The sequence below is a fragment of the Muntiacus reevesi genome, chromosome 18 (genome assembly GCF_963930625.1).
Source record: "Muntiacus reevesi chromosome 18, mMunRee1.1, whole genome shotgun sequence".
Lineage (NCBI taxonomy): Eukaryota > Metazoa > Chordata > Mammalia > Artiodactyla > Cervidae > Muntiacus > Muntiacus reevesi.
The window spans coordinates 41,563,183-41,836,155 of NC_089266.1; the positions used below are offsets into that span (position 1 = coordinate 41,563,183).

Below are 272,973 nucleotides of genomic sequence, written 5' to 3' on the forward strand. Positions count from 1 at the left end.
GCTTGGTGACCTACCCCATGATTCTTGCCTAGAGAATCCCATGAACAGAGGAGCCTGGCAGGCTACAGTCCATGGAGTCGCAAAGAGTCAGACACAACTGAAGTGATTTAGCACAGGGGATGCTTCCCAGAGGAGCAGAGCAAGAGAGAGTGGTAACAGAAAAGAGGGAAAGAGGAGTGGAGTTAAGAGAGGATTTACTTTTTAAGATGGGAGGTTTTTGTTTGCTTATGGTAGCGACCTAGTAAAGAGGAAGAAATTGATGATATAGGACAGAGAGGGGAGAATTGTTGGAGGATGGTAAGAACCAACTGGCCAGACTGCTGTTGTGGGAATGAAGGCTGAGTGTTCGATAAGCTCTAAGTGACACAGGCTGACAGAGCCTTGGGCAGCCAAATGCACTGATGATTTGCAAATGGTGTCAGGCTCCAGCTTTCAGGCTGCCTTTTCTGTTTGTAGAAGAAATGAACTTTTTAGAACATGATATTCCGGATGTTCTTTGGGCATATGGGTGTCCAAAAAACAAGATGCTACTAAATACGAGACAGCCAACAGCCAGAAAAATAGAAATAGTCTTTCATGAACAGTTAGGTGAAATACCATTTCAACTAATTTAACTGCAATTGAAATGAAGGGGAATTTCAGGTTAAACAGTAGTTGAAGAACTTAGCTACGTAAATGTAAAATCACCCAAGGAACACATACTAAGTACCACAGTGATGGCAACAGATAACACTGGAAGAATCTCAGGAATAACATAAAAAGTTAGGGGAAATGATTAAAAAAAAAACAAAACACCACATTTCCTGACCCTCCAAGTCCTTTTCTAATAGGTGTCATTTTATCCTTCTCACTAAAATAGTGCAGTGAAGATGGTGGAGAGAAGCAGATGGATTCCAGAGATCTGAGGAGATAGAATTTGAAGGAGATGGAGCTTAAAACCTTCTAAGGGATTCCAGTTACATCCAGATAAGTCCAAATCCTTGCATGCATCTAGCTCTGCTTACTTCTACTCCCAAGGCATCAGGCAAACTAACTTTCTTTCCATCTGTTGATACTACCAAGCTCATTTCTGCCGCAGGGCCTTTATACCTGCTGATCCTGCCTCCTATGTTTTAGATTTGGCTTCTGCTCCCCACTCAGGTCTCAGCTAAAATGTCACTTTCTCAGACAGGCTTTTCTTCACAGCATTTACCACTCCTGCAATGATTCTGTTGCAATGTCTGGAATGCTATAAGAGACTGCTCAGGGCTCTTCAGGGTCTTACCTATCTCCTGATGGCCCCAATCTAACCAAATAACTTCCTTGCTTCATTGCCTTCATGATAAAAGTGTAAACCAGTTAATGTGGCTCCAGTTTACTTTGCCAGTCTCATCTCTTTTACTCTTCTTTTTGAGCATAACTGAATTTTTTTTTAGTCCCCCAATTGCATGGTATTCTCTCTCACTTCCAGGTCTTTCCATAGGCTGTTCCTTCCATGACAGTTTACATTTTCTTATAGGATCCTTTATCCTCCTATGACAAAGCCGTTAACAATACACTGATTGAGCACACAGATAATTGAGCCAGACAGCCTGGGTCTGGTTCTCAACCCCATTATTTACTGTGTGGCCCAGGGCAAGTAACTTCTCTTTACTGCAGTTTCCTCATCTATAAAACAGGCATAATGATTACTGTTATGTTATAAAAGAGGGTTGTTACAATTAAGAGTACTTATATGTATAAAGTGGACTTTTCTGGTGCCTCAGATGGTAAAGAATCTGCCTGCAATGCAAACAACCCGAGTTTGATCCCTAGGTCAGGAAGATCTCCTGGACCAGGGAATGGCTACCCACTCCAGTATTCTTGCCTGAAGAATTCTATGGACAGAGGAGCCTGGACGGGCTACAGTCCATGGGGTCGCAAAGAGTCAGACACAACTGAGCAACTTTCACACACACATTTGTGTAAAGTGTTTACTTAGAACAGTGCTAGGCACATTGTAAATGCTGTGTGCCTGCTCCTATTATTATATGTCCTCTACTAGACTATAAGTTCTATGAGAACAAAGAATATATATAATTTGTGTATATATATATATGTCACTACTTTGTCTCCTGCACCTGGAACAGTGTCTGGCACATTGTTCAGTGAGTGAATAAATTATATCTTTCTTTGGATTGGTGGTCCCTTGGTGGTGTCAACACAGTTGCAGCAGTATCAAATATTATTATACATCTTCTTATATCCAGTGTTAGTGGGAAAGGGCAACAGACTTTCCCAGAAGGAACTGTGCATATTTTACTCTGACTGGATTACCTGCCCATCCATGAAACAACCATTCTAACTTAAGGAATGTTATGAGCTGAATGACTTGGGATCTAGCTTATGTGCTCATCCACATGGTCTGAAAATGGAGTAGGGGTGATTCTTTGAATGATTATCATGAGATATAGTGAGTGAATGCTTGGCAGACAAAAAACAAATCACAATTCTGCTCTGAACAAGAAATTTAAATAGGGAAATGGTTCCAGAGATCCTTACGGTTCAAATATAAGAAGATATGCCATCTCCATATAGACTGCAGCAGGCCTTCCCTGGGACTGCATGTGGTGGGGGAGTTAAGAGGGCACAGTTCCCAGAAGTTTCAGTGTCAGCTATGGCTTTCTTTTTAGTCATCCATTCATCAGGACATAGTGTCGATATTAATTCTTCTTCCTTTTTGGCTCTGCAATTCCCCTCTGGTGCCAAATGTGCTCTCATTCCAAAGGATAATACTTTTGGAAGTAATAACTCTTGGTCTTATCCCTTCAGACTCTGAATTGTAGAGAGGAGACCGGGCTAGAGGAGGAAGGAAGAGTCATGGTGATAAGGAGAGTTTAGTCCTGTATCTCCTCTTCCCTCTGACTGCAGCGCATTGGCTGCAGCTTTCAAGTTTGTATTGTTGAGGGGAATTCCCTGGATGCCCAGTGGTTAGGACTCCCCACTTTCACTGCCCAGGATCCGGGTGCCATCCCTGATTGGGGAAGTAAGATCCCACAAGCCCTGAGATATGGCAACAACAACAACAAAAAAGTTTGCATTGTTGAATTCCTGGGACTGAATTGAGCCAAGTCTCTTGTTGGGTTATGCTAAGGCAAGGGCCTAGGTGGTGGTCAAGGGGCTGATAGCTGATTTTCCCTGGGCTAAAGGCCTAGTTCTTACTAATTTGCAAGAGTCAGGCTCCATAATAAGAGTTGGAAAGTAGGGAACTATTAACCTGATAAGCCCCTTCATGGCACATATGAGATGCCCGGAGCGTTTTCATCCCATAAACTGTGTGTGCTTGATAAACAGACAGAACTTAGCCGTGTCCCTGTGCATTCGAGGTGTAGTCAGCTCCCTGACAAAGTCCGCAGGGCTTCTGAGCACTTGAGTATTCAGGGATGTCAAAGTTACCTCTTACACAGTTACCCCTCAATGCATTTTAGATGTGATCGTATTCTTGAAAGAAACCTAAACTTATTATCAGCGGTCATCTCACAGCATTCAATCCTTTAAGTGCAAGCGGGATCCAGAATCCTGGAAGTACGATTAAGTCTACGGCCCCTATGGGCACCGCGTTTAGTAACCCACGCTACCTTCCAGAAGCCTGAGACCCTGGGGCAGCCACCAGAGCCTCTAAGCTTACTAAGTCCTCGAAGCCAGCGGCCATATCCACCTGAGACCCAGGGGTCCAGGGCGTCAGGCACTGAGGCAGACGCCCCCGGTGCGGGCTGCGCAGGCGCGGACGGCCCGAGAGGGCCCCGGCGCTCCAGGCTGCGCAGGCGCAGGAGCGGCTCCCGGCGAGTCCCGACGGCGGCGGCGGTGACTGAGGGGCCGGGGCGTGTAGCAGCGGTGGCGGCGGCGGGCGGCAACGGAGCAGCCATGAGGGCCGGGCCCAGTCACCGACAGTGAGTGGTGGTGGGAGCAGGGTGGGCGACAGGAGGGAGAGGGCAACCTAGTGGAGGGATACTCCGACTTGGGGGGGTGGGGTGGGCTCTGCCTCTCGGAGGCGAAGGGGCGTGGGGGAGGGACAGTTTGAGGTAATGATGGGAGGATTCGGGGCACGGTGGTCAGCTCGCCAGCGCCAGGGCTGGACGACTTCGGGGAGGTCAGGGGGTGCGCGCTGCGGAGTGGAGGAGCCCACCGCAGGGGCAGTGTCCCGCTCTCCCCCGTGTGTCATCGTCCCTTCCCCCAGGAGCCTTCGGTCGCCTCTCCCTTTCCGCTTCTTTCAGAGAATGATCTCGGGCGGGGAGGGTAGTGGAGGATGAAAGCCCTCCTGGAGCTGAAGAAGACAACTCTGGTCCAGGCGGGGAAGAGCCGGTCGCCCGGAGTGGGTAGAGGATGGGGGTCATTTAAAGCTGGGAGGGGTCTAGGGAAAAGAGCTAGGAGCTTAGCGTCCGACTGGTTCGAATCCACGTCCATCGCTGGTTAAAGCTGATGGATAACCTTGGGCAGGTCCCACTTAACCTTTCTGAACCTCCGGAAGATGTAATGTGTTTCAACGGGCTCTTGCAAGCATCACGTATGAGGTTGAGTTCGTTTATAAAAACTGTAAATTGTGAGTACTGTGTCGAGGATGCTGTATCATCGGCAGTATCACTGGATTTTAGATTTTACCGTTATTAATGGAATGACTGATTTCTTTGTCAAGGCGAAGCATGTTGTTTGTAAAAGCGATCGGCACAGACGTATTTTCTTTATCGGCTCAGCAGATCCTGTGCAGAAATACCAGTTTGTTCTGTGATGTGACACATTAGCCATCAGACAGACTTGTGTAGGAAAAATGCCATACTCTCAGGCATTTTTTTTTTTTTTTTTTTAAAAAACAAATGGTATGTAGCTCCTCACCCAAGAGGGAGGCAATAGAGACTGGAAGACCAATCTGTTTAATGCTTTAACACAGCCTGTTCGGTTCCCTTGTAGCATAGTTGGTACTAACCTGCTTTATTATAAGTTGAAAAAAAAACTAGTTTGAGACAAACTGGGAGGAGTGCACAGTGAGGAATGTGCAAATACAGTTTTGTTTTGCTTTCCCAGTTTGTTATTTTTTTAATTGTAAAAAAGTTTTTCTTTGCAAGAGTCTCAGGTTGCCCCAAGGCCCTGTGTCTATTTTGGAGGTCAGATAGCATATAGCTGCTTTTAGGCTCCACTTTTTGTTACCCTGCTTGTGGAAACCTCCAGGGTGGAGTGTCTCTCAGAGAAAGACAGAAGCAGCTGTGCAAAAGCCTGAGAGGTGGTGGTTTGTTTCTAAGGGGCCGAAGGAGCACTCCTGAGGCTTTGTCGTTGTTCTTGTTGTTTAGGGTGGACAAAGCAGAAGACAGAGTTAAACTGTGTACTTGGAGAGAGAGAGAGAGAATGGCCTTCTAGTCACAGCTTTTGAAAGAGAGGTGAAACTCCTTTCAAAAGGACAGAAAGAGATGACGCTTCAGCTCTGCCAGCTCTGAGGATGGAGAGCTTGAAGTGGCTTGGTCTTTTGGAAATTAGTGAGTGATTTATCTTTCATCTGACCAAAGGTAGGGAGTAGCTGTATTAGATGCTTGAAGGTTCACAGATAAGGAGAATGAATTATTTTATAGGAATGGGGCAATGAACCCTCATTGCCTTTAACTTCTCTGTCTGGTCAAATGTGTTTTACTTCTCTTTCCTGGATATACACAGTAATAGATCATTTTAAACTTTTTGCTCTAGTTGCTTGTCTTTTCCAATAAATTCTCCATCCATGACAGAGGATAGTTTCTTTTTCTTATTTAGAGGATAGTTTAAAAAAGAAAAGTGTTTGTTACTGTTGTCATAGGTCATTTACAGGATTCAGATTTATTCTGTCTTTGTCTACCACATGGAAGATGAAGTAGAGGTGTAAAAATGTTAGAACTAACCAAACCATCTTATTTCTAATAGTTGGATGTTTTATTTTTAATTTTGATGATGCATTTTCCCCTCTTTTGGAAATTTCCATCAGTTCAGACAAGTCCATAAATGCCATCCCTATTACGTTAAAATGATAGAGGTTTGTTCAGCTGTGATGAGAATTTCCTGTCCTCCTCCTTTTCTCTTTCCTGTTTGTGGTTCCTTTTATGTAGTAGATTACTGTTACAGAACAGGGAGTCTTCCCCTGAGGGAGAGAAAGGGGATGGTCAGTGCCTTGATTGCCTGTTGTAAGAGCTAAAATAAAAGGAATAAGGTTTACCAGCTCATGTTCATTCTGATAAAATGAATCATTTTTCTTAAAAAAAAAAAAAAAAGCAAGCATTTCATGCCTCGGGGGAACCCTTTTTAAAGCAGTCTATTTAAAAACAAAATTATGGTGTTTTTACCTCCCTCTCTTTTTCTTTTACTGAGAATATTTGCTTGCAAACATAACCTTTGTTTCTTCAGATCCTTTCTGATCTTGCCACCCATTCCTTAGCTGAAGTCTCTTTTGTGATATTTTTATAACCACTAATTAATAATAAGAGCAGAAGGATTTTTTTTTTGTCATTTGTTTTGGTTCTTGATAGAGTGCTAGCAACTTTAAAGGAATACTATATGAGAAAATGTTTAAAAGGGAAAGCAAAGAGGAGAGTGGATTTGTTTATTTTTTATTTACTCAGTTTTTAAATTGAAGTAGAGTTGATTTACAATGTTGTGAGAAGAGGGGGTTTAACTTGGTGAATCTGTAAGTTGATTGTGATGTTTGGAGGGTAAAGGATTCAGGAATGGACCTGTGGTTCAGAGGGCCCTTTTGAAGAGCAGGGTTTGCTCACCAGTGTTTATTTATTTAGCACAGCTGTTGGCTTAGAGTACCTGCTTGTTAATATTTGCCGAAGGGAGAGTAACAACAGTATGTAATCAGCAAACTTGGGTTCAAATCTTCTGCAACTTTGTGTATCTTTGAATAAGCTTACTCACATATCTTTGCCTGTTTCCTCATCTATAAACCAAAGGTGATAATTGTACTTACTTCATGAGGTTGTTGTGAAGGTTAAATGTGTTAATACATGTAAAGTGTTTAGAATGGTACCGACACTTAGTAAATGCTAAATGAATGCTAATTAATTATTACTAGTGTTCATTGGATACTCACTCTCTTTGTGCCCAAATCACAGGTCAGAGTTGATGATGACTTAGCCCCTGCCCTCTGCTAGTTCACAGTCTAGTGAAGGAAACAGAACTATACAAAGTAATTATAATGGAATTCAATACCTTATTCCATCAAATTTATGATGCCAGTGATTGTAAGTCTCACCGTTATTTTGCATACCACTAAGGAAGAAGAAATACTACTAATGAGACTGGCAGGCCGTCAGTTGCATCCTGTTTTTTGGAGAAATGTGGTAGAAAAAAGCCTGTCTTAAAATTGATGGAAGGACTTCCCCGGTGGTCCAGTAGTTAAGACTGTGAACTTCCACTGCAGAGGCTGCTGGTATGATTCCTGATCAGGGAACTAAGATCTCGCATGCTGCATGCACCCCCCCCCACCCCCCCCAAAAAATGATGGAGTAAGAGCTGATGGAAGGACTGGATTCAGGTATTGTCAGTAAAGGCCTCTACTGCATCGAACCTGTTTGATAGGCTCTCACAGATGGACATGGAAGACAGGACATTCCAAGCAGACAGTGAGGTCTGAAGATGGGAAAGGGGAGGGCATTATTGATGTGTACCACCATATCAGGACAAGCAGCAGGAGGAAATGAGCTCAGATTTTGGCAGAGCAACATTGTCTAATGCAGCAGAGCAGGACAGGAAGCTTGGAACATTTTCAGAAGCGTCATGAGCCTAATTCTTGGATTTAAACTCCTAAAATATTATTACAACTCTAAATAGATGGTTCTGATACAATAAACTGAGAAGTGAGAGTATGTGTGAGAAGTGAAATGGCCAGGGGAAGGGCTGAAGCTTTACAGGTGACCAGAGAGGGGATAAGTGTGAAGTCGCTGTACTCTTGGTGTGAGGTGAATGCTTTCTCGGCAGAGAAGTGTTTAATATCTATTTCTGTCTTTTCACTGCCTGTCAAGGTCTTGGTTGTGTCCCTTTTAGAGCTTTACAGCTCAAGAGTGAAAAGAGTGAATACAACTTGAGAGGAGAAATGCTAAATTTTATTAAAGATAGATTTAATACAAGGAAAATAATAAAGTACTAGATTTGCTAGCTCAGTTACAAAATGATGATATGGTTCAGCACTGGAGTGACTGTTTCATGGGAAAATATAGGTCATTTAAGGAGTGATTTAATACTTATTCAAGGGTTGGTGATTAAAAAAAAAAAAGACTTAAGGGAATTCCCAGGTGGTCCAGTGGTTAGGACTCTGCACCTCCGCTGCAGGATTGCAGGGGACACAGGTTTGATCCCTGGTCAGGGAACTAAAATCCCACATGCCGTGCAGCATAGCCAAAATAATAATAGTAAAAGACTCAGCCAGAAGAAAAGACTTTGGTACTAATTTTCTAGTGACTAACCCTGAAGCAATTTAGGAAAAATATATAAAACCAAAAATACCATGAAGTATGAATTTCTGTAGTGTCTTTTTTTTTTTTACCAATAAGCCAAAACAACTCTAAGTTTTTGGACTGTAGTCTCATTGAAAAATGTTGGTGATAATCCTCAGCAGTCAGATTCAGCAAACATTGAAGTGCCTACTGTGTGTTAGGCATTGTGGTAGACACTGAGAATTAAAATGTGAATGACGTGATCTGTGTTTTTAAGGTGCTCACATTTTAATTAGAGACTGACAAATACATAGTTATGAATCGTACCAGTATAGTAAGTGCTGTCATAGAGATCTCTACTAAGAGTTATAGGAGCCCTGGTTCTGCCTGGTGGTGGGAAAGGAAGGTTGGAGAAGGCTTTCTGGAGGAAGAATCAATTGGGTTTTGAGGAATGAATACTGTTTGGCTGCTTCAACAGAAAAGAATTGGAGAAGATAGTATTTCAAGTGCAGAGAGCAACTTGCACAAAGCTGTGAGTCTATACTGGGAAGGCCAGTGGTTTAATGTGCCTAGGTCAAGGGATATGAGGTAGGAGTGGAAGGAAGTGAGGTGAAAGATGGGTTGGAGTCCAGTTGTGGATGGTCTTATTGAGGGGTCTGAATTTTATTTTGTAGGTGCTAGGCAGTCATGGGAGAGCTTAGATCACTATTTAGGAAAAGTAACACTGATGGATAAACAACCGGTTCCTACTGAATAGCACAGGAAACTATATTCAGTATCCTGTGACAACCAGAATGGTAAAGAATATGAAAAAGGATATTTTTCTCTATATAGGTAACTGAATCACTTTGCTGTATAGCAGAAATTAACACAACATTGTAAATCAACTATACTTCAGTAAAATAAGAAGAAAGGTATGGAAGTTAGTTGGGAGCCAGGGAGGGAGCCAGTTGGTTATGAGACTGGTATGATGGTCATTTGAGAGATGTTGAAGACCTCAGGTAGTGTGTGGAATTGTAGACAGATTAAACAGCTTTTTAGGAGACTAACTAGAAGGATCTTACTGACTTTATGTTGAGGAAGGTGTCAGGGAGAAGTTGTCCAATATGGATTTAAAATTACTTGCTTGGGCAACTAAGTGGATGGTGATATCATTAACTGAGGTAGGGAATAGAGGAGTAAGAGAGTGTTCCATTTGAGGGAAAATGAGTTCTATTTTGGTATGTCAGATTTGAGTTATCTGGGAAATCCAGGAGCAAATATCTAACAGGCTTTTGGATATTTGGATCTTGAGTTCAGTAGAAAGCGTTAGAATCTCCGTAGAATGGAGATACAGACCTAGAAATCATTAGGGTGTAAGTAATAGTTAAAGCCAGTGTAATGACCCTGCGAGTCTAAGGTCCAGTTGCTTAGTGTGTTGATCATTCACATGGTCTGGAGAGATTGGCTAAGTGAGAATGTGGCCCTCAGTACTTTCTCTATAGTAGTTCATACTTATCTTTACGTTTTTTAATGCATTATACACTTGGCTTAAATTATCAGCTTTTAGGTTGCAAAGAATAAAACACAAAACCTCTCATCTTAGTGGGAAAAAATGGTAGCATTTTTTTTTTTAATTTTATTTTATTAGATGGAGGCCAATTACTTCACGCATTTTTTGTTTTTTACCTCTTTATTATGGAAAAATTTAAATAAGTGCAACAGTGGGCAGAACATAAGAAACCCCATCACCCTGCTATAGCTACAGTGTGTGTCAGCTCATGCCCATCTTGTTCCATCTGTATAGCCTGTACCCACTAACCCACCTACATTATTTTTTTAAAATTCAGAATATCATAATCTCATGAATAAATATTTCAGTATGTAGCTCTAAAAGATAAGGACTGAAAAGAAATTCCACCAAAAATTAGCAAACATTTCTTAATAGCATCAGTTATCCAGTCAGTTTTCACATTTCCCCAGTTACCTCAGTAATTTTTCAACTGTTTGGAACAGTATCCAAATAGGTTCATGCAGAATGATTTTCACATATCTACTCTTTATCGTTTAATTTATAGGTTTGCTCTCCATCTCTTCATGTATTCATTGAGATCTTTCCTATTCAAAAGCTGCTATCACCTTCTAATCTTTTGGAGATGTATATGTGTGTGTGTGTGTGTGTGTGTGTGCATGTATGTATAATTGAATCACTTTGTTGTACACCTAAAACTAACACAACTTTGTAAATCAGATATACATCAGTTAAAAAAAAAAAGACTATCCACCACATGATTGGGTTTATATAACATTCTGGAAAACTCAAAACTGTAGGGACAGTGGAGAACAGATCAGATTGGGTTAAAGGTAGGTGAAGTGTTTGACTACAAAAGGGTAACATGAGAGTATTTTTGGAAGGTGATGAAATTGTTCTGTATCTTGATTATGGTTATAGTTATATGACAATGCATTTGTGAGAACTCTTAGAACTGAACACTATAACACAAATTTTACTATGTAAAATTTTTTTAAAAAGGAAATCTGAGGGTAGAAGACTTTAAAGAAGTCTTTAAAGACATTCAGTGGAGAAGGAAATGGCAACCCAGTCCAGTATTCTTGCCTGGAAAAGTCCATGGACAGAGGAGCCTGGTGGGCTGAAGTCCATGGGATTACATGACTGAGCATGTGTTCACGAGGGTGGAGGGAGCTGGGTTGGTAGCAATAAAGTGGCAGAACTAAAAAAATAAATAAATAAATAAAGACATTCAAGAATTCCATAAATAAGACTTCTTAAATGTATTGGAATTTTTTACTTAATTTTATTTCTTTTTTGAATATATTTAAAATAAAGGATACATAGTGAAAATTTTAGATCCTTTTAGTTTATTTTACTTTAAAATGCAATCGTGTACACTGATTTTAACACGTCAGGAATACATTACCAGTTATTTTCTGTGTTATGTAAGTTTGCTTATTGCCAAGCACGATGCTACTAGATTTCCTTCTCCACTGTATTCTTCCTCTCCTAGGACACTGCTGTGTCACCTAAAGATATTTTCTGTACTTGGTGCATGAAAAAATATTCACCAGTAAGATATCTCACGTTAACTGAGGGTTATGTGAATCTCATCCAAAGTCTGGCCAAGCTGTCTGTTTTACTAGGGATGACTTAATGGACTGAAGCTTGGATCCTTAGAATATTGTGGCAGGAGACATCCATAATGTTTTTGGAAGTTATGTATTATAGCTTCCAGGTGAGAGGGGATTTTCGGATTTGGGAAGACATTGAGGAAATTGGCTGTGATTTTTAGGCAGCTGGACCAGGTCCAGTATTGATTAACAGTATTGGACCCCTCTGCTGGGCATCCATCCTCTTCCCTTTGCTGCTGCTTTTCTTGGTGAGAGATAGTTTGAAGTATTTGCTAGTGTGTCTGGATCATAGCTCTACTCAAACCTTTTATCCCCCCCACAACTACTCTGGTTTTCTACCAGATCTCAAATTTCTAAGTAGGACTTCTATTTAGATAAAATAAGATCATTCCTCTTGGTAGGGGATTGTTGGGTGTCTGATTAGGCTTCCCTGTCTCACCTAAATAATTGCCTGTTCTTGGTAAATCATTAATCCAGTTATCTCTAGTCCTGTAATGTTATTCTTTCCCTTACCTTTCAAAGGCTATCAAGTGGAAATTACCTTTCTTTTCTTTCACACCTACAGAGTTTACTACACTCATGTTGGCCTTTCCTTTCTTCACTATACTGTTAATTCTCTGCGACCTTGTTGCATCACTGTTTCTCTTTCATTTAATCTTTAGTCTTTCTGTCTTGTATTTTTTCTTTTCACAGGTAATGTAATTCACTACACACACAGGCAAATCATCTAAATCTCTAGATTTAACTCAAATCTCTTTTTCTGTCTTTCCCTCTCCCTTGTCCCTTCCCTCCTTCCCTCCGGGAATCGGGACCTATATTTCCAAAACCCACCTGGACATCCCATAGGCACCACAGAATTAATTATATTCTCCGTGAAATCTAAACATTCTAGATTTCCTGCCTAGTTGAATGATACTAATAGCCACACAGTTGCCTAAATAAAAAACTCTGGATTTGACCTTAGTTCTTTTCCTTCATCACTCGTATCTGGTTGATACCTAGGTCTGATTTTAACCTTTGAGGTCTCCTAAATCTACCTTTTTGTTTCCACACCTGTTGCCAAAGTCTTGGATTAGACCATTTTCATTTCTCACTTGGACAGTTGCAGTAACCTCTTAACTGGTCTCTATGCCTCAGGTCTAATCACCCTTCTGTCAATCCACCACCCGGTCACAAGAGTGATCTTCCTGAGTTCTGAGACTACTTATTCCCTTTCCCTTTAAGACCCTTCATTACCCACAGTGCCTAATACATAGCAGATGCTTGATTTCATTTTTCTTCCTCCTTTCTTCATCCTATTTTTGCTCCAAGGACACTTCTAAAACAAGCAGACAGACATAACCAATAATCTAGTGAATCTCCTAATTAATCTTTAGGATTTAGCTCATAGTTCATTTCTTTTGTGAAGTCTTCCTAGTTTCCAAAGCAGAATTAATCATTCCTGCTTCTGGGCTGCTGTGATATTTTAGTATCCTGTTAGCATTACACTTATTATTTAAATGTTTTGTTTCCTCAGTTGGATTGTGAGCTCTTTGCAGATATGGGTTATGTCTTTTTTAAAAAATATTTATTTATTTAATGTATTTGGCTGCGCCTGGTCTTAGTTATGGCATACAGGATCTTTGCTCTTTATTGTGGCATGCAGAATCTTTAGTTGCAGCATGTGGGATCTAAGTCTAACCAGGGATTGAACCTAGGCCCCCTCTATTAGGAGCAAGAGTGTTAAGCTGCTGGACCCAGGTTAGGTCCAGGGAAGGTCCCAGGTTATGTCTTTTTAACCCTCTCCTAACAAGTAAGCTTGCCACATTTATTGAGTTTCTAAAATGTGTTGGGCACTAATGATACCCTGGTGAACAAAGGCATACACTGCTTTTATGGAGCTGATATTCTAGGAGGGTAAGCAGGCAACAAACACCTTTAAAAAAAACAGTTGCAGAGCATTAAAATAGAGTGATACATTAGAGGATGAATGGATGGCTACTTAAGATTGGGAGAATAGGGAATATGAAATGCCTCTGTGAAGGTATGGCATTTAAAATCCAGGAGGATACCAAGATTAGCAGACCAGACATTCCAGTGCAAAGCTAAGGAGGAATGAATTCCATATATTCAGTTCAGTTCAGTCACTCAGTCGTGTCTGACTCTTTTTGACCCCCCGGACTGCGTAACGCCAGGCCTCCCTGTCCATCACCAACTCCCGGAGTTTACTCAAACTCATGTCGGTGATGCCCTCCAACCATCTCATCCTCTGTTGTCCCCTTCTCCTGCCTTCAATCTTTCCCAGCCTCAGGGTCTTTTCAAATGAGTCAGTTCTTCGCATCAGGTGGCCAGAGTATTGGAGTTTCAGCTTCAGCATTAGTCCTTCCAATGAATATTCAGGACTGATTTCCTTTAGGATGGACTGGTTGGTTCTCCTTGCAGTCCAGGGGACCCTCAAGAGTCTTCTCTAACACCACAGTTCAAAAGCATAAATTCTTCTGTATTCAGTTTTCTTTATGGTCCAACTCTCACATCTGTACATGACTACTGGAAAAACCATAGCTTTGACTAGACGGACCTTTGTTGGCAAAGTAATGTCTCTGCTTTTTAATATGCTGTCTAGGTTGGTCATAACTTTTCTTCCAAGGAGCAAGTGTCTTTTAATTTCATGGCTGCAGTCACCATCTGCAGTGATTAGGGAGCCCAGAAAAATAAATTCTGTCACTGTTTCCATTGTTTCTGCATCTGTTTGCCATGAAGTGATTGGACCAGATGCCTTGATCTTCGTTTTCTGAATGTTGAGTTTTAAGCCAACTTTTTCACTCTCCTCTTTCACTTTCATCAAGAGGCTCTTTAGTTCTTCTTTGTTTTCTGCCATAAGGGTGGTGTCATCTGCATATCTGAGGTTATTGATATTTCTCCCGGCAGTCTTGACTCCAGCTTGTGCTTCATCCCGTCCAGCATTTCTCTATGTACTCTGCATATAAGTTAAATAAGCAGGTTGACAATGTACAGCCTAGACGTACTCCTTTCCCAATTTGAAACCAGTCTGTTGTTCCATGTCCAGTTCTAACTGTTGCCTCTTGACCTGCATTTTCTCAGGAGGCAGGTCAGGCGGTCTGGTATTCCCATCTCTTGAAGAATTTTCCACAGTTCATTGTGATTCACACAGTCAAAGGCTTTGGCATAGTTAATAAAGCAGAAGTAGATGTTTCTCTGGAACTCTCTTGCTTTTTCGATGATACAGATGATATTGGCAATTTGATCTCTGGTTTCTCTGCCTTTTCTAAATCTAGCTTAAGCATCTGGAAGTTCTCCCTTCATGTACTGTTGAAGCCTGGCTTGGACAATTTTGAGTGTTACTTTGCTGGAGTGTGAGATGAGTGCAATTGTGTGGTAGTTTGAGCATTCTTTGGCATTGCCTTTCTTTGGGATTGGAATGAAAACTGATCTTTTCCAGTCCTGTGGCCACTGCTGAGTTTTCCAAATTTGCTGGCATATTGAGTGCAGCACTTTCACAGCATCATCTTTTAGGATTTGAAATAGCTCAACTGGAGTGCCATCACCTCCACTAGCTTTGTTCGTAGTGATGCCCACTTGAATTCACATTCCAGGATGTCTGGCTTTAGGTGAGTGATCACACCATCATGGTTATGTGGGTCATGAAGATCTTTTTTGTATAGTTCTTCTGTGTATTCTTGCTGCCTCTTGTTAAAATCATCTGCTTCTATTAGGTCCATACCATTTCTGTCCTTTATTGTGCCCATCTTTGTGTGAAATATTCCTTTGGTATCTCTAATTTTCTTGAAGAGATCTCTAGTCTTTCCCATTTTATTGTTTTCCTCTACTTCTTTGTATTGATCACTGAGGAAGGCTTTCTTAACTCTCCTTGCTATTCTTTGGAACTCTGCATTCAAATGGGTATATCTTTCCTTTTCTCGTTTGCCTTTCGCTTCTCTACTTTTAATACTGTTTGTATGGCCTCCTCAGACAACCATTTTGCCTTTTTGCATTTCTTTTTCTTGGGGATGGTCTTGATCACTGCCTCCTGTACAATGTCACGAACCTCCGTCCATAGTTCTTCAGGCTCTCTATCAGATCTAATCCCTTGAGTCTATTCATCACTTCCACTGTATAGTCGTAAGGGATTTGATTTAGGTCATAGCTGAATGGTCTAGTGGTTTTCGATATTTTCTTCAATTTAAGTCTGACTTTGGCAATAAGGAGTTCATCTGAGCCACAGTCAGCTCCCGGTCTTGTTTTTGCTGACTGTATAGAGCTTCTCCATCTTTGGCTGCAAAGAATATAATCAGTCTGATTTTGGTATTGACCATCTGGTGATGTCCATGTGTAGAGTCTTCTCTTGTGTTGTTGGAAGAGGGTGTTTGCTATGACCAGTGCATTCTCTTGGCAAAACTCTGTTAGCCTTTGCCCTGGTTCATTCTGTACTCCAAGGCCAAATTTGCTCGTTACTCCAGGTGTTTCTTGATTTCCTACTTTCTCTTTCCAGTCCCCTATAATGAAAAGGACATGTTTTTTGGGTTTTAGTTCTAGAAGGTCTTGTAAGTCTTCATAGAACCGTTCAACTTCAGCTTCTTCAGCATTATTGGTCGGAGCATAGACTTGGATTACTGTGATATTGAATGGTTTGCCTTGGAAACGAACAGAGATCATTCTGTTGTTTTTGAGATTGCATCCAAGTACTGCATTTCAGACTCTTGTTGACTGTGATGGCTACTCCATTTCTTCTAAGGGATATGTTAGAGGAGCAGAAATAAGGCCGATGTGGCTTTGAATATGGTGAATGAGAGGAAGATGGTGCAAGAAGAGGCCAGAAGGCAGATGACATTGACAACTCGAGTGGTCTGCTTCCTTTGGACACTTTTAAGTAGGGATATGATGTGAGTTGATTTGTAATTTTAAAAAGTTATTACTCTAGTTACTATGTGAAACTGGATTGTAGAGGGATCGAGAGTGGAGGCAAGGAGACTAGCTTACAAGGCTGTTGTACTAAATCAGACGAGTTGATGGTGACTAGGACTGGGGAGATGGCCAAAGAGCTGTAGAAAGGTAGAAGGATTTGGGATATCTTTTGGAAATGAAGTTGACAGGGCTTGCTCAGGGATTGTCAGTAGCCAGAGGGAGTGAGGCAGAGTGAGAAATCATGCATAGGTTCTACATTTATTGGCTGGAGAACTCGATAGGTAAATGGTGATTATTGAGATGGATAAGACTGTGGCAGAATATATGTCAGGAATTCTGTTCTGGTCATGTCAAGTTTGAACTGTTTGTTAGACCTGGAGCTATAGCCACCTGGAGCTATAGCATAGTTGGCTAGAAAAGTCTGGCATTCCAGGGAGAAGTCTAGGCTGGAATTGTAGAGTCGGAGATCATCGACACGTAGATAGAAGTTGAAGTCATGGAATTCAATCAGGCGGTCGCTTAGAATGGTTTGTGTCTAGAGAAGAGAGGTCTGACAGAGGAACAGCCAGTGAGGTAGGAGGAAAACCTGAAAGAATGGTGCTATGGAAGTCAAGTAAAGAGTGTGTAAGGAAGGGAGGAGAGCACGGTATGCTGTCGAATGCGGCCTCAGATGAGAGCAGAGGTGCACCTGTGGGGGGTTTGGCAACCTAGAGATTGTTGGTAATCTTGAGTAGAACTACTCATTGGAATGATGGAGACAGATGTCTGATTGTAGTGGGTGGAGGGAGCAAATGAGATGAAAAGCATTTCAGTTTTGTATGATGACATCGAGGTTTGGGGAGGCTATTTCTAAAAACCTTCTGGGTCAGTATTACTAAATCCTTATCTATTTGTATTTCAATGTGGTTATATGTTTTCATCAAAGCATTACAACTTTAGTGTTTTTGTACCATCATTTTAGGTAGATTTCTGTTTTCTAAAAACCTAGTTTAATGAGCATTATTAGCAATACATGTACACTGCTGAATGAATGAGACTGCCTTTAAGGATCAGGTTCCTGGTCTTGGAAAAGCAGACTGACTTGACCTTGGCCTTACTATACATCATTTTTCTCTGCTGTCAAATGAGGATAACAGGACCAGTTTAGCTCAGTGGGCGGTTGTGAGGCATGACTACTAATGAAAATAATTGTAAAACACTTTTGCAAGTTAAAGTGTGATATAAATGCTAAATAATAGTTCTTTATTGAGATGTTGTGAAAATTAGCAACATACTGTCTGTTAGAGCACTTAAGTTCCTTCTGCGAAAGGTGATATATTTTTATAAATACTATTTGCAGGGAAAATAGCTCAGGATTTGGGAAAAGGCTGCTATCCTAATTTCTGAAATGTAAGAATAATGGAACCATGATGACACAACTTTTTATTAAAGAGATTATTGCCTAAAGGTTTATTATGTTACCATTTTAGAGGATTCATATGACAAGAGTTTTTACCATCTTGGCTTTTTGGTTCAAGTGAGGCTGTGAAGGCCCACCCTACAGCAGTTAAAATGCTGACTGTTTAAAGGACTGGTGGGAGTGATTTATTATCTATATTTAAAATGTCACAGTCAATCAATAGAACCACTCAAAAAAAGCATTGAAAAAGCATTTTAATTTATTTTAGGCGACACCATATAGACATTTTAATGCAGGCTTAGGTGATGGCTGCAGTTAGAATTTAAAGAGGGACATGGTGCCATTTAAGGCAAAACTGGCACTCCTTGTTCCACACCTGCGTCTAAATATAGAATCAGTGGCATCATTACCTGTAATGTACTTAGAAAATGCCTGAAATTTGAATCTGATGAACTAAATTTTTCTCAGCCTCTAAAGTGGCATTAACAATGGAGGAAAACTGGGATGTGGTTCTTTTGATTTTAAAATGATAAGGGAAATGGTTAAGCAATAGTCTGCTCAGAACTTTACCCTGCTGACATTTCAGTTGGGACCTTGTGTATTGTTTTTTTTCAGTGGTGGTAGTTTAGTTGCTAAGTCATGTCCAATTCTTTGTGATTCCATGGACTGTAGCCCACCAGGTTCTTCCATGGGATTTCCTAGGCAAGAATACTGGAGTGGGTTGCCATTCCCCTCTCCAGGGAATCTTCCCCACCCAAGGACTGAACCTGGGTCTCCTGCATTGCAGGCAGATTCTTCACCAATTGAGCCACCAGGGAAGGCCCACCCCGCCTTTTTCTTTTCAGTGGGGACCTGTGTATTGCCAATTTGAAAACAAAGTGGTGTGAAGTTCTTAGCTTTATGTAGGTTGGAATTGAATCTTTTTTTTTTTTTTAATTTCAATTCCACAATCCATTACCTCTTTGTATCAAGGACAAGTAAAAAGTTTAGGTTTCTGTTCCTCTCTCATGGGAAGCCTGTACTTGTGTACTTGTTTTGCCGCACCCAGACATTATTTGCTTTATTTCTGCATTTGGTGTTTGGAAAGGGAGTCCCTGAATGGTCTGCTTCCCCAGCAAAGACATTTCAGTAAGTTTTCTTTCTTGGAGAAGATTTACTTATGAGGTTGTATTTAGCCTTTCTGCTACTTGCTTCCATCATCTGCTTTGCTCATTGTAAATTCAGGGATTGGCTTCAGATTCATAGGTAAACGTTCATCTTAAATTCTTATTTTAGTTCCTTCAAATTTGATTTGTGGTTGACCTACAGGTATCCATTCTACTTAGCTGTTTCTTTCCCAGAGTAGGTATTTCACACAGCTTCTATTTTCGCTTTCAGTTGTTTCTGTTTCTTACTGACTTGTATAAGTTCTTTGCATTTTGTGACCAATTCTTTATCGTGAATGCTGCAGATATTCTTTAAGACTGTGTATAAGAAGAAAGCAGGCTATTGCATCAAATGCTTATCCCAGATGATATTTGGTTCAAATGTTTGCCTTGGTTATTTGAGCAATGGTAAGCTTCTTTTGTCTCTCTCCTTCCAAAGATGCATAGAAAAGCTCCTTCTGTCTGAAGTAAAGTGTTGGCTCTGTGTTGGTTATAATTTGCTTTTTCTGGCTGGCAGAGCCTTCTTTTTGTTTTCTGTCTTCTGACAGATTATAGGATTGTGGGGAAACAGCGTCCAGGGCTTTTTCAGGAACTGTGCCATTTTATCTACAGGAGAAGCCATTGGCTTTGGCACTAGAGGAGAATTGGCTGTGCATTTAAAGATGCCAAATCATGCTTGATTCACAAGTTTGCTGTCTCATTTTGTGTATGTGTGTGAAACTTTTTTCAGGATGTTGGCTTTTACTTTTTCTACCATGTGCTGTGTTCCATCAGTATGAGAAATCAACAACTTGTTCCTTCTCTCCAACTCTCCACCCCCAATACACACAATCCAAACATCCCAAACCATAGCAAAAGATGCAGCAATCATTTTGAGGATTAGGGAAAAATACATCACACAAAAGTTTCCATTGCCCTTTTGGTGACTTTGAGTTTTAATTCTGCTTTATCAGCTAAAGTTTTTGTCTTTCCTATGTAGGCTTAAATTATTTAGATGGGGAAATGATTTGCCACCCAAGATGTCTCTCTGCAGAGGCTTTCCACAGGCATCGGTGGAAGCTAATTGTCAGAGTATTCTGTTTCCTAATTTGGGAAACTTAATTTGTGAAGACAGAACACGTTTAGGAAACTTGTACTTATTTATCCTTGACATACTCTTTTCAGGGGGTTGTAGTGTAATTTATCCTGATTTCAAATAAGAATTTTTATAATCCTGTAAGCAGTCTTAATTCCAACTGTATCTGTTACCTTCATGCTTTTAAACTGGGTACAATTGATTGTGAAACCTAGTCAACTAGATATTTTAGCAAATCTTCCACACATGTTAATGCTTCATTCTCCTACTTTCTATAGACAAGTTTATTTTATTTTATTTTATTTTAGATAACATTTTAAAGATACTTTCTAAGTGTAGGTATTTCCATTTAAATTAAGATGGGAATATAGTTAATACAAGAATAAGCCAGTTTGAGTGATCTTGTTTGTCTAGTATGAATGATTATATGCATACATGTTTTTTCCCTCCCTCTGCCAAGCTATCCTTCCCAAACCCATAGTCTTGCAAAAGTTGGGGTTTGGTTCTCATGTGCATTCTTTATCGTGGTGGCTTTTTTTTTTTTTTTTTTTGTTAAACTGGTGTCTTCCTTCACTAGAGTAAGCACCTTGAAGACAGAGATTGTAGCGTATTCATTTTTTTGTCTTTGGGATCTATAATGTTCCTGGTATGTGGGAATGCAGTAGTGGTTAGATAACATCACCAACTCAATCAACATGAATTTAAGCAAACTCAGGGAGATAGTGGAGGACAGAGGAGCCTGGCATGCTGCAGTCCATGGGGTTGCAAAGAGCTGGACACGACTTAGCAGCTGAACGACAACAAGGAATGTAATAATGTGTGGTGAATGAGTGAATGAATGTGTGCCTAGTTGCCTCCGATGCTTTGCGAGCCCATAGAGTGTAGCCCAGACTCTATCTATGATGAGTCTCCAGGCAAGAATATTGGAGTGAGTTACCATGCCCTCCTCCAGGGGATCTTCCCAACCCAGGGATCGAACCCAGGTCTCCTGGATTTCAGGCGGATCCTTTAGTGTCTGAGCCACCAGGGAAACCAGAATGAGTGAATAAATGAATAAATTGAGTTCCCAAATACAGTGAATGGAGTTTATACTTCCCTCTAGTGTCTGAAAGAGAAAGTGCAGCCAGTTAAAAAAAATGTTAATACCTTCCTACATTGAAATAATAGTCAAGGCATTGTCTTTTTTTTCCCCTCCCCAGGTAGCTTTCACACTTGTTTTTTCAGATCTGTTCTCTTTAAGTCTAGTAAGTAATAAATTTTCTTATCGAAGTCTGTGTTCTGTCTCTTGGGTGTTTGAATTTTATAAAATGGCACTGGCAGGTCTTTATGGGGAAAAATGCCTTTTTAATTATTTGCTTATTATTTTTTAACAATAAAGATTTTTTTCCTTTGCCATTATGGTTTATTACAGGATATTGGATATAGTTCCCTGTGCTGTATACAGTATGACCTTGTTGTGTATTCATTCTACATTTAATAGTTTGCATCTCCTAATCCCACATTCCCAGTCCATCCCTCCCCTCTGCCCTCCCCCTTGGTAACCTCAAGTCTGTTCTCTATGTCGGTGAGTCTATTTCTGTTTTGTAAATAAATTTACTTGCATATTTTAGATGCATATATAAGTCGTGTGGTATTTGTCTGTTTCTAATTTACTTCACTTAGTATGATAATCTCTAGGTCCATCTGTGTTGCTGCAAATGACATTATTTCATTCTTTTTCTGGCCAGATAGTATTCCACTGTTTATATATATCACATCTTCTTTATCCCTTTATCTGTAAATGGACATTTGGGCTGCTTTATTATCTTGTCTATTGGACATAGTGCTACTGTGAACATGGAGAGGAGTGCGTGTATCGTTTCAAATTGCAGTTTTGTCTGGATATGTGTCCAAGAGTGGGATTACTGGATCACATGGCTACTCTCAGTTTTAGGTTTTCTAGGAACCGCCATACTCTCTTTCCTCCATAGTGGCTTCAGCAGTTTACATTCTTACCAACAGCGTAGGATGATTTCCTTTTCTTCACATCCTCTCCAGCATTTATTTGTAGACTTTTTAATGGCCATTCTGATCAGTGGTACAGTCTATTGGTTGCAAAGAGTCAGACACAGCTATGTGACTAACACTATGGTGAGTTGTAACTGTTTTCATGCTTTTGAGGATTTTTGGTTAGTTCAGATGTATTTGGGGAGGGAATAGACTCATTAGCTAATCTGGGACACTTTTGTGGGCAGTGTTTACTTATTTATTTATTTGTGGGCAGTATTTAAAATAAAAATATTTTCATGCTTAGTTCTTTTTATCTGGAACCTAGTCTCTGAGACTAATGAAGTTTCTCCAGAAATTTGTTTAAGCCCAAGCCTTTCAATTTGGGTTAGAAAAAAGGGCTGGCTTTCTTTTTAATGTTTTTATTTGGCTACACTAGGTCTTAGTTGCAGCATGCAGGATGTTTAGTTGCAGCACCTGAGCTCTTAAGTTGTGAAGTGTGGGATCTAGTTCCCTGACCAGGGATCGAACCTGGGCCCCCTGCATTGGAAGTGCAGAATCTTAGCCACTGGACCACCAAGGAAGTCCCAAGAGTGAGTGGGTGAAAGTTGCTCAGTCGTGTCTGACTCTTCAGTCCTTGGAATTCTCCAAGCCAGAATACTGCAGTGGGTAGCCTTTCCCTTCTCCAGAGAATCTTCCCAACCCAGGTCTCCCACACTGCAGGTGGATTCTTTAGCAGCTGAGCCACAAGGGAAGTCCCAAACTGACTTTTAAGTAGGTATGACACACAGCTCCTTTTCCATCTTCCCAGAACACTGAGGTTAATATATATATGAAATGCTTAGAGCTCCACGTAAGAAAAGGCTACTTAACTTTTTTAAATTGTATTAGCACTTGGGAACTAAGTGGGCTTGTAGAATGTGATGTGGACACTTAACATTAGTTGCAAGAACTTTGTGGACAAAAATGACAGCGTAGGTAATAACTTGCCTTCCGCATTCCTGCTTTATTTTTCTTAAATGAACCCTTTCTACTGCTTCACCACTATACCTAAGGAAATATTCTACAATCTTTAGCATATTCCATGCCCGCAGTGTTAGGTTTCTAACACTGACATTAGTGATTGAAGTGTTGATGCAACCTGCCAGTTATGCGGAAGCCTGGCTATTGCTGAGTTTTTTCTAATATTAGGTGTATGGCTTGAACAGGACTTAGATGTTTGTTTCCTAATTGTGCTGAAACCTGCTGAGGGAGTGGTTTGCTTGGGTTGGATGTAGATGACTTGCATCTGAGCTGGGTTGGATGGGGGGGTCGTGTGTGTGTGTGTGTGTGTGTGTGTGTGTGTGTGTGTGTGTGTGTGTGTGTGTGTGTGCGCGCGCGCGCGCGTGCTGGGTTGGATGGGGGGGTCGTGTGTGTGTGTGTGTGTGTGTGTGTGTGTGTGCATGCTGGGTTGGATGGGGGGGTCGTGTGTGTGTGTGTGTGTGTGTGTGTGTGTGTGTGTGTGCTGGGTTGGATGGGGGGGTCGTGTGTGTGTGTGTGTGTGTGTGTGTGTGTGTGTGTGGTGTTTGTTGCAGGTGATTTACTGTATCCCTTCTCCCAGCGCACCAACTTCCAGATAAATACCTTCCCAATATGCGTCCTCCTCCCACCTTAATTTCTGCGTCATGGGAAGCAGGAGTTTCAGACAGGGTGGATTGATGTGTGCAGCTGATCTAATATGCAAACCTGAATCTATGCACGGTTATGAGGGAGTGCAGTTGATTAGTCTGAGAAAAGAAGGGCGAGGTAGAGGCTTGGGGGAGCATCTTTTTGCTGTCGAAGGTCTCCGGATGGCTCTTGCTTTGCAAGTCTGAGGCACTGAGGGAGGTACTGCCTGGATGGGGGTCACTCCTCACACCCAGGCAGGGCGGGGGCGGGGGCGGGGGGCGCAGGGGAAGGGGCTTGGCATCACCTGGCCCAGCTGCGGGCTGCTGGGCTGCCGGCTTTGGGGTGGGGGCCTGGAGCGAGGGGGCAGCTCTAACAAAGAGGAGCCGTGCCGGGGCCGGGGCGGTGGGTGGCTGGCCTATCCCGGGCGGCTGACCTCCCAGTGGGCCTCCGCAGTTGGCTGTCGGGTGAGTCGCTCTGCTGGCTCCCTGGCTCGCCATTGGCTGTGCGGACTGGAGGGGGCTCGCGGAGGGCCGGGATGGAGTTGAGGGGGCGGGGCTGGCTTCCGGCGGCGAAGGGGAGCGAGCGGCAGCCGGCTGGGGGAGGGGGTGTCGGCGCGCCGAGGAGTGCTGCGCTCGGAGAGCCTGGCACCCGGAGCAGCCGCCTCCCCCTCCCCCTGCCAGGACCGCTAGAAACCCCTTCTCTTCCGTCCTCCGGGTCTGGGGCCGAGGAGGGCTGAGCTGCCCCAGGCGGGCGGGGCGGAGCCCGGAGCCCCACCAAGCGCTGCGGAGCGAACCTCACCTCCCTTCCAGGGCTCAAGGTGTGTGTGCTTTTTCTAACCGACCCCGACTTCAGCCGACTTAACCTTGTGAGAAAAGGGGAAATGGAATGGGAAGTAAGAGCTCCACGTTTAATCAGTTTATTTTTATTTTCTAATTCTGCCGTTCATTCTTCTTTCCCTCCCTTCATCTCACCCCTGCAGCTGGGTAAGGAGATTCAGGACCCTCTTTTTACTGATGTGTAGATGTCTGTCGCGTAGTAAAATGAACAGAGAAGAAAAGAGGAGCCCTTTCTTGTTTGGCATCTGATGCAGTAAGCCGGAAAAAAAAAAAAAAAAGGACAGGCTAGGATAGGAGTGGGGTTTTGAAACTGTTCTGCATCCGTGTCCATTAAGGCTGTCTTCAACATTTTCCTACTTGGGACTGCCTTAATCAGCAAAAAGAGTCTGAAAATGAAGGAGGTGCTAGTGGAAAGAGGGATCAGCCTCCGTCGGATGGTGGTTAAAGGAAATCCTGATAGTTGTTAGCGATTAACTCTGCTAAAGTCGCTCTCCCGAGTACAGTGTCACCGGCTTTGTGTAGGACTCAGCCCTGTTGGAGAAACCTAGCTTGAGCAAGCAAACTTCCCTTACCGTTACTGAAACTTAAAAGTCTCATATTTTTCTCCATCTGTATATTTCTCATTCACAGACTCTCAGAGGGATTAGTTTCTGTCGTCAAAAACCAAGCTTTAAACTAATCCAGATGAATTTTGTTTAAATCGTTAATTTTTTTAAAGCACCCCCTCATGAATTCAGGTGGCTGTATCATTACAATTTATATTTATGTTTTGAGTTCCTTTGCTTCTCCAACTTATGGATCCCTTCTTCCTGAAGGACAGTTCATCTTTGACCAAAATCAGGAACCTCTTTATCGGTTTTTAATAGAGAGGAAAGATATCAGTTGAAGAGGGAAAACTCAGAATTTATGATAGCAACAAAGGATGTGTGTGTGTTTTCAGTGGCATTGTTCATGGTAAACTTGCTTTAACTGGGCATTTTCACCAAAAGTGTTTGGACCAGATTTATCCTAATGTTGATTAGAAAAGAGCTAGAATACCAGAAGGGATGCATGTCCATTTTTTGGCAGCACTTTTGTAAATATTAATTGAAATGTTGAGAGTTCATTCTTGTAAGCTGAGTTCAGTTTCCAGAAATTGTTCTAACTGGAGTTCAGTTTTGAAGATAGAATTGATATGCTGGAGCTCTTTTAGTTTTAAGATGGATTAATGTTTCTTCTTTGCATTGGTTTATTTTTATCTCTAATCAATAAGGAGCAGTTTGGGGTAAAAGCAAATATGATAAAGAATAGAGATAATGGGGTAGGAAATTGGTTCAGCTGTGGAAACTTACTAGCAATCAGGAAACTTATTCTAGTTTTTTTTTTTTTTTAATCTGAAGCAGCCTTAGTACAGAATTGTGCAAAAAAAGTAGATTCATAGTAAACCTTTGTTAGATTTTGGGTTTTTAGTGTATTACCCATTTATCCCTTAAGACTCCATGAATCATATTTAAATTGAAAGGCAGAGCGAATACCCCCAGATGTTCTCTTACCCAACTTGTTACTGAGAATGAACTGTTAAAAATCACTTTGAAGCTTTGGCAGCTAGCTATTGTATAAAACAAAGTGCACTTTGATGTCTAAACTATATGGTAAGCTGAGAAAGTGACAAAATCCACTTGGAGGCCATGTTAAAGCATATACCACCACTTCTACTTGCTTCTACTAATAACCTCCTATTTGATATCTAGGTGTTATTTTTTGTCTACTCATGAGTGAGCAGCTAATACAGCTTTGTAAACTTACATTACACTTTGCTCACTTAATGTTTTTACATTTCTATTTTCTTGACAGATTTGTGTAATCTATATTTTGCACGGTGCAGTGATTTCCCCAAAGAATTTTCCCCAGGAGACAAAAGGCTATGTATAGAACTAATGATAGGTGTGTATCTATACTGATCTCCAGGTATCATTTAAGGAGGATGGAAATTCAGATTTGGTCATTTGCGAGGAAACAATTATATGAAGCTGTGATATCCCATAATCTCTTAAGTTAAGGGGACGTGGTGCTGTTGAGGTTCAGTTCGCTGATTTTTCTTTAGCAATCTGTTTTTATCCTGCTTATTTCTGTGAGTCACAGCTTAGGATTTTTTTTTTTTTTAAAGAGGGCCCTATGTTCTCTCTAAAGGGAGACTCAAGCCCAATCCCCCATTCACATCTGAAGTATAAAATGATTCCCTTGAGAAGGTGAAGGAAAAGATTGGACCCTTGGCGTTGTTTGATTCTCATGATAATCAGCTTGAGTGTTGTCAGGTTTGAAACTAGGAAAGACTTGCTCAAGGTGAGAAAATATTCGAGGCAATAAGACCTAGGAGTGTTGCAGTGTGGGAGACTCATTTAGAGACAATGAATGCATTCATATGGAGATGTGACTGGTGGTAGTTTTTAGCTATTCAGCTTTGTCAGTCAGGTGTCTGAGACAATATTTTGTGTGTGTTTAAGCACAACCCCCTTCCCCAAGGGTTGACTTTTGGAAGCTGAGTCTTTTAAGGAAGTTGTTTGCTGTCTGAATCCAGAGGGTAGAGGAGTTGGTGGAGTCTGTTATCTGTTTATGGCTTAGATAAGGACATGGAATTGATTGCCGGTGAGTTACTGAACTCTTCCTAATGAATGGTTGCTAGGCAAAGTGCATCTCAATCAGTTTAATCCTTCAGAGTTTACAGGTCTGCTCTTGGTGAGAGCCAGAGCTGTCTTTCTAATGGTACTGCCCTTTAAGAATCCTGTTGGATGTGCATACATGTTGCTCAGTGGTCGAAGAAAAACAAAAAGACTAGAAAAACTAATGTGTCTCATTTCATCCATCTAAAATAACAGCTTTTGGTAACCTGGGTCAGCATTGTCATTAACTTCTCTCCTGGATCAAGTGGTGGGGTGGGGTTGCTCTCCAGTGTTAAGATAACCACTGTTTGATTATCTTTGGGTTTGTAACTAGTAAGGCAGGGAACTAATACATTCATTTTGGAAACAGGCCAGTGATAACACTGCCCTTGGGCCTGGATGGATGGAAAAATAGGACAGAGTAAACAATTGAGGGCATAAATAATGAATCTTCCAACTGAGCCCTGGGAGAATGAAGGAGATTATCCTCAGAGCTGTTCAATCTGGCGGTGAAAGGGGAAGAGTCCACTGAATTAATTACCCTGACTGTGTTTGATACTGTGCTTATTATGGGATTGTTAGAGCCATTCAAAATAGAGTTGCCTTTTAGATATAAACTATTAATCCATCTTTTTGTTTTTGCTTTGTTTTTGTAAGCCAAACACCCAAATAGCTCATCTGTTTTCTTAGAATCCAGGCCTTTGCTCCCTCCCCCAACTTTGTCCTCTGTGTTAGCATTATCTGAATAATGGACAGTCCTTTTGTTTGGCCATATCTTAGAATTTTGCTTAATTAGTGATTTCATTATCTGTAAATATATATAGAAATAGAAGAGAGAAGCTGAGCCTGACTTAAAGGAATTAGGAATTATTTGGTACCTTGAGTACATATTATACTTTGAAATTAAATGTGGGGTTGTAGGGAATAATTACATAACAACTCATAAAAGGTTAAGACAAGAGTTCCCTCAGCCCAAGAATCCTTTCCAGTATTAACATAAATATTTTTACTTTTGGATTAGTTTTCATCCAGTGAATTAAATAAGCAGTCTCTTAGTGGTCTCAGCATTTCTCTGAGGTTGGTAAAACTTAATGCCTCAAGAATGTCTAAATAACTTAGAAAGTGATTTAGTAGTGAAGCCAGACCCAGAGCCAAGGTCTCGGAATTCTTCCCTCCTCTGAATTTAGTATGTTTGATTCTCTTCTTCAAGAACTCCTTTCAGGGTCCCTATTTGAAATGATTGAAAGTTTCACGTCTCTGCCCTGAGAAGCTGTTTTTATTTCTGTACTTGTGAAGAGAATCCAAAGACCCAAGATGCCATTATCAATCAAGAGAAGGAGGAACGTTCAAGATGAGATGCTGAAAGAATGATAGAGATATAAAGGAAAGGCCAAGTTGAAGTTTTATTACGTTTTTGTCCTGATGGGTGGGTGGGGAGAGGGAGCGGGGATAGCCACACTGGCTGACTAGGTCATGTGTAGTCATAGACGGAGTTTGTTTCATGTGAGACCAGCTGGAAAGGGCAGGAGGCACCTTTACCAACAGGCAGGGAGAACTCTAATAGCTAAGGATTCATTCTTGATTAGAGATTACAGTCAGTTCTTGATTATTCATGCAGAAAGGCAAACAGGCGAAGTATAGACAAGCCCAAAGATATTCATAGGCCATATTTTTAAGCAATAGCTTTAACTTCCTCTGCTTTTTAACTGCAGTTTTCCAGCTGAACAAACTGATTATGTCTCTTTGTCTGATCATTCAGGAGCCAAGTAGGTAAGGTTGCCACCAGCTTGGTTTAGCTCAGTTTTGTATCCTTGAGATGGTTTGTTTTAATATTTTAAGACTTGACCCTTGCTATAGGACCTAATTATACCAAGGTCCTCTGGAGAACTGAGATTTTCCAGGTAAATTGTAGATAAACTAACCCTTGACACCGGCATGTTTCCTTTGTTGGTGTCTTGTCCCACAGATATGCAAATCGCTCATCCTATATGGACAGGCTGTAGGTAGTCAAGCCAAAGAAGAACTATTACCAAAGTAAACCCCTCTTCTAACACTGGGCTCTGTGGATTCTGCTCATCGGAGCTGTTGGCTGAAATCCATGTACACATTGGGTTGTGATCAAAGAAGTACTATCAATTATAAATTCAAAACTGAGGATTGCTTTAAGTGCTGTTTGGTTGGAAAATGTCTTCCCTCCCCTCCCACCCCTTGCTTTTGTTGTTGTTGAAGATCAGCTGAATATCCAATCGATTTAAATGGCAAGGTTTCATAACTAATCGCTACTTCTTGGCACTCAGCAAAGTGGTTTTGAGGATCAGTTGCTGATCTGAGTGAAAATCAGATTTTATGCCACTTGCAGAATTGTAGTGATTTACTCAGCATCAGTGTTGCTTCAGAGGAGAATCATAAGCAATTATTAGTCACAACTTAATTTTTCCCCCCAAAAGTTATAGTACTACCACTGGCATTTCATTTATCAATTACAATATAAAGGGTAGGACTTAATCAGTTTTAAAAGGAAAGGGTATCAAGACTATGAGAAGCTGAAGGCAGCTCATCCCAGATCACAGTGTATCAATGGAAAAGGCATGTTTCCTGGGTTCCTGAATGGACCTTCTGGATCACCCATCTATGCAGCTGAAAGTAGTTTTACTATAATGAACACATTAGTTTTGTAGCCGTGAAGGCACTGGTTTGGCATTTGCTTATCTTATGCTCCCAGAACCTCTTGCATTCAACAGAAAGTGGGACCGGTGGATTAATGATGACTCTATATCTTGGTTTTGACCTGTCCTGGCAGGTGTTACTGTGCATTCACTAAAGTCATTTTACTGAGGATTTTAATAGTTAGGCTTCATTCAATCCTTGTGAGGAATGTTATGATTGGAGTGTGATACTGTGTTGGGATATCTCCCCAGAGAGGTGAAAGGAACCTTTCCTCTTAAGAGAAGTGCTTTGCCTATTTCCATAGTCTGTGGGAAAATTAAGTTGGAACAAGTTGCTTTTCCAGCAAGCTATGTATTTTAATTTTGGTTTCTTCTCCAAGCTGAACAAATGTCCCAACTGAAAACTGTTGTTCTTACCTTTCATAGTATGTTCTGGGGAGACTCCTTAGTGCACCTAGAAATGAGACGCTGATGCCACTCCAGGCTGCACACCAATTTTGTAGCTCTTTAAAATTCTGTTTGTACCAACTCCCTCCATCCTCCTGTGTATCCACACCTGCTCATCTTTCAGCTCCCCACGACTAGTTAAAAAACTATCAAGTTGGCCAGAAAGTTATTTCATTTCCCTATAAGATGTTATGGAAAACCTAAATGAACTTTTTGGCCAGCCTTTACCTACCACTGCTCACGTAGGGAAATGCTGCTGCTGCGTCGCTTCAGTCGTGTCTGACTCTGTGTGACCCCATAGACGGCAGCCCACCAGGCTCCCCCATCCCTGGGATTCTCCAGGCAAGAACACTGGAGTGGGTTGCCATTTCCTTCTCCAAGGCATGAAAGTGAAAAGTGAAAGTGAAGTTGCTCAGTCGTGTCCGACTCTCAGTGACCCCATGGACTGCAGCCCACCAGGCTCCTCCGTCCCTGGGATTTTCCAGGCGAGAGCACTGGAGTGGGGTGCCATTGCCTTCTCCCAGGGAAATGCTAGTCTTTATTAAACTCATTGCACCCAGCAGCAGTCTTTGTATGTGTGTGCACAGTGATGGGCTTTGGGCTTCCGTTACCTCCTTACATTATTTCTTGAGGAATATTTCAGCATTACAGAAACAAAATTTTACTCTTTAAAACAAGTTGAATATATTGCTTTTTATTAAATGTACAAGTGCTGGAGAAGGAAATGGCAACCCACTCCAGTATTCTTGCCTGGAAAAGTCCATGGACAGAGGAGCCTGGCGGGCTGAAGTCCATGGGATTACATGACTGAGCAGGTGTGCACGAGGGTGGAGGGAGATGGGTTGGTAGCTATAAAGTGGTAGAACTGAAAAAAATAAAAATAAATAAATGTACAAGTGCCTAAGAGTTAAACTTGAAAGGTGGGGGGGGGGGGGGAGACTAATTAAACTATAACTAGTTTAATTGCTAAAAAAAAAAAAAAATCTCTTATGCAGTTAAAAGCTGTACTCCTGCCTTACGCTGAAACTAGCAGGTAGAAAGCATGGTGGAAACTGGTTCCTCAGTGAGGGCCACACTCTGCGTTTGCTATTGAAAGTTGCTGCCCCATCCAGGCCCCCTCATCCCCTTACACTGCTTCATTCGTTTTTTCCATAGCATTTCTCATCTTCTTATTAGAAGTCCCTTACCTATTTGTTGGTCTGATCCTCCCACTTGACCTCATGTACAAAGGGAAGCATCATGAAGATGCTTTTTATTAGTTTGTTCATTGCTGAGTCCCTAGCTTCTAGAGCAGTACCTTGCTACATAGTAGGTGCTCAGTAAATATTGGTATGAAATAGTTGGAGGAGGTAATCTTTAATAGAATAGATATCTAGGAATTGGAATGACGGGAAGAGAATATTATGTTCCTGGAGCTAGTATTAAATTAGGGATTGGATTACTTAACTACTTTAAGGGAAATAACATTTTTGAAAAAACTCAAGGATTGAATTTTAATAATTGGGATTAATTGAGTTTTAATAATTAGGGTTAGTTATCCTAGATTAGAGAAATGATAGACATTTTATAGTATGTAAATATGAAGGAACATTGAATGAAGATAGATGACTAGCTCTTATTCATCCCGAAGAGAGCAGAGAAATAGGCTGAAACTTCTGAACAACGAAAATAAAACATGCAGAAGAATTTACTGATTCTAAGAATAAACGTTGGAATAGGTAACCAAAGAAGGATGGTTTCTCAGAATGGATTTTTCAGCACTGGTACCATATTGGAGGCAACGGTGAGACTGGAAAAGAGCACAGAGCCAGGGGTGAGGAAATCTGGTTGTAGTTCAGGCACTTACTAACTTTTCCTAGTTTTTCTGTGAAAATGGCACTAATGATTCCTGCCTAGTCGATCTCATAAGGCATTTGAGCAACTCAAGTGAGAGAATCAGTCTGAAAGCACTTGGAAAACTGTGTACCTCTCTACAAATGTAAGCAGTTATTAATGATTTTACAAAATCATCCCTGTAAATGATTTAGATTCTTGGAATCTGAAAGTTGAATTTAGTGGTCATTTTTAGCTACTGAAAATAACTCTTTTTCTGTCACTCTTAATGAATGGGTCATTGCTTTTGCTTCAGCGTTTCTAGTGCTGTGCCACTGTTGAACAAGCTCAAATTATTGTTTATGTTCATCTAAAATTGCCTATCTTCAGACTTTAATTTATTAACCTATTTTTGATCTTTGGAGCTCAGAGATAAAGCTGCTCCCTCATTTGTATGACAGCCCTCCTGTGACACCTTTATTTGAAATCTTCATCATTTCTCACCTCGAAATCACTATAGCCACTTAACTGACTTGTGCCATCTCCCATTTGTCTTTCACACTTGCAACAGATTTATTTAAAATAGACATCTGATCATGTTACTCTCTTTAAAACCTGTTCCTATCTCCCGTGGTTTCAGGATAAAGTCTGACATTAGCTTAGCTAATAATAGTTACAACTACCATCATTGAGCATAGACACTGTACTGAGCACTTTATAAATATAATCTCGTTTAATCATTATAGTTACTCTATATGATGTCAGGGCTGCTTTTCTGCTAATTTACTTTTAATCTGCTCTTCTGTCCCTCTTGTATGAAATATAAGGGTCTTCATAATTTAACACATCAGGCTCATCTCCCAAGTTTAGCCCATACATCCAACACTCTCCTCATCTCAGAATAACTTGTGGTTCCCCAAACAAGTTGTTTAGTTTTACAACTGCATGCCTTTCGTTATACTGGTTTTCTCTGTCTAGAGTAGCCTAACTGTCTCAATCCAGTAAATTCTTGCTCAGCCTTCAATGACCCGTATTGTTTTCTCCCATCTTTATAATTGTTTACTGTAGGTATTTTTTTCATTATTTTCGTTTTGAAACAACTCTGATTTCCTTCCTCCCTTCATTCCCGCTTGTCTGTCTGTCTTTCTTGAGGTATAGTTGTTAATACAATGTTATGTTAGTTTCAGGTGTCCAGCAATGATTTTTTAAAAATATATATATTTATTTGGCTGCACTGGGTCTTAGTTGCGGCATGTGGGATCTCGTTCTCTGACCAAGGATCAAACCTGGGCCCTCTCCTGCATTGGGAGCAAGGAATCTTAGCCATTGGACTTCTAGGAAAGTCCCCTAACATAATGATTTGATATTTGTATACATCGTGAAATGAGCACATTAATCACATATCTCATCAGGGATTTTGTCTGCCATATTTGTATTCCTAATACATAGTACTACTACCGCCATAGTGCCTGGTGCATCACAGGTGCCTGGTGAACAAATGAATGAATGGCATTCCTAGTAAGTGCTCTTTTGTTCAGGTTAAACTCTTATTTCACTTTACTATCCGTATTACAGTTTCTAGGTACCTCTCTTACATCCTAGCCAAGCTGTTCTTAGGCTTTTCATATTTCACATCAGAAAATGTTGTATTTTGATGACTAGAGGAAGTAAAGTGCAACCTTTCAAAATAACTTCTATTGAAAAGTGTACCAAAGGGACAGGTGGTCCAGCTGGTTCCTCAGGGAAGGTTCTCATTGCATTAATTTCTCTAGCTACCTCCTTGCCAGGATGGAGCCCCAGCCACCTAAGAAAAAATAAGCAGACAGAGCACTTTGTACTTGTTTTTCTCTTTTACCCTCTGTCACCTCAGGAGATTACTGCCTTCTGCCCACTTTACAGGTCATTGTAGATATAAAGACCACAGTTTTCCCCTTCTGTTATGAGTGGCTACCTAAGACTGCATAATACCCCTAGGAGTCTTACCCTTGGGCTGTAGACAGAATTGAAAGGCAGAAGGCCTGATACTAATTCCAGGGGAAAGGGCACAGTTCTTGTCCAGAATTGAAGGCAGGATGGGTCGGGCAGCAGGAATCTATCAATTCCAGAGTTCATTCAGAAGCAACTTAATCTTTGCTGTTGAAGTAGATCAGCAATGCCATTTGCCTGTCTAAAAATGAGATTGCCCAAGGATTCTCTTAGAAGAAGATAAATTATTTGTGTAACAGTAGCTCCTGGCCTTGCATAATGTCTCTTCGTCTTATCCCACATCCTAGTGGTACAGGGGGCGTCTCGTGTATGGTGCTGGGGTGCAGAGATCAGGTCACAGTGCTTTGCTTAGGGCATCTGGGAGAAATTTAACAATTCTCAGCAACTCTCAGCCTAATGGGCTTGGTTATTGTTAAAATCCATCTTTATCAAAGGAAGCATTGGTTAATGATTTTTCTCTTGGCCTAACATGCCTGGGCATTAGCTGGAATTGCCTCGTGATTTGCAGTGGGGAAGCCATGAGAGCAATTTCTTGTTTGTCCACAAATTAGCATTAGCAGTTTCATTTGCAGATTGAAGGAGCAGGAGGAGTGGGCCCTTCGCCAGTTGCAGCTTCCCTCTGACTAGGGCGTTAGTTCAATTATGTCCAATTAACTTTTATTGCAGATAGTGGTGATAATTACTTGCAAGTCAGTTTTTTGGCTGCAGTTATCCTAAGGCTGAAGTATGAACTTGATGGATTTTAATAACCAGAGTGACACATTTCGCTCCCCCCCCTCCCCGCCCCCACTGCAGTTACTTCTTTTTCCAGACTTCTCTTAAAGAGGAGGTCAAACCATTGTAAAAATCCATCTCAGAATTAAAGCATACTGTCCTTTTGAAGAGCTGTGTAGGATCATATTTTAAAAGAATCTATTAAGAACAGCCTTAATGGCTTTTTATATTCTGAGATCATACCCTTGAGTTCATTGCTGCTTATCCTGGGAGAATAGACCAAGATGGAACTAAATGTCATTCATAGCAGTATGTGCTGCTTGTAAGATTACTGTAATTGGCAAGGTGCATTTTAGTCCTCTGCTTGCATCGGAAATTCTCTTCAGAGTGCAAAAAAAACTTTAGAGCACTTTTAAAATCAGTAGGACACTGAAGATACGTTTCTTAATAAGCTCTGTAGGAATTTCAGTTTGTGATTTTAATAGAAAGTTGCATAATGTATTTGGAAGCAATCCTTGCTATGTAGAAAAAGAAGGAAGAAACAAAAGAAAACAGTTTGTTTTTCTCTAAAGATGGTGAAGTTCCTTTACTGTTTCCTTTTCTCTATTGCTGTTTGATGATTATCCTGAATATGCTTGTAAGCAAAATTTTCTCTCTTTAACATGAGAAGACTGAAGCTGACTCCAGCTCAGCTTGTCCCTAGGTCTCCAGGTGACTTGCTGTGACTTTCATTTTGGATGTCATTCACCTTAGTGTCCTCTGTTGCTAGGCTGTCTTCCCAAGGGCCTGTCAGTCGCCTTAGGTATAGTCATGGATGTGGCTGCATAAAATTTCTGTTGAGGATAAATTGCCAAGGAGTGCATTTTAAGAGTCTGCTTTTGTTAAAGGAAGGGAAGGGCAGTCCCCTGGCAGCCCAGGGGTAGGACACTGCACTTTCACTGCCATTGGTCTGGGTTCAACCCCTGATGGGGAAGTAAGATCCCACAGGCCTCGTGGCCAGAAAAAAAATAAGGGGGAAAGTTCATGGCTGCTTGGAGACAGGCTGTAGTATAGTTGTTCCTCCTCCAAAACTTCCATAATCACCCTAAATAAGAAAGAAGAGGAAAGGATGAGTGATAAACATCATCTTTGTACTGCTTCAAAGCTCTTCATTGATTGTTACTGAAAACCTTTCTGCTGTAGAATATCTAAGACTCTGCCTGCCAGCTGCCATTGGTGTGAAAGTGGAGAAGCTGGTAATAGTTGCTACATTTCAGGAAGTCTGGAGATAAAGCTTATGATGTTATTTGAAACTTTTTATATAGTGGGAGGAAAGAGTAAAAACCATGTTCCACTCCAGAAGGTTTAAGAAGGTCTTCCCTTGGAACATAGGGGAGTTATATGTGTTTATAATGAAGGGCCTTGAAAAAACTCTTTATTAAAACGTGAACTTGATGGGGATGTTAGCGAATGCCAGGCCTGAAGAAAGGAGGATTATTAATAGTGCCTCCTTCAGGATAAGACATTTCTTTTGGAATCTTTCTAAAGATGAATTTCTCCTCTGGGTAGGAGAATTGCGTGAATGCCACTTAGGGGAAGGACTGCCAGAACAAAGTTGAGGCTGGGAGAGAGTTGTAAGTGCAGACCCAGGAGAAAATATTATTCAGATAAATACGGAAAAGAAATTAGAAGTTGATGAGGCACAAAGATACAGGAAACCTATTCCCGACAGCAAGAACCCCACTGTCAGTACTCACCAATTCAGAGTTGGGTCACCTGCATTAAAACACAGTGAGAATGATTTCAAACAGATCACACTCTTCAACTCTTCTTTTTGATCTCCTACCCTCCTTCAGATTTCAGCACTGCTATCTTGGTTATTTTTGGTTTGTTTGTTTGTTTTAACAATTTTAATAAAAAATTCAGAAACAATCTCAAATTTATAGAAAAGTTGCAAGTACAGTGCAAAGAGTATTTTTCTTCCTTGAATTATTTGGGGGTAAGTTGCTCACTTTATTCCTCATCATCCTTGAATACTTTAGTGTTTTTTGTTTTTTTTTAACACTTTAGTTTTTGCAAAGAACATTCTCCAACATTATCACAATGGAGCCATCAAAATCAGGAAGTTAATGGTGACAACATTACCATCATATAATTCTCAGCACCTCCCTTAAATGTTGCTAGTTGTACCAGTAATGCTCTTTATTACGAAAAAGATCATACCTTGCGTTTCTTTCTTTGTCTTCTTGGTCTCCTTCAATCTAGAACAATTTTTCAGGCCTTCTTTGATATTCATGACCTTGACAACTACCAACAGTTGTTTTGTAGAAAGTCCTCAATTTGGGACTGTTTAATGGTTCCTCATGTTTAATTTAGGTTGTACATCTTCAGCAGGAATACCACAGGAATGATGCTGTGTTCTTTACTGCATAATTTTCAGAAATGCAGTTTTTATTTGTCTCATTACTGAGAATGTTTGATCTCTTGATTAAACAGGTTCCTTATAGGCATTTCCAGTGTAAAGTTACTCCTGCCTTTGTAATTATTATTTTGGGAGGAGACAGTTCGAAACTATGCAAACATCATTTTCCTTTTAAGCCTTTCAGTTTACTAGTTTATTTACATTAGTATGGGTTCATGATTTCCTGTTTTAGTCAACTTATTACAGCTTAGTTGGTAAAGAATCCGCCTGCACTGCAGGAGACCCAGGTTCAATTCCAGGGTCAGGAAGATCCACTGGAGAAGGGATAGACTACCCACTCCAGTATTCTTGGACTTCCTTGTGGCTGGAAGGAAGACTCTGCCTGCAATGCGGGAGACCTGGGTTTGATCCCTGGGTTGGGAAGATCCCCTGGAGAAGGAACAGCTACCCACTCCAGTATTCTGGCTGGAGAATTCCATGGACTGTATAGTCCAGGGGGGTCACAAAGAGTTGGACACGATTGTTCACTTTCATTACATTTTATTAAATTTAGTCTGTCTTTGTTTGTTTTGATATTCATATTATCTCAGATTTTGCCAGTAAATCAAGAAAAAAAATTTAACTATATGTTTAACCTGAAAGGTGCCTAAGTGATTTACTGTCTTTTTATTGCAAAGGGTTGGTTGGCACTAACCCACACTAACATTTTATGAACAGTTGTAGAAAACAAAAGTTTCTAATTACTCTATTCCTAGAATATGCCTCCTTCACTCAGTGTATCCATTCTGTGTTCCCTCTGTTTCTGCTGTGTAAACTTCTCTTTCTGGAGTTTCCCTCACCAGTTGAGCATCTTATCACTTCTGTCTTCTTTGACATGTCACTGTTACTCTTTGAGCACTTCCTTTCCTGTGCTGTAATATGTACCAGACTCATCTAGTATTTTCTCTGCCTCAGCCATTTCTCCAAAGGCCTTTGTTCCTGTTAGTGGAGAATTTAGTAATTAGAAGCCAAGATCTGAGCAGGCCCTGTAGGGGCTCATTGCTATTGAATGAGAAGCAGTCACTGCACCCGCCCCTGCTGGGGGTGCGCTCACACCACTCGGGTTCTGGGCCCCCACCCACATCAGGGCTCACCACCTGCAGTTTTGTGAGTACTTTCCTCACTCTGCCCTCTGGGCACCTTCTGTTTCTCATCCAATCGAAACGACCTGACAGAGAGAACTGGGTGAAAGTAGGTTAGGACACTTGGTCGGTGAGGGAGACCTCAGAGCGAGAAGTTGATAGAGTAGAAATTAGGACCTTGAATGGGTATACCGAGTGAAGGAGGCATGTACCAGGAATAGAAGAGTTGAGAACCTGTTTTCTGCCCCTGTCAATAAGGTGTTCATTTGGTACCACCATTTCTTGAAGGTATCTTTGAGATAAGGGAAGGCAGATCGTTTGGATATCTGTAAGATAAACCATATATTTATATAATTTTTCCTGATTCACTCAATGCTAAAGTAATCTTGAGTTAAGTTGTTTTGTTTGGGTGGGACTTAATATTTGGTATAAGACTGACTTGACCAGTTAGAACCAGTCACCCACTGACAAGTAACAGTGCTGAATGATTATGGGATTTCTCAGGGCCAGTCTGTTAATGGGTTGATCTGTGAGTGAGTTGTGGTACCTTGTGTCCTTGAAAAATTTAAAGAACTATTTTGTTTTTGTTTTGTTTCCCAAGGCAGTTCCTGAAATAAGGAAGCCTCCTAAAGCTAAGTGCAGAATCTTATTTTTGTGGGTGTTTATCTATTGAAGTATTCTTCCAGCACAGATGAGGACTGGCTCTCTCTCCGTCCTTCCTCCTGTGGCTATAGCCAGTATTCTGAATTTTATTAGCTAGTTGTGAGGTTTGCAGGGTGTGGGAGGAGGGCTTGCTCGTCTTTCTCGTAAGCTGTCAGTTCCCAGGTCCTTTGGAGGTTTAACAGCCTCTCCACTTTCAGAGACACCTTTAGCTTCAGAAGCTTGGTAATTCCTTGGGTATGTGGAATAAAGCTTCAGGTGATAGTGAGGCTCAGTGAAATGGCAAGGTAAGATCTTTTGATTTTCACTAAGGCTGTAGAAACCCTTCCCCAAAGTTCTTATACATCAGAATTCCTCAAACTCCTGTACTCAGGCTGGGGCAGAAGTGTAAGTCACTCAGTCATGTCTGACTCTTTGGGACCCTATGAACTATACAGTGTATGGAATTCTCCAGGCCAGAATACGGGAGTGGGGGCAGAAGGAAGGGCCTAAATGAACAGAATGAATTAGTATGTCAGTCATGCCTTGTTCTGTAACCTTAGAATCTGTCTATTGCCACACTAACCCTGGATGGCAGCAGACTAGAGATACAGTGAAGGGCAGTATGTTTACTGTAAGCGTTAACATTCCCTGCCTGCCCTGAATTTACCAGCCTTACTGAAACTCTACACTAGAAACCTAAGGCACGTAAGCTCAAGGCATTGTGTACAGAGAACTGGTTCTAAGAAAGTAATAGACCAAATGAATACACAGTAGATAGAGTAGATGCATAGCCATGAAAAAGGGTGAGCTCCTTTTCACCCTTGAACTCAGAACACCTTAAAGAACAGAGAGATGCTTCCTGTCAGAGACCTTGGTCAGCTCTGTGATACCCAGCTTCCAGCATAGTGTATGAGTGTCCAAAGTGGAAACCAACTTAGAAAAGGTATGAGTTGAGAGTATGTTCAGAGTTAGTCAGGGTTGACTTCTCCCATTCAGGAAAGAGTCTGAGAAGGGAAGAGTTTCAGGGAAGAGTTTCCTGAACGGGAGTAGCTTGAGAACGAGAGGTAACTGTTGATCATTACTTGTAGTATTCTCTGGTACACTTTTCCTCAGTGTGAATGATAAAGCTTTCTCCTGGGAAGAAGTCTGACCACTCAAACCTAAAGCTTTCCTTTGCCTTTATGTAGTTACTTTCCCAATGCATTCTTACCCTGGTTAAAGTTGTTCCCCTGCTCCTTTTTTTTTGAAAGGAATTTTCACTGAAAGCCGTTTCCGAAGTGTTAGACTAGCCAAAGTATAATAGAGTTACAGAGTGAAGAGCTGATCTGCGGCAGGTGGTTCCCCAAATCCATAGGAGAGTCAATAATTACATTCACACTTAAAAGACAAAGCCATGGCCTAGAATTGTATGTTTGTGTTGTATATAATAGTGTAGGAAGAGGGCTGTGATAGGTTCTCAATAAATATTGGCTTGAGAGGCAGCTGTGGTTCTTGAGTGGCAGCGTTTTCTGAACGTCTTTGTCTGTGCCCACAGTGAAGATTGCATCCCAGTAAATACGCTTATAATTTAAATAGCTGGGACAGAGTCATGAAACAATAAGCATTCCTAACTGTTACTTTGTGGGTGTTTTTTTTTTTTAAAAAAAACCTGTGGATTAGAAAATATTTGTCTGATGAAATGAGCTACAGGCCTGGGAGTTAAGACAGAGACTGTCCTGTGAGGTTCACCATCCCAGCTGTGTGTCACTGGACAAGTTACCTAACCTTTCTGAACTTGGGTTTCTTAATCTGTGGAAAGGGAATGATACTTATTCCATCTGGATTAAAAGTTTGCTTTCAGTTTCAAGTGAAATAATGTATGCAAACATGTTTCCAAGGGTAAAGAGCTGTAGAGTCTAAAAGAGTGGTTTAGTTCTGGTGGCAAAATAAAAAGTGACCTGGATTTTGATAGATTATAGGATAGATTAACCAACATTTGAACAGTGTTCACACTGGTGTCCTAAACACTTGAGTATATTAAACTCATTTAATCCTTAAAATGATCCCATGAAGTAGGTAACATTTTGCAGATGAAGTTTTTTCCCCAAGGTCACACAATGGGTAGGGAGCAGAGAGCATAGTCTTGTCTAGTTCTAATTCAAACCCAGTCTTGTCTATTAGCTACTTCGATGTTGTGCCTCTTGTTAATCCAGGTTTCTTCAGGTAATTTGAGCTGCACTGGACGCTTTTCTGTATGTGAATTTTCTGCTGTTGAAACCTTACCAGAAAATGACTGCCCTTGCCACCCAGTTTTTTGCTAAATTCTGTTGACTTCTTTGGCTCTCTTGGTTTTATAATCAAGAAATGAAAGCTGAGTAGAATGTTATCCTAAACTATAATCCAGGAGTGAGAATTTATCCCCACAGAGTGCTGTAATGCATTTAATGGTCAAATACAAATGACTTCATAATTTTCACGTATATATAATAAATTTTATAAAAAGACTATTATACCATATTTATGTATCATATGTACTTTTTAAACCCAGCATTTATAAGCATTTTTGTCTTTAGATATTCTTTAATGAGATTATGTATATATATTTAATTTGGGAGACTTATACTAATTTAATTAGATGAATATCCCATAATTTATATAATGATTTGTTGCCTTTGGACATTTAGATTGTTGGAGTTTTCACACAGTTATGAACCATACTGTAGTGAAGATGTGTGTAAATCTTTGTTTACATTTCTAATTATTTCCTTAAGTTAGACTTTAGAAGTGTAATTACTGTATCAAAGAGTATGAGTATTTTAAAAACTCATATTTATTTCTAGAAAGTGTCAATTTAGCATCTCTCTTTAGTGACTTTTCACTGAATCCTTGACTCGGTGTGTTTTAGACTCTTTCAAACATGTTTGTCAATTTTTAAGCAAAAAATAAAGTTTCATCTGTTTAATTTACATTTAATTATTAGATAGTTGCACCATTTCCTTGTGTGTTTGGCGTTGCTTACATTTCTCCAACAACGTTGATGGAATCTGTGTCTTCACTGACATACATTCATTCATATGTTGCTGCTGTCTCCTTCCCTGCTTCCATTCATAACTCTTCAACACCTGCTAAAAATTTCATTAAAACATTCTCTGTGGTTTTGACAAACTACCCTCTTAGTATAAATCAGTGTTACTCAGTACATAGCAAAAATACGAGTTTATACATTTCTCTCAAAATTTCTAAACCCAGCAGTGAGCTTTGGGTGATGCAGTTTAGACCCAGAAAAGGGAGACACCTGGGCAGCGGGGTGAAGAAACACACACAGACCCAAACAGTCTCATTAAGACTTGTCTTAGAATCATACCTTGTAGTTATGTACTCAAAATGCAGCAGCCTTACAAAAAAGAATGAAATAATACCATTTGCAGCAACATAGATGGACCTAGAGATTATCAAGCTAAGTGAAATAAGTCAGAAAGAGAAAGACAAGGGGAGTTCCTGGTGACCTGGTGGTTAGGATTCTGGACTTTCACTGCCGTGGCCTGGGTTTGATCCCTGACCAGAGAACTGAGGGTGTCCCACAAGCCGTGTGGCGCAGCCAAAAAAGAAAAGAAAGACAAATACCATATGCTGTCATTTATATGTGGAATCTAAACTATGACACAAATGAACTTATTTATGAAACAGAATCAAACTTACAGACATAGAGAACAGACTTAGAGTTGCCAAGGCAGGGGGCGCGGGGGCGAGATGGATTGGGAGTTTGGGATTAGCAGATGCTAACTATTATTATATATAGAATGGATACACAGCAAGGTCCTAATGAAGAGTATGAAAAAGAATGTGTGTGTGTATATATATATGTAGAACTCAATCACTTTGGTGTATAGCAGAAATTAACACAACTTTTAAATCAACTATATTTCAGTAAAATAATTTTTTTTTAATGTAGCAGGCTTTCTAAATGACCTTAAGTCTCTTAAATTTCTGTCACCCTTTTTCAAACTTGAAAGCCAGAGTCTAGACTGAGGTAGAGGCCTTCTCTGGGGCCAGAGAGTCCCTGGAGAACGTGGCCTGCGTGCAGTTGAGGGAGGAGGAAGAGCCTGCGTAAGCAGCTTGTTTAGCTGCTCTTTGAACACATGCTTGCCAAGGTTTTTAAACAGCCTGCTAAATTCTTAAAATTCTTTTTCCATGTTGTGGCTTTGATCTATAAGATTACAGAAGCTATACTGAGGACCTGCCTTTTTTCATTTTTATCAAGAATAAATGCCTGTCTATGGTATGACTTGTTTTGAGCTCAGTCAGTGCCTATTAAAGGACTTTTTAGACACACTGAGCCTTAGACTCACACCCAACTTTGATATCTTTCCTACAGATTTCCTTTTTTAACTCAGTTGCCTCAGTTTCCCTGAGTGTGAGAGCTGTGCTTCTCTGGCAGCTTTTCATGAACTCATGTGGGATGCAGGGCTTTGAAGATTAAAAATTGCCACTTAATTATAGGTTATTTGTTTAATTATATTTCATCTGAGTAATAATCAAAAGCTTTCTGATTTGATACAGGTTTCTACAGGAAATTGTAAAAGGAAAAAATCCAGTATTTGTGTATTATCTCAAGGAAGCGGTTTCTTCTGATTTCTTACTAATTTCTTTGTCTTGCTGTGCACAGTCCCAGGTACCTAGGAGTAAAACCCTACCAGCCCGACAGCTCTGCTTGTGATTACGAAGGTGGTTAAGTACAAAGATTGTCAGTCTCTCTGAAATAGTTTAGCTTAAGTTACAGTGATACAGCGCTGTTAGGAAACTGAAGGCTATTACATGCAATAACGAGAAACTGCAGATTCCGATTTAGCAGCTTGTAACCTTCAGTTCACATTTTTAGGAACACTGATTTCTACCTAGTGGTAGAATGTACCGAAGCCAGAGGATGCTTGTCAGTACAGTGCAGTGATGGTACCAGGGCCGTTTTTTCCGAGCACCTAGGCAGTTTTTGTCTCTTCTGCTCTCATTCCCAGAGTAAAGGCACCTGTGCACACATGGGCACAGACGCTTTTTGGCACTCGTGTTATTCATGTGTTTCAAGGACCTGAATTTAGATAAATTCCAGACCCTGGGGTTAAAGTATATGCTATTCTTTCGGAATGTGAGCCAGCAGTATTTATTAAACATCTGTTACATGAATAATCTTGGTCCTGACCCTGTAACGGGGAAGGATAAATAAAAGATAGTCTTCAGAAGCTCAAGTTGAAAGGTTAGACTGTCCAGGGCAAATACTTTCCTGGGTCCTGAATAACAAATTCAGGAGAAAGCAAGCACTTGGGTCCTTAGATGAAATAAATAATGAGAGGATCCAGGAAAGAAAGTTCATGCTAAAGAAAGCGCTGGCAGAGAAAGCACCTTTAGTGACACGGGGGTGGGGTGGGGTGGGGTGGAGGGAATAGGAGAGGAACAGGACCTTTTGTGATGGGTCTTAAAGGGTAGTTAGAAATAATGTTTCCAAACCCCTTGAGCCTCATGTGTTCAGCTTTGTGGAGGTGGTTTGCAGCAGGGGTAGTTCTGGGCTTTCAAGAAAGTTAGTCCAGAGTGAACGTCCATCTTTCTCGCCCATCTTTCTCGCCCTTTCTTTCTCCCAGCTTAGAGTTGTGAGGTCTCAGTTGCTAGTGATAAGTCCCCTATTGTGTTAAAGATAGAGAAGAAAAATGCCTTTGAGCAGTGACTGAATGCTATTGAGATTGGGTTAGTAGTGAAAAGTACAAGGTAGGTGGAAGTTGCCAGTTATCTGGACTGACAGAATTATCTGTTTGAATAGATGCTTTCAGTGACACAGACCTTAAAGATGACTGGTTCTGCAGAGTCTGGTTTGATGAACATGTAATATTTTACCTTCTTTGTCCCTGTTTATTTTTCCCAGAGCAGTATTCCCTTCGGTTTTTAACCTAATTTCTTGGGCCCCAGGAGTAAAGGAATGGGGAGCAGTAGGATGAGAATTCTGCCCCCGCTCCTGAAAGGTAGTCTTTTTAGATGAGCCTTTACTTCATGGATGAGAAAACTTAGTAGTAAGAGATAGTGATGACTCTTTGAATGAATGCAGTTTCTCAGGGTTAATCATACTCTCTCAAGATGCATGGACTGAGGATTTTCACTGTTGGGTGTATTTTATAAAGTGGAGTCTGATAACAAGGGGGCATAACATTTTCTTTTTTTACATGGGATTTCAGAGATGGCACTGGTCTCAATTTCATTTTTTAATTAAAATCCATAAATAGCAGATTTAAAATTTTGAACCACAGCATGAATCAGAAATTGGGTTTGTCAACCTTTACTTTTGGGGAGGTGGTAGTTCTTTTTGAAAGTGGGGGTGAAGGCAGAGAAAGAGAAGGAAAGCAGGAGAGAGCCTTGGAAATAAGGGTACTGGAAGGCACAAGGCCGTGGGTGGGAGATGCTGGGAGGTCATGACTCCATCACTTCACCCCCGACTCCCAAGTAAAAAACCCTTTACTAGCATTTTCTCCCCTCCTTTTCCCACTAAAAAAAGAAAAAGAAGGAAAAAAAAAAACCACGAAGAGGAGTCTTTCTTTTCCTTGTTTTCTACCCTTCAGTGGTCGTTAAGCATAAACAGGGACAAACAGTACAAACAACTGAGGTTTTCCTACCAGCACAAACCCGTCCTAAGGCAGAGATGGCCCTTTATCAGATGCTACCCAGGAAAGCAGAGAGTGTGACCTCACACTCTCTAATAAAACCTCTGTTAACCTCGGTGAGGCGGGGGAGGTGTGGGGGGCACGCGTTAAAGTCCTTTTGAATTTTCCCAGTGGGGTCAGAGTTTTGTTCCTTAATTAGAGGTAGTCTGGGAAAAGCCAGCACTTATGCAAATGCCCCAGGAGGGTCTGAACACCTTAGTTCTGTGCTCACTGTGACACTGTCATCCCTCTGCTTAGGGAGCAGGCCAGCTGGTGGTAGGAGAGCTGGCTGAGAGCGCGCAGAGAGGTTCTGCCAAGGAGATCTTTTTTCTTTCTCTGTGATGTCTGCAGCTCATTTGGCCTGAGCACCAGGTTGCTACTTGATGCTATTCAGAAGTCAGGATTTGAATTTTGAGGCCCTTTCAGAGAAGGTAGAGGTAATGTTGATTTCTGGGTCTAATTGTGCTTGTGGAAGTTATCAGCTGTAACTTATATTGGAACATACGTTCTTTAAAAAGCCAGATGGCAATCAAAATGTGTGGGTGGTTTGAAGTTTTTAAATAAAAGGCTTGTACTCAGCTGCCAAGCCTCCAGAGAAGTGCTTTGTACAATGCATCCCAGCTTTCTAGAATGGCTTGTGGAAGCAAGTTGCTTCCTTCGTATTTCCTCACAACCTTCGTGACCTTGCCACGTTTGTCTTCCCTGCCCTGGCAGAAATTGATTCCTGACTTCAGTAAAACTGCTCAGGGGCTTGAAGATTTCCTTAGTTTAAGAGGCAGTCTTTTGGAAAGGATGGCAGGTCCCTGAACTCTGAAAGGAAGTGTGCACAGACGAGGGGCTGTGCTCTTGGCAGCCCAGATAATGCCGGTAAGGGCTCAGGAGCTAGACTTGCTGGGTGGTTCTGGTTGGAAACATAATCATCAGAGGTCCCAAACTCTGGGACTGCTTCCTGCTCAGACTAAAAACTGACTTGTGGAGTCTTTGCAGAGTTCACCTCTTATTTTTGTTCCTTTGTTTGCTGTCAGTAAATCACTAATGCCTTTTGCCACAGTTCAGCTGGCTTAATTCTCTCCTGTTCTTCCTGTTGAAATCCAGAGTTGTGGCTTGCAGGGCAGTATGTTATGGTCAGCTCTTTAGTATCCACAACCCCCACTTGTCTCGTGGTTGCAGGCATCAGGATTTGCTAGGTGTATCAGAGATTACAGTGATCATTCGTAGATTGGTTCCTTCTAAAAAGTACAGAGAGAGAGTGTTATCTGCAAAACAGCTGAATGAATGTGTTTTTTGTACCTCCGTCATCAGTCTCTTGGCTTTCCAGGTGAAGTTCAAGGCCTGGAGGTGGGAGTGTGCTTGGCTCGTTGGAAGAGCTCCAAGGAGACCGCCGTGGCTGGAAGTAGAGTCGGCAAAAGGGTCAGGGGAGGTTAGAAGATGAGGTCAGATACATAATAGTAACAGATCAGAGAAGGCCTTGTGGGCCACGTTAGGATTTTGTATTTTATTCTAAGTGAGAGGGGAAGTTGTTGGAGATTTTTGAGCTGATATAGCTTCCAGTTAAAAAAATAAATTACTCTGATTGTCGTGTGGAGAACAGATTGGGTGATAGGAACAGGGGTGGAACAGAGAGGTCATTTGAAAGGCTGTTGTCGTAATCCAGGCTAGAGATTATGAGACAAGTGAAATTATTGCCTACCTCCAAGAACGGTTGGGAGACCTCAGAAAGAAAACATCACTAAAGCCTCTCATACAGCCCTTTGCAGGATCCTAGGCTCCAGTATTTGTTAATTCTCTTCCTTTCCTCGGAGTTTGCCCTCAGCTGTATTAGAACCATAGGGGAGAGGTTATTAAACAGAGATCGGCGTTCACAAGGGAAGGGTTGTAAGCAGTACCTCAGTCGTTTGACCCTAACAGAAGACTTTTTATTTCTCAAGGCACTGCAGTTGGCACACTGTTCATTCTGTCATCCCACCCACCAGAGACCTGAAAAGACCGAATCTGTGCCGGAACTCCAGGGCAGCTCTGTTCTCATTGAGGCTTTCACTCTTCAGTTCTTTCTGCAGTTGCTATCTTAGACACAGTCTGAGCAGCCTCTTTCACAAAGTATCTTTTCAGCTACCTGGCCTTGCATGCTGGAGCTCTCTGATACTCATCATGACAAGGTAGTTTTCACATACCTGAGAGGACCCTTTAAGGGAAAGAAAGAGGTTTTGTGGTCTTTGTTTAACATTTGAGCTTCCCCTTCACCCCTCCCCACCCCCCAGCCCACACCGGTCCTCTTTTGTTGTGATCTGAAAGCCTTAATACCAAGCCACCCTGATTTCAGGGGTTTGCAGTGTGGGAAAGGAATTCAGTATGATTTAGTATATTACAATTGTTTGGGAAACACGTACTCCACGACTGTACCACCCTGAACCACCCTGAACGCGCCTGATCTTGAAGTTAAGCAGAGTCAGGCCTGGTTAGTACTTGGATGGGAGAGAAGTGTGGTTCTTGGTACGTGGGAAGCTTGAATTGTTGACAAAGCTTCCTTCCCTCCGGAAGGCTACATCATTGTTTACTTGGGCTGTGTGTGTCTTGTTGGAAGACTTCGCTGATAAAACCGTGCCATCTTGTTACAACATCAGAATCACCTGCCCGAAGAGGGCTGCTGGCAGCCTACCACTTCCTTGATTTACCCTGGGAGCAAAGAGGTTTTTTTTCCCTTTTTTGGCGGGGAGGGGTGGGTCTGGAGATCTATTTGTGTGAAAGGCCACAGGAAGGTGAATCCCCAGAAACTTGCAGACAGAATTTGCTTTAATAGTAGTCAGTCTTGTCTCCTAGGATGCTCTTACTCCTTTTTAAAAGTAAGTTCAGCCTCCAACTAATAAAGAAAAAAAATAAATAAATAAATAAAAATAAAATAAAAATAAATAAATAAATAAAAGTAAGTTCAGGCGAATTCCCTGGTGGTCCAGTGGTCAGGACTCTGGCTTTTCACTGCTGAGGGCCCAAATTCACTCCCTGGTTGGCAAACTTAAGATCCTGCAAGCTGAGAGGTATGACCAAAAAAAAAAAAAAAGTAAGCTCAGATTACTAGGACCCTAGTTGGACTTTGGGTGTCTTTGCATCTCATATACTGTACTGTCTCTGGAAGTGTCTGGCTGCCGCGGCCCCCCACCAGAGCTGTGAATAGATAGAGCCAGGCCCCATGAGGATGAGCTGTCTTTAGTAATGCTGTTCTGTTTTTAGGGAGAAATCGTCTTTTCCTTCACCTCAGTTGGACTGTGCCCTAGCCTTTCTTTGCCTGCCTTGGCTGGGGCATGGAGGAGAGCCAGCATACCATTTATGTGGCTGCCACGTGGGCTTACCCAAAAGCCGTAAGGAGAGGCAGCCTATGGGAAATGCAGGCGCCAAGTGAGTGCATCCGTAGCTTGTGAACATAAAGACCTTCAGTCGTTTGTGTGGATCGGTATTTTCTAGTTTTTATTTTCCCCACCCAGGCATCTGCGCTGACTGAAATATTTGAGCCATAGCAATAGTAGAGAGCAAATTGTTTCTACAGATAAAGACATAGATATATTTTCGTCCTACATGCTGCTAATTAAATTGCTTATCTATCTAAACTTGGGCCTCTGCTGCTGATATCCGATGTCCCTGGTATCTTCCTTGAGTGATTGCTTTGTGTTCCATGACCTTGTTTTTTTGTCATTGCAGTGTGAGTGACTGCCTCATGTTGTGTTGATGCCGGTCTGCCATGCTAGCCTGTCTACCAGGGCCAGGTGACCTGTCCTTTCAGCTTCTTTCTCACACGCAGATGAACACTGGACTTCAGAAATGTAAGTAATCTGGATCCCAGGGAAGCATGCGGTCCTTTATTTTTCCCCTCCATTCGGGTTCTCCCAGAGACAACTTTAGGGTACCCTGACTTTGCTACCTCCAAGATATTCTTCAGCACAGACAGCAAGAAAGCAGCTGCAGAACTTGTCGGCAGTGCAAGATGCTTCTCTGATCAGAGGCCTCTTAAATACTAGATTCCCCAGTGTGTGTCATCTTAATTTTAATTGTTGTTGATAGATGTCTGTTGAGCAGTCGGGCTATATGGTGTTTTACAGCCCAGTGTTACATATATCATATATGTATATATCACCCTTCAAAGAAGTGTTTCAGTTTGAACCCTGGGAGGAATGGTATGAAAATGCACAGTCCAGATTACTTACTGTATCTCTGACACAAACTGTTTGCACTGTTATGTTGTTTGGAGCTCTCTGAGTGCCCTCTGCCACGGAGACAGACTGTTCCCCCTTGGCCTTGCTGTCTGCCTTCTGAGCCAGTGCCCGCAGCTCACAGCAAATAAACTCTCGCCTCCAGAAGGGACACGGAACTATCTAGCTTTCTCAGCCTCTCTGGGCGTGTTCCTGTTAATATTCTTCCCCCGGGACGGGATTTTGGAGAACTGCTAGCTTCCTGTATTACATTGGCTGGCACTGGGGCTTCAGACTTTGTGTTTTCCCAGTTCCTACCTTCCATCCCTGTACTACGTGAATGTGCAAGGAAGATTCTATTCCTGGCTTGTCACCATGCACGGCATCTTCGAGTATAAAGATGGCCCTAAATTTGGAATAGAGTTTCCTTTCAGAGCAAAAAGGGAAGAGCAACGAAGCATCTCAGCTTACCCTTTCACAGAAAAAGAGCCTCAGCAGGTTACCTGACTCCTTTATGGCCGAGGTTGGCAAGCTTTTGCTGACAGGGGTCGAATGGACCACACCACGTGGTCTCTTGCGCGTTCTCACCTCTGCGCCCCCAGGGCACCGGCAGCCGTGGCAGCGTGTAAACAGACGAGTGCGGCTGTGCTCCGGCACAGCCCTCTGCGGGAGCGCAGCAGCCTGGCGCTGGCTTCCAGGCTGTCGTCTGTCGCTCCCTGCTCCATGAGATTATCTGCAGAAGTTAAAAACGGTCTGGCCTCTTGACTTCCTTTCTTTGAGGGAGAGTAAGACTCAGAGCCTGGCCAGATCTAGAATTTGGCCCGTGAATGCAGCTCCTGTAACAACAGAGCTGAGAGTGTCAGTCTTCCTTCTGCAGCTGCCTGACGTAGTCGGCAAGTTCGCTGTCCCAACTCCTGCCCAGGCTCTCTCTCTCTCTCCCATGCGTGCTGGTCGGGTGCAGGCATTGTCTGGGCTCTCTGGCCGCCCAGAGCCACTTGCTCACGTGCTGTGGCTGGGTGCAGGCTTCCAGGCACAGAGCTGGGGGGGTGTACTCAGAAGGATGTAGTAAGATGGCAGAGAGCAGCTCACTGTCTTTCTTCTAGGTCCTTAACACACTGACAGCTTCGCCCAGAGATTTACCATCAAGGGCTGAACCATCTAGGAGGAAAGGCAAATTGGCAGCTTTATCTTAGCTGCTGATGTTGGATCTTCACTCCCTTCTCCCCAGAGCAGCCCCCAAGTCACCTCTGCAGAAAGCTCTGTCCCAAATCTGTATTCAAGAATTGAGGTGTCCTTTTTCTCTGGTTTCAGGCTTAGCTATTCATTTGGGGGACAATGTATTTGAATCGCTTCAACTCTCTTGTGACTCTCCTTAACTACACCTAAACTTTTGCAGAGAAGAAAACCCAGTGGTGCTTTTAAGCTCACTTGCTTGCTTCTTTGCTCTCCCAAAATGTATTAGGAGAAACAAAAAACAATCCTCTTCTGTGATTTACAGTTCTTAACATTAAGCATTTACCATTAAGGTGGGACAGAGTATAAACTGTCTGCTTCACAAACCAGAAGCTAAGGCGCTGCCCAGAGCCGAAGTCTACCAGCTGTCAGGATCTGTGGCTGCTATTCAGCCTTTCCCTGCTCCCATCCTAAGGAGGGTCTTAAAAGTTGCTCAGAACACAGAACTCAGTATCTAGTGATGTGGGCATGGAGTGTGTGCATGCTAAGTTGCTTCAGTCATGTCTTTTTGTGACCCCATGGACTGTAGCCCGCCAGATTCCTCTGTCCATGGTGATTCTCCAGGCAAGAATACTGAAGTGGGTTGCCATGCCCTCCTCCAGGGGATCTTCCCAACCCAGGGATCAAACTCATGTCTCTTATGTGTCCTGCATTGGCAGGCAGGTTCTTTACCACTAGTGCTACCTAGGAAACTCCATGGGGTGCAGATACTTACATCCAGTCGTGTCCGACTCTTCCGACCCTATGGACTGCAGCACGCCAGGCCTCCCTGTCCCTCACCATCTCTTGAGAGTTTGCCCAAGTTCATGTTCATTATGTTGGTGATGCCATCCAGCCATCTTATCCTCTGATGCCCTCTTCTTCTGCCCTCAATCTTTCCCAGCATCAGCCTTAATAGTTTAGTATATTTTATATTGGAATAGTCAGCTTAAGGCAGGGGAGATGGGTCAGGGCTCAGGAGAGGGGCTATGTGGCTTCTTGGTCCAGCACTGTCAGTCACCCGGCTGATCAGTCGTCCGCCGGCTTGAGCTGCCGTATGTACAGAATCATAATATCAGTCCCTTCAGACACCAGTGTTTTCTCTTCTCCCCATCCTCTTCTACGTAGATGCATAGGAGGGTGTGATATATTTTCCTACCATAGTATGACTTGCCTTAGTGCAGGCTGGATTAAGGGACATCTTGCCTTTGGGTGGGTCCTGCATGGGCTAGAAGACCACAATTGTGGTCAGTGGCTGCCCTCCCAGAACCTTCCTGGGTTGTTATTCTGTGTCACATGGTTCGGGAGATCTCCACCATTTTGGAGCTTTGTACTTGAAATGGAGCTTTGTACTTGAAAAATTTGTTTTCCTCTAAGCCATCTTCTCCCAGTTCCCCAGAAACTGTTGCTTTTGAACATTTTTTTCCTTCATTAACCCCAAGCCTCTGCTCCTGTTTCTCCAGTTTACAGTCAGGTGTACAGATAGGGTGGCTTGATAAAGATTTCTGGGTAGAGTAGTTGAAATGACCAAAGGTCCCAGGTCTTCAGATTGTCTTTCAGACAGCGACTGTGACCTCTTTCACTGTAGAGTCTTGGGACCTAGGACAAATAATCAAAATTAATCTTTTACTATACTCTCGTATGCTTATCTGCCCCCTAGTGGAAAGATCGGGAAATGGCAAATTGGCCCGATGACTGGATAAACTAAGAGAAACATCAGAAATATTAGCTAACATTTGTTGAGTGCTTACCATATGCCAGGCACTGTCTTGCCTATTTTTATGCACATTCCCATTCACTCTTCAATAATTCCATATGGGAGACTCACTTATCTTTCTTTTAAGCATGAGAGTGTTTGTCACTTGTCAGTGTCACATTACTAATCAGTGACGAGGCTAGAATTCACTCTTGGGTCAGACTCCAAAGCCTGTATTTGATGCAGAGGCACACCTGTGTGTCTCCACAGGTTAGAGGCCACTAGTGTCTTCTGATCTTCAAAACAGAAAGATAAACAGGGAGGTCCCAGTGAGGTTACTTTGTCCCATCTGTGGGTAGACTCAGCGAAACCTGCTATCCTTGAATGATTACCATTGACAGTTACAGGTCCTCTTTACAGAGCATTTTCTGTTCATCGGATCTCTTGATCTTAGTAATTCTGTGAGGTAGGACAGCAGGTATCATTGCTGTTTATAAATGAGGAATGACTGAGCGACACTCTTAGTCGTCAGATAATAAAGCCAGTGCTTGAATCCAGTCTCTTTTTTCTAACCACAATCTCTGTTCTCCACTGCTTTATGTCCCGATTAACGACACCGTTGGTACCAGATAGTTAAACAAGTTGCTTGCAAAGCTGTAGTGTCTGTCGGCTGTGCACTTAGAGGAAATGATGCAGAAGGAAGAGGCTCCAGGGTGCCTGTGTGGGGACGGAGATGATACTGAGGAAAACTCGAAGGGTTGGGCTGAAGTCTGGTACGTGAAGTGGGTGGTGTCAGAGCCCCAGAATGGGACCTCTTTCTTGTCCAGTATGCTCATCTGTCATCCTTGAGAGTCTTCCTTAATGTGCTATAGCCTGTGTCCAGCCTCCCCGCCCCTCACCTCATCACCATCATCAACATCAGCGGAGCCAGGACAGAGGGAACTAGTCGGTGTAGTGTCCCGTCCTGTACTTCTGATTGAGGCTGGCACACGTTGTGCCTCTGTTGGAAAAAAGTAGCTCGAGAGTTGATATTGACTTGGAGCAAAGGAGCTCTGTTACTCAGCAAGCCACTGTCCCAGCCTCTCTCAGTTGGCCTTCAAGGAGAGAAGCTTGTTAACATGGAGCAAGACTCTTCGTACATGGAGGGGCAGACCTTCATTTCCTGTCTGAATGGAAACGCAGCAGTTTCAGACTCCTCCTATTCAGCTGAATCCCAGCTGTTCAGCCAGACAGTGTATTTCCAGGTACTTACTCTGCAGGTCTGCTCCGGGTAAGGAAGGCGCCAAGCCAGGATGTCACACACTTCTCATGAGGCACTTGAAAGCACAGGGGCTGACCGGGGCAGCTTCTCGTGGAGCTCTGGTGCCTTGAGTTTAGGGGCATTCTTCAGTGATTACAGACTTTTTTGGTGTCCTCTGTGCAAGAGAATGTAAGACAGGTCAGAAAATGACCCCCACTTTATGGAGCCTGAAGCCCATTAAGGGTCAGAGGCTGACAAGCAGCAGCAGAACTCTGTTCTCCAGGCTTTGACCCTGCTTGCCGTCTATTGCTGCCTAGTGGGTGGGAGCCTTCCAGGCCTCCCTGCCTCTTCCTGCTTCCTACCTTCAATTGTCACGGTCACATTCCTCCTTCTAAGGCCTTCTGCAGATCAGTCATCTTATAAACACGGCGATTACGGATGGAGCAGGTATTCAGCACTCAGTAAATAAAGTAGAGCCTTGAATACGTTAGAATGCCTACCAAGTTCAAGGCACTGTGCCAGCGTTTGAAAACATGAACCTTTTCCTTTCTGTACCCTTTTTTGCTGAGTCCTGCCTCTCTGAGCGTGAGTCCGGATCTCTCTGCCCCTCCTGAACTGGAGCTTTCTTTTCTTGCTTCCGAGGAGAGCAGCAGTTTCTAAGCAGTTGCTGCCAGCCAACCAGCAGTGCCACCCAATGCAGGCAGCTGTGCCCCTCCCTGCCAGCACTCACTAGACGACTTCTGTTCCATGATGCCCAGCGACGTGACTTTGAATGGGGTCTCCTTTGGGCCAAGCCAGCTGAGGCCACAAGCCAGGCATTTGGTCAGCTTAGTACTTGGTCTGCCCTGGCGGCCTCCGGCACCGGGAGGAAGTAGGGAGGGAGTCTGCTAGCTGAACCCCGGCTCCCAGCCAAGCGCACCCCTCCTTTTTTTTTTCTGCTTCGGGGAGTCTGTGTACTTACTCAGCAAGCCTTTATTAAGCACCTTCTGTGTATACTCAGGAGAGACCCTCCCTCGGAGAGAGGGAGAATGGAGCTGAGACCCCTTGCCAGGAACCTGGCAAGCTTAAAGAGCTCTTGTTCTCAGAACCTTTTCCTTTTTGACTGCAAGCACGACATCCGCTGGAGCCCCCTGATGGGAGGCGACTGGAGACGGGAACAAAGAGACTGTTAGCATTAATGAGGCCCATTGAGCGGTGTTTCCGCAGTCTCCAAAGGAGGGCAGGTTTTTCCTCTTTCATTTCAGAAAGTGACAGCTGACAGGGGCCGAATACAGACTATTTTTGGCTCTCAGAACTTAAAGATGCTCTGAATCCTTTCTCCTCAGTTCCCTCCCTGCAGTCCTGTCATTATTGTCACCCCCCACGAGGAAATAAATAAAGCCTTTTGATCTTCACCCAGCCAGGCTGAGAGTAAGCTGTAAACAAAAGTGAACTTGTGACATGGGGGTGGGGGAGGAATGGTGGCAGCTCACTCCTCTGCCCCTGAAAAAAGCAGCATCCTGTCTCCTGTGCCAGGATGCTCACCCCGTGGGCAGTGCGCCAGCTGCCACTGCCCAGAGAGCTGACGCCTCACTGGCCACCGCAGACCGGAGGGGAGCCATTCTGGATGCCCTGTTCCCCAGGGTGCCACCGGGCAGGGACCGAGCGGCCCTGACAAGCAGCCCTGCTTAGAACCTCCAAACCCCAGGCCAGCAGGGGCTGGTAGGAACTTGGATAGACTTCCGTGTGAGAATTGGCCCAGTTCCGGCTCTCTACGTTGGGAGACTTTGGAAAGTTGCCCTGCTCTTCTGATCTTTAGTGACCTCGTTTGTGAAGTGGGGCCATCATGAGAGTACCTGCCTCCTAACACAGTAGCAGGGATTCACGGAGACAGCCTGGCACTCAGCACGAGCCCCGGCCCATGAGACGTGCCCACTGCATGTTAGCCGGGCTTGTTTTTGTGGGGGGCCGAGGCTGGCTCCGAACTGGAGACTCAGCCTGACACCCCGTGCGCCCTGCCCCCCAGGCCGCAGGCGGGAAGTCTAGGAGGGCTGGTTGGCTTGGCACTGACGAGCTCCCTCTCCTTCTCTGCTCTCCTTCCCCTTCTCTCTCTCTAGGGGACACTACACAGAAAATGAGAACTGCTCACTACCCCACCCCAGCCGAATTGGACGCGTATGCTAAGAAGGTCGCAAACAACCCACTGACTATAAAAATCTTCCCCAACAGTGTGAAGGTTCCCCAGCGGAAACACGTTCGTCGTACTGTGAACGGCCTGGACACATCGGCCCAGCGCTACAGCCCCTACCCGACTCAGGCCGCCACCAGGGCAGGCCTGCTGGCCATTGTCAAAGTGCCAGCCAAAAGCATACTCAAGGACTTTGACGGCACCCGAGCCCGGCTGCTCCCCGAGGCCATCATGAACCCCCCAGTGGCGCCCTATGCCACTGTGGCACCCAGCACTTTAGCCCACCCCCAGGCCCAGGCTCTGGCCCGCCAGCAGGCCCTGCAGCACGCACAGACCCTGGCCCATGCCCCTCCCCAGACGCTGCAGCACCCTCAGGGTATCCCGCCACCCCAGGCGCTGTCCCACCCCCAGAGCCTCCAACAGCCTCAGGGCCTGGGGCACCCTCAGCCCATGGCCCAGACCCAGAGCTTGGTCCACCCTCAGGCCCTGTCTCACCAGGGTCTCCAGCACCCCCCCACTCCCTTGCTGCATGGAGGCCGGAAGATGCCAGACTCAGATGCCCCCCCGAATGTGACCGTGTCTACCTCAACTATCCCCCTCTCCATGGCGGCCACGCTGCACCACAGCCAGCCCCCGGACCTGAGCAGCATCGTGCACCAGATCAACCAGTTTTGCCAGACGCGGGCGGGCGTCAGCACTACCTCAGTGTGTGAGGGCCAGATCGCCAACCCCAGCCCCATTAGTCGCAGCCTGCTCATCAATGCAAGCACGCGGGTGTCGACCCACAGCGTCCCCACACCAATGCCTTCATGTGTGGTCAATCCCATGGAGCACACCCACGCGGCCAGCGCCGCGCTGCCCGCTGCGGGCCCCATCAACCTGCCCGCGGGCCTCGCGCGCGCCCCCGCTGGCTACCCTAGCGACCTCAAGCCAGTCGCCTGGAACCAGCACCAGCTGGCCCACCTGCAGCAGATGTGCGGTGAGGCCGGTGGGACGCCGGCCCCCGGCCTGGCAGGCAAGCATGCGGCAGGACGCGAGTTGGCAGGGCCTGGCTTGGTGGGCAAGGCCCCTGCCTACCCGCAGGAACTCTGCCTGGCACAGCCTTTCCATCTGAAGCCACCCCTGGAGAAGCCAACCCCATCCCCACCCGTCAACGGCCTGGCCGCCCCACTGGCCTACCCCAATGGTCACTACTTCCAGCCCCTGTGGAACAACATTCTGCCCACTCCCAATAGCGACAGCTCGGGGTCTCAGGACCTCGCCGGGCCGTTCCACGCCGGGCCGCCCGCGGGCGCACCCCTCGACTGTGCGGCGGTGGCTGCTGGGGCGCACTTGCGGGCAGGGACCGGGGGCGGTCCGGTGGCAAGCCAGAACAGCTTGGTACAAACGGTGGATTACCTGAGTGGGGATTTCCAGCAGGCCTGCTTCCGAGAACAGAGCCTGGCCATGCTGAGCAAGGCCCACCGAGCCCCTGGCAACCGAGCCCCTGACCCCGCAGATAGTCGAAGTCTTCATATTCAGCACCCAGGGTACAGATAGGGAGCCCTGGGGCCCCCCACAAGCTCCACGTCATACATCGCCCTCCTAGGTTTAGTCTTACTTTTGAGTAATGGATAGTTTCAAAGTGTCACTGCTCCAACGTGATCATTCTTGGATGTCTAAGAAAGGGAATTGAGTGGGATCTAATTGAGGACAGAGGGGGGTCCTCTTCGCCCTCATCTTGCCCTGTACCAGCCCCAGCAGCTTTTGGGTTTATGTTGGGACCTAATCTCAACTCCCGGCTTGACTCTCCATTGCCTGCTTATCAGTCCAGTCCCTGCCCCCTCTGCGCCCCGACCATTTCCCACCAGCCTCCTTTCATCTTTACTGCACCTCTCACTGTTGCCCTTAGGACTGAGGTATGAGGAGGGTCCCGTAGGCGAGGTAGTAGTCAGCATCCAGCCACCTGAGCTAGGCGTCTTCCTGTCTGTCTGTCTCTTTCTGGGACTAAGAAGCCAGACTTCCCAAGTGCTCTGGGAGCCGAATTCTTACTTACCCAAAGACCTCAAATCAAAACGGACCCGGTCTGCATCTCCTCCCAGCTCTTCCCCATTCCTCAAGGCTTTGTTTTACACCTGCATTGAACCCAGAGCCACTGCACTTGTCCTTGCCACACTCCTCAAGGGCATCCTGCAAGCATGTGGCCGTGGCCTTGAGACATGGCAGGGGGCCGGGGAACCCGCCTTTGTATTGATACCTTGGTTCCTAACTCCCTTTCCATCAGTAGAGAAATGCCAGGACCGTCTGGCATATCCAAGACCTTCCTCACTGTTTCTCTCCTGAGTCATCTGCTGCCCTCACGCCCCACTCCCCCCTCACAAACAGAACAAACAAAAAGCCAGTCTTACTTGAGGAATTAGGTAGTAGGTGTGGGATGATCACATTGGAGTTTGGAATTAAAAACACTGAAAAAAAAAGTTAAACTGCATTTGGTTCTCTACACTGGCTAAGAATATTGCTCTACACTGTAAGTTTTAAGCGTCCTGTTTCTGTATGAATGTAGCGTGGGTTTGAGTAGCAATGTGTGTGAGCGGCCCCACAGGTGCATTCACTGTCTAGTCACCTTTCGCAGCCCCTGTTTAATGAAGAAAGAAAAACACAAAGCCTTAAGTTCTTTGAATTCTCCTTTACCAAATGAGCATGGTTCTAACAGCTGGAGATGGGCCCCTATTGGAAACAGCCCCTCCTGCCCCTCGCCCGCCCTCACCCACTCCATGCTCGAGTGTCTGTTCCCCAATGACAGTTAGTTGGCTAGAAATTTTAAACTTTTCTGTAACTTAGATTGTTTTGTTGTAATGTTTTGCATCCTTCTGTTAAAGACACATAGTTGGGCTGTTGTTTTCTTTTTTTTTTCTTCCTTTAAACCAAATAAGCCCTACCCTTTCCTCTTGTCTCTGGGGAATGTGAGCTGATGTTATTTATGATTCTTGGTTTTGTTTACTATACTATCCACTGTTCTTTAGCCAGAAATTCTCTAGTGATCTCTAGCAATGTGACTGAAGACCAGTTTTTAAATTACGTGTTGGCAAGTTGCCTTATATTTAAAAAGAGAAAAAACAAGGAAAAATAATGCCTGATTGTGTTATGCCAAATGATAGCAACATGGAGTCCTAATTTATTGTTCCCCGTTGTTTTGCTGCCGTCTGTAGACACTGGTACCTCCCTGTCCTGAGCCCCCAGGAGCACCAGCAGCCTCTGGTGCGACGCCTTCTCCCAGTGTGTTGGCCACCATCTCACCCAGGGGCCCCTTCCAGTTCTCGCTTCTCTTGAGTTAAATTCTCTGAAAGGACACCACTGTCTCAGCTTATCCCCTGCTTGATCTCTAAACCAGATATTTTTGCTGTAATTTTTTTCCAATGCCTCTCTCCCCAAAAGGTGAGCTGCCATTTTAGGAAATTGGACCAGACACCAACTTGGGGGCTTAAAAATCAAACCTCAAACCCATCTCTTCCTGTGTAGGGGTGCATCTGAAGCTCTCACTCCCACCCCTAGTCTGCATGGAAAATGTACTGTGACCCCCCTGCCCCCCACTACCCTCGCCTTTGGTGGGAGATGTTTCCTAGTTCACCCTGAGCCCCTCTTCCCCCTTGCCAGCCAGCCCCCAACCAGCAATAAAGGTCCATGCCAGGGCCTCCTATCCACACCCGCGCCTCCATTCCACACTACCCCTAGAAAATAATCTGGGTCTCCTGCCGTCCACATACTGTAGCATTCATTCTCCATCTCCCTCATCCTCTCACCTGTGGTGGTTTATGGGTGTGATGGGGTTTTTTAAGATTATTATAAACCAGTAAAAAAAAAAGAAAACTCACCTTTTGATCTTGTCCTATTCGTTACTGCTTGTTTGAGATGATCTTTCTTAATGGTTTTTAATACTTATTAGAAATAATTCATCATTTTTAAAGGGCCCTCTAGAGTATTTCTCCCAGTCAGAAGCCCTCCCAACCCATCTTCCCAGGACAGGTGTGCTGAGTCAGCCCCTGGAGGGGGCACCTGACTGACTAGCCCTCCCCTCTAGGCAGGGCTGCAGGGGACTTGGTGGGACTTGATGGTTAAGTATGTTTGCCACCTTTCACTGGAGGCCCAGTTCAGTGTACTGCCGTGTTCACTTCAATCAGTCATTGAAAAATGGGAATCTGGTCTGTGAATAAGCCAACTTTAGACTGAATGTCCCTCCCTTCCCCCTTGAAAATCTTGGAATTTCTGAGGACCTCTGACAAGTGATAATAAGTGGTGTAATAATCTGCAACATGAAAAGTGGCCCTCTTGGCAATTTCAGTCTTAAAAGGTTGAGTACTGATTGGAGATACTTTTTTTTGGGTCTCCGGGGTGGGGAAAAAATCCAAAACAGCTCTTTAGGTCTCCCGTTTCTGCTGAGTTTGGGTCTGGGCTAAGATGTGCCGGAGGGAAGGAAAGATCCCAGGTTGTGGAACTCAGTGAGGGTGGAATCAGGTGGTTAATAGGTGGTTCTCACAACTGATGGGGTTGAAAGCACCCTGAATGCGCGTCTGTGGGCTGTTCTTTCGTGAAGGTGCTTTTTGCCTTTACTCCTCCTCCCATCCGTGTGAAAGAAAACTCTCTTCCACTTGTTAGATGAGACCCATAGTCAGCCTAGAGTAAGAAGGCTAAACAGAATATTGAGAGTTGAGCCTCACTGTGATGCAAAACCTGGCTTGAGTTCCATAAGCAGTTAGGACTACCCGCAGAGGACGGGGTGAGCAGCATGGTGTGGGGCACCCTGTGTGAACTTACCACCTGCAGCGGGGCAGTGCTGCCAGCAGAGGGAGGACTTGGTCTGGGGAGGGGGAGTCTGGCTTCTGCTGAAAGGCTAATGCAGAAGAGGTTCCACCTGTTGGCCCTGGAAACCCAGGTCTATGCTTAAGTGAAGGCATTTCCTCTGCTAGAGCCCATAGTCTTTTACCAGCTTCCAGACCTCACTATACCAAGATGGTTTAGCTCATGAGAGAGTCATGTTTCTCAGCAAAGCAGCCAGGGCTTTGTCTCTCCCTACATGAGTGAATTTGACCTATTGAAGGCTAGGTTGGTTAGTTCCTCAGGCTTGCTGTCTCAGGCTTAGACCTTTCCTGTCACTTCTGAGAAGAGCTCTTCACCTGAGCCTCTGGCTGGGAAAGCAGAGAGGGCAAGCTACAGCCTTTGAAACTTCTCCTTCCCATACTCTGAGCCTGAACAGTATTTTACATACACAGGCCTCTTAGGTGGAGGGACTGAGCCTCCTCACCCACCTTCCTGTAAACCTAAGGCCACTTAGGGCCAGGCAAGAGTAAGGCTCTTTATGCTGATGAGTTAATCTTTACAAATCTAGCAGGATTACTCTCATTTTACCAGCGGGAGTAAGGATGCCATGTAGCTAAGTAACTTGCCAAAAAGCAAGCATAGCAAAGATCCAAAACCAAATCTATTGCCAAAATTAAAGGAAGCTATTCTAGGGATTGCTGGAGCTTAAAACAGAATCCAGCAATAAGGGGAAGAAAAATCCAGGCCCTGCCCCAAAATAGCTGGAAGATCACTGAAATCAGTTCAAATATGGATAATCACAGGCACCCTCTTTTAAGGCCTGTATGAAAAGCAAGTATGGATGGGGAAATCCAAGTGCTTTGAACACCTCGAAGGCTTTGGAGTTAGGCTAACATTCACCAGGTGCTCACAGACATCCCTCATTATCCACAGGGAATTGGTTTAAGAATTCCCCAGCTCATACCACAGTCCACAGATGTTCAAGTCCTTGATAGAAAATAGCATAGTGTTTGCATATAACCACACATTTTCTGATATGCTTTAAGTAATTATAGATTATAATATCTAATACAATGTAACACCAGGTAAATTTGCCCATGACTGGCCAGTAAGTTTTGCTGTATGTAACTTTCCCCCAAGTGTTTCCAGTTCACTCTTTCTTGATTGAATTCAAGGATGTGGAACCCACAAGGGACCGACTGTATCTTGTGCTAGGTGGGAACTGGCACTGTCCTCATCACAGTTCACGAAGGTTCTTTATTAACTATTGCCCTTAAGTGAAATAATGCACATAAAATGCTTAGCAGTGTCTGCCATATCAAAAGTACTCAATGAATGGTAGCTACTATCAGACCAAGAAACACCTGCCAAAGGACAGGCGTTTCGTGGGGTATGAATCAGGGACTATAGCCCTTATAGTGTTGAGCCTGCACCTCCCTCATCGAACCACCAGAGGGCAGCAGCAGGCAACTCGTCCACACAAAGCCCCTTGCAGTCCCTCTGTCCTCCACCAGAGGGCGACCCATGAGCGCCGTTGGAATCGGGTCAGAACGGTTGCAGGTTTCCTCCCCCCCGCCCCGCCCCGCCCCCCCTCCCCTGAGGTCCCTTGACTTCACCCTTGGGCCCAGCCTTCCAGGACCCTAAGCAACCCAGATGAGTCAGGTGGAACCAAGTTAATAAATACAATTCGGGATTTATTAAAAATCAGGACTCCCCGCTCTGCCCTCCTGGCACTAAGTAAATAAATAACCAGAGGGGACACAGCTGGGGAAAGGAGAAGAGAAATCAGATCTCAAGACAAGATTCTTTTAACTACCCCCTCAGTTTCCCCCCCTCCCCCTCCCCCCTATGGCTCTTGGGACATAGCACCAGCAGGCACCTCGGTCCCGGGAAGAGTGTAGCCGGCACCAAGGCGTGTCTGCCCTGTCCAGGAGACAGGTCCGGGGCTCGCTGGTTTCCAAGCCCTTGATGACCCTAAGACCTGCTCTTCCCAGAGGTCGGGGCTGAAGCACCAATAGGAGGCACCAGAGGGTGGTGGGGAAGGAGGGAGGAGGAGTGGGGTACCAGAGCCTCGGTGGCAGCAGCAGCAGCTGTAAGGGGGTCCGGCCCCCTCTCCAGGCTCAGCTGTGCCCGATGGAGGTCACTGCCCTCCCCCTTTCTCCTGCCGCTTGGGCCTGCTCTCAGCTGAGTATCTTTCGGGGCAATTCAACAGAGGCACGGATGAAGACCGCATCATCCCGCACATAGTTTCGCTTGCGGATATCCTGGTGGGAGATGAACTTGGGGTAACCAAAGCCCAGAGAACTCTCATCCAGGGAGCCCCGCCAAGTGCCTGGTTTTTGGAAATTCTTCCAGTTTGGGTCAGGGTGAAAAGTCTCAGTGACATGCTGTGGCTTAGCCAGCCCAGGGTCACTCTGATCCAGCAGGGAGAAGGTCACGCGGCGGGCGAAGGGCCACTCGAGGAGATTGTCAAAGGCACCCGGCAGCACGCGAATGTAGAGCGAGAGGTGGGTGCCCTCACCGCTGCCATTGCCGTTGAGGAACGCAGACACCTGCAGCTTGTAGCCGTACTTGTGCGTGTAGAAGGCGGGACTGAAGCACTCGAGGTTGGGCTTGGCCTTGGCCTCCTGGAGCCGGCGCCCGTAGCTGCCAATCTTCCAGATGAGCACGCCATCACTGCCCACTGACAGCTCCTCCAGCTCTCTCCGCAGCTCCTGCAGCTCCTGCCGCTGCCGGCTCACCAGGGCACACATCATGGCCAGATGTGGCTTCACGCTCTCCTCAACGTGCCGTGCCATCGCCAGCTTAGGGCACTGTCGGCAAAGCCCCAGGCCATGGAGGAAAGAGAGGAGAATGAGTAGGGGCAAGTCCAGGGGAGAGGGGAGAAGTGGATACAGGGTGGTGGGCACCGAGCCCTGAATGGGGAAGACAGGGCACTAGGATAAGGCTGGAGCCGGCCAGCAGAGGAAGGACTGGGCCTTCCGGGCAGCACAGCAGGGACCACTCAGGCCCGAGGTCTGAGGTCTGAAGCACCAAGAAGGGAGCTGACCGGAAGGAAAAGAGGCATCTCACCCTGTGCTTGCAGCCGGAGTCTTTGAACGGGCACAGCACCAGGGCGGTGCTACAGCTGTCCTTCAGGTGGCCTGGCAGGTCCTCCCGAGCCACGGTGCCCACGCCACACTGGTTGGGGCACGGCACAGGCAGCCTCGGGCACTGGTACTGGTGACTCTAGGGCCGCAGCGACAGAGTGGAGCAGTCAGCGGCCCGACTCCCTGCTCCCGGCCCCGCAGCCCCGGAGCAGCTGGAGAGCCCCTCCAGCTCTGGGCTCGGGAAGGGCCTCACCTGGATGGTGTCGAAGACGAACTCCTTGGTGCAGTAAGTGCAAGGCTGGGTGCGCTTGGGGCACTCGGAGGTGGCATGCTGGGCCAGCAGCCGCCGCATCATGCGGGCACCACACTTGTTCTCACAGTACACGCTCTCCTGCGGGCACACGCCCTCGTGGCTCTGCGCAAGCGCGGGGGCGGGGGGCGGCGCTGAGTCTTCAGGGCTCCTCGGACCCGGGCGCCCCTCCACCCCCGGGGCCCCACCCACCTCGAAGGCCTCCCCGCTGAAGTCGCAGCCGCAGAACTCGCACTTGAGCCGCCGCTTGGGGCAGTCGTGCTGCAGGTGCGCAGGCAGGTCGCGGCGGCTCAGCTTGGCGGGGCAGCGGTTGGGGCAGGGCACGACGTTGAAGCTGCAGGTACTCAGGTGGCCCTGGGGGAGGCGCTGAGTCAGTGCCTGCCTGGGGGGCGGGCGTCCCGCTCCCCCGGGCAGAGGCTCACCTGCAGGTGCCGAAGGGGGCCATTCCAGCGGCAGCCCTCCTCGCTGTGGATGCAGCGGATGGCCAGGCCCAATACCTGCACCTCCAGCTCTGGGTCCGGGTAGATCTGGGGTCACGCGGAGCAGTGATCAGGGACAGTGCCTGCGGCAGTCCCCAGTTCCTGCCCTCACCCCCCCCCCCCCATAGGCTTGCAGGCTTCCTCAGAGCCAGGAACATCCTCTCTCCCGCTAAACTCCCCTCGGAGACCAGAGGGCAGCAGGTGGCATCTGCTCCAACCCCAGATTCCGGGGTCCCCAATCCGCTGACGCAGGGGGGTGACAGCCTATCAGCCTGCCCAGCCCCTGGCGGCCCCCACACCATCCGCTTCCTTCCCCATGGCAGAGGGGTCCTGGCCCTCAGCCACAGGTCTGGCCAGCCACCCAAAGGGGAGGGGAACACTTCTGGTGGGCACAGAGCAGCTCTGTGCACCCCCACAGGCTGGGCGTTATGCCCGCCCTCCAGGGCAAACACGGGCCTCATTTGCAAACTGGCCTGGTAGGAGGGAACAGGCCACCTTTGTGGGGGCGCACAGCACTGGGTTGACATTGGCCCTGAGCCCACGGCTGCAGTGACAGCTTCAGCCTCCACCAAGGGCGGCAAGAGCCTGTACCTGGCACGGTGAACTCACCTTGGCATAGTCCAGAGGAAGCTGGTCCTCCGGGCACTTGAAGACTCCTTCACTGTGGCGGGGGGGCGGGGGGGACAGGGTCACAGAGCTGAAGGGGAGACCCCGGGGCCCCACCCCGTCAGCCAGAACAGCCTCCGTGTCACCAGATGGGTTCCCAGGCAGCCTCGCCGGAGAGGGCAAGTAGAGGCCTGAGGGTACCCACTTCTCCAGGACCCCCGGAAGAGCCCGGCTCCTGTCCCGGGGAGGGAGGATCTGGGCCCAGCGGAGGCAGAGGCAGCTGCCTCAGGCAGCATTTGGCCAACAGGTGGCAGCTGGCACCCCTCCCCCCAGGACGGCAGCTGGCCTGGGAAAGGCACAGGCTGCCCAGCCACCCAGTCCCCCAGGCTGGTGTTCACTGGCTGGGCTGGAAGCTCACAGAGGAGGGTGAGATGGGCTGAGATTAAGTGCCAGGGCTGCCCAGTCCCCATGAGGGTGCCCAGCCCACAACCCAGAGCAAAGGCCAGCTTGGGGCCACCTTACCCCACCTCCCCCTCCTCCTAAGTGGGTGTGTCTTCTAAAGCAAAGAGGAGGCTGCTCCAAGGTCCTGTGTTTACACTCCCACCCCGTTCTCACCACCGGCCTGAGAAGGGGCTCAGTGTCCCCATTTGGCAGATGAAAGAACTGGGGCTCCCAGGTGAACCGGATACGCCTGCCTGATTCCACAGCTCGGTTTCTACCACCTTGTACACAGAAGAGAGGCTCGTCCTGGAAAAACTGGCCAGGCAAGCACAGCCAAGACTCTGCTCACTGCACAGCAGGCATCCGAAGCCTGCTGACCCTGCCCGCTGCCCTCGGGTCCTTCACCAACCCCACACCAGGCCGTCAGCACTCCAGGAACCTGCGGCATGCCTCCTCCTGCCAGCATGGCCTTGCTGACCCCAGCCAGGACCAGTCACTGCTGCCTGGCGCAGCCTAGGCAGGGCAAAGGCTCACTCAGCAGGACTGAAGGCCCTCAGGCCTGGCATTTCTGGCAACTCTGAGTCAGGCAGGTAGGTGGGAGGCAGGCCAGGACGAAGGTGGAAGCAGAGGCCACACGGCACCCCTGTCCAGGATGGCACTTGGCAAGCCGCAGGCAGGCCATGCTCCCCGTGGTCAAAGGATTTCTAGCACCCATCTCCTCCCCCTGATCCCACGACTACTACTGGCCATGCTGCCAATACCCAGACTAATACATGCCCAGGCACCGAGGAGGTGTGCCCGTGCCCACGGGGCAACCGGCCTTCCTGGACCAACCTGAGTAATAGCCCTGGCAAGAGCAGGGGACGAGGGGTGGGCCTGGGGGAGGGGGGGGTCAGCTTGGCTGCTTCAGGAATGTGCTGACTTCGCGGTTCTGGAGTCAGGGAAGGGGGCTGAGGCAAGTCCCCAGGCTTCAGGCTGAAGATTAGCCTGGGCAGCTTGGGGCCCAGCCAGAACAAAGGTTCCCCTAGGACGGCGGACACCCTAGCTGTTAGGGTGGGCGGGGCAGCGCCCTTCCCTCCCCGGGCCTCAGAGTGAGCCGCGGGGTGGGGGCAGGCCGGGCCGAGCGCTCCAGGCTGTGCAGTGGAGGCCCAGGCCCAGGGGAGAAGACAGGATGGGGGAAGGGGCTGGGGGAGAGGAAGAGGGGATTTCCGGGAGGGGGAGGGGTAGAAGCCGCCGAGAGAGGCAGAAGGGAGGGAAACCAGCCTGACAGCCCCCTCCCCCGATCCTCCCTCGAGGCAGGCAGGGTGGGTCAGCTGAAGAGGGGGGGAGGCTCAGCTGGCCTCATCTGGAAACCAGAGGGCCGGGAAGGGCACGGGAGGAGACAATGGGGCTGTGTGTCGGTAGGAGAGAGTGTGTACACGGACGGGAGGAGGGAGGAGGGGAGGGAAGAGGAGGAGGGGGCCCGCACCAAGGCTCGAGCAGGAGCATATGTGAGGGCAGGACCGGTCCAGGCTGCGGGGAACACAGTAAAACAAAGGGGCCTGCGAAGATCGCAGGGCTAGGGACCGCGGAGGACCGAGGCAGGGGACCTTTCAGGCACGAGCCCCGGAGGTGCTCTCGCAGCCTGGGCCCCGCGAACCCTCTGCACACAGCCTCCTGACACACGGCAGCGGCTAGTCCACCTTCCCCGGGGCTCTCGGCGGACGACCCCAAGATCCGGGGCTCCCTCTTCCGGCCTCCCCACGCCCCGGACAGTGCAGTTCCCAGCGCGGGCTGGAGACTCAGGACAACTCAGGGCGCCCGTAACTCGATGGGGCCCTAAGAGCCGAGGGACGGATAAGCAGGGGCGGGAGACGGCGGGGTGCGGGCCCCTCCCTAACGATCTAGACCATCCGCGGTACCCAAGACCCACAGAGGCGGGGAGGGGCACCCAACAACGGAACTCCTGCTTCACTGAAGATCGGGGCGTCGCAGTCCTCCCCCTATCGTTCGAGCACAAACCGCCCGCGCTGACACCCTCCCCCCCGTTAGATAGTTGTGCGCCTGTAGGTAGTTGCGCGACCCGTGGGCAAGTCGCAGTCTTTCTTTGAATCTGTGAAATGGGAGAACAATAGCTGCCATTCTGGGAACATCGGAAAGATGAGAAGGGCTTAGATGGGTGAAAACTCCGGAGGCTTAAGGCGCCGCGCGGGACAGAGGGTTTTGTCCTCTTCCCAGTAGGATTCAAAGTTCAAGGCCGAGGCCGCTGTGGCTCTCAGGTGAGGGGGAAGGGCCGGTCGCAGGTCTGGAAGGGCGTCCTTTCCCACCTCCACCCCGCGGGAAGGCACGGGATTCGTCTCACCTGGCGCGTGGCACTCGGGACCCTACGGATTCGTGCTTAGGGGGGTGGGCCTCCCTAGGGGCGTGACGTCACCGCAGCCCCGTGACGTCACGGCGGGCACCCCTGAGGTCACCGGGCCGCGGCACAGACAAAGAGCAAGCGTGCTCCCGGCCCCGGCCCTCCCGGGGCAGCGGCTCCCGTCCCCCCGGCCGGCCGTCCCCGCTCCCCCCGTCCCGGGCCGCACCTGAGGAACTCCTGCAGGCAGGTGTCGCAGAAGCGGTGGCCACAGGTAGAAACCTGCACGGGCTCGCGCATGGGCTTCCCGCACAGCGGGCAGAGCAGCCGCCGCTTGGGCTTCTCCAGGAACTTGTAGTCGAAGCCGGGCATGGCGGGCGGGCACGGGCGAGCGGGGCCGGGTGCGCGAAGGCCCCACAGCCCGTGCCTCGCTCCGGCCGCGCTCCCGGCTCCGGGCGGCGCCGACTGGCGGCCGGGGCCCGCTCGCGGCCCCTGAGCCCGCCCGCCGGAAGAGGGGGCGGGGCCGCGCCCGCGCGGTCCTAGCGCCCGCTCCGCAGCGCTCCCCACCCACCCTGCCGGCCGGCGGCTTCGGGGTCGGCGCTCTGCCAGACTCGCCACCGCCGAGGAGCAGGGGTTCCCCCTTCCCCTCGGGAAGAAAAACCGAGGCCCCGCTTCTCTCCAGGGCTGGGGAGGTCGGAAGGAGCTCGGACGCTGGATGGGGCGGAGGGCCTCGGGGGACCAGCTGGGCCGCGCCACAAAGATTCGCTTCTCCGGAGTCAACAGCTCGGTCTCGGGGGCCACGTGTCGCTCAGGGGCCCGGGGCTCCAGCCTCCAGGTGCTAGGCAGCTGAAGCATAGCAACCAGATCCGGGGTGTCCAGCTGGGCGGGGAGGCCGGGCTGGGCCCCGGGCCAGAGGAACCTCGGCCCCAGCCTCAGGCTGCGCCCACATTCCTCCCCGGCCCGCGGCTCTGCTGCCCAGATCAAGCCCAGCCCAGCCCAGCCCAGCCCTGGGGTGGCCGCCCCCACCCCTGAAGAGACCACACTCTAGGCAGGCAGCTGGTTTTTTCTTTTTTTGTTTTTTATTGGCGCGCTACCCTCCCAGTCATCTGGGAAGCTAGTCTGGTCCAGCCAGCTACCCCTTCTCCCAACCTGCTTTGGGGGAATGGCATGGAGTGAGGGGCCACCTTCTGAGTGTACTGCAGCCTATGCACCCCCGCAGGGAAAGGGAGGCACTCAAAAACTATGTAAACCCCTGCCTCTGGATATAGGAGTGGGGGCAGGTGGCAGCACTCCTGGGACCTCCCTGCCCCAGGCGATGCAGGGGCTAGGTCGCTGGAATGGCCAGTCCAGGCAGGCCCCAGCTTGCCCAACTCCAAAGCACCGGGCTGCTCTTCCAGTAGACACCAGGGACTTATTTTCTAACTGGGGGAAGGGGCAGGATCTGGGTGGAGCCACACAGCCACCTCCAGCCTTTTTCTGCAGAGGCTCCTGAGACCACCCTGCTTCCAAAAGTTACTATGGCTTCCAACTCTAGCCAGGCTGAACCCTGGGGACATTAGTTAACTAAAGATAAGAAGGGGTGGGGAGGGGAAACTAGGATGTTGGGGGAATTGAGTGGGTTGAGTTTTACATTTGTTGTCTAGTCGCTAAGTCGTGTTCCAGTTCTTTGTGACCCCATGGACTGCAGCCCTGTAGGAGCTCGCCAGGCTCCTCTGTCCAGGGGATTTTCCTGGCAAGAATACTGGAGTGGGTTGCCATTTTCTACTCCAGGAGACCTCCCCAACCCAGGGATCGAACTGAGCCACCAGGGAAGCCCATATCCCGAGCCAAAAGCAGAGCAGGGGTTTTACTGGTCCTTATACCCCATTGACGATACAATCCAGTGTGGTGCCTGCACTTTTCAAGAACATTCACAGGAGAAGCAATATCTGGGTAGCCCGGCAGTGTATCCAGGTGTGTCAAGGGGGGACTGGCTCATCCGTGACAGCTGGGGAGTACAAAAGAGAAACCCCTGCAGCCTCCCAGAGAGTGGTGCCTCCAGCAAGCCTCAGCTCCCTCCACTCTCTCCCACATGGGGCCCTGGACTCTGGATCCTGCCAGGCCCAGAAACAGAGGTTCAAACGGAAACTGGACTTGAGGGCTGGAGGAGAAAGAATGCATTCGATCCCCAGGGAGCAGAGGGGGCAGCCCTTCAGTGAGGCCCAAGAAGTGCCTACCCTTGCCCGCCCTGCGAGCTCACTTTGGCCTTGCAGCTTCTGCTTTCATTTATCTGGGAGCTGAAGATGCTTTTAGCAATTTGGGGTGTGACCGCTGGGGATGTGAGTATGGGCAGGAGCCAGCTGAGTTAACCCTTGTGTGGGTGAGGGTGAAGTTATAACTCACGGCGGATAGCCAGGAGAGTGTTGCCATGGCAACAGGACACGGAGGTCACCGTGTACGGGTGGGTCTCATCCAGCTGCACTGGCCTAGGGAGTGCGGCGTCCTCATCTCTCCTTCCCAGGCGACCTCGGGCCCCTTTGCCCCAGGAGTACACTTCACCTTCTGCCAAAGAGAAACCCAAGGAAAGCAATGGGACAAAGACAGAGTTTAGCAAGCAGCTAGCCTTCTAGATTGCCCTACTGGCCCCCACATGGGGTTGCTGAGTTCAGCAGCCCTGAGCATAACCCCCCACTGCCCAAGGGTCTGCCCACACCCCCATCTGTCCCCATAATGTTCATTAATCACCTGCCCCAATGGCGACAGTGAAGGCATCCCCACAGGCCACCATTGCTATCTTGACGCCCTGGAGGCCCTGGACTTGACAGGGTGCTCGGCTGACCCGGCGAGCGGTGGTACCCAACTGCCCGTGCTGATTGCTGCCGAAAGTGAGGCAGTCACCAGAGGCTGTGGGGGAGAGAGGTAAGGAAGAAAAGGGCCCAAGGAAGCCAAGATAATCCGCCTTTGGCCTACGGTGTCCAGGCCCTACTTACCAGTTACAGCAGCTGAATGAGCAGTGCCCAAGTCCACACTCAGCAGGGGCTCCCGGTCCAGGGGTGCAGAGCCTAACGGAGTGAAATTCAGGGCCTCCTCCACTTGCTGGTGTGGGGCAGGCTCCTCCCCTAGGGAGAGGTGGTCCAGGCCCAGCTTGTTGAACCTGAGGACAGAGCCAGGAGCCAGTTCCATTGATACACTTTATATAGACTGTCCTCCCCCTCACCTATCTGGGCAGGAGCTGGTGCACCAGGGGACAGGCCCCACCCTGGGTTGAACTTAAGCCCTCGTCACTTCTAATCCTTGGTGGGAGGTAGGCAGTGACAGATGGAACGCTGGCAGCTAAGGGGGGTTGGGGGCGGGGGGCGTGGGGGGAGGCTAGCCATCATAGCGCACCTAGGTACCTGCTGCTCCCATTTACCTGTTGCTCCCACAGGCCAGGGCTCGGCCGGGCACCGTGAGGATCATGGAGGAGTCAATGCCACATATGACCCTCTGGGCTTCCTGTCCCGGGGGCATGGGCACCTGCTGCGGGCAGCTATGGGACTCCCTGGTGCCCAGTCCCAGCCGACCTGTGGGGAGAAACCAGGACTGGGCTCATCTGAGCTTTAGGACTGATGATACTAGGATAAAGAGGGCCCATGGAGAGGAGGTGACGGCATGAATGAAGGCTGTTCCCCAGACTGAAATGCCCATCCTTGGCCCCTCTGTGGGTCAAAATCCTATTCCTCCTTTAAGGCCCTGTTCGGATGCCATATCTGTCTTCTCCAAGTGGAGCCTCTTGCCATTCCTTGGGTTCCCACACCTTTGGACCTTGGGGGGAGCCTGCGGCTGTCTGTCCTCTATCATGCTGGAGATATATCCTCTGTGATCCCTCCTCCACTTAGACTGAATCCCCTAGGAGGACAGGGACCCCATCTAAGACTCTAGTTTCAATTCCCAGCCTCATGCCTGACCCAGGGAGGACCACAACAAATATGGCTGGAGAAATGAACTCTCTCTCATGACATCATGAGCGCCCAAAGAAATCGAAATCTTATTCATCTTGTCCAGCACTCTGGACAAGGTGGGTGCATAGTGGGTACACAATAAAGGTTTGTGGAGTGAACCAATGAATCGGAGAGAAAAGAAGGGCAAGAGAACAGGCCATGGGGTAGAAGATGGCTATGAAGGGGGTTCATGGCTATGGAACCATAGCTGGGGGGTTCCAAAGGCTGGAACAGAGTGAAAACTTACCACCATCTCCGCGGCCCCAAGCAAATAGTTCTCGCTCAGTGGACAAGGCCAGCACATGAGAGGCCCCACAAGCCACCTGCACCATCTCATAGCCCAGCAGGGCCTCCACAATGGTGGGCTAGAGAGAGAGAGAGAGAGAGAGAAAGCAAGGGCAGACTGGGCAAGGGGCCTGGTTAGCCACCAGGCCTCAGCATTTCCTGTAAGGATGAGGTTGGAAGTTGCAAGTTCTCATGAGGTGGCTGTCCCTTTAACTACCCCCCACATGTGGTGCACCCGCTGGGGAAGCCTGGTCTTTCTGTACTTCCCCAGACGTTGCCCAGAACAGGTGCAGCCTGGAAGCTACTGGGACCGTGGTTGCTGGGGATTCCCCTTCCCCCAACCTGGGCGTCAGCTCTCAGATGTGGGCTCCTTGCCATGTCCCTACTTCCTCCTCCCCAGGGTGCAGGCAGAACCCACCTGGCTGATGTCATTGAGGCCGCCATGGCCTAGGCACCCGTTGCTGCCACTGCCAAAGGTCATGATGATGCCTCGGTCTGGGGAAGGGGGCAGTGAGGGAAAGGAGACAGTTTAAGCTGTTCTTCCAGACAGATCAGTGCAACCTTGGATTAGAGGAGCGAGAAAAAGTTAGTTGGCAGCTAGGGTGAGGGGAGACAAGGACAGGGTTCTTTCTTCCCCAAGTGTGTGACTCTGGACAAGTGACAGCGTCTGAGCCTTAGTTTCCAGATCTGGCAAATGGGAATCTAACTGCCTTGCCAGGTCCGCTAGGAAGGTTAAGGGAGATCTGTAAGTAAAGCACCTCCTGGAAGATAAAAGCGTGATTAGCAAATGACAGGCAACTGATGGAAATTGCTCTGGGGGCCTTCTTAAAGCCGAGTCCCCACAGGGGAGGGCCCTGACCGGCTCACCAGTCAGGCAGGCGGTGAAGAGGTCCCCACAGGCCACGTGCTTGATAGTCACACCCGACTGACCCTCCAGGAAACGGGAGACGAACTGGGGCTGCTGCTGCTCCACCGCCCCCGGCAGAAGGGTGCCTCCTCCAGCGCCAAGGGGCGGGGCCTGAGAGAGGACGGGGAGGGCGTGGGCGGGGCCTGAGCGCTCCGTTCCGGACCCCGCGCCGCCTCGGTTCTGACCCACCCCTGCTGGCTGCTCACCTCCCAAAGGATGAGGCGCCCGGAGCGAGTGACGCCGGCCTTCTGCGTGCGCCCGGCTGCCACCTGGACCACCTCCGTGTTGAGCATGGGCAGCCGGAGCGGCGCGCTGAGCCCGCCGCCCCACGTGTACACCGACGACAGCGGCGGCGGGATGGCTGGCCGTGCTGGTCCCCGGGGGACGCCTGCGGGGACAGCTCATCAGGCCCGTTACATAGGTGCGAACGCCGCATGGAGCCTGGCGGTCGCCCCGCCCGCCCGACTTACCTCTGCACCGGGCGCTGGTGGTCCTGCTTCCTGTAGTGCCCGGGGCCATAGGTGGCCCAGCGGCCAAGGGCTTCTCTGCCCTGCGGGACAGATGCGGTGGGCGTCAGGACAAGGACCCTCCCTGACGAGCCCACACTAAGGCAGAGAGGACTGGCCCAGCGCACCCCTGTGCCCCAGACCTTCCCAGGGCCCCCTCCCGCCCCCCCACCCCCCCCCTCGCTGCACCGGCCTCCGCATGCGGACACTGCCCAGGTCCGTGTGCAGGTTGAGGAGCGCCCGGATGCAGAGGGGCTGCGCCATGATGTGGCTGAGCGGCGGCCGCTGGGCGGGCTCCAGGCTGAGCAGACTCAGAACCAGCTGGCGCAGCTCTGGGCTGTACCGGTCAGAGATGGGCGCGAAGGTACCGCTCATGATCTTCAGTACCAGCGCTGGCAGGTTCTGTGAAGGCAGCGGAGCCTCAGCCAGGCTCTTAAATCAGCAGCACCCCCAGCTCCAGCCCCTAGCCTGGTGGGGTGGTCGCAGCCCTGAACTCACTTGGAAGCCTTGGGTGTCTTAATGGGACTCCTAGGAGGATAGGGGAAGCAAACCCAGCTTTCAAGAACTTCTGATAGGGGAGCTGCAGCCCTGTCCCGCTGGCTGCCTGTTGGGGAAAAACTCAAGTCCTGCCGTTAGGAGAGTCCCTAATCTGATGGGAGAGTCCTACCCTCAGGAGTCTCCTCCAGTTTAAGGGAGGACACATGCCCTAACCTCAGGAACCCACGGTGTGAGGGGAGGTGCAGCCCTGGCTGGGGGTAATCCACCAGCTTGAAGAGAGACATATAATGGTGCTTGGGGCCAGGGACTTCAGGAGACAGAGGGAGGGATTTCCCAGCTGTTCCCTTCGGGGGACTCACCGCAGCCTCAAAGGCCCTCTTGAGGCTGGCCAGCTCATACAGGACACAGCCCAGGGCCCAGATGTCACTCTTCTGGTTGTAGGGCTTGCCCTCACACAGTTCCGGGGAAATGTAGCAGGGAGTCCCCACCACCTGCAGGAGGGGAGCTGCCATTACAGCCGGGGCGGGAGGACCAAGGCTCCGGCCCCAAAGCCCACTTAGAGACAGCGTCCCTTCAAAGCAGGCCAAAGTGTTTCCTCTCATGGGACCACTCAGCCAGGGACCCAAGGGCCGGGGTCTTGGGGGTGCAGGGATGGAGACAGAGATGCCAAGTAGACCTGGCCCCCCAAAACCTCCAGCACCCTTGAGGGCCCCTCCGCCCCAGGCACCGTGTAGGCCTTGCTCTTGCTGCTAAGGATCTTGGAGATGCCGAAGTCGCCGATCTTGACGACCATGCGGTGTTTATCGAGAAGGATGTTTTGGGTTTTGAGGTCCCGGTGCAGGATGAGGTGGCTGTGGACGTGATGCAGTGCCAGCAGGATCTGCACAAAGAAGTGCAGGATGGTCTCCTCCTCCAGCAGGGAGTTACAGCGCTTCTGGATGAACTCGGCCAGGGTTCCGCCTGCAGCCACAGGGAACTCGTCAAGACCCAGGCTTCTCTGTGCTCAGGTCTTCCCTTTTATGAAACTGAAGGCCCAGACAGGGCAAGGAAGGTCTGCCAGTATCACACCCCTGGGGTCAGAGCTCTATATATCTTGGACCCTCAGCCAAGCCCACTCCAAAGAGGGAATCAGGGTTGTCCCAGTGGCGAGAGGCCCTCAGGCCAATGCAAGAAGGCTGTTCCACCTGGTGCGTACTCCATGGCGATCATGAGAGCCTTGTCCTCCAGGAAGTTCTCGTAGTACTCAATGACGTTGGGATGGTTGAGCAGCTTGAGGACCTGGCACTCGTTCTGGGCTGCCTGCCGCTCTTCCTTGGTCATCTGCTCCACAGGGATCTGCTTGATGATCACCAGCTTCTGGTCAGCCTTTCGCAAGCAGAGATGAACAATCCTGAGGATGCGGAATACAGGAGTAGGGACTGAGCCTCCAGCCACGTATCAAGCAGGTCAGACTGGTGACTGGGTGTTTCTTAGGACAGGGGAATAAGCACCTACACTAAGAAGTCATCCAAGTAAGTGCACAGAACATGAGTGAGGAGTAGGGAGAACAGACCACAAACTGTGCGAGACCTTTGGCAAGTCTTTTAGCTTATCTGGGACTCAGTTTCACCATAGGCTCAAAGACGTAAAGTTAGTCTTGGTCTCAGTAAGTCCCCGCAGACTCTGGAGTTAACTGCCTGGGTTCAAATCTTGGCTCCTCCTCTTACAAGTTATCTGGTCTTAAATTATGTGACATCAGGTTCTGGAAAAAATAGGTTCGATCTCACAAGGTGGTTGAGAGGATCAAATAAGAAAATGCAAGTTCTCCACTTAGCACACTACCTGGCACATCAAAAATACTCAGTCAGCAGGAGCCATTCATTGTATTATTTTCTTCCAACTCTGTAGTCAGTGTTCATAAAAGCAGGGTTTTGTCCTTTCTCCTTCACCACTATAGCCCCAGCGCATAGCCTACTGCATACCCCAGCACTTAGTAAGAGGTCTACAAGTATCTGCTGAATGAAGGATTATCTAAGTGTCAAATGTCTATCTCCAGCTCAGACTTCTCTGAGCCTCAGACTTACATATTCAACTACCTGTTTTGTATCTCTCCTTGCATGGCCCACAAGCATTCTAAAATGTAACAAATACAAAACTCTTGCTCCCTGACCTCAAAACCTTTCCTTCCTCAGTTCCTCCTGTTTCAGTAAATGATACCACCATCCACTAGTTATTAAAGTCAGACACCTGAAAATCATGCCAGAATTTTTCTTCCATTTCACACTAACATATCTGTAAACCCTGTTTCTACTACCTCCAAAATATTGTGAACCCACCCATTTTTCTGTGTCTTCTGCTATAACCCTTGACCAAATCATCATTTCTTGCCTAAAATACTACACTAGACTTCAAAAGGTCCTTTTCATTGTTGTCACCTCAAATCTAAATTCCACTGGCAGAGTCAGTGACTTTGTAAAAATGCAAATCAAATCAAGACCATTCCTTTGCTTAAATCTCTTTTCCTTGACACCCTAAGTAAATAAATTCAACTTTTTTACCTCTGCCTACAAGGCCATAGGGGCTTCCCACGTGGCTCAACAGTAAAGAATCTGCCTGCAATTCAGGAGATGCAGGAGTTACCTGCGGGTCGGATCCCTGGGTCTGGAAGATACCCTGAAGGAGGGCATGGCAACCCACTCCAGTATTCTTGCCTGGAGAACCCATGAACAGAAGAGCCTGGCAGGACACAGTCCATGGGGTCACACACGGTGGAACACGACAAAAGTGACTTACCACGCACACACACACAAGGCCATAATCTGGTTCCCGCCCTCTGTGACAATCACATTTTATTCCATTCTTTACCTTGCCCATTACATTCCAATGACATTAGTCTTCTCAGTTCCTTGAATACTCTGAATTCTTTCCCACGTGAGGACGTTAGCAAAAGCTGTTTCCTTCGCTTGAGAAGCTTCGCTTTTTTCACTACGTATAGGTTCTCATTTTATATACGTATAGGTTCTCTTGATTTTAAATTTCACCTCTCAGAGAACTTTTCCTTAACCATCCCAAATGAACACTCCCTCGTGTTGTACTCTATTCTGTTTGTTGATCACTGCTTTAACAATGTCCTGTTTATAGTATAATTTTCCGGTAGTATGTAAGCTCAAAGAGGGAGAAGACCACGCCTGTTTTGGTCTTAACTGTATACACAGCACCGAAAGCCTTACGAGTATAGCAGCCGCTCAGCATTTGTTGAATGAATGAGTCAGGATTAAAGAACAAACTCTGCGGGGGCCGCGAAGGCCGGCCGGGGGCGTGACCTCCTTGGAGGCGGAGCTTCCCAAACAGGACTAGAGCCGGAAGCCTGGGAGGGGCTTCCCGGAGTGGGCGCTCACGCCTCGGGGCGGGGCTACACGGGCAGCTATTTTGAGGTCAGAATTGGGGGGCTGATTTTCCCTCTCCCCAAGCGCTTTCCTCCCCCAGAGCCCTGGCTCACCCGAAGGCACCTCTGCCCACCACTCGGATCCGCTCGTACTTCTCCATCTCATTTCTCAGAGTCACATTTCCGGAACCCCCAAACCCAAAGGCAGCGCGTGCGCAGACCCACCCTCTCTAGAACCACGCCCACTGCCATTCAAGATAATTACGGGGAGGAGCTAGTGGAGTTAGGTGTTGGTTCAGCCTCTTATTTGTCTCTGCTCACTTGCACACTTTGTGCAGTTCGAATCCGCAGTCGGCCTTCTAGGGTCCAAGGAATAGGGCGATATGCCATTTCTTGGCACGCCCCGCAAAGGTCAGCACTGTACCAGCCACTGCCTACACACGTGGCCGCATCCGGCCCTCGCAGTTCTTCCTTAGACCGGAGGGGTTCCCCGCGCAGGTCAAGAGAGGGTGGGAAGAAAGGACGGATCTCTCTCTGCCCCACTCTTTGTCCACTAATCACGCTGTTTTCTTTCTTTTTTTTTAAAATCACGCTGTTTTCGAAGTACAGGGCAGATTCTCATTAGCACGCAAACGATCAACTACCAAAACTGAACCGAGTCAGCGCTCTCGGTCTGTGGGCAGGGTGCAAGGTTAGTTTCGTGTTTGCCTAGGGAGGGACCGGGGAAACCCTGAGCTGTGTAAGTTGATTCACCTAGGGAGGACGTGACACGGTTTCCGGGCTGTCCTGACTGGTGAGTTCTGAGCTCGTCCACACTCTCAACTCCCCAGAGCACACGTACAACGCTTGCCGCTGCAGCAGAGTAATCTGACTTCAACGTTTAACTAGAGAGGACCTCCTTGGGAGAAGATGGGAGGGAAGTGGACTGCTACCTGAAAGAATCGGGGAGAGGGAGAATGAGTCGTTCGGCTGATATGAGTTCAAGGGTTCTGCCCAGAGGTAGGGGGGCTGGTTAGTACACTTGTTTAAGGTCTTGATCAGAAGTGTGTTTAATTTCAGGTCTCTCCCTGGCGCCTCTTGCTCTTCACGAGCTCCAGAGCTCCATAAAAGCTCAGTTAAGGAAGCAGGAAGGATGGTGATGAGCTAAGGGACAGCGTCCCTATTTCTGAGTGGGCGAGGAATGTGAGAAAAGGGGTATTTATCTTCATCTCCTACTCTGCCCCTTGAAAGGGTGCCCAGACTTATCCACGCGGATGACCACTAGAAGGGCCCCTCATGAGGCACCGCCCCCCCCCCCCCCCCCGCCCCAAACTTCTGTCTGGCTCAGGCCGGTGTGGCTGGTGGACAAAGCTGCCCTGAGAGCAAAGGGGAGCGCAAGGGGGGAAACCGCTCGGCGGTGACACTCCGTGCTCTCACCTAGAAACCGATCAGGCCTGGGTTGACCAAGGAGCCCCAGAGGGGTTAATGTGTAACCTTGGAGTCAGCAGGGGAAGCAGAGCAAACACCCAAACCTCTTGGCGCCTCAAGGCTTCCGATATTTCTTCCCACTCACAGCACCTCCGCCCCCTCCGCCCCACCCCCAGCTCTCCACCGCCCTTGTGTTTGCGGAGTCCGGCTAACTCTCCACCCCGAACAATCACCTCTTTTCTTTGGCGGTGGGAGGGGATCCGCGCCATGGTGAGGATAGGCTGACACCTTGTGGTCGCGAGCTGCATTCTGCTCCAGTCCACTGGCCTGCAGAGTCACCCTAGCGGGCTGGGCAAATCGGCCGTCTTCCCCGCCCCAGCCTCTAGGGAGCCGGGAGAAGAGAGCTGGGACTGTGAGGGAGGACTGTGAGTGCCGCGCGGCCCCAGGAGCCCAAGAGCCGGCTGGGAGGAGGGGTGCTGATGGGTTAGTCGACAGTTTCTAGGCACCGACTCGGTGCGGGACGAGGTAGAGGCAGGTAAACGTGTACGTCTTGGGCCCCAAGAAACTAGTGATCCAGTGGAACAAGGTCCGGGCGGAGATCACCGTACGAAGCGGGGTACCGGCTGGTCCCTGGGACCAGGGATTAAGGACGTGGATTGTGACGGGTCTCGCTCCGCTCCGCTCTGCCCACCAAAGAGTTGAAGGCGGAAGAGAAAGTTCTCTCAGTAGGCGCCCAGGCTAGGGAGCCGGAACGCCTGGGGAAAGGGTGGCTGAGGGTTAGCGAGGCCAAGAGAGCGAAGTGGGACTCCGTCGGCCGTCGGGAGGCGCCAGCGAGGGGTGGCTCGGCGGCGGCGCCCCCAGGACAGCTCCTTTTGACCGAAGTTCGCGGAAGCCTGGCGGGCCTGGGGGGCCCGGGGGAAATGGGGCTAGTGCCCTCTGCGCTGCAGAGGCGCCGGAGGGGCGGGGACAGGCGGAAAGGGCGGGGCGGGGCGGGGGCGCGGGCGGCAGTGGGCGGGGGTAGAGGCCGGCGGGGAGGGGACGGGAGGAGCGAAGGGGCCTACAGGGCTCTGCCGAAACCCTGTGTGTGAAGTCGGCGGCTGGCAGGACAGGGATCCAGGGTGGACTGGTCCGCGAGGGAGCCCCGTCCCCGAACAGCCGGAGGAGGCCACCTGGAGGGTGGACAGAGGCAGGGAGGGCCAGCATGCCCCCAATGCTGCTCCCCGCCCTGCCGCTTCTCCTGGGCGCCACGCTGACCTTCCGGGCAGTCCGGCACGCGCTCTGTCGCCTGCCCCTGCCCGCGCACGTGCAGGCCGACCCCCTGCGGACCTGGCGCTGGCACAACCTGCTTGTCTCCTTCGCGCATTCCATTGTGTCAGGGACCTGGGCGCTGCTGTGGTGAGTGAAGTACTGGGGGAGTGAAGGCGGCTGGGGATTCCTCTTTCCATCACTCACCGGCGGGCTATGGCCCAGACAGTCTCACCTGATTCTCGGCTTGTAAACGCTGTCCAACCAGGAGCGGCGGCAACCCCTGGCGGCGGGGGGTAGGGGGGAGGTTTCTCACCTGGGAAACGGGACACACCTGGGTTTCAGCCAAGCCCCTCCTCGCTCCCCCGTCAGCCAATAGCGTACTGGCTAGGGTAATAGGGGGATTTGTGGGACCTTTGGGATACTGAAATGATAGCTTGCCTTCTTCCCTCTTTCAGTATATGGCAGACCCCTGAGATGCTGGTGGAGATTGAGAAAGCATGGTCGCTTTCTGGCTACCTGCTTACTTGCTTCTCCGCAGGTAGATCTTGCCGGGAGGCATTAAATGGGTGGGGAGACAGGGATAAACTTCTAATTCGGTACCCTTTACAACCTCTCCCCCATCCCTCCGCTAGGGTATTTCATCCACGACACGGTGGATATCGTGATTAGCCATCAGTCAAGAGCTTCTTGGGAATACCTCGTCCACCACGTCATGGTAAGTGAGAAGCTGGGGATGTGGTATAGGCCTGCTGCCTATACCTGAAGCTACCTGAACCTGGAAGGTAAAGACCATCTTTTCTAAACCCCATCGCCATGTCCCACATCTCATGCTACAGTGCTTAGGGCTAGAATGAGCCCTTGGTTCACTACTTAAGGCCAGCAATCAAGGCCTTCCAGCCAGTGTGGGCAGAGATCAAGATTTACTACTGGTGAATCCACTGTAAGCTTTGTTTGAGTGAAGATATTAAAGGACTTCTTATCCCTCCTGATAACCTGGATATTCCCACTAAGTTCCAAGGAAACTGTGGTATCCGGGCCCTAACCCCTTCTCTCCCTTGCCTTGTAGGCTATGGGTGCCTTCTTTTCAGGCATCTTTTGGAGCAGATTTGTTGGTGGGGGTGTCCTAACACTGCTGGTGGAAGTCAGCAACATCTTCCTCACGATACGCATGATGATGAAGATCAATAATGCCCAGCATCTCCTCCTCTATCGGGTCAACAAATACATCAACTTGGTCATGTACTTCCTCTTCCGCCTGGCCCCTCAGGCCTACCTCACCCATCTCTTCCTGGGTTACGCAGGCCAGAGGACCCTGGGAACCTTTCTGCTGGCCATCCTGCTCATGCTGGATGTCATGATCCTTGTCTACTTTTCCCGCCTCCTCCGCTCAGACTTCTGTCCCCAGCGCATCCCCAGCCACCAACACAAAGACAAGTTCTTGACTGAGTGAAAAAGCAGTTAGGGATTTGTGGCAAGGACCAACACCAAGAACAGCCTCACAGGAATGGAGAAGAGGCTTAGCCCCTCGCCTGAGGTCAGCCTCTCCACCAAGCCTGCTCCTACTATTTAAAACACTAATGAAAGAATGTCTCTGAAGTCCTTGTCCTTTCTTGGGCAAGGGGTGAGGGAAGCAGACCGACCGGTTGGACGAGGTAGATGGGTGTGGGGTAAGGTGCTACTGCAAAGCCAGCCAAGCCACACAGCCCTAAAATGGATGCTAATGGAACCTCTGGATATTGGTCTCATACCAAGCCTCTTCCAGATAAAGGAAGGTGTTCTTGTAAAGCTTCTTGCTTGGTCTCTTACTTCCAGGATAGAGGTCAAGTCGTAGCTGTCCTAGGACAACCAACTCTAATCTGGGTCATAAACCTCTGCTGCAAGTATGGTGAAGTGATATGGCTGAGTGTTCCAACAGGGAAAGTAGACCAAGAATCTTGACCAATCAAGCCTGGTTACTTAAGTGTTTATGTACCACAGTATGGTCCCTCACCCAAAAATCAACATAAAGACAAGAAGCATATGCATAGTGAAAACTTTTATATTTGGAATTAGCCAGCTGGACTCAGTTTAGATGATCCCAATCTGAAAAACAAAAGGGAACTGTTACTGGGAGTTGAAATGTGAAGATTAAGAGGGAATGTCACAGTATTTTTAAAAGACAGAGGTGCAGTCAGTCAGTTAAGACTAATCACCGAAGTCAGGCTTTGGTCACTAACAGACACATCATTTGCACCCAGGAAGGGAGAGTGTTAAGGAGTTTGTAGCAAAGGAAGCTTACTTTGTTGGCAACATCCAAAGCATCATAGTCAGGAGCCAGTCGAACATATGCCTTCTTCTCTCCATCAGGCCTAGGGTGGTGAAGGAAGCCTTAATCCTTGCTGCCCCTCATTGCCCCCATACCCTCTTCCACCCAGACTTCTGGTGCATCAATGGTTCCTTTGTTCATGTCTTTTTCTCCCCATCATTTGCACAGGGGGAGTCAGGGAAGCCACTAAGCCACAAACCACAGGTATTCTGACATTAACTGTACCTTACTCTAGGGCCTGCTTTTGCCTAGAGACAGGGATCAGGAAAATGAGCACTAACCCTTAAGTCCTAGAGACAGGACAGCTGACGTTCTGGGAAGCCTACTTCGGACCCCAAAAGCAGCATCAAGGAAATTCATGCCATTTAGATGAGAGGCCCTAGCCTCCTCCCCATCCCAAAGGGCCCCACTCACCTACCTGATCAGAGTATTGACCTTAGCCACGTCAATGTCATAGAGCTTCTTCACAGCCTGTTTAATTTGGTGCTTGTTGGCCTTGACATCCACAATGAATACCAGTGTGTTGTTGTCTTCTATTTTCTTCATGGCTGACTCGGTGGTGAGGGGGAATTTGATGATGGCATAGTGGTCAAGTCTGGGAGAAAGGTAAAATGGGGTTACCTGGCATGAGTCCAATAAAAGGATGGGCCCTTTTTTGGAGCCCAAGGTCCAAAGCTCTCAGGTGCATCAGACAATGATAGCAATCATTTCTGTCAGACTTTGGTCGCTGAACAGTGTCATCACATGCACCCTGAAACCTGGGGACCTGGAGCCTTGGTTTAGTGACATTTCAAGGGCTTTCATCGTTTTAAGAGATTAAACAATCATCTTTGAGTTCCAACCCTCTTCATTCTTTACCTGACCTCAACATTCCTGAGGAGCAAATTTCTAAAAGAAAGTTGAGACTTAAGAGGTTAGAAAACCAAACCCAAGAGCAAAGTTAAGACTATGGAATCCTGAAATCCAGGATACGGTTCCAAAGAACGTTGGTGCTTCACTATGAGACTCAATTGACTGTTTTTCCCTGTTTCGATTACTGAAAACTGGGTGACAAGCCATCAATTCTTGAGAACAGCTTTTTATTTACAGCCTAGGTTAAAGTTACAATAAATAGCCCCTCAGGACACAGCTTTCCCTCTGAAATTCTAGAAGCAAAGCTCTGTTTGCCTGGGTACACTGTCCTTTTTTGAAGATAGAGATCAGGTCTCAACCTCTCATCACCTATCATCTAGGTCCAAATGGGGGTAAAAGTTCTTTTCTCTGTGGACATAATCTACTCTCCTGCATTTTTCGTAGGAAGCAATGGTTAAATTACCTTTGGTGGTAACCACTACCATGGCTCTGCTCTCAACTGTGCTCCGTAAGGTCAGTCATCACCAGTAGTGTCACACCAGAACACACACATACCCTAAACTTTTGCCCACTCCCCCTAACCATTCCTTCAGTGTAAACATTTGGGAAAGTAAATGAAAAGAAGCTGCTATATACTGCTGCAGGCCTTCACTGTCCAATACAGATCCTAAACCTGGAACTCGGTCCCACTTTATACTCACCAGAATGAAAACCACATATGAAACAATCTAACAATTAACTAAGCTTGACAATGACTCTGAGTTGTTTTAAATATGGCATTAATCTCATACTCCCGTTAGACAAGCACACTAGGTACCAACATGACTTTGAGAAGCCATACTCTAGGTTTGGTACATTTCCCAATTACCAATGGAGGACACCCAAACATCTCTTCATGAACAAGGGGCAGTACTGACTTGTTTCTCCTGGGGGCGCTCTTCCGAGGATATTTGGGCTGCCTCCTGAGTCGCAGTGTTTTGGGCCGCCGGAAGGTGGGTGACGTCCGGATCTTCTTTTTCTTGTGGCTGTGGACACCTTTCAACACTGCTTTCTTGGCCTTCAAAGCCTTTGCTTTGGCTTCAGCTTTAGGAGGGGCAGGGGCTGAGAAAAGGAAAGAAATCGAGGGTGAAATATTTAGAAATCACTTCCGGCCTCAAGACCGGGAGTGGGCGTCCCAGGCCGCACGTGCATCAGTGGTTCCTTTGAAGACATCACAAGTTTCAGGAGATTAAAATTTTTCCATCATATGCACGATTCTAGGACGAACTGGGGATAAAATGAGGACTAAACTAGCAATGACGAAGGCTTGGCACTTGCTAGAATGTGAACTAGTAGTTTTATATATACCATGGCACAGCTACCCATTTAGCGTGGGGTCAAACAGTTCAGAGTACTGATTCCTTACAGGTCTAGGAAACATGGTGCTTCCCAGAGCTGACGACCCGGCTGTCTCTAGTAGGCGGTACAGGCCAGGCTTGCCTCCCCAACCCCCTTCATTAGAGCCCCAACCATGCGGCTGGGCGTACGCGCTCCTTAGCGTTGCCGAAACGCAAGAAGCTGCTCCGGAGCAGACACCGCAAGGGTTAAACGCCCAGGCATCGTCCTCCCAGTTCATTCACTCTGCGGGGACCCTCGGCCAGTCAGCTGTTGATCCCCAGCCCCAGCACACACCTTCCTTCTTCGCCTTCGGCGCCATCTTCTTGAAAAGGGTTTCTGAGACTTCTTACCACGGGCTTATAGAGCCAACTCTCACCGAAGACTCGCGATACTTTCTACTTAAAGCTGATTGGACAATCTGCAGCGCTGCGCCCATCGGGAATGGTAGTTAGAATTTTTTCTTTCCTCGCGAGAGAGACTAAGCTAGCACCACCCCTCCGTTTGTCGTACCCTAAAGCTTCATGGGGGTTGTAGTTTTTTGGAGACACGTGTTTATTTTCAGTGGTATAACCTGCGGCCGCGCCGATCTGAGCGCTTCGCATCGTGAGCAACTTTACGGAAGAGGATTGTGTGCTTGTGTGCCTGAAGCGATTAAGTCGTTTCAGTCGTGCCCGACTCTTGGCGACCCCATGAACTGTAGCCCGTCAGGCTCCTCTGTTCACGGGATTCTCCAGGCAGGAATACTGGAGTGGGTTGCCATGCCCTCCACCAGATCTTCCCGACCCAGGGATCGAGCCCGAATCCCTTACGTTTGCCTTCATTGGCAGGCGGGCTCTTTACCACGAGCGCCACCGAGGATGAAGGATTGCAAGTCCACTGCAAACTGGAATTAATACTGCAGTTAGATCGACTCAGTAGAGTGAAGCAAAATTCTAGAATGTTAGAGCAGGATTTGTCCAGTCCAACTCCGTCAGACAACACCTGTGGAAATTGAGGTCGAGAGAGGGGAGAGGACTTATTTATAACAGGGTGATTAGTTGGTCGAGTCAGGCAGAAGGGAGGAGCTAAGTGTCAGAGGAGGTGGTCACATTTCCCCTCTTTACCTGTGATAGCCTTCATGCGTCTTCCTGGGAATCTTTTTGAAGAGACTCTTCCAATATTCCAATCACTCAGCGCTCAGATTTCTCCAGGATACGCTCGTTCTTCTTGGGGATGATTTTATTCACAGTCCCCTCCCCTTAAATAGTTTTCCTTTCTTTGCTTATCTTTACATCCCCAAATTCAGTTCCTGACACTTTGCAAGGTTTAGTAAACGCTCAGGTTTTAGCTTCTTTGAGGGACTGCTTACCCGCCCCATCACATCGCCTTTATGCCCTCCCCCCTCCTCTCTCGGAATCAGAAATTCCCTTTGAAGGTGAGATTTACCGTGTGCTACTCTTTCTTCTGGGCTTCCCTGGTGGCTCAGACGTTAAAGCGCCTGCCCGCAATGCGGGACATGGGTTCGATCCTTGGGTTGGGAAGATTCCCTGGAGAAGAAAATGGCAACCCACTCCAGTATTCTTGCTGGAGAATCCCATGGACAGAGGAGCATGGTGGGCTACAGTCCATGGACTCGCAAAGAGTCGGACACGACTGAGCGACTTCACCCCCTCTTCTAGCCTGCAGACTGCAAAAAGGAAAAGCCCTGGGGGAGTGGGGGTAGATTCCATTAGCTTCGGAGCAAAAGAAGGCCCGTGCCAAAGGAGAGTCCCCATGTCCTAGAACGGTGACCCCCTCAAAGGAGGAAATTCTCGGTCCCCTAGCCCTCCTTTATCCTCCATCAAGGGAGGCAGCTTGATCTTCGGCCCCCCAGGCCTCCAATCTACACGGCAGCCTTGGAGGAATAGGCACCAGATTCGGACACCTCTCTCCTCGGTGGGTATCTCGTTCCTACCCTGGCATCGCCACCTCCCAGGGCAGAAGGGCGAGCGGGAGCAGACCCTATGAGTCATGTCCTGGGCCTGCAGTTGATGAGGGAAGCGCCGCCTCTCCTAGGGCCCCTTCTCTCCCCCTTTCCCCTCCCGCTGGTTCCTGGCGCAGCCAGATGCTGCGCAGCGATCGCCGATTCCCCTTCACCAGTTCAGCGGGGTAAGGGTCGCCTTGGAGGCTCCTCCCCGCACAGGAGATGCTGGGGGGCTTGGGGGAGCTCTCGGCAGGTTGCAACCTAGGTGAGGGCGGGCCCGGAGCCCTGGCGAGTCAGTCTGGCAGGGGAGGCTGACCTGGGGCAGCACTCGGGGAAGAGAAGAGGGGGAGGCCGGGGCGGGCAGCAAGGCCGGGAGAGGGGCGGGGGGCGGCCCTTTTCCAGGAATTTCCGGGGATCAAGTTACAGCGCTGGCGGAGGGAGAGCCGAGTGGGACGCGAGGCCCTGCGGCGGACTGGGCCCCTCGCCCCCTTCTGCAGCAGTCCCCCGGCCGCACGGTGGGGTCCCTGCACACACTGACCCCGTGTGGCGGGGCCGCTCAGCGCCCCCCCCCGGCTGCTCTGTTATGGTAGGGCCGCCTCAACCCCGAGTTGTCGTCGGGTCTCCACGGCCTCGAGTTATCGTAGGAACTATCCGACCCCGAGTTATCGTAGGGTCTGCGCGGACTCGGGTCCCCCCAGACGGGACTCCTCGCCCTCACTTGGAGGCCGAGGGGTCTCCCAGGCCCCGAGTCGTCCTAGGGACGCCCCGGGCCCGGGTGATTGTGGGTTCGCCCCGGCCCCCGGTGATTGTCTCATCCCCGTGGCCCGCGGTGGTCGTAGCGTCCCGGAGGCCACGGGCTCCCGTAGGCTCCCCGTGGCCCCGAGTTATAGTCGGGACCCCTCGGTCGCGGGTGATTGTCGGGTCTCCACGGTCCCGGGTCGCCGGAGCGCATCAGGCCTCCGCGCCTTCTCAGGGCGCCCCGCAAGGACGCAGGCAAGATGAACATTCTGGCGCCGGTGCGGAGGGACCGCGTCCTGACGGAGCTGCCCCAGGTAGGCGCCAGGGCCACGTCGGGCTTCGGGAGGCGGTGGGTGTCGGCCGGGAGGAGGCGGCACCGGACCGGGCTTGGGCCCAACCCTGCCGCCCAGCTAGGCCAGCTGCTTCTGGGTGGTCCGCTCCCCACCCCCACCCTCCCGCCCCGCCCGGGGCTGCTCGGTGGAGGGCTGAGGGCCAGGAATGGGTGAGTCCCATTCTCTTCCGCCCCACCCAGTGCCTGAGGAAGGAGGCCGCTTTGCACGTGCACAAAGACTTCCAGCCCCGCGTCACCTGCGCCTGCCAGGAGCACAGGACAGGCACCGTGGGGTGAGTTAGAGACACCCGGAAGGAAGAAACGGAGTTCCTGGAAACCTGTAGTCAAAGCAAGGGTGCAGAGCCAAGAGCTGCAGGCTCCATTTCTGTCCCTACCACCCACACTGTTGTTCCCCCTTAGCGTGCCCCTGTGGTCCCCTTCCTTCCAGCTGAGTTGTGGGAAGTCCTAAGAGATGGGGTGGAGTAGGAAGGTGGCAGTTTAATTCCTGACACAGGGAAGGGGTCCAACTTAAGGCTGTGGTCACCAGCTTAGCTTCCCACACTCCATCTATTTGACCTCTAGGACAGTGAGCTGTTCTGAGGGATAAGTCCCATTGTGGGTTAAAAAATAATAATAATACTTTTAACAGTTGTCACCATTAATTGAGCATGTACTGTGTGCCAGGCAGTGTGTTGGATATAATTACTGTCATTTAGTAAATGGAAAATACCACTTTTAAGTTGTATACTGGGGGAGGAGGGAGAGATGTTGGAATGTATGTGTGTGTGTGTTGAGGGGGAGGGGTTGTTAGGTTGTTGTTTAGTCGCTTGGTGGTGTCCAACTCTTTCATGACCCTATGGTTTCTTTGTCCCTGGGATTTCCCAGGCAAGAATACTGGAGTGGGCTGCCATATCCTTCTCTAGAGGATCTTCTCGACCCAGGGATCGAACCTGGTCTCTTGCTTGGCAGGCAGATTCTTTGCCACTGAGCTACTTGACCAGTCCAGAATGTAGGACATTTATTTCATTTTAACCTTCACAACAACCCAATAAAATGTGTGTTAAATCCCAACTTAACAGATGTTGAAATTGAGGCTCAGAGAAGCTAAGAAACTTGTCCTGAGTCACACAGCTAGTGAGAGCTGGGACGCAAAATCAGTCTCTCTGACACTGAAGCAGAAACACTCCTCCCTAGCACATCTGTCCAGGCCTGGTGTCTATGGTAACCTCAGCCCAGGTGCAGCTCCCTTTGTGGACCTGCCCGGGAGCACTGGGACTTCTCTTGAGTGAAGGAGCTAGAGCTCACTCTTCCCACCCACTCTTGTGTCCAGCAGATTTAAGATCTCCAAGGTCATTGTGGTGGGCGACCTGTCAGTGGGGAAGACTTGTCTCATTAATAGGTAAGAGCTGGAGCTGAGGGGGGTGGGCCCAAGCCTAGCCAGGCGGACTGGGCTCAGGACCAGAGCATCTGGTGCCCCCTCAGGTTCTGCAAAGACACCTTTGATAAGAACTACAAGGCCACCATCGGAGTGGACTTTGAGATGGAACGATTTGAGGTGCTGGGCGTCCCGTTCAGTCTGCAGCTGTGAGTTCTTTCCCCACTCCCTCCCGCCCTTGCTTCTCCCAGCACCTGTTCCCCACCTCAACCCCCAGCACCACCCTGCCCCGCACATACCTGTGTTCCCACCACCTTCCTCCCCAGCTGGGACACTGCCGGACAGGAGAGGTTCAAGTGCATCGCATCAACCTACTACCGAGGAGCTCAAGGTAAGCACCAGGGTGAAGTGAGGTAGGTGGGTACACCTGGCCTCTAGCCTAGGGCTGGAGGGATTGTGGAAATGAGCCAGTAGCATCTTCCCCAACAATCTGCAGCCGTTTTCTGCCACTCTTCCAGCCATCATCATTGTCTTCAACCTGAATGATGTGGCCTCCTTGGAGCATACCAAGTGAGTGAGCATGCCGAACTATAAAGGGGGCTCTGAGAAGAGAAGGTTCAAAAAGAGGTGGGTCAGGAGTATGGAAGGGAAGGAGAAGAGTGCATCCAGGACCAGAGGGAGGGCCATTGGGCATAGAAGTGGGGGGATCCTATCTGCTTCCTCATCCCTTGCTGTCCACTGTCTATGGCAGGCAGTGGCTGGCTGATGCGCTCAAGGAGAACGACCCTTCCAGCGTACTTCTCTTCCTCGTGGGTTCCAAGAAGGACCTGAGTGTGAGTGTGCCAGTGTGGGGGGGAGGACTTCCCATCTCGTCGAGGGAAACCCTACACCTAGCGTCTGACTCTGACTTTCCTTCAGACTCCCGCTCAGTATATACTGATGGAGAAAGACGCACTCAAGGTGGCCCAAGAGATGAAGGCCGAGTATTGGGCAGTCTCATCCCTCACTGGTGAGTCAGAGGTACCTGGCCTTCTGCTCTGGCCTTCCTGCCTGCCTTGCCTCTCACTCCTGCACCTCCAGCTCTGCCCGTTGGCCTGGAACCACCCCTGAGCTCCTATCTGCTCCCTGTGTCAGGTGAAAATGTCCGGGAGTTCTTCTTTCGTGTGGCGGCGCTGACCTTTGAGGTCAACGTGCTGGCTGAGCTGGAGAAATCGGGATCCCGGCGCATAGGGGATGTTGTCCGTGAGTGCCCGCCTGGACGAGGGTGGCAGAGAGCACAGGGACCCTCCATCCTTGCCTCACTTATTTCTCACCCTTCTTCAGGCATCAACAGTGATGACAGCAACCTCTACCTAACTGCCAGCAAGAAAAAGCCCACGTGTTGCCCATGATGGGTAGGGGACTGTCCAGAGACTGCCCGCCCCGGGGCACTGTGCCACCTTGACTCCCCTAGAATTCAACCCCAGGACATTTGCACTGACTGTTTTTCCAGACCAAAGAGCTGCCTCTTGGTGGCAGTATTCCTGGAGAGGTACTTGGGACCATGCTAGTCACTTCCTGCCCCCAGGCACTGTGTCAAAACCTGGATGCCCCTCTCTCTCCAAGGTGCCCAGTGTGGGGAGGTAAGAGGGCCCTGCTGCTCTTACTCAGCCGCTGGGCCCTCTAGGTTTCAGGATGCTTAATGGTCCTAGTCTCACACTATGCCTTATGCATTAAAATTTCTGTCATTAGCAGGTTAGGGTCTGGAGTCCTTTGTGGGGGATCAGGGATGTGGAATGGGTGATCTTAGGACTGGAGCCTTCTGCTGCGATTCTGGCCATTCTTGACCTCTGGGCAGGGCTCAGACAGGCTGAGAACTCGGACCACATGTAGAGGCATGCACCTGGCTCTCACTGGATGACATCTGAGTGAGCTTTGAGATCTTTAAGAGCCCTTTTCCTTTGGTCCCTCCCCCCCAAATGTCTCCTGCTACTTGGTGCTTATACATAAGTCCACCATTAGATAATATTTTTTTTCACCTTCTTCCTGCCTTTTAAAAATACTTCTCTAAGAAGTATTTTTTAGAGTATGGAACACAGTGAGAAGTGAGTTTTGGGTGCTTGTTGGGTTGACCAGAAGACCCAGGAAGGTAGAGGCAGGACTCTTAAAAGATGTGCTGATAACATCTAACTATATTAGTGATATAAACATAAAATTATGAGTAGCACATTTTTATATTTTAAAACTGTTAAAAACTAAATTGAATTAAAAATGAGACATTTTTCCCACTTCAAAAAAAAAAAAAGATGTGCTCTAAGCAGGAGGATGGGAGGATTCTGCATTTGAATCCTTGGTGTACATCTTGGGACACTCAGACAAGTCACTTCTCTTCTGTGCCTTAGTTTCTTCATCTCTATTGTCATTATTTTCTTTTGGGGGGAATTGTGCTGCGCAGTTTATGGAATCTCAGTTCCCTGACCAGAGATTGAACCCAGACCACGGCAATGAAAGATTGGAATCCTAACTAGGCAATCCAGGAACTCCCAGTTGCCTCCTCTGTAAAGGAGGAGCACATTCATCATTCATTTCATGGATGAAATATGATAAAGCACTAATACATACATGCATGTGTGCATGCTAAGTTGCTTCAGTCACGTCTAACGCTTAGCGACCCCATGGACTGTAGCCTGCCAGCTTCCTCTCTCCATAGGATTCTCCAAGCAAGAAGACTGGAGTGGATTGCCATGCTGTCCTCCAGGGGATCTTCCCAACCCAGGGCTGGGTTCTTTACCACTTGCGCCACCTGGGATACCCCAATACATACATAGAAAGAGCTTAAAAACCTTAACTATTATAATAACAGTTTGGGTGAAGAGTGACCAAGAACCTGGCTCCCCATTGACATCTGACCCAGAGCCAGAGATTGGCTGGAAGTGTCTCAGATATTCAGGCCACAAAAGGAGGGAGGGACACCTGTGGCCTGGTGTCATCATCCTAAGAGGCCAAGACAGGAACATCAATCCTAGTTCCCAGTAAGCAACCCCTCTGTCCTTTGCTGCTGTTCTTACCTGCTACGCCCTTCTGGAAGAGTTGGTTTTTCTGCACACTCGCCCTTCCCCACTGCTCCGACTCCATGTTGACATCTATATTGGGCAGTATTGTCACTGGGACAGGGAGCCCCATAGAAATAGGAGGGGGCGCTTGGGGTGGGGGCCGTCGCGGGGATGAGAGCCGGTATCACGTCTTCTTTCGCTGGGCTCCCATGGAGGGGCCTGCTGGGGGAGAGAAAGAGCGAGCCCGGCCTCCCGTCAGGGAAGGAGAGGCCCTGAAATCCTGGGTGGAGGGCTGGAGATTGGTGGGAGTAGCTCCCTAGGCGGACGCGCACGGACCCGAGTGTAGCTTGGGGGCGGGGCTAAGGGCTGCGGCTGGGTTCGGAAGGATTGGGAGGGGCCGGGAGGTTGAGAGAATGGCTGGGGCGGGGCTAAGAACGGGGTTGGGGCGGGGCTAGGTTCTGGGGGTAGGACTAAGCCGGGGGCAGATCTGGAGAGGAACTAGGGATGGGACTGAGGGCTGGGCCTGAGCGGCCGAGCTAAAGTTTAGGCCTGAGATACGGGGGAGGTGCTGAGGGAGGGGCCCGGAAGGAGCTAGGAGGCCCCGGATGAAGAGCGCCGCTGAAGCGAAGACTTGGGCTAAGACAACGCATCCTAGAGCAGAGGGAGAGGGGAGACTGGGCAAGCATGAGGCGGAGTTAAGGGCTAGACTGGGGCGAAGCTGAGATTGGGGTTTACGGTGGGCTCGGCCAAGCTGAGGTTCAGGGTTGGACTTCTGCGTGGAAGAGTCTTGTAGAGACGAAGAACTAGACTGAGAGATATGTGGGTCAGGACGACACTGAGGATTGAAAGGTGGACTAAGGAAAAAACTGAGGACGATACCAGCTCGTGGGACGAGAGCAGCACTGGTAAAGAGGGGGCGTGGCAGATTAGGGGAGGGCTTCCCGCTGGGGGGCGTGGCACGGGGGACTGGCCTGAGAACCCACGGACGGGGTGGAACCTGAGAGCCCGACGAAAGAGGCGGGGCCAAAGGCTGACTGGGGCGGAGTTAGGGCCTGGGGGCGGGCTCACTCGAGCCTTGGACCAATGATTGAGCAATAGGGACAGGAGGGCTGGAGAACCGCTTGCCGGTTGGACTGGGGTGGTCAGTTGGAGCCAGAGCTACGACCTCTGGTTGTAGGGGTGGAAGGCATTGCAGTGCCTCAGCCGCTAAGCAGGAAGTGAGGGGTTTGGCTGGAGCTCAAGGTCCAGTCGCTGGGGTTGGGGCCGGCGGTTCCTTGGACTTTAGGGCAGGAAGAAGTCTGGAAGTTCCACTCGTGACATCACAATCGCCTCCAGAGGTGGGCGGGGCCAGGGCGGCATTTCCAAGGAGATCGGAGCTGCCCTGCCTAGCTCCCTCCTCTTCCCTCCTTCCCTTCCTTGGTTTTTCCCTCCCTCCCTTCCTTCCTCCTTCTGCCCTCCCTACCTCCCTCCCCCGTTCAGCTGCTCGGGCGCCCGACCTGGAACCCTAACCCCTGTGCCGCAAGGACAGGGGGAGTTCCTCAGCTCGCAAGACTGGGAGGACTGTACAAATGAGCATCACCTGTGAGTTTTGAGTTAGGTCTCTGTACCTCGATTAAAAAGTTCTACTAAGAAAGAGACCTCAAGCTTCCCTCTGCCTTTTAAGCTCTCTCTCATTCAATGTCACTCATTCATTATGGGGTCTCCCTAGGGCCATCTTCAATCACTTCTGCTGCAGGAGCTCCAGATTGCTGCTTCAACTGGAAACTAGAGCAGGTTGTTTTCCTCAGAGCTGAGAAGAGTTATTAAATCCCTCCCCTTGGCATTAGAGTTATGGCATAGAGTTAAGTCAAGGCTTCTTGGGGATATGGGGGGAGGGGCGGTTAGTTCGTGGACACTTCATATGAGCCTCTTCCATGGTGACTCTGGAGATAGCAAGCAGAGTTTGAATCCTGGCCCTGGCTCAGGTCACTCTGGCCTGACCTTTAGGTTCCAGGCTGGATAAAGGAGGTTGTGGAGTCAGGATTGAGTAAAACCAGAGGGTGAGGAATTGGCTGTGTTAGAGGTGAAAAACAGTTGTAGTGGGAAGTGATAGCTGGCAGGACAGGTTTTGGATAGGAACCACAAGTAGACAGGCTGAAAGAGCATAGACTATGGAGCCAAGAAAATTGGATTTGAATCCTACTTCTGTCATCTATTAACTTGTTTCTTTGGACAAGTTATTTATTGTAAGTCTCTGTGTCCCCATCCATAAAATGTGCTTTGGTGAGGATTTAGAATCAATGGCATATTTTAAAGGCCCAGCACAGTGCCTGACCCTGGGAAAATGCTCATCCAAGGTCAATTTTCTTTCCCCAGAAAAGTCCCCAGATTTGAACCCTGGAGAGAATCTCCAATGCCACAGCTTCTTTGTGGCACCAATAGGGCTTTATTCTCTTCTAGTCATGTGTTCATTCAATCAACCAACTGGGGGACCAGTTATATCATGATGAAGAGTTTGCTGCTCATCCTGAAGGTAGTAGAATGCTATTAAAGAGGAGGAATGTGGTGAACCAGTTTGGCTGCATTGTGAGGAGTGGATGTAGGGAGTGAGACAGAAGTTAGGGAGGCCAGGTGGGAGGCTACTCCAGCTGTCTGTGTCAGAGATTAATTGATAGGTCTGAATCAGAGTCAGATGTAGGGGCAAGTAGGCATGGCAAGACTTGGTCATTGAGTTGGTGAGAAGTGAGGCAAAGGATGATCCCTAGATTTCTAGCTGAGGTGTCTGTTGCTTTCTGAAATGGCAGTTACAAGAGACAGTGTTTCATGAAGGGTAGGGAGAAGATGGTGGGTTCATATGACATTTGCTGGTCTGATGTTTTGAGAATGTCCGAGAGGACATAGGCTACGTGCTCAGGAAACCAGTCTGCATTGGAGATTGAGATTTATGTCATTTTACTACACTTGATCTTAGCCAAAAGGCCGAGAAGCGATGATTTATGTCATTTTATTAGTGGATGTTGAAACCATGGAAATGGATAACATTATCCAGGACAAGCCTGTAGAGTCTTTTGAGAAGGAGGCCAGCAAAAGAACCCTGGTCATTTAAGGAGTACAGGCCAGCAAAGAAGTTAGGAAAGAATTAAAAGCTAGGAAAGAAGAAAGAGATGAGAGAGGTGTGTCATGAGAGCCAAAGGAAGAGTCTGCAGAAGAAAGAGGTTGATTGATCAACAGGATCAGTGAGATGAGACAAAAAGAAGGTCACTGGGTTTGGCTATTAGATCACTGGTGGCCTTTGCCTGGGCTATTCTGATAGAGGGCAAAGATGGCTGCCACCTGTAGGTGGCTGGAGAAGACAAAGGTCAAGACAGCTCACTGAAGGTAGGGACTGGGCCTCCTTTGCTGGTGCCTAGTGAAACTGTCCAATATGTCTGTTAAATGACGGAGTGAATAAACTTGGATTGAAAAGGAAGAAGGGTGGCTATGCAGTGACATAAGGAGAAATAGGGTTCACAGAATGTTTTGTTTAAAGATGTTCATAGCCTGTAAGAAGAAAAACAAACATGAACGAGGCAGAAGGTGAGAATTCTGTCTGGGACTTGGAGTTCAGGCACTTGGGCAAGGAGGGAGGGACACTTTCCCAGCCTAGAAGTCAATGGGGGTGGGAGCAGCCACAGATGAAGCCCACGAAATGATGCAGAGAGGAACAGTTGCAGGGTGGAAATTTCCAAGGGAAGCCTTCAGAGTTTCATTCATTTGAGTATTTCCTGTGCCGTGGAAAATAGATGGAACTTACCAGAGACCTATAGAAGGATGACCAAGTACCACTGAAGGCCCCGCTGAAGCCCCAAAGCAATCATCTCCTTTCCTTAAGCAGAACTCAGTCCGGTACCCTCATAGGACAAAGCTAATTGTAGGAAGGAAAAGGAAGTGCAGACTCTACCCTCCGGTTGCTGATGGAGCTGCTGTCGTGTTGGAGTTTCGTTTGGGGACACCCTGGGACAATCCCTTCCCTGAAACCGTCCTTTCTTACCTAGACTCTGGCTCACGCCTATTCTTCCCTCCAGATTCTACTCCTGTTATGCTTCTTCCAAGAAGCCCCGTGCCGCCATTTCAGTGGGTGTCCTTGCTCCCACGGGCCTACCTCCCCACCCTGTCGCTCCCTATCAGGGTCTGCCTCACACCACGGTCCTGTACTGTTGCACAGGCTGTGTCTCCTCTCCTCATCCCCTCCCCCAGCCCCTGTTGTCCCCCAGCCCCTGCTGAGAGCAGGGACTATTGTCTTTTAATCTCTGCATCTCCTGGGGCTATCCCTGGAGCTTCTCAGGAGCTGTTTTCTGAGTGAATGGCGTGGGGAGGGGCTGCTGCTACCTCTGTGTACTCTCTCAGATATAAACAGGTTGCCCAGCTGGGGGAGAGGACATCTGCTGGCTAGTGTGGCATCCAGCACAGATGCTTCTACTTTATCCTCTGAAGGTGGGTCCTCCTTTAAGGGGGGCGGGGTGTGTGGAAATCTCCGGCCCCAGGGGTCCCCACCACCCCTCACCTGGTGGTAGGCTGGAGGGAGGGAGGTGCTTGGTCCTGAAAGGGTCACCCAGCTGCCCTCCCCCAACCCCTTCTCGTGCCCCGCAGAGAGGGCCACCCCTTCCTGGAGACCGCAGTCACCCCTTTCCTTTGTACAGCCCTTTATGGTGCACAAATATCTTTGACATTCGTGAACTGAGTCCTCTCAACAACCCTGCAAAAGAGGTATTACCGTCATTCCCACTTTGTGAGTAAGGAAATGAAGGCTCAGAGAAGTAAAGTAACTTGCCCCTAGGTCACCCAGCTCAACTTGGACTCAGGCCTGACTACAAGTTCGGGGCTGTTGCCACTCTGCTGCCCTTTGCTGCAGCTGAGCAGTGCTGGAGAAACCCTGAGGCAGTGGTGATGGTGTTCCAAGGTCCTGCCTCCCGTGCAGGACTCATTCCCCTGCCGTTGGAGAAGGGGCGTGGGAGGAAAGGAAGCACAAAGGGAGGCCACTAAGTGGATCGGGTGTATGGGGGACCCAGGCCCCCCACAGCTTGGTGGGGGGAAGGGAAGGGACAAGGAAGGTGGGGAAGGCTCAGACCAAGCTTCTGTCTCACCTCTCAAGTCCTTTAAGGTCACCTGGAGTAACTTTAAGGCCAGCCAGAGTTAACTGCTGACTGGAGGCCAGTATGAAGTCTTGCCCCAGTTCCACCCCTGGTGGGGGCTGGATAAAGGCACAGTCCTCCTGGCCTGTCCTGAGAGAGTCAGCCAGCCACAGCACCTGAAGCCAGGCAGCCCTGGAACTTACGAGTACCCGGAACTGGGGTTCAGGGGGAGCCTGCAGGAAGGTGCCCTGTCCTCTCAGCACAGGGAGTTGTTTCATGGGCTTATGTTGTAGATGGTGGCCCAAGGGAAATGCCACTGGGCCTTAGGCAGGGTCAGAGGTGAGGTGGTGGGAGTGGAGGCTGGGCAAGACCAGTGTGCATACAGGCTTGATACATCCTAGCAAAAGAGGTAGGCATCTTTCCTCGGGGGCCTCCCCTAATTCCAGTCATCTCTTGGCAGCTTCTCCCCTGTGCTACCTACAAGGGTGGGTTGTTCAAGTTTGTGGCTTTAAGGACTGGGGAGAGAATGGATGGGGAATGGGAACTTGATAAAGAGGGAGCAGGGAGAGTCAAGATTGAGTTTGGGAAAGGGGAGACAAGTGACGATGAGACAGGCATCAGAGGGAGAGGGAGAAGAGGCTTAGAGAAGAGAGGAGGAAGGAGAAGAGACAGAAGCCCAGGGACATGATGCGCCCAGGGGTGGCACTCAGGCAGGCTCCTCCCTGGCTTCAGCATCCCGCTATAGCAGGTCCTGGGGATGGAGCCGCCTCAAAGGCTGGGAGGGGTGGGACACCGGTCTCCGCTGGCTCCCCTCAGCCCTCCCCTCCCTGAGTTAACTCTGCACATGGGGTCAGCTGACAACTCTGAGCACTGGGTGAGGGGCAGGTGGGAGTCAGTGGAGGGCCCTGGGAAGGTGGGGTTCCCATAGAAGGCAGGGGAGGGGAAGAGGCAGGTGTTACCAGACAGCATGGGGCTGGTGGGGACCTTGGTGAGACACTGTCCTGGAAGTCTGTGAGGGGCAGGCAGACTCACATGCAATGGGCTGGGGAGAGAGGCTGAGACCTAGGTACTGTTAGACTGAGTTACTACTACCAAGCAGTAAAGACAGCTGTGTGTGTGTGTGGGTGGATGTCCCTGGCAGTCCAGTAGGGTTAGGACTCAGCGCTTTCAATGCTCGAGCCCTCGGGTTCAATCCCTCGTTGGGGGAACTAAGATCCCACAAGCTGCACAGTGAGGCCCCAAACAGAACAAAACAAGTGTGGGGGAGGGAGGGTGGTGGCAGCGGGTGAACCTGATGAAAGCTTTAGATTGAGCTGTGAGACGGGAGATCCAGGTGTGCTGCCCTGGCCACCGTGTGACCCAGGCTCTTAACCCCCTCAGGTGAATTCAAGAATGCTGACAGGTGCTGCTGGAAACACAACTGTGCCGGGCACATCGTCCACCCCTTCTCCTCTGACTATGTCCACCACGACGTGCACCTGCACTCTCTCAGCCACTGTGACTGTGACTCGAGGTAAGGCCCCCCTCCTTGGGAGACCCACAGCCCAGGAGAGACTCCTGGGCACACCCAGGTCTAAAACGTCCATTGTGGCTCCCCGCATCAGCTCTGCCCTCCCGGCCCCAGCTTTGTAAGCTCTGCTCCAGGGGCCGTGGGGCGGTCTTCCGGCACCCTGGGCTGAGCACAGTGGAAGCCCGCTGTCCCTTAGGCTTCTTGCTCTGGGCCCCTGGGGAGTCATGGAGGCATGGGAGCTGGGCTGAGTCCCCTGTGTGGCAGGCTGAAGGACTGCTCAGAGAAGACGAATAGCAGCTCTGGAGATGTGGGCCCAACCTGCTCCCGAGACGTGGACTCAACCTGTTTCGACATCATCCAGTCCCCATGCTTTGAGCTCATCCCAGAGGAGGAGTGTGTGGAGCGGTTCTGGTACGGCTGGTGAGTTCCGGCAGGTGGAAAGGGGTCACTGGCCCCCACATCCAGTCAGTCATCTTTCCCTGCCCTCCTCCCTCGCAGGTGCAAGAGCTACAGGCCTGTCTCTGTGGCAGTGATCCACCATCCCATCCACCATGAGTGTGGCACAGATGACCTAAACCAAGAGGAAGAGGAGGAGGAAGAAGAGGAAAGCAAGCCTCCCATCCCGACCCAGGTGGTGCCCACCCCCACCCCCACCGACACAGGCATGAGCATGATCACGGGCGCCCCTGACTCAGCAGCTCCCATCACCATCTGGCGTTCGGAAAGCCCCACTGGGAAGTCCCAGGGCAACAGGGTGATCAAGAAGATAAAGAAAAAAAAAGAGAAAGACAAGGAGGAGGAGACAGATGAAAAGGAAAAGGCAAAGGTGAAGAAAAAAGTCAAGAAGGGCAAGTTGACCAAGAAGAAAAGCCCAGTTAAATCAGAATCACCTCCGGACTTAAGCCGATCGTTAAGCCCAAGAGAGCTGGCCAGGATGTCAGAGTCCAGCCCAGACAGCCGGCAAGATCTGGAGAGTGAGGACAGTTACAATGACCCTGGGCGGGAGGAACCCTCCAGCGAGGATATTGTGGAGTCTTCATCACCCAGGAAGAGAGAGAAGAACGGGGTCCAGGTCAAGAAGCCCGGCTTGAAGACCTCGCCAGTCAAGAAGGTCAACAAGAGGAGATCTCCCCCAGCATCAAACCCCAATCTCAGTTGAGGCGACCAGGGTGAAGAATAAATGCGATCAAGCCTGTAGCTGACCCCCTGCTTCTCTCTCCCTCCAACCTGGCTACTTGTGGGGGCAGGGGGTGGGCTCTGGGCACGGCTGGAACCAATGTGCTAAGGGGCTGGGGGGGTTTCTGAAGGGCAGTCCGTCTTTCAAGAGAAGTCCAGAAAAGGTAGGTGGGTGGGCAGGGAAGGGGCAGACTCTGTTTCTCTGCAACATCCTAGGTCCAGGCACAACTAGGTGGGAAGGTGACTTCCTGTCGACCAGGAGACAGGTCTGTGTGAAATCCACCTGGTGATGGGCAGTACTGTGTGCAGTGATACCCCTAATAAATTGAACCTTTTAACCCACTCTGTGCCACCGTGCCTGGCCTTTCCCTACTCTTAAGTGGCCCTGGGAAGGTGCTGGTGGCATCAAAGGGAACACGATCTTCCCAACTGGTTGGCCCTGCTCTGGTTCAGCCCTTCTAAACTGTCTCCACCCCCGCCTTTTTAAAAAATATTTGTATTTATTTTTTTGGCTGCACTGGCTCTTTGGTGCTGTGCTTGGGCTTCTCTGGTTGCGGAGCATGGGCTCAGTGGGATCTTCCCGGACCGGGGATCGAACCCGTGTCCCCTGCATTGGCCGGCATCAGGCAAGTCCCTCTTCTAGAAACCTTTTGTGCTGAAGGGAAAGGAACTGAATTCCTGTCAGAAGGCAAGCCCCTCCCCCCAACTCCTGCCAAGAAGCAGCCAAAGGGATCTTGAATGAAGATGTCAGGTGGAAAGCCCACCAAGTATGGGCAGCAGTGGCCTTTTCTGCTGAGCCTCAGTCACAGAAAAGGGAGGGGAAAGCCTTGCTTTCCCAGGGCTGTGAGACAAAACGTGAAGGAACACAGGAAGATCAATTCAGAACTAGAGGCAGCGGGCTAGACGAAGGGACCCTCACCAGGGCTGTGTGGGCGGGACCGGGTGAGTGTAGGGCCTGTCCTGCGGCGACTCATGTAGAGGTCAGATCCCAAGGCCCAGTCAGCTAAAAGTGGGGAAAGGCGCAGGGCTCAAGTGGAGAAACCCAGATTGACTTGTGGCCTTTCCCCAGCATGGCAGAGAAGACCAGGAGGTAGTGGACGGGGTGGCCGTTGTGTAAGCAGCAACAGCTGTGCAAACATTTGCTGAGGTGTGATGAGGTCCCAGCCCCTGGACTGACCCCGTCACACCTTTTCTCTCAGTCATCACAGCTGCCCTGCTGAGGCGGGTATCCTCCTCGCTGTTACGGACAAGGTCACCGCGCTGTGACCCTAGGCGGTCTGAGGCAGAAGCCATGGTTCCTCTGTGAGAAGCTGCCTCTCTGAAGGCCTGGGGTCAGGGGAGCCTGCAGTGCTCCCAACACGGCTTTGACAGCTCCCCCCCAAGAGCTGGAGACTTGGGAGAGAGAGGCTCTGTCAGGTGCTCTGTAGAAACACTGTTTATTCAAATGACAGGCAGGAAGCGGTGGCAGCAAGGGGTGAGGGCAGCCAGGTGGGGGCTGGGCAGGTCAGCACTGCTCCCCTACATCCCTCGTCATCCTGCGTCGACGGCCACCCCGCTGTTGGCACCAAGGTGGAAGTACTCGCCCTCCTCGCCCTCCTGTCCCAAACTGAATAAATAGCATCCCTCTCCCCACGAGTGCGGGGAGACTCGCGTGCTGAACTTGGCCCCGCCGCAGCCCAGAGTCAGGGGAGGGCAGAGGCTCAAAATGGCTTGTAGGGAGCAGAGCACAAAACTGCTCTCACCTTCTTCTTCCTCTCCTTCCTCCCTGCCACACGCTGCTCCCAGCCTGGTCCCAGGACAGGCGGTCAGTGAGGGCCTGTAGGGGAGGATTGTTGCCTAGCGCACACTGAGCTCAAGTTCGCAAGGCCATCCAGCCTGTCGCCCATCCAGGCTGACCACCAAAGAGAACGTCAATTCACGCCACTTTATGGACAGAAAAGGAGGGGCAGGGAGTGAGGCAGTGGGCAGCCAGGTCTCTCCCAGCCTCAGAGGTAACCAGAGTCCTAGGAGCAGGCGCCCTACCGATCCATCTCGTCCAGGAGTGGGGTGGCATCGCCAGCAATAGACATGGGGGTGCTTTCGATCATAGGGCTGGGGGAGGGCCGAGGGGTCAGCCGCTGCTTCTGTTTCCGCCGCTCCGCCTCCTTCTCCTGCAGCCACTGCTCCGCCATCTTGCCCCAGTCGATGGCTGCATGGCTGTTGGACCTGGAGGGAGAACCAGGGTGTGTGATACAAGGACTTAACTTGGCCTGTGGCTCGCCAGAAGAAAGCCCACCCCGCAGTCCCTGGGAGCCTCCATGCTCGCAGAGATGGATCTCACATCTGTGGACAGCAGTGTTCTGGCTTTTCTGAGACCAGCCCTCTGGGGGACACCCCCTGGCTTATGGCTGTCAGGAGATCCAGAGCACCCACCTCAACTAACAACCTGTCTGTTTACTGTCAGTATACTCACTTTGGCTGCTGCTGCCGTTGCCGGGAGCTGGAGGAGGGCTGGGGCTGGGCCTGGGCAGACTGTGGGGTGGTGCTGGCCTGCAGCTGGTGGTACTGTGGCGTGGTGATGGGTTGGCTGGGTGTTGTGTAGGAGTAGCTGGGGGTCATTAGTGGTGTGGCCACTGGCTGCTGGGCTGGTGTTGGGAATACCTGGAGAAGGGTGACAGCTGAGTTTAGGCTGAGTTTGTGCTTATTTGCTCTTCCGGTAAATTTCTGACAAGCTGAAAATCTGGGCTCTGCACAAAGCCTTCCAGCTGACCCTCTCCTGAGCAGGATGTGATTCTGAGCATTGGAGGCAGGCCAACAGCAGGGCCAGCCACTCGACCACTCGAGTCTAGAGGTTTGAGGGTTCAGGTTCCAAAGATCCCAAAAGACTCCGTGGAATGGTCAGAACTTCTCTTACTCCCCTTTCCCCTCAGTGGCCCAAGAACAAGGAACATCTGTTGGAGACAGCTCCTAACGTTGTGGCAGTCCCACCTGCTGTGGAGGCCCTCATGGTGGGCCCTGAAAAGCCCAGTCAATGGACACAGGCTGGTAAAGGATGACCATCCCCTTTCACCTTTCCCACCCTCTGCAGGGCTTTTCCTCCCCAGGCCACGTACGTGGTAAGCGCTACTGCCCCCTCCGCTGCCGCCATAGCCATACTGGCTGGAGGCCCACTGTGCTGGGGTGGCGTTAGGGTTCTGGCCCTGGCCTGTCACGGCAGCAATGGCATTGAACATCTGCGAGGTCATGTTCTGGGGCAGGGCGTTCACAGCCCGCGTCAGATCTGTAAGCACAAGAGGTGGAGATGGGCATGTTAGGGGACAGCCCTTCCAGCTCTATCCCTCTTACCCCCAGGCCTGGCACAAGCTCCTTACCTGCAAGGTTGATGTTGGCTGGGGTAGCATTGATGGAAGCAGGTGTTCGGGTCCTGCTGCTGCTACTGGGGGTGATGCCTACAAGAAATGGCCCGAGTGAGAAATCTCTCTAGAAACCTACTTCCAGTTTTACAACTTGGGGAGCTGGGAGAGGTACCAAGGTGGGTGGAAAGAAGGGCAGCTGGGGGAATTCCCTGGCAGTCCAGTGGTTGGAACTCTGCCTTTTCACTGCTGAGGGCCTGGGTTCAATCTCTGATCAAGGAACTAAGATCCCACAGCTGCACGGTGTAGCCAAATAAATACACAAGTTTAAAGAAAAAAAAAAAAAAAGGGAAGCTGTATAGGCAAAGAGGATGGAGGACCTTCGGGACGTTAGGAGGAGGGAGCAGGAACTGAGAGCCAGTGACAGCCTAGATCTCACCTTCAGCTATGAGAGTCAGTGTCTGTCTGCACGCAGTGCTCAGCTGTCCCTCAACCACACTCTGGAATCCAGTCACAGAGAGTAGCGCTCACCTGGTACGGGGTCCTGATAGTGATCCTTAAACCATCTGAAAAGGCCGTTCACAGTGGGGAAGACTTGGCCCCGGTACCGGAATCCTTCTGGAGTCACAGTTACATATTCTATCCTGGGATTTTGGAAGGAAATATGCATCAGATCCCACTTGTGACCAGCTGGGAGCGAGTGGCCAGAGCAGATCTCCACCATGTGAAGTAGCCACACTGGGTGCTAGGGGGAGGAGAGATAAAAGAGCCAGTCCCTGACCCTGGAAAAGGAGGCTGCACTCCGGCGAGGTGAGGAGGGCACAGAGAAGCCCAGACAGGGCCTGGAGTCAGCAGCCCCAGGTGTGCTCTCTACAGGCCGCCAGAAGACTCGCTGGGGGCCGGGTCACCATCCTGGGCTGCCATGTGATGGCACCACACAGCCAGTGAGGGGGATACAGAGATCACAGTGTTGGGGTGGGGGGCCTCCCCGGGCAGCAAAGCACAGTGCTCCATGAGCAGAATCCGAAGTGCCTCTTGAAGGTGGCTGGTCTGTCCTCATTTAACACTTTGCCAGAGCAGAGAGTGGATAAGAGGCTCTGGGTTCAGATCCAGCTCCAGTTTTGGCTCTGCCAACTCACCACCTATATGGTTTTTTACCAAGTTACTTGGTACCAAGTTACTGAATGTGAATCTCAGCCTCATTTGTGAAAAGAGGATGACAGCACTTAAATCTATAGCATTTAACCTACGAGGAATAAACAGTGTGTAAAGCACTCATCACACTATTGAAAATGGATTGTGCTCAATAAAGCACAGCTATCAACAGACAGCTAAATATGTCAACGTTCTCACTCAGATTAAGATGAAACCTGTTTCTTGCACCATAAGGAGTCTATGCCCCTTTCCATGGGAAGCTATCATGTGGCCTCTGTCCCTGGTTAAAGTCCTCTGTTCAACTGCTCCTCATGGAACAGTTTCTAACCCCCACAGGGCCAGGCTGCCATCTTCTGGAAGCATGCTGGTGAATCAGAAACAAGCACGATATTCCAGAAGTGTGCACGATGGTGCAGGGTCCAGAGCTGCTTGTCCTCTGAACTCCTGCTAACAGAGCCCACTCTGGGCACCATGTGCATGCACGTGGACAGGACTCAGAGAGGCACAGACGAGGCCAAGGACCGCAGGAGGACGCGGGAGTGGAGAAGGCAAGTCTGGCCATCCGTCTGGGTAACAGACACAAGAAAGGAGGTCAAGGAAGACAGGACTTGGTCTGGTGCAGGGTGAGTGCTGGAGGGATGCAGATATCGAATACTGAGGGAGGCCAGCCTGGCTGTCACACACAGAAGGGGGCAGAGCAGGCTGGCAACTGGAAGAAGAGATGCTCTCCAGACCTACCCCACCTTCAGCACACGTGCACCACAGCAGCAGGGAGCCCCTGCATGAAGGTAAAGGCCCTGGTGAGGGGGAAGTGGAGGACAGAGCAGCCTGCTGGCCCCGTCTCTGCCAGTCAGGTGGAGAGTGTCTGGTGGTTTCCATCACTCCCTGGGAGGGAGAAGAGGTGAAGGGACCTCCTTTTTCACCCGGCTGATTAAAACACCTTATTCAGTCTTTGCCTTTTGCCTCTAAGTTATTACCCTCTGTCCCCACCTCCAACCTCCACCTCCACTCAAAACAGGTAAGAGGGGAAAGGCAGTCAAGCAGAACCAGAGAGAGTACTGTTCGGGGCCTGCGAGCCTATCTGTGGACCCCAGCGGCAGCACCTTCTCAGCACCAGTGCTCACCTGGGTTTACCCCGGGGCTGGTATCCCAGTAGGAACTTGCCGGGCAGTTCCTTGCAGGCACAGATGAAATAGGGAATGAAGGTGGGCTTCTCCTTCTTAGTTTTGATGAGCAGCTCCTCTAATTTCTGGGGGTAGAATGAGGGGGAGAGGTTGGGATAGCAGCATGCTTGGTATACAATGTCTGGCCTCACACACCATGTACACCTCCTTCACCAGCGCAGCATCCCCTACACTGAAGGGAAACCAGACATCCTTAAGTGACTGGGAGGGGTCATCCCTCGCAGGGCCCTGGGCTCACCTTACGGTCCCCACCGCTGCAGTCCTGATAATATTTGTGGTTTAGAAGGTCCCGGGCAAAGGATGCCATAGGCTGAACATAGCGGGCAACAATCTCATCCAAGTCTTCAAACTCCTGTGGGAAGAAGGTGAAGGCCCCGAGTGTCATTCTGAACTGAGATCCAGCCTTTCAAGCCCACTTGGAAGAGAACCCACGGGAGGGGAGGAACTCCCCCAGCCCTCCTGCTGTGGCCTCATTCTGCTGCAAAGTCCCTTCATCTTACCCACCTGTGTGAGTTGGGTCTAATTTTATTAGCCTACAAGACACAAAATCCCTTACATTTTTTTATTTGTTTGGCTGCACTGGGTCTTTGTCTTTGAGGCGCGAGTGCACTGGCTCAGAGGTGGCTGTGGGCAGGTTTAGTTGCTCTGAGGCATGTAGGATCTTAACTCTTCAACCAGGGATCAAAATCACATCCCTGCATTCTAAGGCAGATTCTTAACCACTGGACCACCAGTGCAGTGCAGTGAAGGTCTCTCGGTCGTGTTCAACTCTCCGTGACCACATGGACTATACAGTCCATGGGATTCTCCAGGCCAGAATACTGGAGTGGGTAGTTGTTCCCTTCTCCAGGGGATCTTCCCAACCCAGGTCTCCAACACTGCAGGCGGATTCTTTACCTGCTGAGCCACCAGGGAAGTCCACAAAAGTCTTTAAATCATAATTTTAGTTCTCCCTTATTACTTGGGAACAATAAGGGCCTTCATAAAATTTCTCTCCACTGAACAGAGAAATTTGGTCTGTGTCTGCTTGAGGACACAAGCACTTGCATGTGTATTTTCTCCTCTTCCTCCAGTGGTTCTCTAGATATGCTAGCCTGTGCAGGGGCTGCCTCTTACCTCACTGTTGATCCACAGGGTGGCTCCCAGGCTGAAGGCGTTTTCCTTGCCCTCTTCCCGCACATCCACGTGCTGGTAGATGCCGTCACTGACCTTCCAGGTCACTGTCAGGTGATTCTCGCCCTTGCTGCTCGGTCGGATGATCACGTCACCCTGGTCCATAGTTTCCATCATTTTTTCTGCTTGTTTAAAATTTATATTATGGAAGGATGGGTGTGCAATCACTCGCTTGATATATGCTGAAAAGGGCAGGAAAGAAGCATAGGTCAGCTGATGGGATGAGGAGTCAGCCCAATGAGACAAGCCATGGCTAAATTTCTGACCCATCACTAAATTCTGAGACTTTCACCCTCTCTGGGCCTGAATTCTCGGATGTGAAGGCTGTGTTAACCTGGGCTCCTAGGGTGCTGGGAGAATGAAGCTTTAGGGGTCCCAGTGCATTAGCAAAGAAAATGTGACTCAAGAAGACCCCAGCGTCCAGCCCAGCCTATGACTCCCTTTCCTGCTGCCTCTGGGCCTCAGCCCCTCAGAGCTGAGCACTCACACCCACTGGGAAGCTAAGCAGTCTGCACGCACATCCTGGGGCGGGAGGGCTGCCAGGATGAGGGTGCACAGGCATGGCTGGGAGCACTCACTGGTCCGTTGCTGCTTCCGCTTCAGGTCCTCCTCCTGCTTGTGGTCTGCTGCTTCGGCGTCAAAGTCATAGTAGGTGTCCTTGGGCAGCTTCCACTCGTTGTTCCTATCCATGAGGTCCGAGGTGCGGCAGGTCAGGTCTGCACTAAACTTCTCGATGTCAATCTTCATGATGCGGCAATGAACAGTCATTCCCACCTAGATCCACAGAACATTTGAGCTGGAAGGGACAGAGACGGTCTAGCCGATGCCCCTTTTACACGTGAGAACAGCAAAGTCCAGGTAGAAAGGTAGACAGACTGTCCAGAGCCAGCCGGCTACTAAGCGTCAGGTTAGTAGGAGTTTTGGGCTGAGTTTGGCCTGCAGACTAGTCTGTGCCAAGTACTGACGCCTCCTGCTCTAGGCAGAAACACCAACTGGAGTCTCCTGGGATCTCTTACTGGCACTATTCTCTTGTCCCATAAAGTTGCCCAATTACTGTTCCTAGGGTGTGAGCCAAGTCTGGCCGTCCTTTTTGGAGGAAAAGCAAAGTAACAGCTTTTCTGTACTTTCCCTCTGATTTGAGCCCCTCTGTTTATTTTTTTTTAAATCAAGTATCTTTATTTTTAAATATAAAAAATGAAGGATAAAAGCAGTAAAAATTACACTTCAAGTGAATAAATTACAAACCAAGTCAACTATATATTCTGACTTATATATAAAACAGGAGGAGGAGGATGCTGCTGCTGCTGTTGCTAAGTCGCTTCAGTCGTGTCCGACTCTGTGCGACCCCATAGATGGCGGCCCACCAGGCTCCCCCGTCCCTGGGATTCTCCAGGCAAGAACACGGGAGTGGGTTGCCATTTCCTTCTCCAATGCATGAAAATGAAAAGTGAAAGTGAAGTCGCTCAGTCGTGTCTGACTCTTAGCGACCCCATGGACTGCAGCCCATCAGGCTCCTCCTTCCATGGGATTTTCCAGGCAAGAGTACTGGAGTGGGGTGCCATTGCCTTCTCCAGGGCCCCTCTGTTTAAAGAGTGACAAAACCCAGTCAATCTGCACGGCTCTCCTGGAAATTGTCCTAGCTCTGTTTACAGGTATACCTTGGAAACATTCCAAGTTCAGCTCCAGACCATCACAATAAAGCAGACATCATAACAAAGTGAGTCACCAGAATTTTTTAGTTTCCTAGGATATATAAGAGTTATGGTCATACTATAGTCTATTGAGTGTGCAACACTTTTTTTCCCCCCAAACACTGCTATTTAAAAAAAAAAATTAAATATCTTAATTAAAATTTCTTTTATTGCCAAAAAAAAGGCAAGCCATCACCTGAGCCTTTAGTGAGTCCAAATCTTATTGCAACACTAACATCAAAGATTACTGATCACAGATCACCCTGACAAATATAATTAAAAAGTTTGAAACATTATGAGAATTGGCACAAATAAATGCAGCACAGAGACATGAAGTGATCAAATGCTGTTGGAAAAAATGGTACTAATAGATTTGCTCAATGCAGGTTACTGAGCCTTTAGTCTGAGCCTTTAGTGAGTCCAAATCTTATTGCAACACTAACATCAAAGATTACTGATCACAGATCACCCTGACAAATATAATTAAAAAGTTTGAAACATTATGAGAATTGGCACAAATAAATGCAGCACAGAGACATGAAGTGATCAAATGCTGTTGGAAAAAATGGTACTAATAGATTTGCTCAATGCAGGTTACTACCAACTGTAAATTTCTTTAAAAAAAAAAAATTACAGTAACTGTGAAGGGAAATAAAATGAGGGATGCCTGTGTTAGGAATGTCTTTCCCTAGCCTTCCTTAGTCCACGGTTCTCAGGGGTTCACAACACTTAGAACCAGAGATTTGGCAAATCTGATACCACTAGCAGATGTCACTAACTGGATGATCCTGGAAAAGGCACTCAAATTTCTCTGAAACCAGAAGATAAATATTCCCATCTCCATTGGACTAGCAGATTTGAGATAACACATGTAAATATTAAGGGCTGGAATCCAGTGTGTGAATAAACAGCAGCTCTGACAAGAGAAACTAGAACAGAAAGGGAGCTCAGCCTTTCTGCTTCACAGCATGGAATGCCGGGCCTTGCTTCCTGCCCGCCAGACTAAACCACGGCTTCCCACACAGGAAGGGCTGGCAACTTGATCAAATTTCACAAAGGCAGTGAACAAAAACTGCTCCTCGTTTGGGTAGATGCTTCTTACCCTGACTTTACTCAACTGGTTGTAAATCCTCCTGAAATGTTCCCCAGGAACATTTCCCAGGAGCCCCTGGGAACAGAGCCTAACTCCTGGTGGGAACGGCCAAAGCCAGCCTGATTTGGGCCGCTGAAAACTGTGCCAGATGCCTTAGCCCCATCATTCACCTACCTTCACTCGTTCCTCTGGCCGCTTTACCACTTTGTCACTGAGGAATTTGGTGGGGATGAAGCCAGTGACACCATTGTCTAGCCGTGTTTTGACACCGATGGCCTGGCCTGGGCATGAACCGCTGTCAAAGTGGTTCCAAACCTAAAGACGACATCAGGAGAAGAGCTTGATCATTAAGATTCTGGAGACCACACATTCAGGAGCTGGTAGGAATGCTGTAATTCATCTTACCACTGACATGAGCAACACGATGTGAGAACATGATGACTCAGGCACCCAGCAACACAGAATTTGAATATCCCCTACGTTCCCTGATGCATAACTCATGTTTGGCAGCACTGGCCAGCAGATCAATCTTTTATGTTAATTTAATGTATATGTCTCTCCAGTGTCAAATGAAGACCCTCCCTTCCATTCTGTCCTGACCTTGTGAGCTTAAGAAATATCTGTTTGTCACCTCAGAACAACTCATTTCAGTGAACCAGCACATCATGGCTCTTTTACATCCTTGACGAATCTCACTAGTTTCTTTTACGGGGTAAAGTTGAAAAACAGTCTATTTTACTATCTGCCTAAGTAACATATGAAGATCCAGAAAAAGCTTCAGGATGGCTTCTATGAGTTCTAACCATGAAAAAAGCAGATGATGTCTAGAAGACTGTGGGGAAAACAAAGATGTGTGTGAAGGATGACAACACTGAAGGGAGCCTACAGCTACCTTCTAAATAGCATAGGGACACTGTGCCCACCCTGTATGTAAGAAAAGCATACATTTCCTCATGTCTCTAACTGATTGAGCAAGATCCTCAGAGAATGGGAAACAAGGATTAAGGGCTGAGTGAGAACAGAATAAGAGCACATAGATCATTTGGACTAGCAGCACATGGAGCGACTTTAAGCTAAGCCTGTGTGCATTCCAGATGTCTTCCCTCTTTGTGCACTGCCGTGGTAAAGTGTCACCTAAACTACTCCCTTTCTCGACGTCTTTCTAAAGCACTGAGATCATGCAATCACAAACACCCAGGGACCATAACAACTGTAGCACATACCTCGCTTAGTTCCGGGAAATTGTCCTGTTGACAGAAAGGGCACTGCCACAGCCCCGTCTCATCGTTGCGAATTGCCTGGTCGTAGCTCTCACCCTGTGGACGCCTGTGGGCGATGCCGGTGACGTTGCAGATAATGAGTTTTCCTGCAGGAAGGGGAGAGGAGGAGAAGAGAAGAGAACGAAGCAGTCTGAGAGAACTGGAGAGGTGACTCCTCCCCATCAACTGTTGAGTGACAGAACATCTGTCCTAGAGCATCTCCCCTGATTTCCTTCACATTCTCGAAAAGAGAGATCGTCCCTTCATTTGATGAAATGGGCCACAAGATTGACCCCATGAACACTTCACAACAGCAGGTTAAAAACCATGATTTGACCTTGAACTCGAATTTGATTTCCAGTTTAGGGCTCTATAATCTTCTTAAAAGCTTCCCTGGTCTTTCCCACTCACAGTACAAACTGGCCTTATTCTTCTGGAATTATAGTCTGACTTGAACATACATGGTAAACACTATCCCCTCAACCCCTTTTTATCCTCCTCCAACTAAAGAAAACAGACCCAGGATTTACCAATGTAGAAGGTCTCTGGTGTTTCTTTGGTTAACATATTGAAGATTTCCTCTGTGTTGGGAGAGCGGTAGGCTGTCCGGAGGTCCTTATATCGACAGCTCAGTTCCGCTCGGATGTCGTACAGCGTGATGTGTTTGTCACCATAGCCCTGGGGAAGAAGCCCCCATTCAGAGTCTTGCAACTGCTCCCCAATCTGAGCCACCAAGGGTTTCAGTGAAAGGAGTAGCCAGTTGGCTCTTGTCAGGGTTTCTTTTCTTTCCCCCCAACATTTACTAAATCAGCTTTTCAAACTTTTCCTTAGCCATGGAACACTGTTCTACAATAAAAATGCTTCATGGGGACCTCCCTGGTGGTCCAGGGAGAATCTGCCTGCTAAAGTGGGGACACAGGTTCGATTTCTGGTCTAGAAACATTCCACATGCTGCAGGGCAACTAAGCCCTGGCACCACAACTACTGAGCCCCAAGGCCCTAGAGCCTGTGCTCCGCAACAGAGGAAGTCACCACAATGAGAAGAAGCCTGTGCGCTGCACTAGAGAGTTGCCCCCGCTCGCCACAACTCGTCCCAACTCAAGAAAGCCTGAGCACAGCAATGGAGACCCAGAGTGCAGCCAAAAAAAAAAACCCTCATGGAATCACAATGCATGAAACAAATGCAAAGCCACACAGTTAGAAAGGAGGAAAGAGGACCCAGAAGCAAACTACTACGCCCCCATCTCCCAGCTCCTCCAAAACATGCCCCCCACAATGTCTACAGCAGTCTCTGAGACATCCTTGGCTCCTTAATAAGCAGACTGAAAACTTCCTTGAGTAAACCCAGTACTGCGTGGGGAGGGAGAAGATCAAGTCTCTTACACTAATAGTATAGGGGCTACTCTGAGGATGTGCTTCCTGAGTCTCTCCTCATCTAGGCCAGGCCTTCCACTCTTTCACCCACCTGCCTCTCCAGTTCTTCTGCAAAGGCATCAAGGTCTAGGTCCTTGAGTCGCTCTGGGTTTTCCAAGATTTCTTCAAGGGCTCCTGCAGGGTTGGCATCCTCAGCTGATTCATCATATTCTAGAGCATCCACTGCCATCTTCCTGGCCCACTCATAAGTCTCAGGGTGAACTCGGGAACCATCAAGGACTTCAATATATGAGTCAGTGCTGAAGGAGAGGCAGAAGAGGAGCAGGATATATAACAAGAAGCTTTTAGTAACAACCCAGATGTCCACCAATGGGGAACTGGTTAAATAAATTAGGGTACCTCCATACAATGGAATACTATACATCCATTAAAAAGAATGAGGCAGATCTGTGTGTGCTGACATGAAAGATGGCCGCGATATATTGATAACGTGAAAAATGCACTGCAAAACACTATGAACCATATGATCCCATTTTTGTAGTAAATGGGTAGTTAGTAAATGCATAGCAAAAATAAAATTTAGAAAAGTTGTAGTATACATCAACTTGTATGGCAGTTATCTCTGGGGGGTGGGATTATGGGGGACTTCCACTTTCTGCATAACATTTCTATATGTTATTGAATTTTATATGATAAAATTATATATATAAAAGTCTTATAAAGAAAACAAGAAGGGGGAAGAAGACCTTTGAGAATTTGCTGACAGCTACTTTCCCCCATAAAGCCTTCCCAGGCTGGTCTTGCCCGTGCACTCACATGGACCTATGTTATTCGTGGAGTGTTACAGCAAAGCTGGGTGGAAAATGAAGTTTTAGAACTTGAAGCCTATTTCCCCACTGATTTCCATTACTGAATGAGGAGCTATGTGCCCGTGGAAAAGATCCTCCAAAGACTGAGTTGATAACTTCTGGAGAGGAAGAGGTCAATAGTGAAGTCCAAAGTCCAAGTGAATAGAGAACTTTCTCTCAATAACATCATCTCAGAACATACCAAATCTCTCTCCCCCTTCCTTATCTCCTCAGACCCCCACACTCCTCTTACATTGCCCGAACTATTCCCACCCTTATTGAGCCACAAAAAATCATAACAACAGAACAAGTTTGTGTTTACTGAACCAAGTCTTATGTTTTCTGTCCTCAAGTGATAAACTAAGTTGGTTCTTTTGATGTTTCTCTCACAGAAAAGCTTCACATAATTGAACTGATCTTTTCCATAGGTCAGAGGCTCTTGACTAAATAAAGACTCTTGGCTTTAAAATGTTTCCTAATTTAAATAGTCTGTGGCCCTTTGACAGCCCTAATCCCTGAACCCCCAAAGCAAAGCCCAAGAGAACTCCTCTTGGCCCACCCAGGCAGAGGGCATCACCTGTCCCCCAGGGAGGCAGTGTCAATCTTGAGGAAGCCAGCGCAATTCATGAAGACTTTGGGACCCATGTGGCACATGGTGACCAGCTGAGTCCGGCTCTCGAGCCTGGTGTTGTTCTGTTTCAGAATCTGGAAGAGAAACCTGAAGTGAGCAGGAACAGTAGATAGGCCCCACTTCCTGGTCTGTTTCCAGGTCTCTGGGAAACCTTCCACAATGGGAAGCTGCCCCAGCACCCCATTATCTAACTGAGCACTGAGCAGTTAGCACAACATACTAACTGCTACTAAAAAAATTATTTTAAAGAACCACCACACTGTGCCAAGCAAAGAGAATACACAGCTAATGTACAGCTTCAAAGTTGATGTAGAATATTCACTCAAGTACCCATCCCACATTAAGAAAAAAATTACCACAAATACTCTTGAAGGTTGCTACACGTCCCTCTCTATGTTGAAATCCTTTCTTTCCTCCATGGGAAGAAAACCACTATCCTTAGGTCTGTGTCTAGCATACTCTCGCCTTCCTCTAAATCATGGCTTAGGCTATCTTTACCATGAGCCACCAGAATGCAGTAGTGACGACCAGGACTGCGGCCACCTAGGCTGAAGTCTGACCCTGACTCTTACTAGTTGGATGACTCTAGGTGAGTGCCTTTACCTCTCTGACCTTGCCCTTTTTGTCAAACCATGCTGGGAAAGTAAAAGTTCAATGAAATAAGAACTTTCCTTTTTTTTCGTCCTGATTCAACCCAATCCTACCTTCAGGAGATGGGTCCCTTTTCGAGGTCCCAGGCCACAGACATACTGAATCAAGGCCTGGCTGTAGGGGTGGGCAATGGCACGGTTGACATCAACTCCAACCTCATTGACTCGGTTGATGAATTCACAGTACAGGGCATTGAGTAGCTCTTCTTTCACCACATGCTCCTGTCAACATACAGTAGGCAGGGATAAGGTTACTGTGCCACTCTGTCCACCTGGGCCTACTTGTCAAATCCTACTCACCTGCAAGGGGTGAAACTTGAGGCATAGGATGTCTTCATCTGAGCTGCACACCTGGGCAAACTCAATCAGAGGGTCCTGGATGCGCCGGGCCAGGGAGACGGCCTGTCTCAGCACAGGAGGGTAATCCCGGAACTCTGCCTAGGGTCAGTTGAGGGTCAGCAGGGCCACCAAGTCCAAGTCCCCTCAGCTCTAACAGCCAGAGGTAATCCAAACTGCCTGGCTTGATGTTATGTTCTCTGGGATCATTTTTCCTGGGACCAATTTAATCTATGGGGCTCCCAACCTGAACTACTACTGGCCTGATGGGAGATTTTCTGCACGGGTAAGAGAACAGGTGCAATCCTGCACCCCTGACAATCTTTGCCTTCCTATCTCCCTGGGGCTGATAGCTCTTACCTTTGTGAAGCCTAAGGGTGGGCTTCAGCCTTACCTCTGATTTCTTGCTGTTCATATAGAGGATGGCCAACTCGTTGTCAATCAGCTCCACCCCAATAGAGGACAGCTGCTGACCCTGGTCCAGCTCATGCACGATCCGCTTCACATCCTCAATCAACATCTGGGCATCCCTGGAGGAAGGAGGGGTGCTGGTCAGGGATGTTTTGGATAGTTTCTCAGGGATGAATGATCTCAGGGCTGGGAGCGGGGAGGAGAGAGCTTTGAAGACAAAGGGGTACAATATTCCAGGGATACCCCCCGGAAGTGGCGGGTATCATGTATCATTATCAAGGCTCTTCACAGACACAGAACAGATTCAACAATAAAGGATGAGTGACTAGCCAGGCCGGGCCCAATCTCCTGGTGCCCCTCCCTACCTGTTCTCTCCTGCAACTGTCACCACATGAGGCTTTTTGTTCAGAAGGAATTTCTTCAGAGTTTCAATGTCTTGAGCCTGGAGTGAAAGAAAATTGGAGCTAAATGGCTCTGAGGACAGGGGAGATTTCTAGCGCTTTTCTCTCCGTAAGTAGCTTGAGACCCTACAAGACCAGAGAACAATGATGTATCATTTGTTGTCTAACTGGAACGCAAAACAAGGTGACTAGGAGCTCTAGCTGAAAATTAATCATTTGTTAATTTTTCCTAAGATTACTGTATATCTGGCTTACACATGAGCTGTGGTTAACATACTCAGGTCTTTCTTTTAACACGAACCACTGCCTGGTAGTCAAGACTACTCTGATCTCCACTTTAAGATTTTTCTTTCTTTAAAAGAGTTGTTTGCTGAAAATTATGTTTTAGAATGGAACTCTTGTCAATAAAATTGAAAGATACTGTTACGTTAAAGAAAAAATCAGAAAGATACACACGAGATGAATTCAAATTTCTCCTTCCATGAAAGAAACACAAATGCTAAATGCAGGGAAAAGGTTGGCTTAATGCCTCAGTGGCTTTCAGCTCCTGGAACAAGCTGACCCAGATGCGGTAAGAACAGAGGCAATAACGGCAGCTCCCAGAAGCACAAGGCCTAGGAACTGGCTTCAAGTCAAGAAGCAAATTCTGTTCCAGAACTTGAGTGCCATCTACTGCCTATGAACGTGAGACTTATCCCATGACTTAAGAGGTTAGTGAACAAGTCAGAGATCTTGCATGGGATATTGCTTAGACCATGAATGCGTATCCCCGCTGAATAATAAGACATGTTGAAGATGTACTCTTGATAACCAGTTCCAGCCACTTGCCTTTTTCTCCCGCTCTTCCTCTCTCCATGCAGTTCGCCGTTTGGTAAAATGAGGCAGCCGGAGGAAGTCTGTCACTTCTCCTTCACCATTGACCAAGGCGCAGAACACAGGGTGATCTCTGCCAGCCCGACAGAAAAAGAACCGTGTGATAATCAGGGCTATAAGGATATGAGTAAGAGAAGAACAAGATTAGGAGACAGGTAAGGGGTGACGACAGGCATGCAGGAACAGGAAGTTACCTGGCAGAGGAGAAAGCAATGCCTAGGACCCGGATGCCCTTCCCTTGGTTCTCATCCATAAAGTCGTCGTCTTCTTCTACTTGTTGATCTGGCCTGTAGGGCGCCACCCTCAACCAGTTGTAGAGCTTTCGACTACAGGCCTGGGGAGGAGACACACCAGTCACTATGGCCGTCAGGCTTGCCAAGTGTGTTACAGAAACAGAGGGAGACGCGTATTTGCAAAGATCATATTTATACATGCACATGTTTCTAGCCCTTGGCAGGCTTACAACCGGAAGGCACTCCTTATTCTTAACAATAGAATAGTACAGAGGCCAGTCACATATACAAAGAATATGTGTATGGGGTGGGGGAAGGAGGGAAGAGGCTCTTCAAGGGGAGGTCTTAGCGTGACCCAGGACCTTGTGTGCACTCCCTCTCAGGTTTTGCTCAGGGGTTTCCATTAGCTACAGGACAGCTATTAACAGGTGCCTTCACTTTCAGCTCTAGACTGGGGAAAGTACACGACTGAAGGTTGTGCTGCCCGCCTGGTGTGCTGCAGTCCATGGGGTCGCAAAGAGTTGGACACAACTCAGTGACTGAACTGAACTGAAAGGTCGAGTCCCTATCCTCACCTTTATGACATATTCTTTGGCTTCAGCCAGCAGCTTGTTCTTGAGCTCTTTGGCCATCTGCACATACAAGAATTGCTGTAAAGCTCGCTCGATGGCCATGGTGCGCTGCCGGTTCCACTCCTGCACCTGATGGCTGAACTCATCTCGGTAGTAAAACTGTTTGATTTCTTCGAAATACGTCTGGTCACTGCCATAGCTGAGGGGATATAACACTGTTATCAGGGACAAAGAGGTGGTGCCTGAATGCCCATGATCAGTGAGTGAGCCAGACGATGGCTTGCTCAGTTCTCAAAGCGTGGTTCATATTCCTGAGGGATCCCTCCCTCCAACAGACTCCTGACCAGGCTTTCCCAAAATAACCCCAGGCTAGAGCTCTGCTTTACCCTTCCACTCCCTTCATATCGATGCTGATATCAATGGTGAGCAGCCCTTCATCTTCAGCCAGGCAGATCTTGAGGAACTGGTCATCTCTCAGTTCCTTAACAGGCTTGTTCTTTAAGTACTTGAAGGAGTAAGCGTAGTGGGCCTCATCCACATCCTGCACAACAAGAGGGAACCATCAGTTGACAGAAAGACTGGGCTGGACCCTGGGAAAGGCCCGCCTCTGCACTCAGGCAGACAGCTCAGCTAAGTGTGAAGGCAAGAAACTATTTCAAACTGAGCTGGACCACAAGCTGGATCAAAGCCCTTCAACTGGCTTACCTTTCTACCTTTCTTGGTGGGGCTTATGTTGAGCTTGGCCCTTTCCTGGAAAGTCTGTCTCAGCACCTGCCGGACGAGGGGCTCCCGGGCGATCTGCAGCGCTACCATGTAGCGGGCACCTTCCAGCACGGCTTCCGGGGTAGGGAACTGGCTGCAGGGAGAGTGGGGCAGCTGCAGGGCGAGGACACCTCTGCCCGTAGGTTCCTCCTCTCACCAGCCAGCTACTGCATGCCCACCTGCAAACATAATCCTTCGCCAGTTCCAAGGGCTCTGCTGGAAACTGCTCCGTCTCATGCCGCTGGTAGCTGTCCCGGAGATTTTCCCCAAATTGCTCAGGAGTAAGCCCAAACTTTTTGGCCAGGCCATCTAAAGCAAATCAGGGGAGTTAAAGGTAAGCCAACAGCAGGACTGAATAACTTCTTGGTTTTCAGTCTAAAACTGCAAATTCTGGGCAGTAGATATAAAAAGGATCACCAATGAGCAGGAGCAGGATGCCTCACAATGAACAATGAAAATGCTGGCTTTAAACAGAAGCAGAAGAAATAGAAATTTTCTATGGAAGTTACAGTTTAGCAAAAGAACTTCCCAAAGATAGGATGAACTCTGATCATGTGTTTCCCACTCCTTCAGGAATTACAGGGAAAGCTGGACCATGCCTCTGGCATGGGTTTGGGTCATGGGAGCAAGTGTTAGAAGTGGACTGGTGATTCACTCAGCTGTCCTTTAAGTCCTCTTCCTACCTCCTAGTGACTATCAGGGATCTTATACAATTAGCTTTTACCTAGCCCAGCGCTCTGGCAGATGGTGTACATGTCTCGGCGAGAAGCCTGCTTGAGCTCTGGCCCTCTCTGCTCTTCATCTTCTGCCTCCTCACCATCACCTGGGGAGAAAACATGAGTTAGTCTTCTGGCTTCCAGTCACTTCCAAGGATCTGACACATGGAGAGACGCTCCAAAGTGTAATCAGTCAAAGGCATCCTTGGAAAGGCCATGGGCACCAAACCTCTGGGTTTTCTTTTCCAACACTTACCTTCCTCATCTCCCTCTTCCCTTACACGCTTTAGCTTCTTGCGGCTGGCCTTGGCAGCATTCTGCATCTTAGGGATGTCACGACCGTAATAGAGCAGGAAATGATTGTAGACATCTTTCAGTTCATCCATTGATTGAACATCCTTGAGCCTGGAGGGAAGGGACATAAGACCTCAATTTTGTCATGGAGGAAGGGTATACCCTGGGTTTGCTACAAGAGGTACAATTTCCATGTGGCAAGATCCCAACTAGGATAGATGCCTGTGTTCTCCAATTATCAGGGACACACAATGGCCCTAAAGCATGATTCAATTGCAATCAAGGTACTTTCAAGAAGGAATAAGTGAAACGATCGGTGGTTGTTACAAATGGCAACAAAAAGGAATAGACAGATGAGGAAGCATGTGTCCAGTTCAGAGTCCTTGAGACAGTCTTAGTCCTTCCTTCCCAGGTTCATGCCCCTGGCCATTAACATCACCTGCTTCTCTCCCACAACCTTCTCTAATTCCAGGCTCACCAAGCCACTTACTGGTTCTAGTTTGGTTTCCCATGTGGCTTTTCATACAGGTAACATAAATAAGCAAACACGACTATCTGATCCTCTTAACCTTTTATGCCAATATGGGTAAGTATCAGGAATCTGCCTGTCAAAAAGAGCACTTCTGGTGTATTGGTAAGTTGGATTTCTAAGGGATAGGTGCCTTGCTGTGAACTTTACAAGATTATGTTGCTCTGGAGGGTGGGTGGGTGGAGCAGGGGTGAGGTGCACCTGTCTTTGGTGTGAGGGCTCCCTCTAAAGGAATAAAACCCGCATATGCTACCTCTCCATGTCCGTGGTGTCCAGAGCCCGGATGCCATCAGCAAGGGGCTTGTCAGGATCAGCAGAGATTTGCTCGTACTGATAAGCCTGCATCTTCTCAAACAGCCGTGTTAGGTTCTCCTTACGAATCCTCAGCTGGGTCCACTAGGACAAGGAAGGGCAGGGGTAAGGGCTGGTATTTAGCCTTGGAGATCCAAGGCCAGGCGGTTCTTTACCAACAGTCCCTGTGGGAAGCCTGACGGGCCTGGGGGTTTGGGCCATCACCTGGTATGTGCAGGAAAACTCGGGCCCCAGTAGTGGTAGTACCCAGTGCAGCCCTCAGCTGAGGGACACGGATCCTTATGTTACCTTTTCATCCCACTGCCACACCCTCCACAGGTCGTTGATATGCAACTCAGGCTCCACATACTCCTTCCGGTAGAAAGCAATGAAAGGCACCTAGGGTGGCAAAGAGATGGGCAGTCAGCCAGAAAGGAAAGAGCTGCAAGGAACTCCGCTGCTAGAGGGATAAACAGCTCTGTGAAATTCAGCACTGGGAACCCTGGCCCATCCAGGGCACACGCTCGCCCCGCCATGGGGGAACATAATGCCGCAGAAGGGGTAGTGGTTTCTTTTGATCACTTGAGTCCTCACACTTCTTGGTCAAGGGACCACTGCTGAGGACAGGAGATGGGGGGGGGTCCCCACCTAACCTAGGTGGCCAACTTTTCCCTCACCCCTAGTTGACGTTCTAACCACTGGACCAGTAGAGCCTGAGGTACTACCTCAAAATGCTGATTTCGCATGAAGCCCAGGGCCTCTTTAATCTTCTGAATTGTGCTGGGCCCTTTTCGACTGAAGCTGCTGGTTGGCTGCCCTCGGTCTAGGTAATCACAGCTTTCCTACAGTTGGAAGAAAAAAGAAACAGCAATAACACCATTACTTGCTTTGTCTCGCCACATACCAAACTGCTTCTTGTCACAGGATGACCTTCTCAGAGTAAGTCTAGAAAAATCTCCCTCATACACCTGTACACACATGCTGTTCTGTGGGAGGCCCACAGATGTTTGGGGCAAGGTAGAAGTCGCTACTCATCCATGACTTCTGGTTCATGTCAAAACATAGGCTCTTTTTTTGCGGGGTACCTGCAGAGAAATGGTTGGTGTGGCAAAGGCATTCCTGTAGATCCAATCTGCCTCTTCTTCCAGTTCATCATCTTCAGCTCCTTTGACGGGGATGGAACGGAGCTGCAGGGGATAACACAGCAGCATGAGACTGATTTTATTTTGTATCTCATGCAGCAAAAACACGCACTTCTTCTGGACAAAAATCTGTGCTCCAGAGGCACGTGTTTCCAGTACCTGGAAAAGTACTGTCTGGCAAGAAGTAGGCATGTTGTATATTTGCTGAAGAGAGAGAGCCATTTCAAGAACATAAGACACATGAGAGTCTATGTTGAGCTAGACTTCCTGGACCCCTGGTCAGATTAAGGTTCAAAACCAAGTTCCTATGTATCATTTTTGTTTGTTTGTTTTTTTGGCTGTGCCACCCTGATTAGGGATTGAACCCGTGCCCCCTGCAGTGGAAGTATGGAGTCTTCACCATTGGACTGCCAGGGAAGTCCCCTTAAAACTATTGTTAGATTGATCTCTTGCTGTAACCCATGTACCAAGGTGGCTCAGGGCAGTTGATGACAGTTCAGCAGAAGGACAGAAGCTGGTGCTTCCTTACCTGGAATCTCTCAGGCAAGTCAGTGGCTCGGATTTCATTGTCCTGATCGGTGAGGTGGCTGCTTTCCAGCTCACTGGGCTCATACATCTCGAAGATGCTCCTGCGGCTCACACGTTTCTTGGTGGTCTTCTTGGGGCGCACTCGGATCTCGCCCTCAGCCTCATCGTCCTCATACTCATACTCTTCCTCCAGTTCTTCGTCGTACTCATTGTATTTCTCAAATTCATCGTAGTCAAAGTCCACACCAAAAATCTCCTGGGCTTCCTGCAGAGCCCTGCATGTGAGAGCGAAAGGCACCAGGTTCTGGTGAGGAGACAGATGCGGCCCCTGCAGAGACCTTTTACCTGCCCCGAGGGAACTAGAAAGGCTGAGGGAAATCTAAACCAAAAAAAAAAAAAAAAAAAATATTCACCGCGGAATAAAGGCTTAGCTGGTGGCTATTTCTGGGGAAACTCTCATTTACTGAGATGAAAACTCATCTTTGGTACATGTTTGTGACCAGGATCAAAAAGTAACAGGACAGATGGGTTCACATCATGTTCAGTGGATCCATCCTTTGCTAAGATGTTTGCAAAGAATTTCCTCTGACAAAATTATATTTAGAGGACTGATACATAAACAAGTGAACACGGAGCTGCAGGTATTAAGAGAAAGGCTGGGTCTTTGCTGACATGTGCCTCCCCCTTCATTCCACCCTGGCACTAGGATGCAGAGAGAGCTTTCAGGGCTTCGAGGAGCAGTCTGACATCACTGTCTGGTGAAGGTTAACAGAGGCAGGGAGGCAAAGTGGCCGAGAGCTAACTGTCCCATCTTTGGCCAAGGCCTCTGACCTCTTCCTTCCTGCCTGGGTCCACTCAGACGCCCCTATGACCACCTTGCCCCAGACTCCACTCACGCATCAGTGTATCCAGGAAGCTTTTTCCGCCACTTAGGTTTTTTCAGAGGTTGTCCATCATCGTCCACAATAAAGTCATCAATGTCTAGGTAGGGAAGGGAGGGGTTAGTGCCCAGAGGCAGGATTGAATGGCTTTAGTTCCTACTGTATGAGTGGCCAGCGAAGAGGAGAGAGCCTTTGGAAAGGAACTCCTTTCTGTCAAATGCTGGAGGCCAGCAGCTGAAAAATGATTTCCCACCCCATTCCTCGGGGCAGGAAATCCCAACCCCCTGCCCCAAACTGGCTTCCTTGCCGATGCTACATACCTGATTCTTCATCATCTTCCTCCTCCTCTTCTGGAGGAGCCATGTGGGCCTCCACGGCCTCCTGCCCTTCTTCCCCTTCCCCATCCTGAAAGATCTCCTCTGCGATAGCTTCTTTTTCATGTTCTTCCTTGCCATATTCCTCCTCCTCGTCGTCCTCATCATCTGAGACTTTTTTGACACGTCGGTATTTTTGCTATGGGTGGAAAGCCTGTCTGGTCAGGGTCTGAGGGAACTGGCATAAGGATGCCTGCCCTCCAATCTCACTTCTATTTTTCCACCACAGTTACACTGACGAGGGAGATGGGAAAGAGCACATCAACTGATTCCTCAAGGCCCAATCCTGAAATTCTGACAGGCACCCAGAACTGGGCTCCAAAGCACAACGATACTGAGCCACTTTCTCCTTGCTGAAGTTCCCCAGACGGTTCTGGATGTGCCTCCCCACCACTTCCCAGAGCCACTGAATTTCAAGGGCTTCTTCCTTCATCCTCAAGGACAGAGACAAAAAAGGCACTTACTCCTCTTTTGACTTTGACACCCAAATTCTCCTCAATGAGATCAAAATCATCATCCTCCAGGCGGTCGTCAAAAGATGCTAGAGAAGACAAAATGTTGCTGGTTGTGACCGGGAGGACCCTCCTCCACTGGCTTCCACCCCAGCCTCACCTGACCCGGGGAGGGGCTACTCACTGCGTTTTCTCTTCTTGTGGCTAACTTCATCTTCCGAATCTCCAGAGTCACTACCCTCATCCTCCTCCCCTTCCTCTTCATCGTCATCATCATTGATAAAGCCTTTCAGGTTTCCTTGTTCATCCTGATCATCCAGGTTCTCCTCCTCCTCCTCCTCATCTGGAAAACATGCATGTTTGAGGCATGCAGTTTGGGAACTAGGCTGGCACTGGGGCAGGATCACTTGCTTAACTGTTATTTCTTATCTACTCTGAACCAAATGACCTGAATGCCCTGTTAACCCTTCTGCCTCATCCAATTCAGAGATGAAAAACATGACCACTGACTCAGAGCAGTAGCCTTTGGAAAGGAATCTCTTTTCTACATTCACTATCTGTCTTTCGGCAAGATGAGCTTCCTAATTACTCTGGATGGTCAAAATCTTGACTAGAGGTTTTACAGTCACCAATAACTTTGGTTTCTTCTCAGTTTATAAACTCAGTAGCTGCATTCCTTCTTTCATCTATAAAGCTTTTGATAAAGCTTCCATTTTCCTTACTGTCTCTAAAGTTTTTTTCATGGTTCTACTCTGCTAATGATCCTAATGGCTGGGTTTGGACAGAAAAATTGGAAACTGGGTGCATAAATACCAACACTGCTAGGTCTCTAAGAAAGAGACATCCCCTATGTATTTCTTAGTTTACTGGCTGTCCCATCCCACTGATGTAAGCTCCATGAGAGCCAGGTCTTTATTTTGTATTCCTAGTTCTAGGCACAATGCCTGGCATATAGCAGACAGATACTCAGTAAATATTTTCTATGAATGACTGAAAATTACTCAAGCTGGTACCTCTCATTTGTGATAACTTCTGTGCTCAGCCTGAGCCTCTCATCAGCAAGAATCCAACTATCCAAAGCTTAGCAATAGTGGGGAGAAGCTTGAGGCTGGGGCTTCCTCACCGTCATCCTCCTCTTCTACAAATTTCTTGTTGACCCGGGGCACCACCTCGCCTTCATCATTGTACTCTTCCTCGGACTCCTCGGCCTCACTTTCCACAAAATCAGACATTGCTGCAGCTTCTCACGGCCTGCCTGAAGACGACTAGGGAAGAGAGAGAGAGATGGGGATAAAAAATGAGAGAGAGGACTCTTAAACATTTCCACAAACAGCCTTCAGCTATGTGTCACTGCTCTGTCCAATCATTACTATCTGGGAGGAGAGAGTAAGAATAAGATGGCTCCATCTCTTCTATTATCCATTCCTCTCACCACTGCCCCTCTCATGTGTACCTTGAAAAAGCAATTATACTGGACATCTCTGTAAATACCACATGGCTTGTCCAAAGAAGTTTATCTGACTTACCATCTGGAGATAGAAACGGGCAGATGAAGAAAGAAATTAATGCAGGAATAATTACATAGGTAGGGATACAGTAGTAGTCAGATTATATGACTCACTCGTTAAGTCTGGGAAACAATAATTAAATGCCAACTTAATGATAGGAACAATAGCTGAGCTATAGCTGGGCTATTGGCAGAGTCAAAAAGAAAATCTTTTTCAACAGATTAAACATCATTTCATGAGCCTGAGTCCACCTGTGTGAGTACTGGTCAGGAGCATTTGGGTAGAAAAGGGGCCTCTTCAAAAACATTAGGACCACAACTCTATTGTGACCATTTACCTCCCCAGCAAAACAAACAAACCAAAAAACACTTTGAAAGAGACTTCCATGGCCTGCAAATTAAACGCAACATAGTTAAATACAAACATTGCTGGGCTTAAGAATAGAAACCAAATCCTGGTACCATCGTCTACTAGGTTTAAAGGTAAGCGTATTACTGAATGTGCTTGAATATCAATGTCTTCATTTGAAAAAAGGCAACAGCATTACCTACCATGCAGGGTAGTTGAGAATATTACATGATAATAGGGGAAAGAGTCTAGTTTACTATTTAAAAAAAATGTTAACTGAATCCTAGGCCTAATTTCCAGCATTCTATAATTCAGTACCAACCAATCTCAACTTTGTCTTCTACCTCCCTGCTGTCAGATGCATCCAAAACCTAGACATGGCAGTGGAGACCCACAATACCATGACACAGAGTTTTCTGGGCTTTAAAATACAGCATACATCACACAAATCAGAGAACCAAAATTCCATTCTGGAATCCTGAAGCTGGCTGCTCTTCCACTTAGCACTACTCCTCATGCTGTCCTGAATTATGGTCCACTGTCTATGTCCATTTTTCCCACTTAGACTACAAGCTTCTGGAAGTCAGAGACAATATCCAATTAAAGGACTAAAAAAAAAAAAAAAAAAACCCCACAAAAACATAAACAGCAATATAAGAGGCATTACACTGCATTTTTATTCTGTAGCAGATAAGCTGTATCCCACAAGGTGCTCTCTACAGAACAGAAACTGCTAAGTATCTGTCAAATAGATTACTAATTCATGCCTTCCCAGTTAAAGATGGCAGTGGGCCTGGAGAGGGAGGAGGGTGGCTAATGGCTATTTCAAGTGGTCTAAGCTCTAGAAGGAGCCTTAAGTGCTGTGGCTCTAATTCTCCTGAAAATTACCCTTACTGATATCAACTGATACCATAACCAAGTAAAGACGAACTGAACTCAAGAAAACAAAACTGAAGGTACAAGTTCTGGTGGAAAGGGAGAATCAATGAGAAGGGTCTTATGTTCAATTTTAGACTGAAGTTTCAGGTGTCATTCTTTTTAAACTATACTAAATGTCTACCAAGTACAAATACTCTTCTAGGAGCTGGGAACTTGAAGAGAAATAGGATTGCATGTTCCCAAGGAGCTGACTTCTAGTAGAGGGCCAAAAAAGGAACATAAAGGGACTTCCCTGGTGGTCCAGAGGTTAAGAATCTGCCCACCAATGCAGAGGACACAAGTTCGAGCCCTGCCCGGGAAGATTCCACAAGCTGCAAGGTAACTAAGTCCACATGCTGCAACTACCAAGCTTCTGTGCTACAACTACTGAAGCCCCCACGTCCTAGAGCCTCTGTTCTGTAACAAGAGAAGCCACCCCAGTGAGAGGCCCACACACCGCAACAAAGAGTAGCCCCCACGTGCGGCAATCAGGGAATGCTCACGCACAGCGACAAAGACCCAGCACAGCCAAAAATAAATAAATAAAACAAATGTAGCCCTTTCCTATCTATTGCACACCTAACAAGTTCCAGACACTTAATAAATAACCTATTAAGCCCAACATTGCCCTATGAGTTATATCACATTTCTCTGTCCTTTTAAGAGAGGAAAAAATATGCTCCTAGATGAAGTCACTTGTTCAAGGTGATACAACTTTCAACTGTAAGACCTGAGAGTTGAGTTAAGGTCTGTCTGACTCCAAAGAAACAACTGTTTCTATCATATCAGGAGTTCTCAAAGGGTGATCCAGGGAGCACTGTCTTTTCTTTCACATGTACAGTGAAGTCTTCCAGAGGTTATGACATGTAACATCACAATGGGCTGAATGCAGAAGAAGGTGTGAGAATCCACATTACTGTATTAAGGCACACATTAAAAAAATTTGCCAATGGGACTTCCCTGGTAGTCCAGCGGTTAAGAATCTGCCTTGCAATGCAGGGGATGCAGGTTCAATCCCGAGTCTGGGAACTAAGATCCCACATTCTGCAGAGCAACTAGGCCCATGTGCCACAACTAACCCCTGAGGCAGCAAGGATGAATAAATAAAATAAATGTATATAAAAGTTTGCCACAAATGCAAAAACAACAACAAAAAAACAACCCAACAACACCTCATAAACCCCCAAACAAAAATAATGCTACTCTTCTTACATTTTGTTTTGAAGATACTTGTTTTCCATAAAATGTTAAAAATGCAGCAGGCTTCCTATTTTCTCAGTTTTACTGATAAACAACTGGCCCTTGAACAACATGGGTTTGAACTGCGTGGGTTCACCTGTATGTGGATTTTTTCCCCCCAGTAAATCGAGTAGTATCTGTATTTTCATTGTACATATCTTAAGTGTGGGAGAAAGTTTGTGTTCTGTTAGAGATCACAATATGTGGAATCAAAAGAATCCAGGTTTGAGTTTTGATTCCATTCAAAATGTTTTCAGCTTCCTGCCCTTGGGTGAGGCATTCATCAGTTCCTTTGTTTTTGAGGCAGAGATAGCAGTATGCACATTGTGGGGGGGGGGTGGGGGGGTGGCGGAGGGTGTCAGCAACTCAGCTCCCTGTTGTCCACGGGTCAACTATAATTGACACATAATGTTGTATAAAGTTAGGTGCATAATGTGTTGATTTGATATACTTGTATATTGCAAACAGGCTTATTATTAGGTTAAAATCAATTAACATTTATCTATTAGCTTTAACTTCTAATCTGGTAAACACCTATACATATAAATCTCATAAACATCTACAAATGTAACTTACATAAACAAAATGTCTTCATAATCTTATATTACCTTTAAGAGTATAAAGAGGTCTTGAGATCAAAAAGTATGGGAGCCCCTATACTAAACCATGTTTAGGTCCCACAGGATGGTGATATACGAAGCCTTGGTTAGATTGATGCCCCCCTGTCCCCCCAAGATCTGTATCCTTAAGGTCATTATCCTGAGTACAGCCAAAAGTGAGAAGTGAGTATCTAAAACTGCCAATTAAATGTGGTACTCTAATTTTAATATGGCTCCCCCTCAGCCCTAAGCTGAGTCATTAAAAATAGATTTGGGTACAGCAGCCCCCACACACTGCTTGCTTTAATCAGGCTATCAGACCCACAAATTCAGTCTTCGAAGACCTCAACATCTTCACACTAGATGCTAGCTCCTCCAGACCAGGTGCCCTACAGCCTACTTAGCACAGAGAAACAGACAGCTTTCTTCTGTTCTGGGGGCAGCTGGTGCTCTGTGCTGTACACAGCTTTCCTCCCATCTCCTAGGTTAGGAATGAAGTACACACTGTGCTATATAGTTGGGGAAGGCCCACAATCTAGCTCACTGCCAAGACTTCCAGTTAAAAGAGGCTGCGCCAGAAGCAATCCTAATTTGCTGCAACCTGGGGGAGCGGGATGTGCTGAGGGCGCTGCAGCAGCACTGCAGGCTGAGGTTGGCAAGCAGCAACTATTCCAGGACAAAAACACCGCTGACTAGTCTATGATTATCATTAATAAATGACATCTGAGGAGACTCTGAGGTTGTTTGGATTTTGTATTTAGTACCCAGGCTCTGGAATTTTCCCCATATTCAGACTCTAAACTTAAAATCGCTACTGAAACCGATCCAGAAGGGCAGTGGGGTAGTGAAAGGAGAAGGTTTCTTCAGGCGGAAGCACAACTGCAGTAGAAGATGTGGCTCAAAGGGAGAGGTTGTCGGTTACCATGACATTCTCTGGAAGAGGAATGGAGCTGGGATCAGATTGCCACAGGGGAGGCCCTCTGCAGTCCCTCCCTTTGAACAAGACGGTGTGGGAGGCAATTAAAAGGAGACCAGAGCAAAAAAGATGTCTGTTAATTCCCTCCACTGGCAGCTTCAATTAACATTTACAGTTTTGTTTTTTTAGGGTACAGCTCTGTGCTGGGACTTGGGTATATAAACATAAGTAAAATATGCTTTTGACCCTCGTGTTCATATTCACCTCACAAAAAACTAGTAAATGAAGTTATGACAAGGCATAATAAATGTTTTATGGCAGTTACATACGAGAACTATGAAAGCAATATGAAGACAGAGGTCGTCAGAGAATGCCGCACAAAAGGTGATGCCTGAGTTGAGAGGAGTTAAGAAGATAGTCTGGAAAAAAGCAGCATGAGCAAAAGCTTATGAGCAAATGGTTTGAAAGGGCCCAGTGGTCTGAAGAATAGCCCCAGAAGTCTGGTGTGGAGTTTAAACTATAAGACATTCTGCACTTGATGAGCAAGAGCCTAGGACTATTTTAATGATGCTCACAAATGACTATCCAATTTGGAATTCAAAAACCTAAGAGCTTAATAGACAAAAGTATTCCGAATCCACTTAAGACAAGTTCTTTTATTAAATTTGGAATTCAGAACTATGTTATGAAAAATCTTAATCACATCAAGTCATTAGAATTTAACCTATAATCATTTTAACATGCACACCATTATTTATAAGAAATAACCGTCTTAGAATCTTTTCAACACCACTATTGTTAATAACGGTTAACATAATAACTAATTTATTTTTTTCTTTCCATGTTTCCTTTGGGGACAAGGTAAAAATAAAAGAGGAGCAGAAACAACAGTATGTAACCAGATTCAGAATCCCTGCAACAGTTACTGAACCCTGTGCAACATGGAGAGGGGGTTGGGAGCAGATAGTTCCTGTTCTGCCACCAAGGGGTAGATCTGCCCTTGCAGTACAAGATCAGACACAGTATGTAAATGAATGGGAGTGGCCTAATTTGGCCCATTTATTTTGGAGCCTTAGTGTGGTAACCCCTGATCTACAAGTATGGAAGGTCTTTAAAGAAATGATGGCAAAGGTACCATGGGAGCCTGTAACAGATTCTAACCTGGTTTTGAGCAAGTGGTTTGTTTGAAAGACCTTAAGAGTAAGGTGGAATTTTTTATTTTTTAAAGGAAAATGGAATTAACTAAGTAGAGGAGCTGGCTCCTTTGAGGTGGTTCAAGGAGCTGCACTGTTGGAGAAAAGAGCTCCGGAACAAGGCTCAGACAGAATATGCTGAGGTGGAACAGTGAGGGCTGGTTTGACTGAGAGAGTCCATAATGAGTCAGAGGTGAGGTCACAAGGATCTTAAGGATTTTGGATTCTAACTGAAAGGTGCTGGGATGGTCCTACAGGATTTTATACCAAGAACTGACTTAGTAGTTTACTTGCTAATTCAGTAAGTACTTATTTAATGAGTGCCTACTACATGCCAGGCACAGACAAGACAAAATCCCTGCCTCTAGGATAACTATATTCTGAGCCAGGAGACAGACCACAAACAAAATAAAGCTGGCTATAAATGACAGGAAGGAAATAAACACTCTCACCTCTGAGAGACTTAGTTTAGACTGAAATGTGAAGCATGGGTGGGCTGTGGTATGCAGAGCCAGAAGAAGGGGTTTCTGGCAGAAAAGGTGGGCAAGAACTTGGAACATAGCAGGCATATCCCAAGGTAAGGTGACCAAAGAATGGTGAAGGCAGAAGAATCTGAGAGGAAGAAGGGACCTGCTCAAGCTGGGCTGTGAAGGCTACAGAAAGCCACTGGAAAGGGAAATGACATGATCTGATCTGATTCTGCTATGGACGGGGAGAGGTTCTAGGTGGAAGCAGAGGAAACTGAAGATATTATCGTGGGAGCTTGGGCAAAAGATGATGGTTACTTGGAAAAGGGAGGAAACGGAGAAGAGAGATTTGAAATACATTTTGAAGATAGAAGTGACAAGACTTAATGAAAGGTGTAAGTCGTTAGTTAGAAAGAGGTCTGGCTTTGGCACTCTCATCCATGTACCACTCAGGAAGGTAGGGAAGACCAGGTTTGGAATGATGGGAAAAAAAAAGTTTCTTTTTCTTATGCCAGGTTTGGGATGTTTAAGAGACTTTCAAATGGAACTGTTAAACAGGTATCTAGTGTGATTCTAAAACACAGAGGAGAGAAGGCAGGGCTAGAGATTAAATTTGGGAGAGGCCTGCTTTCAGATAGTACTTAAAACCACAGGACTGGATCATCAAAGGAAGCATGCAGAAAACCCAGCATCAAACTCTGAAGGAAATTCAACTGCGAAATGTGACTGTACCACATCCTGATGTGATTAGTCCCCGGATGAGATTTAAACCTCTTTAAATCATGGTAGCAATACCATGCTAATCTGATCTAACAGCCACCCAAACCAACTAAATAAGCTTCCAAATGCTTCAGACTTCTACTGGCTGGAGGGCAAGTCATGTAAAAGAGCTCTAAATTCACAACTGATGGGGGAGCAATCATACTTTTGTAATCAATACACAAAAGACAAAAATCAGCAATTTTCAGATAAATAGTTGAACTTAAAAAGGTCAAACTGAACTTTTTTCCTCCAAAGAAATCAAATTCTAAATTCTTTACACTCTTCATGTTCATTAATAGCAGCAGTGTAGCTTAATACGCCCTTGTTACTTCTGATATTACAGTGAATTTCTACAGAAGTATTTCTGTAGAGATAACAGAAAAATAAGCATCAGTACTTGCAACAAAGAAGGGAAATGAACTGCTCCGGCTGGTTAAAGGGAGTCCTTGAAGAGAAAGGCAGAAACTGGAAGAAAATAAACTTTAAAAAAAAAAGAAAGAAAGAAAATAAACTTTTGACTTAATAGTCCAATCTAAAGTGTGTGGTAGGCGTTTGATGGATGGATAGATGTGTTTGCCTGTGTGTGTTAAGTCGCTTAGTCGTGTCTGATTCTTTGCGACCTCATGGCCTGTGGCCTGCCAGGCTCTTCTGTCCCTGGGATTTTCGGCAAGAATACTGGAGTGAGTTGCCATTTCCTCCTCCAGGGGGGTCTTTCTGACCCAGGGATCAAACCCGCATCTCCTGTACCTCCTGCAATGCTGGCGGATTCTTTACCGCTGAGGCACAAGGAATGAAGTCATCTACAAAAAGTTCTAACTATATTATTCAACAACATGAAAAAAGACGGAATTTGGCATCGTCCTCTAGGCTGATGACCGAGTTGCTGAAAGCTCCGTAGGTTTCACATCCCCAGGACAAACAATTCGATCACCTGATCCTGACTCGGAAGCCCCAGGTCCCTTCCCTTTCCAACCCTATAGCGTGGCCCAGTTTTCAGAAGCTGCGAGAGAGGACGGCATCCCAGGAAGTCTGTTGACACAACAGGCCACCCAATTCATGGGTTCTGGGTGGTACAGCGTTGGGAAGAACCTTGAGACTCTGAGCAACTACCCCGCTTTCCTCTTCGTTCTCCCTTACAGAGTCGGGAAGGCCGGAGGCCCCCCTTCTTCCCGCATACGGCTCCCCAGTGCCTCGTCCCTTACGGGACCAGGCCCTAGGAGCCTGGCTCCCTACCTGACTCATTCGAGGGACACGCTTTCAGGTCCAAACTTTACCTGCCTGAGGCCCGCCGCTTCTCTGGTGCTCTAAGCCCCCACCGAGGAAAATGGAGTCGTCGAACCGAGACTGGGAAAGGATAGTACGGACCCACCGCACGGCCCCTCCGCCGCCACCGCCGCCGCTGCTGCGTCAAACGTGCTATGTCACTTCCGGCGCCCTGTCACTGGGAGTGGGCGGGCCAGTTCGTGCTCTCTTCTCCCAGTCGGCTTTTTGGTGATCGTCAGAGCAGGGGGTTATCTGGCCGAAGCGGTTCAGGAAGGTAGTTGTCATAGGGCTCCGGGAAACAGCTAAACGGGTCGGAAGCAACCAGGCCTAGCTTGTTCCTCAGGCCGCTCTAGCAAGGAACCATAAAGACCAGGCTAGGTCTTCTCCCTTTTCTCTTCTCTGTGGAAGCCTGCAGCTTCCGCTTCCGGGCAGGGGCGGAGTTTCTTCGGAGATTAGGGGCTCCGCGCTACAGCCAGGATGGCTGTGGTGTCGCTGCTGTTGTTCGGGGGCTTGTGGAGTGCTGTGGGATCGTCCAATCTGGCTGTCGTTACGTGCGGTTCTGTGGTGAAGCTGCTCAATACGCGCCACAACGTGCGACTGCACTCACACGACGTGCGCTACGGGTCAGGTACGGCCGCCGGCGTTCGGGTGGGCTGGGAAGGCCTGGTAGGCTCCGGAGGGGGCGGGGCCTGGAGAAACTCTGAGGGGTGTGGTCTCGGAAGGTTAGGGGAACCCGGGGGAGGTTCCTGAGGTCTGGAGGCCGAGTCCGAAAATTCGGTGGTCCTTAGGCATCTTAATCGTAATCCTAGTTTCTATCTGGTGCGCTTCGTGCCGGGCATGTTACATAATTACTTTTAAAGTCTACAACGTTACTACGAGGTATAGACTTTTATTATCCTCATTTTACAGATGAGGAAACAGACTCAAATAAATCGCATGCTCAAGGCCTTGGCAGCTAGTGAATGACAGTGACGAGGTTCGATCCAAATCTGTCCAGGTTCAAAGCCTGCTTTCAGCTACTGCAGGCTGGCAGTACTCAGTGCAGGAGGGACAGACATATAGAAAATTACAGTAAGTGCTGTTACATTGCTGAATTCTTCCAGGACCTCACCCTCTGTTTAGTTCTTTTCCATCTTACACTTGCTCTTCAACTCTTCCTTTGGCCTCTTTTTACTCAAACCTTGCCCTTGTAAAGAAAAACTAAAGGACTCAACTGGAATTGAAGAGGAAACTGTTTAGGGGGCTTTTTAACGTATGAAATTAAAATTAGCTTGTGGGTTCATTTATAAGTCGGCAGTTATTTGTGGGTTCAGTCATTCAGTGTAGATTTAGTGAGCAAGTACAATGTGCCTAAGGTTGTTCTAGATACAGGAAATAGAGTAGTGTGCCAGTCAGCACGTTACAGGAAAACAAAAACAGAAAGGAGAGAAAAAAGTTCAGCTAGTGAGATGTGAGAGGTGTCTAAGATGACTGCTAGATTTCTGTCTTCTCTAACTGATGATGCTATTAGCTTAGAGAGGAAAGAGTTCTCTTAGACGGATGTAGGTCTGTCATTTGGAGATGGGTCTGTGGTTCATGATACCCAAAACCTGTCTGACCAGGTAGATTAGAAGAGGAACTGAATTGTCATTGTTGGGATGTCTTAATAATCCTGGTGATTATTAAGTGAATACCTACTGGGTGTCAGGTTTATTGTATTTTAATTTGATCTGGTTTCCTACTTTGGATCTACTAAATCGAGTCAGAATGTGGGTGGAGAGAGGCCTGCCAGTAGGAATCTATAGGTTTAGAAAGCTCTTCACATGCTCCTGATGGGTAGCCAGATTTGAGAACCAGGTTCAAGTCTGGATCTCAGAAGAGAGATTGTGCTGAGCCTGAGCTAGGGAGTTAAGTATAACTTCATTGTCTCAGTGGTGGCTGAAGATGTGGGAAGAGTAAATAAAATTGCCCAGGATGAACTGTGGTTTGCAATCTGGTGTCAATTTGAATCATTTGAAAAGCTCCTTGAATCACCTGTAAATGCTTTTGTCCTGATCCCCAACCATTATTTAAGAATGCCTAAGGCCAGGGATTCCCTAAGTTTAAGAATGTAATCCCTAAGTTTAAGAATGGGAGAGGAAGTGGAGGGTTGAATAGAAAGTGAAAAAGTAAGAGAAAGTGAGGACTGCGATTTAGTGAAGCATAGCAGTGAGGACCAAGAGAACTGTTAAGGCAGTAACCGGAATTAAGGAGGGAGAGTTGGTTTATCCTTAAAAAAAAAGAATGTGCCATATCATTGGGTTGAGTAGAAGAAACCAGAGAGAAAGTGGTACTTTAGTCATAAACATTCACCCAGATAACTGTGGACTGTGGTACAACAGTGTATGTTAAGCGGTAAACGGAAAGTGTCATTGAAAGGTTATTGTCTGACAGGGCCAGGGGACTGAAGGGAAAGCTAGGAGGAACAGGCAAGAATGACTGAGGAGATCATCTGGGAAATATGTAGTACCTTCAAAGAATTGAGTACTGAATGAGGCCTAGGGAAGAGAATGTCCCTGGAGTTTATGAGTGGGCTATTTGGGAGAGCTTGACAGTAAATAAAGCTTTGTGGGAAGCCAAGTGGTCAAGTGGTTAAGAGTTGTAGAGTAGGGGCCACCTAGGTTCAAACCCTGCACTGTCTCTTGGGATTGTGCAATCTTGGACATATTATTCATCTTTTTTAACACTCCAGTATAAAATGGGGGCAATGATAGTAAAACCTATCCCAGAGAATAGACGAGTATATAAAATAAGAATATTCAAATAAAAGGCTGGAGTTGGTATCTGACACCTAGTAAGTGCCCAAATACAGGTTAGCTAGTTAGCAGTTATTATTTGTATATTCTCACTTTTTTCAAGTCTGTAGGTATATATTTAACCTTTTTAGAGGTAGGATAACCTTTTAACCTGCAAAGTCACACCATCTGTAATCATTATGAACCAAATGTAAATGATTTAAGAATACTTTTGTAACATGTTGATATATTACTCACAGGAACTAGATAACTGTAATGGCTTGTTGGATTAAAGTTGACAGCAAAAACTGGTCTCATTTTCATTGTGAAATATGATAAAGGAATTTTGGACTGTATATAAATTTTGGATTTTTTTTTTGACTGCAGGTAGTAGATTGTAACACACAGTGAACATTGAATAATGTTACAAACAATTAAAAATATGATTAGATAACTGACATATACTGGGAGGTATCCAGGCTACTGTATACAGGTTAAACACTGCCTGTGCTTTAAGAAAAGCACATATGTTCATTTATTTAGTGCCCTTTGATGCAAATTTTTGGACTATTCTGATACAGTACACTCTTAAATATAGTTCATCATTCAGTAACTAATACTATATAGATACATTGTGTTTCTCATGTTTTAATGTCGTAGAAGAAAAAAGTATTTTGAAACATAGGGTTTCCTTGCCATTCCTCCAAACCTTTTTAATGACACAGGGCACATTATTAGCCATAGAAAAGAGAGGAGTCAGGTTGAGCTCACCCTCTTTTCCTTTTTTTTTTCCTTGTATATAAAAACCCTTTATTGATAACGCTTAGAAGAGAAGAATCTGTAACTTAATACTTTTTTAAAAAATGTAGTTATTTTTAGTTGAAGGGTCATTGCTTTACAGTGTTGCGCTGGTTTCTGCCATACGTCAACATGAATCAGTGATAAGCATACACATCCCCTCCCTCTTGAACCTGCCTCCTACCACATCCCACTCCTTTAGGTTGTCACAGAGGCTCAGTTTAAATTCCCCAAGTCACACCGCAAATTCCCACTGGCTATCCATTTTACATATGGTACATTTTCCCATGCTACTCTCTCCATTCATCCCACCCTCTCCTTCCCTCCCTCCAGCACCGCCCCCCCACCAGTTGCCCTTGGCCCCGGCCCCATAAATATATTGTCTATGTCTGTGTCTCCATTGCTGCCCTGCAAATAGGTTATCAGTACCATCTTTCTGGATTCCACATGTATGCATTAGTACATGATACTTGTTTTTCTGTTTCTGATTTTACTCTGTGTAACAGACTCTAGGTTCATCTCCTTCATTAGCACTGACTCAAATGTGTTCCTTTTTATGGCTGAGTAATATTTCATTGTATATATGTACCACAGTTTCTTTATCCATTCATCTGTCAATGAACATCTAGGTTGCTTCCATGTCCTATCTATTGTAAATAGTGCGGCAATGAAAATTATGGTACATCTGTCTTTTTCTGTTATAGTTTTCTCAGGCTATATGCCCAGGAGTGGGATTGTTGGGTCATGTGATAGTTTTATTCCTAGTTTTTTAAGAAATCTCCATACTGTCTTCCATAGTGGCTGTATCAATTTACATTTCCACCAACAGTGCACGAGTGTTCCCTTTTCTCTTCATCCTCTCTGGCATATATTGTTTGTAGATTTTTTTAATGGTGGCCATTCTGACTGGTCCTATATATATATATATATATTTTTTTTTTTTTTTTTTTTGGCTGCAGGTAGTGGACAGCAGTCGGTGACAGGTGTAACCTCTGTGGATGACAGCAACAGTTACTGGAGAATACGAGGGAAGACGGCCACAGTGTGTGAGAGGGGAACTCCCATCAGATGTGGTCAGCCTATCCGGCTGACACATGTCAACACTGGCCGAAACCTCCATAGTCACCACTTCACCTCACCTCTTTCTGGAAACCAGGTGAGGTGGCATTCTATGGGTCACTGCTGCTCAACAGAGCATTTACTCAGTTGAATTGTTTGATACCTTGGTTCTTGGCCCTTTCTCTTCCAGGTGTAAGTCTTTTCTGTACAGACCTGAAGAATTGCCTGTCTCATAAGGAGAAGGAAATTGTTTCTGGGCAAAATAGAGATTACATCTAGATCAAGAGATGAGGGAGAAAGAGAGGCTAGGTATATGTTAGTGTATCATAAGTTATCCTGATAAATCTTGCAATAAAGAAACCCAATGTTTTCCAAACTTGCAATAAAAAATATTATTATTTTCTAATGATGCCAACTAACCACATTAGGAGAATGAATTAGGAATTGTGCCCCCCTTTTTTTTAAAGCCTTGAACTTTTGAGGATGTGGATCCTTTAATGATTGCTTTCTTCTCACCTCCACTCTGTACATAGTTTTTCCTGTTAACATTTTTAACATTAGTGTGGTAAATTTGTTACAGATAATAAGACAGTACTGATACATTGTTATCAGCTAAAGTCTATAGCTCCTTCTGATTTCCTTAGTTTTTTACCTAATGTTCTTTTGCTGTTCCAGGATCCCATCCACATTACATTTAGTTGTCTCCTTAGGCTACTCTTGGGTGTGACAGTTTCTTAGATCCTCCTCCTTTTTGTTGACCTTGACAGTTTTGAGAAGTGCCAATCAGGTATATGATTGGGTGCTCCTCTGTTGGAATTTGTCTCATCTTTTCTTATGATTAGACCAGATTTATAAAGGTTTTTGGGAGGTAGACCACAGAGGTAAAGTACCATTTTCCTCTCATCTCTCAAGGGTGCATAGTATCTTCTGATTGTTGATATTGATGACCTGGCTGAAGTAGCGTTTCCCAGGTTTGTCTGGTAAAGTTATTCTTGTCATCTTTCACCTCTCCATATTGTACTCCTCGGACGGAGAACTCTTACTCTTGTGTCACTGTGCACAGCCCTTACTTGAGTGGGGAGTTACACTCCTCCTCTTCTAGGGTGGAATAGCTACACAATTTATTTGGAATTCTTCTGCATGGGAGATTTGTTTTTTCTGTATTTATTCAATCATTTATTTATATCGACATGGACTTCTTGATATGGATTCCTGGATTTTTTTTTTGTATGTACTTTTATATGTATTTTTTTAAATCCAATACCACTGTCTTTATTATGTTGCTCACATTATTCCAACTTTGGCTGTTGGGAGCTCTTTCAGTTGCCTCCTGTATCCATTTGACATGCTCCCCTCATTGTGTTTGTGTGTGGCTGTGTTTTTAACACTTCCTTACTTTATGGCACTAAATTATTACAGGCTTATCTTGTCTATTTCTTTCCCCAGTCCTAGATTCAGCTGTTTCCCTACAGAATCCTGCTTCCGTTTATTGGAGAAGAGTATTCTTAGAAACCAAGATATAGGCTTTGCATGAACTCACTGCTACTGGGGTTTTGTTTCTTTGAGACCCTCTCACCTGCCAGAACAAAGAAATAACATGCCTGTATGTGTATATATACATGTCTATAAGTGATCATATATGTAATTGTATCTGTAAGTTAGACATGAGTTCTTACTGATATCTCCAACTCTAATCCATTGTCACATAGATCATTTTAGCCTTCTCTCTGCTTATTTGTAAATTCCCACTCTTAACAGTGAGACACCTGGTGCCCAATGCTGTCATCCATTTACTTACTGTTCAGTTCCACTATACAAGTATAGTAGTAGGATTATTAATTACATGTAGTTTCTTTTCACGTTAGTCTTTCTTTCCAATTGACTCATTTTTTTTATCATCTAAAATTTTATAGCTGTAAGTGTATATTTAAGTTACATGTGTTTGGTAGTGATCATTTTGTAGTGTATAGAAATATTGAGTCAGTATGTTGTGCACCTGGAAGTAACATAGAGTTGTAGGTCAATTATACTTCAATTTAGAAAAATTATATATGTCTGAAATATCAGCAACTTTTAAAATTGTTATAGAAACTCTGAATTTTTGACCTTATGGGGAATGGGATTAGAATACAAGTGGAAGATAGAATTTACTATACTTTGCTCAATTAATATTTATTATTTAATTCTCACAATTATTTTGTAAGTTACTATTATCACCACTTTATAGAGGAGACAATGAAAGCGCAAAGGAGTTATACAGCAGGGGACAAAGCTGATGTTCAAGGTTTGCCTGTCTCCAGAGCCCATCCCATTTCTACCTTGTGTTTCTCATCAGGTCACTTAATGTCTAGTTAAGGGAATGAGGTAGGAATATTTAAAGTCAAATAGTAAAAGGTAAAGTGTTTTCAGACTATAATAGAAAATATAAGGCAAGTAGAGGATTATTTGCAAAGTAATTTATTTTTAAACAACACTGGAGAGCCTTTTATTTTTCACTCTTGGATAGCGTTTTCTTCCCATTGCCTCCCTCCCCTTTTCAAGCCTGTGTCAGCTATACTAATATTGCTACCTATCTGTGTCTTCCAGGAAGTGAGTGCTTTTGGTGAGGAAGGTGAAGGCGATTATCTGGATGACTGGACAGTGCTCTGTAATGGGCCCTACTGGGTGAGGGATGGTGAGGTGCGGTTCAAGCATTCTTCCACCGAGGTTCTGCTGTCTGTCACAGGAGAACAATATGGTCGACCCATCAGTGGGCAAAAGGAGGTGCATGGCATGGCCCAGCCAAGCCAGAACAACTACTGGAAAGCCATGGAAGGCATTTTCATGAAGCCCAGCGAGTTGTTGAAGGCAGAAGGCCACCACACAGAGCTATGAGTCTGGAGGCTGTGAGCCGCTGTCACCACACAGTGTTCTTAGATGTCTGCTGCTCCTTCACCCTTTGGATCCCTGCCACAGGTTTCCTGGGCAGTGACCGTGTCACCACTGAGATGAAGATGCATGACAGGAAACCATGGCTGTGTTTGGAAGCTTCAGCCCTTCACACTTGAGTGGGTGGTTCTCCCAGACTTGGGTCAGTTTTTTCTGAAGACTTGGTGGTGAGGGAGCAGAAGCTTTTTATTCACATTAATAGGACAAAAACTGAAGGAGGCATTCCTCCTAGCTGGGTAATTTTTATTCCTCAGAGATTTGGCATCATGGATTATTAATGTGTGTGATTTTTCTTCCACTTTCTTTAAACGATAAAAGAATTTCATTGTTAGTCACTGTGTTGTCATTTATTAGGTGTGCTATTTCATAATCTGATTAATCCTTGAGTCGTAAAAGTCATTGCTAAGTTTTGAGATGATGGGAACCTTTGATGTAGATCCTTGTTTTAAAAAAACTTTATTTTGTATTGGTGTATAGCCAGTTAACCATGTTACGATAGTTTCAGGTGAACAGTGGAGGGATTCAGCCATGCGTATACATGTATGGGGTGGACCCTTTTGAGAGCCTTGCTTGCATCCTACTTTCTCTTTCTTTACTTTCTCTTTTCCCTCAGCACCTCATCTTTATTAGATTTTTGACTAACTATGGCTAAAGACCTTTAATAAATAGCCAGTAAAATGTTTTACTTTGGATGTTAACTGCACTTGAGCAAAAGGGGTAGAGGTAGAAAGTGGAACCAACATTTATTTACTGTTTGCTAAATACTAGGCACCATATTATAGATCTCACTCATTTAATCCTCACAAATACATTACCAGGTAGATACAATTTTATCAATGCAGAACAGAATAGTTGAGTTATTGCCTGAATTCTTAAAGCTAGTAAGTAATTTGAATATAGTAATCCAGCTGTGTCTGCCATATGTTCTTTTTACTGCAGTACAACTGTATTTAGCTCTTGGGAGATAACTATACTTTTTGGACAAATATAAATATCTCTCTTTGAAAAGTGGTTAGAAAACTTTTGTCCTCTGTTTACCTCACTTCTTTTCTCTGCTGGGTAGATCCAGCAAGTTTGCTCCTCTGTCCTTCAAGGATGTTAGTGGTAAACAGAAGTGACTGCCATCTGCTGGAATTTCGTGACTTAGCAGGCCCCTTTTATTTTTAGAAACCTGGATTTTTTTCCTTACTTGCTTTAGGGAGTTAATGTTGAACATTTGGGGATACCAGGTCTGTGCCAGATGTGGCCCATAACATTAAAAAGATTGATCCCTTTTACAAGGACTTGTCTCAGTAAACTGAGGCCAGGAACCACTTGAACGTCATCTCTGCCTTCTCTTTTTCCATTTTAGTTGCATTGCTTCCTTGAAGTCTCTTCAAAAAAAGTAGACAAATGACAAGATCAACATTTCATGCTATTGAGATGGTTGAGAGTAGAGTGGTAACAGTCTGGGGAGAAAGGAAGTGATAGGAAACAGTTAAGTAAAGAGTAACTCTTCATAATGTAAGAGTAGGGAGTTGTGTTGCAAGTACTTCTCAGTGACTTGGTCAGTGTTTTTACTCAGTTGTTGGGCCCGTCCTGAAAGTCAGGAAAGAAAGAATATACCTTGGGGCTGCAGGTTACAAGGTGGATGGAGGACCTCTAGCACTGGAGATAAGTATAAACTTAGAAAAAAGAGTGCTGGAGCCTTGGGGAGATGTGAAATGACCGATAAGAGGATTAGATGTGAAAGGAAACCAATTGGAGGGGTAAAAGCAACTCTGGGTAACCTAGGTGAAAGCTGAAATGGTGCTTTATCTGTAGGAGTGAAAAAAGGCTCCAAGAGAAAGCCTGTAAGATGTTTAGGAGGTTAGGATGTCAGAGCAAAGGGATATGAAGTACTTATTTTGAAATAAGTATGTCAAAGAAGCTAAGCTAAATTTCTTTAGCTTGTGTTGACATCCCTGCACTAGAGTTGGACAGAAACTGTCCAGTGCCTTCATTTTACAGAGAAGGAAACAGGCAAAGTTGACTCTGAATTATCTATTTCGTGTAATTATGCTTGCTCCCCAGGTAAATTGTTGCCGAAGTTCAAGAACACTATTCTCTACTTCAGTAATATCCCCCTACTTGCCCAGTGCCTAAATGGTGCTGTTCTCAGTAGTAACTGAAAACTGCAATGAGGAGTCCAGAATGGTGCAACTTATTCCTTGTGGATGGAATGAGGTGGGATTTTTGAGGCCTTTTAATTACCTCTTGGTTTCCTCCTTACTCATGTTCAGACAAGAATGAGTTAAGATAACTAGTTTGTGTGACTCAGAAATATAACTTCCGCGGTAGCCTCAGTCCGAGCCCCAAGTAGCCAAGCAGACCCTACAACTACTCCGGGAAACTGCTTTGAAAGTGGAACTCTCCGCGGCCGAAACTACCCAGCGAAGACCACTGCCAGCCACCGAAGGAGGGCCGCGGGCGGGTGGCAAAGCCCCGGCTCCGCTTTTCCGGGTTCTGAACGGTGCGCCCGGGGGCGGGGCTTGTGTGTCAGTCGTGGGCCGCTACCCAGCGCTCTCCTTCCGGAGCCACGCCTTCACTTCGCGCAAGCAGCCAGTCGGCCCCGCTGGATCGCGGGAGTCGGGCGGGGCAGAGCAGGGAGACGGCTGGCTGGCTGGCGGGCTGCGGGGGGCGGGGCGCAGACGCGCCAACGCTCCCTCGCCCAGCGTCGTCCCTGCGCGTGCTGCTGGTCGGCCCGCGGCGGCGCAGCTCGGAGCCGGCGGGGCGGGCGCGGGGCCGGGGGTGGCGCCCCGGCAGGGCGGGGGCCGGAGCCAGGCCGGGCCGGGGCCGGAATGCCCCTGTTCTTCTCCGCGCTGTTGGCCTTGCTTTTGTTAGGGCTCAGCGCCCTCTTCCTAGGCCGGTGAGGGGATCCCGGCCACGGCGGGTGGCGGAGGGTGTGGGAAGGGAAGGAAGAGAGACTGAGGAGGGGGCGCGCTGGAAAGAGGCGCGCGGGAGGGGGTTAGGGGGAGTTGCGCGGGCGGCGGAGGGGGAGGGGCCGGGGAGGAGGCGCGCGACGAGGGGAGGGGTCGAGCGGGGGCGTAAGAGTGGAGCTGGCTGGAGGGAACCGCGAGAACCCGGAGACTGAGCAAGCGGCCGAGGCCTCAGAAGATGCAGAGATTGGGTCGCGGATAGGGGTGTGAATGAGGAAGGGGCCCGGCATAGTGGTTTTTCTTTCCCCAACCGCATGCCCAGAATGTCCCCTTCCCCGAGTGCGAAGGGCACCTGCAGCCTCGCCCTAGAGAGCCGGAACAGGTCTGGCTGCCCAGGGAGAGCGGCATTGGAGCCGGCCGGATGTGACCCCACACTGCCTTCTCGCAGACACCTGTCTGGAGGGCGGAGAAAGAGACCTTTAGGGGGTTGTGTGATGGCACACCTGCCACGGATGCCTGGACTTCAACTCCTGTCGGGACCTCTTCTCTCTGCCTCTGAGGTTCCTAAGGATTTGAGGGATTGCTTTCTTTGTCTCCAACTTAAACGGTGGCGCTTAGTTTGTCTGATTTCATTTGGGTGGAGGGGACACTTTGGGGCTAGGGTCCTGATCAGCGTGACTGAATGTATATGGCAGAGTGGTGTTTTGGGAGACAGGACAATTGCCCAGAAGATCCAGCTCCAGTTCATGACCCTTTGCCAGGCTTTCTAAGACCTGCAGGGGGTGAGGTTGGCCACCCTTTGGGAGAGGGTCCTGTGAACTCACAAGGATTTTTCTGCAGGTGGCTTGTGGTCCGGTTGGCCACCAAGTGGTGTCAGCAGAAGCTGCAGGCGGAACTAAAGATTGGCTCCTTTTTTTGGATTCAGAATGTCAGTCTTAAGTTTCAGCAGCACCAGCAAACAGTGGTGAGTCCTGGGGAACTCCTGGGGAATGTATGTGGGTTGATCTAGCTGAATTTCAACTTTTAATTTCCTTTTTTAAAAATCCTGGTGTTTTCCTAGTTAACCCAGCCTCGCCACCCCTTTGCCAAGATGATTTTAGAGCCTGTTTGGGAATACTGGAACTGATGCAAGTTGTACTTCGAAAAATGCTTTAAAAAAAAAAAAATGCTTTTGAGGCACAGGGTGTCCAGGTCATGTAAAAAAGATAGGGAAGTAAAGTACAGAACAAAAATACAGAAGTAACGCAGAGAACAAAGATAACGAAGATTACCATTCTAATATAAGAGGGGAAATGGGCAAAAATCCATGAAAGAGAAATATTAAAGTCTAACCAATGTCACTGAAACGAACAAGATACAGTGCTAAGGAGAGAGGCTGGGGCAAATGGAATGGAGATTAGTGGAAGGGCTCTCGCACTTCCACCTCTTCTTATACCCTTTCTTGTCTTGTCAAACTGCTCTGGGATTACCCAACAGCTAGTGTACAAAGCTTCCTCCCACACTGTTTTAGGAAATCGATAGCCTGTGGATTTCCAGCAAACTCCTTAGCCATGATCTGCCGTGAGTACCCTATCTCTTCACTCTCCTCTTGGGGAATATTTTAGGATTGTGGTTTGCAGATTGAGGTTCGTTTACAGAGGCCCAACAGCCCAAGGAGGGAAGTGGGTTCTTGCTGGTGTCTCTGGGTTAGTTAGCCTGGAAGCTATTGTTTTGTGAGACAGATATTGATAAGTACCTTGAGACTGTCTTCCATGATTTGAGCTATATTTTTAGGGGGGATGGGGAAATGGGTATGAGGGAGGGGAAAAGACTGGCGTGGAAGGGGTTTGGACCTGAATGGCAGTGAGATTTCTCTCCTGGACAGACACTATGTGGCCTTGTGCTTTGGAGAAGTACGTATCAGAACTGACCTGCAGAAGGTTTCTAGCCTGTTTGCCCCATTCTCCCAGAGTACTGGGGCACACCAAAAGGAGCTGGCCTTCAGCCCATCCTTATTGAAGATCTGCCAGGTGAGGCTACTTTCCCACTTCCCTGGATTGAAGTAGGAATGGCTGGCTTTGGAGTCACGGGTGACTTTTTCTAATGTACTTAAGGCATAACACTAAGAGGTGCCTCATTCTTTTTCCACTGGAAAGGAATGACATTGCCTTGATATTAATTATCATTCATCTTTGCATCTTCCTTCCAGCTGTTTTCCATTCATGTAGATTCTATAAACATCATGGTCCTCAAGGTGGCTACTTCTGAGTCCTTGTGGCATATTCAGATCAGAGAAAGCAGTTTTCTTTTGGATAGTGATGGGAAGAGGTAAGCACTGGGTAGGAGAAGATTTGGTAACCCTGTTGTTGCCTTACAGTTGTTTCAGGTGGGGTGGATATCAGGGCCTTCTTATCAAGGTGTCATGTTCTCTCCTTCTGTGTGATTTGAGGAGAGAGTAAGATTAAGCACTTCTGCTTGCCTTGTGCCTTCCAGCCAACAAAGCTCGATTGAAGGTAAATGATGAGGAAAGGGGCCAGGCTCTCTTTCTTTTTTTCCTTTCCCAGGCTGAAATGTGAGGTGAGCCTAAGTCAGATCAACAGCAAAGTTCTAAAGAGCGGCCAGTTGGTGAGTACGTCACAGTCATTCAGATGCCTTATTTTTCTTCTGGGCATAAAATACAAAGGCGCTCAGGGCTTGCACTCTAGATTATGTGTGCTGTGGGGTTCCCTCAGGGATGTGTTCCAGATTACAGCATTTTGACTGCAAGCTTCCGACACAGTCACACCTTAAGAGGCCTATCTTCCCTGTAGGAGGACACTTGTCTAGCGGAGCTGTCACTTGCCCTAAAGCTGTGTCTTGAGGTGGGCATCAGCAGCGGGCAGCTGAAGGCAATCACGGTGGATGTGTGGACACTCCATGCCGAACTGCATGAGGGCCTCTTTCACAGTCAGCTGCTGCGCCAGGGCGTAGGCCTGGCCCCCAAGCCTCTTCCCTGTTCAGGTAAAGTCCCAGTCAGTGAGCTTCTTAGCTTCCCTGTTGGGCATGCTTTTGGAAGTTTAAAAAAAAAGCGGTCTCACCACTCATTTAGGTGTGATTTGTTACTTGCCACGGCCTTTAATCCTGGCCTTTGAGGATAGCTAGAGGATAGAGGGCATTTGCTTGTGGTACGTGAAAGAACATTTGTGGGTAATTATCATAAATGAGGCCTGAACTTTGTGTTTTGTACATGTTCCCCTACTAAATCCTCAGTTTCACAAATGAGGAAACTAAAGTGCCTAGGGAGATTAGATAACTTGACTGAGATCACATGGGTATTCAGTAGTAAAAATGGGTTTTGAATTATTTGGCCCAAGTCGGTATTCTTTTCATTATAATAACCTGCTCTCCATACTGTTTTTTATTTATTTTGACATGTATACACTATTACATTTATTTACTTTATTTTTATCCACACTGGGTCTTTGTTGCTGCGTGCCAGCTATCTAGTTGCAGAGAGCTGGGTCTACTCTCTTGTTACAGTGCGCAGGCTTCTCATTGCGGTGGCTTTTCTTGTTGTTGAGCACAGGCTCTAGGCACTTGGGCTTCAACTGTTGTGTCACACAGGCTCATTAGTTGTGGCTCGAAGGCCCTCGAGTACGGGATCAATAGTTGTGGTGCACAGGCTTAGTTGCTCTGTGGCATGTGGGATCTTCTTGGACCAGGGGTTGAACCTGTGTCCCTTGCATTGGCAGGCAGATTCTTACCCACTGCGCCACCAGGGAAGTCCTCCAGACTGTTTTTTAGACCCTGGGGAAGGAAGTACAGTAGGTGCCTGGATCTCTGGGATCTTGGCCTTATTGCCTAGGTTTGGACGTTTGCCTAGCCTACTTTATGTGGGAAGGTTTGGCTGAAGAGGGCATGGCATATTGAGAGACTTGAGTGTTAAGAGTTGATGGCTTTTGTATTATTTATTGGTGTTTTCAGAGGTGACAGAGGACTTGGCTGAGCCAACTCTGCCTGGCCTATACCTCCTTCAGCAGCTGCCAGACCAGGTCAAGGTGAAGATGGAGATCACAAGCGTGGTGTTGTCCATGAATAGTCAAAAGAGGTGAGGTCTCTCTTGACACAGAAGTGTGGAGAGTGATAGTTGGAGCTGTGTGCTGGGGTCTCCATAACCAGCCCAGTAGCTGCACTGAGCTTGTGTGAAGGGGCAAAGGGAGTAAGACTAGCATCCCACATATTTCTAAGCCAGACTCTGTCTCTGGTCCAGGCACCTGAATTGGACATTGAAGCTGCTGCAGTTCCTGTACCACCGTGATGAGGATCAGCTACCCCTGCGAAGCTTCACAGCGAATTCTGATGTGGCACAGATGAGCACCGAGCTCCTTCTGAAAGGTTCATGGGTGGGGTCAGTGGTCCTGAGAGAGAACGGGAGGCCCAGACACACACTTCCCCAATGCCTTACTTGGTCTTCTTAACTCAATATCAGTGGAGCAGAGGAGGGGCAGTTGGGAACATACTGAAACTAATGAGTGTCGGTGACATGCTTCTCGTCTCCGTTCCCGCCTCTGACCCCTCCTAGTCTTTCCTCTCACCCCATCCATCCTCCTCTCATCCGCCCTTTGCCCTTACAGACGGGTTGTTGCTGTCCCAGAGCCGCCAGCGTATTGTCTGCCTCAGTTCCCTCAAGGCTAACGTGCAGGTTTGTTGACCAAGAACCATTCCTTTTTCTGCTCTCCCCGTACGTCATTGAGTCACGAGCATATAAAATAAAACCTGAGCCCACAGTTCTGGTGTCCTCGTTTCCAGGTGACCACCATTGACCTCTCAGCCTCCCTGGTTCTGAACACTTGTATTATTCATTACCGGCACCAGGAGTTCTCTCACTGGCTACACATGCTAGCACTGGAAACCCAAGAGTCTAGTTCATCTGTTCTTAAGCAAAGGAAGAAAAGGTCAGTGTAATCTTTTTCGGCCACTGTCTTATCAGGCGGATTCTTGGATTTTTTTGGTCTAAAGTGGCCTCTTGTGTTAAATATGTATGTAGTTGTTTGATCTTTTTAAAATCTCAGTTTCAACAGCCCAGTCTTAACAGCAGACATGCTTTATATTTTCTGTTAGATGAGACTCTGGCAGTAAAATGCATTCATTCAACAAATTTCTTTGTTTTTATGTCCTCAGTGCCCAGCACAGTTCCTTATTATATAAAATGAACATTTCTTGAACTGAACTTAAATAATCAATGTCTCATCTGCCATAGATTTTAAGGTACCTGCCATGTCATTAGTGCCATGTCTCTGTGTGTGTAGTACTTGCATTGTGTCCCATAGAGGAGGTCAGCGGTTTGTAAGTGATGCTACTCGGTGGTATTAAGTTGAATCATAAGATACACTGATATTCACCATATTTGATATATACTGTTTGATACATGAAAGTAGCAATTTCATCTGGTTCAACCTCATAAGTCTCTATGGATTATCACTGGGAGTAGGAGGAAGCTGATGTGTTCAATCTTTTTCTAGTTGCATCCTTTCCTAAGAATCATAACAAAACTCACCCTGCCTTTTGAGAGCTTCTGAAATCTGTAACATGATAGGAAGTTGCAGTTCTTTCCTTGTCAAACAATGAGGTCTTGTCCCCGTACAGAGCCTTTCCTCAAATCCTGGCACCTATCATCTTTAGCACCTCCATCTCCAATGTCAATGTTTCCATTCAGCTGGGAGATACGCCGCCCTTTGCCTTGGGATTCAATTCCATCTCTCTGGGTAAGGCTCTGTGATGGAAAAGGAACAATTTGTTCATTAGTGGAGCTGGGCCCAGTTGATGGCCACTGTGGCTCCAAAGAAGTCCTCTCTCCCACATTCTATTTAGATTACCAGCACTTGAGACCACAGAGTATCCATCAACGGGGCGTCCTAACTGTGGACCACCTCTGCTGGCGGGTGGGCAGTGACTCCCATATTCAGAGAGCACCCCACCCACCCAATATGCATGTTTGGGGTGAGGCGCTTGTCCTGGACTCCTTCACACTACAGGTAGGTGGGGACTTCGGTGAACAGTAGCCTGTAGAGTTTGCTCATCCTGCTATGCTCTAGAGCACTGAGCACCTTTTTTGGCAGCAGACGGTGTACCATGCATTGCAGAACTGTGTGTTGGCCTACTTCTGATGAAGTCCCTTTGTTTCTTTTCTAGGGTAGCTATAACCAGCCTCTTGGCCTGTCCAGTACTCAGTCAGATACCCTCTTTCTCGATTGTACCATCCGAGGACTGCAGGTGGAGGCATCAGATACCTGTGCTCAGTGTCTTTCTCGGATCTTCTCCTTAATGGGTCCACAGTCTGGGAAGTCAGCTGTCTGTAGGGAATCCTCATTTGGGGAATCTGTGTCATTACTGTGGAAGGTGGACTTGAAGGTGGAGGACATGAACTTGTTCACCCTTTCTGCCCTGGTTGGTAAGTGAGACAGGAAGTGGGTGGTTATACAGTATAGTATACAGTATACTGTACGGAAGTGGGTAGTTTGTAACCTAAGCAGATTATGCTGCTGCTCCTCACGTTAATAAAATCAGTTATTTGAAAATTTTCTAAGTCAGAGGCAGGAAATGTTAAAAGGTCTTGTGTAACTGTTGGGCTTCTTGATATTTCTTAAGGGTTTACAGATAGCAAAGTGTATAAGAAAAAAACAGCTTTTATATCTGATCAGGAGAAGGAGATGCAGTTAGTTTTCTATTTCTTTGTGTATTTAGTTCTAGAGAGAAACTGATACATCTCTGGGGAATTGGTGGGAGTTTGGGTACTTCTTTGGCCCTTCCAGCTGTAGTTAGGTTAAAATGGGAAAGGAAAAACTTCCCTAAAACATGAGGAATTAGGTTAGGAAAGTGTGGGGAATAAGGATAGCCAGAGTGAAGGGAATAAGGAAGGAAGGAGGGCAAGGACTGCAGTAGGCGTTTGAGAGCCGGACACCAGCCCTGGCATGGCTTCTGGATGTTAGGTGCTTCTGAGATCCGGCTGGACACACTGACGGTGCTGGGAAGTGCTGAGACCTCCACTGTGGGTGTTCAAGGACTTGTGCTTGCGCTGGTGAAGTCGGTCACAGAGAAGATGCAACCCTGTTGTAAGGCTCCTGACATCCCCACTCCAGTACTCGGCTTCTCCATGCTCTCCGTCACCTATCACAGCAGCATCCGCTCTCTAGAGGTAATGTTTCTGTGGCGAGGTGGGGTCGGGTTGGTTTTCCCCTGGCTTAGAGCATTTTCCAGTCTTGAGTCATGTTGTGAAACTCACCTGTGAGAAACATAATGCCTAGTGGTTGGTCTTTTTTCCCTGACTTGTTCTGTACATTTTTATCTTTTAATATGGAACTTAAAATATATATAAAACCGGAGAGTATATGAACTTTCATGCAACCATACCCAGCCTCAGTAATTACCAGTTTAGGACCAACCTCATTTAGCTAAACTTCGAACAGTTGCGCCTGCCTTCTACTATGGGATTATTTTGAAGCAGATATCAGACATATAATTTCAACTGTAAAGATTTTAGTGCATATATCTGATATACGGATACATACATATATATATAAGTAAAGGGCTCTTAAAGGTCATGATCTGTTGGCGTTTTACTGAAGCACTCAGCTCATCAACAGGCTAGAAGAGATCTGAAGATGGAGGCACTGGAAAGTTTTGAGAAGCTTCCCAGTACCTTTCTTCTCAGGGTATCATTTCAGTTGGACATGGGGTCCTCTTGGGAGGAGAGTGAGATATTTCCCTGTTCATCAGACTTCAACTTCCTTTGGAAACTGAAGAGTTTCCTTTACAGAGATTGGAACTCAGAGGAATTTTTTGCTCTTGGAATTTAAATTTCCTCTGTCTGCTTAACTATGGAGAATTAACTTTGTTTTTCAGGCTAACATAGTTCCTCTAATCCCTTCTTTGAGGCATACTTTCCCATAAGTCAGTTGCTATATGAACTTATGACTAGTACTTTTTAAGAATTAAGTCAATGTACAATCAGTGCATGAAACATTTTCCAATTGATTCTTGCAGTGGTTGTTATACAGAAGGTGGTCGTTATGGAAAGGTAACTCATGAGCAGAAACGTAAAAGCCAGATGACTTTTTGAGTATATCTATATACTGGGTATTCTCTGGTAGATGCCAGAGAATTAAATGGCTTCTACTCTCAGACAATTTAGATTCTGGTAGTACTTTTAAGTATAGGAAGGAACTGTTAGCTCAGCATACTAGTGCAAAGAGGAGCAAAGCAAGGGAATAATTAATGTGGTTGCTCAGGAAGGGCTTCTGAGCGGAGTTGGTTCTTGTGCATGTATAATAGTTCCTGCATCTCTCATGTTCTAGGATGTGGTAATCGATCGATCCTTTCCTCTTGTTCTGTAAAGGTTCAGTGTGGCGCAGGGCTAACCTTACTCTGGAGCCCCCCAGATCACATGTACCTGTACCAGCATGTACTGGCCACCCTGCAGTGCCGAGACCTACTAAGAACCACTCTTTTCCCTGAGACTGTCCCCCTTGTTGAGCTAGAGACTCCAGTGACCCCCTCTGAGCCAGAAAGCTGTCCCCCGGAGTCCTCCCCGCCAAAGCGGCTGCTAAACCTGACGCTGGAGGTGAGCACGGCCAAGCTGACAGCTTTTGTAGCTGAGAACAAGTTCATTACCCTGGCTGCTGAGAGTGTGTCCCTGAGCCGGCACGGGGGCTCACTGCAGGCTTACTGCCCAGAGCTGGCCGCGGGCTTTGATGGCAACAGCATTTTCAGCTTCAAGGAGGTGGAGGTGCAGCTGCTGCCCGAGCTGGAGGAGATGATCCTTCACCGGAACCCCTTCCCTGGGCTGCAGACGCTCCGGAACCGCGTCTGGCTCCTCGCCCTGGGTTCGGTCTCCGTGGAGTTTCCTTATCAGTATGATTTCTCGCGGACTCTAGACGAGGCCGTGGGAGTTCAGAAGTGGCTGAAGAGCCTGCACGGAGGGTCCCGCGCTCAGGCTTCTCCCAGCTCTGCCCCGCTCCCGCCTGATATACTCCTGAAGGTCCAGCACTTCTCGTGGGTTTTCCTGGATGACATTTTTGAGGTGAAGCTTCGCGATAACTACGAGCTGATGAAGGACGAGAGTAAGGAGAGCGCCAAGCGGCTGCAGCTGCTGGACGCCAAAGTGGCCGCCCTGCGGAAGCAGCACGGGGAGCTCCTGCCTGCCCGCAAAATCGAGGAGCTCTATGCCTCTCTGGAACATAAGAACATCGAAATCTACATCCAGCGCTCCCGTCGTCTCTATGGCAACACGCCTATGCGCCGGGCCCTGCTCACTTGGAGCCTGGCAGGGCTAGAACTGGTGGCTCTGGCAGACGCCTCCTTCCACGGGCCTGAGCGTGTGCTAGAGCAGGTTCGAGAGCTTGATCCAGGCAGCCCTTTCCCTGTTGAGGGAATAGATCTTGTCATTCAGTGGTGTAGGATGCTCAAGTGCAGCGTCAAGACATTTCTGGGTAAGTAACACTTCCTTATTTGCAGAGCCCAGGGTTTGCCCTCGGAGCTCCAGGGAGCTCTTTGAGCAATTACAGAGGAGCTCAGTTATATTGGGAAATGCGGCTGTTTTGGGGCGTGGGTGGAGTGGGATGGGTGGACTCCTCTTCCTTTTCTCTGTTCCTGAATTTCACCCTGAAACTGCTTGGCTGAACACAGGGGCACAGCTAACACAGTCATCTTCAGGGTTAGTGTGGCTCTTGGATCTCAGCTTACCCCCCTCACTCTCTCCTCGAGGTCTCTGTGCCCTTTTTTTGGCTTTGCTGCCAACTGCCAGCTCTTATTATCTCAGTTGACCGTGTGAAATAGATGTAAAAATAGTGGCAGGGGGAAGAAGGGCCTGCAAGTGCTTAGCCAGTTTCCTGGGTAGCCACTGTGCGTCCTCCCTGTGTTAACAGTACGGATAAGAGACTATCCCCGGTACTTGTTTGAGATCCGTGACTGGCGACTGGTGGGTCGACTGGTGGGCACTGAGCAGAGCGGTCAGCCCTGCTCTCGTCGGCGTCAGATCCTGCCGTTGGGGCTTCCTTGGGGCAACGTGGCCGTTGAGAGGAACATGCCCCCACTCAAGTTCTATCATGACTTCCACTGTGAGTAGGGGAGGGCAGATGATTTGACTGAGATGGTGGTGATGGCTGGGATGGGAGATGAGCTGACGCCCTTCTGGGGTAAAGGCTGAAGAGAGGGGTGAAGGTGTATAACAGGCTGCATCCTGTGCTCCTCTGCCCTAGCGGAAATCTTCCAGTACACCGTGGTATGGGGCCCGTGCTGGGATCCAGCATGGACACTGATTGGCCAGTGTGTGGACCTCTTGACCAAGCCCTCAGCTGACCCCAGTCCACCCCTACCCTGGTGGGACAAGAGCCGTCTTCTGTTCCATGGGGACTGGCACATGGACATTGAACAGGCCAACCTGCACCAGCTGGCCACTGAGGTGAGGGGTCCAGAGGAGCTGTTTTCTTCTGAGGATGGTGGGGCTGGGGCTTGTACAGCATATGGGGGAAGAAAGAAAGGCACTGATTTGGGAGGAGAAGGTGATAACGCTTAGTTATATCTCACCAAGTTTTTGGGGTGGTTATAGGATCCATACAACACAACTGAAAATATGCACTGGGAATGGAACCACCTGTCTTTTCACTGGAAACCCGGTCAGTTTGTGTTCAAGGGTGACTTGGATATCAACGTGAGAACAGCCTCTAAGTGAGTGGAGTAACGGATGGAACCTCAGACAGGGTGTGGGACTCAGGGTCAGGGGAGATGGGGAGAGCCGAGGGGCTGCTGGTGACCAGGGCTGTGTTGTGAGCCAGGTATGACGACTGCTGCTTCCTTCACCTGCCTGACCTCTGCATGACCCTGGACCTGCAGTGGCTGTGCCACGGAAACCCTCACGATCACCATGGTGTCACCCTGCGGGCCCCAGAGTTCCTGCCTGAGGTGCCCTTGGGCCAGTTCCATGACTCCTACCGGGCCTTTCGCTCCGAGAACCTCAATCTCTCCATCAAGATGGATCTGACTCGGCACAGTGGAAGTGAGGCTTGGGTCTGGGGCAGTGGGGAGGAAGGGCTTGGGAGGATGAGCTTAGATACCGAGGACTTCAGCTTGACCCTCCGGAGAGGGGATCAGAAAAGAGCAAGGGAGCTTTGGGGTTAGGATCCTTTTTGGAAGAGGGTTGGTAGAAGTAGAGTTCTTGGGTCTTTGAAGGGAGAGAGTATTGGAGAGTATGAGGCTTGAGTGCCATTGGGGTTTTTAAACCTCTAAAATCTGAAGCTTTGGGGCCTTCCCTGGTGGTGCAGTGGTTGTCAATCTGCCTTCCAGTGCAGGGGACATGGGTTTGATCCCTAACCAGGGGACTAAAATCCCACATGCCGGGGCAGTGAAGCCCCTGTGCTGCAGTGAAGGCCTTGCACAGCCAAAGTGAAAAAGAGAAATTAAGTACTGGGAGCTAGTGCTTCCACAGCGTGTGGTGTGCTCAATCGTGTCCAGCTCTTTGCCACCCCAAGGACTACAGCCTGCCCGGCTCCTCTGTCCATGGCATTTCCCAGGCAAGAATACTGGAGTAGGTTCCTATTTCCTTCTCCAGGGGCTCTTCCTGACCTGGGGATTGAACCCACATCTCTTGAGTTTGCTGCATTGGCAGTCAGGTTCTTTACTACTAGTGCCACCTGGGAAGCCCTTCAACAAGTGAATTATATATTTAAAAAAAAAGCAAAACCCTGAAGCTAGGAAAGGATTTAGCTTCATCTTTGTTTTTTAATTTTTTATTTATTTTTATTTATTTGGCTGTGCCAGGTCTTAGTTGGCACACAGAATCTTCATTATGGCCTGTGAAAATTTTCAGTTGAGGCCTGTGGCATGCAAACTCTTAGTTGCAGCATATGGGCTCTAGTTCCCCGACCAGAGATTGAACCCAGGCCCCCTGCATTGGGAGCGCAGAGTCTTAGCCACTGGACCACCAGGGTAGTCCTTCATCTGTGTTTTAACCGCAGCTGGGAAATGTCTATCGTTTCTTTTGCAGCGATATCCCAGCCCCGGATTCTGCTGTATAGTAGCACCCTGCGCTGGATGCAGAACTTCTGGGCAACTTGGACTAGTGTCACAAGGCCTATTTGTAGGGGAAAGCTCTTCAACAACCTGAAACCCAGCAAGAAGAAACTTGGCCAGCACTACAAGCAACTTTCCTATACCGCGCTCTTTCCCCAGCTGCAGGTCAGCTCTGATGGCGCTGCTGACATCTGTCCACTTCTCTAGTTTTCTTGTTTTCCCTCACTGGGTCTCTGAGTCACCTCCCTGACGCCATCCTTGGTTCAGTGTTATGTTCTCTTGTTGCCAGGTGCATTACTGGGCCTCATTTGCCCAGCAACGTGGCATCCAAATTGAGTGCAGTCAGGGCCACGTCTTCACTCGGGGAACTCAGCGACTTATACCTCAAGGTAAGATCAGAGGCTCCTTTGTTTCTCCACGCCTGTTCCTCATCCTGTTCCTCAGTTCCCTCCCCGGCCTCTCTTTCTGCCCCACACTGGTCTCCTGTTCTGGTTTGCATGGGCCCCGTATGCCTCCTCTCCTCAGCGGGCACGGTGATGCGGCGCCTCATCTCTGACTGGAGTGTGACACAGATGGTTAGTGACTTAAGTCAGGTGACTGTTCACCTGATGGCTTCGCCCACTGAAGAGAACGCTGACCACTGCCTTGATCCCTTGGTAACAAAGACCCACCTACTGAGCCTGTCCTCCCTTACCTACCAGCGGCACAGCAACCGCACGGCTGAGGAGGTACCGCCTGACACATTCTACTGCCTTGCTTGTATCAGTAGGTGTCTAAGTCTGCTCAGGCTGCCATAACAGAATACTGTAAGCAGAGGGGCTTAAACAGCAGAAATTTGTCTCACTGCTGGAGGCTGGGCAGCGTGGTCAGGTTCTGGTGAGGGCTGTCTTCCTGGCTTGCAGATGGCTGCCTTCTCACTGTGTCCTCGACTGGCAGGAAAAGAAGGAAACTCTCTGATGGCTCTTCTTGTGATGACACTAATCCTGTCATGAGGGCCCCACCCTAATTAGGACCCCATTTCTAAACCTAATTACCTCCTAAAGGCCCCATCTTTATAATTCCCATTAAGTTACACTGGGGATTATGGCCTCAGCATAAAATTTGGTGTGAGGACACAATTCAGTTCATAGTGGTAGGCTTTAGGTTAAGTCCTGGGTAATGTTCCTGACCATATTCTAATTATATATGTTGTTAGTTTATGATATATTCACTAGTATATGCATCCCTCTTTCTGAAAGTTTCTTTTTTCCCCTCTTTCTAAAGATAGTCTCTTGCTTTTCAAGAAATAGAAAAAAACTTTTTTTTTCCTAGTGTTTTATTTGGTGGTCCCTCCCCTGCCCCCAATTAAGGAAGGATTTTAAGATGAAATTATTTTGAGTCATTTAAAATACAGTGGCAGACAGTCCACCTGCAGTGCAGGAGACGCAGGTCCCAGTCCCTAGGTTGGGAAGATTCCCTGAAGAGGGAAATGGCAACCCACTCCAGTATTCTTGCTTGGGAAATCCCATGGATAGAGGAGCCTGGTGGGCTATATAGCACATGGGGGTTGAAAAAGAGTTGGATGAAACTTAGTGACTAAAAACAAACAAAAAAAACCTGAGTTTAAAATACAGTGTATATAGTCAGAGTGTAATATAGTACACACACTAAGCTCACATAGTTTTTCTTTCACTCAGTTGTCTCGTATCCCTCAGAAGAGGTCTGTTATTCAGCAAGCATGTTTGTTATCTTTGCATTTGTGGTCCAGGAGGAATGGTGGGGATTTCCATGCAACTCTGAGGTCCTTTCCCTGTTGCCTAGGAGCCCTCTACTCAAGTTGGGGATTCTGCCTTTCACACGCATCAGCTGCACTTGGTAGATTTACGGGCTTCCTGGACAACCACCAATCGGGACATTGCCTTTGGTTTATATGATGGCTACAAAAAGGCGGCTGTGCTTAAACGTAACCTCTCTACTGAAGCGCTGAAGGGGTTAAAGATTGATCCCCACCTGCCAGCCAAAAAGCCAAAGCAGAGTGTTCCTTCCAGTGCCCCAGCCCCACCTCCTGTCAGCACTCCCAGCTTCAGTGGACAGCCTGATAAGGGGTCTTCAGGAGGTAAGCTGGTGGAGAAGACTCCGAAGGGTTAGGTTTAGAATCTATATGTGGGCTTGAACAGGAGTTTGAGAAGGACTAATTCTGGGTGGTTCAGTGTGTGTGTAGAGATGAAACTGTTATTTTTCCACATTAGGCCACCTAAGTCTTACATAGCAGTACCAGGTGGGCATTAAAGGGTCTGGTTTATGGGACTTTCCTGGTGGTCCAGTGGTTAAGACTCCATGCTTCCATTGCAGGGGGCATGGGTTCGATCCCTGGTCAGGAAACTCAAGATTCTGGCAAAAAAAGAAAAAAGGGTCTGGTCCTTTGGCCAGGAGAAGAGGATTAGGAAGGAGTGATGACTTAGTCAGAATGACTAAGGAGAAGAAACAAAGAATTAGAGAATTATTTTGTGTTTTGATGAATTCAGTCAAGAATATTCTTTGAATACCACGTAGGCACAGAGCATTATACTGGATTTAGTAAGAGAGACATATGACATCCTGCTTGCCTCAACAGGTTTATTATCTTTGAGCTAAGATTAGTTCATTCACTCACTGAATCACTCACTCACTCATTCATTGGTTCACTTTTTAGCTTTACTGAGGGTTTATAATGTACTAGACATGTGACCCTAGACATTAGAATTGTAAAGCTGAGGGGAAGCTCTGAAACTAAGAGTCGTGGGGAATTTCTCCTGGGGGTCCAGTGGTTAAGACTCCGTGCTTCCACTGCAGGAGGCATGGATTTGACAGGTCAAGGAACTGAAATCCTGCGGGCAGTGCAGTGCAGCCAAAAAAATAGGTCATGAAGATGCTTTGTAGGAATGGTTAAGAAGAAAGTATTTAAATGAGCAGAGGGAAGTCTAGAAAGGCTTCACAGAAAATATAATTGAGATGGGTCTTAAAAGAGAGTAAGGGCCTGGAGAAGGAAATGGCAACCCACTCCAGTATTCTTGCCTGGAAAAGTCCATGGACAGAGGAATCGGGCGGGCTGAAGTCCATGGGATTACATGACTGAGCATGTGTGCATGAGGGTGGAGGGAGATGGGTTGGTAACAATAAAGTGGTAGAACTAAAAAAAAAAAAATAAAAGAGTAAGGGGCTTCCCCAGTGACTCAGTGATAAACAATTCACCTGCAGTGCAGGAGATGCAGGTTCGATTCCTGAGTCAGGAAGATCCCCTGGAGAAGGAAAGAGCAACCCATTCCAGTATTCTTGCCTGGGAAATCCCATGGACAGGGGAGCCTGTCGGGCTGCAGCCCATGGGGTTGCAGAAGAGTCAGACATGACTGAGAGGTTTAATAGGCAAAGAAAGAAAAGAGGGCATTTTAGGGAGAGAGAATAATAAGTACAGAGGAATGCAAGTTCATGTTGAGTTTAAAGACAAGGTGAAAAATGGTAAGTGCCACTAGCGAGAAATTACAGAGTATGTGAGTTCTTGACTATAGTGAAGGAGGTCCTATGATCAGGGAAGGGTTTATTGAGGCTTAGTATGGTTTAAGCATGTGGAAGTGAGGAGAAAGGGCATTGAAAGCAAAGGCAGTATCTTGAGCAAGAGTGGAGTTGGTCAAGCTCAATATGTTCAGAGGAGAGTGAACAGTCTGGGTTGGCGCAGGGTGTAGCCAAGGGTGAAGATGCTGGAAAGGAAAGCTACGGTAGAACATCAAAGGTCTGTCATACAAGGCTAGGGAGTTTTTGTTCCTTATTCAGTAAACAGCGGTTAACTGCTGAAGGATTTGAATAGGGGTGTGTCATCATTAGAATTTTACTTTTAGGAAGATAAATCTGGTGGTGGTGTTAGGGAGGACTGGAGAGAAAGTAACTGGAGGTGGGGGAGACAAATGAGGAAACTATTACGGCATTTTAACAAGAGGCCAGGAGTGCCTGAACTACTAGGTAGAGGCAGTGGGAATGGAGATGAGGGGATGAACAGAAATGTTATGTATGTGTGTAAGATTTGACAGCTGGTTGGAAGGGGGAGTTAGAATACGGAGAAAGAGATAACAGTTGACTGATGCTTTGAGTCTGGTGACTTGATAGTAACAATAATTTCAGAAATAGGAGAGCCAGAGGCTAAACAGATTTGTGGAGGTGTAGGATTGTTGAATTCAAATTTGGACGTGCTGAGTTTGTCCTGCAAGTAATACATCTAGATAATGTCTAAAAAACAGGTGGAAATGAGGATCTAAAAGCTTAGGGCTTAGAGTTAGAGATTGGGAGTTTCAGCATAGAGCAGTTAATGCCCAGGAGATAATGCTTAACTGTGGCAGGTATCCTGTGAAATACTTTATATATTATTCCATTTAATTCTCTCAAAAACCATATTAGATAGTTACTATTATTTTACACACAAGGAAACAGGTTAAAGCCAACTGCCAAAGGTTACCATCAAAGTAGTTGGCAGAGATAGGATCTTGAACATAGGCACGCTAGTCTAATTCTGGAGACAGTACTCTTAACCTACCATTGTTGGACAAACTCTAGAAGAAAGGACAGGGAATAGGCCAAGGAGAGACCTTAAGAGATAGACTTATCTCTAAAACCTGGGAGAAGTTGGAGGATCTAAAGGCATAATCAGAGAAAGCAGTAGAGCTAGAACACAGTGACACTGGTGGCAAGGGAATGATTTATGTGGAAAGGTGTGGTCAACAAACAAATAGCATTTAAAACAATTTGAAGTCGAGAGGGAGGGGACAATATGTATACCTGTGGCTGGTTCATGTTGATGTTGGACAAAAACCAGCACAATTCTGTAGAGCAATTATCCTTCAATTTAAAAAATAAAAAATATATAAAGTGAAAAATAGAAGGAACATGATGGAAGGGAAAAAGATCCTAGAGTAATTTAGAGGTGAATATGCCTAAGAAAAAGAAATGCTTGCGTATACATAGTGTTTCTAAGTTTCTCTTGGGAATCTGTTATTTTATTAAAATTGAAGGAAAATGAAATGACAACTGTTACCCAAAAGGGGTGGAGTGGGCTGAGCTGGAGTTGCAGGTTGGGGAGAATATGTTCTAGAGAAATTGAAAGAAGGTGTTTGGCCCTGGATGTGTTCTTTTTCCTTTAACTCTGTGGCTTTTCCCCCACTACTTCTTTCTCTGCCAGGTGCCTACATGTTGAAGAAGCTGATTGAAGAGACAGATAGGTTTGTAGTGTTCACAGAGGAGGAGTCAGGTGTGAGTGACCAGTTGTGTGGCATTGCTGCCTGCCAGACTGATGACATATATAACCGAAACTGCCTTATCGAATTGGTCAACTGCCAGGTACCTTCTCTCTACTAGAGTATCCCAGTATAGGGCTAGATGATAGTCATGTGTGTTTACCTCCCCCCCCCCACCTCTACATGAGAGTAGGTGGGTTGAGCTCCAAAATACTATCCTTTTTATTAATAACAGGTATCGTGGATAATCGCTTCCATTAGTAGAAGCCAGCAGAGCTCACTCAGTAAGCCAGAATTAGACCCACCTGCAGTCACTGGTACAGTCCTTTCACTAACCTTTCATCTTCCTCCCGGCCCTTGTGCTGCGACTCTGCTTCTGTTTCTGGCATAGATGGTTCTTCGGGGAGCAGAGACGGAAGGCTGTGTCATTGTGTCAGCTGCCAAAGCCCAGCTGCTGCAGTGCCAACACCATCCAGCCTGGTATGGTGACACATTGAAGCAAAAGACCTCCTGGACTTGCATCCTAGATGGCATGCAGTACTTTGCCACCACTGAAAGCAGCCCCACTGAGCAGGATGGCCGACAGCTCTGGTTAGAGGTTAGTCGGCAGGACTGGGGAGGCCTGATATCTCTCCAGTTGTCCATAGTTCGCGCCTTTCACCAAAATGGCTTGCAAGGTCCTTGATAGTACCTTTTGCTAGCAGGTTGTAGAATAATGAAGCTCCTAACACTTGAGTATAGAAACTCCATGCAGTCTCTGGCCTGTGATCTGTGAACACATAGTGTTTTTTCTTTTTTTTAGGTCTCATACTATTTATTCTAGTTCGTTGCAAGAGAAATTCTCATTTCCCAACATGAGAGTAAAATGAGTTGCAACTTTTTAACTTGAGATTGCTTACCACTATAAGATCATACTTGTCAGTAGGCAGCCAAAAAAACCAGGCAGTAAGTCTGGTAATTTTCAATAAGCTCTCTAGCTGCCCTTTCTCTGATCTCTCATGAAGATGGTTGATTAGTTGTTTCAGAAAATCAGTAAGGTTGAATAGAAAGACTGCTTGTCTGGGAGGCAGGTTACTATGTGAGATATGATTTCAGTTTTGCCATTTTAGTAGCCATGAGCCCTTGGGCAAGTCACCTTTATATGTGAAACTGAATTAATATTTCACTCACACAAGGTTGTTGAAAGGATCAAATAGAAAGTACTTTGAAAAATATGAAGCTTCATTTGGATGGAAGTCAAGTCTTATTTAAGTCAGTATGTTTGGGGAGGTCTTAGTTGTATATTAAGATAATTTTTTTTGTTAGGTGAGATTGTGAGCAGTTGGCAGGGACCAAGCTATAAATTTTCAGCATTTTGGTAAAACTAAGTTTGCACTGTAATTTCTAGGATATACTATCATCAAATTTATTGGTAACTCTAATGGGTATGAGATGTACCTAGCCACTGTTCTGCATTGTGATTACTTAACAGGTGTTAAATGTCCACATTATGCTGGGTGTGGTCCATTCAGATGAGTTATTGGATCCAGCTACATCTGATTGGGACCAGCGTGATAATTTCTTTTTCATTCTACACATTGGAGACAAAGCTAACCCCTCCTCCCTCCTCCCTGACTGGTACTCATTACTTCAATGATCTTAAGGCTCAGCCCCAAGTGTAAATTGTATAAGAGGTAATAAGCATTGAATCAGGGTCAGGTTGATGATAATGTGAAAGGTCATGCTGGTATATTACAGCCGTAGTTCAGGCAAGCAGTACTGTTTACCAGTGGTCTCAGGAGATAGGCAGAGAGAATGTTAACTGCTCATGCAGAGGTAGGCAGGATGAACTATGCAAGATCTCCCTTTCTGGCATTTTCTGGACCACTGGTTCTTTTAGGCATGCCTTCTTTTGCAAGGGAATTCTTTTTTTCTCAGACTGTGGTATTAGCTTTAGAGTAGAACGTCCTTGGCTGAGGTGGGAAGGACTTTGACATTGCCATTCCTGGACAAATTTTTTTGTGACTTGGCAGATTGTCTGTGTTCTTCTCGTATCACTCATTCTGTTCACTTTGACTTCAGCTTGGCAGAGAGAGTCCAAAGAATTCAGTTCCCTTCCCCCATGGCAACAGTGTCAGAACAGTCTGAAGACAGAAAACAGCAAGAACACAAATACACGAATACCAAAATGGGTGGGAAGTCATTTGTTTTGATGAATTTTTTTTGCCCATGGCGTGATTTTTTTCCATTTTTAAAAATTGTGATTAAAATATACATAATATAAAAAAAATAAAAGAAAATATACATAATATAAAACTTATAAACATAAAAAAGATAAAAAGGGACTTCCCTCACAGTCCAGTGGTTAAGACTCTGCAAACCACGGCAGGGGTGCAGGTTTGAAGAGCTCCATGGACCATAAAAATGGATAACATTATATAAAATTTATCATCATAACCATTTAAAATGTATAGTTTAGTTGTATTAAGGACATTCATAATGTTTTACAACCATCACCACCATCCATGTCCCAAACTCTTTACATTTTGTAAAACTGAAACTTTACCCATTAAACAGTAACTCCCCATTTCGCTTTCCCCCAGGTCCTGGCACCCACCATTCTCTTTTCTATCTCTATGATTTTGATTGCTCTTAAATATCTCTTATATATATAGATATATATATAGATATATGTATATAATATTTTAGGTATGTCATGTAAGTGGAATCATATATATTTGTCTTTTTGCAACTGACTTAATTCACTCAGTATATTGTCTTCAAGGTTCATCCGTGTTGTAGCATGTGTTAGAATTTCCCTCCTTTTAAACCTGAATTCTATTGTATGTATATACCACATTTTACTTCTCCACTCATCCATTGATGAACACTTGGGTGATTTCCATATTGTAGGTATTGTGAATAGCACTATTATGAATACGGGAGTACACATTTCTCTTCAAGACCTTGCCTTTAATTCTTTTGGGTATATATTCAGAAGTAGAATTGCTGGATTATAGAGTAATTCTGTTAATTTTGTTTGTTTGTTTTTAATTTTTGGCCACACTGTGGCATGTGGGATCTTAGTTCCCTAATCAGGGATTGAACCCACACCCCCTGCATTGGAAACAGGGAGTCTTAACCACTGGACCACCAGAGAAGTCCTTGTTTTTCATTTTTTGCAGAACTGCCATACTGTTTTCCATACTGGCTATAACATTTTACTTCTCATCAACAGTACACAGAGTTCCAGTTTCTGCACATCCTTGCCTTATTTTCTCATTTTTTTATGGTAGCCATCTTTATGGGTGTGAGATTGGACATGATTTGGTTTTTACCTACTTGTATTTTTCTGGCCTGAATCCTGGCAAAACGTGAATGTAACTCAAGTTGGGTTTGGAGAGCTTGGGTAGTTTGAGCCAGGAGAGAGGGACATTTGTCCTTTACCTTGGCAGATACATCAGTTCTAGGCAGTGAAAGTCTCAGTAGTATTATACTTGCATTATGGAGATATATGACCCAGTTGGGCAGGACAAGCTACTGGTCCCCCAGGAGTTAAAGATGCCTGTATCTCTGTCTTCAGGTAAAGAATATTGAGGAGCACCGGCAGCGTAGTCTGGACTCTGTGCAGGAGCTGATGGAGAGTGGGCAGGCAGTGGGAGGCATGGTTACCACCACCACAGGTCAGTTCTCACCTCTTCCCCATCATGTGGTGAGGAGCAGACATGCATCCTGAAGGGGGTCTCATTTCTTTACTTATTCTTAAGATTAATATGGGCTTCCCAGGTGACTCAGTGGTCAAGAGTCTGCCTGCCAGTGTAGGAGGTGCAGGAGACACGGCTTCAGTTCCTGGTCAGAAAGATTTCCCTGTAGAAGGAAATGGCAACCTGCTGTAGTATTCTTGCCTGGAAAATCCCATGGACAGAGGAGTCTGGTGGGCTACAGTCTATGGGGTCACAAAAGAGTCAGATGTGACTAAACGACTGAGCATGCACGCGTGCGGACACGTAAGATTAATATATGTGGATTAGGACCATTTTTGTGTTAGGCTCTATTGAAAGCAAGTGTCTGGAGTTACCTAGACATCACACATAGCTGGGAGGCTCTTACAATACCTCTTTTGAGAATGTCTTCCTCTTATCTCTTTCCTACCTCTTCCCAGATTGGAACCAGCCAGCTGAGGCGCAGCAAGCCCAGCAAATCCAGAGGATCATTTCACGCTGCAACTGCAGAATGTACTATATTAGTTACAGCCATGACATTGATCCTGAGCTGGCAACGCAGATTAAGCCACCTGAGGTTCCTGAGAACCAGGAAAAGGAAGATCTTCTGAAGAAGCAAGAAGGTATTCAGGGTTTGAAAGGCTTTTGGTAGGGAGTAGGAAACTTGTGAAGTAGTTATTTCCTTGGTGGTTTTGAGGCAGTAGTGTTGTTAAGAGTCCCAGTATGCACAGGGCACTAGCATTTCACTTTACTTTTTATTTTTTAAGTTCTGCTAGGAAAGAACAGAATTGGAATAAATGGGGGACTTGTCTGGTGGTCCCATAGTTAAGACTTTGCGCTTCCACTGCAGGGGGCACAGATTCGATCCCTGGTTGGAGCACTAAGATCCCACATGCTGGGAGTCTCAGCCAAAAGAAACCAAATAACTGGAATGAATGCATATTGTTTGATTCTGAAATAAGCAGATGTTTCTACCCATGAACATATCTCACCAAACCCTTTTATGGGGTTAATTAACAGACGTGGTTCAAGATATGGATTAGGAGATGGGATAGAAATTTAGGGAGAAACTGAGTCTCTTATTCAGCTGCAAACAATTATTTAGGGGCTGTGGATACCTTTACCCTCATCCATCATGAGCTGGAAATCTCCACCAACCCAGCTCAATATGCTATGATCCTGGACATCGTCAATAACCTGCTGCTCCATGTAGAACCCAAGCGGAAGGTGAGTAGGATCTGTTATAGACTACCAGTTAGCCTCAGAAGAACCCCCAGACCTTGTGGTTTTACTTGGGGTCCAGTAAGAAAAGCCATGCTTCCGACTGAAAAAGGGCCTGGTGGATGAAACATCCTCTTCTAGTTAGCAGCAGCAGTTGAAATTTTAGTTATCTAGGAAAGGTCTGAGTGTTCCTTGTTTTTCTTTGTCAGTTTTTTCTTTACTCAGTCACTTACCTCGAAAAACATCAAACTGCTCCCCACTTCCACCTCTGTACCTCCCCTGTGGAACTGGCTTATTGTGAAATCCACATGGCCAAATCTGCATTGGCTTACTCCTTACTCTTGCTACTAACGGTGACAGATGAAGGTGAACATTCCGGAAGAGGTCATCATTTCTTGTTCCTCTCTATATTTTACTTTACTGCAAGGCTTGTCTCTTGTTCATTTCCTTTTCTGTTCCTTTAGGAGCACAGTGAGAAGAAGCAGCGGGTCAGGTTCCAGCTTGAGATCTCTAGCAATCCTGAGGAGCAGCGCAGTAGCATATTACATCTGCAGGAGGCAGTGCGGCAGCATGTGGCGCAGATACGGCAGCTGGAAAAGCAGATGTATTCTATCATGAAGGTAGTCTCCTGGGGTAGGGAGTGTGAGGGTAGGGAGGTCTCCTAAGACATGGGAAATCTCTCAGTTCTCCTGTTCTGGCTCCCTAGTCTTTGCAGGATGATAGCAAGAATGAGAACCTGCTTGACCTGAACCTAAAGCTTCAGTTGCAGCTAAACCAGGAGAAGGCCAACCTACAGCTGGAAAGTGAAGAGCTTAATATCCTCATCAGGTGCCACAGCATTCTCCCCATGCCCTTGTCCAGTGCCCAAGATGGAGTCAGTTTCTTTTGCCTGCATTCTGATAGTCTTTAGGTCTAGTGTATGTTATCAAAGGCTGATGTAGTAGATTCAGGCACCTTTTCCTGAATGAGCCTTGTTAGACTTGGCTAACAGGTTGAGAACAGGAGAGCCCGTTTTTAGGATCCTTACTAGAGTACCTCAGGGAAAAGGAGAAAAACAAGTAGTTCAGAAAGATCATTTTTGTGGCCATGATGCTGTGCAACTGAACTAAAAATAAAATGTTTTGAAGTTGATCAGTAGGGAACACAATTGCAGATATAATCGTAGGGGTTATTAGTAGGAGAAGCTTACTTCAAGAAGCTGTAGAACTGAAGATGGCATTGTGCTCACATGGCAGAGTGTGAGAAACAATGAATCCAATGAAAATACTTAGGGAATAGTTGTTCTAGCCTAGGTCCATCTCTGGGTTTACCTCCTGCATCATTCTAGGGCATTCCACCCCACCTCTAACCCAAATGCTGTTGCCCATATTGGCTTTGACCTTCCTGTCCTTTTATAGGTGTTTTAAGGATTTCCAGTTGCAGCAGGCAAACAAGATGGAGCTGCGAAAGCAGCAAGAGGATGTGAGTGTGGTCCGCCGCACCGAATTCTACTTTGCTCAGGCACGATGGCGCTTGACCGAGGAAGACGGACAGCTAGGGATTGCTGAACTGGAGCTGCAGCGCTTCCTCTACAGCAAGGTATTGGGTATATACAGTCACACAAAGACAGCTGTATTAAGAGGCATTGACCTTTCTCAGGAGTCTAACTCACAAAGAGAGACTACTATTTGATTGTTAATGGTGGTATGCGTGGTTATTAATAATGATAGAAGCATGAGCAGAGAGAGTACCCCTCATACACATTTGTTTGTGATAGTAAATAATAGAGATACAGATGAGCTTGATCGAATGCTTCCCTCATTGAAGAAGATAATTATTCTATATGGCCAGAGGAAGGTAGTCTCCCAAGTCCAGCTTAGAATAGAATCATTAATTCTATACTGGCGTACATCTTTCCTGCAGTTACCCTTGGCATGGAGAACAGGACTTTCTTCATTATTCTTCCATCTCCCCTAGAGATGTTTGGAAATGTGTTGAGGCCATTTTTTAATGTCATAGGGACTGGAAAGTATCGTTGGCACTTAGTGCCCTGGCCATCAGTGCCCATTAGAAATACTGGATTAGAGTGTGCATTGACTCTAAGAATGAAAGACATAGCAAAAGCATATGTAGAACCTGAAAACAAATGATATAGGTAGCAGTCCTCTGGCAAGCTCCTGAGAAAGGCTTATTATAGTGGATTGGGGGTTGTGATCTGTCTTTACAGGTGAATAAATCTGATGACACAGCAGAACATCTTCTGGAGTTGGGCTGGTTCACTATGAACAATCTCCTCCCTAATGCTGTCTATAAGGTAAGTCTTAGTTCCCTATTCCTAGCCCATTTACAGGCTTCCTAACACTGGGCATTTGCAATGACACTTCCACATAAACCCAACTATGGGAAAGAATGTGGTGATGTGAGATGGAAACTTGCCTAGTTTAGCAACACCATTGCTGCTTCTCTCGGTCTGCATAGGATTTGTGGATTGATTTATCACTGTCTATCCTACAGGTAGTCCTTCGGCCCCAGAGTTCCTGCCAGTCTGGGCGACAACTGGCCCTTCGCCTCTTCAGCAAAGTCCGGCCCCCAGTTGGGGGTATTTCTGTTAAGGAGCACTTTGAGGTTAGCAAACACTCCTTTGGGGACCCAGGAACACAAGGCAGTTAAAAGCTCTCTGTGCGTTGTTACATTAGGGATAGGTAAACTGAGGGATGATGTCTGAGCCTAATTGCTTCTTCAGCCTTTTTCCTCTTTAGGTAAATGTGGTGCCTCTCACCATCCAGCTGACACACCAGTTCTTCCATAGAATAATGGGTTTTTTCTTTCCTGGCCGAAGTGTGGAAGATGATGAGGTTGGTGATGAAGAAGATAAGTCCAAACTGGTGACTACTGGTGAGAACTTTAATGGGGAGCTCCAGAGGACTGGGGTCACAGCCCCAGAGATGGCTGAAGCTTCCGAAGGAGGACAACAGCTAGTGTACTTGCTTTTTCGTAGGAATACCAGTGGTGAAGCCTCGGCAGCTGATTGCAACAGATGATACAGCACCACTGGGCCCTGGGAAGGGTGTGGCACAGGGCTTGAATCGGAGTTCTGGGGTCAGAAGGTCATTTCGCAAAGCACCTGAGGTACCAGACATGTCCCTGATAATAGGAAAATGGGAGAGTCCTGGGGTACTCTGTTTGGCCTGGATGGGGATTTCTTTTGTTTCTTTCTGAGTCTACTCCAGGGATGAAAGGAGTTGGAGATGTTTGGGGTCCTGAATTTCTTGTGATGGCTTGAGGGGTACACACTTCTTTCCTTCCATTCCTAGCACCCTGTCGATGATATTGACAAGATGAAAGAGCGAGCTGCCATGAACAACTCCTTCATCTATATAAAGATTCCACAGGTTCCACTGTGCGTCAGCTACAAGGTCTGCCCTTCCCTAGCACTTTGTTAGAACAGTATGGGAAGGGTACCAGATAAGATCAGAGATTAAAAACAGAGATAGTGAAGGTGGTCTGTGGGTAATGTGCTATTCCCTTTGGATTCCCTTAGGAATCAGTATCAGACTGAGATAGGGAGAAATCAGTATCTGTAGGTTGCTGCTGCAGAAAGATACCAGATGTGGACTCAAGTACTGGCTTGGACTAAAAATGGCAGCCGATATATTTTTTTTTCTTTTCTCTTCCCTCTCTTTCTTTTGCAGGGTGAGAAGAACAGCGTGGACTGGGGTGACCTTAACCTGGTGCTGCCCTGTCTGGAGTACCATAACAACACATGGACGTGGCTAGACTTTGCCATGGCTGTCAAGAGGGACAGCCGCAAAGCCCTGGTTGCCCAGGTATCCCGGCAGAGTTCATGGCTGTTTGGTTAGCAGAGGCTGGCAAGCAGATCCTCTGCTCAGGGGCATTTTGTTGTAACATGTATATGTTATCAGGCAGCCATGGGAAGGGGGCAGGTGAATGGAGTGATTTTTATTCCTATCCTCTCCATGACTTTGCTCAGATGGTTAAATTGAATGTCTACTGAGTGTTTCATATATGTTAACTACTGTTGATTTTTAGGGAAGTGAGGACTGATATAAGTTCATGTTTAGATCAGGTTCTAATAGACTGTAAGCTTCTTGAGAGCAGAGATCGTTTAATAATCTGAATTGCCCCCATTGAGTGTCCATGTAAGTTTAATAAATACTGACTTGGTCCACTTAACTTACTCTGCCTGTCCCATTAATATTTACCTTCCCTTTTACTCCTCTCTAACCTATCAGGTAATCAAAGAGAAGCTAAGGCTGAAGCCTGCAACAGGGTCTGAGGTCCGGGGAAAACTAGAAACTAAATCAGACCTCAACATGCAACAGCAGGAAGAGGAGGAGAAAGCCCGGCTCCTCATCGGTTTAAGTGTGGGCAACAAGAATCCTGGGAAGAAGTCCATCTTTGGCAGGCGCAAGTGATCCGGCAATCCGAGAGAGGCTGCAGTACAGGAGCTGACTCTGACTCAGGCCCCAGGGACTTGTGGGGTGGGAGGTGTTTCCCGTCATCCTTTAGGATCTGTGGGGGTCAGGAGCCCACAGGGTGCTGTGGAGAGAGGCCCTGCTCTTTAACAGCTGGCTGGTTCCTTGCAGACCATGGTGGATAATGCTGAGTTCTACCTCACACTGATCAGCAGGCCCAGGGCCAGAGAGGCATCAAGAGAGCAAGACCCAGGGAACGGCTCCAAGGCCAGAATCTGGTTCCCTTGGGATCAACTGAAAGGGTGGGGGGGGGACAGTTCTGATCAAGTGTGATAAATTTTTATAAATAGGCATATATAAAAAATACATATATATATATATTTGTAAGTGTAACTGCTCTCCCTATGTGCCAGAAAGTGGAGGGGAGGGGCTGATCATCTGTCCCTCATCCCACCACCCTGTATGAAAGTGGTATTAGTGATCTGGGGGAATCAGCCCCTCCCCAAACTGTGCCAAGCTCACTTTGGAGAATGGCAGTAGGAGACAGGGCTGGCCATGGATCTCTCTCCCTGGGGTATCCCCTGAAGAATGGTTAAAAAAAAAAAAGTGATTTAAAGAGAAAAAATATATTTTAAATTTGATGCTGTTTTTTTTTTTTTTTTTCTAATTGTATTGAGTGTATGGTTTCAGCCTGTATCCTTTTCTCTCCATCAATCCAAGAAACCACCAATCCTAGCTGCCACTCTTGAGGGTGGCTTCTTCCTTCCTACCTGAAGCTGTATCTCAGATATTTCCCAGCTCTTATGTGACATGGGTCCCATGCTGACAGATCTCTGCATATTTTAGTCCTGGCTCTAAGCTATTCTTCACCAGGGCGATAGGATTTGGGGATAAGGGTGAGGTTTGACTGCATCATTTGCATCTCTAGTTCCAACAGCAAGAAGAGGCGGGGCTTGTGTATAACAGCACTGGGGGAGGAATTGCTTATGTAACTGGGGCAGCAGATGTAGCAGAAGGAGAGAGGAGGCAGAAGCTGGGGATGGGAGCAGTGAGCTGCCGGCAGGGGCACCATGCCCAGATGACTGCTTCTCATAAGGTAGGGTGTGGGGCCTCTGGCAGCTTCTTTAGGGGAGGTGAAAGAGGCATGTGCTTAAGGCCTGGCAATCGACTGGCGGTGACAGTGTTGTCCACTGTGGGGGTGGGGCAGGGAGGCTTTACTATCAAAGTAGCTATCCCAGCCCCATACTGAGAGGTGCAGGCTGAATTTCTGATGCCATATGGGGGAAATGTCCAAATATTGCTTTCCTAGAGGATTTTAATTGTGTCCAGGAAATCCAGACCTCGGCTTGATGCAAGGGCAGTGGCCATCTTGCCTGGGCCAAATCTATGTCTTTAGGGTTGAGATTTGAGGGAGTGCCTGCTAAGATGGGCAGAACCTGTAATGCCTCAGGGGCAGAAAGTTTAGTGGCTCCTTTGGTTCTCAGCAGGGTGGCAACATCCAGGGCCCCTGGGTCCAAGGCTGGAAGAGCCTCTGGTCAGGTGTGGGGACCACAAGGTCAGGTGTGAAAGAACTGTGGGGACTACGGGGGCATCAGTTCCTGCATCGGGAGCCCCTGGAGCCAGCCCCACTGCTAGTAGAGAAGCCGCTGCCTGAATGGCCAGTGCCTCAGTTCATCAACCTCTTTCTGCCGGAGTTTCCTATTAGGCCCCTTAGGGGGCATCAGCAGCTAAAGGTAGGTCAGTGGAATCCCTGGAAGGGGTCTCGGCCTCGGGGAGAAATCAAGAAACAGAGTCTCAACTGCCCTGTTCTCCCTTTACCTGTACAGATTTTAGGCCTTGTGGCTAAAGGCTCCTTTGGAACGGTCCTCAAGGTGCTAGACTGTGGCCAGAAAGCAGTATTTGCAGTGAAGGTAGGGACCTAGATACTCCCACATTCTCTAGTCCCTGCCTCCAGCCTTGATTCAGGAGAGGTTGGGAGGAATAAACAATTTAATAACACTTCCCCTAGCATCACTCCTCTGCTTTTATAGGTGGTACCCAAGGCGAAAGTCGTACGGAGGGATATCCTGAGGCAATGCAAAGAGGAGGTCAGCATCCAGGTATGCAGTGTGCCCACAGCTCTGGAAAGGATCCTCAGAAGAACCAAATGACAGGTGGAGGAAGCACATTCTTTGTCCAGCTAGCTTGCTTTTCCTGACTCTGACCCCTCCCTCTGCTGTAACCAGAAGACCTCAGGAAATGCAGCCATCAGTAGAGTGATTCTAGGTCCTGGGGGAAAACTCTCCAGCAAATCCAGTGTGTTCCTTAGTAGTGGGGTACCAGGCAGGCAGCCTGAACTGAGAGGTGGGGCAGCAGCTTCCTTTCTGCACAACTAGGTAAAGCCTGACTTCTGGCTGCCTTGATCCTCAGTGACCCTCAATGTTCCTCACTTCTTCGTCCATAGCGACAGATCAACCATCCTTTTGTACACAGTATGGGGGACAGCTGGCAGGGAAAACGACACCTCTTCATTAGTGAGTAACTGGCTTCTCTCCTCATTCCCAAGGGTACTTTTGCTGTACTCCCCACCTGAGATTACCCATCCTTTTGGCTTGTTCTGCCTTTGCTCTGTTCCCCTTCTTGTAGTACTGCTCTCTCCCAGAGGGAGAGGGGACAGCAGGTGGCATCGGTTTGGGCAGGAGGCATACAGTGCCTTGCGCCCAGGCACAGCAGGCCCCAAATATCGCCCAGGCTTCTGGTGCTTTGCAGTGTGCAGCTACTGCAGCACAGATCTGTACTCCGTGTGGTCTGCTGTTGGCCGCTTGACTGAGGCTTCCATCCGCCTTTTTGCTGCTGAGCTGATCCTGGTGCTGTGTAAGTGAAACAGGAGTGGTAATGGAAATGAGGAAGGAATTAAGGAGGGAGGGAGGAGGGAGGAGAGAGCTGAAGTCAACAGGGATAGAAATGGGGTGGGAGCTATCAGGGAAATTAGGAGAAAGAGCTTCAGTAACCCTCATGCTTGCTGTCATCCACAGGCTATCTCCATGACTTGGGCATCATCCATCGAGATGTGAAGGTAATTAAATGTTTTGTTTTTGAGGAGGGACTTCAGTAAGACATTCCAATAGATCCAAGAAGGTGGGAGGAGCTGCTGAGAACAGTTGACCTTGGGACCCTCGTGGGTGTTAAGGATTTGGGCAAGGGCCCTCCAAGTATAGACTTGGCTGCTGAGCAAGGACATCTTCTTCAGCTGAGGATACACATGATGAAAAAGGGGTGAAAGGAAGAGAATGAATAATAACTTCTCACCTCTGGTTTTTCAGATGGAGAATATCCTTCTGGACGAACGAGGTAAGTCATTTCTTTTTCTAGTCCCAGAGTAAGAGGCACCGCAGTTTGGAAATAAGTCATGACTGATAAGGATTGGAACAGAGTGGTGCTGATGCCTTGTTTTTCACAGGCCATCTGAAACTGACAGACTTTGGTTTGTCCCGCCACCTGCCCCAAGGAGCCCGAGCCTATACTATCTGTGGCACTCTTCAGTACATGGGTGAGGGAGAGGCTAAAGCTGATGGGTAAGCAGTAGGCAGGAGGAAAGCCAACAGATGTCAGTGACAAGTATCTTTCAAATCTGTAGCGCCCGAGGTCCTGAGTGGAGGGCCTTACAACCATGCTGCTGACTGGTGGTCCCTGGGTGTCTTGCTTTTTTCTCTGTCAACTGGAAAGGTGAGAGAATGGTAGTGACGTTGGGCAAAGAAGAGAGGAGTTGCTTTCTGGTGGGAAGAAAGATGTTAAGAAATCTTCCCTCATTCTAAGCAATGACATCTTCCCACCCCTTAACTCAGTTCCCAGTGCCAGCAGAGAGAGATCATGTGGCCATGTTGGCAAGTGTGACCCACTATGACTCTGAGATCCCATCTTCTCTTAACCAGGGACTCTCACTCCTACTCCGCGAGGTAAGGGCGAGCACGACTTCACTACCAAAACCTTAATTTCTTTCCCTATCACTGAAGTGGTATGTCCCCAATCCTCTGATTAGTTATTGGTGGTGGGCAGGTATGGGGGCTATTCCAACTTGATTAAGTACTACCTCACTACTTGCCTTCTAAATAGCACTTCAGACTTTATACCTGAGTTCCTGATCCTCCAAACCCCATCCATAGCAGGTCACTTCTGAGAGAGTGCTGCTCTCTTATCAATACAGCTCCTTTATTCCTACTGCTGCCCCCAAATTAGCCTATTTCACCCACTTTTACATATCCTCTATTCTTTTGGGTTCTTCTCCCTGCCCTCCACAGATCCATGAACTTCTTTCTCCTTTTCCAGCTTCTCTGTTCCATCCCTTTCATACCCCAGTCTCTCCTCTTTCATGTTTTGTTTTCCTTCAGCTCTTACACCAGGATCCCCTTCACCGTCTACGTTATTTGCATCACTTCCAGGTCCACCCTTTCTTCCGGGGTGTGGCCTTTGACCCAGAGCTCCTACAGAAGCATCCAGTGAACTTTGTCTTGGAGACGCAAGCTGCCCAGTCTAGTCCATCATCGGAGTCCATGTTTTTCAAGGACTTTGACTGTAATCTGGAGTCCTTCCTGGTCCACCCGAGGCTGGCTTGAGCTTCTCTACTGGAGTTGGGGCCCATCCAGGAACTTGAGGACTTCCTCCACTGCCAGCTCACTGTGACCACCTGATGATCAGTTTGTTTTCACTTTGTAGCCTCTTATCACTCTGTTCCTCTAGGTGTTGAACCAGAGTTCAGACTGGGTGTTCTGTTGGCAGCCACGATGCCCTAGTCCTTACCTCATCATACAGCCTATCTCAGTCTCAGATCAGAGTGTGGACCTTTACCTTTATCTCAGTTCTCTGATGCTTATACCCTGCAGTTTTTAGTCAGAAGTTTATTCCACTTTTCCTTCTTGTTTCTGTGCCATGTTTCCTTTCATGAGCAAAACATTTCATGGGTTCCCAAGGTGCTATTTATGGGTTTAACAGGCTTGTCAGAAGCAGTATGAATATTTTTCAGAGGTCTCAAAAGCTAGCATTTATTTCAACCCCTAAATATGCAGGTAAAACATATGATTTAGGGCCCAAAGTCAGTCTAATTTTTTAAAAATTTAAAAAGTTAAATCTAATAGCATACTGTGAGGAAGAGAATAAGAAATGAAACTTGGGGGGGGGTTTACATGTCTTCTTTAGGGGTAACTGGAATAACTGTCCACATTTTTTCCAAAACAAAACCTCTTTGAAAGACATAAGTATTCTTAAACTGACCTCTTCCCTAGATGGCCAAGGGTTTAGTTTCTGATGTGCAAACCAATGAATTAAGAGGCATGACATCGGCTTTGAGATTTAAGATAAGAGATGGAACTCAAGAACCTTTTCCTTTAGGAAAATAATCTGAACCTTAAAATTGTTTACATTTCTGGCCTTCATGACTTCTTTTCATTTTTCTTTAACTTCCTAAAAGCTTCACTTTCATTATTCTTCAGTCATATCTGAAGAGAGTCTGGGAAGTACTCAAGTACTGTTTATTAATTTTGTCCCTGGTTTAAGCCAGATTTTCCCTGTACACAGCTGGCATTTTATTGACCTCTGCAGAACTGCTTTTTCTGAATTATACTTTGACAATCCATATGAAAATCCCTATGAAATTTAATTGCTGTGGATACTGTAAAGGGTGTTTATAGATCATAATGTTCTATATATGGATGTATGTGAGAAAATTTTCTCTGAACCCAATTGTGCTTTTCCTCAATTGCTGGTTGGTTTTTACCTTAAAGACAATTTATATTCAACTGAGTCTATTTTTCTTTTCATATGATGCTAGACCACTGAGAGCCCAGTTTCTGGTCCACTTCCAGCAAGTGTTTAGGACCTCATGTTATGTTTTGTATGCTAGCCATGTTCTTGGTTCCATCCTCCTTTTCTGCCTTTACTTTTCTTATTTTCATTTTTCTGTTTTAATCCTTTTTTAAAAATCTTAGTAGATTACCTCCATCTTTGTAAGCCTTTTAGAATTAGGTTGATATATAAATAAATAATGTATCCTTAAGCCTTTTGACTATTTCATTTGTTTCTCTTTAGAGACTTTTTAAGCTTTATTACATATTTCTAAAGTTGTCATGACCAGAACTTCACATTGGATAAAAAACCAATACTAGAAATAGAAACTAATGGCTTCTAAAACAGTAAAGAGTATTAGACTGGAATTTAGGAGACCTGGTGACTTGATCCACCAACAAATATCTCAGTGTAAGAGGCCTCAGAAGAGGCCAACTCTGCTGACACCTTGATCCGACTTCTAGGCTCCAGTATTGTGAAAAAATAAATTTCTGTTGTTTAAGGCATCTGGTCTATGGTACTGCATTTTATTTAACCCAATATATCTAAAAATATCTCAACATAGCTCAGTTGGTAAAGAATCCGCCTGCAATCCTCCCGGTTCAATTCCTGGGTTGGGAAGATCCCCTGAAGAAGGGAAAGGCTACCCACTCCAGTGTTCTGGCCTGGAGAATTCCATGGACTATACAGTTCATGGGGGTTGCAAAGAGTTGGACACAACTGAGCGACTTTCACAACATGTAATCAACATTTTAAAATAAGGTATTCTTTTTTTTTCCAAATAAAGTCCTCAAAATCCAGTTTGTTTTTTACTCCTACAGTCTCAGTTGGACTCGCCACATTTGAAGTGGTCAGTAGCCACATGTGGCTAGTGGCTCTGCTACTGGATAATACAGAAGAGCCCATCCCCTGAGAGCCCTGAAGTTCATAACATTATGGTTTTTTCTCCCTGGGCTATTGCCTTTTCCAAATTCATTATGACTTCAGAGTGTCAATAACGTGCCTGTGAGTGTTCAACCGAACATACTTTATAATAAACTATAACTCCAAATACTTACCTTTAGGTTGTTTTCCAAAATCAATCCCATCTCCAGTAGCTAGTTTCCCACATGGGTCTCAAGCGACAATAGAGTATAGTTGGTAGTGTGGGTGGCAATCTGTACCCTGCCACTTACTACCTGCGGGGCATTGGACAAAAGACATTGCGTGTGACTCAGTTCCTCTGTCTGTAAAACGGGGATATTTACAGCACCTATTCCATAGCTCTTTTCAGGATTAAAGGAGATAAGATATAAAAGGCATCTGGAAGAGTGCCAGGTGCCTAATAAATGTCCAAATACTTGTAAGCTATGACTGTTCCAGTAAACTTGTTGCCGGCTCTGAGGTAAGTCCCAAGAAAACACCAGAAATTCTGGAGAGGTTAAATGACAGCGCAGGCTGTTTGACGCCATCACGGACGCAGGACCTGTTCGCGGACCGAGCAACCTAAGTAAAAATAAAAAACAAAACCACTCCACTCACCTTCCCTTCTAGACCCCCTCGGCCGGCTCCTGCCGGTCACGGCTAAAGTAACCGTGGGAAACCTGAGGGAGAGACACGAGGACAACTTTTTTGACTGGGAGTGAGAGTGGCCTTCTCGAAGCTAGAGAGAGGGGTTCCTCGACCGTCCAGCTACCCGTTACGCTCTCGGAGGTGAGGCCGAAAGACTGGCCTTGGGCGTTGAGCCCCCCGCTCCCACCGCCCGCATCGAAGGTTGCTGGGGATCAGACCGCAGGGCACACGCGCGCGCGCCCACCACGGACATGGCCGGGCGGGGCCAATGCAAGCCCCGCCCTTGCCCGCCGGGCCCGAGTCCGGAGCGGATGCGCCCGCCTGACGCACTGAGGCTTCGCAGCCAATCGGGAAGCGTGAAGCAGGTTCAAATAAAGACGGCGGGTAGGCATGGCGTCGTCTCTTACGTGTGGGAGGTGTTCACCCCGCGTTCTGTGTTGAAGATGTGGCGGGTGAAAAAACTCAACCTGTCGCCTTCGCCCCAACCGGTGAGCCGAAGGGCCTCATGGAGCGAGAGACTTAGACCGGGGTTTCGGGGGTCTCTGGCTGTGCCGAGCGTCTTGGAAAGCAGAGTCGAGCCTGAGGCGGGGGGGCGTGTGGAGTTTTCCGGTCCTGATATTCGGAGCACTGGGGTTGGAGCCTGCTCTTGTTTATTGCTCGTGAGCTTGTGAGGGAGAGAGGAGAGCTTCTTAGGGCCGGTTGGCAGAGCCCAGGCTTACTTTCATGCTCTCTTCTTTCTTAGGGAAAAGCAGCTATGAGAACACCTCTTCGAGAACTTGCCTTGCAGCCCGACGCCCCCACCAACTCTGGAAAAGGGCCCTCACACTCGCCGACCCCATCACCATGCAAACTGGGGCTGCAGGTGAGATTCGCTTGGCCAGTCTCTCGACTGGGCTCTTTGCCGAGGCCGAGAGCTCAGAGGAACAGAGGGCCAGGGCTGGAACGTAATTAATAACGATAATGAAGTTTTCTACCTAGGCGACATCCATTTACATCTATTCAGGCCAACAGAGAGGTGCCCTAGGGTCGTTAAAGGAAATCCACTGAGAGCCCTCATCTCTATTTAGGTGTTAGTTTTTATCACCTCCTCCCCTGTTCAGTCTTTACCAAACGTCTCAGAAATACTCTCACTTTGATTAGTGGTCTCCTCTTAATAAGGGCTCACTTATGGAGAAGTCAGTCAGCTGCAAGAATGAGGCAATATCCATCCGTTGGGAGAGGTAGTCAAACACTTATTTATATTATTTGCTTATTTTTCTATTGGGTTGTTATCTCTTTTTCATTATTTTCTAAGTGTTCTTATTATATTATAGTCATCCTTTGTCATGCTTTTTAGCTAGTTTATAACTTTCTTTTGATTTTTACCTTTAATCCTGGGATTCTTGATTTCCAAGTGCTTAAAAACCATTTTGTGTCACCTTTTAAATTTATTTTTCTTACGTTATGGTCAGACTGTAATCTGCTGTCTTTTTAGCCAAGTATAAGGTGAATTTTTTCTGAGTGTTCTGTGAACATATGAAAAAAAGCATATGTGCTATTCAAAGAATATCACATTCTGTTATATCCATAAGCAGATAGTTAATTGCCCTGTCCTTGCCCGTTTTTCAGTCTGCCAGATCTGTCGAGTTTTATGTTGTCCTTGTTCAGATTTGGTATCAGTGTAATTTTGGCCTTGTAAAATGAATTAGGAAGTGTTCTTTTAAATTTTTTGGAGGAGCTTGAGACAAATGGGTATTACATCTTCTTTGAATGATTGGTAAAATTCAACCTGTGAAATGATCTGGTCCTGGACGTTTCTGGACGTTTTTGAGCATCTCTTCATATGCTTGGAGAAGGAAATGGCAACCCACTCCAGTATTGTTGCCTGGAGAATCCCATGGACAGAGGAGCCTGGCGGGCTGCAGACTATGGGTCTTAAAGAGTAGGACACGAGTGAGTGACTAACACACTTTCACATGCTTAGTTGTCATTCACATAGTTTCTTTGGAGAAATCTATTCAAGTCCTTTACCCATTTTTAAATTGGATTATTTTTGTTGTTGTTGAGTTGTAGGAGTCCTTTGTATATTCTGGATATTAACCCCTTTTCAGATATATGACTTGCAAATGTCTACTCCTTAAGGAATAAATAGGAACTTAATAAACACAGCAAAAGCTTTAAGGTGCATTTTTACATTTCTAAAAGTGTTTGGTTTGTATATTTAACTTTTGGGCTATGTAGTGCAGACTGATTTTTTTTTTTTTCATCATATAGCTTTAATTTTGTCTTGTCACAGTATTGCTGTAACTTTACATTCTACCTTATCTGATACTAATATTGCTGCCTTTGCTTGCTTTGTTTTTGCCTGATATCTCTTTGCCATCCCTTTATTTTCTACTTTTTCTTAAGCACTTTGAAATAAAAACTTTAAAATTTGAAGTAAAATACCTGAAAGTACATAAAACATGGAGCCCAACAAGTTTGTATAAAGCACACATCATTGTAACCAATACCCAAGGACACTGCTAGAATATCAGAAGCCCTTTTTAGGTCAATCTTACGTTTCATCCTGTGCTATAAATGAGAAATTTCATATAAGTCTGACTCTTTTTCTTTTTTCTTTCTTTCTTTTTTTTAAATAAATAATTAGTCTTTTTATCTAAAGCTTCTAAAATATCTTGTTCTGGTAGTTTAGAAATTTTTTCATTTCTTATCAATCCTGCTTAGAGCTTGGTGAGCTATTTTAATATGCAAACTCAAATCTTTCTTTACCTTAGAGAAATTTTCTTCTAATACTTCTTAATCGGTGCCACACTTATGGGTGTTCTCTTTTCTCCCGGAGATTCTTTTATTCACATGTTAGGTTTACTAGATTTATCTTTCAATTCTCTTAGCTTTTCCCTCAGATTTACATTTCTTTGTATCTTTAAAGGTTTTTCTTCCACTTGATTGTTCAGGCCAGCAATTCCTACCTTAACCCTTATCATCCTCTTTTAATTCATATTACTGAAATTTTTTCTTTAAAAGTAATATTTATTATTTCCATGGGAATTTCCCTGGCAATCCAGTGGTTAGGACGCTGCACTTCCACTGCAGGGGGTACAAGTTTGATCCTTGGTAAGGGAACTAATATCTCACATGCCATGCAGCCAAAACAAAACAAAAAAATAATTTAAATATAAATAAATACAAGTAATATTTATTATTACCAGGAAGTCTTTGTGTGTGTGAGTTGTACTCAGATTTTCTTATGTATTTGTAAATTTGTTTTGGTACAAATTGTCGTCTCTTTCTTCCATCAGCTGTGTTTTGTTAGGGTCTACCTTTCTTAACTATCTCAGAGTTTGTCCTTTTTCTGGCTACTAGATCCACGTAAGTATATTCATATTTTCCTATTGTTGTTCATTGAATCTCAAAACCAGGAGTCCTGCAAGTGATAGAAAGTGCAGTGGTCTCTATCCCTGTGAACCACCAATTGAGAGGTTGTCAGTCCCTTGTCAGTGCACCAGGAAGAAGTCTTTCTGCCTTTCATTCTCCTCTGCTACAAAGGCTAGAGCTCCTCAGATCCCAAGAGTTGAATGGCTTTAACTCATATGTTCAGGATAACCTCAGCGCTTGCACCCAGGGAGACTAGGTCATTAGCATAGGTTAATGTTGCCTTTTCTCCCAAGGATACATGGATCTCTGTGGGCCAAGTGCTCTCTAACTTTAGTCCCCAATTTGTCATCTGTTCCAAAAAGAAGAAAATCTTATACCAACTCTAGAACTTGAGCCAGGGATCCCTCCTACCCTAGAATTAGGTTAGAGTTAGGATTGGAGAAGAGGAGGGTCATTTTCAAGCTACCATCTCCACATGACATGGACAGAATATCTTAGCCTTGTTTATACTGTAACCTGGTTCACTTGGAAGGACCCAGAACGTCTTCCCAACTTTTCTGCTGGGTCTCTGTAGTAAGCAGCAAGGCTTAGCTAAGTTCTTAACCTAGGCAAAGATAATGAGAACTCTTCCTTTTCTGAGCTCAAACAGTATCCTGAACCCATAATTGTATATTGTGAACTAGAATTGACTATCTTAGTCAACTGCTTTTGTTTTCTTTGGCAGGAAGGCAGCAACAACTCATCTCCACCAGATTTTGTCAGTGCTAAGAAGACAGATTCCCCTTCAGAACAGTTTGGACATCCCTCAAAGTGGCTAGAAGCTTATCAACACGAATCAGATGAGCAGCCCCTAAATCTGATTCCCCAAACCAACTCTACTCCCAAATCCTGTGAGAAAGGAGTAGACCCACTGGACAACAATGTGGTTAAAACCATGGTTCTTGTACCTTCTCCAGGGAGGCAGCAGCAAGATATTACACTTGTGGACTGTCTAGATACCATGGCAGAGGGAAACAGCTTCTCTCTAGATGAACCTCTGAGGCCAGGAGATCTGCTGAGAAAGGGAGTGGCCTTCTATAAGGAAGACAGCTTTTCAGAAACTGTTCCTAGTATGCCTGAGATACCTACATTTCAGGATCCTCCATCCCAGCTCTTGGAGTCCCAACCAAATCCCTGTTCTGAGCAGCAGCTACACTGCTCCAAGGAAAACCTGAAGGACAGGAGCACTGAGGCTGAGGCTGAGGACTTAGTTCCTTCTGAAAGTAACGCCTCGTTGCCCTCCTCCCTGCTCTGGCTTTCCCCTTCAACTGCCTTAGCGGCAGATTGCCCTGTCAGTCATGTGGACCCAGAAGGGGATAATTTAGAGCACAGAGCTATAGAGGAGAGGGAAATGACCTTTCCCACACTCCCTGAGGAGGCTGAATTGGGACATCAAGCACTTGTGTCAAATACAGATGATATTCTATCCACGTGCCTAAGCCCAAATCCTGGAGAAATGGAATCACAGGTGGCTCCTGGGCCAGCAGGAAAAGATGCCAGTGACATTCCTGGCTCTGATGTAGGGCCTTGGATGTCACCCCTGGCCTGGCTGGAAAAAGGTGTCAATACCTCAGTCATGCTGGAAAATCTTCGCCAGAGCTTATCCCTTCCCTCTGCGTTTCGGAATGCTGCCATCGGCACTACCCCTTTCTCCACTTGCTCCGTGGGGACTTGGTTTACTCCCCCAGCACAACAGGAAAGGAGTACAAACACATCCCAGACAGGCCTGGTGGGCACCAAGAACAGTGCCTCTGAGACAGAGCACCTCCTGTGGGGGTAAGTGTCCTGTGTCTTTGTGCTCCAGGGCTTCATATACCTGGATCCATCACTCCCATCCTTCTCCCTCTCTTCTTCCCATGTTCTTCTCTTCCTACCACAGTCGTTCTCCAGATCTGACTACCATGTCTCGACATGACCTGGAAGATAACCTGCTGAATTCTCTTGTCATCCTGGAGGTTCTGTCCCACCAGCTGCGGGACTGGAAGAGTCAGCAGAGTGGCCCTCACCCCAGAGTTCAGGACAGCAGCACACAGACCGACACCTTTCCCAGCGAGGTGAGATAGTTCCTCCTGAAATGTGGAGGATCTCAGTGGGCCCTCTTCCTTAAAATAAGTATGAAAGCTGAGGGTCTGGAAGATCCCTTAGAGCTGTGGGTACACACTATACTCCTGGGATACATCAAGATTTTCCAAGGGAATGTAAGCAAGGAAAGTTTTTTTTTTTTTATTTACTTTAATTGAAAAAAAATTTTCTTAGTCATCTATTTTAGTTGCTTTACAATATTGCTTTGGTTTCTGCCATACATCAACAGCAAGGGAAGTTTTGAAGGAATTGTTTTCTAGATCTTCATCTTCCAAATGCACTGTTTCCAGATTTCTTTTTTTTTTTGTCCACGCCATGTAACATGAGGAATCTTATTCCCCTGACCAGGGTTCGAACCCAAACCCACTGCACTGGGAGCCTGGAGTCGTAACCAGTGGAACACCAGGGAATTCCCTGACATAAATCTTGTACCTATAAGAATGGAAAATAGGCGTCAGTTCAGTACAGTCGCTCAGTTGTATCCTTCTCTTTGTGACCCCATGGACTGTGGCACACCAGGCCTCCCTGTCCATCACCAACTCCCGGAGTTTACCCAAACTCATGTCCATTGAGTCATTGATGCCATCCAGCCATCTCATCCTCTGTCGTCCCCTTCTCCTCCTGCCTTCAATCTTTCCCAGCATCAGGGTCTTTTCAAATGAGTCAACTCTTCGCATCAGGTGGCCAAAGTATTGGAGTTTCAGCTTCAGCATTAGTCCTTCCAATGAACACTCAGGACTTAACTCCTTTAGGATGGACTGGTTGGATCTCCTTGCAGTCCAAGGGACTCTCAAGAGTCTTTTCCAACACTGCAGTTCAAAAGTATGAATTCTTTGGCACTCAGCTTTCTTTGTAGTCCATACAAAGTCATGTAGTCCATACATGACTACTGGAAAAACCATAGCCTTGACTAGACGGATCTTAGTTGACAAAGTAATGTCTCTGCTTTTTAATATGCTGTCTAGGTTGATCATAACTTTCCTTCCAAGGAGTAAGCATCTTTTAATTTCATGACTGCAATCACCAGTAGTAATTTTGGAACCCAAAAAAATAAAGTCTGTCACTGTTTCCGTTGTTTCTCCATCTATTTGCCATGAAGTGATGGGACTGGATGCCATGATCTTAGTTTTCTGAATGTTGAGCTTTAAGCCAACTTTTTTACTCATCCTCTTTCATTTCATCAAGCATAGAATTGTTGAACTATGTCTTACTGTAGGAATTATAGTAATCCACAGACACATGAACTGGTAAGGGGAGGGCGTCTTTATCTATTTCATTAGTATCATGAATGATCTCCAGTAAAATTTTACTAGGTATGTTTATGATTTTAATTATCATACTGATTCATATACAACTGATGAAAATGTTTGTCCAAGAGTTTTTTCATTTAAAGTCTTGTGGTCAGAGGAATTAGAAAATGTTTTAAATTTATCACAATTTAGGTAAACTTTTGTTGTTTTTGCAGAGATCTTGATTTAAAGTTTAAAAATATATTACATCAGGATAAAATTCTGAGAGGAGTGAAAATGGAGATTCAAGGAGAAAAAAGGATGATATAAAATTTCTGACTGTTAAAGTGCTTGTGTGTGTATTTTTTAAAAATATCAAACATATTAAATCATGGTATTTGTCATTGTACCATTGGGTATATTTGAGGGTGATGTAACCGTTTTATTTCAAACTGTCAACATTTATAAGGTGGTGGAGATTATAGCCTTTGAACAATTTAAACATCAGAGTACTCCATCTTTCAAAATTATTGTAGGAGATATCAGGATAACAGTTAAAGACCATTGTCCTAGGGGTATTTTTGTATCCTTTCCTCTGGTCCTTGACCTTGTTCTCCCCCGCCCCGAGTTGACCGTCTGTACCTTGAAGCTTGCCAAATCCTTTGAGAGACCACTGAAGCAGAACCAAAGAGAGGAAATGACAGTACCTTCAGCCATTCACCATCACAGTCTCAGTCCTTGCCGCTTGGCTGCCTCATTGACGCTAATCTCATCACTGGCCTGACTGCCCAGCCCTAAGCAGTAGGCTGCCCTGTTCCAGGGCTCAGTGGGGGACTCCATGTCCTTACTGTATAACACAGTAGGAGGGAGGCCTGCTTTGCTGGGGCCAGGAGTGATGGACTCCAGGAGATCTGCCTCCTTACATCCAGACTGCTGCAACGTTGTGACTCAGCACTGCTGCTCCAGCACTAGGCTTTGCCTGGGCGATGTATGTCTTACAGTGGTAATGAAGGCTTCGCACTTTTCTCTTGGAACTTTGAAGTTTCTCTACGGCTCTGCTGCCTTTGAGATCACAGTTACCTACTTCACATAGCGCACCAAGATTTTCATCTGCTCTAAGAGAGTGAACAGACCTTAGAGATTAAGAAAATAACTAGTAAATAGATATTTGAGGAGGTTACCTTTTTTGATAATCAGGTAAATGCAAATTGCAACATGAAATGCAATTTTCTTCTGATCAAATAGCAAAGAATAAAATAGATAGTGGTTAAATATTGTCCTATCATCAGTAAGGCATAAATTAGTTGAACCTTTTTTTTTTTTTTAATGCTTTAAAACAGTGATATTTAACATTATTATTACTTAAACATTGTTTTTTCCTCTTGTTTGAACATTATGCCTTTAAATGGGTTCAGCCTTTCTAAGGGCAGTTTAAACTGCTTAAAGCAGTTCAAACTTTTTGACCCAGTAACTCCACTTCTAGGTATATATCCTAAGGGGGGGTGGGGAATTTCCACATACAGATTATAACTTTAAAAACATGAAAAAGAAAATAATGGTACATCCATAAAATGTAGATATTCTACAGTTATTTAAAAATATGTTCATGAGGAGTTTTTCTGTTGTTTTTTGTTTGTATGTTTGTTTTTTGCATGCCTTGCTGCATGCAGGATGTTAGTTCCCCGACCAGGGATCAAAACCATACTCCCTGCAGTGAAAACAGTCCTAGCCACTGGACTGCCAGGGAGGTCCCCTGAAGAGTTTTTAATAGCATGAAAAATAAGTAATGTAAGTTCATGGTAAAAGGAAATCATGTTTCACCTCTCAGAGGTTTTAGGTGAAGTAAAATAGCAGAAGTTAAAAATGAGTGATACTCCACTTTGATAGGTCTTCCTAAAATACATATCCTAGTCTCAAGCTCTCAATGAGGATAGTGAACATAAACTCAGAGCTAAATGACATTAGTATAATAAAATTAAGTAAGAAAAGCAGGACCCCAATTTTATTTATATATCTCAGTCCCAAACCAGTTGTGTTTTTTCTTAAGCATTACTGTCTTTCATCAAATCTAAGACACTATCAATTTTAAAAGCATACCAGTATCAGTGGTGTTAAAATGTAAAAAGCAGTCACTTTAGAATTTATGGAATATGGTAATTTCCTTCTAAATCCGTAGTCTACAACTTTTTTCACCCTGACACCTGAGGGAGGTAATAGACTCATCGATTATAGTAAATCCCTATAGCAAGGAAATCTGGTGTGGAAGTATATTGAAATCTCTTGGGGTGAATGCTGTACTGTTGGTTGAGAATCACAGCTCTCAGTGGTGAAACTAATAATGAATCTTTTTCCATTTCTAAAATTTTATAGTAAACACATAATCAGAAGAAAGTTATTTTAAATTTTACTTATTTATTCAGTTTTGGCTGGGCTGAGTCTTCATTGCTACACGGGCTTTCTCTAGTTGCAGCAAGTGGGGACTGCTCTCAAGTTGTGGTGTGTGGGCTTCTTATTGCGGTGGCTTCTCTTGTTACAGAGCTCAGGCTCCAGGCGTGAGGGCATCAGTGGGTATGACACATGGGCTCAGTAGTTTCAGCCCCCAGGCTCCAGAGCCCAGGTTCAATAGTTGGGGCACAGGAGCTTAGTTGCTCTGTGGCAAGTGGGATCGTCCCGGATCAGGGATCAAACCCATGTCTCCTGCAGGTGGATTCATTACCACTGAGCTACCAGGGAAGCCCCCAAAAATATTTTTAAAAGTTAATTTTTAGATTACTTTTAATTAGAAAAGTAATTTTGTTTTTAACCTACCTCTGGATTTTTTTTCTAGCTTGGCTTCATCAAGGCGAGAGCTTTGCTCCTGCTTTTAATGGGAAGGGCTCCTGTATATCAGTGGGTGGGAAGGGGACAAGTGCTGGCAGTGCATATCGTTTCTGCAAAAGGAACAACCCTGTTTCTCCGGCTAGATGAGTAAGAAACCTCAGCATCTTCAGGAGAGCCAGGAGGTTGAACAGGCTCTGCAGCAGGCCAGGAATGTCATGGTAAGTGTTGACTGACCTTAGTCCATTGCTGGGTCTCCTGTGAAGGTCAAGAATGGAGTGGTGAGCAGATGATGGTACTCAAATGTGGGAGTGAAGGGAGGTTTCCTTTTGTTAAGGAAGACCCTGAAATTGGGGTCAGTGGCTTTCCTCCAGTGTCCCTGCTTACTTCCTGCCTAATGACTTTATTTGATCTAGCCTAACCTCCTCTGCCTCTGCAGCAGTCATGGGTGCTCCTCTCTAGAGAGCTGATATCCTTGCTTCACCTGTCTCTGCTGCACTTAGATGAAGATAAGACTGCTCTGAGTCAGGAGGTAAGCAGCATGAAGATGTAGCAGAGGCCTCTGGTGGGACTGAAATTCAGCCAAAGAAAGAAACCAGACACAGTATCTGATTCTTATCTTGTAGACTCGGCGTGCAGAAACCTTGGTGTCCTGCTGTTTTGATGTGTTGAAGAAATTGAAGGCCAGGCTTCAGAGCCTCAAAGCAGAAAGGGAGGAAGCAAAGCACAGAGAGGAACTGGCCCTCAGAGGCAAGGATGCGGTAAGGTGTCAGGCTTTGGTTCCTGGATGAGGGAGGTCTCTTCCTAAGGTTCCTGCAGGAATACAAATTGACTAGAGTCACAGATGGGTGGCCTGAGAACTGCCTGCCCTGGGGAGTAATGAACTCAGCTACTGGTGTGATGGGTAGTTAACGGTTTTTTGTGCTGTTTCCTTCTTCTGTGCACGATGTCCTCACAGCCTCTTATTTAAACAGGCAGAGACAGTGCTAGAGGTCTTCTGTGCACATGCCAGCCAGCGCATCAGCCAACTGCAACAGGACCTGGCATCCATGGGAGACTTCAGAGGCCTTTTGAAGGAGACCCAGACCCAACTGGTGATTGATGGCATCTTCTTCCCTGGGATCCACGTGGACACACCGGGAGGGGGGGGTCATGTACCCATGCTTCCCTGTATCCAGTGGGAAGGGGCACCTCCATTGCAATCCTTCTTATGTAGGTAGGGCTTCACACTGAGCAGGAAGAGTTGGCTCAGCAGACAGCGAGTCTTACTTCAGCCTTGCAACAGGACTGGATAGCCATGCAACTGGATGTGAGTATCAGCGGGCATTATACTGCTCCTCTGCTCACAGCCAGCCCTGTGAAGTCTTTTTTCAAGCGTGCTCTCTTGACCTATTTGCCTCCCCCGGTAGTATGTAACATGGACAGCTCTGCTGAGCCGGTTTCGACAACTTATGGAGAAATTTACAGCCAAGAGCCGGCAGACGCTGCAGGAACGTGATGCTGCAATTGAGGAAAAGCAGCAGGTACACAGGAGAGGGGACTGCTTAGGCCTGGTTTCCTCCGACTTCTCCACAGAAGACCTTTCTGATGAGTGGTATCATTAGCCTCTTCCCCTTGACCTATCTTCTTTCCATCTGTGGGTTTGGAGACCAGCCAGTCCCTTTGCTCTTAGATGGCCTTCCACACCTTCTTCATCAGCTTTTCTCCTGTTTCTGCTTTTTCCTGAGGATTAGACTTATTTGCTACAGTGAACAAGGAGGTTGGCTGTCCTGTCTGGACAGAGAAACTGGACTAAGTCTTGGGACTCCTGATTCAGGAGGAACTGTGGGAAGAAAACTATCTTTTTCTCCTAGGTTTCCAGGGAGCTGGAACAAGTCTCTTCCCATTTAGAGGACTGCAAAAGCCAGTTAGAACGACTGGAGTTGGAAAACAGCCGCCTGGCAGCAGGTGTGCATGGGTGCAAACAGTTGTACCCTGCTGAGGCTTGGGGTGTGGCCACGGAGCAAGCAGCTGCTCTAGAGCACTTGTTTTGGAGCAGAGGTGTGGGGAGGTTTGGGCCTGCTGACCACATATCGTCATTAGGATCCTTTTGGCCTAGATCTCCGGGCTCAGCTGCAGATTCTGGCCAGCACAGAGAGTCAGCTAAAAGTGCTACAGAGTCAGCATGCCCATTGTACCCAGGACCTGGCCACGAAGGACGAGTTGCTCTGCCGGCTCACCCAGAGCAGTGAGGAGCAGGCTGCTCAGTGAGTTCCTCTCGGGCTGTGGTGGCGGTAAGCACCCAGAACAGGGGACCAGTGGAATTTCACATAAGGTCTCTGGCAGATGGCAAAAGGAAGAAATGGCGCTAAAACATGTGCAGGCAAAGCTGCAGCAGCAACAGGCGGTCTTGGCCAAGGAGGTGCAGGACCTGAAGGAGACCCTGGAGGTAAGGAAGGTGGCCTGGGGCAGGGCGGCTGGCAGGAGTGTGACTCTTCCCTGATGGTACCGATGGTGAGGTTTGAGACTGTGGACTGGAAGAAGCTTCTGATCCTAGGACTCTGTAAAGTGTCCCACTTGGATGCATTTCCTCGCCCCGCTCCCTCTCACTCCTTGCCTTCCTTCTTTCTTCTGCCTCCCCAGTTTGCTGAACAGGAGAATCAGGTTGCTCACCTGGAGCTGGGTCAGGTTGAGTGTCAGTTGAAAACCACGCTGGAAGTGCTCCGGGAGCGCAGCATGCAGTGTGAGGGCCTCAAGGACACTGTGGAGAACCTGAAGTAAGATCTCTACCTCTCTGTGCTTCCCCCCGAGGACTTCTTTCTCAAGCCCGCTTCTGGAAGTGGAAGTTTCCAAAAAGGGAATTGTACCAGTGTCCAAGAACCTCTTGTTTCTCCCTTTGAATGCAGTTCTGTGGGGGTTGGTTTGGGGAGGTGTTCAAAGGTGACCTGGTGTTTGGCTATCTTCTCTGTTCCTTTCTTATTGTCGTTTAGTTGCTAAGTTGTGTCTGACTCTTTCTGACCCCATGGACGGTAGTCCGCCAGGCTCCTCTGTTCATGGGATTTCCCAGGCAAGAATGCTGGAGTGGGTTTGCCACATCATTTTCCAGGGGATTTCCCGACCCAGGGATTGAACCTGCATCTCCTGCATTGCAGGAGGATTCTTTACTGCTGAGCTATTTGGGAAGCCCTTTCTTATTTCAAGCCTAAAATTCCTTATATCCTTCCTTATTTCAGGGTTAAACTAGCCAGCATCGTAGCAGAAACACAGCAGCAAGATCTGGAGAAGATGCACCAGTATTCCCAAGAGCTGGGGGTGCTCACGGAGCAACTCCATAGCCTGACCCTCTTCCTACAGACGAAACTAAAGGAGAAGGTAGGATATGGGGTTTCCTTCTCTTCCCTTACAATCATATCTTCAAATAAACACAGTTTTATTTCTTCCTTCCCTGTCTGTAAACCTGTTATTCCCTTTCTTACTGCATTAGCTAGAACTTCCCCTATATTGCTGAAAAGGATTGATGGTAGGGAACATCCTTGTCTTGTACCTGATCTTAGAGGGAAAACTTCGAGTTTCTTACCTTTCAGTATGATGTTAACTGTAGGCTTTTTGTAGATATTCTTTACCAAGTTGAGGAAGTTCCCCTCTAATCCTGGTTTACTGAGGGTTTTTCCGGTTGTATCTTTATTGTATAGAATGGTCTTCCTAAAGTACTGTTCTTGTTCCATCTCTGTGACCTTCAGTGACTTTCAGTTGCCTACAGGATATCTTCAGCCTGTCATCTGTCTCCTTCTTTCCTATTATGAACTCTTTACTCCCACTAGACTGCCTACACACTACACACACATCTCATTTCCATTCTCACCCAGATGATGCAGGCTGTTACCATGTTTGTTCTCCTCTATCATCAAACTGGAAATGTCTTTTCCTTCCTATTAAAATCCTCCCTGGTTCACCTTCTTTGAAATGTTCCCAAACATCAGTGGACTCAGTGATGATCTGCTATATTTCTCATGAGCTTACTCTCCTTTTGCACTTGTATTAATTTTCCTTGGATGTTTGGTCTCTTCAGCTAGACTTTGTTTGAAGCAAGCAGAAGTTTTAGCATTGCTTCTTTGGCTTCCCCACAGTGCACACTGCAGAGTAAATGGTGGATATCTTTCAGACTGCAGAGTTAATTAGCTTATTCAACAGTTAAGGGCAGAGCCAGAATCCTGAAATCAAATTGCTTATGAGGTGACCCCGTTCCCCAGCATGTGATAAGCACAGAAATCTAGTCTTGGGAAGACAGACAGATATAAATTTGTCATTTTGACTTGTGATTGTGATAGAAGGTTGTCTGAATGGCCACAGAGAAGGGAGCATCAGCTTTAGTTTTGAGAGTTAGGATGTCTTCTCAGAGCAGGTGACTCTTGGGCAGAATCTTGAGGATAGAAGTTTGTAGAGCAGGGGTGGGTATACAGGAAGGTCCACCAGGCAGAGGGAACAGCATATGAAAGTCATAGAGGCATTAGGGGTACTTTTTGTAGTGTCTACCCTGTGACAAGACCTGGGTTAGGTGCTGGGACTAACCAGGTGAACAAGGCCAAGGCTCTGCTCATATGGAATGTGGCGAGTTTGGGGCCTGGGAAGCAACCCTTTATGAGTGGATTATAGAAGCTATGTGGGGCAGGGATGACAAGGGGAAGAGGCTGGAGAAGTAGGCAGGAGGCCAGGTTTTTGAAGGCTTGAACTAATGGCGATGATAGAATGGATATGGAGGAGGGGATGGATTGACTGCATTCAATACCTATTTAGGAAATAAAGGTAATAGAGGGCTTCCCCGGTGGCTCAGCAGTGAAGAATTCGCCTACAGTGCAGGAGACGTGGGCTAGATCCCTGGGTTGGGAAGATCCCCTGGAGAAGGAAATAGGTAACCCACTCCTGTATTCTTACCTGGGAAATCCCATGGACAGTGGAGCCTGGAGGGCTACAGTCTATGGGGTCATAAAAGAGTTGGACATGACTTAGCAATTACATAACAACAGAAGGTAATAGAATATGGTGACCAGTTTGATATAGGAGTAAGGTGAAAGAGTGAATGATGATCTTTTTTGCTGGAAAGATGGCAACACTCTCTAGAACTGAGGTTGGCAGACTTTTCCCGTAATGTGCAATATGATAAATATTTTCGGCGTTGCGAGGTATGTGATCTCTGTCTCAACTACTCAACTCTGCCTTTGTAGCTCAGGAGCAGCCATAGAGAGTATGTAAATAAATGGATGTGGCAATGTTTCAATAAAACTTTATTTACAAAGACAGGTGGCAGGCCAGATTTAAACCACAGGCTGTAATTTGCTGCCCCCCTGCTCTAGAATCTTAAATACAAGTGGAGGAACAGATTTTTGGTGGGGTGGGACAGGAAAAATGGTTAGCTCAGCTTTATACATAGTAAATTTCAGGTGAACTGTGGAGCAATCTGGTAGATTTTTCACAGGCAGTTAAGCTTTTGGACCAGGAGATTGGGAAAAAGTCCAATTGAGAGAGACAGATTGAAGGGTCAACAATGTAGAAGTGGATGTTTCTGTGGAGCTCCTGAGGTGAAGCAATGTGGGGAATGGATTAGAGTGTAAAGGGGATCAAGTATGAACCAAAAGGAGCCCACAGGTAAGGACAGACCTCCACACAGAGAAGAAATAGCCAGAAAGGTATGAATCCTACCTGTGAAGCAGAGTCATGTCACAAAAGCTAAGAAAATGAAATTTCTAATAGAACATGGTCATTGGTTATTACATAAGTCAGGTAAAATAAGATCTGAAAGGAGTCCACTGCATTTGAAAGTAAGGATGCCCTTGCAGCACAAAATAATGAGGATGCCATTGGTGTTTTAATAACGGTGGAATGGTGCGGCAGAATCCTCTGTGTGGTGGGCCAGGGATTCCATAGATGGTGAGAATTTTAGGCAAGAAATGTAGGCTTTTCTTTTTTTGAAATTGAAGGGAAAGAGAAAAGGCAGTAGTTAAAAGAGTACTTAAGGCAAAAAGAAAGCTTTAAAAAAAATTCTTGTTCTAGTGAGAGAGAATTAAGTTCAGGGAGAGGAACTAATGGAAAAATTGAAGATTGAGAAGAGAGGTGATAGATAGAACAGCATTCCCATGGAGATGGCTTGTGAGTACCTGTAAGTTCAGGGAACTCACTAATCCTGAAAAGCCACTGACATTTTTTTCTCCCTTGCGCTCAGGCTGAACCAGAGACCCTCCCGATAAGCACAGCCAGTGCTCTTACCCAGGAACACCCTCTGCCCAGTGACAGCACCTTCTTGGGAAGTGCCCAGACAGCAGAGGCAGATGAAGGTTAAAGGCCCTGGAATTGAAGGGTGGGAAAGTTGGGACCCTACTCCTGGTAGGGAGTAGGGAGTAGGGGATACTCCTGTATCTTCAGCTGTTGAGGATGCTGCCAACAGACCCTGTCTCTCCCTGGTTTCTGTGGTGAGCAGATCCTTGATGGGGTCACCAGAGAGGCCCTCTACCATGGTTGGTTTTTGTTTCAGACGCAGAATCCACTCCTGTGCCTTTGCTTGGAAGTGACAAGAGTGCTTTCACCAGAGTAGCATCAACAGTTTCCCTTCAGCCTACAGGTTAGGATGGGCTCTCCAGGGATCCTGCCTCATTTCTAGATCTGGTTGTGATTATAATGACTAGAGCAGTGAGAAGTGCTTTGCTCTAAAAACCTCAATTCTATTTGGGCTTCTTTCAGTTCTGCCTTTGGGGGATCAGTAATGTTCCGGATATTCAAATCCTATGGGTGGGGAACATGGATAAGAGTGGAAGAAGTGATGGCTCCGTACTCCTTCCTTCCAGAGCTAAAGGGCTTTGCCTCTTATCTAGTACTTTCTCTTTTAGAAACTCCAGGCATCGAGAAGAGCCTGACAGAAATGGGTACTAAGACTCTGGAACTTCAGAGCCTGTGTTCCCTGCTGCAGGAGTCTAAAGAAGAGGCTATCAGGACTCTCCAGCGAAAGATGTAAGTGGATTGCAGTCCTAGTGAGAGAGGGCAGGTCATGTGAGCAGCCCCTTAATGTCAAGGGCCCAGCCAGCCCCTGGTGGGGGCAGGAATAATTCTGAATTCTTCCCTCCCTTAGATGTGATCTGCAGGCTCAGCTGCAGGCCCAGGAAGAACAGCATCAGGAAGCCCAGAAGGCAAAGGAAGTGGACATAGAGAAGCTGAACCAGACCTTGTGCTTGCGCTACAAGGTGGAGGAGGGGCCTGGAAGTGAAGCCACGAAGAACTGGGGCAGCTGTGCGGGCCCACTGGGAGCTGCTGTCTCTCCAGGCATCTGGGTGGTGGGGATTTTCCAACCATTGCCCTAGTTTTGCCCTTCCTGGGGTCAGACAATTTACATATTTGGGAACCAGGTATAGGCTGACCCATCTTCCAGGCTGACCTAGAAGTCAGGAACTCCAGCAGAGCGCTTTCTACAGGGAAATGTGCCTGGCCTGACCTAGCCCTAGAGGAAGAACTAGTGTTGGTAATTGGTATCACCTGGACTGAGCATGAGTCAGGAGTGAAATCTCTCTTGGCAAGGGCTGCAAAGACGCCAGCTCTCCCACTGGCTTCTCACCTCCTTTTCTCTCACAGAATGAGAAGGAACTCCAGGAAGTGATACAGCAGCAGAACAAGAAGATCCTGGAGCAGATAGACAAGGGCGGCGAGCTCATAGTACGTTCGTCATCATGCCTGGCCTCTGCCTTCTGTGTCACTATAGCCAGGGTCCCAGCTGTGGGAATTGGGCCCCCTGGTCTACCCTTGCTCACCACATGGGATAAAGATGGAGAGGACCTTTGAGTGCTACGAGATACCTCTCCATTCTCATTCCCAGAGGCTTAGAGAGGAGGTGACCCAGCTTACCCGCTCCCTTCGGCGTGCAGAGACAGAGACTAAGGTGCTCCAAGAGACCCTGGCAGGCCAGCAGAACCCTGACTGTCAGCCCATGGACACAAACTGGATCCAGGAGAAAGTGTGGCTCTCCCAGGAGGTGACTCAGAGTTAACCAAAGAGCTGGAGAACTGGTGGGAACCTTAGGCTATGCCCCTACTCATCTGAACATATCTATAGGTGGACAAACTGAGGGTGATGTTCCTGGAGATGAAAAATGAGAAGGCAAAACTCATAGTCAAGTTCCAGAGCCATGTAAGGATTTCCATGCCATTCCAGGGCTGTTTCCCATCTCCCCTAGCAAGTTCCCTGCCATGTTTACCTTTCCCCACAAGCTATGTCATTCTTTTAAGGATAGAACTTATGCAGCCTATTTGCTTTTTAGAGAAACATCCTGGAAGAGAATCTGCGGCGCTCTGACGAGGAGTTAAAGAAACTAGATGACACTGTTCAGCATATTTACGAGGTAAAGGAGGGTGTTGATGCAATTTAGGTACTTGGCATAAGGAAGGCCTGGCCGGGGGTACTGATGAGCATAGCTCTGGTTCCCAGCCTGTGCTGAGAGCTGGGCCCTGATTCACTGTTGTGGGCTTCTCTGTGGCTTCCATTTTCTCCCCTCTAAGAGGGTGCTTCTTAGGCCTGGTGCTTCCTGGCCTGTGACCCTGAGCTGCCTTTTCTGAATCTCTTCCCAGACTCTGCTGTCCATCCCAGATGTCGTGAAGGGTTGCAAGGAGCTACAGGAATTGCTGCAATTTCTGAGCTAAGAAACTGAAAGCTGGAGTCTGTTTCACCCCTTTTTACCTGCAACACTCCCTTATCCCAGTATCAGGACAGTATCAGGACCAATTGGCTTAGAGCCAGCTCTGTTTATAAAATAAAGTATATTTAATGTATTTCTTCAGGCTCATTGAATCTTATTTCTTGGGTGGGAGGTGGGTGGATGAGCTCAGGCGGAGGCAGCTTGGTCCTTTTGCCTGGGCTCCCTACTTTCACACACCCCTCCCACCGCATCCAGAGCCACAGCCAGCTCCTGACTCCTTTTCTTGCTTCACCAAATACTCTGGGCACTGGACTGCTTGTTCCCTGGCTCACTGCCTGGTGAGAAACAGACAAGGCTTCATTCTCTTACCTTCTCCACCCGCCTCTGGGGTAGCCCTGGTGAATAAGGGGGTGAGGACAGAGAACCCTCTGCCCTGGACTCGCACACTGTTGCTGCCTGTGTTCTACCTACCCTATCTCTGGTAATTGTTTATGGTGACTCTCCTTCACCAGACCAGGATTCATCCCCAACAGCCAGCACAGTCCTCTGCACAAAGGCCACTGTGGCAGGAATCAGAACAAGGCCATTTCCTGCCAAGGTGGCCTTTCCCCTGGTGTCTGGGCTCCACGAGGTGGGAGGAGGACAGGCTACAACTACCTCCGAGATCCCGGCAGAGTCAGTCACTCCACCTCATCGCCCCGCCTCTGTGGGCGTGGTCACACCACGCAGTCCCGTCCAGGGAGGGGGCGTGGCCAGGGCGGGGAGGGGGGCCGACCCCGCCCTCCGGGGGGTGTCACGTAGCTCTGCGGCAGCCGCAGCCTCATTTACCGAAGCCCGGGCTGGAGCCGCAGCTGTCGCGGATCTGAACGCGAGCTGTTCCTGTGGCTGCGCAGCTACCTCGCTGCGCACAGGTGAGCCCCGGGAGTTGCTCAGCACTCCGCTTCCTCTCCCTGACTCTTCCTTCTGCCATCCTTGCCCTGCTCCTGTGGGGCCCTGGATGTGCCTTCTCAACTCTCTCCTTTCTGTCCACTCCACCGCTCAGCTTCTCCCACAGCACCCCTTCCTTTTAGCTCTGATGCAGCTTTTCCGATTCCAAATCTTCCTCTACCGGCTAGACTTTTCCACTCTAACCGTTTTAACCTCAGCCTGCTTCCTCTCCTAGGCTGAATTTCCTCTCCAGTTCTCCTGCCTTCATGGTCCCCCTGAGCCAGGTCCTTCTCCCTGACTAGTTAGCCTGTCTCACCATCATCTCCCCATAGGTCTCCTCCCTCCTTATCCTGTATCTCTTCCTCCCTTTCAATCCTGAGCCTCTGCTCCCATTCTCCCAAGGAATGGAGAAGAGGTTATGGAAGCCTGTGGCCGTTCTTTTTGTTTTGTTTTTTTGCACCACTGCTACTCCCTACCCCCACCCTTTTCCTCCAGAAGCTGAGGGAAGAGGGATGATGGGTACTTTTGCCTCATTCTGAAGCCTCGGAAGTAAGTGCACCTTCCCTCAGGGCCCTGCTGAGTGACGATGAGAAAAGGGAAATTGGAATGGCCAGGGCTTTTGCCTACCTGAAGACGGGGCCAAATTCAGTGAAAGAATTCCTGGCATCTTTATTGAGGCAGTAGTTTCATAAGAAGACCTGTAGCTGTGGGGCTGTTCACCTCCCTACCCCCACCCTGGGGCTGGGAAGGGTGCCCGTCAGGGACAAAAGGAGACATGGGAACTGGGGCCCCGAGCCTGTTAGCTGCTCGAGAGACTGGTGCCATGTTGATGTCCAGGATCTGCGCCAAGGACTACTGCTCTGTTCCCAACCCCTGCTTGTTGGGGTGGAAGGAAGAGGCCATTTGGCCCACATGGACAGGAGAGGAAGCAGAGGATGTAGGGTGGGTGGGGTCCAGCATTTATACCTTGTCTCCATTCCACAGAACTGTCACCATGCCCCACTCGTACCCAGCCCTTTCTGCTGAGCAGAAAAAGGAGTTGTCCGACATTGCCCTGCGGATTGTGGCCCCAGGCAAAGGCATTCTGGCCGCAGATGAGTCTGTAGGTAGGTGGGGCCCTGCGGTCAGGTGGGGAAGAGGTGGCCAAGGAGCTTGGGGATGACCTTGCTACCCTACTTCGTCTGCCCCTCCCCAGGCAGCATGGCCAAGCGACTGAGCCAAATCGGGGTAGAGAACACCGAGGAGAACCGCCGGTTGTACCGCCAGGTCCTCTTCAGTGCCGATGACCGTGTAAAGAAGTGCATCGGCGGTGTCATCTTCTTCCATGAGACACTCTACCAGAAAGATGATAACGGTGTCCCCTTCGTCCGCACCATCCAGGATAAGGGGATTGTCGTGGGCATCAAGGTGCAGCCACTGGCCCTTAGATGGGGGCTGAGCATGGAAATAGGTGTGTGCGTGTGTGGGGTGGCAAACAGGGTCCTGCCTGGGTTCAGTTCTGTGCCTGTGTTTCCCCTTCAGGTTGACAAGGGTGTAGTGCCTCTAGCAGGAACTGATGGAGAAACCACCACTCAAGGTACAAGGAGGGGTGGGCTTCAGGACTACAGAGTTGTTGGGTGGCTGCTGCCAGCAACGAGGAACAGAATAATGAAGTTGGCACTCTGCCTACAGGGCTGGATGGGCTCTCGGAGCGCTGTGCCCAGTACAAGAAGGACGGCGCTGACTTCGCCAAGTGGCGCTGCGTGCTGAAAATCAGTGAGCGCACACCCTCAGCACTTGCCATTCTGGAGAATGCCAATGTGCTGGCCCGCTATGCCAGTATCTGCCAGCAGGTGTGCCTATGTGTGTGGGAGGTGGTCAGATGGGTGTTCTGTGCCTGGTGGCGAGAGGGTTACATGGCTTTCTTCCATCCTACCTCCTGCCCCTCCTAAGCTACTCTGCTCTTACCTGCAGAATGGGATTGTGCCTATTGTGGAACCTGAGATTCTGCCTGATGGAGACCATGACCTCAAACGTTGCCAGTACGTTACAGAGAAGGTGAGTCCGCACCTGGGCACAGACATACACCACAAGGAGAACCTGACAGGGAGCCTGTACTCCACAATCCCTGGCTCAGATGCAGGCACTTTCCTCAGGCACACTTTTACTTGATCCCAGAACGTACCTGTGAGTCTGGCCTGTATCCACTCTCACAGTCATACCCACTCACCCCTAGCCAGGGAACATAATGGCAGGGGTCCAGAACCTTAGTCAACCTCCTCTGATCCCCAGGTCCTGGCTGCTTTGTACAAGGCCCTGAGTGACCATCACGTGTACCTGGAAGGCACCCTACTCAAGCCAAATATGGTGACCCCTGGCCATGCCTGCCCCATTAAGTATAGCCCGGAGGAGATCGCCATGGCAACTGTCACTGCCCTGCGTCGCACTGTGCCCCCGGCTGTCCCAGGTACCACTGATTCCAAAGCTGTTCTTATCCCTAAGACCCATTCTCAGGTTCTTCTTGTGGCCTCCAGAAGTTCCTTACCCTGGAAAATAAGGAGTGATCAATCGGTTTGTCTCCTCTTCTCTGTCCTAGGAGTGACCTTCCTGTCTGGGGGTCAGAGTGAAGAAGAGGCATCTCTCAACCTCAATGCTATCAACCGATGCCCCCTTCCCCGGCCGTGGGCCCTTACCTTCTCCTATGGGCGTGCCCTGCAGGCCTCTGCACTCAATGCCTGGCGAGGGCAACAGGACAATGCTGGGGCCGCCACTGAGGAATTCATCAAGCGGGCCGAGGTTGGGAGCTAAAGGTGGTGGGTGGGGAGGTGGGGTGTAGCTAGGCAGGTGGTAGCCCAGAGGCTCTAGCCTGGACAGGGTCATGAACCTGTGGACTGTGTTGGCCTACTTACTCCCCTCCTTTTGCAGGTGAATGGGCTTGCAGCCCAGGGCAAGTATGAAGGCAGTGGAGAAGATGGTGGAGCAGCAGCGCAGTCCCTCTACATTGCCAACCACGCCTACTGAGTACCCCTCCACACCACAGCCCTTGGCCCGACCACCTGCACCCAATTTTGCCTGTAGTTATGGCCAGGGCCAAGTAGCCATGCAGAGCAGAGATGCCTCCATCCGGCACTGAGTCATCTTCCTTTGATCTCCTCCCCTCCCCTCTCAGATTGCTGCACCTGGGACCATTGGATGGGAGGATAGGGAGCCCTCATGACTGAGAGCAGGAGAACTTGCTAGAAGTCAGAGCAGGATGCCTGGGTCTCCCCCCAGCCTCTGCCACCCCCCAAAATTTTCCCATGATGGGGTTGCTTCTCCTTGGGCTCTCCTTGCCCGTCCTCTCTCCTGGGGTCAGAGGGTAGGGCAACAGAGCTGACTCATGCTTTGTGTGCATACCACATAGCAAATAAATGGTAGCAAAACATGCTACTTTGTCTGCATTTTTTACATATCTAATTTCACCTCCCAGTTTCTGATCTCTGTAGTGTCTCTGAGCCATCTTGGACTGTGGAGGTGGGAAGGGTGGATTTTGTTTTACTGGGCATTAAGTTTGGGGGGGGGTGCATCCAGTCACTACTCTCAGCTCAGACTCTTGTTGATGTCTGAGGTTGGAGCGAGGAGGTATGGAGGGCTGTGAGTCTTTCAGGAACTGTCACTTCAGAGGCACTGGACTACAGCTGCAGAAGGATGGAGTGAGGCTGTGCTGTGCTTAGTCACTCAATCAAGTCCAACTCTTGGCAACCCCCATGGAATGTACCCTGCCAGGCTCCTCTGTTGTCCATGGGGATTCTCCAGGCGAGAATACTGGAGTAGGTTTGCCATGCCTCCTCCAGGAGATCTTCCCAATCCAGGGATTGAACCCAGGTCTCACGCATTGTGGGTGGATTCTTTACCATCTGAGCCACTAGGGAAGCCCAGAGTGAGGCTAGCCCCAAGCAACTTCTGACGGCAGCTTTTGTGCATGGCCCCAAACTTGGCAAAGAGGCAATGGGAGTCTGTCACCTCTCAGCTGTGTTGACATATTCCACCAGGGGGAGCCATTACAGGAGCAGCACCTGCGTTCTTGCCCAACAGGAAAATCCCCAACCTAAGCACTGCCAGACCCAGCACTTTATCTAAGAGGTTGCCAAGGGCTGTTGCTCATTCCTATCTGAGATAGATAGGGGCATAGAGGGAGCCAGTCTGGGCAAGAGTGACCTGGTGAGATCTCATGCTGAACTTTGACCTCGTGACCTAGGCGTTGGGAATAGGTTGAGACTCTGGGTCTATCTGAGCAGGTGAAAAGATGAGAGAACCTGCTGGGTGTGTTCCGTGTGAACTGCGGAGGTCTTGCTCTACGTAACGTGCACAGCCAATGCTTCTCCCAACTAATTATTGCATTATGGGAATGTAGGCTCAGTGTGGCCTGATCTTATATATATATAAATAGCTAACACTTATATAGCAGTCTCCTGCCAGGCCTTTACCGTTATTAACTCACGTACTACAACAATTCTATATAAAGTAGATACTATTGCAATTCCTATTTATTTATTTAAAAAAACAATTTTATTCCTTTTTGAGCTTCATGCATACAGGATCTTAGTTCCCTGACCAGGGACCGAATCCATTCCCCTACAAAGTCTTAACCACTGGACCACCAGGGAATTCCCTGCTATTCCTATTTTAATATGAGGAAACAAGATTGCTTCTCAAGATCGCTCAGGTGAAGTGGGGAAGCTGAGATTTGAACCGCATTTGAACAAGAAAGATCCAGAGTCTGTGCTCATGAATTTGTAAGAATTTTAGTGAAGTATTCAGACTTTAACAAGTTAGGAATGAATCCAAATGAATTTTAAAACTATTAAAGGAGCTAAATATGCTAAAACAGGTACTACTAGCTTGCTCGTCAGGAAGAGGAGCTCTATAATAGGGATGATAAACAATGACCGTGACAGGTGACTTTCCGTGTGCTCTTTATGAATGACCTCATTTTAGTCAGTATTTCCATTTTTCAGATGAGAAAACTGAGGCTTAGAGCTTCCCGTGGTCGCCCAGCTAGTATTTAACGACTGCAGAGTTTGTGCTGTTAATCTCTGGGGCTAGGAGTAGGTTCCACATGGAATGGGAGGATGTCTTCCAGCAAAACCGAAACCCGCACAGTTTCTCAACCACCCGTTGACGCCGGGGCAGCCACCTTTCAAATTCCAGGAGAGGCTCTTTGTGGACCCCTCCTACCCCTCGCTGGAGAAGGAAATGGCAACCCACTCCAGTATTCTTGCCTGGAGAATCCTATGGACAGAGTAGCCTGGCGGGCTACAGTCCATGGGGTCGCAAGGGTCCGACACGACTGTACCGCATCACCACCTACCCGTTCCAGGTTTCCTCCCGCCGAAGTGCCGCTCGTGATTGGTCGCGACCGCAGCGGTGGGCGCGCCCCCTCCGTGAGGGTTTCCGATTGGGGGAGGCCTGCGCGGCCCCGCCCCTCGGCGGCAGGAGCGATCGGACGCAAGTATGGCGGCCGCCGGGCCCGCCGCTACTGACCTAGGTTCGGTGGCATTCGGGTCTGGGCTGCGGCTCGCGGAGTGCAGGGGTGGGGACTGTGGTGTGTCAGAGGTCTCGCGGACTGGGGGTCGGGGTTCGTCTCAGACGGGATTGTTTCAGACTCGGGCCCGGGCCCCAAGCCCGGGAATCCCTCGGAAGGCAGGCCGAGAGCCTCTGAGGATGAGTTGCCGGGGCTCCTCCGCCTCGGGGGTGGGGCAGGCACCCGAGCCCACCGCTGGCGCCTCAGTGGATCCCTCCGTGCCCCGCAGAGGTGGTCCGAGGCAAGCGCGCCGCCCTCTTCTTCGCCACGGTGGTCATCGTGCTAGGGTTGCCGCTCTGGTGGAAGACCACGGAGACCTACCGGGCGCCGTTGCCTTACTCCGAGATCAGTGGGCTGAATTCTCTGAAGGTAAGACCTCAGGGGTGGAGGACCAAGGGACAGCCCGGGAGGATGGAGACTCAGCTGATGGCCCTGATGCTTCTTCCCGCAGCTGCGGCTAATGGTGCCGGTCACTGTAGTGTTTACCCAGGAGTCAGTGCCATTGGATGACCAGGAAAAACTGCCTTTCACCGTTGTGCATGAGAGAGAGATCCCTCTGAAATGTGAGTACCTGGGGGAACAGGGCTGCCTTTCTGGTCTGAGCTCAGTCCACAGATAGACTGGCTAAGAGGAGCATGTGTGTGTGTGTCTGACTCTGCGACCCTATGGACTGAAGCCCGCCAAGCTCCTCTGTCTATGGGATTTCCCAGGCAAGAATACTGAAGTGGGTTGCCATTTTCTCCTCCAGGGGATCTTCCCGACCCAGGGATTGAACCCGCGTTCCTTGCATCTCCTGCATTGGCAGGCGAATTCTTTACCACTGTGCCACCTGGGATGCCCAGGAGGAGCATGGGTACCCTGAAAAAGTGGTTAAACTTTTATTTTAAAAGCCCTCTATAAATGAACACTGTGTTTGCTGAGAAAAAAGTTTTAAATTCAGTATTCACCATTAACATGGCAGTTTTTTTTTCATGAAACAGTTGTGCTACCTGATCGGCAGCAGGTGATGCTTATTAGGGGACAGAGGAGGATGTGGGATGTAGTGGAATGAACACAGGATTTGGAATCAATTTGAACTTGTATACAGGCCTTATTCACTTTAACATTAACACTTTACTGAGTGTGAGGCACTTTTCCTGTGTGTTTAGTCACTCAGTCGTGTTTGGACTCTTTTCGACCCGGTGGACTGTAGCCCCACCAGGCTCCCCTGTCCATGGGGATTCTCCAGGCAAGAATACTGGAGTGGATTGCCATGCCCTCCTCCAGGGGATCTTCCCAACCAAGAAATCAAACAAAGGTCTCCAGCATTGCAGGTGAATTCTATACTGTCTGAACCACTAGGAAAGCACTTTTCCTAGGTATCAGGAATTTAGAGATGAATAAGAAATTGATAATGGTTTCAAGAAATCCATAGGTAGGGGAGAGAGACAGAGAAAGAAATCAATGTAGAAATATATAAGTATATAAAAAACAGAGACTGTACTTAAGAAAGAGACTATAACTGGGAGGAAAAAAGGTAGAGAAGGTTTTGAGTGCTGTAATTTTTTTTTTTTTTGAAGAGACGGCAGTTATTGTTTTTTAAACAACAGCCTCCACATTCTTATTTTTGGCTGTGCTGGGTCTTGATTGCAGTGTGCAGGCTTCTCATTGCGGTGGTTTCTCTTGTTGCAGAGCACAGGCTCATTAGTTGTGGCACACAGGCTCAGCTGTTCAGCGACGTGTGGAATCTTTCGACCAGGGATTGAACCTGTGTTCCTTGCTTTGGCAGGTGGACTCTTATCTATTGTGCCACTAGGGAAGTCCCAAGGGTTGTAATTTTTAAGACAGATTTTTAAAGGAAGTGTAGGAATTCAGGTTAAATGAGGAGGTGAGGAAGGGATAACACTAGTTAGTAATAATGAAAACTAATATTAGTTGTTCATTATATGCCAGAAACTAGGTGAAACACTCGATTTACATGTTTGCCTCATTTAATCGTGACATTATGACCTCCATTTTGTTAAGTTTCTCTTTTTCTTTTGTTATATATCAGCTCTTCCTACCCCATACCAATATATTTCTTTTCATTGATTTGTTGGAGAAACCAGGTCCTTTGTTTGTTAGGACATCTCACATTCTAGATTTGGCAGATTTTTTTCCTCCTGGTTTCATTTAACGTATTTCTTTATTATCCTTATTTCCTATAAACTGATAGTTAGATCCAGTGGTCTGTTTAAAATCAGGTTCAGGTTTTTTTTTTTTTTTTTTAACTAAAAATACTTTTTTCTTTTGGTTGCATTGTGTGGCATGCAGGATCTTAGTTCCCTGACCAGGGATCAAACCCAGGCCCCCTGTATTGGGAGTGTGGAAGCTCAGCCCCTGGACCACCAGGGAAGTCCTGACGTGTCCGTTCTCTATGTCTGAGTCTCTATTCCAGCATCTTCTTTTTTATTAAGAGTGTATACTGAGTTTAATTCTTTTGAGGCATTTATTGAAATAATCATATGGTTTTCCTCCTTATAGCTTTTCATTGTAATGAATATTATAGTAGATTTCCCTGTGGGGAGGGTACTTCAGGTTGAAGGTACACAGGGAGAGGCAAGAGCTGGGCGGATGGACGAGGTGCAGTGCCGTGTATTTATATCATCCATGGTTTTTCAGGTGGTGCTAGTGGTAAAGAACCTGCCTGCCAAGGCAGGAAATGCAAGAGATGTGAGTTTGATCCCTACATCAGGAAGATCCTCTGGAGGAGGGCATGGCAACCCACTCCAGTATTCTTGCCTAGAAAATCCCATGGACAGAGGGGCCCGGTGGGCTACAGTCCATGGGGTCAAAAAGAGTCAGACATGTCAGACATGAGCACGCACACACAGTCTGCATAAATCATTAGATTTGGCTGTAGCTTCTTGGTCTTTCTCTGCACGTCGTCATCTTGCTCTCCAGGATGCTGGACAGTGTTACGGCTGGAAAGGTGGGTTTTTCTCATTATGCCTCTTTCTTTTCTCTCAGATAAACTGAAAATCAAATGCCGTTTCCAGAAGGCCTATCGGAGGGCTTTGGATCATGAGGAGGCAGCCCTGTCACTGGGCAATATACAAGGTACCGGAAGGGGTGATCATTTTTAACAGGAAGCCCTCTTTTCCCTTCTGATCTCTAAGTGTGTAGTTTCCATACTTTGTTTTTTTTTTTTTTGGCTGCATCATGCAGCTTGTGGCTATCTCACTTCCCCGACCAGGGATTGAACCTGGGCTATGGCAATGGGAAAGCCCAGAATCCTAACCACTGGGCTACCAGGGAATTCTCTCCATCCCTTGTCTTAACTCCAGAACCTCTCTGGGAAAGCTGGGAGTGAGAGACCTTGCGTCTCAGCGTGGGCCACCGAGGGCCAAACCTGGCCACCGTGTCAGCTGGGTGTGAGCGGGAGGTGGAGTGATGGACTAGGCATCCTGGGGGAGCCAGAGGGAGAGGGAATGGTGTTTTCTGCTCCTGGTAAACCACCTGCTCTCGTCCCCAGAGGCAGAAACCATGTTAGCTGAGCCATCGGAGCAAGCAGAGGGCTCCCTGACAGTGTACGTGATCTCTGAACGCTCCTCGCTTCTCCCTCAGGTAGGGTGAGCAGACAGGCTGCGGCCTTGCTGTCTCCCTACAGCTCGTCCTCACCTAAGTCTCCTGGTTGCGGGATTGCCCATTCCTTCCTTTTGCTGCAGAAAACTCCGCAAGTATTTTTTAAAAAGAATACAAATAGGGATTGTTTTCATGGACTCTGGGTCTTTCTAAATCCAAGGCTTGGAGATGGTTAAAGTTTCAATTTAAAGTGGAAAAAAAAAGTCAGTAGGATTAAAGAGGCTGCTTTGAATGTGAATGTGATGATACTATGAGCCACACATTGATCTTTTCACTTACTGAGCAAAAGGCTCAGTTGGAAGCTGTACCAGGTACATTTTATTTTATTTACTTATTAAAATATTATTTATTTGACTGTGCCAGGTCTTAGTTGCGGCACGTGAGATCTTTGATCTTTGTTGTAGCATACAGGGTCTTTAATTGTGTGTGGCATGTGAACTTAGTTGTGGCATGTGGGATCTAGTTCCCTGACTAGGGATCGAACCCAGGCCCTCTGCATTGGGAGCATAGAGTCTTAGCCACTGGACCATCAGGGAAATCCCTTATTTTTAAATTTATAATGAAATGTTAATTATTATAAAAAGATGAAAGAAAATTTTAATGAATATGCATTTCCCACCCCCAGTTTGCAAACTACAGCACAACCCTGTGTATCTCCCCGGTTATATCCCATTCCCTTTCAGCCCAAGGCGACCATAGTTTGTGTGTATCGTTCTCTTACTTTTCTTTCAAGTTTTACCACATGTTATATCTCTATAAGCACTGTGTTTAATTTTACCTGTTTCTGAACTTTATGTAAATAGCATAATAGAGTGCATGTTCTTCTCCAGCTTTCACTTTGCTCGACCTTTATGTTTGAGTCATTCATGATGTCTAGTTGAATCTAATGCGTTCATTTAAAATTCTGCCTTATGTTTCATTGTATAAACATATCACAGTTTATCCATTCTGTCACTAACAGGCATTTGGATTGTCTCCAGTTTTATCCTATTACAAATAATGCTGCCATGAAAATTCTTGTACTTGCCTCTTTGCCATGTGCTGTCTGCTTAAATCAAACTCGCCAGTGGTTTGTTTCTCCTTAGATGGCTCAGTGCCATCTCTTAGTTTCTAGCCCACAAAGATATAGCTGTTGCCTGGACGTGTGTCGACTGGGAAGAAGAGAACTGAAGTGAATGAAAACACTCATATATCCCCCTAGCTCAGCAATGCTGAGATAATTAGTTCACTGTGAATCCAGAGAGAGGTGCAGGCCTGCTGGTCGGTGGCAAAAGACCAGATTCTCAAAGACAGGAGCCAGAGTGCTCCTCTGCTCTCTTCCCTGAGCTGTGTCGGCCTCCTGTCCCTTGCTTGCCCCTCATAGGACATGATGAGCTACATTGGGCCCAAGAGGATGGCAGTTGTGCGGGGGATAATGCACCGGGAGGCCTTTAACATCATCGGCCGCCGCATCATCCAGGTAGCCCAGGCCATGTCTTTGACTGAGGACGTTCTTGCTGCAGCCCTGGCTGACCACCTTCCCGAGGACAAGTGGAGCTCTGATAAGAGGCGGCCTCTCAAGTCCAGCCTGGGTAGGATGACCCGGCTTTTGCCAGGGGAAGGGAGAGGGAAATGAATTATGCGGAGACTCTGGGGTGGGAGGGGGATCTGCATGCAGATGCTTCACTCCTTTCTTTGATTTCATAGAAGTATTTTTAATTGAAGGATAATTGCTTTACAATATTGTATTGGCTTTTGCCATACATCAACATCAATCAGCCATAAGTTTTAGTTTCATTTTTCTTTAAAAAATATTTTTGTTTATTTATTTGGCTGTTGAAATCTTAGTTGCAGCATGGGGGATCTAGTTCCCTGACCAAGGACTGAACCCAGGCCCCCTGCATTGGGAGTGCAGAGTCTTAGCCACTGGACCACCAGAGAAGTCTCTCATCTTTTTCTTAAAGTACTCAGTGTTCCTCATTCCAGTTTTATCCTCCCTTTGGTTCCGTGATGGCAGTCAGGCCCCTTCCAGAGGAGAAACAAGGGCAGCTTAGCCAGGGGTACCCCTGGCTTCCCTGACTCCTGTTTCTATAGGCTATGAAATCACCTTCAGTTTACTCAACCCTGACCCCAAGTCCCATGACGTCCACTGGGACATCGAGGGGGCCGTCCGGCGCCATGTGCAGCCCTTCCTGGGTGCCCTTAGTGCGGCAGGCAACTTCTCCGTGGACTCGCAGGTGAGACTAGGAGCGAGCTGAGGAGCCCTTTTCCTGAGTGCACCATCCTCTGCCGTCCTACACCATCCTTTTCTACCATACATATTTAACCTTTACAAATGTAGTCTGCTCTTTTGGCTCTTTGAGCTTGCTGGTTGGTTAGGAAATTCCTGTGCATGTATATGATTCTGGGGTCTACTTTCCCTCCTTGATGTCCCGCTTGGGGAATTTTGTCAGTGCTTGTTAAAAAACTTAACTTCCTTATGGCTCCTTCTGGAACTGTATTCAACAGTTTTACTACCCTAAAATCTTATTTAAAAACAAACAGGCAGTTTGGGATTGACGTGTACACACTGCTGTATTTAAAATGGATAACCCAATAGGGACCTAGTGTATAGCACACTCTGCTCAGTGTTCTGTGGCAGCCTGGATGGGAGGGGAGTTTGGGAGAGGATGGATACATGTGTATATATGGCTGAGTCCCTTTGCTGTCCACCTGAAACTATCTCAACATTGTTAATTGACTATACTTCAATATAAAATAATTAAAAAAAAAACTTCCTGAAATATGTTAACATAGTAACAATAAAGATGTGAAAAATGTAGTTTTCTGAATCACACAGTGTCCTTTTTAGGGAAAATGTGGGAGACATTTTTATCAGGTCTTGGTAGTGGGAGTAATTACTTCTGAATAGCTGACTTGACTTGATCTGTGGACAGTGAATAATGCTCTTTTTTGTTTAGGCTTTTGGAGAGCCTGGTAAAATAATGTGTTAAAAGTATGGATTTAGTGTGTTAACTTTATCCTTAGCTTTGTTATTTTTTTTCCCTAGTCCTGTTTTCTCTCAGCCTTAATTTTTTTTTAATTAATTATTTTTTAAATTGAAGGACAATTGCTTTACAGAATTGTATTGGTTTCTGCCAAACAGCAACATGAATCAACCATAGGTATACATAAGCCTTGATTTTTGTCTCTCATATTTTCTCTGCCTAATTGTTATCTTTTTGAGGACACACTGAACTATCAATCAACAGACAAAATAACATGTTTTTCCTCTTTGTTCTGCAGATCCTTTACTATGCAATGTTGGGGGTAAACCCCCGCTTTGACTCAGCTTCTTCCAGCTACTACTTGGCCGCACATAGCCTCCCCCATGTCATCAACCCCGTGGAGTCCCGGCTGGGTGAGCTCCTGAGGTTGAGGGTCTCTCTGCCAGGCCGGGGAAGGACCCGGTAGGCTCAGCCTCGGGTGGGAGGTGGGCTGTATATAGTGACTGCTCCCAGGTTGGGTTGGTCTGAGAGTGTCGAGGAGGTGCTGGGCTTTTAGGCTCCTTTCCCATGAGAGTCTACTGATGTCTCCACTTCCATACTGTCATAGCCAAAAGTGCTTATTAAGCATTTTCAGCACTTTTTATAAACACATGGATCGTCCCTGAAACCATCCAGGGAAGATACGGCCACACTTTCTTGTAAGAAGGACAACAGTAGCAGTACATGAAGGTGGAATTTGAGTTGATAGTTTTCGCTGATTGAGGAACCTTGAAGCTAGGATTCCAGTTTTTCATTTTGGGGCTGGATCCTAGGAAGAGGAGGTGTGACCAAGAACTGTAATAGAGGCAAACTAAGGGGAGTAAATCACTAGCTGTGGAATTTCAGGGTTAGGCCGGTGTGTATCAAGGGCTATGGGAGGGGCAACATGAGAGGCCTTGGTGAATCCTTTCTCCCTTCCTTCCTTCCTTCAAAGTCTGAGGGACTGCTTAACAGCATGACTGTTTATAGAGAGAGAGATTTCAGGCTAGGCCACTATGAGCTTAGAGGCAAAAGAGTTAAGAGTGTATAGACATTCTGGAAGCTCAGAAAAGTTTACTGTGGATGAATTTTGAGAGAGTGACCAAGTTGAGGCTGGCCAGGCAGGCAGGCACTAGATCACCACTTTAAGGTGTCTGAACTTTAACCTGATAAGAGTGGCTGGCTGCAGAAGGATATGAAGCAGGGACTGACCTGAGGTCAGATTTATCCTTGTGCTTAAGAATGGGTTATAGTAATATGGGTGCAATATGGTAGTGGGCCAGAGAGCTGTCTTAGACAGTTGAAGGTGGCAGGGTGTGGTGTGGGGGTCTGTTGGAGGAGGGGCGATTCGGGGTCAGGAATGCACTTTCAGGGACGTGGCACATGTTGGGAAAATGTTGAGGTTCTTTGCCACAGACACCCAGGCCCGGAGGATATCTTAGTGATTATCAGCTGGGGAAACAGGTGCAGAGTGAGTGCCTAGCAGTCAGCGGCTGATCTGGAACTCAGATCTGGATCCAACCTGCTATGCTGACTCCCCTTCTCCTTGTGTTCCAGGATCCAGCGCTGCCTCCCTTTACCCCGTGCTCAACTTTCTCCTCTACGTTCCGGAGCTTGCCCACTCCCCCCTGTACATTCAGGACAAGGACGGGGCTCCAGTGACCACCAACGCCTTCCACAGTCCCCGCTGGGGTGGCATTATGGTAAATGGTCACACCGCGCAGAGCCCAGAGCCCAGGCTTCAGGGACAGACTAATGTTCCTGAGAATGTTCCTTCTGCTGTTCCTCTGTGGCCTGGCCTGAGTGGGTTGGGGAGGTGAGGGCGCTGTGAGCTCGTGCCCCTCCCCGGCTGGTCCCACTGCTTTTTGTTTCTATCAGTGTTGCTATAATCGGCCCCTTTTGCACTTGGCAGTTTGCACTGACTTAGGACTATTCTGTGTGTAACTTAGATCTAGGCCTTATCTGAGGGAGTCTTACAAGATTGGGAACTCTGTCTTCCTTGTACGATTGGGAGTTTCTCATGGGTAGGAACTCTAAAATGGAATACAAATATTTCTTTTTCTTTTTAACAGATATTTCTTTAATAAGATATGCGAGGGGGTAATGGAGATATAGGACTTCACAGGTGGTGCTAGTGGTAAAGAACTCGCCTGCCAGTGCAGGAGATAGAAGAGACGTGGGTTTGATCCCTGGCTTGGGAAGATCCTCTGGAGAAGGAAATGGCAACTCACTCCAGTATTCCTGCCTGGAAAATCCCATGGACAGAGGAGCCTGGCTGTAGTCCATAGGGTTGCACAGAGTCGGAAATGACTGATAATAGTGGAGATCATGTATATAAAACTCCTAATAGCAGGTATTCCAGAAATATTTGGTTTGTCATTTTTAAAGAGCACAGAGTATGTCTTCCTTTTCTCTCGTGGCCCCCAGAGGGTCTGGGGCAGAGCTGTGCATGGTCCTGGCGTGATGTTGAGGCCACCTCGTTGCCCCCTGCAGGTATACAATGTGGACCCCAAAGCCTACAATGGCTCGCAGCTGCCGGTGAGCGTCGAGGTGGACATGGTGCGGGTTATGGAGGTGTTCCTGGCTCAGTTGCGGTGAGGTCCTGGGGGATCCGCTTGGGGGCGTGGCTGTTGAGTCTGACTGTTGTCTCTTGGGCTGACTGGACTGAACTCTCACCTGGCAGGGATACCTTGGCGGTGCCTGGAGCCCCAAGGAAACCAAGAAAGGTTTCCAAGAATCCCTTCATCCTTCTCCTAAGAAAGACTAGTTGCTGACAAAGACTGTTTTAGGAAAAATAGGTTTATGAATCCGTGGTGGCTCAGTGGTAAGGAATCCACCTGCCAATATAGGAGACGTGGGTTCAATCCCTAGATCGGGAAGATCCCCTAGAGGAGGAAACGGCAACCCACTCCAGTATTCTTGCTTGGGAAATCCCATGGACAGAGGAGCCTGACAAGCTACAGTCCATGGGGGTCACAAAAGACCCCCATGGACACGACTTAGCAACTAAACTTCAACAACAAGAAAAAAAAGTGAGATCATTGGTTAAAGTGGAGCTTGGAGCTCTGAACTGCTTAGGGTTGCCTCTCACCCCCCAAGACCCTGAGGTGCTTCCTACAACCCCTGTGGTTCTGGGTGAGATGGAAAATCTTGATAGTTACTCTAGGAATCTCAACCATCTTCTCCCACCTTGTGGTCTCTGCTCCCTTGATCTGTGCTGTTCCTACAGGCTGCTCTTTGGGATTGCTCAGCCCCAGCTGCCTCCAAAATGCCTGTTTTTGGGGCCTAAGAGTGAAGGGATAATGACCTGGGAGTTAGACCGGCTGCTCTGGGCCCGGTCCGTGGAGAACCTGGCCACAGCCACCACCACTCTCACCTCCCTGGCCCAGCTTCTGGGCAAGATCAGCAATATTGTCATCAAGGACGATGTGGCGTCTGAGGTAAGCAGGCAGGAGATGCATTCTGTGGCTGAGAAGTGGAGTGGCCAGCAAGGGCCAGGGCGTGGTGAAGGCAGAGAGCCATCTGAGGTCCAGGGAGTGTATGGGCATGCCATCCTGAGGGCCCAGGGTTCCTCTAGAGGGCAGTGCCAGCTCCCCAGGAGGAGTGCAGTGTGGGTGTGAAGTGTTAAACGGGCACTAAGATGATAATACCTGGCCCTTGTATACTGGCTGCCATTTATCCCGGGTGAACTTCCAGCAACCTGCCTGGTAGATAGAAGACACAGTGGGGCCCTCTCCCACCCCTCCCTACCAGCTGATACCTTGGACTTTCCGGTAACGCCCTGCCCTTTCCTAGGTGTACAGGGCTGTAGCTGCAGTCCAGAAGGCGGCGGAGGAGTTGTCCTCTGGGCACCTGGCCTCTGCCTTCGCTGCCAGCCGGGAAGCGGTGACATCCTCGGAGCGTGCCTTTTTTGATCCCTCGCTCCTCCACCTCCTTTATTTCCCTGATGACCAGAAGTTTGCCATCTACATCCCGCTCTTCCTGCCCATGGCTGTGCCCATCCTCTTGTCCCTGTTCAAAATCTTCCTGGAGACTCGCAAGTCCTGGAAAAAGCCTGAGAAGATAGACTGAGTGGGGTGGCATCACTAGGAAGCCTTCCTTTCCAGCCAGGAGGGGAGGTGTTAGATTGAGAGACACATAACAGGGCCTGCCACAAGTGATTGTCTCCAGACTGCTCTGTCACCACTCCAGCAGTCAAAGTATAATACTCCAAGAGGGTTTCCTCTTTCCTCTGCTCCCCATTCTTGTGGCTCAGGTCCCTCCCACTCTTCATCTCCTCCCCCCACTCCAACCCCCAAACCCCAAAAAACCCAATTTGGGTCTCCTTACCTGACTTGAACTTCAAGGCCCTTTTCTATCTCCTTCTGCAGCAAGGGCAGCTTATGTTTCTGCCCTGTTCCTCACAGTCCTCTTGAACTGAGGAGGAGCATTAGGGAAAAGCCCTGGGTTGGGTTCTAGGGCCCTTTCCTCCTGCTTCTCTCTGATCCCTGATCCCTGAGAGAAAGCCCTAGCACTGCTCTTCTGGAAGGGGCCAGGCCCTTGTCACCTCTGGGGCCTTCTCCCCTCTCCTGGGTGGCTGCACTTGGTGGGTGCAGCCTGATGCTGTGTGTGGCAGAGGTTCCCTTCTTCATCCCTGTATAGCGGCAGTGTGGTACAGTAGGGAGAATTCTGGACTTGGGATCCAACATGTCTGAATTCAACCCTTGCTTCTGCACTTATTATCAGGGGAGCTTTGAATAAGCTACTTAATCCTCTATGAGCCTCAGTTTTTCTTTTGTTAAAATAGCACTAATGATACCTCCCTTGCAGGGTGGGTGTGAGGATTAAATGTGATGAACTTGTGAAAGTGTCTGGCATATTCTAGGCTCTCAATAAACATTGGTTGAATATGAATTGGAATGATACTAAGTGTGATCATACCTTTCATTCTTCATTCGTGTGTAAGTCATGGTTTTCCTCCTGTCTGTCTTCCTGGGCTTACTAGTCCATTTTACTTCCACCTGGCCACGTGCTCTTCCCACCTTCCCGTCCTGGAGGGCCCTGTGGTGGCTAGACATTGTAGGCTGTTGTCCCTCAGAATTTCCTGGGTTATCTAGCGGGGGGTCTGGTAGAGAAATAGCAGTGTAAGCTCTCAGATACTAAATGATTCATAAATTCTAAAACAGAATATACAGTTGGCCTTTGAACAACGTAGTGGGTGAGATGGCTACCCTCTCTGCATTCAAAAATCAGACGATAATTTATATTTGGCCCTGTTTATCTGCAGTTCTGTACCGATGTATTCAGCCAACCTCCCATCGTGTAGTACTGTAGTATTTTCTATTGAAAAAAATCCACAGATAGGTGGACCCACTCACTTCAAACCCGTGTTGTTCAAGGGTCAACTGTGTTGAGTGCAGGCTGCAGTGGGCACTGTACTAAGTGTTAGGTATTCTAGAGAACAAAGACGGGATCTCCAGTTTCACCTAACTGGTCTTGGAGGAGGACTGGTCAATGAGCAACTGAAACGAATTTCAGATGATGCATTAGAAAAAACAGGCTGATCAGATAGTGACGAGGTGTCTGAGAGTGCCTCTGAGAAGATGACATTTGAGCTGAGACCGGAAGAGCAAGAGGAGGCCATCTGGGGGAAGAGCATCCCAGGCCCTGAGACGGGAACTCACATGCGGGGCAGAGGGAAGGGCGGAGTGGCTGGAAGCCAGCGAATAAGAAGGAGTAGGTAGCCAGGACCCCTGAAAACCCCTACCGGAAAAATGAAGGACTTCCCGGGCGGGCCCCCTCCCTGCCCCGGGTCAGTAGCCCAGGTGGGCGGGAGGTGGGCGGGGCCAGCGCCTGGCCCACCCGGGGGCGGGGCGGTACCTGGGGCCCCGGTCCGGCCGGGGGCGGGGCTGCGGACGCTCCCCCTTCTCTCGGCTCTAGCCGGCGCAGGCAGCCGCGGCGGCAGCAGGCGAGCCGCGGCCCCGCGAGGCCATGAAGGTGAAGAAGGGCGGCGGCGGGGCCGGGACGGGAGCGGAGCACGCTCCAGGGGCCTCGGGCCCGAACGTGGAGCCTAAGCCGGAGCTGCAGGCGGAATCCGAATCCGGGTCCGAGTCGGAGCCGGAGGCAGGCCCGGGGCCCAGGCCGGGGCCGCTGCAGAGGAAGCAGCCGATCGGGCCGGAGGACGTGCTGGGGCTGCAGCGGATCACCGGTGGTGAGCACCCGCGAGGCAGCGCCGCCCGCGGGCAGGAGTGAGAGAGCACGAGAGGGGGCCTTCGGGGCGCGTGGAGCCCGGGCCCCCGCCCCCTTTCCCGCCCTCCCCCCGCCTCCCCTCCCCCACCCGGGTCCCTCTCGCTTGTGTCCTCTACCCTTCTGCCTCCAAGCCTGAGATCTCCATGTCCCCCCTTCCCTCGATCTCTCTCTGCGCCCCCCTTGTCCCTTTAGAGATTGGTTTCCACCCCTTTCCTTTTTGAGGAGTCCATCCCCCTTTCCCATGGTGGAGGTGGGGCAGCAGCTGCAACTGTGACCCCCTCCCCTCAGAGTCTTCAGAGTCCTTTGCAGATCTCTGCAATAATGAGGAGGGGGGCTGACTGCATTCAGCCCCCAGTCTACTCCACCCTAGAGGCTAGGTGTGGTATCAAAACCCTTAGGTCTCCTTCACACTGGACACCCCAGGAAGTCTGGGGCCATCGCTCTCCCCAGGAAAGGACCTGAAGAGGAAGCTTCAGTGGTTTGACTCTGGGCTTCTCAAGGAAGTGGGTTAATACCCCCTTTAGCGTGAACTAGGGCCTGTCCTCTTCTGGGAGGCCCGGCCTCCCCTGTGGTTGAGTTTCTGAGCTGGATTGCCAAACTGAAGTTCCAACTTTGCCGGCCTATTGGCTCTGTGACCTTGGGCTAATAACTTCACCTCTCTGAGCATACTCATCTGTAAAATGGGAATAATGACCCCTACCTTTAGAGAGCTGTTGTGAAAATAAATCCTCTGATTTTGCACTGTGCCTGGCAGGCCGTGCATGCTCTGTAAATAGGGCTCTTTTGTCAATACTGAGGGCCCCTCACCACTGCTCATGGCTGCTGCCTGGAGGCAGACAACTGGGCATTCAGGGCAGGGGAGGGGGTCAGTGTAGGCAGGGAACAAGGGAGGGAAGTGTCATGGCAGAGGCCGTGGCTGAGCCTCAAAGAACAGAAGGCGCTTGGAGAGGCAGTGGCCTTCTATCTTGGCCTCATTGGTTAGTAACCCTGCCCTGGCTCCTCTGTGAGGGCAACTTTTGGAGTCCCTCTGTGGGGGTAGGAAGCAGTTGCTGGACTGGACCTGAGCTCTGGCGCTGCAGGAGCAGAAGAGTCCAGGGCTTCCAGACAGCTGTGGAGGGGACTGTGACCCTGCCCTGGCTCCTCTGTGAGGGCAACTTTTGGAGTCCCCCTGTGGGGGTAGGAAGCAGTTGCTGGACTGGACCTGAGCTCTGGCGCTGCAGGAGCAGAAGAGTCCAGGGCTTCCAGACAGCTGTGGAGGGGACTGTGATGGCAGGTCTAGGCCTGTGCATCTGGGTCCGCAGGGAACCAGCATCTCCCTCCTCTCTTAGCTAGGCAGCCCCCATTCTTGGCTGGGCCCCTGGAGCCCTGAACTGCCTTACCCAAGCAGGCAGTAGTAGAGGGAGGGCGCCTGGACCAGTCTGATGTTGGTGCCAGTTGGGCTATAACTGGCAACAGCAGCGTTTAGGATTCAGGTTGGCTCTGGGGCAGAACTTCCTTATAGGATGTCTAACTTGTCCCAGTCCTAGGTAACTTTTGAGGTGATTTTGCAGCCAGAGGGGCTTCTAGCCCATATACAACTGTGTGTCTGAATTTGGGGGAAATTCATAGCCCTTAGAGATTCAGCATCTGTGGGCGATTAGGGAAGTCTTCACCAGATCTCTCTCCTTTGTGGAAGCTGAGAACAGGGCTCCAAGACTCTCCCCACTGGCACCCCTGCCCGGTCTCCTCTGACCCTAATCGCACAGGTCTGAGTTTGTTCTTCCTGGATTACCCAGCCCTGAATCCAGCTTAGGAAGCTATTTGTGGCTGAGGCGAAGGGAGCAGTTGCATTCTGAGCCCTCAGCCACTCTGCCCCCTTATCGGAACTGACCCTGAGTCCCAGGCTTCATCCTTCTCTGGGCGGGGGAGGGAGTGGAGGTGGTGTCCTGAGCCATGGGCATCTTCCATTCCTCACTTCCTCTAAGGACAAAGGGATTGATAGGTTGAGTTTGCAGTAGAAGAGGCAGAGGTCACACTGCAAATTATTCTCCAATGAGAGGAGAGGCTCCAGAAGTTAGGGGATGGGGGAAGGAGGAGAACTCTTGGGAGCTGGGAGCTGGGCAACTAGGTTGCTGTTCTGAGTTCTGCCACTTCCTCTCCTCTGCCCTGTACTTTCCTCCTACGTCTTTGGATTAGTGTTTACTTTCTGTGAAAATAAGTTGTGTACAAGGTGAGGTAGGACCTGCCTACTTCCATTCCTCCTCTCCCCACCGTGGGCTGTGATGGGCAGGCCAGGGCTCCAGCCCCACCATAAGCCCTGTGTAGTCCCTGCTGGACCCCAAGTGCCAGGTGGCCACCAGGAGGCCTTCCTGGAGGGGGTTGCCCCAGGGTTGGGAAGAGAGAATGACTTTACGTTCACTTCCTCTTCCTGCCCCAGAGGAATCAGTGGTGGCCTAGGGGCCTAGTGGGTGATTTCCGGGCCTCTGCGGGGAGGATGTGATGCCATGCAGGCACCAGGGCCCCCACTGCACATCTCTGTTTCTTCCTATTTGCTGCCGGGGTGCTTGCAGTTGCTGCTGCAAGAGTGGTGAGGGTTGGATCAGGCCTTGCTATTTCTGAGCTTCCTCAAGCCAGGCCCACCACTGTTCCTGGTTCCTCTTCTGGGCTCAAGGATTCCCCTTAGCCCAGGCACAACCCTGCTACACCTGCCACACCCTCTTACTGGCCTTGCCTCTTCTCTCTGGGGGTGGCTCAGAGTCAAGGATGAATGGATGACCTTTAACGGGGTGGGGGGGTTCCCTCTGTTAAGACCTCCTCTGCCAAGACCTCCTGTTGTTTGAAGATCAGTGGGGGATGAGAGCAAAGGTGGCTCCCTTCCTCTCTCCACACCCACCTCCCCCTGAATATTCCAGGCTCTGGGCTTGAGTCAGCAGAGCTTTGACTAAGCTGCTTAAGGGAGCTGGGTTTGTATAAGCCTCTTATGGGGAGAGGAGGGGTCTGGGGGTGAGGAAGAACAGGGAAGGGGTTGTTTGCCCCAGCGCTACCTAGGTCAGATAAAGTCCTTGCTTGACGCATTTAGATGTGGCACCGGGGGTGGCTGTGGGCCAGAGGAGGGGCAGGGGTATCCTCTCTGGAAATAGAGCTGTGTCGCCCCCATTAGAGTGAGGTTCCTAAAAGCAGGGCTTATCTTCTCTCTCAGGGTGTTGGGGGGAGGGGCTTCTCACCTGTTTCTAGACTGGTTTGGAGCCACTCCTGAAGGACCCTCCACCACTGGCTGGGAGGGAAAGTGTGGGGGAGGTGGCCTTGTCCTCCATCCTGCGCCTCCCTGACCCGGAAGCTACCAGGAGAGAACCAGTTTTCCCCCGTTAGATCCCAAGAGCAGAGCTGTGTCTCCCCCACGCTCTGTGGGGGCTCCCTCAGGTTAGAGGCTCAGTTCTCTCTCTCTGCAAGGCAGTCATCCCAGGGATCAGAGAAAGTGGCAGCTAGTCCGGGGTAGCTAGGTCCCTTCCTCACTCAGCCACCCGTCTCCCCTAGACTACCTGTGTTCCCCCGAGGAGAATATCTACAAGATTGACTTTGTCAGGTTCAAGATTCGGGACATGGACTCAGGCACTGTCCTCTTTGAAATCAAGAAGCCCCCAGCTTCAGGTGAGTGCATTGGGTACGCCATCATCCACAGAGGAAGTGGGCCGCCCAGGGACCCCGGAGGCCACCGAGGAGACAGAACAGAGCTGGGATTGGCACCCAGGCCTCCCCAGGAGTCACCAAGCCGCGGGGCCCTCTGCCTGGGGCTGGGCCTCGTCTTTCCCTTTCCCTGTGTCCCTGGGGAAGGACAATCCTGCCCCTTCACTCCCTGCCAGCCTGCCCCCTGTAGGCCCCCTTGGGAACTGCAGTCCCAGAGGCCTCAGGTCTTCTGATCTCTTGGGGCTCTGGGACTCTCAGTTGAAACTGGTGACCTGCTGACCAATTGAAAAGCAATTGGGAGCATTTGGCCAATGATCTGAACCCTCAATATGCATCAGGATCTCCTGAGGAGTTTTGAAAAAAATTCAGACAGATGAGGTCCCTGGGGTGAAACTTCGGGTGGGCACGGGTCCCACCTGAAGCCCACTGAGACCGGCTGGGGTGCATTACAGAACGGCTGCCCATCAACCCGCGGGATCTGGACCCCAATGCTGGGCGCTTTGTCCGCTACCAGTTCACGCCTGCCTTCCTCCGCCTGAGGCAGGTGGGAGCCACGTGAGTCACCGGGCCGGGGTGAGGGGTGGGGTGGGATGGGGTGGCGGTGGGGGTGGGAAGGAGCCCTTCCCGAGTTCTTGCTGAGCCCCTCCGGGGGCCCAGCTCAGCCCCGCCCCCTTCTCTGCTCAGGGTGGAGTTCACAGTGGGAGACAAGCCTGTCAACAACTTCCGCATGATTGAGAGGCACTACTTCCGCAACCAGCTGCTCAAAAGCTTCGACTTCCACTTTGGCTTTTGCATCCCCAGCAGCAAGAACACCTGCGAGCACATCTATGACTTCCCCGCTCTCTCCGAGGAGCTGAGTGCGTTGGGGCAGGAACCTGGTGGGGGGGGGACTCAGGGGGACCAGGTTGCAGGGAACGTGGGTCTGAGCCCCTCTCTTCCCATCCCAGGTCTCTTGTGTCTAGCCCCCATTCCTAAGCCACCTATAGGGACACTGAGACCCAAAGAGGCTGGGGGAACTCTGTTCACCTGTCCCCGTCCCCGAGTCCTGTAGCCCCTGCCGTGTCCTGGCCCAGGCTCCTGACCTTTGCCCCCAACTGGCTGGGCCTCTCTTGCAGTCAACGAGATGATCCGTCACCCGTATGAGACACAGTCCGACAGCTTCTACTTTGTGGATGACCGGCTGGTGATGCACAACAAAGCCGACTATTCCTACAGCGGGACGCCCTGACCCCCCAAGCCACCCCCAACCTTGAGAGGGTCCTGGGCCCACAGCCGTGACCACCCCAACACTCACCTCTCAACCCTGGGTCTTCTTTCTAAGGAGTGTTGCCGAAGTCCTGAGCCCTGAGTCAGTGTTGGGAGGGAGGGTGCCCGAGGTCCCCCAGTCCGAGCCTGTGCAGCCCCTGGGGCCTGGCACGTGGGGTGGGGTGGTAGCGGGGCTGTTCACCTGCACAGTCCAGGAAGACCTCCTGGTGGAGGAGTGGCCAGGACTTCCGGGTAACCTAGTTGGCCCTAGCCGCTTGGGCCCAAGTTGCAGAATAGAGATCCCATATCCAGGCTTTTCCTCTGCCCACCACCGACAGGCCATTTAGAGTTGTGAATTCACAGATGAAGTTCCATGCGGGGTCTGGCAGTCAAGTTTCCCAAGGGAGTCTGGGCCCGGGCCCCAGCCCTGGTCTTAGCCATCAGGGGCTGAGATCCTGCCTGAGGTGTGGGAAGGACCTGCCCAGATTACAGCCCGTGGTAGGGCCTGGACCAACTGTATATAGTTTTCAATAAACTCTCCTTTTCTGTTCTCTGCTTGTGGGCTGGCATGTGTGTGTGGTGGTGGCTGGTGGGGGGCAGTGATGTGGTCCCAGGGTACTCCTGTCTCCTGATCCTCTGCACCTGGATACCACTCCAGGCATCTAGAGTCAGTATTTAGTATGTGTTGCAGCTGGAAAGGGTTTTTCCTTTGATAAGGATGGTGACCTGAGCACGCAGAGGGGAAACTGGCCCAAAGTTGTAGCTAACCTTGAAGAACAGAGGCTGGGACAAGGGCCTGCGACTCTGGGTGGGAGGGAAGGTGTTGGGAAGGTGGCCTTGGCCTCTACCCCACTTTCCCTGAACCCAGAGGCTACTGGGGCCGTTAGGTTGTCATTTTAGCCCTCATCAGAGAGAAGGCTAAGGCCTGGCGCTCTCTTGCCTTCAGCTGCCTTGAAGAGGACCCCAGGCTTGACTGCCCTGCATATAACACTGCCCCCAGCCTGACCCCAGACACAGAGAATGTCTTCATCTTAATGGAGGAAATTCAGAAACAGGTAGATGGAGAGTTTACGTCAGGGTTTACAGCCTACTGTTCCAGGCACTAATTTGGATACACTTGGCGCTATTTCTCTCTCTAGACTGAATAGTTAATCTATAGTTAATCTAAGCCTGCGAGGCCTGGAAGTGCTGGAATTCACCTGGGTTCTGTGGAGCCTTTGCGGGAGGGCCAAGATCTGGGCTGAACTCTGGAATTCTAAAATGAATGAGACATTGGGATTTCCCTGGTGGTCCAGTGGCTAAAATTCTGCTCCCAATGCAGGGGCCCCAGGTTTGAGCCCTAGTCAGGGAAATAGATCCCACATGCCTTAACTAAGACCTGGTGCAGCCAAATAAAATGAGTGAGACACGGAACAAATACCTGTTCTAGAATAAGATGAACTGAGCGCACAGGGAGCAAGAGTCATCCTGCTTGGAGAGTTCTAGAGAGGATTCATAGATGAATCCTATTCACCCCAACATTCTGGCCATAAACCAGGGACTCAGTCTCAACTCCCATCTCTAGCTCCATCCAATCACTGGAGATTTCGCCTCTTAAAAGTCTCAACTTCATCTGCTTCTCTGCAGTTCTTTACCTCTCACTCGAATGCCTACAATATCCTCCTCAGCACCCCTCTGCCTCTAGCATGGAAGTACTGGGGAGCACCCTGACATGACCGCTTAATAGCTGTGCAATGTTGGCAGAGCAAGTTAACCTCTGTGCACCAGCATTTTCTGAAAAATGGGCTTAATCCTCAGAAATGATTGTGGACAGTCTAACACATGTAAGGCATTTAGGCTTGGGCCTAGCATTCAATATATACTGGCTATTAGCTTCACTCTTTCCAATCCACCCTTCACTCAGCTGCCAGAAATAATCTGACCAGGTCATTCCTGCTTAATCTCCTCAGTGGCCCACCATCATCTTCAGGAGAAATGCCAACACCTGAACAGCTAAGTCTCCACACATCTTTCACATTGTAAATAATCACTTTTCTGAAAGCAACTGATAAATCATGCCTCCAAACACTTGCTTTATGCCGTTCCCTTTGCTTCAGTGCTCTCTCCCCATCTCTTCCTGTCTAAGTCGTCCTGAGTTTTCAAGCATTTATGATGCTGGCTGGATTATGAGGTGGTTACCAGGCTCTACTGGTGTTAAGTGAGATGCGGGCAGGAATGCCTAATGGTCTCCAATGAATGGGACACTCAATATGAACAATCCACCCCTCACAAAGGAGGGTCACAGACTGAGCGTGCAGGGAGCGTACTAAATCGAATTGGGTGGATGTTCTGGATTGGTCCTCTGTACTTCCACCTTCAGACAGGTAGGGCGGTCCCTATTTTGAGGTCCTCATCCCTGGGGCATGTATCAAAGAGGCTCTCCACTGGTGACGCCTGGCAGAAGGCTGGCTGGGAGAAGCCTTGGACCCCTGCCTCCTTTTAAGTCTTTATGCCTCTGGCACTGGTCCTGCTGCTAATGGTGCACCTTGGTACATTTGGTTCCTGGCACTTTTCCTGGGAACCAAGAGAATCCCTGGGCTGTAGAAGGAGGAAGAAAGAGGGTCGGGTGGGGCTTGTCCTGGCTCTGGTGCTGATGAGCTGTCCTTGAAGGCTGAGCTGAACCTTGCCAGAGCTGGGCCTCACATTCTCTTTGAAGTCAGCCAGATATTTTTTGCTTTGACTCCTTAGGGGTGTCATGAGGACCCTACCATTGGGTTGCGCAGGAAAGACCAGATACTGCAGGGGGACCCACCACTCATGCCAATTTGGGCTGGAGCTAGGGGTGCACGTGGGCACTACCAGACCCACTGTAAACTGTTGAGATGCTTCCCTTCCAGTCGGAAGAGCTGCTGTCCCCAGCCCTGAGTGCCTTCCTCCCTAGCCTGGCCCCTTCCCTGGGAGCCACCCTCCACTTTCCCACCACCTGGCACCTAAAGCAAGGGTGCTTTATTCTTTGGGGGTTGGGGGCACGGCACGTAGTTTGTGGGATCTTAGTTCTAGACCAGGAATCCCACCAGTGTCCCCTGCACTGGAAGCATAGAGTCCTAACCACTGGGCCACCAGGGAAGTCCGAAAGGGTGCTTTATTTTGTTCTGTGTCATGGACCCATTTGTTGTCTCTACTGAAGCCTCTGGTCCATAAGGTTTTTATGTACATAGAATATATTGTAATCTTATATATTTTATGTGTTAAAAACTATATATCGATATCTATATATATTCTGCGATGCCTGTAATATATTATGAAAACATCTGTGATTTCTAATGTGATTTCTCTACCTAATGACAAAGTCACAAATTCTGTGAAACGTTATTGTGATTTGTTGCTGACATTCTTAATCAAGGGACATACTAAATTCAAGGTAGAGATGAGTGAAAATGAAGGTGAAATTTCTTTATCCAAGTTCATGGACTCATGAATTCTAACTGGTTTTAGAACCCTCAGGTTTACAGCCCCTAAACCTGAGAAGTTAAAAAGGTTCAGTTCAGTTCAGTTCAGTCGCTCAGTTGTGTCCAACTCTTTGCGACCCCATGAATCGCAGCACACCAGGCCTCCCTGTCCATCACCAACTCCCAGAGTTTACTCAAGCTCGTGTCGGTCGAGTCGGTGATGCCATCCAGCCATCTCATCCTCTGTCGTCCCCTTCTCCTGCCCCCAATCCCTCCCAGCATCAGGGTCTTTTCCAATGAGTCAACTCTTCGCATGAGGTGGCCCAAGTATTGGAGTTTCAACTTCAGGATCAGTCCTTCCAATGAACACCCAGGATTGATCTCTTCTAGGATGGGACTGGTTGGATCTCCTTGCAATCCAAGGGACTCTCAAGAGTCTTCTCTAACACCACAGTTCAGAAGCATCAACTTTTTGGCGCTCAGTTTTCTTCACAATCCAACTCTCACATTCATACATGACCACTGGAAAAACCATAGCCTTGACTAGACGGAATAAAAGGGTTAATTTGCCACAAACAGAGAACTTTCAGACCCTGGATCCGTGCAAACAATTCCTCTCTGAACGGTGGGTGAACACATGATGAGTGGCCAGCAGGGGGCAGCATATGAGCAGAAGTGTGGGGCTCAGTTCCGATAGCTGCGGCCACCCAGTTGCTTTTTGTTATGTTGTGTTTTGTTTTTCTGCCCAGTTTTTAGTCCAAGGGCCAGTGTGGTTACAAATGAAGAAACATGAGACCCCAAGGCTTATCTACTTGCCACCTGTCTTACTTGCACAGGGGCAAGCTCACTTACATGTGTGCTGAATGGGCCCATAGATTGAGGTTGGACTGACGGCCTCCAGCTGCCGGGGCTGGAGGTGTAGAGGAGGTCGTCTGAGCCCCCAGGGTCCGAGGTTCTGAAGTGGTTCCCAGTAAAGTTCTCCCATGAAACACTCACCCTGCTCTTGGGGGCTTGGATATCAAGACACAGGCCTGCGGTTGCCCCGAGCTGGGGGCTTGACAGAGAGCCTTCACCATTTCCTATACCCCAGGGCTGGGCTGGGTCGGGGTGGAGGGGGGGTTCTTCCTCTTGGGCACACTGGCTGGCCATGCCTTCACCCCACCCCACCCCTGCATCCCTCTAGCTCTGGCGCCAGCCTTAGAGCCTCTGGGAGGGAGCGTGCTGATGGAGGGTAGGGTTCTATTAAGGGATCCTCTGCAATTATGTCCCCTGGCCAAGGCAGGTGGCATTGGCTGGCCCCTAGGCCCTGGCCCCTGGGAAAACTTTCTAAGCAGAAGGTCCACCCACGTTTGCTCTGAGATTGAGGTCCAAGGTCCATGGATAAGCTTTTGGCTCCCACACTTGCCCCATCCCCATTCAGGCCGAATATGGGGCTGCCTCCCAGGCTGCTGTTTGGTGATAGCAGCCTTCCTGGTGGGACTAAGTGGGCCCCGACCCTCCAGAGACCACCCTCCAGGCCCAGCAGGGCACACAGCACCCTGCTATGTTTCGTTCTTGTCACCTGTGGAACCCAGAGCCCAGTCGGGGAAAGATGGGGGCGGAAAGGCATAGTCTGGATAGAGAAGTGACCACTTCTTAGTGTGAGGACATGGAGGCTGAGGAAGGGACAGACCTCAGGAGGAAGGGATGTGGGGGAGGGAACCTACACCTTCCCTCCCTCCCTCCCTCCCTCTGGACAGGGCAGCTGCTGCTTCCAATCCTTCAGGAAGTTCTGCTGGGAAGAGATGCTCCCCGCCTCCCCCCACACCTCATCCCCTTGTCCTCCCTTTGCTGTTCAGAAGTCCTCTGAGATGCCTCATTCTTCAAACTGAAACTTCCCAGTTCTGGGTGAGGGTTGAGGTAAGATCACAGGCCCAGGGAATCTGGAATCACAGTCAGTGTGTCCCGACCTTTTTGCCCCACAGAGGGGAGGTCTAGAAACGAAGTCTTGGTAGCTGAGACCACAAGGCATTTGCTTTATTGTTCCAGGACAGGGAACAGTGGCAGGCCATCAGGGGTTCTGCTTGTGTCTCATCTGAGCCTGGGCCCAACCTTGGCAGGGTGGGGGGTGTTCTTGTCAGCCTCAGGCCCTGGATAGGCTGAAGCTCCCACTTCAGCCTACTTGGTGTGGGTTGGGCTCTCAGGTAGGACACAGTTGGCAAGCGAGTCACACCCCCTTGCTCCAGGGGCATCCTGGGCCTGCCAAGCAGTCAGAGAGGGGGCATGGGTGCTCCCCCACCAGCCTGAACCAGAGTTCCCTCCCTAACTGCCCAGACTGTCTGAAACAGAAGTATTCATAAGCTGGGGTCTAAACTACATGAAGTTCTCAGGGGTGACTGTAGTGACCTGGAGGGGCCTTTCCTGCATCCAGGGCTGGGACGAAAGGACACTTTCAAGTTTCCGAGGGCAAGGGTTTTTCCAAACACTTTGTGTCGGAACTGGGCTCAGTTTGGTCCTGGGGCGGACATTGCCCCTCCTGTGGGTCATCCCCTGGGGGAAGCCAGATAGAGCTTAAGTTGAGGACAGGTTGAGAGCCTGGCAGGGTGGGTGCTGTGAATATCAGCACCCTCTTGGGGGCCCACGACAACTTGGGGAGAGGCTCCATATCTCCTCCTTCTCGATGGACTGTTGGGATGAAGATGGGAGAATAAATACAGGGGGCTTCTGGGAAAGATCACTCCTGGAGGGGGGCAGGCCTGCAGAGAACGTGGAGATCAGAAGAAGGTTCCGGGGTGGTCTTGGACCTGGCTGGGAGCCCTGAGCTTCTGATAACCAAAGCCTTCAGCTCTCAGTTGCCCCCCAATGAAGTCTGTGATATAGTTCTGATTCCTCTGGATATAAGGTATGTGAGTGGGTGTATGTCTGCATAACTGTGTGTGTATGTGTGTGTGTGTGCCTGTGCACATGTGCACGAGAGCCTAAGTGTGGATGAGTGTGAGCCATGGAGAATGCATTTTCTTCTTGCCCAGACACTTGCTCTCCAGGATCCCTGGGCAGGAGCTGGCGTACCACGCGGTAGAAATGTGCGAGGGGCAGAATCCTGGGTGGTGACTTCTCCACCTCCAGCTGCCAGCTAACAACCAAGTTGGCTTTGTGACATAGGGGACAGGGAGTGTGTTTCCTTCCTTGACCTTTAAGGTGAGCCCGACATGGGCGGCCGGCTGGGACTTCCAGGCCAAGCAAAGGCTGGAGCTGCTGCAGGGCATTGCTCAGGCCAGGGCCACGGGCTTGGAGCTGGGGCTGAGGTACACGGACGGGCCAGCAGAGGCCGGGGGAGGTGTGGGCTCCAGCTCCATGAAGGCCGAGTAGAGAGTGGTGAGATGCAGGTCACCCAGTGCCCCAGAGCCCCCGTTGCCTGGGGGTGCCAAGTCGCCTGTCCCACTGCCGGTCTCGGCCAGACAGGGCCCAGGGGGATAGCAGGGAGGGGGAGCTGGCGGCACTGAAGATGATGTTGGTGATGAGGTCACCAGTACCAAGGGGTCAAGGGCCAAGCTGTCATCCTTCAGCTGTTCCCATAGGTTTCCTATTTGGGGGAGAAAACAGGCATCACTGGGAGGCACCAAGGAGTCCTGTCTGCCTTCCACCCCACGCTCTCACATGCTCTTTAGAGAGCAGGACTGGGGTAACACTGATTGGAGAGCAGGCCTTTGGCACTAACTCTGTGATCCCAGGCAGTTGCTAAACCTCTCTGAATCCTCCTCCCATGTAGGACAGTGTGAATGCCATAGCCCAGATGATCTCTGTGGCTCTTTTTTGGGGGATGGGGGAGTGGTCAAAGATTTAAGAGCTGCCTGTTGGAAGAGTTGATGCAGATGCTGTACATTCTGGGGTTACTCTTCACCCTGGCTCTTGTCCAGGTTCTCAAGGAAGGTGACTGTGCAGCCCAGACCAAGGATCTTCCAGTAATGCACCGCGGCATCCAGTGAGCTGGTTGGGCTCCTCCATTGCAGAGCCCAAGGAAAAGGAACAAAGCCCTGTCGGGAAGTGCTCCCCACCGGGAAGCACCGACTCTGGGGTGCAAACTGTGCTGCACCCGATCTTTCTCTGTGTCGTGTGACCTGCGCTGTGGCCAGCCAGGGCCTGGGGCTCCTTCCCTGGGATCAGGGCTTCAGGGTCTGGAGGAAGGGGGCTGAACTAAACCCAAGACTGGCTGCCTGGTTTCCAATGCTAACTCTCCTTCTTTCTAGCTCAGTGACCTTGAATAAGTTACTTAACCATGGTGCACATCTATGAAATGGGTTGAATAATCCCTCCTACCCTATAGGCCCACGTGAGAGAGTGCATGTAAAGTGCCTCACACGATGCCTGACAGTAGGGCTCAGATAAGTGTTTATGGTAGCCCACATATCTATAGCTTCTTCTGAGTCTGTGGAGCCCGGCTCCCCACTTCTGGAGGGAGCTGCGGCTCTAGTTGCCTTTCTCTAAGAGTAGCTTCCCAAGACCTGGGCTCTCTCCTCATCAGACTGGGAGATCTCTGAGGGTCAGCTGCCCCCACCTGCTTGTGGATGGCCCCTACCCCAGGGCACACAGAGGGTCTGAGGCCTGGGTCAGCACCCTCCTTCAAAGCTCCTGTGGCCAGTACTAGGGCCTGGGGGTGCCCTGGAGATTAGATGGGAACGGGTGGGATTGGCCACAGGCAGAGATGCAGCAGGTGAGATGGAATGGAAGAGACAGATTCTCTTCCTCGGACCTGCTTAGCTCCTTGGCCTTCCCTTCTGGGGAAAGATCCCTCTCATTCTTCTGCATTAGGTGATGAACTCCAAAAATATAGTTGCTTCTGGAATTGTTCAGAATCTCTGTTGCTCACAGTCAACTATGGAATAGACCATCAGCCCCTTTCCAGCCTGTGTCTTCTTCTGAAGCTACTTGGGGGGCACACACCCCTGGTCTATATCTTCTTCTGAGGCTGTTGAGCCCAGCTCCCCACTTCTGGAGGGGGATAGGCTCTAGCTGTCTGTCTCTAACAGTAGCTTCCCAAGACCCGGGCTCTCCCGGGCACTCTCAGCCCAGAGCTGAGAGTGGTTTGGTGATAGGTCAGCTGGAACCCATTCAAGGGCACCCAGGAGGAGGGAGATAGGGGCAAGAATATTCCTCTTTGACTCTTCACCACCACCACCCATTCCCCAGCTCTGGGCTTTCTCTGCTCTGGAAATCCAGCAGTTAGCAGGCTGCAACCTGGAGACTGAGATGGCCCGGGCCACACTACCAGCTGCCCCTCTGCAGGCCTGTCCCACCTCCCCTTCCCACCCCCAGCTCACCCTGGAAGTCAAAGTCGGTGAGAGAGGGATTGATGGCGTCCAGGTCAGTGCCAAGGTCTCCGTCTGGCAGCAGGGTGTCATGCATGGTCCTGGCTGGGGAAGGTTCAGCGAGCAGCTTGGCACTGTGGCTAGGTGGCGTGTGGGCAGGCAGAGGCGAGTCCTGGGGGGTGCCCGGCTGGGCCCGCAGCTCTAGATGCCCATCTGGCTGTGGGAACAGTGGCTGCGGAGGTCCAGGAGGGGCCAGGCTCGGCGAGAGGTGCGAGTATGTCTGTGCATAGCAGGAGGGTGCGTGCCCCCCAAGTAGGTCCTGCAGGGGGTTCTTGCCAGGAATGGGGCCCGGAGCTGGGTGGATTGAGTGCAGCGGCTGGGAGAGCCCCGCTGGAGGTGCCAGGGGCTGGATGGAGCCGGAACCTGCCAGCCCAGGAGGTGGGCAGCCGAGCAGTGGGGAACCCAGCTTCTCCCTCTTGTCTCCAATGAGGCTGTCCAACTCCTCTGAAAAGGCCCAAGAGAGGACTCTGTGAGACCTCCTTTCCCCCACCATCGCTCCCAGCCTTGGAAGCACATTCAGGCCCTTTCCTTATTCGTCAGTTTTCCGTTGCCCAGCTTTTCTTACCACCCCCACTCTTACTTTAATTTTTTGGCTCTGGGCACCCCGGGTCCACCCCGCTGGCTGGCAGCCTCACCTGGCTTGGCCATGCTCTTGCGCACGGCGATGGGGTCTTTCCTCTTCCACTTCTGCAGCTCCTCCTGCATCTTGTCAATCTTGGCCGGATTCAGGGCCCACAGGCAGCCCTTACGAGAGGAACTTCCCGATTTGTTCTCTACCTTCTCGAAGCACTTGTTAAGAGACAGGTTGTGGCGGACAGAATTCTTCCAGCCATCAGGCGCTGTCTGCCGGAGCAGAGCAAGACAGGAATTCAGGCCGGGGTCAGGAAAAGCCTTGACTGCCTGGGGACACAGCTGGCACCCACTCGGGCTTGTCATGCTTCTCAGCGACCAGGCCACACTCAGTCCCATCAGTAGTGGGGCAGGGATGGGCAAGAACCTCAGTCACAGTTATTAGCACCTAAAATCTACCTCCATCCTATCCCATGCCCTTCAGAGGACTGTCGAGGTGATTCATGCAGGAGGGGCTGGTGGGTGCTAAGGAAGAGGTGCTGCCCCTCCCCGACCTGGGGCTGGACCACTCCCCACTGGGTCTCCAGGCCTGTGCTTGGACCCCTCTGTGCAGACGGCCTTGCCTGCTGAGCTCTCTGGGGCTGTGTCTCCCTGCTGTGAGCTTGACTCCGGGGTGTAGGTCCGTGAATTCCTCTGAGTGTGAGGACATGTGTGTATTGCTAAGGAGGTGTGTGTGTGAGAAAGTCTCTCTGGGGGTGTGTGTGGGTATCCATGATTGTATGTGTGTGTGGGTGTTTACATGTGTGTGCCTGGGGGGCGTGCCCTGGTGGGGAGGCTAGCCCTCAGGCGGGGGATGCTCGTGCCAACAGAATAAACACCCATTAGGAGGCCTGGTCATGCCACCAGTGCAGTAATTGTGCCCAGGGAGGGTTGTAAAAACCATTAGGCTGACTCAGTCGGGTGAGAGGCGGTGGTGGGGGTGCCGCTGGGCACCCTCCCCCTGCACCCCTCCCACCTCCAGAGCTCCGTTCCAGGTTCTATGACAGTCCTGGGCCCAGCAGGAGTGACTGTGGGCAGAGTACCCGCTCTGCCTGGTGAGGTCCTTCTGTGCCCTCACCCCCCCGGCCCCTTTCCCTTCCAGCTCACCGTTTCTGCCTAATGAGGGGCAGCCACTCCCTCCTTCCCAGCTCACTTGCCCCAGGGAGCAGCCAGGCTGAATCATGTCCAGCAGAACCGGGCCCCGATGCCAGCGTTGCTGCAAGTGGTTGGCAGGATCGGCTGAAGCCTTTCCTAGGGGTCACTGGCCTGGGTCAGGGGTCTGGTTGAGATGACCCCCAAAGCTCCCAGGGTCATGAGAGAAGACTCTTAAGCCACCAGACCAGCCAGCTAGGGATTCACCTTCAACTCCCTCAGCAGTCCCTACGAGGAGTCAAGGCTGTGTGGCCCGGTGGGCAGAGTTAATGGGCACCGGGCCCTTTACAGCCCCATAAACCTGTGACTCTGGGATGCCAGGGCAGCCCCCACCCCAGCTGCTTCCTGTTTGGAAGAGGGATGGTCAGCACTAGCAATTATGTCCAGTGGCTGGAACTTGCCCCGTCCCACATCGCTGACTCACAGGGCTTCAGGACGCCCATCTCGGCTGCCTTGGGCATGAGTGCTGCCCACCCCAGGGTCCACTCGGTCCTAGCCCAGAAAAATGACCTTCAACTGGGGAATGAGAGCTAGAGGTGGGGAGAGGATCTTTGAACTCTTTCCTTAGGTGTGTCGAAGGGGATTTGTCAGAGCTGGAAGGAATCTGTGTGCCAACTGGTCCAATCTGACCATTTTACAGACTGGGAAACTGAGGTCCAGAGAAGAAAGGGTCCAGGCCGAGATCATATAAGGAGGCAGGACAGAGCCAGACTCCAGCTCTGTTCCCTAACTAAGGGCCCTGCCCAGGTCACCCCACCGGCTTGTCTTTACCACCTGGGGCCCGTCCCATCCTCACAGATGGTTTCTCTCTGAAGTCAAATGTAAACTTGGGAGGGAGGGAGTGATGCAACTGGCTAAGAACAACAACTGGAACCAAAAAAAAAAGCAGTTAGACCTCTTCACTCCTCAGCCCCATAAAACAGGGATTACACGGCTCCCAGGAAAAATAATTAAGCCAGGAAGATGAGATGTAGGGAGGGGCTGGGGGCCAGGCTGGGAGTTGGCAGGGAGGAAAAGCTGAGAGGAATGGGGCAGGGCCCTCCCCCACTTCCCTCTCTCCAGCCTGACTCCTTGAAGCCTTAGGGGACACTCTAAAAGCTTTACAGGTCAATGAGACTTTGGCCCCCTGACATGCCGGGATTTAGAGGGTGAGCCCTGGATACTGGCTGTGATGCTGCTTGAATCCCAGTGCCAACTCTCCTCCTTGCTCCTTTCCCTTCCAGAAGCTCTGATGGATGACCATGCTTTTTCGTTCTTGGCCAGGACTCTGGCCATCTTGCCCATTCGTCATTCGGTGGCAGCTCAGCAAGTCTGAACTCGTTGGAATCCTTGTTCAGTTGCTAAGTTATGTCCCACTCTTCGTGACCCCAGGACTGTAGCCCGGCCAGGCTCCTCTGCCCATGGGATTTCTCAGGCAAGAATACTGGAGTGGGTTGCCATACCCTCCTCTAAGAAATCTTCTGGAACCAGGAATTGAACCTGCCTCTCCTGCACTGGCAGGTGTATTCTATACTGCTGAACCATCAGGAAAGCCCCTTGTTTGAATATCAACCCCAAACTATCCCCAGACAGCACAATTGGGAAGATGGTCGGGTCACCCACCCGCTGGTGGGTGGAGCTGAGTTCTGGATTACTTGGGTCTCAGCTCCTGCCCTTTGCCTGGGCAGCAGGTGAGACCGTATCCATTAGGTTGCAGGCCTTGGAGAAGGCACTCCTCATACACAAGCTCTGACTTCCCCTGCACCCACCCCAGAAGGAGCAGTTTTTGTTGGAGGGCCTGGGGAGCCTGCGGACAAGGGAAGTGTGAAGCCAGAAAGCCTGAGCCAGCAGCAAGTGATCCCACCTGCTGTTTGGCCTTGAGCAAATGGAGAGAGAAGGGTGCTTGTCTTGCCTGTAGGGAAAGAATCTGGTAGAGCCCCAGAAGCCCCTTTTGTGGTCAAAAGAGACTAGATCCTGTCCGTGGGAAGGTCAGGTGAAACAGCCAGCTCCCTAGGACACTCTAAAACTGTGAAGCCAACACCCCACTTTCTGGCAGAACTGCAGCTGAGCCTGCCGCCCACGGAGGCAGATCCTAATCTCTCCCAGGAAGGCAATGAGTTCTGCAGCCCCAGCATCCTGGGTCACCTTGGCTGGCCAGCTCCTACCCAAGTTCCTCAGTCCCACAGCATCCTGGGGGCAGCGGTGGGAACAGCCTCTTATTTCTTCCCAAGCTCTGTCCCCCAGTTTGGGGTAGGTGGATGCTCCTTGAAGCCTATCAGGTTGCCATGTCCATCTTCCACCAGCATGAGGTCTGACTCCAGCCTGCTGTGTGACCTCTGGTGAATGGCTTGAGCTCTCTGTTGCCCACACAGAACTGTCCTTCTGAAGGGCAGACAAAGGGAAGTGTGTGGTGGGAGGGCACACTCTCTCTTGGCTTTCATTCAAACTCATCTCCCACCTCCCAATGGTATCTTCTGGTTCCAGAGAGGTCTGGCTTGCCCCAGGACTTGGGGGTGGTGGGGTGGGGTGGATTTGGGGCTCACCTTGAAGTAAGGAAAGTGCTCCGTCATAAAATTGTAGATCTCGCTGACAGGAAGGCTCCCAGTTTTACTGTTCTTAAGGGCCATGAAGATGAGGATGCTGAAGGCAGAGAAAGCTCTGAGAGTTGGAACCTCTGATCGGGCCTGGAGTCTTCCCCCACCCTCCTACCCTGGCTGGAACAGTTAAGAAAGAAGAGACTGCTGCAGAATTCATGGGTGAGAGGCAGTCGAGAGGAGACGGAATGAGAAAGTATCCACTGAAGTTAGGCATTACTGATATTCGAGGGCCTTGTGGCATCTGAGAGAGCTGGGTTGCACTCTTGGCTTTAGTCACTCATTAGCTGTGTGACCTTGGATGAGTGCCTTAGCCTCTCTGAGCCTCAGTTTCCTCAGCTTTGAAGTGAAGAAAGTAATAGCTACCTCATACTCATGAAGATTAAGGATGCTGCCTAGCATATAGAAGGCTCTCATTAAATGGACGCTGTCATTATCAGCCAGCCCTCAGCCAATTGCTTGAATATTGGATCGTAAGGGAGGGAACTAAGGTTATTTGAGCCCCTACAATGTGCCAAGCATATCCTCTCACTTAATCCATCCAAAGGCCTGAATATGGCAGGTTTCTTTTTTTTTTAATATGAATAAACAGAGGCTTAGAAAGATTAAGTCACTTGCCTGAGGTTTCACAGCTAGTAAATTCGGAACCTGGACTTGAACCTAGTTCTACGGGGCTCTAAAGATTGCATGTGCTATTTTCTGTGCACCGTCCTGCCTTCCACAAACCCCTTCTCTATGCTCCTGGATGATGTGTAAGTACTTTTTCCATTTCCTGAGCTCGCCCTGGCTGACGACCTGACCCCACATGAGGCCTGGCACGCAGGAGGTCCAGTATCAGTGTTGGTTGGATGAATGAAAGTTCAGATGGAAGGGATCCCAGATGGGCAGGGTGCTGCTGGCCTGGCACCTACAACCCCAGCCCCAGAGCAGCTGCACTAGATCTGGTAGACGCTGAGTAACTGAACCACCTCTGCAGACCTCATCCCTCGCTTACTTCTGGTGGCACTTTGGGGTGAGGCTTCTCTCTGAGTCTGCAGAGGGAAGGGACAGGGAGGAGCATCCCCCACTAAACTCTCAGTCCCAGGGCCCCAGGAGGCTAGAACCCAGCGGGCTCACCCCAGGGCACTAGCATCTGCTGAGCTGAGCCACAGACATGGCTCCCCAGAGATGGACGAGAGGTCAGAGGGGAGCTAGTCAAGCCCCCTGCCCCCGCGCTGGAGTCTTCTCTCTAGCATCCTTTGGAAGTCTACTGGGTATGACTTCCACCCCCCTACCATTACCCTAACACGTCAAGGATTCCATGTCTCAGGGACTTCTCACCCCTCTTCCTGCTACCCCAGCAGTGCTGAGAAACATACCTGTAGGAGTAAATGGGTTTTGGGAAGAGGGGCTGGTGCCCGTCGGTGCTGGCCTGGGGTGCGATGCGCTGGTAGGGATAGTGTGAGGAGCCCAGGTACGGTACAGGGTAGCAGCTGCCGCCTGGTGAGTACTGTAGGGGTCAAAGGGGCAGAGTGGTTGCCACGGTAACCAGTCTTCCCAAGGAAGGGAGCCGCCTCCCCCCACTCATATACATCCAGAGAAGGAACTGAAGCTAGATTCTTCTCTCAAGCGTTCCGCCACCCATGGTCATGGGCCCCAGAGGCAGAGCTATCTGAGGCTGGCCAAGGATGTGGCTGTCCTGGGAAGGCCTGTGCGGAGATCCACATTCCAGAATTCAGGATCTCAGAGGTCTCAAAACCTCCTTCAGCATCTTCCTCTCAGACCTCTAGGTACCCTGGTTGCCATGATGATAGGACAGGAGCTGAACTAGGTGTGAGGGAATCTCGGGCCCCTGTACCCTTTCGGGCAGCTGCTTCGGGCCTCCCTGGCATCTCTTGGAGTGCTTGGGCCGGAAGTGGGGTGTCCGGCCTGGGCGTTTGCTGGGCACCAGCCCCTTTTACGAGTTTCAGTGGCTCTTTGAAAGGGCCGGTCATGGTGGTGGGCAGGTGAGGGTAGGAGGTGGTTTTTACAGCAAAGGGAGTGGCTGCCAGGGATGGTGTTTTATGGGGGTGAGAGGGGGGTAGGAGACTCTGACTCCCCCATCTGCTCCAGGCTGAAGTGCTCTTTCCAGGTCACCCGAGAGACACTTAGTGACTGAGTCACCCTCTCTGCAGGCTCCATAAAGCCCTGGGTGCGGCCATCTTGTCCGGGGAGGGGGTGCAGAAAACAGAGGCGATCAGGACAGAGCTGGACACGGCGAAGCCGTCTCGGGCCTGGCAGCCCCTGAGCCCTGCCGTGGCTCAGTCCTGTTGGGCCAGGCTGCCTCAGGGACACCCCTACCCTGGGTCAGACCGTGAGCCTCAGGATGGCCCAGCCACTCCAGCCTGGCTCCTCACAGAGTGAGGATGATCCCGTGTTGCCTCTGCTTCCCTCCTTCTCTTTCTTTCTCCCCACAAAGCAAGCAGTCTGACCACCCTCCCGCCCACGTGCCTGCCTCCCTGGCTTGGCCAACACCAGGGCCAATGCCAAGGAGCTGGGAGCAGAACCTGCTCCACAGGCAGGGCCTGTCTCAGTGCCAGGCTGCAGGTGGATGGAGCTGGGCGCTGGGCAGCCACTTGCTCTGTCTTGCCCGGTGACTCCTGGGAGCTGCCTGGCTGCTCTGGGGCACTTTTCTTTCTCTTTTTAAAAACCTCCATCCCATGCCAGTGTGGGGCAATTACTTGGCATCCTGTGAATCGGGGAGGAGCTGAGGCTGAGCAGTGGGGTGGGGAGTGGAAAAAGTGTTAGTCTGTCGGTCATGTCCAACTCTTTGTGACCCCATGGACTGTAGCCTGCCAGGCTCCTTTGTCCACAGGATTCTCCAGGCAAGAATACTGGAGTGGGTTGCCATTCCCTTCTCTAGGAGATCGTGGAGAGGGGGGGATAGGGCTAAAGATGATGGGGACTTGGAGCCTCCAATGGGGAAGGTCCCCTAGCCTCACTCCTGGTCCCACCCTGTCTAGGCTAAAGGGAAGTTTGAGGCCAAGGCCACATAACAAGATGGAGGCTGACCCAGGCAGGAGCCCATTGTTTTCTGTGGTGTTCAGCCTTGTGTGTTACCCCCACTTAAACTCCTTTTCTCTTTGCTCGGTCCTTGTCTTGTTCTCCTCTTTCTCTTCTGTTTTTGGTTCCATCCGGCCCTGCCCCAATCTCAGCCCCACCCTCTTTGCCCAGACCTCTCAGGCACTGCCTGGGTCTCAGAGAAGCCCCGCCCACTCGGAGAGAAGGGCAATTGCTTCCCTTCCTGTGAACCCGTGTTCCCCACCTTGGGTGGCCCAGCCTGAGATTCAGGGCCCTGCTGCCCCTACCTGCCCATCCAGCTGTGCACGCATACACTCATATACACACCCACGCATCACACAGGAACATAATATCCTGAGACCCTGGGGGAAATTGCCCACCTGCCCCAGACCCACCTGGTGGAAGGGGGGCTGGGAAGGACAGTACATGTGCTGCAAGGGGGGCTGGTAACAGTACATCCCCGGACCACTCTCCAGAGCTGGGGGCTTGACCTTGACTTCTGACCCCTGCTGGAAAGAAAGAAACAGATGACAAGGCTGGACCTTGCCTTTCTTCTTTCCTATATTCCGTCTTGAACCTTACACAAAAGTAATTCCACCTTTGCCTCTAGCAAAGCTTATTCCTGGAGGACAAAAACATGAGAACAGAGGAGGGCAAAGATTTTCCCCAGGGAACTCAGCAGGTTAGTGGGGGAGTTGGAGCTGGAACTGATTGTACTCCCTACCCCTCACTTCCCTGCAAGTGAGAGGCTGAGGCTGGGCTATCCAGGGACGTGTGGGAGACTTGTCGTCAGTCACACTGAAGCTGGGATAGGACCCTGGAATGGCACAAGGATGACCCCACTCACCAAGCCTGGCTCGGGACCTGCTTCCTGGTTCAGAACCACCAGCCCCTCAGAGCAGATCAGCAAAAGACCACTGCTCTGGAATTTCCATTGCAGAGCCATGGGGAGGGAGCACAGGAAGTGGTCAGACAGGCTGATCCAGCTGGGGCCCCCAAGGCCCTACCACTTCCTATTCTGCAAAGCCCAAGGTAGATCTAGCAGGTTCTCAGGAGGGGGCTAGTGAGTCCCCTCTGCTCTGGGCGCCCCCAACTCACAGCCTCTGCTCTCTGTTCTGAGGAGTCTGTGCTGTGTGCTAAGTTGCTTCAGTCGTGTCTGACTCTTTGCAACCCTGTGAACCATAGCCCACCAGGCTCCTCTCTCCATGGGATTCTCCAAGCAAGAATATTGGAATGGGTTGCCATGCCCTCCTCCAGGGGATCTTTCCAACCCAGGGATTGAACCGGTGCCTCTTATGTCTCCTGCATTGGCAGGCAGGTTCTTTACTGCTCATACCTCCTGGAAAGCCCTTGAGGAGTCTATTTAGTTGCTAGTCTGCTGGAGCCCTGTACCATTTCCCACTCTGGCAGAGGGAGTCTGCAGCTGCTGCTGGTGGTGGGGGCCGGATCCTGACTTCCCACAGGTTGTGAGACCCACATGGAACCCCCAGGGACTTGCCTAGAGCTCTACCCTGAGTAGGCACCCAGACAGAGAGCACAGCTAGGGACTGGAAGGTTAACAAGGCCAAGAGTAGGTGGATCATTCTTCTTGGGGTTACCAGGGGCCTGGGGAACCAGCATCTAGGCCCAGAGGGTCAAATCAGCTGTGAGCTCTTTCCTGGGTGTGCCCTGGGGTGGCTGATGCAGAGATATCCATAATCATAGAATCTCAGGCCTAGAAGGGCCATGAATACTATGTCCAACCCTATCATTTGACCAATGATGGGGCTGAGCCCAGAGAAGGGAAGGGATGTGCCCAAGGTCACTCAGCGAGTCGACCATCCTGCTGTGGGTCTCTGGGCCCGAGTTCTTCTCCTTGGTCTCTATGGGACCTCAGTTTCTTCTTCCGCAAAATGGAGATAGTGGGAACTCTTTAGAGGGTTGTTGTAAGGATTAAAGAGTACTTGAAAGGAAACATCTGGCACAGTGACCAGAGGCCGACACTGAGTGGACATTTACAGGGCAGTAACTGATGGGATGGGGCTTCCCGGTGGCTCAGCGGTAAAGAATCTGCCTGCAATGCAGGGGACGTGCAGGAGATGCATGTTTGATCCCTGGGTTGGGAAGATCCCCTGGAACAGGAAATGGCAACCCACTCCAGTATTCTTGTATCTGGAGTAGGCACAACCCCAACTGGGAGTGGGTTTTCCTCTTCCCAAGGCAATAAGCCTATGATAGGGTAGGTGCTGGTAAGTATACTTTTCTGATGAGGCTCAGAGTGGTTAAGTGACTTGCCCAAGGTCACAGAGCTTATGGGTATGGCTATGAAAGGACATATTGATCTTCTAAGATGCTTCCAAGGTATTTCTATTAATACACCCAGGCCTCATTCTAGGTAAAGAATGGGGCCCAGAAGTGTCCTTTGAGAAGACTTAAGTCTTCTCCCAACTCTGCATGCTGATGCTGGCGTGGAGAACATTGTGATCTGTGACTCCTCCTTAAGCCCTTTCTCCTGGCCTCTGGAATGTGTTTTTCTTTCTCACATTTACATATGGGTGTGAAGGTCTGACTGGGGATTCTTGACTTTTAGAGAGAAGCTGCATGCAGGAATCCTGACTCAGGAGCCTCTGGGGAGCTTCCAGCATCGCTGGATCTGACCAGACTCCCTGACCCGACCCCTTCGACACTGGGCCAGGTCAGCATTCCCTCCCTCAGCTGACCTGGAGACTCCGAATGAAGCTGAAAGACCCCAACTCTCTGAGCTTGCAGGTGCACACTGACCCTGAGTAGAAAGGTCTGGAAAAGGGAAGGCAGAAAGTTTGATTTCAGAAGACTTTCTGGAGTGCTGGGAATTGGCACAGGGGTGATGGGGTGCGCGCTGGCGCTGGTACTCACCAGGACTTGAGGGCTGTGCTCCTGGCTGGGGTACGGGAGCCCGTTGCACCAGACCTCCGCAGGGAAGCCAGGCAGGAAGGCCTCAGCCTCCCCCACATCCTCAGGGATCTCCTCAAAGGCCTCCAGAGCCCCTGGGGTCTTAAAGGAGTGTCCTTCGAGGGCCAGGGCAGTCTGGGCCTCAGGGAAGACATCCTCATGGAAATGTCGCTTGTATGGGTGGAAAGGCACGTGACTGCCCTTGAGGAAGCGCCCGGGACCGCTTGCTGGACCCTCCTCAAAGCCGAAGCCGGGGTACTTGTCTGAGGGTGAGAGCCGGAAGGGGCCCGGGCCAGGGCCGGCAGGGCAGTGGACTTGCTCGGGGCCTGGTGACGCGATGCTGGGGCTGTGTGGGGGCAGTGAGGACTCCCGCTCTGGAGGGCCATCAGGCACAAAAGACGAGCAGCTGAAGCCGGCGTGCTTCTGGGGTGGACAGAGGATAGACAGCCTATGAGTGGAGGCTGGATCCAGACCCGACTCTGCGAGGGTAAAGGGTCTGTGGCTGAGCTCTGGGGAGCCCCCGGTGGAGGAGGGAGACCTCACCCGCCCTTGGAAGCCTCGATCTGATGAGGACGCACCGCTTCGAACCCCGGGGTCATCCCCGGTAGGGTGGATGCACAGCCCTGCCCTGGGAAAGTCCCGGACCAAAGGGACAAGCAGAGGCCCAGATCTCAACACTTTGGGATCTGGGAGTCCCTGGGTACTCGTTTGCTGGGAGAAAGGACAAGAGAGAAGCAGGGAGGTCCCGGGGGGGTGGGGGTGATGGCCCACCTGCTGTCACGCGGCCCTCTGGTCTCGGCCTCAGCCCAGGCCTAGGTGCCAGGTACTTACGTTCTGCGGGGCGGGGGAGCCTGGGGGGCCCGGCGCCTGCATGAAGTCCCCCTGGGGCTCGCCCTCCAGCCTGCTGGGGCCCGGCAGCGTGACGTCAGACTGTGGCGGGAGCAGCGACACCATCACCCAGTCCTGGCCTCGAAGAAAGCCGTCTGTGATGAGAGCGAGGACCAGCGTCCAGGGCTGACCAAGCCCGAGTCCGCCCCTCCCACCCCTCCCTGGGCTGGGACCCTGCCTCCAGCCAGACGTCGGATGAGAGAGACAGACAGAGACAGACAGACAGACAAGCCGAGAGAAACATCAGAAACAGAGGGAAGCAGATAAGCAGTGTGAGAGACAGACAGTGAAAGACACTCAGGGAGAGGCTGGGAGCCTGCGAGGACGTGGATTCTGGTGATTCTGGCCCTGTGAGTCTGGTGTGACACTGAGGAGCGTGTGGCCGCTGGGGTTTTCTGCTGTGTCCGCCACACTCCAAAGTACCTGTGACTTTGTGTAGGCCTCTGCCCTTGCTGAGCTCTAGATGCACCATTCGAAAACCTCGGGGCTTGCACTAGGACACGTGAGGGCTCTTTCTGCTCAGACATTCTAGAGTTATAGAATTCTGTGTCCAGCATAGCCGAGTGGTTAAGAGGACTCAGCTCAGGGACGTCCCTGGTGGTCCAGTGGTTAAGAATCCTTCTGCCAATGCAAGGGACGCAGGTTCAATACTTGGTCCAAGATCCCACATGCCACGGGGCAAGTAAGACTATACCACAATGAGAGGAACCCGCGCACCCTAAAAAAGGATCCCATGTGCTGCAACTAAGACCCAGTGCAACCAAAAGTAAATAAATAAATATTAAATAAGAAAAAAAGACTCAGCTCAAAGCCAGCCTTTTTCTTGCCTTGCTAGCTGTGTCAGCGAAGCTCTGAGCTTCAGCATCAGTCATCTGCGAAAACAAGGGGAGAGAGAGAGAGCCGTCCTCATGGGCATATGGGGTTAAATGATATCATGCACATGAAGAATTGAGCACAGTGCCTAGCTATAGCAAGTGCTCAATAAATGCCAGCTCTCCTTATTAATAGCACGATTAATATGTTTCTTACTATTAGTAACCTCAGCGCTCTGCCTTCCTTCTCTACCACCTACAAAGGGCAGTTTCTCCTGAATTTATTCCTCTTTGTCTGAGTAAACTCTGAGAAAGTCTACCCTGAACTGAAGGCCTGCTCTGGGCTGAGGGCCTGCTCTGGGCTGGCCGCTATGTAAATGATTAGAACTTTCTCATCGGTTTGTCAGAATAATCCTGTGAGGAAGGTGCATTATTGATCCCACTTTCCAGATGAAGAAACTGAGGTTCAGAGGGTTTACGTGACTGGCCCAAGTCACCTAGCCAATCCGTGATAGAGTCAAGTTTTGAACCCAGATCTGGCCAACTCTGGAAGCTACGTTCCCCTTAGTTTCTTTGCTTGGTGGGGGTCAGAGTGGGGGTGCCTGACCTAGGGGGCCAAACAAGAAAAGCCTGAGGTTGACACCTACCCAAGACCTCCTCTGGCAGAGCAGGACAACTTCATTTCCCCCACCTTGCTGTCCCGGATGCTCTGGGAGGGAGGGCTGGCCTCGGAGGCCCCCTGTGTGCCCTGCCTCGGGTTGGTACATCTTTGCTAAATAGGCTGATCACTTTCATTGGACAAGCGGCTAGCGGCGACCAGGAAGAGGGCATTTGCCTGAAGTCCCTCAGAGGCTAGTGGGGGAGGGGGCTGGGAGCTGGGGTCCAGGTGGGGGGCTGGGGGAGGCTCTCCCGCCCCTTCAAGAGTCCCTGCCGCCCCTTCTCTGTGTCCCGGTGCCGCTCACTCGGCAAAGCTAAATGTGGCGTGACTGGGGAAGCGCCGAGCTGGCCGTAACTGGATACCTCGGTGGAGCAGGCCCCGGGCCGAGGGGCAGGGCAGCCCATCTCTGGTTCTGCTTGAGCGCCGGACCTGGCCCCTGCTCCCTGGAAGCCCTGGACAGCTAGGGCCCGCCTGCCCCGCCTGGCCCCGGGCCAGACCTGCTTTCCCAAGGCCTTCTCCATTCCCTCCTGACAGAAGGCTGAGGTCCTTCCTCCCCCCACTTCTCAGGCTTTGTAACACATGGGGTGGTGGTCGCTCTCCTCTTTGGAGGCAGAATAGCATGTGGTGAAGAGCAAAGGTTTTTGGGAATTCCCTGGTGATTCAGTGGTGAGGACTGTGCGCTTTCATTGCTGAGGGCGTGAGTTCAATCCCTGGTCAGGGAACCAAGATCCTGCAAGCGATGTGGTGCAATGCACCAAGAAAAAAAAAAAAGCAAAGGCTCTGAATTGGGGACAACCTGAATTTGAGTCCCAGCTGTGTGTCTCTTTCCTGGTTTGGCGACTTTGAGAAAGTGTGTGATTCTGTTTCTCCCTTTGCTCCTGTGATCATGGGGCCTGGGGACCCACCTCACAGGGCTGTCATGAAGATTAAGTGACATGATGTGTATCAGGTGCCCGGCACGTAGAAGGTGCTCAAGGAGGTGTCGTGCACATCTGGATTCATTGGCCAGATGTGGCCGTGGCTCCTGACCCCACACTGTAGTTTCCCTGATGGTCTCACCACTTCAGGCCTGGGGAGATTGGCTAAGGACCCCATTCCCAGATGACAGTTGCCCTTGTAGCCAGGCCCTGTCTACCTGACCTTGACACAGTCTGGCCCCAGGGGGGTTCAGACACCGGCTCTGCTCCTCTGAGACATGAACCTGCGGAGGTCTCTCTGAGACTCAGAGTGGGCCACCCCTCCTGCGGAAGTTCTGGCCTTCCCAGAAGGACTCCTGCAGCCTGTCTGCCCCTCATCCTGGCGGCAGCCCCAATGTCCTGGGGTGTTACCAGTAGCCCAGGCCAAGTTCCTGTAAGTCAGAGGCCTTACCTGAAGGCTTCAGTTCCCAGCTGTGACTTTCATACCCTGGCTGGGCCAAACCACTACCCCACTTCCTCTAAGCTCCCAGGGACAGGATAAGAACCCGGGAGGTTAGGCAGAGTTCAGAGCCCAGTGTCTTGATTTGCACTGAGGATATAGACGTCCCTGGATGAGCCTCAGCGCAGGGCTTCCTCTGGGTAGGTTTTATAAACGATGACTCCTGATTTGATGACAAACCCTGTTGATTGCCTCAGCTGAAATCCTGTTCTACACATCGGGAAAGGAGGTCCAGAGAGGTTATGTGAGTTGCCTAAGGACACACAGCCCCCAGAAAGATGAGATCCTTCACCAACTGCCATTTCAAAGGGTCCTTTTGCCTTAGGGGCTGGGCATAGGGGCTTTCATTGGTATATATGAGGTGGGGACTTCTGTACAGCCCAATGAAGGACTCACTGTGGAGAGGGAGGTGAGGCTGCCTTGGCCTCTGACCCTTTTCTCAAATAGCCAGGGGGGCTCCTAAAGTTGAATTAGCTAGTTTGGAAACTCTAGAGTCAGGATTGGGTTTGAATCCCAGTAACAGTGGAACTTTGGTTAGGCAACTTGCTCAACTTCCTTCCTTGGGCCTCAGTTTCCTCATCTGTAAAATAGAGCTAATAATATATACCTCTCTGGCAGGTTAGATGAAATATTGCTTGTAAATAGCTTAATGCATAGTATGTGCTCAATAAATGATAGCTATTATTAATAATTAACAGTGGGACAGAGTATTTTAAAGCATAAGCTCTGGGGCTGAGGACCAGGAAAGGAGAAGGAACTCCTCTTTCCTGCCTCTCACCTCCCTCTCCCTGACATCATCCTCCTGTATTGGCAGAGGCTGAACATCCCTCCTCCTGACCCTCTGGCCTCAGAGGTCATTTTAGCCATTCCCCTGAGGGAGAATGGCTGCAGAAACTCCCAGGGATTAGAGTAGGAAGAGAGTGGGGTGACTCTTGCTTTGGCTCCCGCAGGAGTCCTCTCTGACGGGTGCTGGCCTCTGCATGCTGGAGGAATCTTTCAGTGAACACTAACCTTTACCCTACCTGCTTTAGTTTCAGGGGGCACAGTGGGATGTTTGTCTGCAAATCTCATCAGCAAACCAGCGCAGGAGGTCCAGTGAGCTCTCTTCCTTCCTCGAATCCTAGGAGCGCCCCTGATGGCACTCAGGACTTGCCACTCAGTGTGGGCTGCTCCACTCACAACCTGCCCGCTGTTGGGGCTGGAGCTAGGCCAGGGCTTTCAGCTGGTAGACTGTGCTCTGGGGTCCCTTTGATTGTAAGGACTTTCCTAATCACAACTCTACGTCTATAAAATACTCAGCAGTTTACAAAGCACTTTTGTTTCTATTCTCTCATTTCATCCTCTCTTTGCCTCAGAGAGTAGCAGGCAGCGGTGTGTTGGAGTCAGCTGCTAAGGACTTGTTAGGGCCAATGGTACAATTAATTTTTGGTGAAATTGGCCCAAATCCTCAAATTGGCAGTAGTGGGAGTATCTATCCAAAAAAATTAGCAAATGCTACAGATCAGCGCCCCCACCCCCCCCGCCTTTTTTTTTTTTTTTGGAGAGCTGGTGAGTGAATATTTATCACATACCACCGGTAGGGGAGAAAGGTCTTTAATCCCATTTTTCAGGGTAGAAGATTGAGGCTCAGAGAAAATGACATGCCCAGGACCAAACAGTTAAACTGAAAATATCTCCTGAGTCTCAGGCCTCAAGAGTCCCAACAAAACAACAACCTCAAACACACTTCAGGCATGCAACCTTGACAAAACATCATCTGAAGACCAGTTTAGCATCCAGGTATTCTGTCTAACCTCTGCTCTCTGAACTTCTCCTCCTTCTATGATCCTGCAAGAGTGGGAGGGCTGGGGTAGGGATGGACTAAATAGACTTGATCTTCTCTGGAGTCAGAGGGAAGAAAGAAACAGTCCTCTAACTTGAATAGAAGGCATGATGAGGAAGAAATTTCCCCAGTAAGTATGACCGTGGGATCAACAACCATCATGGTGGCATCTCTGCTCTGTGTCCTTCTCGCAAACAGCCAGGCTTTTTGCCCCTTGTACCCAGCACCCACCCCTCAGAGACTCTTTTTATAGTACCCCAGGATCAAGGCAGAGGGAGCGTTTGTGGGGTAGGGGTCAGGGAAAGCCCTGTTTGCTGGTTCTGTAACATTGGACAAGTCACTTCCCCTTCTGTCCTCAGTTTCCGTACAAGTGAAATGATACACTGGGACCATTTGCATCTAAAGATGCTGAAGCTGGTCCTGCGGATGTGGATGTGGTCCACAGCGCTGTCATCTCTGGGCCCTAATCTCTGCTCTTCCTTTGGGAGGAAGGAAATCCTCACGGGGACCAGGAACAGCTGGGTGAGTTATTATACCCCAGAAAGGAGGTGTTGTATTATCACTCCCATTTTATAGATGAGGAAACTGAGGCTTGGAGAGGTTAACCTGACTTGCTCAAGTTCACTCAACTAGTAAATGATGCTCCCCACGATTCAGACACCGGCTTCAAAGCTAGGGTGCTTAACCACTGTGAGCCACAGCCCCACCTCAGGCACACCTCAGCTTCCTTGCTCACTCCTGGAAGCCAGAGTGGCGGGTGGGGGGCAAGTTTGGCGGTTTCCTTGGGAGGGTCTGTCCCTGTACCCACTGTGGGCAGCTGAGTCAGAGGACACTCAGGGCCCTCACTGGACTCTCTCTACACTCCCTCCCACCCAGGCTGCTCCTACCTGCCCTTTATGGGAGAGGTGGAGATGGAGGAGTTCCGCCTTAATGGTTTCTGTTGCTGGCTGCGGCAGCATGTTTTACAAGGGGTGGGGACCTTGCCCACTGCTGCCTGTGGCCCCACCCGGGGCTCCACCCGCCTGGCTGCTGGGAGGGGTCCCCTGGAGCAGTTCAGGAGTTACCTCCTAGGGGTGGCAGGGAAGGGCCCGGGGGCCACTCCTGAGGCTGGGCACCCTGGTATCCTGGGAGCCTGGGGTTTCTAGCTCCGCTGCTCCCATCTAAGTTGGAGGCTCTGAGGTCAAAATCCTGTCCACTCTGTCTCTTGACCCTGGCTTGGTATCAGGAAGTGGGTCAGCTGCCCCTGCCTGGACATCTGATTAAAGTGCTCTGAGAAGCAGCTACAGATGGAAAAGGCAGGGGGTGGAGCAGTGGTGGGGGGAGAACAAAGGATGAAGAGCTATCACATCTCCCCTGGGGTGCTTTCCTCAAATCTGACCCCCTGATACCCAAGACTGAGTCATCCCCATCCCCCCAGCCAGGACTCTCCTTCAGCCATTTCAGTCACTCCCCTGCCTCTGGAAATAGGCTGGTCCTAGAGTACCACTCGGCATGTCTGTCCTGAAAAAGCACTTGAAACATCTTCCATGCCTGGGGCTGACCTGGAACTTCTTCCAGGTATCTAGCCTTAATCTCTCTTGTAATCTTAGTCCTCCTGCCCTCTTCTTCCTGCCATTCGCCAAGAGCTAGTAAGTGGCAATGGACTCAGTCCTGCTCCAGGATGGATCCCAGCCTTGCTGTGGGTGTTGAACTCCAAGAGATTCCTGTTCTATTCTTTACCCAGCACCCCTTCCTTCCTACCATCCCTGAACACCGTGGGCAGCTTCCCATCTCTCCAGCCCGTTCCCAGGCCCTGCCACCCAGCCCCGGCCCCAAAGGAACTGAATCCAAGCACTCACAGTAGGCTCTGGGCCATGGCCACCATCACGGCTTCGGGGAGTCATTCAGCCCAGCAACTCCCCAGGAGCCTCCATCGAGGTATAAATACTCCCACTTGCCTGGACCAGCCCCCTGCCTGAGGGCTGGGGCGGGGCTGCCTCCCCAGGCCAGGGAGGCAGGTCACATGCCCCATAAATGCCACAGGACCACAGGCCCTTACCAGCAGCCTTGGGGAGATCTACTGGGGCTTGACTTCATGAATGACGGATGGATGGAGGGAGGGATAAGTGTATGAATGGAAGGAAAGATGGATGGATGAAATGGACAGATCAATGGACAGATAAATTGATGGGTGAACAAATGACTGGATGGGAAGCTGGACAGATAGACAGAGAGATGAATAAGTGGACAGTGGGATATGTTAATGGGTATCTTTGAACTGCCTATGGATACTCATTTAGTAGATGGGGAAGAAAGAAATGCTGGTTTCAAGGAAATAAAAAATGCTATTCTTCAAAGCTCCCATCCATCTCTTTCTGAGACATTCCTAACAGACCCCATTTTCTCCTCTGCTATGGCCACCTAGTCAGAGAGACTGCCTCTACTGGGTTCTCCTTAGGGTCCATAGGTGACCCTTTCTAAGATACTTCCCACCTAAACACTCCCAAAGCCCAGGAAACTTTTGGTCATGGTTATCATTCATGGTCTTTTCCTCCCTCCTGCCTACTCTGGAGTTCCAGCTCTGAGGCTGTTGCTCCCAGAAGCAAAATCAGCTTGCCATCCAAGTTTAGCCGGGGCAGGAGTGGGGAGGGGGTGGTGTACAGTGCAAAATTCTCGTTTCCAAGAGCATGAGACCCTTACACAGCCAATTTAGGGTGAAGCTGCGCCCCCATCCCCCACCTTCCCCAGGAATTTTTAAAGGCATGACTGGGTCTGATGGTGAGAACAGGCCTGGCAAGGGACTTGTGTGTGGACCAGGTGACCTAGAATCCCTGGGGGCCTGACCGGGGAGCTGGGCTTCTAGGAGATGGGCAGTTTGCCTGCTTTATCCTCCCCGGTAGGGGGGAGGGCAGTGTACAGAGAGCAGGGGTCTGATTTCCAAAGAAAGTTCCTTCCAATCCTCAGTCTGCCCAGCTGTTGAAGGGATCCAAGAGTAGAAGATGAGATGGGGAGTGATGGAAGGAATAGGAGAATTTTTCACAGATGATAAAATATGGCCTTCATCCTTACAATGAGCTTCTTCCAGCCACACTGGCTGAAGAGTGGAACGGGCTGGGGGATGGGCTGGAGTTGCCCATCCTCTGAGCACCCATTAGCTCTGTGATCCAGTGTTCCAGAAGTCCTGCCCCCATAATCAAGTCACTCAGGGCTGAGCCTGGTGGTCCCATTTCCTGTGGGTACTTTAGTAACTGGCTCTGCTGGTGATTGGCAGCTGAGGATATGAGCTGTGAGAACAATAGGGATGACTGGGGCCTTTCACCTCATCCTCTAGCTTGGCACTTATTATCTCAGATACCCCTCCTGCCGCTAAGCCTCCCCTCTCCCCTCACAGGGGGTCCTTCTGATCAAGGACCCCAGAAACTCCTTTCCCAGTTCTGCCATCAGCATGCACTAGTCACAGAAATTAACCTCATTTCCTCCTTTCTAAAATGGGATCATCTTTTTTGCCTTACATACCTCACCCTGCTGTCCTGGGGACTGAGTGAGGACCAGGATGCCAGAATTCTCTGAGGAAGATAAACCAACACCATCTTATGATGCCCCCACCTCTTCCCCTGGGACCCTGGATCACCAGGATTTAAGGAAAGAGGTGGGGGCTGAGATCTTTGCCCCTTCAACCATCTGCCCCACCCTGGGTGCTCTCTATAGGACTGGTCCAGACCCCTTTCCGCCTGCTCACCTTAGTGGGGGCATGAGATGAGTCAGGAACCTGCCACCCCTTGAGCCAGGGGCCTCTCATCTCTGTACATATCATTATCAGAAAGACTGCTCATTATTGCCGATCTATTATTAGGGATATTAATTCTGTCACCACTACTAATAATACATATCTAGCACAAGACAAATACACACTGGTGGTGCCCCTCCCCCAATACCGTCCAGAGCACGTGTGCAAAGGATCCTCCTGGCATTGTCAGCCCAAAGAGCTTTCTCTCCAAAACCCTTCCCACCTTGGGCAGGTTGGGCATGACCATGTGAAGGCCCAGAGAGGCTGAACCTCTTCTCCAAACCACGTGCTCCTTGAGGTTCAGTGTGGGCTCAGGGAACTCCTCCCAGAGGGAGCTGAGGACCCCTCTGATGGCGAAAACTGCTGCAGTCACTCTGCTTATACCAAGTGGAGACTCTGAAAGTTGGGTTTTATAATCACGGGGCTCTGTGTGTGTGTGTGCATCCTCATGCACACCCTATGCCTTCCAAGACTGATGGACTGGTGTAGCCTGGGACAAGGCTGTGGAATTTACAAGTGTAGGTGGGATCTGCAACTGTCTCCGGGCAATCTGGTTCCAGGGACACGCCCCACTCTGGGAATGTGTGTGTGTGTGTGTGTGTGTGTGTGTGTGTTGGTGCCCAGGTTGGCTATAGTTAGTCAGAAGCAGTACTTTCAGACTTGGGAAGCAGGGCTTGAAGTAGATTGATCATATGTATCCTCCCATGAGCATGGGGTGGAGGGTTAGGGTCAGATCTCTGGGAAACTCAGTTGCATCCTGGCAGGTCCTGAGGAGTGCCCACCCTCTGGAACATCTAGAGTAGCCATGGAAGCATGGGTGTCCTTTTCTCTGTGACTCACAGCCAGCTCTAGAGTCAAGTTCCCTGAGAGATCACGATTCAGCTAATTCTCTCCCCAGCCCCATTAATCTGAGCTGACGAAGCAAGAACCACAGGCGGGGTAGAGACCCGGGGATGCTCAACTGCAGTCATTCCTAAACAACCCGGCAGGCTTTCTTGCTTTAGCTTCTGTCCATCTCCTTGCCTTGGGCCTGGCCATGCCTAATAGGATGGGTTATGTTCCTGGCATCCCCCCACAAAGGCTGCCACTGCCTCCCTTGGGGGCCCTCTGAGGGCATTCTTCATCTCCCCATTTCACCGGACACACACCTGCAGTGTCGAGAGACCCATCTGGACATCATACTTGTCTTGTACTTGAACTCATCTTTACTCGCACTTGGCCAGCATCCAGTCTTTAAGATCCAGATAGGATCAGGAGGCTGAGCGCATCTCCAGAGATATCCTATCCAACCCATTTTGTCCTACTGGCTGTGGCTCTGGACTTTTCCTGAACACCGGGAAAACACAGAGGACATACCGGGACCTGGCAGGGGCATCGATGAAGGATGTTGAATTCCAAAGAGGACCTCTGAGGGAGAGACCCTCTAGGGGAGGTGGAAATAGTGTGGGATGGGAAGATGGGGTTAGGGATGAGGGTGAAGGTGGGGTGAAGAAGAGAGCGAAGAGAGGAATGGGGTGGTAGAGGTGAAGGTGAAATTGGGGTTGGGGATTGGACAGGAGGAGGGCTGGATCAGGGTTGGAGATGAGAATGGGGGTATAGAGTTGGGTTGTGAAACGAGATGGAGCCGGAGTAGAGAGGTTACAGATGGGGTGGGGTGGAGGTTGGAGATGCAGAGATGGAAGAAGGGTCAAAGGATGGGAGGGAATACATTGGAAAGACCAAAATTATTCAGGGACCTTTGATGCTCCTGAAAGACGCACTCTCCCAGAGGTCAACTTGTCATTCCCCTACTCCTGGGCATGTTGCCAGCCCAACCACACCCATCACAGATCAATGGTTGCCTCTCCACTCAGGAAACCACCTCCTGTGGTCACAGGCATGTGTGCTAAGTCGCTTCAGTCGTGTTTGACTCTGTGCGACCCCATGGACTGCAGCCCGCCAGGCTCCTCTGTCCATGGGGTTCCCCAGGCAAGAACATTGGAGTGGGGCGCCATTCCTTTCTCCAGTGGATCTTCCCGACCCAGGGATGGGACCTGAGTCTCTTACGTCTACCTGCATTGGCAGGCGGGTTCTTTACCACTAGTGTCACAATAGTTCAGCTGGACTCAATTTAAAAGGCTGAAGCATCTCTCTAAAGTCTAATGTCCCTCTCTCCTGTTGCAGAAACCAATCTCAGTTTGCTAAAACCTCCCCCACCCCCGCCCTGCAGCCTCAGCAGGGTCTGAGAAAGAAAGAGCGGAGGGCATATCTATGGGACCTCTGCCCCTGGCCTGCTTCTGTTACCAGGGAGTAAAGGGAGGCAGGCAGAAGAGCCCCCCAACAGCCTTCCTCTCATTAGAGCACGGAGTCAGAGAGGCTAACAGAGGGGCAGTGGGCATTTCTGCCTTTCTCATTTCTGTCCTTTCCTGTACACCAGCTCTTCGTTTCTGTGTGAATTAGTCTCTGGCTAGGTGCTTAAGCCCTGTGCAGGCAGTGGGGTTTCTGCTCATCCATGAAGACTCGAGCTGGAAGGAAGAAGGTTAGACAGGAGGAAGGACTTCCTGACAGAGAACGATGGAGAGCCACGGGAGGCGGTACTTTCTTCGTGGGCAGACGGAACTCTCCAAGGGGCAAAAGGAAGGCTTTTCCCGAGACCAAGGTGGGGACATAAGACAGCTTCCCAGAGGGCAAGTGTCACCAGGGGGCTTTCGCCTTTGACTCCAGCTGCCCCAAGCCTTCTCCCGCCTCCCAATAAATGAAGGCACAGCTGTTGGTTGGGGGCCACACGAGGTCAGCGTGTAGCTGAGACAAAGATGGGGAGCACCGAGGGTGCTCCAACCCCTAATCTTTCTCTTGCCTTCCCAGGAGCAGAATCGAGAGAATTCTGGGGCTCCCTGAGCCCCTGGGAAATAGAGTCCTCTGAGAACTCCCTGGCATTCCCGGGAGAACAGGTTCCTGGCCCTGGGAGGTGAGTGAGGCGCCGGGCCTGGGGGGGGGCAGCGTGCCTCGGCAGGCCCTGGAGCCTGGAGCTGAGCTCGGCAGAGGCAGCAGGGGCGGGGCCGGGCGGGGAGCTGGGAGGACATGCGCCTCTCCCCTCGGCAGCTTCCCTCCTGGGGACCGAGCCTCCCCCAGGACCCAGCCCCAGTCGGGCCTTGCCTGGCCCACCATGAGATGGGGGGCGGGGAGGGCCAGGAAGGGAAGTGCTGCCCCCATGGGTTGGAGATGCTGGCCCTTCTAATGCATTCTACTGTCCTGGGGGTCAAAGAATGCCCAAGGTGGTCAAAGGGCCTGAGCCGGGCCTGACCGGGACAGGATGGAGCACGATGCCAGCCTCCCCATCTCACCCTCCGACCAGCCCCGAGGAACTGGGTTTTATCAGGAGGGAAAAGAGAAGCCTAAGGAGGCAGGCAGAGCTGGATGCTGTAGCTGCAGGGACTTCAGACTCCAAGAAGGACTTCAGGACTCTGAGGGAATGACCTAGTTTCCTCTCCTGGGATTCTGAGAGCGGGTAGAGGGCAGAGCTGCCTGGCGTGGGAAATAACCAGCCTAGAGGCTGGGGGGACAGATGAGATGAGTTCCCAGAGGACGTGCCCTCTCCACTCGGTCCTATTGCACTGACCGGCGTGCCTGGCCACAACGCAAATGTGTCTTCCTGCGCCTGTCGGTGCAGAGACGAGAGGCAAACACGCCCACTTATTTGAGTCTGTTCTTAATCTCCCTTGGACACTGGCGGAGGGCCTGGGGACTCCACGGGGAATGCCAGAACCTGACCTGATCAGATGGGGGTGGGGAAAAGCCATGTGAGCCCCAGAGGGGTCTTCCTTCTACTCTGGCCAGTTTCCTAAGGGCCTTTGCTCCCCAGACCCCCAGTTCCAGGCATCAAGGGTCTGAGGGCTCCCAGCACATCCCAGGTCCCCTCCCCAGGCCTCTCGGTTTCAGGGGTCTTGAGGGAGAGGAACATCCCTAGGCCCCTGGGGGAGTCTGCCCTGAGCTCAGCATCACCTTCTGGCTGCAGCACCTGTTTGCCACCTGTCTGCTTCTCCACCAGCTGCATCCTCCCTGTGGCCCAGGCCTCCCCGCAGGCCCAGGCATCTAGACCCCAGCTGAGGCTGCTCAGAGATGTTGAGTGATTCCTTGATCAACACACACCCTTAGCACCACCAGGGTGAGGGCGATCTCCACCCCCCACTGACCCCAGAGCTGGGTTCTCCCCTCTCCACTTGGACAAGCCACTAAATTGGGAATCTGCCTCTGTCCTCCAGCTCTAGTTTTCCAGTGTTAGCTCTTCTGAGCCCTTATTTTCTCCCAGCCCATGGTGGCCAAGCATACCTTCTCCAACACATGGAGATACACACACATGCACACACAAAATCCACTGAACGCCGGGATGGAAAACCACACGACGGCAAGAAGGACTGAAGTCAGACAAATTTGGAACAGGAAGAAGAGGGAGGAGCAAGGAGAAGGGGGGTCCTCTTTGGCCTCCAGGCACTCACCCTACTTCCTGATTCTCCCGTGAGCTGCAGTGAGAAGGAAGGAGCACCCAGGTGCTCCCACTCACCCTCAGGATCCGTTAAAAAGGCAACCCCCCCTCCTCATTCCCTGGCCCAGCCCTGCTGGCCTCCACGGCTGACTTGGGCCGGGTCTCCTCTTACCTGCTCAATGAAGCAGGTCGGCGTGGGGGCCGGGGTCTGGGGGGCCAGGAGCTCCGTCTGTCTGTCAGTCCGTCAGCTCGGCCGTCCCAGGTCTGTGCTGACATCAGGTGAGGGGAGGTAGCTGCTGGGTGAGCCAATAATTATGATATCAGCTTCCCCTTGCCCCGAGGGGCTGCTGCCAAGACGGGGAGAAGAGCAAGGTGACTAAGAAGCTAGTTTGCTCCTTGGCTCTTGTTTGACAGGTACCGGCTCCTGAGCCCGCCCCAGCCGCGCCCTGGCCCCCCCAAACCCCTCCCTCCTCCTGGACCAGCCTGGGCCCCCTGTCTCTGCCAGCGGGCACAGCCTGTGGCCTGTGAGGGAGGGGGCTGTCCCGTGGCCCCTACCTGCACCCCAGCACGGGGATGTCAGCCCCCATGGGTGGGGCACAGGCCTGCTGGGACATGTACACGTGTGTCAGGAGAGCTGGGCCACCGCGTGTATGTTCATGGAGCCAGCGAGGGGGGTCTGGGGAGCAGTTCTGAGTGGTGGCTTGGGGTTCTCAGGCCTGCCACGGACAGGCTATAGTCATGACCCTCCAAGGGCCAGGCATAAGCATAGGTTTGCTGGGGACCATCTGTTCATGAGGTCTGGCCCCTCTGCCTGTCTCTCTACAGTCCCTCTGACACCTTCAGGGTGTATCCTAGTGTGTGCGGGTGTGTGCATCCACGTGTACATGTGTCCTTGGCTTCCTCTGTGTGTTTGTGGGCATGTGAGTGTCTCCGTGTGTTTGCACGTTTGTCTCCCGGGTTGGTGTGCATCTGCGTCTACGTCTTTCCCCACATCCGTATGTGGATCTGTGTCCAGATCCTCTTGTGTGTCATCTGTGTGATTACACCCTCGTGTCTGTGCACACGTCTCTGGTCTGGGTCAGCAATCCTGCCCTGTGTATGTATCTGTGTGTCTGAGCAGGTGGAGATGTGGGCTCCTGTTCTGTGTCATGATCCCATGGCCACTCTTTATGGCCTGGATGATGGAAACAGAAATTTATGTGGTTGTGGCTCTGGTCCTGGCCCCTCAGAGTCCATCCTGGAGGTGGAGAGGCCTGGAAATTTGTCCCCCAATGCTCCTGCGTGGACTCAGGCCTGGGGCCTCTCCCTAGCTCCCTGCCCAGACCCTGTCCCCACCTCCTACTCACTGTTCCTTTTTCATCTTCTTTGCCCCACCCCTGTCCTGTCCCTAGCTGTTCTTTCCCACCTTCCCCAACCCCCTTATTCTGGCCTCTAAGCCCACTTGTATCTCTTTCTAGAACCCTAGGCTCCAGGTTTGCAGATGTGGAATGCCCAGCAAATCCTGGGGTTTGGTTTCTGGCCTGAGAGTGTAGACAGGTCAGCTCTTCCCTCCATCCTCTATCTCATTCCACAGAAGGAAGTAATGCCAACCTTGGTTGGGAGGTCCCGGTGGTCATCTGGTATCAGTGTGGTGTAGACTAAAACATTTGGAGACTTCTTGGTCTAGGAAGTCTAGACCTAGACAGGGAATGGCAGGGAATATCCATCTCAAAAAGAGGGTGCTGAGGCCAACAGTGATGAACTCCTCTGTGAATGAGGTTAGCTGTGTCATCTTCCATACTTCCTACTCTGAGCCTTAGTTTCCTTATCTGTTAACAAAGGAATGATATGATTCACCCAAAGAGTTGTTGTGGAATAAAGAGATTATGTTTAAAGTTCCCAACACAATCCCTGGTATATAGCAGATGCTCAATAGACACGAGCCCCCGTTCTATTTATCAAGCCCAGTGGTGCTGGTAGATAATGAGGATGTGCTGGCTTGCCCACTTGGGTAGAAATTGTGTTCTGGGGCTAGAACTAGAGCCCTAACTCAATTCACCTTTCTCTGGGACTCCAATTAGCAATAAAAGCTCTGCTCCCTTAACCTGATAACCAGTGAAGTTTCACAGTGAAAGGGAGGCTGTCAGGACCTTCTCATGTGTTTGTTTATTGCTCCTATCTGATGTATACAGGGCTAATTGTTTTCTAGTCTCACAGGCATTTCCTTATGGATATGCTGGGCTCAGAGAACTCAGAGTAAAAGTTGTAAATTGGAGGCTTCTATCATTGCTATTAAATCAACATTATTCTGAAGGCCCTAATCAGTGCAATAGGATAAGAAAAAGAAATAAGGGGGACCTCCCTGGTGGTCCAGTGGTTAAGATTCTACACTTCCAGTGCGAGGGGTGCAGGTTTGATCTCTGGTTGGGGAACTAGGGTCCCACATGCCACGTGGTGCAGTTGGAAAAAAAAAGGCGGGGGAGGGGAGACATAAATATGAGAAGGAAAAAGGTAAAATCTTCAAGAATTACAAATGAAGTGATTGTTTACCTCGGAGAGTCAAGAGAATCACCTAAAAAACTATTAGAACTAGTGAGAGAATTTAGCAAGGCAGCAGAATAAATGTTAAGCATATATATAGAAAAATCAAAACCATTTCTGTACAACTAAAACAACCATAGTATCCTTGTAAAGTATAAGAAGACAAAAGATCCAATTCACAATAGCAACAACATTACCAAATACCCAGGAATACACTTAATAAGAAAAATTTATAAAATCTACATGAGGAAACAATAAAACTTTACGGATAGACATAAACTCTGAATAAATATAAAGCCATATCACGTTCCTGAATTGGAAAGTTCAATATAATATTATAAAGATGTCCATTCTGTTCTAAATAATTTATAAACTAAATGTAATTTTAATCAAAAGTCTAATTTCCCACTCCCTCAAACTTGACAAGCTGTATTTTTGTTCATTTTGTGGGTCTGTGGGATCTGAGGTCCCCAGCCAGGGATCGAATCTGGGTCCTGGAAATGATAGTGCCAAATCCTAACCATTGGATTGCCAGGGAATTCCCAACAAGTTGATATAAAAGTTTGGGAAATAATAAACACATGGTAATAGCTTAGAAGTTTTTGAAAAAGAAGACTAATACTGGAGAAGGAAATGGCAACCCACTCCAGTACTCTTGTCTAGAAAATCCCGTGGACGGAGGAGCCTGGTGCAGGCTAATGTCCATGGGGTTGCAAAGAGTCGGAGACAACTGAGCGACTTCCCTTCACTTTACTTCAATAGAGGGAACTTGTCTTGCTAGATTTCAAGATGTTCAATAATGCTTCTGCAATTAAAACTGTAATCTTGGTACAAATTAACAAAGAAATTAGTAGAAGATAACAGAGTTCAGAATAAACTTAGGTATTTGTGATAATAATGATAATGATAATAGGAGTTTTAAAGCAATAATAAAGTATGAAAATCCAATAAGTGAGCTTGGGATACTTGGGAACTTGGGAGTTTTCCATTTGAAAGAAATAAACTTAAATTTTACTTCATGCTATACATAAAAAAATCCAGATGAATTAATGATTGTGTTTAGTTGCTCAGTCATGTCTGACTCTTTGTGATCCCATTGTATATAGCCTGCCAGGTTCGTCTGCCCATGGAGATTCTCCAGGCGAGAATACTGAAGTGGGTTGCCATTCTCTTCTCCAGGGATCTTCCCAACCCAGGGATCGAACCTGGGTCTCCCACATTGCGGGTGGATTCTTTACTGTCTGAGCCACAGGGAAGTCCCTGATGAATTATTGATCTTATGTAAAATGAAAAGCACACAGATAAATAGAAAAATCTAGGAAACATTTTTATAATTATGGAATGGAGAATGCATATTTAAAGCATGACATCAAATCCAGAAAACAAAGCAATGTGTTAGTTGATTCATAAAAAACTAAATATTTTATTAGAGTAAAATATTCCATAAGCAAAGTTGAAAGACAAAAAACAGCCTAGAAGAAAGTGGCGTAATATATATAGCAAATGGTTAATATCCATAATACATAAATAAATAAGAAAGATAGTCTCACAGGAAAGTGGACAAAGGACATGAATAAGCAATTCACAGATAAAATACAAATGGCTAACAAACACATGAAAAGTTTTCAACTTCATTAATAATCAGGGAAAGGCAAGTGAGTTTAGGGGCCAAGGGTCCCAGGGAGCCTCTGGTGGGATGGCAGGAGAGACTGGTTTTCACCTTCCCACAGTGAGACTGTGATGGGTGAGATGAACTTCCTCCCGTTCTGAGACAGCATCCACCTGTGCCCCAGGAATGGGCGGGGGCCCTGGCTCCCTCTTTCCTTTGGGAAGCACTGCTTCCTCATCCCGTGCAATTTGGGAGTTGAACCAGGAGCCTCTGGAATTCCAGAAAACTTGGACTGGAAGGGGATTTGTGAGGTCATTCTCCTCCTTCTCGGCCTCTGGACAGACTCATCTTCTTTTCTCATCACAGGAGCCCTTCAGAATAATCCCCTAGACCCAGAATTCTGTCCTAGTGCCTATCCTCAAATCTAGCTACTGCAGGGTCAGCTCTGCTCCCCTTGGAAGCTGCTTCCATCTGGAGGTTTGGTCCCACACACTTCAACATCCTCATTTCAGGCCCTGCAGATAGCTGAGCTGGGCCCTGGTCTGGATGGGCTGTGGTAGCTGGGTGTTTAAACGAACAGCGGCCAGAGGAACTGTGTGTCTCAGGAGACTAGAGGTTAGACCTGGTTCACTGTCTACTGCTGGCCTCTGCACAGGGCTGGGCTGCTCTGAGCCTGACTGTCTCAGGGAGGCAAATCTCTCTGGACACTGCCATGTGGTAGTCTGGTGTTACAGGGGAGAAGGAGGAGCTATATTTCTACTCTTGGGAGTCCCAGTGTGGCGGAAGAGGGGCCCCCTTCCTTGCGCCCCATCTCAGCACTGGCCATCTTCTGTCTACTTGGGTTTTTAATTTTGAAGAGAATGTGAGCTTTAAACAATTTTTTTAAATTATTCATTTATTTATTTTTGGTCACACCTTGAGGCATGTGGGATCTCAGTTCTCTGACCAGGGATCAAACCCAGGCCCTTGGCAGTGGACGCGCAGAGTCCTAATCCCTGGACCACCAAGGAAATCTCTGTCTGCTTGCATTCACGTGAGTTAAACTTGTCTTCCCAAAGTGAGTTCCCAAGACTGAAACTGCCACTTCCCAAGTCTCACTCCACAGGCATAGAAGAACCTGAGAACATTTGCGTGGAGCAGGGCCCAAGCCTGGCTGTCGTGAGACCCTGAGGTCCAAGGACTCCATGTCCAGGAAGGGCTGGAGAGGCTGGGAGTTAGGACGGGCTTCCTGGGTGAGAGCGGGCAGCTTCTAGGCCGTGGAGGATCAGAGGAGCGCTGGCCAGGGCCGTGGAGAGAGTGTGACACAGCCGCTGGGTTGGGAGGTCTGAGCCGGTTCTGGTTGGCTGACCCTCTGGGAAATCCAGGGAGTTTCCAGGCTGAGAGCTTGGTGGGGGGGGGACCAGTGGTGAGGGATGTAGAGAGTCCTATTGGGTGGGGAGGGCAGGCTTCTCCTGTCGTCACACCTTAATCCCTCCTGCTGTAGGAGGCAAGGTCGTGGAGGTGGGGAGGGGCGATACTGGTGTGTGCGTGAGTGTTCATTGGTATCTGTGTCAGTGTAAGTACACGTGTGCCTGTGTGTGACTGTGAGCGTGCAAGTCTATACGCTTCTTTTCCCAGGCTCATACGTGCCACCATGGGTGTGCATTAAGTCTGTGGAGCGACAACGTGAGGCTGGACCTGTCTGTGCCTGAATCTGTGTCTCCGTGTGTGTGAGCGCCTCTGCACTTGAGAACACTCAGTTCGGACTCTGTGCATTTGGGCATTCAGGTTTCTGTGGGTGTCTGAGTGAGGTGCAGGTACAAATGTCTGTGACCACGTGTGCACGTGTGTGTGTCTGTGAATGAGTCTGGGTGTCTGAAGAGCTGTGAGTGGCCGTGAATGTGTAACTATGTACGCAGGTGTCTGTCCACGTGTCTCTGTGTTGTTCTCCGTGTGACCTAGGAATCTGCAGTTCTGTGAGTCTCCCCACCACTAAGAGAAGCTCCTTTGGGGACTTCCCTGGTCCAGTGGCTAAGACTCCGAGCTCCCAATGCAGGGCGCCTGGGTTTGATCCCTGGTAAGGGAACTAGAACTCACGTGGCAAAACTGAGTTTATATGCTGCAATCAAGACATAGTGCAGCCAAATAAATCAATAAATCAGTATTTAAATAAAAGAGCAGTTCTTTAAAAATAAAACTTCTATTCGTTTTTAAAATTATATTTATTTATTTTTATTTTTGGCCGTGCTGGGTCTTTGTCGCTACACAGGCTTTTCTCTAGTTGCAGCGAGTGGAGGCTACTCTCTAGTTGTGGTATGCAGGCTTCTCCTTGGGGTGGCTTCTCTTATTGCTAAGCACGGGCTCTGGGCTTCAATAGTTGCAGCTTGTGGGCTCAATAGTTGTGGCATTCAGGCATAGTTGCTCTGGGGCATATGGGATCCTCTCGGGATCAGGGATCTCACCTGCATCTCCTGCATTGGCAGGTGGATTCTTTACCACTGAGCCACCAAAGAAGCCCAAGAGCAGCTCTCTTGAATCTCTGTCACAATCCTCCCAATCTGCCTCCAGTTTTGTCCCGCCCCCCCTCCTTTCCCTGGGGTGGAAGTTCACCCTTCTCAGGCCCCTAGTAAAACCTCTTGGCTCTGCTAATCATGACTGAAATGAAGTCGCTCAGTTGTGTCCGACTCTTTGTGACCCCATGGACTGTAGCCTACCAGACTCCTCCTTCCATGGGATTCTCCAGGCAAGAATACTGGAGTGGGTTGCCATTTCCTTCTCCAGGGGGTCTTCCCGACCCAGGGATTGAACCCCATCCCTAAGCCTTCACCCCCGGGTGCACTGTCCACTCTCCTCTGCAGCTTACCCCTCCCATTTCAGGAAGCAGCCTCCCTGCTGAGACTGGGGAGACAGGAAAGTCACAGCTTGAACCCCCAAGGGGCCTAGGAGAGCTTCCCTTGGCCTAAAGACCAAAGCAAGGTGAAACCATCGGGGGGATTAATATCCCTTTCTCCCACCTTCTCCAGCCTCCTAACAAGCACCCGTTTTCTACCCTGCCAGGTTCTTCTTAAAACACTTGGCTTGGGACTTCCCTGGTGGTCCAGTGTTTAAGAATCTGGCTTCCAACGCAGGGAATGAACTCGATCCCTGGTCAGGGAACTAAGATCTGACATGCTGTGGGGCAATTAAGCCCAGGTGCCGCAATGAAAGATCTAGCATTAAAAAAAAAGAAGAAGAAAGAAAGATCTAGTATGCCACAAGGAAGATCCTGCATGCCATAACTGAGGCCCGACGTAGCCAAATAAACAAATATATATTAAAAAAAAAAACAAAAACAAAAAAACACTTGGCTTGGTAGCTCTTCGCTGGGTCTTCTGGCTGCTACAGTCGCCTCTGGGGCTGGGGTTGGCCAGCAAGAAGAGTGGGGAGGTTACCAGGGACATTCCCAGGGCCCTAGAGGACCGGGGCAGGGGAAAACTGGGTCTATCTGATGAGCCTGAAAGGTGACATTGGCTCAAGATCACATAGCACTCCACACACAGCAGCCTGGAAAGGGGATTTGAGGTCAGACTTCTCTCCAGGATCAAGAACCCCCCCTATTCTTCTAATATGTTTATCATTCATACAGCAGTCACCGTACTGTTGCTAGGAACTGGGGACACGGCTGCATCAGGCAGACTGTCCTCAAGTTGTTTGGGCCTCATTGATCTCCTCTAACTATGGGGAACTCACTACCATAGACGTTCTTGAGTCCCAGCACCGTACAGGTTCAGCTGGAAGGAGACCCCCAAAATCCCTTGCTGCCTTCCTGGAAGCCATGGGGGAGAGGGTGGGACCCAGGCTGGGAGGGCATAGACCTCCATCTCCGCAGAGCCCCATCCTCCTGCGGTCCAGAGTGTGTGTGCCCAGGAGCAGCTGAGCTGCTAGGCCACCTGCTCAAACCCGACCTGGGTTGACAGGCCCTTCCTTCAAAGGCTGGCTCCAGCCCTCTGTGCTACTTTATTGCCCAGCTAATGATGGTGATTAGGCCGACAGGTGCCGCCTGCCTCCCGTCTCTGCCCTCCTGCCTGCTGTGGAGGGTGATTTCTAAGCACCTGGGGAAGCCTGCCCTGTGCTCTGCCAGGGCACCCACCATGGCCGCCCCCTCACCCTTCAGGCCACTTTTTGTCCACCTCCTTCCCTGAGAAGGCAGGCCCAGTCCTCATCTCCCCGGGGCTGCTGTGTGACCTCAGTGTACATCTGGCCCTCTCTGAGCAGGACTGAGGGGGAATCAGACAGGTGTGAAGGGGAGCTGAGAACAGTTGGAGGGCTTGTGTCCCCTAGGAAGCACGCCCATCTCTTCCCCAGCCAGGGCTGGACCATGGGTACCCAACCAGGGTCACAAAGAAAGTCCTAGTGTGCAGAGGGTCCTCCCCCTTGGGAGCCCACTGCATTGTGGGTAAGCCCCCACAGGAGTCTCACCATTCTGGGGCCAGCCCGCTCCCAGTGGGGGTGGGGGCTGTCGCCTGGGGCCTTGGTGGGGTCCTAGTGTGGCTCTGGGTGCGAGCCATGATTTATGACTGTGCTTCATGAGTGAGGAATGCCAGCCTGGGGGGCTGGGGTGGGTGCGGGGCCCCTGTCCTGACACTCTTCACTCTGCTGGATGTCTGGCATGTCCTGTCAGCGTCCCCTGTCCCCCGGGGACAGCCGTGCTCCCCCAGCCCCACGCAGCAGCCTCCTCCCATCCGTGCCTCCCCTCAACCCTCAACCCCCCGGCGCCAGCCCAGGGGGAAATCCAGAATTAAATCCTTTTTGGTTTTCTCTCTTCACAACTCAGCTCCCTATTTTATTGGGCATGAAGAAAAAAACAAAAATCTCTCTTTTTCTTTTCTCCTCCGGCTGCACAAGAAGGGAACTGGACAAGACCCTTGGAAACTTCCATGTAGGTGATCTTCCAGCCAGGAAGGGGTGTTGAGCTCCCAGCATGGATGAAGGAGGTGGTAACATCCTTCCCCGCCCCCACCCTACCTTGCCAGATAAAGGAAAATTCTGGAATTCATGAAGGCTGCGAGGCTGAGTTGGGGAAGGGAGGTTGGGAGGCAGAATGATCCAGAGTGCAGTCCAGTCCTGGACTCAGAGGGCCACGGCTTTGAACCTGTTCCTGTGAGCCTCACATGTATGTGTCCTGCTGCAGGCCGCCATTGTGGGTGAGGGTCCATCTTTCTGGGCCCCTAGAATGGGTCAGCATGCCTCCCCTGGTCTGGAGGGACTGGTTTTTCCAGCTGGTGGAGGGGTCGGTGAGGAGTTGGCAGGGGCAGAGGGTTTTATGTAAATGCCCAGGGAGTGCTCTGGGAACCGGGAGGCTGGTTTTCTCTAAGACACGCAGGGACTGGCAGCTCCCAATTAGCCAGGCCGGGTGACGTCAGTGCTACTTTCCTGGGTGGCTGCGCCCACTCCAGTTGGCCTTGGCAGAGGTTCCTGGCCATTACCTTCTCCTTTGGGTGGGAAGGGTGCCAAGGGGGCCGCCATCCAGGATAGATGCCAGGTCCCCCTCCCAGCGTTTTCCCCATCCTGGGGCCTGAACAACGTTTGGGGACCCAGCCCTGGAAAGTGCCATGAAAAACCAACCACACACTCTACAGCAAGACTTTAATGGGGCTGATATTTGAACCCTCCCCCCAAACCTGAGAGGCTGGGGAGAACTCAGTATGTTGGGACGGTCCCAGAGACTGTTGCCATGACAACCGCTGGTAGGCTTTGCTGCCCAGGCGGCTCTAACCCTGAGTTTCAATAAATAGAGGACAAAGGGGTCTGGTCGCCCACTAAGCTGGGAGACAAAGACCTGGAATGCCAGACAGAGCACATTGTCATGTCTGTGACCTCACACGCGTACGCGGTCAAAGGTACATACCTCGGATCATGTGCACACACACAATCCCCCCTTGCCAAACATCCTCACACGATACACCGCCTTTACACACACACACACATGTACATACACACACTTTCCTCAGACACACAGGACTGAGCTCACATACCTCTTTCTTGCACACACACATGAGGTTAGATATAATTGTGCCTTTCAACGTTTGGCTTGGAGCCTGGTGTCCACTCCCAGCTCACAGGAGTAGGAACGAGGTGGATCTTTCTGGCTTGGGCCAGATTATTCCTTGGACTAGGGGCTAGATGTTGTGACGTTTGCCTGGTTGACCCCGCAGAGGCCTGTGGTGTTGGACTGTGCCCAGGAGGGGAAGTTGTGCAGGTCGAACATAGGGACGCTCCAGCTGTTGATGGCCAGCGTGATGACCAGAACCCCGATGACGTTGAGCATGAATCCCGCTCGGGCCTGGGGTGAGGAGAGCCAATCTGAATGCATGGGTGCTGAGCAGGGCCAGCACCTAGCCCTTAGGTATTCACAGGTGCTCAGAGCTCTCTCACTAGTAAAACTCTCCCTGGGAAGTCCTCCTTTGAGTCTAACCTGCAGCACAAGGCGAAGTCTCTACCACGACTTTACTCCCGGTGCTAACAGGGGGAAGGGGAGCTCCCAGGGCCCTGGGTCTTATTCTGAGTCCATCTCCCGGGGGTGGGTGCCTGGCCTTGCAACGCCTTCCCTGCATTCCTCACCCTTCCTCTCCCTCTCAGTGGCCAAGGGCTGCAGGGCCTAAAGACCGTCAAGTGGGGATCAGGCCCCACCCTCCCCCCCATCACCTTCCCCAGCGGGGTCCACCGTCAACTCCGAGGACCTCAGTGGCTTTAAGCTACCCTGTGGCCCACCAAGATGGAAAGACAGAGCGGCTCGTGCCGAGGCATTCGAGACCCCTGCCACTCACCATGTCTGTCACTCTGAGGCCTCCGAATGAGAAGGCGATGGCGTTGGGCGGGGTGGCCACGGGCAGCATGAAGGCCAGGGAACTGGCAAGGGTGCAGGGGAGCATGACGTAGAGAGGGTGGATGCAGATGGCCTGCGACTGGAGGGGGAGACCGTGGGGCAGAGCTGGTCTCAGCCCCCCTCCCAGAGGGGAAGGCGTGACCCCCAGTTCTCCTTCCCTCTCTGAGGGACAACCCCCACCCCTCACCCCAACACCCACTCTGGCCATGAGCCCACCACTTCTGCCAGAGGGCACTGGGTGACCTGGGAAGGGCCCCTTGACCTCTCTGGAGGGGATAAGTGTGTGGCCCTGCCCAGTGGGGTGTGGGAAGGGGAGGGACTCATAAAACGGATCTCAAAGGGGCTCAGGGTGCCGTCATCAAAGGCTGCGGGAACGCGCCTGGGGAAGCAGGGGCTGGGGACGCTCCGGGAAGCAATTTCACGCCGTCACCTCAGGAACGACCAGAACCGGAGCTGGGCCAGGGCTGTGGGGTGGGGCCACTAGTGAGCCCCAGCAGGATACTCCAGGGGTGATGTCACCAGGGATGGAGTGAGTCAGGGGCCAGAGGGCCTTGGGGCCCAAGGTTACTGAAGAGCCTGGGGAAGGGTGGAGGCTCGGGGGTCCTTTCTTGGAAGTGAGAGGAGAGGCGGTCACTCTGACCCTGGCGGGGCTGGGCAGCAGGGCTCCCTGGAGGAGGTGAGTCTGCTGGGCCAAGCTCACCATGGAGGCCAGGATGGGCAGGAAGAGTGTGGTGGTGGCCACGTTGCTGGTGCACTCAGTGAAGATGGCAATCAGGAGGCAGATGATAAAGGCGATGGCAGCAGGCGGCACATTCTCCAGTGGGGTCAGCTTATCCCCCAGCCACTTCGACAGGCCCGATTCCTGCCGGCAGAGGAGGGTGGTGGGTGAGAGGCTGGGCTGCTTGAGGCTCCAGAGTCCCTGGCTGAAGCTCTGGGGAGGGTCCTGCTCTTGCCCACACCTCTCTAGAGTCTTCAGAGTCAAGGGCAGCTTGGGAGGGAACAAAGAGACCCAGCTGAAACCAAAGTCTCCCTCTCCTGCTTTTTTAAAAAATCAGTTAATTAATTTTTGGTTGTGCTGGGTCTTTGTTGCTGCACGGACTTTTCTCTAGCTGTGGCAAGGAGTGCTACTCTCTAGTTGTGATGTGCAGGCTTCTCATTGCTGGTAGCTTCTCTTGTTGTGGAGCATGGGCTCTAGGGCGCTTGGGCTTCAGTAGCTGTGATTCCCGGGCTCTAGAGCACAGACTCAGTAGTTGTGGCACATGGGCTTTGTTGCTCCACGACGTGTGGGATATTCCCAGAGCAGGGATCGAACCCGTGTCTTCTGCATTGGCAGGTGGATTCTTTACCACTGAGCCACCAGAGAAGCCCCCTTTCTTCCTCTTGAAGGACAGTTGGATGTGGGGAGAAAGAGATGGGTAGCAAAGAGAAGGGGTCAAAGGGCTTTCTTGGGAAACATGGGACTTGGTGGGAGAAAAGACCTTTGGCCCCACTGACTCCTGTTCTTCTGACCTCTCTTCTGGGGGTGTCCCTGGCCAACTTTAGCCCCCTCCCTGCCCCCACCAGCCCAGCAAGTTGGGAAAGAAGGGACCTTGCTCCTGGCGAGGAGGGACAGGGAAAGGCACTGGTAGAAGCTGGGAACAGGTCGGAAGGGGGATGGAGACACTCCACAGGGTCAGAAGGCTTCCTGTAATGCCACACTGTAAATCCCAGGGAGCTGGGACTTTATATACCATCACCCACTTAGCACCCAACACCCATCACAGAGCTTGGCACAGTCAGTGACTGCTTGATGGTTGAACTAAGCAATCCCTGACCCAGGGAAGCTCCTGTCTATGAAGTGAATGAGCTTAGACAGAATCCCGAGGCCTAGGGGGTGCAGGTTCATGATTCCCCTCTTGGATGGAGGCTCTGCAGAATGAGGACCCGGTCCCCAGAGCCTGGCTGGGTATGATCATGGCGCCCCCTGGTGGCTTCAGCCAACAGACTGCATCAACCCAGGGCCTTCCCTCTAGTCCCTGGTGTTAGAGCTGCGGCATTCTCTGTCCGGCAGGGGGTGAGGGAAGGGCCTGGGTGGTCCTGAGTACAGTCCCTACTCACCAGAAAAGTCCTGCCTTCTCTTTGGCTTTGAGAACCCGACTGGGGAGCGGTCCCTCTGGCCTGAGTTTTCTCCCCTTCCCTTAGAGCTCTTACCTGTCTCTCCAGTTGCTGCAAAGACTGTCCACCAGAGGGCTCCCACGTGGGGGTCAGGGCTGCCCGGGGTGCGAGAGAAGCAGGGCCCCTCTTTCTCTGTCACAGGGTCTCCCACCAACGGGGCTGGGAGGGGGTGGGGTCTCTCACCTCACTGCCCTTGGCCAGGGCAAAGCCACCACCCAGAAGGATCACGATATTCCAAGGCATTTTCTTTTTTACTATATCCCAGGTGAGGAGGGCAGGAGGGGCCTTCAGCTTCCCTGGGTTTCCTACTCCCCAAGCAGAAGAGGGTGGGTCACCGGGAGCCAACAGGCTTTCCCTCCCCTCCCCTCCCCCTGGGCACTCTCCAAGCAGTCTTGATCAGAGCTTAATGCGTGGGCGAGAGGGACCCTCAGTTCTGCCACATCTTGGCTTTGTCCCTGAGTCCCTGTGCCCTTGGCAAGTCAGCCCAGCTTCTCTGGGCTTTGTCTACTCCTGCCGAGAATGGTGGGAGGGAGGCTGAGTGCCAGAAGGCAGGGTCTGCCCAGAGGCCCTTCCCTGCCCCAGGCCAGGTGCTTACCTGGTTTCTGAGTCAGCCCTGGGATCTTGGAGGGCATGATGAACATAATTACAGCGATTAAGATGGCTACTGTCCCATCGGATGTCATGCTGTGGGTGCGGCAGGGAGGGCAGGCTTAGAGGCTCAGGGCTACTCAGGGTCACAAGGGGGAGGGGGGCTGGAGGGGAACCCCTCCCCTAGACGTGCCAACCTCCCTCCTGTTCTGAGTTGGGGGCCCTGCTTCCTTCCCTCCTCCCAGAAGTATTTGTCCTCCCCACAATCCTTACCTCTTCCCATTCTCATCGGAAAAAGCCAGGTCACCCCAGCCCGTGAAAAAGCCTGGCTCCCGAGTGAACCAGAGCACCACCAACAAGACAAAGAGGAGGGTGACAGCCTTTTCCGCGAAGTTCATGGGGCCCAGCAGCTTGTGCTCTCTCCGGATGACTTCGAAAGCTGCTCGCTCCTGATCTCTGCTCTGGTCCCCCAAGCCAAAGTTCTTCCGGAAGCTGCAGGTGGGGGTGGGGACAGCTTGTGAGGGCCCCCACTCCGGGCAGGGGAGCAAGGGGCTCTGAGTGCCTGAGATTTTGTTTCTTTTTGATTGTTGTTTTGGCCTCGCCAAGCTGCTTGAGGGATCTTAGTTCCCTGACCAGGGATTGAACCTAGGCCACAGCAGTGAAAATCTCAAGTCTCAACCACTGGACCACTAGGGAACTCTCAGGAGTGCCTATGTCTTAAAGGCTGAGACATGCAGAGGCCTCCTTAGGGTTACTACACTGAGACCTTGATGCCCTCAACGTTCTGGAAGAAAAGCAGAAGACTCTGGTTTGTAAACTCTGTTCATAAAGAAGGCTGAGCACCAAAGAATTGATGCTTTCTAACTGTGGTGTTGAAGAAGACTCTTGAGAGTCTCTTGGCCTGCAAGATCAAACCAGTCCGTCCTAAAGGAAATCAGCCCTAAATATTCATTGTGAGGACTAATGCTGAAGCTGAAGCTCCAATACTTTGGCCACCTGATGTGAAGAACTGACTCATTGGAAAAGACCCTGATGCTGGGCAAGACTGAAGGCAGGAGGAGAAGGGGACGACAGAGGATGCGATGGTTGGATGGCATCACCGACTCAATGGACATGAGTGCAAGCTCTGGGAGATGGTGACAGACAGGGAAGCCTGGTGTGCTGCAGTCCATGGGGCTGCAAAGAGTCAGACACGACCGAGTGACTGAACAAACAACTGCTTTGTCAGGGCTCTTATTTAGCAGAGGGGCTGGCGGGTGGGGTTTCCCTGTACTCGGCCCTGCTCCATTGGTCTCACTGACCCCTCCACGCTTCCAGGAGTTTTCTTGTGCTGAGCTTTCCCTTGCTCCGAGTGAGAAGGCCCCAGAAGCTGGAACCTGTGCTTCCTTCTGGCCCTGACTCATCACTCCTCTCCTCCAATAACCTTTGAGGAAATCCTCCCCTCCCTCTCCTACTGCTCCTGGGCACCCTCTGCCAGAGTGAGCCCCACCCGCACTGTCCGGAGAAGCACAGGGGTCTGCAGCCTGTTCCACGTGCGCTGGTTTAACTCACGTTGATGTTTAACTCTTCGCTTGGGCAAATCTCAACTCCCCTGCTGGACTGTGAGTTCCTTAAGGGCAAAAATCACGTTTCAAACATTTTAAAAAATCCTTTATGGTGCTTGGCACTGTGCTGGTCTCTTTGACTAACACTTTGCTTTGTATCAGCCCCAACCTCAACCCAACTTCCCTGCACCTGCCCAAGCCATGTTATAGCAACAATGCTTTAAAACTTTCAGTGACCCCCCCCCGCCTGGGTAGGAAGGACACATAACAACTTATATCACAGTAACACTCATACCACCACTCCTAGGTTGGACTCATAGCATACATCATGAATCAATCACAGACTTGATTCCTACTGAGCCTCAGAAAGGTCTCACATGATTTTCAACTTGGAGCTCTAGTGACAAGGGCTGGAAGTCAGAGTAAAACCTCGTTACTACTCTTGGCCTCAAGAACAACGCGGCACATAAGATTCCCCCATAATCTCTCCCTGCCTTCTCCAAATTTGTATCCCGATACTCCTTTTTTTAAAAAATAATTACCTTTTTTCTTTTGCAATTAAATGTTTTTTATTTTGTGGTTTAAAAAATATTTTTTGGCAGCAACAGGTCTTAGTTGCAGCATGCGGGCTCCCCTCTGGTTGTGGTGGGCAGGCTGCCCAGCAGCATGTGGGACCTCAGTTCCCTGACCAGGGACGGAACCTGCATCCCCTATATTGGAAGGCAGATTCTTAGCCAGGGAAGCCCGCTGATACTCCTTTTTTGCTCTTTACGTTTCAACCACACAGAACTAGAGTTTCCCCAAACCCAGCATGTTCTTTCTTGCCTCTTTGTACAAGCTATTCCTGCTGAATGCCTTTATTTCACCTTCTACCTGGCTGACTTCTAACTCAGCAAGATTCAGTTCAGGTGTCATCTCTGCCAGGGGCCTTCTGGAATCTCCACTCACCTAGGCTTCCGTCTGTCAGCGCCCCTACCTTGTCATCATCCATTAGACGGTGAGCTCCCAGGACAAGGACGGTGCCTAACACTTGTAGTGTTTTCAGGACCAGGCACGTAGTAGGAGCACAAGCGTCAGCACTTCTGTAACTGACCAAGCTCATAGCGTGCACTCCTTCAGCACCCGCCAGAGGACTGCGGGTCATTATGGAATGGGACCTGGCCTGGGCACCAGGAGATCTGGTTTTCAATCCCAGCACTGACACGTCTAGCTATGGACCGTGCCTCGAACCTCAGTTTGCCTATCTAATAGATGGGATAATACTCTCCAACCTTTCCCTCCAATGGGGGATCAAGGGCACAGAAGGGCTTGGGGGGGAGAGGTTTGCTCACTGAGATGGTGATTATGTCCTTTCCCGAAAGGCTACCTGGGTACGCTACTGGGTGCTCCCAAAGGGTAAGGGCAGGCACCTGGGCGTCTCTTCCCCTTTCTGCCACTTACTCGAATCCTAAGAAGAGGATCTGTAGCCACACCCAGGAAAGCAGCAGTAAGATGATCATGGCAGGGAAGGCAAAGCCGAACCAGGAGGCGAAGTTCACCACGTTGCCATTTTGGGGGAAGATCCTGAAGGGGAATAAGGGCTGCTGTGTGGCATTGCCCGGTGACCGGCCAGCTCCCTTCCTCCCCCAGTCAGAATGCAGACCCTCTCCCCCTCAATCACTCACGAGTTGACCTGGCCTTGCAGCACCAGGTTGGGGGTGGTGCCGGTCAGGGTGGCGATGCCCCCGATGCTGGCCGAGTAGCACACACACAGGCTCAGGCCCTGGCTGAAGCGGAGCTGCTCCTTGTTCTGCTTTGTCTTGGACTCTGAAGGAGTCGGTGGAGCAGGGCGATCCTGCTTGTTGTCTGGGAACAAGGGAGAGCTGGGGTCGGGAGTGGGTGCAGGGCCAGATTCGGGGAGCACGGCAGGGGCTCCATGGCCTCTGGGGCGCCTTGTCGCTTAGCAGCCCAGACCTGGGCTGGGGGAAGGGTGGAGGCTGCCCCCAGGTCTGGAAGGGCGGGCACTCCCTGGGGTCTCAGGATGGAGTGACCCTCGGATACCACTGGGCCCAACCCCTCTTTTGGGAGAGGGAAACTGAGGCACAGAGAAGGGAAGAAGATTATCCAAATTGCACAGGAAGAATTGAGCCCGGACCCCTGACGGCCCACCCAGGCTCCTGCTCTCGGCTTGCCAGGGTCACCTAGCATCTCCGTTTCCCCAGGACTGAGGGAATTCCCAACCTGTGGGACTTTTCATTTCAAAACCAGGAAAAATCTCAGCCCACCAGGACAAGCTGGTCACTGAACTTCTTGCTTCCCTCATCCGTCCCAAAAGATGCCAAGATATGGATTTCCCTGATGGTCCAGTGGTTAAGACTCTGTCTTCCAATGCAGGGGGAGCATAGGATCGATCCCCAGTCAGAAAACTAAGGTCCCACGTGCCGTGGGGGTGTGGCCAAAAGTTAAAAAAAAAAATCGGTGCTCAGATGACTCCTCCTATCGTGAACATCATCTCAGACCCTCCCCAAGAGGGGTTTGGGGCAGGGCCTGGCCTCACCTTTCTCATCAAGCTTGGTCTCTTCCTTCTGTTCCTGGAGTTCAAAGGCGGGGTTGTTCCTGCCCTCCTCAACATCCCTGTCTGTGGGCATCTTGTGAAGCTGCTCCAGAACGGCATGGGCGATGGGCACCATCATGGCGGTGGTGGCCGTGTTGCTGATCCACATGGACAAGAAGGCCGTAACCAACATGAAGCCCAGGATCAGCCTAGTGATGGACAGACCCACACACCGGTGTTCCAGCATTTCTGCAGGGACTGGCGGCCCAGATCGCCAGCACCCCAGCCCTCCCGTCTTGGTCTGTGGGGACTCACAGGGCGGGCCGCACCCCGATGATGAGGAGCACGCGGAGGGCAATGCGTTTGTGCAGATTCCAGTTCTCCACGGCGAGGGCCACCATCATCCCCCCAATGAATAGGATGTTGGTATCTTTCAGGTACTCAAGGCTGACCTGGCAGGCGGGGACAGGGCTTACAGGGTGCCGACCCTGATATTTCTGCCAACAGAGAGAGGTTGGTTCCCTGGGCTCTTGGACCCAAATGGAAATGGTCTTTGGATCCCCCATTGTTGAATATTAAGCAGTTTCCTCTCTTTCTGATTAACCTGTTCTCCTGTCAGCAATGACTGAGAGGTCGTCTAGCCTGAATCCTTCCATGCTTCAAACCACTGACTAGGAGAATTTAATACTGTTTCAGAAGCTAAAGTCATGGTTCTCTGTGGTCCCTGAGTCAGCATCATCACCGACCTGGAACTTGCTAGAAATGAAATGCTTAGATCCTGCCTCAGATCTATGAAATCAGAAACTCTGGGGTGGTGCCCAGCAAAATCTTTGTTTAACTGGCCCTGCAGGCGATTGTGGTTCATGGTCAAGTTTCAGAACCACCGAACTAGAAGGAGACAGGATCTTTGGCTGGCTATCAAGTACCCTTTCCCTCCCTAGTCTAGGCCTAATTGCTTCCACTTTGAATTAACTCTTGACACCAACTGTGCCCCTGGCATTTCTAGAATGCCTTCCTCCTGGTCTTCTAGCTGACTCCTCCCTCAGTGCTCCCCGACCTTCCAGGCAGAGGCAGGGACTGGTCTTCCACGCGCTCTACCTCTGATGAGGCTTCTTCCATCATCACCATCCTAGGGCAGACCCCTCCATTCTTGGGAGCACGTCCTCCTGTGAATGGGGAAGCTTACCGTGGAAGCAGTCATTATGCCCATCATGGGGAACATGATGACGGGAAGGAAGGCAGTGACGGCCAGTGGTAGCGCTTCGGTGCACCAGAAGAGCGCCATGAGGATGATGGTGTAGGCGCAATAGGCTTCCTGCAGGCAGGAGGGGAACAGCAAGCTATTGGAGAGGGCAGGCCTGTATCTCAAAATCACATCACCTCCTGTCCCCAGAGGAAACAGACTGTTTGTAATAGTGCAGGGAGACCCCGTAAAACTCATAGCCCTTGATTCCCAAACCTAAGGTCTCATTTAAAAATGGAAATAGGGACCTCCCTGGCAGTCCAGTGGTTAAGAATTTGTGCTTCCACTGCAGGGGGTGCAGATTCAATCCCTAGTTAGGGAACTAAGGTCCTTCGTGCCGTGCAGTGTGGCCAAAAAAAAAAAGTAAAAATGGAAATAGAAAACAAAGCAAAACACTCACCACCTTGTATTTAGCCTTGGGGAGTCTAGACATTATAATCTAGCTGTTGGATATAATCCTATCCCTTTAGGGATTGCAAGGGGCTTGGATGAGGATTCTTAGATGAGATGGGGGGCTCTTCCCAATGAAACCAGGGCCTGGGAATTGTGGAGCACTGCCTGGAGCTCTGACCCTCCCTCCTTTATTAAGAGTCTGTAAGAATACATCTGTTTGTATGGCGATTAAATAGTAATTGTTCTTTCTGCTAGCAGGTGAGTTCCATCAGAACAGAGTCAGTTTTGCAGCATCTGGATCCTCGGAGCTCAGGACCCAGGAGGCTTCAGAGCAAATCTTTTCTGAATGATTCACTAATCATTGAAAAGTTTTGGGAATGGCATGAGTCTCCTTCCAAGTGATTCTGGCATGACCACTGCATTGCACAACTCCAGGAGGTGTTATTCACATTTCTAGAATATGTGAGGGACTTCCCTGGTGGTCCAGTAGCTAAGACTCCAAGTTCCCAGTGCAGGGGGCCCAGGTGCTATCCCTGGTCGAGGAACTAGATTTCACATGCTAGAACCCAGAGTTCACATACTGCAACTTAGAGTTCACATGCCACAACTGAAAGATTGGCACATGACAGTAAAGACCCCAAACACGACAATGAAGTTCCCGTGGGCTGCAACTAAGACCCAGGGCAGCCAAATGAGTAAATAAACATTAAAAAAAAAAAATAGAATATCTGAAAAGTTCCACCATCTCTGTGTTGTATGGAGAATTATGGAGTAAACCCTGAGTCATGGCTTTGTGAGTCTTGGGGTACCAGAGGCCCCCCTTTCCCTCAGGAAGCTCCCAAAGCTAGGAAGCCCTGACCTCAGGCCTGGGAGGGGACCTAGAGCAGGAAGTCGGCCGACTGAAGACGTCAGGGGCCCACCCGCCTTGTTGGGGCCTCTCCGCAGGCCAGGGGAGAGAGGGCAGGCAGGGGAATCATTAGCCAGAAGAAAGCCTCCAGGAGCGGTGCTTGGAGCCAAGCCTCCTCAGGGGAACCCACTCACTCTTTGTTTGCCAAAGGAAGGGGCTGCCTGCTCGGACAAAGGGGCTGGGGGGGCCTCCTCTCTTACCTGTCTCAACTGCCCGGCCCCTCTTGCCTTCTCCACCTGGTATGGGCTGGGCTCCCCCCTTACACCTCAGGCCCTTAGTACCCTGAGGTTGGAAGGAAGGTCTCAGGGAGAGGAAGCTGCTGTTTACTGAGTAACTTTTAGGAGCGGGACGTTTTCAAGTTTGTAGTTAGAGCCACTTTTGAACTGTGGTGTTGGAAAAGACTCTTGAGAGCCCCTTGGACTGCAAGCAGATCAGATCAGTCTATCCTAAAGGAAATCAGTCCTCAATATTCATTGGAGGGACTGATGCTGAGGCTGAAGGAAGCTCCAATACTTTGGCCACCTGATGTGAAGAACTGA

At 49.0% G+C, this 272,973-nt stretch overlaps 17 protein-coding genes, 1 long non-coding RNA gene and 6 other non-coding genes across 49 annotated transcripts in view; 11 read left to right on the top strand and 13 right to left on the bottom strand.

Moving 5' to 3' along the window:
- The first annotated feature begins 3,779 nt into the window (after positions 1-3,779).
- On the top strand, positions 3,780-60,152 carry FAM222B (family with sequence similarity 222 member B). Of its 3 annotated transcripts, none has more exons than XM_065910266.1 (3): positions 3,780-3,908; positions 49,296-49,417; positions 56,028-60,151. In XM_065910266.1, exons 2-3 carry the CDS (start codon positions 49,336-49,338, stop codon positions 57,635-57,637), a joined length of 1,692 nt encoding a protein of 563 aa, XP_065766338.1. In that variant the 5' UTR covers positions 3,780-3,908; positions 49,296-49,335; the 3' UTR covers positions 57,638-60,151. The 3 variants fall into 3 exon arrangements, with proteins under 3 accessions (XP_065766338.1, XP_065766340.1, XP_065766339.1); XM_065910268.1 differs by having other exon boundaries at positions 3,894-3,908; positions 56,140-60,149; XM_065910267.1 differs by lacking the exon at positions 3,780-3,908 and adding an exon at positions 24,265-24,502 and having other exon boundaries at positions 56,028-60,152.
- Positions 22,549-22,621, bottom strand: TRNAG-UCC (transfer RNA glycine (anticodon UCC)). Its single transcript has one exon. It is a non-coding gene; the product is annotated as a tRNA-Gly (tRNA).
- Positions 60,153-62,550: 2,398 nt separating the features above from the next.
- On the bottom strand, positions 62,551-68,637 carry TRAF4 (TNF receptor associated factor 4). Of its 2 annotated transcripts, none has more exons than XM_065910467.1 (7): positions 68,382-68,637; positions 65,380-65,431; positions 64,714-64,818; positions 64,484-64,645; positions 64,235-64,396; positions 63,965-64,120; positions 62,551-63,705 (listed from the first exon to the last, which is right to left on the bottom strand). In XM_065910467.1, the coding sequence occupies exons 1-7, from the start codon at positions 68,522-68,524 to the stop codon at positions 63,073-63,075; spliced, it is 1,413 nt and encodes a 470-aa protein (XP_065766539.1). In that variant the 5' UTR covers positions 68,525-68,637; the 3' UTR covers positions 62,551-63,072. The 2 variants fall into 2 exon arrangements, with proteins under 2 accessions (XP_065766539.1, XP_065766540.1); XM_065910468.1 differs by lacking the exon at positions 68,382-68,637 and adding an exon at positions 65,992-68,371.
- A 396-nt stretch (positions 68,638-69,033) lies between these two features.
- NEK8 (NIMA related kinase 8) lies at positions 69,034-80,045 on the bottom strand. Of its 7 annotated transcripts, none has more exons than XM_065910459.1 (15): positions 79,312-80,043; positions 75,492-75,672; positions 75,035-75,267; positions 74,667-74,798; positions 74,003-74,211; positions 73,774-73,853; positions 73,510-73,691; positions 73,264-73,414; positions 72,815-72,891; positions 72,359-72,476; positions 71,544-71,694; positions 71,122-71,285; positions 70,877-71,035; positions 70,535-70,693; positions 69,038-70,139 (listed from the first exon to the last, which is right to left on the bottom strand). In XM_065910459.1, the coding sequence occupies exons 1-15, from the start codon at positions 79,384-79,386 to the stop codon at positions 70,111-70,113; spliced, it is 2,100 nt and encodes a 699-aa protein (XP_065766531.1). In that variant the 5' UTR covers positions 79,387-80,043; the 3' UTR covers positions 69,038-70,110. The 7 variants fall into 7 exon arrangements, with proteins under 7 accessions (XP_065766537.1, XP_065766531.1, XP_065766532.1 ...); XM_065910460.1 differs by lacking the exon at positions 79,312-80,043 and adding an exon at positions 77,786-78,318 and having other exon boundaries at positions 75,492-75,697; XM_065910464.1 differs by lacking the exon at positions 79,312-80,043 and adding an exon at positions 77,786-77,887.
- Positions 80,046-80,080: 35 nt separating this feature from the next.
- Positions 80,081-81,912, top strand: TLCD1 (TLC domain containing 1). Its single transcript, XM_065910471.1, has 4 exons — positions 80,081-80,473; positions 80,782-80,864; positions 80,959-81,041; positions 81,393-81,912. The coding sequence occupies exons 1-4, from the start codon at positions 80,280-80,282 to the stop codon at positions 81,774-81,776; spliced, it is 744 nt and encodes a 247-aa protein (XP_065766543.1). The 5' UTR covers positions 80,081-80,279; the 3' UTR covers positions 81,777-81,912.
- A 361-nt stretch (positions 81,913-82,273) lies between these two features.
- On the bottom strand, positions 82,274-85,281 carry RPL23A (ribosomal protein L23a). Of its 2 annotated transcripts, none has more exons than XM_065910473.1 (5): positions 85,155-85,281; positions 84,401-84,584; positions 83,050-83,226; positions 82,605-82,674; positions 82,274-82,408 (listed from the first exon to the last, which is right to left on the bottom strand). In XM_065910473.1, the coding sequence occupies exons 1-5, from the start codon at positions 85,177-85,179 to the stop codon at positions 82,394-82,396; spliced, it is 471 nt and encodes a 156-aa protein (XP_065766545.1). In that variant the 5' UTR covers positions 85,180-85,281; the 3' UTR covers positions 82,274-82,393. The 2 variants fall into 2 exon arrangements, with proteins under 2 accessions (XP_065766545.1, XP_065766544.1); XM_065910472.1 differs by having other exon boundaries at positions 82,274-82,426.
- On the bottom strand, positions 82,490-82,560 carry LOC136150425 (small nucleolar RNA Z17). The gene has a single exon (XR_010659850.1). It is a non-coding gene; the product is annotated as a small nucleolar RNA Z17 (small nucleolar RNA).
- LOC136150415 (small nucleolar RNA SNORD42) lies at positions 82,748-82,797 on the bottom strand. The gene has a single exon (XR_010659842.1). It is a non-coding gene; the product is annotated as a small nucleolar RNA SNORD42 (small nucleolar RNA).
- LOC136150424 (small nucleolar RNA Z17) lies at positions 83,313-83,382 on the bottom strand. Its single transcript, XR_010659849.1, has one exon. It is a non-coding gene; the product is annotated as a small nucleolar RNA Z17 (small nucleolar RNA).
- Positions 84,669-84,735, bottom strand: LOC136150414 (small nucleolar RNA SNORD42). Its single transcript, XR_010659841.1, has one exon. It is a non-coding gene; the product is annotated as a small nucleolar RNA SNORD42 (small nucleolar RNA).
- A 1,560-nt stretch (positions 85,282-86,841) lies between the features above and the next one.
- Positions 86,842-90,979, top strand: RAB34 (RAB34, member RAS oncogene family). 2 transcript variants are annotated; one of them, XM_065910469.1, is made up of 11 exons: positions 86,842-86,987; positions 87,642-87,854; positions 88,073-88,164; positions 89,202-89,270; positions 89,354-89,455; positions 89,573-89,637; positions 89,765-89,816; positions 89,998-90,079; positions 90,165-90,255; positions 90,381-90,488; positions 90,570-90,979. In XM_065910469.1, exons 2-11 carry the CDS (start codon positions 87,801-87,803, stop codon positions 90,635-90,637), a joined length of 783 nt encoding a protein of 260 aa, XP_065766541.1. In that variant the 5' UTR covers positions 86,842-86,987; positions 87,642-87,800; the 3' UTR covers positions 90,638-90,979. The 2 variants fall into 2 exon arrangements, with proteins under 2 accessions (XP_065766541.1, XP_065766542.1); XM_065910470.1 differs by having other exon boundaries at positions 89,205-89,270.
- Positions 90,980-92,769: 1,790 nt separating this feature from the next.
- Positions 92,770-100,388, top strand: PROCA1 (protein interacting with cyclin A1). Of its 4 annotated transcripts, none has more exons than XM_065909154.1 (5): positions 92,770-93,183; positions 96,644-96,730; positions 98,749-98,881; positions 99,143-99,298; positions 99,377-100,388. In XM_065909154.1, exons 1-5 carry the CDS (start codon positions 93,096-93,098, stop codon positions 100,035-100,037), a joined length of 1,125 nt encoding a protein of 374 aa, XP_065765226.1. In that variant the 5' UTR covers positions 92,770-93,095; the 3' UTR covers positions 100,038-100,388. The 4 variants fall into 4 exon arrangements, with proteins under 4 accessions (XP_065765226.1, XP_065765228.1, XP_065765227.1 ...); XM_065909155.1 differs by lacking the exon at positions 92,770-93,183 and adding an exon at positions 93,625-93,859; XM_065909156.1 differs by lacking the exon at positions 96,644-96,730 and having other exon boundaries at positions 92,771-93,183; positions 99,377-100,387.
- A 1,575-nt stretch (positions 100,389-101,963) lies between these two features.
- On the bottom strand, positions 101,964-132,597 carry SUPT6H (SPT6 homolog, histone chaperone and transcription elongation factor). 2 transcript variants are annotated; one of them, XM_065908799.1, is made up of 37 exons: positions 132,464-132,597; positions 124,363-124,504; positions 123,424-123,582; positions 123,252-123,328; positions 122,734-122,926; positions 122,429-122,513; positions 121,534-121,807; positions 120,948-121,049; positions 120,588-120,704; positions 120,172-120,261; positions 119,825-119,967; positions 119,005-119,153; positions 118,757-118,855; positions 118,212-118,341; positions 117,976-118,126; positions 117,657-117,811; positions 117,274-117,469; positions 116,660-116,799; positions 116,421-116,538; positions 115,557-115,633; positions 115,175-115,310; positions 114,745-114,882; positions 114,499-114,666; positions 113,741-113,868; positions 112,407-112,614; positions 111,472-111,619; positions 110,906-111,048; positions 109,857-109,997; positions 107,477-107,672; positions 106,842-107,080; positions 105,964-106,077; positions 105,666-105,790; positions 103,918-104,030; positions 103,405-103,482; positions 103,147-103,313; positions 102,507-102,694; positions 101,964-102,259 (listed from the first exon to the last, which is right to left on the bottom strand). In XM_065908799.1, the coding sequence occupies exons 2-37, from the start codon at positions 124,469-124,471 to the stop codon at positions 102,073-102,075; spliced, it is 5,181 nt and encodes a 1,726-aa protein (XP_065764871.1). In that variant the 5' UTR covers positions 124,472-124,504; positions 132,464-132,597; the 3' UTR covers positions 101,964-102,072. The 2 variants fall into 2 exon arrangements, with proteins under 2 accessions (XP_065764871.1, XP_065764872.1); XM_065908800.1 differs by having other exon boundaries at positions 132,468-132,579.
- Positions 132,598-132,703: 106 nt separating this feature from the next.
- On the top strand, positions 132,704-140,321 carry SDF2 (stromal cell derived factor 2). The gene is made up of 3 exons (XM_065908801.1): positions 132,704-133,080; positions 136,963-137,159; positions 139,649-140,321. The coding sequence occupies exons 1-3, from the start codon at positions 132,930-132,932 to the stop codon at positions 139,934-139,936; spliced, it is 636 nt and encodes a 211-aa protein (XP_065764873.1). The 5' UTR covers positions 132,704-132,929; the 3' UTR covers positions 139,937-140,321.
- A 2,142-nt stretch (positions 140,322-142,463) lies between these two features.
- BLTP2 (bridge-like lipid transfer protein family member 2) lies at positions 142,464-171,056 on the top strand. 4 transcript variants are annotated; one of them, XM_065911121.1, is made up of 39 exons: positions 142,464-142,481; positions 143,728-143,851; positions 144,398-144,447; positions 144,752-144,896; positions 145,076-145,194; positions 145,431-145,491; positions 145,677-145,866; positions 146,830-146,953; positions 147,116-147,240; positions 147,480-147,547; positions 147,655-147,800; positions 148,492-148,610; positions 148,717-148,880; positions 149,038-149,296; positions 149,835-150,040; positions 151,241-152,333; positions 152,769-152,960; positions 153,102-153,304; positions 153,452-153,570; positions 153,678-153,898; positions 154,886-155,076; positions 155,201-155,300; positions 155,437-155,639; positions 156,712-157,006; positions 160,094-160,251; positions 160,540-160,746; positions 163,711-163,810; positions 164,290-164,472; positions 164,955-165,076; positions 165,535-165,690; positions 165,777-165,898; positions 166,468-166,648; positions 167,277-167,363; positions 167,564-167,674; positions 167,809-167,944; positions 168,048-168,178; positions 168,364-168,465; positions 168,742-168,876; positions 169,303-171,056. In XM_065911121.1, exons 5-39 carry the CDS (start codon positions 145,109-145,111, stop codon positions 169,483-169,485), a joined length of 6,279 nt encoding a protein of 2,092 aa, XP_065767193.1. In that variant the 5' UTR covers positions 142,464-142,481; positions 143,728-143,851; positions 144,398-144,447; positions 144,752-144,896; positions 145,076-145,108; the 3' UTR covers positions 169,486-171,056. The 4 variants fall into 4 exon arrangements, 3 of the variants coding, with proteins under 3 accessions (XP_065767193.1, XP_065767192.1, XP_065767194.1); XM_065911120.1 differs by lacking the exon at positions 142,464-142,481 and adding an exon at positions 142,730-142,877; XR_010659772.1 differs by lacking the exons at positions 142,464-142,481; positions 168,364-168,465; positions 168,742-168,876; positions 169,303-171,056 and adding an exon at positions 142,730-142,877 and having other exon boundaries at positions 167,793-167,944; positions 168,048-168,140.
- LOC136150301 (uncharacterized) lies at positions 165,552-177,068 on the bottom strand. The gene is made up of 3 exons (XR_010659773.1): positions 176,824-177,068; positions 176,361-176,480; positions 165,552-165,660 (listed from the first exon to the last, which is right to left on the bottom strand). It is a non-coding gene; the product is annotated as an uncharacterized lncRNA (long non-coding RNA).
- RSKR (ribosomal protein S6 kinase related) lies at positions 170,525-175,762 on the top strand. 5 transcript variants are annotated; one of them, XM_065911125.1, is made up of 12 exons: positions 170,525-170,581; positions 170,970-171,218; positions 171,312-171,395; positions 171,516-171,584; positions 171,929-171,998; positions 172,111-172,338; positions 172,500-172,540; positions 172,788-172,815; positions 172,925-173,014; positions 173,102-173,190; positions 173,310-173,420; positions 173,904-175,762. In XM_065911125.1, the coding sequence occupies exons 1-12, from the start codon at positions 170,525-170,527 to the stop codon at positions 174,075-174,077; spliced, it is 1,290 nt and encodes a 429-aa protein (XP_065767197.1). In that variant the 3' UTR covers positions 174,078-175,762. The 5 variants fall into 5 exon arrangements, with proteins under 5 accessions (XP_065767197.1, XP_065767195.1, XP_065767196.1 ...); XM_065911123.1 differs by having other exon boundaries at positions 173,853-175,759; XM_065911124.1 differs by having other exon boundaries at positions 170,973-171,218; positions 173,853-175,759.
- A 158-nt stretch (positions 177,069-177,226) lies between the features above and the next one.
- Positions 177,227-195,160, top strand: SPAG5 (sperm associated antigen 5). Of its 3 annotated transcripts, XM_065910671.1 has the most exons (24): positions 177,227-177,341; positions 177,596-177,715; positions 180,935-182,025; positions 182,129-182,303; positions 186,524-186,598; positions 186,817-186,909; positions 187,004-187,138; positions 187,352-187,471; positions 187,594-187,686; positions 187,787-187,900; positions 188,231-188,324; positions 188,476-188,623; positions 188,703-188,805; positions 189,000-189,133; positions 189,590-189,728; positions 192,574-192,685; positions 192,883-192,969; positions 193,235-193,355; positions 193,474-193,585; positions 193,971-194,051; positions 194,212-194,367; positions 194,448-194,522; positions 194,653-194,733; positions 194,960-195,160. In XM_065910671.1, the coding sequence occupies exons 1-24, from the start codon at positions 177,297-177,299 to the stop codon at positions 195,029-195,031; spliced, it is 3,576 nt and encodes a 1,191-aa protein (XP_065766743.1). In that variant the 5' UTR covers positions 177,227-177,296; the 3' UTR covers positions 195,032-195,160. The 3 variants fall into 3 exon arrangements, with proteins under 3 accessions (XP_065766743.1, XP_065766744.1, XP_065766745.1); XM_065910672.1 differs by lacking the exon at positions 186,817-186,909; XM_065910673.1 differs by lacking the exon at positions 177,227-177,341 and having other exon boundaries at positions 177,601-177,715; positions 180,939-182,025.
- Positions 195,161-195,801: 641 nt separating this feature from the next.
- ALDOC (aldolase, fructose-bisphosphate C) lies at positions 195,802-199,358 on the top strand. Its single transcript, XM_065909485.1, has 9 exons — positions 195,802-195,938; positions 196,939-197,060; positions 197,150-197,361; positions 197,476-197,530; positions 197,626-197,786; positions 197,908-197,991; positions 198,226-198,400; positions 198,530-198,729; positions 198,859-199,358. The coding sequence occupies exons 2-9, from the start codon at positions 196,949-196,951 to the stop codon at positions 198,952-198,954; spliced, it is 1,095 nt and encodes a 364-aa protein (XP_065765557.1). The 5' UTR covers positions 195,802-195,938; positions 196,939-196,948; the 3' UTR covers positions 198,955-199,358.
- A 2,027-nt stretch (positions 199,359-201,385) lies between these two features.
- On the top strand, positions 201,386-212,987 carry PIGS (phosphatidylinositol glycan anchor biosynthesis class S). Its single transcript, XM_065910273.1, has 12 exons — positions 201,386-201,460; positions 201,726-201,865; positions 201,948-202,059; positions 204,485-204,574; positions 204,990-205,081; positions 206,463-206,670; positions 207,173-207,315; positions 208,364-208,478; positions 209,641-209,786; positions 210,577-210,677; positions 211,313-211,523; positions 211,879-212,987. The coding sequence occupies exons 1-12, from the start codon at positions 201,427-201,429 to the stop codon at positions 212,152-212,154; spliced, it is 1,668 nt and encodes a 555-aa protein (XP_065766345.1). The 5' UTR covers positions 201,386-201,426; the 3' UTR covers positions 212,155-212,987.
- On the bottom strand, positions 205,563-205,635 carry TRNAG-CCC (transfer RNA glycine (anticodon CCC)). Its single transcript has one exon. It is a non-coding gene; the product is annotated as a tRNA-Gly (tRNA).
- Positions 212,988-213,973: 986 nt separating the features above from the next.
- UNC119 (unc-119 lipid binding chaperone) lies at positions 213,974-219,769 on the top strand. 2 transcript variants are annotated; one of them, XM_065909567.1, is made up of 5 exons: positions 213,974-214,273; positions 217,825-217,938; positions 218,427-218,529; positions 218,659-218,831; positions 219,090-219,769. In XM_065909567.1, the coding sequence occupies exons 1-5, from the start codon at positions 214,054-214,056 to the stop codon at positions 219,200-219,202; spliced, it is 723 nt and encodes a 240-aa protein (XP_065765639.1). In that variant the 5' UTR covers positions 213,974-214,053; the 3' UTR covers positions 219,203-219,769. The 2 variants fall into 2 exon arrangements, with proteins under 2 accessions (XP_065765639.1, XP_065765640.1); XM_065909568.1 differs by having other exon boundaries at positions 214,181-214,310.
- A 6,126-nt stretch (positions 219,770-225,895) lies between these two features.
- Positions 225,896-239,229, bottom strand: FOXN1 (forkhead box N1). Its single transcript, XM_065910946.1, has 8 exons — positions 239,107-239,229; positions 238,240-238,698; positions 235,761-235,871; positions 233,685-233,815; positions 232,276-232,372; positions 228,628-228,835; positions 227,945-228,436; positions 225,896-226,209 (listed from the first exon to the last, which is right to left on the bottom strand). Exons 1-8 carry the CDS (start codon positions 239,227-239,229, stop codon positions 225,896-225,898), a joined length of 1,935 nt encoding a protein of 644 aa, XP_065767018.1.
- A 19,056-nt stretch (positions 239,230-258,285) lies between these two features.
- Positions 258,286-272,973, bottom strand: part of SLC13A2 (solute carrier family 13 member 2) — a 26,657-nt gene continuing 11,969 nt past the window's right edge. The window contains exons 2-12 of the mRNA XM_065910179.1: positions 271,078-271,206; positions 270,207-270,343; positions 269,895-270,100; positions 269,023-269,203; positions 268,799-268,921; positions 266,088-266,306; positions 265,822-265,910; positions 265,410-265,531; positions 263,773-263,934; positions 263,014-263,151; positions 258,286-262,529 (exon numbers count right to left, since the gene is read on the bottom strand). Of these exons, the coding sequence (XP_065766251.1) occupies positions 262,359-262,529; positions 263,014-263,151; positions 263,773-263,934; positions 265,410-265,531; positions 265,822-265,910; positions 266,088-266,306; positions 268,799-268,921; positions 269,023-269,203; positions 269,895-270,100; positions 270,207-270,343; positions 271,078-271,206 (1,677 nt within the window). The 3' untranslated portion in view covers positions 258,286-262,358. The remainder of the gene's footprint in view (positions 262,530-263,013; positions 263,152-263,772; positions 263,935-265,409; positions 265,532-265,821; positions 265,911-266,087; positions 266,307-268,798; positions 268,922-269,022; positions 269,204-269,894; positions 270,101-270,206; positions 270,344-271,077; positions 271,207-272,973) is intronic.

Coding starts and splice junctions, on each gene's coding strand:
- UNC119 (XM_065909567.1), top strand. CDS start 214,054: ATGAAGGTGAAGAAGGGCGGCGGCGGGGCCGGGACGGGAGCGGAGCAC. Junction 217,939..218,426: donor CAAGAAGCCCCCAGCTTCAG/GTGAGTGCATTG, acceptor GGTGCATTACAG/AACGGCTGCCCATCAACCCG. Junction 218,832..219,089: donor CGCTCTCTCCGAGGAGCTGA/GTGCGTTGGGGC, acceptor CCTCTCTTGCAG/TCAACGAGATGATCCGTCAC.
- RSKR (XM_065911123.1), top strand. CDS start 170,525: ATGGGAGCAGTGAGCTGCCGGCAGGGGCACCATGCCCAGATGACTGCT. Junction 171,585..171,928: donor AAGAGGAGGTCAGCATCCAG/GTATGCAGTGTG, acceptor CTTCGTCCATAG/CGACAGATCAACCATCCTTT. Junction 172,339..172,499: donor TGAGCTGATCCTGGTGCTGT/GTAAGTGAAACA, acceptor TGTCATCCACAG/GCTATCTCCATGACTTGGGC.
- RPL23A (XM_065910472.1), bottom strand. CDS start 85,179: ATGGCGCCGAAGGCGAAGAAGGAAG. Junction 84,585..85,154: donor GCCGAAGGCGAAGAAGGAAG/GTGTGTGCTGGG, acceptor TCCTTTTCTCAG/CCCCTGCCCCTCCTAAAGCT. Junction 82,675..83,049: donor AAGGTCAATACTCTGATCAG/GTAGGTGAGTGG, acceptor TCACCACCCTAG/GCCTGATGGAGAGAAGAAGG.
- PROCA1 (XM_065909154.1), top strand. CDS start 93,096: ATGTGGGTCAGGACGACACTGAGGATTGAAAGGTGGACTAAGGAAAAA. Junction 96,731..98,748: donor TTCTACTTTATCCTCTGAAG/GTGGGTCCTCCT, acceptor TAACCCCCTCAG/GTGAATTCAAGAATGCTGAC. Junction 99,299..99,376: donor GAGCGGTTCTGGTACGGCTG/GTGAGTTCCGGC, acceptor CCTCCCTCGCAG/GTGCAAGAGCTACAGGCCTG.
- SPAG5 (XM_065910671.1), top strand. CDS start 177,297: ATGTGGCGGGTGAAAAAACTCAACCTGTCGCCTTCGCCCCAACCG. Junction 177,716..180,934: donor CATGCAAACTGGGGCTGCAG/GTGAGATTCGCT, acceptor TTTCTTTGGCAG/GAAGGCAGCAACAACTCATC. Junction 193,586..193,970: donor CCTTGTGCTTGCGCTACAAG/GTGGAGGAGGGG, acceptor TTTCTCTCACAG/AATGAGAAGGAACTCCAGGA.
- BLTP2 (XM_065911120.1), top strand. CDS start 142,810: ATGCCCCTGTTCTTCTCCGCGCTGTTGGCCTTGCTTTTGTTAGGGCTC. Junction 164,473..164,954: donor TCTTCTGAAGAAGCAAGAAG/GTATTCAGGGTT, acceptor ACAATTATTTAG/GGGCTGTGGATACCTTTACC. Junction 168,466..168,741: donor CACTGTGCGTCAGCTACAAG/GTCTGCCCTTCC, acceptor TTTCTTTTGCAG/GGTGAGAAGAACAGCGTGGA.
- SUPT6H (XM_065908799.1), bottom strand. CDS start 124,471: ATGTCTGATTTTGTGGAAAGTGAGGCCGAGGAGTCCGAGGAAGAGTAC. Junction 123,583..124,362: donor TGTAGAAGAGGAGGATGACG/GTGAGGAAGCCC, acceptor CATGTTTTCCAG/ATGAGGAGGAGGAGGAGGAG. Junction 107,081..107,476: donor GCGGAAGCAGCAACGGACCA/GTGAGTGCTCCC, acceptor TGCCCTTTTCAG/CATATATCAAGCGAGTGATT.
- PIGS (XM_065910273.1), top strand. CDS start 201,427: ATGGCGGCCGCCGGGCCCGCCGCTACTGACCTAG. Junction 201,461..201,725: donor GCCCGCCGCTACTGACCTAG/GTTCGGTGGCAT, acceptor CGTGCCCCGCAG/AGGTGGTCCGAGGCAAGCGC. Junction 211,524..211,878: donor AGGACGATGTGGCGTCTGAG/GTAAGCAGGCAG, acceptor GCCCTTTCCTAG/GTGTACAGGGCTGTAGCTGC.
- RAB34 (XM_065910469.1), top strand. CDS start 87,801: ATGAACATTCTGGCGCCGGTGCGGAGGGACCGCGTCCTGACGGAGCTG. Junction 89,456..89,572: donor GTCCCGTTCAGTCTGCAGCT/GTGAGTTCTTTC, acceptor CTTCCTCCCCAG/CTGGGACACTGCCGGACAGG. Junction 89,817..89,997: donor GCCTCCTTGGAGCATACCAA/GTGAGTGAGCAT, acceptor TGTCTATGGCAG/GCAGTGGCTGGCTGATGCGC.
- FAM222B (XM_065910266.1), top strand. CDS start 49,336: ATGCTAGCCTGTCTACCAGGGCCAGGTGACCTGTCCTTTCAGCTTCTT. Junction 49,418..56,027: donor GAACACTGGACTTCAGAAAT/GTAAGTAATCTG, acceptor CTCTCTCTCTAG/GGGACACTACACAGAAAATG.
- TLCD1 (XM_065910471.1), top strand. CDS start 80,280: ATGCCCCCAATGCTGCTCCCCGCCCTGCCGCTTCTCCTGGGCGCCACG. Junction 80,865..80,958: donor GCTTACTTGCTTCTCCGCAG/GTAGATCTTGCC, acceptor TCCCTCCGCTAG/GGTATTTCATCCACGACACG. Junction 81,042..81,392: donor ACCTCGTCCACCACGTCATG/GTAAGTGAGAAG, acceptor CTTGCCTTGTAG/GCTATGGGTGCCTTCTTTTC.
- TRAF4 (XM_065910467.1), bottom strand. CDS start 68,524: ATGCCCGGCTTCGACTACAAGTTCCTGGAGAAGCCCAAGCGGCGGCTG. Junction 64,819..65,379: donor TTCCTCTGGACTATGCCAAG/GTGAGTTCACCG, acceptor GCGTGACCCCAG/ATCTACCCGGACCCAGAGCT. Junction 64,121..64,234: donor TCGTCTTCGACACCATCCAG/GTGAGGCCCTTC, acceptor CTGCGGCCCTAG/AGTCACCAGTACCAGTGCCC.
- FOXN1 (XM_065910946.1), bottom strand. CDS start 239,229: ATGGTGTCGCTGCTCCCGCCACAGTCTGACGTCACGCTGCCGGGCCCC. Junction 235,872..238,239: donor AGCACAGCCCTCAAGTCCTG/GTGAGTACCAGC, acceptor TCTTTCCAGCAG/GGGTCAGAAGTCAAGGTCAA. Junction 228,836..232,275: donor AGCACTTTCCTTACTTCAAG/GTGAGCCCCAAA, acceptor CTGCTCCGGCAG/ACAGCGCCTGATGGCTGGAA.
- SDF2 (XM_065908801.1), top strand. CDS start 132,930: ATGGCTGTGGTGTCGCTGCTGTTGTTCGGGGGCTTGTGGAGTGCTGTG. Junction 133,081..136,962: donor CGACGTGCGCTACGGGTCAG/GTACGGCCGCCG, acceptor TTTTGGCTGCAG/GTAGTGGACAGCAGTCGGTG. Junction 137,160..139,648: donor CACCTCTTTCTGGAAACCAG/GTGAGGTGGCAT, acceptor TGTGTCTTCCAG/GAAGTGAGTGCTTTTGGTGA.
- NEK8 (XM_065910459.1), bottom strand. CDS start 79,386: ATGCAGCTCGCGACCACAAGGTGTCAGCCTATCCTCACCATGGCGCGG. Junction 73,854..74,002: donor GGCAGTGTCCGCATGCGGAG/GCCGGTGCAGCG, acceptor TCTGTCCCGCAG/GGCAGAGAAGCCCTTGGCCG. Junction 72,477..72,814: donor GCCTCAATGACATCAGCCAG/GTGGGTTCTGCC, acceptor CTCTCTCTCTAG/CCCACCATTGTGGAGGCCCT.
- ALDOC (XM_065909485.1), top strand. CDS start 196,949: ATGCCCCACTCGTACCCAGCCCTTTCTGCTGAGCAGAAAAAGGAGTTG. Junction 197,992..198,225: donor GCCAGTACGTTACAGAGAAG/GTGAGTCCGCAC, acceptor TCTGATCCCCAG/GTCCTGGCTGCTTTGTACAA. Junction 198,730..198,858: donor AATTCATCAAGCGGGCCGAG/GTTGGGAGCTAA, acceptor CTCCTTTTGCAG/GTGAATGGGCTTGCAGCCCA.